The sequence below is a fragment of the Ischnura elegans genome, chromosome 11 (assembly GCF_921293095.1).
Source record: "Ischnura elegans chromosome 11, ioIscEleg1.1, whole genome shotgun sequence".
Lineage (NCBI taxonomy): Eukaryota > Metazoa > Arthropoda > Insecta > Odonata > Coenagrionidae > Ischnura > Ischnura elegans.
The window spans coordinates 46,681,555-46,959,731 of NC_060256.1; the positions used below are offsets into that span (position 1 = coordinate 46,681,555).

Sequence of the window (278,177 nt, forward strand, 5' to 3'; positions counted from 1 at the left end):
GCCGTTGCAATTTGTAATGCAATTTTTTCATAATAAGATCTCATTTTAAGCACGGTATCTTCCAAGGATATTAACTTCTGGAAGAAATTACTCTCTGCATATTAATTTTTAATTTGATTTTTCTAGCCGGCTTTCCTCCATTGAAAACGCTGAGGTTATTATAAATTTGGGCTTCCATACATTGTCGCTATAGCTCCAATCTATCCGAAGCGGAAATAATGACGTTTTACCTACATTCCAAGCAGAAATTAGTTAATACTACAAGGAAAATATTATAAATATGAGTTAGAATTACAAGTTCATTTTTATATCCTCTGTACTATTCGTATGTTCCCGAAAGTTCATCGTTAAATTATTGGTGGTGTTTATTAATAGTATTATTTCATTCATCGATCAAGTCGTACCACTAGTAAATGAGGAGAAAATATCAGATAAAAGAGTTAATCCGTTTTTATTTCCTCTATACTATTCATACGTCCCCGAAATTTCGACGTTAAATTATTCGTAGAATTTATTTCCTGCAATTTTTGGTTCACTGATTAATTCTACCACTAGAAAATGAGGAGGAAATGCCATAAAGGTGAGGTCCAATTAAAAATTCATTTTTATTTCCTCTTTAATGTTCGTCTGTCCCTGAAAGATCATCGTTAAATTATTGGTGGCGTTTATAACGTGTAATTTTTGGCACACTGAAAAAGTCTCAGCACTAGGAAATGAGGAGTATGAAGGCCGTACTCGAGTGTGGACGAAAGAAAATGAAGGCTCTCAGCAAGTGAGTACCTGTCCCACGTCGTATCGACCGAAAGTGATCGTTAACTGCATCGCAAGCACCATTCTCCGACCAAAAAAGTCTCAAAGGTCACCTGCACTATGTTTTTCCATCATAATTCCCCGAGCGAGACTCGCCCTCCATTATACTCCTGTCTCGGCGATTTATTCATGCCGTTCTGCACATATCGAGATGGTGTCTTAAGTAGGAAAAAGGTATGCAGGAGAGCAATTCACAGTTTGTTAAATTTAGTAATAGATTTTTGGAACCTTAATACTTCTACTTCTACTATCTTCTACAGTAATGTTTGCCAATGGTTAAAATGGTGCCAAGTGCCACCAGCCAAGATGCCAAGTGTTAAAAATCTACTGCAGCAGTGAGATAGGACACCTGTTATTGACCATTGCTTCAATCATGTGACCACCATTGACCATTGCTCCAATCAATCTTTGTATGCTCTTTTCAATATGTCTTTAGAGAAGGGTGTATTCCCGGATTCATTCAAAACTCCATTTGTAGTCCCTGTCCACAAAAGTGAAATAAGACATGAGTAACTACGGACCCATAGTAATAATGTCTGCATTGGCTGAAGCCCTTGAAAGCCTGGTCACTGATAAGTTAAGCCCTTTAATATAAATTGTCCTAATTAGTGAACAGCACAGATTCAGGAAGGGATGCTCCACATAAACCAACTTGGCTCTGAGTAGTGCATTAACAATGCACTACTCTCACTACTTGGCTTGGTGGTTTCCTGTTTTTTTATTGCGTAAATCGAAAGATTATTACTCATGGAGTACGTATTTCACGCTTTTATATTTTTAAATGACGATATCTATTTTTCGCGATTAAATCAAAAATGAAAAATTTCAAGCGCGCGTTTGATCCATGCATATCAGCTTCTTCTGGGTGTGTTTTTTTGTTACGGCCTGCTTCAGTCATATAGCTTATTCGATACTTTCAGGGCATTTTACATCTTAGATTGGTGGACGACCACTTTTAAATATGAAACCTATTTTTAAAGGAATTTTTTTATTTTTAATTAAATTATACACATGACATGAATGGTTATGAATGCTTTGTGGTATAAGAGATTTAAAAAGAATTTCCTTATTTTAAGCCCCTAAGTTTCAAAAGTCGATTTCACAAATATTTCATCACATTTCTTAAGTTTTAATCATTAATTAATTTTTTAATTTCAATAATAATTAATTTTATCATTAAGTTTTCTGGCCCATTAATCACCACAGAAAAATCACTGATAGTACTTATTTTGATATTAAGTTATTATTTTCCCGGCGAGTTATTTGCTTGAAGTATTCTCGGGGTCTCCAACGGTTTAATTAGTTGCACATCATTAACGTTTCAATGGACGAAACGTCTATCATCACTAGGGTGAATGAATAATTTTAATCGAGCAATAAACATTGAGAGGTAACCATAACAAATGACAACAATCACGTTACTGCTGATCGGCTGGTATGATCTAGGTAATTTGGATACAATGGAGGAGTTCTATAATATTTTATTTTGTTTGAAATAGGATCCCACGCATTGCTAAGTTTATACGCCGTCTCTCAATTACAAGTATTTTCATTAAATATGATCTCAATGGTATCCTAAGCAAGCCTGTCTCAGAAGTTGTTGGAACGGCAGATTAATTTAACGCTAATCTATTTTATCCTGTTGTTCCTGTTGATAATTTGCTACACTTATGTACTCATGCTCTTTTTGTCAGCTCTTGATCGTATAGATATTTTCTAGCCACCTTCGTTATAAAATAATGACCGTCTAACTAGTCACTAGTATTTCCGAAAAAATATCCTGGAAAAAGGTGAGAAGTATCAAAAATGTTACCGTAAAGTAATTTGTAATGCCTTATGGTGAAGTCTTTGATGAGCGGTATAAAAAAGAAAGAAAAAGAAAAATTTTGTCGATCCGACCTTCATTCCATCATTAAATTATTATTTCTTGAAATTATTATTGAAATTATTTTAAATTATTGTTTCCTTGACTTTATAAATAGGCAATGAAGGGAACTCGTGTGTCACAAAGAACGGATTTAGGTGTTTTTGGGAAAAATTAGGAAAACGTTCAATTTGTGGGCATTTTGAATTCTCAAAACGTTCTCAGCAACACTACTCACGCTATCTTCGTGAGAAAATCGTAAAATATAAGTGTATTCGAGAGGAAAAACAGTAATTATGTCGGGAAAAGATAAATATGAGCCAAAAAATTAGTATTCAAGTTTGACTTTATAGCAGGACGTAATACTTTAGAAAACTCTGCTTCAGTTCTGGAAGTCAAAAAGCTGTCATACGGTCAAAATGGTAAACAAAAATCTCAACACCTCATAGATACCTCCACTGTACAAACGCTCAACAATCACCCAACGAATCAAATCCGCTCATCGATAGTCGCCCAATCTCCGAAGCTTGGAGAAAAGGAGGGAACCGTTTATACTCCAGCTTCTGCCAGCTGAGCGCATTCGTATTGTTGAGCAACTAAATGAGCGGATTTGATTCGGTGGGCGATTGTTGAGCGTTTGTGCAGTGAAGGTATCGCCGTGGCCTCAAAGTTGCCATGGAGAAAACGAAAATGAGAGTTGTTGCGGATTTTTACTGTTGAAGAAAAAAAGATCACAAAACTTCGCATTTTTGTGTGTAAAATCTTCTGAAGAAAATATAGAAAAAAACGTAATCTTAAGTACCGTAATCGTAAGTAGTGGCCTGGGAAATTTAAAAAATCGCTGCTATAAAACTTAGCTACCTACTTAGCTACAATTTGATATTAGCGATCAGGCAAAGCATTACCAAATATTTTATATACCAAACATATACAAATATTTATTTCATCACATTTTACCCACGTGGTGTTATTATATCAGTGCCTTTTGAGAATGGCACCAATATGGTGAAACTAGTGGACCGAAAATAGACTTATAATTTGTGGAAATTTAAATATATGACCTAATAATATTCTTACTTTTTTGGAAGTTGCCGAGCCTGACCGCTCATAATTAGCTATTCCCATATCTAGTTGAATTCTTTGATGGTGTGTTAAGTAATCCACCGAACATAAAATAAAAAAATCCATTTTCATCAGGAATGCTTCAAGTCATGCAAACGTGGTGAAAAACAAGAACTGACTTTAGTATCTAATTAATGGTCGTTTTTATACTAATTAATGAAGAACTTTATACTTCTTGGGAAGGACTACAATAGTGCTTAAGGTTTCAAAGGCAAATTAAGATCAAGTCTGGAATATCTTGTAGGATGCGTTCTCAGGGTATAATATTATGCTAAATACACCTAACTGTTACAATAAAATTTATACAAGCCTACTCTAGTGTTAGTCAAAGAATATCTTTTAGTTTTTAGAATAAAAGAGAATAATAATTATGAAAATCACCCTTCATCATTCTTACGATATTTGGAATTTTTCTTAAATTTCTGAAGTGAAGAGCTATCCTGCTAAAAATTTGGAATTGACTAGAACATTACGATTTTTAGAGAGAGGATAAATTCATAGACTCTATTAAATTGATGGTGACACCCCGAAATATATTTTTATTATAATTTTATATCCAAAAGTACTATACCAAATTCGCAATGGGTAGAGAAAGTGTTTCAACGCAAATATATGAACCAATAAGTAGATGGAACCGTCACTTGCAAAAATCGTTTTTTGGAATTATAACGATAGCATTCGGGGTTTTATAATCCAGGCATAAATTTCCGAGGGTATGAGTATCTAAGATTATAGTGAAAAATCACATTTGGTAAGCACATGCTTTTTTTACATTCAATTATTACCCAAAGCCTTCACCTAGATAGTTTTGTAGTATTAAGCCATGTCCCAACACGTTAGGCGTTAGGGAGCATAGATTTGGGCGACTAAATTTTGGGTAGTCAATCCAAAAGGGAACATAAATTTGGACATCCTAACGAAGGTTTTGCCACCCCTCGGGCACGAAACCGATTAAAAATAAGAGAAATTTGGAATGAATGGGACAAATGATGAACAAAATTCCGCATACTTTCCCACGTTGGAAGCCACGTTGCACTTCCTTTGACTTCTTCCCAAAGGCTCTCCCCACGCTTGGAATCATGGGAAAAGGATGCACTCCATGCTCAAATCTGGCGGCAAAGAAAGGTACCTAAATTCGCTGCCTAACGTATTGTGACATTGGCGCAGCGAAGTGCTTTGGGGGATAAACCAAAAAATGTACTCCGGAGAACTCAGATAAAATTTTAAAATATAATCCATTTTACTTAATTGGATAAATATTACTTATAGAATAGTGTAAGGATTAATAAAATATCCCCCAGAAAGCCGTAAAACACACCATTTTGAACCATTTATGTAAAAAAATGTTTGGGGTGGGCACTGGGCACCCGCACCTCCCGCATTCAATACTCCCTAGTATTAGATGCCCCTAAACCCCCCCTCGTCTTAATTCCTAGCTGCGCGCCTGACTATCACCACATAAATTAGGCTTTCAAAAAAAAACACCCATGCACAAAACCCTGGAGTTCCTTTTGTACATACCACGAGCCGCCATTTTGACGAGCGATTTAAACCTTAGTTAATGTCCGTAGACAGATTTCTCCTACTCGGCAACAGATGTATATTTTCTTTGCTCCACTTGCAACAATATCGCACGATTTCATTATTATCAGAGACAAAACAAAATAGATTTTATCTGACCCATCACTCTGATTACAAGCATGATTTAAACCTTGGCGTAAGAATACCTCATTATCATACTTCATACGAACCATTTTTCTTAAACATTTTCTGGGATGGGCACCCGCACGTTCCGCATTCAATACCCCCAGTATTAGTTACTCCTAAACCCCCCCTAGCCTCAGTGGCGCAGCGAGGGGGGGTTTTGGGGGATAACCCCCCCCCACAAAGCTCAGAGAAATTTTTAAGAATAATCCATTTTACTTAATTGGATTGATATTACTATTAGAATAGTGTAAGGGTTGATAAAATATCCCTCAGAAAGCCATAAAACTCACCATTTTTAACCATTTATCTTAAAATTCCGCAATTTATTAATCTCGCACCTACCGCTTATGCTGGTGGGTATTCCATAGCCCCACACACCCCGGAATTAGTTGCACCTAAACCCCCCATCCTTAATTCCTAGCTGCGCCCCTGTCTAGCCTTAATTCGTTGCTGCACGCCTGTGTTGTGATACCCTTCCAAGATGACGTCCTTCCCAAATCCTGGGATTTAGGTACCTAGCGGGCGAATTGGGACACAAGTTACGGAGAAGAACTTACCTGAAGGAGGCTCAACACCACGGGCTTCGATACTTCGGCCATTTGCATTCGATCCCTTCACGTGATCCGCCAATTACAAGCGAGCCATTTTTCTTTGGATCAGCGCATGCGTCAATTAGAATGATTTGGAGATAATGTGTACAATTTTTCCCGGGAGTCGACACTGTCCGCACGTACACAAGCTGTGGCAAGAGACGAATTTCCTGAAATAAAGCAAAGAAGAGCACACCGTCATGTTCAAATTCTCGAGTCTTCTTATCCGAAATTACATTCGCCGAAGCTGAATTTACATGATTAGAATGATGCAATGATAAGAAAAAGAGAATTTTCACTCCACGATAAAAAGAAGAACACAATGGTAATTTCCATACTTTTAATGTCACAACTCAGCAACCGACCGTGGTTTCAACACGTAAGTGTCATTTTCAAGGTGAAAAAACCCAGTACTCTCTCGGTACATATACCCAGGCCAAGGTAGGAGGTGGGGGCATATGGAATTAATGTCAATACTAGATTTTTACTAGATTTTATGAAAAATTCGAAATTGCCAATAGCCCGGATGGACTTTGTAATGATGCTTTATTTTGTACTGACTCTCCTATGTTAAAATGCATCCCCATGACGTCAAAACCCTGACCTTCACTCCGATCCACTCGATGTATGTTTTCGTCCTTCACTCACTTGTTCACCAAAACCGTTTCCCCCTCCCACTCCCCCACACCTAATTCCATATGCCCCCACCTCCTACCTTGGCATGGGTATATATACCGAGAGAGTACTGGGTTTTTTCACCTTAAAAATGACACTTACGTGTTGAAACCATGGTCGGTTGCCGAGTTGTGACATTAAAAGTGTGAAAATTACCATTGTGTTCTTCTTTTTATCATGGATATAAAGAACTTCCACAAAATCGAGCCGGATACGATTTTATAGAATTTTCACTACTTTATTCATTCCTGTACGTTAGGGATTCTGCAATATTTTCAAAACAGAAACGCTACAACTGATAGAATTACGAAAAATATGCAATCACCCATTTTAAACCATTTTATTACAATATAAACTGCTATTACTGAAAAATACAGGGAATGAATCTCTTACTCACAAGATTTTAATCATTAATACTTAAAAACTTGGGTTTCGGTTCAATCTGTTCTACTACATAAATATTATGTGCGAGCGCAAGGATAATTTCCAACTAAATGTTAACTTACGGACAAAAATATTTCATTGTCTCTAAATAATCGCTTTCAACTTATTATGACCAATGATATCTGATGCCGTGGATTACAATACATCTTTCTCTTCCCTTTTCCTTCTAATACATATTTATCTAATTTATTTTCCCTGAGACTCATAACAATTTATACAGAAAAAGATGATGTTTCAATCATATTCCTTGACAGCCGAGTGAAATACTTTTCAAATTATGAAAAATCAATCAAAATGAAACTTAAAGGTTGAGAGTAAGAAGAAAAATAAGATAAACGTCATAAATAGATGCATGAAAAACTGAAAGACACCCTTAGCTGAAAATATCGACCACTATTTTTCTTTTTGACACTCAGATTTCGCTATTCCCTCAGGATATTCCGGTTAATATAGAAATAAAGCTTTTTTTTAAATTATTCCAATGACGGTTGTGTGGACTTGTGGATTAAAGATGACCACGAAAACGTAAGAGACTCGAATTCAGCTACATACATTTAGCCATGGAATATTTGGTCAATTCGGAAGGACGGCTTATTTTACATTCATTTGAAAAATATTGATTCATCGCATCATGATGGAATGGACTTTTAAATAAACGCGTATTAAAGAGATGAGAGATGACCACCTAAACAAAACTGACATGGAGACACAAATTGCCATGGAGACGGCGAGAAGAATGGAGTGGTCAAAGTCACAATGTTTTTGTCGAGTCATGAAAACTTGCAAAGCTTCCAATGTGTGCCCAAGGTGACAGGCGAACAAAGAGAAAGCCAATTTAGGCGTTTCCGACACCACGAGTCCATCAAAGAGCTACTGCGGCCTCGCGGACAGCAAATAGTGGCATCGGATTTTCCTTTGGCTGAAGTAGCCGCCCTCAAAAATCAATTTCGCTACTAATCCTGTCCTTAAATCGTGAATAGCTGAAAGAAAATGAGGTGCATAGGTCAAGGACGCCTGTCGTTTCATTTTCTACACTATCAATCAAACTATAATTATGAACTGTTTCCGGCATCTTGTTTTTGCTAAGGGTATTGTTTTACTAAATAGTATTTACCATGTTGAATTAATTATTATTCACATTTTTTTAAAATGATGTTTTGCTCAGAGCATTTATTTGAAGTGTAACACTATGGAGTGATTCTTTCCTGCATTCAATACTACCTTTTTGTGCTACATGGCTCATCTGATGTTACCCAAATACACTTGTACCCCACTATAGCTGTACTCTTAAGGGCTTCCAATGCGTTTCATGTTTCCATTTTTGTACTTCATGTATTTAAGGGGGTATATTTAAAATTATTATTATTATAAATGCATAGGGCAAATTTCATGGATATAATAATGATAATATGAACATGAAACTTTGCCTTTAAGGCCCACTGAACAGACTAATACGCTACTTACGATATGAACATGAAATTTTACTCACCTTCCCCGAATACTTCATTGGAGTAAAGAGCGTTAATGTAAAAATAGGAATTTAGTAACCATTGGAAGCGTTTTGTGTGAGATTGAAGTGCTCCATGCTCAATGGCAGCGTTCATAGAAACAAATAGAGTCAAACCTAGGCGAATAAGCGAAAAAAAATTACGCTAAGATTTGATCGCAATCGAATTAGTACGATTTTTTAAACGCGTCGTATTGATTTCTTTGCGTTTCTCTTCCGTTTTTATTAACTGAAGCCACGATCATGCAAGACATCAAATAATTAACAATAACCTGGGTTCGATTAAAAGTAGCTCTAGTCAAAATTTCAAATATTTGGCAATGATTACGCGAGAAAGCGGCTGAGTAGCTACATTTGAATGCCGTACACGTCGAAGGTACCTACTTGAGAAAAAACGAATCATTGTTTTTACTTTACTGTCAACTTTTAAACATTGCTTGAATTAAAAATTTAGAAGCTACGATTCTGGGCTAAGAAACAAATCCTTTCAAAAATGAAGAACGTGCAGTAATAGCCCTCCCCACTAAGGCAATCTCTCGGATAGTTCGTGGTTGGTTATTGGAAAGACGTCATCATTACGGAATGAGCTCTCCTCTAAGGTTCATCCGAACTTTCCGTCACGGAAACTCGTACGAGAGCGGCTGAAATAATGGAGAGTCTCGCAAAATGATTCCGTTTCTCGGGATCGGAAAGGGATGCGCCAGCTGATAAGTAAGTAATAGAATATTTTTACCGTGTGCTGCAGGAGCTGGTAAGAAGTCACAAGTTATTTGGCACGGTATGTGTACTAAAAATTAAGGGAAATGGATGATTATGTACGGAATCAGGAATTTTATAAAGCTACAGGTGAAGTCAGTTCACAGTTGTTTAAACAAGGCAGTAAATTTAGCATAGTGGATAGCATAAAATCGCTTCCGAGTGACGGAATCGGAGACCGAAACGGAAAGTTAGATTCCGAAATCTCGGAAACGCGGAGGCGTAGTTACTAGATATCACAGGATCATTTTTCCCATTCCTTTTGAAGGACAGCTCCAACGATCTATCCTATAGGGTGGTTTCCTATTTTTTTTATTGCCTAAATCGAAAGATTATTACTCCTGGAGAACATATTTCACGCTTTTAAATTTTTAAAGGACGATATCTATTTTTCGCGATTAAAGGAAAAGTGAAAATTTTCAAGCGCGCGAAAACGCGACGGGTAAGTATGAATGCCGGGAAAACTCCCGTGTGACGTCGTGCTGGTTCCCGCTGCCGCAAGTGAGGTCACCTTGGGGCGAGGCTCTGACATGAGCGCTGTTACAACGCAGGATGGTAGCAGGTAGCAGAGTACCATGCTAGCTGGTAGCACTTGGCTTAAATAAGGATTTTTAATACCTTATCAAACGAGGAAAACTTTCCGACCTTAGCCAGTTTTAATAGGTGATTATTAAGACATTTTTCCATGAGCTCTGTGCCTCATGCATGTATTGGTAATCTCAGACGATGTAAAACTGCAATCTAATTCTCCAATCTATCGCCTTTCGTTTTCTTTGATGAAGGAAACTACCCTATTATGGCGGATACACGACCGTTTCCTACGATTATTTTCCGCAATTATTCGAGGGATGGAAATCCCATCGCTCTATCCATCGCTCCACGCGTCCTTTTTCCGTCGCTGAAACCATCGCTAGCACAATCCTGCACCCAATCAGAACGCTCGGCCACAATCTGCGATTGTAAATCCTTGCTTAACTTTTAACTGAATGAGAGTTATATGGAAAGTGACAGTATAAGCGATGGAATAAGGGACGGTGTGAATGACCAAGTGATTCAGAAAATGATGGGGCAAGCGATAACTCTTTTGGTCCATGAAAACCTTTCGTTTCCGCTATCATTCTGAGGGACAGAAAAAAACATACATCAGGCTTTAGATAAAAGTAACTGCGGCAGGCAATATTCAGCGGAAGGGCATCTTGACTTAATAATAAAGATTGATATGCTCATATAAAGTAACGCACAAATGACTAATAATTTCAATTTGTTATTTTTTTGTATTAAGTCTAGTCTTACAGTTTAAGACGCTGATCAGAGATAATAATTCTATAAATTTTACAACAACGTGTTTTAAGCTACATGTTACCTAGTTTTAGTTGGTATCACAATTACACGCGCATATTTGTGGTAAGGGTTGGTTTTTTCCAAGACCCTACTACACAGAATTCATTCTGGTGCCTAAGTGGTTAGGCTCAGAACTTTTTTCATAGATGCCGGAGCTATACACATGGTAAAAATTAAGCATCTCAACTTAGTAGCACAATCTCCGTTGGTAACCTTTTATCATGGGTGTAGCCAGGGGGAGAGGGCAACTGCCCCCGTTAGAAGTTTTAGTTCAAGCAAAAGTTATGAACAAATTTTCCTTTTGAAGAAAAATTATATTAGTACAAGGCATGGAACTATAATGAAAATCATTAGTTTAAAGTATATCGGGACTAGCCGCGGTGATAACTTTTACGGGAGTCACCCGCAATGCACAATCGTGCGAAAGATCCACAGAGAAAAAATCATTCGCCTTGACCGGGATTCGAACCCGGATCCCCCGATTTCCGGTGGAGTGCTTTAGCCTCGGTAGCTTAAACTGGCTAAAGCACTCGACCGGAAATCGGGGGATCCGGGTTCGAATCGTCAAGGCGAATGATTTTTTCTCTGTGGATCTTTCGAAAAATCATTATTTTTTTTCGAGCAAATATTTATAAAAACTAATAAATTGATGTCACAATTTCCTTAAAATTTTGGTCCATCATCTGAATGCTAATCGCTTTATTTAAGTTTGGCGTGCACAACATTAGAGACATTGAATGAAACTAAATTCCTCGTAAGAAATTTTGGATTTTTTAGACAGTCAGTCTCAAAAAATATCCTCGCCTAAGTAGCATAATTTTTTCGTGGCCTTGAAAAAATTCAAATACTGAGGCAATTGAAGGGAAAATTGCATTGTGCATCTAAACAACTTGGAGGTAACTGATATCTAACTTGGAGATAACTCTGCCACAGACACTGAAAGCGAAGACGAACGTGTGAGAAAAAAAGTCCAAAAATATTTAAAGCCGTGTTCACAAGAGAACTAGATCAACACCATTCAGTATATAAAAAATTACACATCCAGTACGACGTTTTTTTTTTAATAATTTACGAAAATATGGAATATGCAATACGTAATAAAATTCAATTGGAATATTTACGCAAAGTGACGTCGGAAGGAGTCCCTAATTTTTTAAATTTAATTTTAAACCTTGTGCATCCATCATGGCTGTTTAATTTAAGTTTGACGCGAAAAAAGAATCCACATAAGAAATTCCGGATTTTTAGGGCACTCACTCACAGATAAATGTCCTCTTCTTTGGAATAAGAGCTTTTTCTCATGGCCTTAAACAATTTCAAGTCTAAAGCGATTCATGGGAATATTGTGTCGTGGCAGTGCTAAGCCAATGGAAGGGAAGACAGAAGTGTGAGATGGGAAGTGCGGGAAAACGTATATAAAAAGAAACTGCGAATATTGCATGAGCATATTTACTCCTCCCTCCTCTCTTTACCTCGTGAATGACACTATTCTTCGTTTGTCATTTCATTATAATGTTGAATATTGTTTAGTTTGTTGTTGTCAACGTTTTTTTAAATATTTTTAATCGTTTTTCTTGCCGTTATAAGTCCTTTGTTATTGGCTTTCTGCTGTTTTCGGACTGCGTTAAATATAATAATAATAATAAATAATAATAAGATTGGCAAATATAGAATATGCAAATGTAAAAAAATTAAAAATTAAATATTTTCGAAATTGTGACGTCTGAAGGAGTCCCCTAGCATTTTTTTAAATTTTAAACCTTGTGCATCCATATTATCAGTGCCGGTTGTTTTATTAGTTCGACGTGCACAGAATTAGAGACATTGATTAAAATATGTCTCACAAGAAATTCCAGATTTTTGAGGCCCTCAGACGCAAATAAATGTCCTCTCCTGCGTAGTAAAAGCTTTTTTTCATAGCCTTGAAAATTTCAAGACTAAAGCACTTTATGAGATTATTTTCTCGTGCCAGTGCTGAGCCACTGAAAGCAAAGACGAACGTGTGAGATTGGAAGTGCGGGAAAATGGATATAAAAGAGACTGCGAAAATTACATGGGCTCGCTAATTTTACTTTCTTAGGCTGTGAAGGACAGGATGTCTCCAATCACGTTATTTCTGGGAAACATTACGGATGAATGGGCTTGGAGGTGACAAAAAGCATCACCTTATGTACATACGTAAACTATTTTAACCCAATGTTGCTCCTAAGCAACATCAACAATGTATACATTTTCAGCTCTATTTCGGAAATATCGATATATTCACTACATAAACGCTCAAAAATCGCACACCGAATCAAATCCATTAACCTAGTACTATAAGGGCCCCCGCGCACTGGCAACTTTTACAAAGCAACTATTTAGTTGCTTCGAGGAAGTCCAAATGAAATACACGGCATTGACTGTGGCCCCGCGCACGGGCGACTTTTTAGTTGCGACAACTAAATAGTTGCCCGTGCGCGGGGCCACAGTCAATGCTATGTGTTTCATTCGGACTTCCTCGAAGCAACTAAATAGTTGCTCGTAAAAGTTGCCAGTGCGCGGTGGTCCTTCAGGGCTATCTCTATGAGCGGATTTGATTCGGTGGGCGATTGTTGAGCGTTTGAGTGGAGGTAACGATATCTAAAATACGAATTATTTTGTGGTGCAAATCTTAATGACGAAATATTTCGCTGCCACGCTAATAATGATGGAGTGCAAAATTTTCAATTTTTCAAAGTAAAAAATCTTGACATGGATTTCTTCCCGAAGTAGCTCTGGGTTAGAAAGGGTTAAGCGACATTTGGGTGGTATGAGGGTTTCTTGAGAGCTAAATTTTGTTGTCAATTCGCACGCAGCGGAAAAGCATGCATTTCATCAAATTAGCTATATACTTACTTATTGTTGAAGTTAATGAATTAATCAATTGCTAATTTCAATTAAAAGAAATAATCAAAAGGGTTGTCAAGGGTTTAGAGTTGTTGATTAGTTACAGTATAAGATCAATCGGTCAAAAGAGACAACAAAGATGTGTATAATTTGAGATTGATAAGATCATTAATTACATTAATACTGTGCCTTACTTTTATGGAGCAAAGGAAGAAATAATTCCAATACTTATAATAATGTGAAAAGGAAAATTCGACGTTAGTTAATTGCAGAAATTATGAAATGGAACTATATCCCATTCTTTTCTCCTCTCGCCGATCCCCAGAATTTCCCTTATCATACGTTCCCTGTACTACCACCTCTCCTTACTTATTAACTTTCTACCACGTAATGTCCATCCTTTCGTACACTCATCTGACTCATTCATCTATTTCCCAGTGGCGTAACTATGGGGAGGATGTGGGGGATAGATCCCCCAAAACCTCAGAGAAAAAAAATTATTACCAACTATATCGTCTAGTTTTGATGCATAATAGCTGCAACTACTTAAAAGTTAAAGTTCCAAAATTATGTAAAATGTTTTTCCAGGATATCATTTTTTTAATTGTCTGGGGGGGGGGGGGGGTTGCTACCCCATTTCCCCCGAAGCATGTTCCTAGTTACGCCACTGCTATGTCCCATATATATCCGTCAAAGCCAAGCTACTCTTTTTCCCCTTTCATATTTTCCGTTAATTTTTTCAATTTGTATTTTTGTAATCCTGTCTCTTATGCTTTGCTATTGTTCATATATTACACTTCTTACTTATATCCATTATTATCATTTTACTGCTTCCCTGTAAATTGGCAGAAATACTGTAAGCCATCAAAGAAATATATGTATATAAATATCCTAAAATTGAAGCGTCAGGGGATAGGTACTAAGAAGATAGGATATGTCAGAGTATTGAAAGATGCCACGAGAGAAAAAAATTCGAGGGGCACTGAAGTCCCCTAAGCCCAGCCCTCTCCGCTAACTAAGTGACTGCCACCAGAGGCTCTGTTCTACCGCGCCATGGAAACCGGTTCTGGTAAATCGTCGTGGCTGCCTTCGGCGAGAAAAGGATCATCACGAGAGATCCTGCCCATGGTGCACAACATGATGGATGAACGGAACTGGAGTCCCAAGGAGGTTGTAAACATATAGAGACGCTCTTTCCGAGTTTTTTACGTGGTCTAAGTTCCGCCATCTTAGTTTGACAATTTTCGGACTTAGTCTCCGACTGATATTTTGAGGTGGCTAAGTTTTGTTCCGAAAACGAACTACATTAAGTTGAAAATGCCACCATAATTATTAGTATGTACCTATTTCGACGGTGATTGTCATAGGATTTTTCCCATCATTCGCAATAATTATATTAATGTATAAACCCTGTGTCTGTTCGCCACTTTACTGGTGGGGATATCCTTGAAAATATACTTTCTTACTGTAATTGATAGATTTCCGTTGGCTACAATAAAATTAAATACCAGTATAAGTACAGGTAAATGACTAGTTTAATCTCGTAAAATTTTATATTCAGCTGAGCTGGTTGTAGGACGTAAATGTTGTGATTGATAATAATTTTTCCCAGGGAAAAGATTTTTGAGTCATAACTTCGCGAGGCCTACCAATGAAGTAAGAAAAAAAAGGTTTACATTGCGCATTCCATAAGTTATTTTAATTTATTAACGAGTTATGACCAAAAATTTTAACCAAATAGTAGGCATTGACCCTTATGGGACTGTCAATGTTTTGGTCAAAGTGGGCATTGCTCGTCCTACCCAAGCACCCCTATGCCGGCCAAACTTCGCTCCACGCTCGAAACCAGTGGTGCCCCCTCCGGTTATTTGCAACCTCTTTGTGCAGCCCGCATTATAGCATGGGAGAATTCATGACGAACTTCCACTGTGACCTCTTGTCCTTCACGAATTCTCTTCGGATCCTTGCTCATTATTCAAATATCTCTACATCCACAACAGAATGGTCACTTTAATTTTCACGAAAAAAATACTTTTTGGTCAATGTTTATTTTCCGACAAAGGCCTTGGTCGGAAAATAAACATTGACTAAAAACGGATAGATATGCGAATTCCTTATTCCCTTAACCATAAAGGACTTTAATAAATGCCAATCGTAATTTCGTTAGAGCATTTCCTTTGTATGTGCAAATGGCTGATGTCCTAACACTCCCTGCCTAACGCGTTTTAGGCGGCTTGCGGGGTAATATGTAGATGTAGATCTGTAAACTACACGCAAGCCACCTCACCAGGCGTGTGGTGGGGGTTGTTTGGACACCAGCTGTTGACAAAAAATAAAGAATATGCAAGTTTCATCTGAGGTATCCGCGGCGTTTCTTCATAAGAGTCGACGCCAGAAGGATGGCTGGATACACTGTCGTCACCTATGGACTCCCAACTCAACTCGGAGGAACGCCCGGAAGCCGAGAATCTTATAAAGAATATGCAAGTTAACGCGCGTACTTGATCCCACATTTATCAAAGTTTTGTTCAGGGAAAAACGAATTCTTATGCCTACCCGTTCGACAAAATATCTCTCTATTAATCTTTATCTTTTCTTCGGACTTAAAAATATAGCAAGGTTCTAAGATACTCTCCGTATTGGTCTGAAAGATATCCAATCTTAATTTCTTAAGCAATCAAAGCCTAGCTTCTAGCCTCCGAGTCTACTGCGGCTCCCAGCCTAATTTATTTAAAAGCCATGTAACCCTTTCCGCTCGCTCTTGACAGTTGTAGACGAAACTTTTCTTTGTATTTTGTAAAAGTCACGTTTTAAGTCTTTCTGTATAATAAAATCTTACCCAATTATCTAAATAACCACGGTTATTTACATAGGATTAGATTGCATTAAATTTTATTCAATATCAAGTATAACTCAATTCAAGTACAAGTACATGTTCAATATCAAGTACACTAGCTTGTTTTCCCGAAATGAATTTTTCAACATTTTATGCTTTTTGCTACCTTACGCACCGCGAATAATCGAGATTATACTGTACTTGCGTTTTGCACGAGTATGCAGGGAGTTATTTTAGGAATAAAAACTTTATTTTTGATTCATTTTACTACACTAAACAAAAAAATATGAATATCTGCATCGAAAGCAAACCTGCAGATGGTAAATTTATTCATAGCGGCGTATACCTCGCCTTTTCCTGTTCCCACGGCACAGGTACGGCGTATTAGATTATTTGACGTTCAAAGATTGGGTGGCTTCATTAGAGACGACCCTCTATCATCCATTCGGGCACTTGGACGAGTCTCCGGAAAGGCTGTTAATGAATGGCCTAGATTTATACTTAATTGTTTATACTGTTCGAGTTTTAGCGCCCGAAGAATAAGGGAGATTGGTATATTTATGTATTGTAATAGAATATCATTAGATATTGTACTAGCATCAATATTTATTCATAATGATTTTCCTCTTCATATTGTTAAGATGTGTGCTGCTTTAGTTATAGTACTGGACGCAGGACTTAAAACCTGCGTCTTAAATTCTAACTTAGATTTAAAATTTATTTTCTAATGCATAAAATAGCCTGACCAAGGTCACTTTTCAAGAAACATGAAAATGTGAAGCGTCAAATATGAATTTTTTTGTAGCATTTACAGTCCACAAATCAATTTCTAATTTCAGTAAATTTATTTTTTTATCTCAGAGTGATGCTGCGGTTTCTAGTATCCACCAAAAAAATGGTGCTAAGGTGATCCAATTTTTGTAACGAAAGTAGGACAAAGTCATGCTTTTTTAGTGTCTAAATGAATTTTTGCCTTCTTGCCATTGTGTCATCATTAAGAAATAGTGTCTGTGGTTAGATTCAAACATTCCAGTTAAATAATAATGGCACTAATAAATGGCAGTAATCTGAAACAGCAATAGCAGCGGCTGATTTAAACACTTATTGCACTAACAACTGGTAAAAACGCTACAGTACATAATTATTCAATGAAACGCCGATCAATGCCGTAAATTACAGCAGTATTTGAAAAGTGGATACAAAAGGATGAAAAAAGTTCTATCTAATAATCACGGCCAAACCTCCATAATGTGACGAATGCCACATATTTTCGGCGTTTCTCCTAACGTTTCAGTTATTTGGCATTGATGGAATCTATTCCCATTAATTCGACGTCAAACCAGCAGATAACTCTCCCTGTATTTTCATCATAAGCTGGATTTTATGGCTAAGATTTACATACACTTAATGTCGCATTATGCCGATTCAATCTTTTTCGTAGATACCTCGCCAAGTAGCCATGGACTATTTCAGCCATGAAAAATTGACAACGACTCCTTGAAGCTTTCTGATGACTATGAGGATTATTCTCTTCTACGAATTTGGGTTCTAATTCGGATGACGTCAAAGATTTATCCAAATACGGCCATTGTTTGGAAGTTTGATAAACGACCGCTTACGGCATGCGAGGGATCACTTTCACGAGAATAGTTCATTTCAATCGTGTCATTGCTGTAGCCTCGAGAAGTGAATGACTCATCGACGGTTCATTTGAAGACCGTATAACTCATTGTAATAAATAATAACAACAATAATAATAATAATAAAACTATAGTTAATAATAGACCAGATATAGTGTTGATTGACAAGAAATATAGAACTTGCTACATAGTTGATATTGCCGTGCCACTGTCGCATAACATCGAAAAGACAATTACAGGAAAAATTAACAAGTACCAAGATCTGGCAATAGAAATAAAAAGAATATGGAATATGGAACAGGTTTATATAGCTCCAATTGTCATCTCAGCTACCGGTATCATCCCAAAACACATACAAAATAGTTTCAAAATACTCAACCTCCATCCAAATACTTACATCAAACTGCAAAAGGCTGTAATAATTTCAACCTGTCATATCACGAGAAAATTTCTCAACGCAATTCAATAGTGAAGAGTTACCTTGGTGAAAACCCGTGCTCTTAACACTAAAGCTACTCAGTGAAAACTGAAGAAAATTTAAGAAAAAACATAATAATAATATTTGGAGTGATTAAATGGTAAAAACCAAAATAGCGAGCATAGTAATATCAACACGTGCATCACTCACAAAATTTAATTTACGTCATCCAAAGGCTGCAATAGAGAGACGAACACTACCTCGATATAGGAGGGAGGGACTAATTAATATACAGCAAATCCTAAAAAATCAAATGCGCGGAATAAAAAAATTTCTTTCACAACAACTCAAAGAGTTCAATGCAATGAATAATTCAATAGTATATATTGACGATAACTTAACGATATTAGACTTAAAAAATGGCATGTATTCAACAACAAACCAGCACAAGAACCGTTCAATGAAATAGGTAGAAATATGGGCCTAGAAAGAATTACATGGACGACACTTAAATGCCCTCAATCAACCATATGTTGATAAACGTTCTTTAAACAAATGGTTGTCATTGGGGTATTTTTATGGAGAATCTGAAGGGTTAATCGTAGTTAAAATTATGCTAAATGCATACTGAGTGATAAAAGCGCAACAGATGATAAATATAGAAGACGTTTTCAGGTGCTAGAAGCAATTCAACACATCATATCTGGTCGTAAGATATAAGACATAAGTTGCAAAAATTATTCACCGAAAACTGGCCTACCAACACAAATTAATAGATACCAAGACCCTATATTATGAATACCAACCCGAAACTGTGCTTGGAAATAGTTCATATAAACTCGTATACGATTTTTCGATTCAAACAGATAAAGATATAGACAATATTAGGCCACATATTATGTTGATCAAAAAGTATAATAGAACTTGTTATACAGTTGATATTGCAGTACCATTATTACACAACGTCGAAAGGACAACAGCCGAAAAAATTAACAAGTAAGTACCTAGAATTGGCAATAGAAATAAAAATAACATGGAATAAGTTTTTATAGCGCCTATTACCATCTCTGCTACCGGTATCATCGCAAAATAAAAAAAATAGTTTTACAACACTCAATATTAATGAAAAATACATATATCAAATAGCAAAAGATAATAATACTCTCAACTTGCCATATAAGGAGAACATTTCTCAACTCAACGCAACAGTTAGAAGTTACTTCGGAGAGAATCCGTACTCTTCGTATAAAAATGTCGGTGAAAACGGAAGAAAATTTAATGATAATAATAAAGTGGGACAAGCTGATACTCAATAAAAACCATAGATTACAATAGACCAGATATTATTTTATCCAAAAATCACAACAAAAAGCAAATATAGTTGATGTAGCAGTGCTACAGGATCACAAAGTCACGGGAAGAGAGGAAATGGATTCACCAATTAATAATCTCTGCGGAAGGAGCATTAATAAAAAGGTTCAAAGAAGCAATCGAAAACTTTGGAATTCAAAAACACCATACGTAAATGCATTTGTGTTATAGTCTCAGGTTGCATTGAGCGATACTTACTTAGTGGCATTATGTATTATCTCCGTTAGTGTATTTCTTTATGACCATATAGTGCTTTTTTGAGGAAAATATAACATTTTGGTGTTTGATTATAAAGGTGGATCGGAGGGTATCATTATGGTGCAGATATTTATCAGAGCCCGAAACGCAGAATGCGGCGAACGATTCCATGGGTGAGTTGAAAAATAAACTCACCGCCATACCTGCCCATCACACGTCCGTTGCATCAGTGAGTCCAGTTTATATAAAAATCACATTTGGATCAGAGGTGACCGGCTGTCGGGAAGCTAAACCCGTGGGCACGAACAACGATCACGCTATCCCGTCCCTCGATTCCAAGTTCCCACTCCTCAACAACAGACCTATCGAACACCTTTCTCTTCATGACCACAACACCAAGGAGCACCTATCCAAATTCCATGTGCCTCATTCGTTTAATACGCCATCCACTCTTAAGGCATTCAAATTTATCGAAAATTTAAAGGCATGCAACGCTACCCGGTTCACAGAACTCTTAGTATCAAGAAAAGATGCACGAAAAATTATTCCCTTTTTAATTGAGATATCGTGTTCGCAGCGATGATCAACTTCTTTCACTCTACTCACGTTGCTTACGGATGGCGAGAATTCTCGTCATTTTTTTCCCGAACATTCCGGACGGATGACGAAGATTCTCGTCATTTAGGCGCGTCAACGTAAACAATTTTAAAGCGTACAATACGTATTCGTTAATACGTTTTCAGTTGTTTTTCGTTATTCATAATGAATTGATGCATCATTACGTTTGATTGGGTAAAGTTAAATTCTAAACATTAGCTTTTTAAGCATGTTTAAGCCAAAGGCATTACCCCGTAATAGCACCTCCACCTCCACCCAGAATCGGCGTCCCTAGGAATTTAAATACCCCAGTACGCAACGTGTTTAGGATAAAAACGTACATGTTCTAATATTATGAATGCGCTATTCAAAAGTTTCTACCTACTAATTGATTCATTGGCTTAAAAAAACAACAACGTCCGGAATATGAATTTGATTTTTGCACCCTCGCTTTACTTCACTAAGTCGAAAAGAAATAACACAATACAAGAGTCACATGCCAATGCATAGAAATTTGTCCCAAACCACATTATTATTAGCATTATACTAGACTGTAGTTGCAAAGAGAGGAGGTTGGTAGGTACTTACAAAATATTTATTCGAACATTTTAAAATCATCAACCGCGAGTGAATAGAATCTCATACTAAATTAGCATCAAGACTTCAGGAATGAAAAATATATCATAGAAAACATACGAATCAGTCCATCAGAATTGAATGAACCCCTCCCTAAGGTAACATTATCAGTCTATGCACCAGAAACTGAAAATGTGTTAGACTAGTTCCATAAAATGACGTCATAGATGAAAATAACTGGCGGGCTTTACATTCATAAGTCATAAAATTAAGGGAAAAATAATTTAATGGCGAAGAAAATTTTACTGTAAGAACTAAGGAATTCTAATAATCAAAGCATTTGAATGTGCAGTTAACATCGAAAAAAACATTCAGGATTCAATAATAACGCCCAGAGACACTTGTAGAATTGGCATATTTGACGTTGCTCCTAACACAAAAAGTGAAAAAAGAGTCTCCATCTACTGCAGAAATAACATTAAATTACTATCACGATTGAGGTTTGCCGGTATATTAATCATGTCGATGAAAACGTTGAATATAATATTATAGAAAACATCTGAAGGTTACGGGCACCTGGCGGCTTGAAACTGAATCATAGAAAAATAATATATCTTAGAAAACATTCATTCCTGAAGTTTTGATGCTAATTTAGCATGAGATTCTATTCACTCGCGGTTAATGTTTTGAAAATGTTCGAATAAATATTTTGTAAGTACCTACCAACGGAATTTTTACAGAAAATAAATAATATAACCGAAACTATGACTCTTCGAAATGACTTTAATTAATGGCGATTTAAAAGTTTGACAAACTTCTCACATTACATATCATCCGATGTGTAAAAATTATCTACGATTCGCATGGGGGTGTTACTTGTATAAGACGAAACCAGAAACATTAATATAAACCCCTACCACACCAGAAATTTATTTGTTGAAGCGTGTGATAAGATCACTACAGGAGTTCCATAAATACCGAATGCCCGAATAAAATCTTATATCTCGTGCATGAAGAATTACCCAGCCCCCTCTCACAAAAGGCGGTAAACAACCAAAGGAAATCAAAGTTATCGATCACTGAAATAGCAAAAGTAACAGGGAGACGGATGACGGATGGGTTACAAAGGGAAAGCTCCCGCACCGAGACCATGTTGCAAAATGCCAATGTGCTTTTACTGATGACTGGCCTCCCTCATCTTGGCAACTTTGGTGCTCCCCACCGACGTGCTTATAGACTTTATGCTGTACATAAAAACTTCGATTTTTAACCATCATTGGATGCTATTCCTCGTGCATCACGAAATAATTATGATAATATAGTCGTGATTGATTCACAGGCAAGACTTTGGTACCGTAACGTTTGATGTTACAATATTGATGTTAGTGTTGCTAGGGAGTTGTTGATTGGAGAAGAATTGTTGAGAAAAGAGAAGAAAGTGGTCAAGTTGATCGTAGTAGGGAGGCAAAAAGAGACAGTAACTTAAAGAAAATAAAGAGGATTTCGAAAAAAAGGAACGTCTGACGTTACAGTACATGCATTCTTCTTTCGTTCAAAACAAAGTAAAATGCACGTAGTAAAGGCAAGCTATGTCCTCGATGCATGTCATAATACCGTATGTGCTAAGGGTATGATTTCGCACTCCTGATTTATGCACCATTCGGTACAATCATTAATGTGTGAGAAATTCTCTTCAGAGCCAATTTCAAAAAGTTGTCTCTCGGCATTAAAACATGCACTGCTCAATGCCACATCGTTCTGGGTAGATATAATGAACGCGAAGGTAAGAAAACTCCACTGGAATGGCATTCTCTTCTTCCATCTTCCTTGTCGTATATTATTTCGTAGGACGCTATGGAACACCGGCGAAAATTAATGGCCTCGTCAGATTCATGGACATATCTACTTAATTAAATGTCCCATTCTCTTTACTCTTCATGTGCAGGCAAAAGTTGCAAACTCCCTTTTGAAACGCCAAAGGCTAGGTCGGTGACTTGCGGTTTAATCTTGACCTGTCCAACGAATTATTTCTCGTAACTGTTGTTATCAAAAGACTATGCGTTTATCTAGTTCATGTTGCAAACTTTTCAACTAGTAGAAAGAAAACATAGACTTAAAATAATCAACTTAATAGGTTTGGTATATGGTATTAATGTGAATAGTTTAATTCTATATCTTTTATCCACTAAATGAACATTTGCGCTCTGATTAATTTTTTCTGATTAAAATGTATCTCCAGGCAACGCTGGAGAGCATTCTTCTCATGATTTTAGAATATATTTATTGTAGAAATTTCTACCCAACCTGATTCGTTTTCACTTTCAAATATTTCCGGTAGCCTAATTTTTCACATGGAACTAACTAAAATAAAGCCCGTTAACCAGTTGAAGCAAAATATCTTAGCTATTAGAGCAAAAAAATTAATATTTATACTTTATACGAAATAACCTCTGTGGCCAAACTAGGCATAAACATAAATTATTCAAATTTACAGTCCATTCTTAAACAACTTGCCAGAATTAGGTCAAGCTTTGGAGTACCCAGAGATCTTATTTATGCGGCATTTTATAAAAATGTTTCTTTCTTTCTCTCACTTCTCGTATTGAGAGCGTAGAATAAGTTATAATTCTTAACTCTTATTAAGTTTATAATAGAAGAGAAAGCATAATTTGTTTTTTATACAAAGGACCGGACATTTTTTATACGTAAACATGTTAAAGAAGGAGACCAAATGTATTTATCAAAATGTCTACAAAAAATTCCACGAACACTTGTGACACTTTATCGCACAGTAAACCTTAATTTTATCAAAAGGTCTTCACTGGAAACGGTGTGTAATATAGTGGTTTATATCGTAATTTAGGAACATTTTGGGTGGAGCCAGGCACTGATTTGGATTGAATAAGGAGATACGCAAATAAATAAAAGTATAGAAATTTAAGATGCAACAGCTTAGAATTATCTCACGACCACGAAAAATGAAAAGATATATCCCAAATGGATTTTACGATCTGTTACCTGGATTCTGCCACGTCAAATATCCTCATGAAAAAAAATTAATACAAAATTAGGTGACCATTGAAATGCCACGCGACGAAAGCCCTTGCTGTTCAGCCACAAAGCATGTTCCATTGTGTTTTTTTTCTATCAGATAATGGCATTCACATTCTAATATTTAATATTACCAAAAAAATTTCAGACCTTAGATTTCCACATAAAATGAACAAAAGGATGAAAATAATTAGGCAAACACGCATTGACATGAATCCGGACGATTCTTCTACGCTCTGGAGGGCTGTGGGAAAAAGAATATTTCTTTTCACGGTTAAACAAGGTGGAAGATCTCTTTGCTTAAACGTTAGAGCCGTGTCCACTCACGGTATTATTAGCGCTAGAGGAGAGGGTGAAGTGTAAATTTTTACGTCCTTGGCCCCGCTACATTCACCCGAAGCTTGTGTTTCCTCGGACCTCCGAGGACATTATAATGAGAATAGGACACCTCCGAAAAACCATGGCATATTATTTCCTTTTGGGAATCGTCTCGTATGGGCAAGGATATGGATATGTGTACTCATTTAACAATGTGAGACTTAGGAGAGAGAGTGTCAAAAAATGTCCGAAGCTTCAAGGTTCGCACCCGCCACTTTCGCACTGCTGGGACGGCCGGGGTCGGCTGGCCAGCGCCCCCCCCACGTCGGTTGCTTCTCTGTTAAAGAAGGTTGGACTCCCGCGGTATCACTTCCCTCCTTGAGGTCGGATTATGGAAAAAATAGTAACAAATTTCTTTAGTGATTTTTCCGGGTATTCTTCCGCGTTCATCCATTTTGTAGGACAATATTTCGCCAACGTTCCAGTTGGCTTCCTCAGGTCCACTGAAGTGTCGATGCAGAAAGTTGTTCATCTTATATACCCTGTTTGCCGCCTTTTTTTGGGGGTGTGCCCTGATTGGTCAGGATCTTTGAAGACCCTTTTCCACGCGCTGGCGAGATTGCAGCCATCTTCACGGTTGAAGTTCTTTGTCGTTTTGGCGATTTCAATTGCCTCCCTGATTACCCTCGGGTAGTAGCGGCCTTCTTTGTTCAAAAGATAGGCGTTGTCAAAGTCAATATTGTGTGTCGGTCCACTCCATTGGTGTTCCGCCACCGCTGACTGGGTGAAATGTCTATGAAGAATACCGGGAAAAATCACTAAATATCATCATAATCTCCGCGGAAGCCTACTTGGAAACAGAAGTAACAAATTTAAATTGAGCACTTAACGAAAACTTGGCTTCACAGCTTTGGAGAGTTCATAGAAAAAAATTAACGCTCTCTCGACGGCATTTAAAGCCTGAATCACACATTCATTTTTCCCGTTCCTTTGAGTGATAGCTACAGCGATAGCTTTTCAGGGGCCAATGCAGGTAATCGCTGGACGTTTCCGATTTTCCAAATAGCTGTATCATTTCAACCTTTTATTTCGTCACTTTCCGTATTTACCAGGGTTGGCAAGTGAAACGAAACGAAAGTCAAAACCCTTAAAATTTCAATAGTTTCGATCCAGGGAGTGGAATGTAGAAACGAAACGGATTTTAACCCGAGGAGCTAAACTCAGTGTCGAAACGAAATCGGAGTCAAGACAACTTCGGGTCGAAACTGAATTAAAACTCTGGGACGAAACGAAACACAGATAATTTTTCGCACCGCAGGGATCACGTGCTTCACTCTTCGAACAGTTTAGTTTCGACCCACAAATCGAGTACGAAGTATGGTTGAATGGAGTAGAGGTCCGGCCTATCGCCATTAGATGCATGCGGCACTTATATTTTTACCGCTAACAGGAGAACGGTGAACGGAAACTGGCCATTCCATTTTTGAGCTCAATGTATTAACCCCTCCACATGTATGTCCAACGTAATGGGTCGAAAATATTCCCTCTTATCCCCCTCCACTCAACTTCTGGGATCGAAACTCAACTATGAGCGACGGAGTTTAAAGTAATTTAGTTTCGTTCCAGGGAGTTAAGTTTCGTCCCGGATCGAAACTAAACTTCTTGGTGATTTTAATTTCGTGTGGGAGCAAACTAAACCTAGACCTCAAATTTTCGTTTTCTTCCTGTTAGAAACAGAACATTTCCGTTTCGTTTCACTTGCCAACCCTGGTATTTACCCAGTGTCGGATTCAGCGTGCTCTTGACAAAAGGCGCCAAATGGAACCACGGCTTTACGTCCCTTCCGACGAACGGACAGAGTGCTGTAATTGAGTGCTCTCCATAAAGTACTCAAGTAGGGATAGAGCAGCATTTGAAAAATCTCTGCCACTGCCGGTATTTTAAACAATTAATTTTGTCTGCATACATATTTTTTCTTTAAAAAAGTTCACGTTTTCAAAGTAGTCACTTTCACGCATTCGCATCACACTGATTATACTAGCATCATACCTGAGTGAGTATATAAGTTTCCATTTAAAATGAAAAAAAAATTATTTCCCTAAGTTCGCGTCGGAACAGAGGTATATGAGATTTTTAATACTCCAGTACGCAACGTGTTAATTTGGCGAGAATACCTGTAGATAGCGGGGACAAGGCAAATGCGTTCCAAAAAGCCCAAGATATTTTTTTTTCCATTATTTCCGCTGACTGGCGACTCGGCTACCTCGAGGTCGAAGGTCGCGACTCTTCCCACCAGCGCTAGGTGGCGGAGACAGCCAGTCCTACTCGCGCAATATTCCTGTTAGGGAGAATTAATTCCTTTTCCACCATTTTTCAAATTCATAATGACCTTAAATTCGGCGCTTTTGATGCTTTATCAACAACAGCCGCGTGAACGGTGCCTAACACCAAGCGCCATTGAAGCTCGGTAAAATTGCCATTAGAGATAAAGAACTTGAACAGCGTAGTGGTCTGCGCAGTATCCCGGAAAGTTATGGGTCTGTGGCGAAATCTTCTCGGGTTTTCCACAGAGTGAATTTCATGTAGGCCGACATTTCGATGGCTGCCTCTGATCGTCCTCAGGGCACGGCAGAGGCAGCCATCAAAACGTCGACCTACAAGAAACTCACCTGGTGTAAAACCCGAGATTTCACCAGTACCATACTCCGGGAAAGAGCAAATCATATACTTTATGTTAAATTTCAGGTCCAGGGGAATTTTTCTCATAAAATTTAATGGGAACCATTGAGCTCGTACATCGATCAGCTGATATGAAGGCCCTCCCGACGAATATATTGGCGTCATCTGAGTTATGAAATGCTTATGATAATAATATTTTCAGAAAAAACACATTATATGAGTGAGTGAGAAGCCAATAAGGGTATAAGTGATTTCTTTTTTCTAATCATAGTTAGGTTCAGATAACAAACGAGATCAATTAGATATTTTGTACTGCATTGATTTCCCACTCTATGCCACTACAGAAAAGAGACACACTCGTATTCCTTAGCACTTAAGTTTTTGTGTACTTCTTCTAACAATTAAGTTTACCTTTCTATGTAGAGAAAAATATCTCTTGTGCCCCTTGGCTTCTCATGTCCTCATATATCATCATATAATTGCTCCAATATTAAATTTTTGCTAATTATCAAATGATATGACCTCGAGAAAACACACCAAAGGAACCACGAGGGAAAATATTGTGTACAAACGTGTATCTTTCAATCATACTAAGGCGAAAGAATGAAATAAATAACGTGAAGACACACACCTTTTTCACCCTTTCTGTTTTAAGTACAAACTCTAAGTTGCTACCTATTTTTGCATAAACACTTCGCTTAAATAAAATAAATTTAATAAAATATCCCTTGCGCAGAGAAAGAGAAATATTTATAACCAATTTAGTAACCGTTACGGTCCAGGACTCTTGAACTAGTATTTGTAAACGTAAAGGAAGCTTCAGAACCGGGAAACAATTACCTATCTTTCAAATAATAAACTAAAACTAACTAGTTGGTCATCCACTGTCATTTCTAGGCAATGGCTATAACTTTTATTACGAAATTCGAGCATTTCAAGATATGCCAAATTTGATTTCATGAAAAATGCATGGTAATTGGATGGTGTCGGTAAATGTGTTCAATAAATCTTAATTTTCACCGTGCTTTTAATTTCATGACCCGTGCCGACCTTGATAAAGAATAACCCTAGTAATTTGAAGATAGTTGCAATTGAAGTTAAACCCGTTTAAAAAGGAAACATTATTATCTTTTTTGATCCACGCTTCAATAAAATTATTTTATCCTGAGGAATACCGGCGCCGATAATGGTAGAATTCATTTTAATTTTTCGAACTTCACTGAAGTTAATAATGAAGATATTTTGAAATCAAAAGAAAATACAAGTTTTTAAAATTCACCGATTCATCCTTAGCTACGTGACCATCAGCATGCGATTCCATAGAAAAGGAAAATTCCCAAAAGCCACTCAAATATCAAGTGAGTGAGGATGACGTAAACATCATAATATGAACGGTGACGAAGACGTTCAGTAGGAGGACATATTCTTCTTATTTACCCTTCAATACCATTTCCTCCTTGCATTTTAAACTTAAAAGTCTCCATCCAGATATTTACTCAGGTCGAGATCGTTTCCAAAACCTGAGGGAAAGTGAAATGAGAGAACCTCAGAGGATCAGTCTGATGAGAACGTTGAGCTCAGTCAGTTTCTGAGATAATATGACACCTGGGAATTATCTACTCGTTTCCCATGAATTGGCGTCGCCTAAGGGTGCGAATTTTAGACGACACTTTAAGCTAAAGTATACTTTAGGTCGGCTAAAGTCTGCTTTCTCCGTTTGGTAAATTGTACCTTTTTTTAAACTTATAATTTTATTTGTTTATTGAAAATGGAACTTCTATGTCTCTTAATGCAATTTCTCTCCATGTAATTTCATGTGCAACTTGACAATGTATTTAATTGCATATTTTTTATGTTTGACGAGGGGTTAGATGGAAGATAGGACTTTCTAGTCCCAATCTCGCCCAATAAAGACGTATTATTATTATTCATAAATGCCACTTTATAAGAAAAATGGCCGAATCGTCACTTTACCGTAAAGTTCCCAACCGGAGCTCATTTTAGGGCTAAAGTGTCCTTTACGGAAGCTTCACTAAAATTATTTCTGTGTTGCTTGTGCATAATGTGTTAAGTCACTCAATCATAATTTTGAGATAATCTACATGACACACTCTGCACTAGCATCACAGTGAATCCTCTACTTATCACAAACTGCACAAATGAAAACACATGTTGTTATTAGGTTTGGACATACCACACTATGCACAAACGATTCTGTATGATTCATTTGATGGTTAGGTGAGATAGTCCCATTTTTGGGGTTTTTGGACTTAAAACATTATGTACAAGCAACACAGATTTTATCCTGAGAATTTTCGTCGCCGTTTACAGTTGAATTCATTATAATGTTCTCGAAATTAACTATATTTGGTATCTCATTTTCCAGATGTTTTCCCCATTCATCCAGTAACATTTTTTCAACATTTAAGTCACTAATTAACAACATAGGTGCCCTTCGTTGTATAAAATAATCACACCAAACTCGTTTCGAGCTTATCTTTAGTAACACATTTATGCAATTTCGCATCATTCGCGAAGTTATAAAAAATAAAACTAAATAAAACTCTGAATGGTAACCCAAAAAATTTCTTCAGTCACTAAAACTGCATGTTATAACAACTATTTATTTCGACATCGTTTTTATACGTGCATTACGATTTCACCCGGAGAATGAGTCCTGCATTTATAAATATGCGAATAAATTGAAGAGCTGAGTTTGCCTGGTGAGAAAGCAATGACGAAACTGTTGACGAAAGTAAAACGAGAGAAATGTTGAATTCGGTGAAAGAACAACTATCCAAGCTTAAGGAACTCCTTATCACTCTCTCGTACGTATCCAAGCGAAAGTGGCCTGATGGCGGTGGATTTACAAAAAAATCTTTTTTTTTTACAACTAGGCGAAAATTTATGAGGACTGGACACTAATTTCCCCATTGTATGAATAGTTGTTCCATCGCAGGAAAGAAATCGCTCAATGAATGCGGATGCCACAGGTAAGAGGTCGGTAACTGGTAATCTTCCGGCGTTCATCTCTCCAACTTTAGAGCGTTGAAGTCTCTTAGGGCCGTATTAATAGTCGTTCCCCTAAGGGTCCCCTAGGGGCACCCTTCCCAAGGGACTCCAAGGGGAATCTTCAACATCGGTATTAATAGTCGTCCCCTTGGAGTCCCCTAGTAAGGGGACTCCGAACGTGGTAACTATGGGCCGTAACGACAACAGAGGTGTTTATTTACTTTATTTTTATAGGTGTTTTTGTACAAAGAACTTGACATGGCGGTACGAAATGCTTCGTTTTCAGCGACGGAGAAGAAAATATTGTGCGATTTGATTGAAAAATATAAATGATCCATTGAAAACAAGATAACGGACAGCGTTCAATGCGAGGCGAAGAAGAAGGCGTGGCTAGCTGTACGGAGTGAGTTCAACTACCAACGCGATGTTGTTAGAAGAGATGTAAAATAACTGAAAAGGTAAATAAAAAGGCTATGCAAGTAAAGGTAAGTCTAGGATGTCTCTTTCAGGTATTTATCTGCAGGTTAACTGATTTTACGAAGTTGGTAATACAATGTTGAAGTACATCGTCGCCTTGCCGGATTCAGTATTTTCTGTCTAATTCATAATGAGATTGCAGCGTACCTATGTAGCAACAGAATATTTGAAGTAAAGAAAGTAAAATGTGCATTCATTCTGAGAGGATCCAGTAATGTGGGTTGGAGTAACATGTGGAATGTATTACGGTATGAGTTTTTACGTGCTGACGGGCGCATATTTATTTGCCTATTGAGCCTGAAAAACGGTGTTTCTGAAATGCGGGTGCTTTGTTTGCTCTTGCATTATTTGCTAATTGCTGTATTAATTTCTTTGGCGTGATTAGATGTGAATTTGCTAATTTTAATGACAATGAATAATAGTCCTTAATATGCCTTGAAAATTAGCTGGGGTAAATAGTGCTAGTGTTTTGATAGCTAGTAATATTGCATTAGTAACTTAAATGATATTAGCCGTTGGACTCGGTGCAAATTCTATCGAAAATTATTTAAATAGAAGCTTTGGGAGGCTGTGGGATAAAATTTATAACCATCTACACGACATTTTTACATCAAAGTTTTCGAAAAAAATGTGTCGTTTAAGTCGCAATGCTACATTTTCGGCGATTAAAAAAATTAAAAAATGATCATGCATTCAGCTGTGTTTATTTATTTTTTCCTACAAAATGATATATGATATATTGTTGTTAATTTATAATTGCTTCCTGGATGCTTTCAGCCAATACTTCCATGGGCATTGCTGAGAGGGAGTTAAGGGCCAGGTTGGAAATGATGGAAGAGGAGAGGAACTATTTACGAAGATTGTATGAAATGAAGATAAAAAGATCCCTGGAGAAGGACAAAATAACAAAAGATACACTGAGGCAAGCTGTGGCTGCTAGAAAGCTGGCGGAAGCACAATTGAAATAGTTTTTGGGAAACGTGACCCCTAATTTGTAAATTTTATTTTTATAAAATATATTTACAATTTTTAAATTTGCATATAAATTTATTCCCTCAACTCGTTAAATACCTATCATGAAAGCATGAGATAATGGCTGAACATAAGGAAATCGGTGCCTGTTATTAAGGGAAATGGATTTGGAACATGTTTTGGTATCTAGCAACAGCCAAAAACCATAATAGACTACAAAGTTGAACATTGGTAGGTCAAGGTACCTCATTCGCTCTGGTGACCAAAAGCTCCAAGATACAAATTTGTTGTGGCGCAAACACTGATAACTGAGACTGAGGAGGTAATGTTGCGGAATAAAAACCAGATAATGTTGCCTTTGTGTTTTAAAGGTTTAAGTAATTGTATTCCCAAGATCGAGTAATAGAACTAGTACGCAGTTGGATAGATTTCCTGGTTCCGTCCGCGCTGTCATTTTGATGGCGACGTTTCACCAACTGTGCTGTTGGTGTCCTCAAGCCAGGCTGATATGGAGAGTGCTTCTGATTGCCCGTTGTTTATACGGTGGCGCCAGATTGAGGGAGCGCTTGCCCGTCGCTGATTGGTCCCCATACGGGGCAGGGGGGTCCTTCTGGGTTCCAGAAACAAGCGTTTCAAGGTGCTGGAAAGGGTGTAACCGTCTTCCCGATTCATATTTTATGGTCTTTTGGTAATTTACACCGATTCTCTGATTATTCTACTACGATGTATTGCATTTCTTTGGCCAAGATTTTTGCTTTATCAAAATTGATTTCATTACCTGGCTCTGACAAGACATGTTGAACAATTTCTGATTTCTCTCTTTGTCTATTCTTCAGTGCTCCAGCATGTTCTTTTATTCAGCATTGTATGGCCCTTTTAGTTTGTCCTACGCATGATTTCATACAGATGTATTGAACCTCGTATACCTCTAACCTGAGATTCACTAAGGACCGACGAAATGAGACCGCACCATCTCAAGCAGAGGCCCTCTCACGGCTTCCTTAGGAAACTGGTACCGCTGCAGGAACTCTGTATCTATAAAAAAAATCGAATAGATTTTTCCGAATCACGGACGTAAAACTTCTTCAATCTCAGATGTTGGTTCGCCAATCTATCGAGACGACGAACAAAGGCATCCAGGCTGTCCATCCTCGTCAAAGATACCATATCACGGGTAAATGGGAAAATATGAACGTATATTCAGCGAAGTAATACACAGGAAAAGGTTGAGGTGAAAGGGAAATGGTGAAATTAATGAAAATGGGTGAAAACCAAACGATTTTTGAATGGGCGAATGAGCAATGTGACAGGGTGAATAAATGGTATGGTATGAATTAATATGGAGGTGAATAAAGGCATTAATGAGTAACTTTTTAACGAGAGCACAACAGCAACGAACGTATTGGAACAAACTGCAACATGAAGTCAATAAAATACGAAAGCAACTAAAGATTTCTGCTTACAATTCCATTAGTACCTGTTTTCTCCGCTTCATGCACATGTCGCAAGGCAAGGCTCGCTCCGCTCCTATTGTAGGGGACTGCAAGGGGGCCCCTACAGCCTAGGGGACGACTATTAATACCAGATTCGTGCGTGGGGGACTGTAAGGGGATACCTAGAGCTAGGGGACCCCTGGGGGTCGACTATTAATACGGCCCAGTCTCTAACGCTGTAATTCCTTTAATCTAGATCCAACGGCGAAGAAGCAACAATGAGGAATTAAACGAGACACGGTTATGACTCTGACACATATGCTTATTATGACGTTGCTGAAGAAGAATCGGTGAATTTCAAAATTTTTATTTTTTGCTTCCAAAATAATTTTAAATTACTAAATTTGTTTTCACGAAAAAACCTTAAGCATATCTTGAATATTTTCAATTCTTGATAATATTTAACCCATTGGCTAGATAAAACAGCGGCTTCACACCCAGCCATTAAGGGTTAAGACAATCTTTAAACTAGGAAACCATAAAATGAAAGAAGCGAAGAAGTTCTGCTACATCGGTAGCCGAGAAAACCAACAATGAACGAGCAGAACACAAAGAAAGTAGTAGATTAGTCCAAGCGAATAAAGCATGGTTCCTCAGTAGCACGCTCCTTGGTTGATGAATGCTAGCAAAACCTTGTCTTACTTTATACCGATAAATCCATAATAGCAGGCACAAGCTCAATTGCAACATTTCATGTTCACTGTCATTGTAGCGTTATCTGATGAATATAAAGATGTATCTTTCAAATAAAGTTAAAGTAAGTCTGTTTACAGCTAAAAGGGCGAAATGAATGCCAAATTTCACAACATAATGTGACAATTTTCATATTAAACCATTTAAAGCTAGCATAGGAGGTAGTATTGCCTTATATAATTTAATGTAATGTCATTGCTTTCAAAACATTCCCGTGGGTAAAGAAAGTATTCTGAGCATGACGAAGAACAATTTATTCAAGCCCACCCAGCAAAATGGCATTTTGGAGGGTAGTGTGGAGGTGAAAAGAGGCTGAAATTATTTTGGTCATTAGCATGGAGAGGAAAATGTGGACATGGCATGAAATTACGCGGGCATCATTGTGCGGCAAAATGTAATTGCGCAATGCTCTTTTTTATTTATTTCCACACGCAGCGCCAGAGAAATCAAAAGCTTATATCAACACAGCCAGATTTTATCGTTTTCTGGGTACTTGTGGAACTTCATGCTTAACGAATTGCGTGGATTCTGAATCTCCATTAATTTTCCATTCACGTTAAGCTGAAGAAATGAACGAATGAAGAAATGAGCAACGCGTTATGAATTTCTCATTTTTTTCATGTTAAACCTTCACAACAAGTACGTGTGTAAAAATATGTTAATCAAAGGCGTATTCAGGAATATTTTCGGTATTGCGCTTCGCCTGTTAACTCTTTTCATTAAAACCAATGAGCATGCATGCTTACATTCGGTCAAATTGATATGCGATAACGATATTTTAGAGCAGATATCTGAATATAAGAGATGATTTTGATTAGTTCAAAAGAAGATTTCTTTTCTTGTGATAAAAAATGTATAGCAGTTTCCCAAAAGCAATCAAAGGGAATAACAACATATATACCTTCCTAATGTATTTGAAACTCAGTCTGTGGCTATTTTGCAACAAAAATATCAAAGAAGATGTCTAATGGAAGTATTTTCAAACCATATCCTTTTTAACTTTGTTAATTTGACATCAATTCCATTTGTTTTTTTTAGGTGTATCTTTATTGTATATTACTTATTTATCAAAAGTTCAACTGGAAGGTATTTTTAATGCAAAAATATGCACAGTGTTACGATTGTATTTCTGATGGGGCGATCTCTCACACAGGCAATAGCTTCTTGGGTCACCTTAAGCTCCCAATTTGGTTTACTATCTATCTTTTTAAGTGACTGGTGAGGTGACGGAAGATATTTTTAGGAGTCAAATTTTTAACAGAGTAAAAGTTATTACAGCATATTGCAACCACTCAAAGTTACTTCCTTGATAAATACAACATGATAAGAGTGTACTATTAAAATATTGAACTTATGAAAGTCAATAAATGTGTAGTTTCAATATACTACACACACAACGGCTGTATCAAATTTCGTCTTTATGTTCCCAAACTATTCAATTTGATGAGTGATGATTTAAAAAATAAGAAATTTATAAGGGAAGTTGAGAAAATGACAAAGAAATGGTTGCTATGTGCATGTATTATGTTGATAGATGTATGCAACAAATCTACTGATAAATTATAAAAGGCACCTGCTGATAAACCAGGAGTGGCTTTGCAGAAACATAATGTTACATTAATTAAATAGTGTGCGTTTGATGCTGCTAATTATACTGGAGCATTCTAAAAAAGGTTGTTAAACTGTGAAATTATTTCAATGTTACATAATTTGTTGAATATTAAAGAGAAAAATTAGAAAAATAATTTTTCGAGCGATGCCCAATAAATTGAACTTTGAATTTGGGCAATAAAGATTAATAAAAAACATTATTAAATCAATATCTAAATAATTTTTTTGCAGGTAATAGTATAATTTCAGTTTAAAATAGTAAACCTCTTCAGAAGAGGGAAACCCTAACTCAGGGGTTCCCAAACTTTTTTGTACCACGCCCCCCCCCCCCCGCTACACATATCAGCTTTCCATTTTACAATACCCTATTTCCACGGTGCCGTACATACCAACTCCCACTTGCACAATTACTTGTACTCGTACAAGTATGTGCCTACTTGATACGGTGAGTAGGTAGATTTTTTTGTTCACTGTTGAATGCGGTAACGCAGAATGGAAAGATTCAATAATTGTACGTATGATGAAAATTAAAACAAGTATTACATGAAAAACGAATATAATTACCTGTAACCTTCTTTGATAAAGTTTACAACTCTATTGAAACTTTACAAAAACAATTATGAAAACTTAGAAAGACTTTATTTCAAAGATCTGAGGAAATTATTTTTGTATTTTTTTATTTATTTCATTTGGGTGTCGCGCCCCCCCTGGAATTTCTCCACGCCCCCCCCCCCCCAGGGGGGCGCGCCCCCCAGTTTGGGAACCCCTGTCCTAACTGGTCACAAGTTTTTTTTTGCGACGATAGCCAGGAAATATCTTTGATCATTACCTCCTAAAGCTAACTCCGGGTAAGTTAATCTTCACATAATGAACCTAAAAAATTAATTTTGATTGACGTTCTAATGATATTTTCCACTAGCTTAGTACAACTTTAGTGGCAAGGAATTGTCCGGCGAAATTACGATCTTTTATGGTTTCGAATGGGGTTACTTATTCTTAAGTGAAGAGAAATCAGTTTAAAAGTTGAATTGCTCGTAAGAAAACGGAGTTATATATTGAAAATAATTCCCATATTAGTGGAAGCTCCCGCATCTCTTCATGAAAATACCTTCAATACCTTAAATAACTTAATGCCATCTATCTATGCAATGTGAAACCCCTACAAGAATAATAATAATAATAATAATAATAATTTTATTGTCGTTAAGCCAATTTAGGCAATAGACAACGTCAAACATATACATATACAAATATTAAATACAATTATCACATTAATGACATTAAAACAGTATTCATTGTGACCTTATAAAATTTTAGAGAATGATATCATACAAGATACAATTTCTTTTACAAATTGCAAGTTGCAAGCAATCGCTATATTTTTGATTCAAAAAATTCCTGCAAGGAATAAAATGGTCTTGCAACAAGCCATTCCACTAATTTATTTTTTAAATTAACAGCAGGTATATCTACTATACTACGAGGTAACTTATTGTATATTCTTATTCCTATGCTCTTGTAGTTGTTAAATGATGTGGATAACCTGTAGTATGGTAAATTTAATTTGTTTCTGTTCCTTGTTTGTGACAGTGAATATTTTGTCTCTGAAGTAGATGAGGTAAATTATTCTTTGTGTGTAATAAAATGGAGTAAATATATAAGTTAACAACTGTCAGTATTTTAAGTTTGATGAACAATGGCTTACAGTGAGCTAATTTATCAGCATTCAACATTATGCGAATTACTTTCTTCTGCAATAGTAGGATATCATTAATGCGACTACAGTTACCCCAGAGTACAATTCCGTAGGTAATTATACTTTGAAAGAATGCAAAATAAGCAGTCCGAACATAATGATCTGAGACATGATTTTTTAACTGTTTAATTAAAAAAATAACTCTAGAGAGTTTTCCAATCAATAACTCAATGTGATACTCCCAGGAGAGTTTACTATCTATTAATACTCATCAAGTGGATCATGAGAGGCATAAATGGAATTCCTATGGCAATTTTTTTTGCCTTTTTCTTTTTTTCGCAATTAATGTCTGATCACTGGCCAATTAAGAACAGGTTATTTGTATTCAATGAGCCAATTCTTCCGAATTCCATTTGGAATTCTCTCCCATGATCTAATACGGGAGTGAAAAATATTGCTTCTTACTGCTGAATAGAAGAATTAAGAAATCTATGATCGCAGTTGAACAGAACTTGAAGTAGCTTTGCATGCGTCACTGAGCGAATTTCATACGAATACGTGAAATAAGCTGCCAAAGATATTCTTTACTCCGACGTCAACCGGAACTTTTATTGGAAATTTCAGGCAACATCAAATTAGCTTTCATGTACAAATATTTTACTCAAGCCAAGGCCTTATAGAATAACGTTGTTGTATCGTTTCACAAAGCAATTAAGAATTTTAGGAAGACGCAACATGGAAGATTCGGCATATGTTTCCCGCAAAACAAAGCTAGATATAATTTCCTGGAGATAAAAGATTAAGTGAGGACTATACGGCGTCTTTTGACGACCTCAAGTTTCCCATTTTGAAAATGGTTCTCACCTATATAGCAGGAAGGACATCATCCTTTAACTGACCACAATGGCTAATGCTAACCAGTCGCATGGGTTTCATCTGTGTTGACTGCTATCGGTAAGAGGCGTTAATTATTTCGAAGTGCTTATTTATATGAATCAATGCCACTCTTAAAATTATTTAGAAATGATGAAGCTGCTAAAAGCCGCCTTTCTTAGACCTTAAAATTGTTGCTATGTTTAAGAGTAAAAAGATATATTTATACTTGTATGCTAAATAAATACTTAAAATGAAGAAAAGACGAACGAATTACAGAACGTATTAGGATGAAGAAAAAATTGATGGATAGCTTCCACGTCGTTCAATTACTACTAGGTTCACGACGAACAAAGACTACTTTAGTAGAGTTAATTATCCCGTCAGGCTTAATCGCCGTCATGACTTCAGCCACGAAGCGGGGGTTATAAAACTCCACAATAACGTGTAAAGGGGAAAACTTGTAAAATACCACATAAGTAAAGCCTGAATCACGGGATAATTTTTTCCGTCTCTCAAAATGATAGCTCCAGCGATTGGTTTTCAGGGACTAAAAGTGTGATCGCTCAACTCATCATTTTCTTAATGACACGGTCACTTCCACCGTCCCTTTTGCCCAGTCTTTTTCGTCACTTCCAGAACGTACAACTGTCATTCAATTAAAATTGTCATTGCTGTTAGTGGCCATGCGTTCTGACCGGCAGAAGGACCGTGCCAGCGATAGTTTCAGCGACGGAAAAAGGGACGTGCCGAGAGATGGAAAAAGGGATGAAACCGTGTGCCATCATGGAAAATGATTGCCTGAAATGGTCATTTATCCGCCATCATTGGAAAGATCACTAGAGATCTCCCTGGCAGTGGATGGAAAAAATGATCGTGGATTTCAGACGTCGCTTATTCGATTTAAATAAAATAATAAAACTTCTGGAAATATAAAATGTATCACAAAAGATATGTTACAAATCATTTTGCGAGAATTCGTATCATATACTTACATGTTATGCAGTAGCGTAACGAGGGGGAAGATTCGGGGGGTCCGGACCCCCCGGAATATAAAAGCACACTTACTTTTCATAACAAAAGAAAACCAAATATTGAAAAATCGTGAATTGACAAAAGATTTCTTTGAAAAATGAAGGTTTTTCGATTATGAAAAGGGTTGAAATTAGCATTTCTTCCGGGTTTCCTTCCGCGTCAGCTTGTTTGTAGACAACAGTTTCGCTGGCTATCCTGCCAGCGTCTTCAGCGCCTTCGACCTGAGATCAAACCATCGCCGCGGAAACCTACGTTCTAACAGGGTTGAAATTAGTTTAAAACCCTCTACTGGGTACCCTGTTTTTTTTTAATTTCCCGCCCCGATTCCGTACCCCCCGAACAAAATTCCTGGCTACGCTACTGATGTCAGCCTTTTAATCACTCTCAATTCTCAAGAGATATAAAATTAGCAGACCACTACTAGTGATAAACCCGAAAACATGCTCAGCATATCTTTCACCCGGTCTTCCTTTACCGTCCTCCCATTATACTCGCCCTTCGACGATTGTATTAATGTAACCATCATGAGTCACAATGTGGCCTGATAAGTGAGACGATCTTCTTCTTAGGATTTCCATCTTCAGATTTTCCGATTCTGTTTCACTAATTCATGTAATTAAGTCTTCTTAATCCTCATTTAATTAATTAACAGATATATTTCTTACCTTCCCCACCGCTACATCCGCTAATTGGCCTACTATTATACTTAGTACTACCCAGTAAACTCGTTCCATCACATTGTTCATATGAGTCACAAAACTTATCGGCGGGTATTTCACCAATATTTTCAGTGGCGATCTTGATATAGATCACCAATTTTAAAGATGTAATTAAAGGCTTAAGCTATGCTCTGTGCACTTGTTCAAATGATATGAGGTACTTTAATAAAATACGGGAATTTTTCTTGTCTGAAAACTAATGAGAAATTCTTTGATTCATGTCATCCAAAAAAGTCCTACACGAAACTTTCATGCTAGGGAATACAAAATAATCGTTAAAATGAAAAAATACCAAAATAAATATAAACATGTAGGCACGTGAAAAAGCAACATAAAAGAGATTCATCGCTTCGAAAGTGAGCTACAAAGAAATCAGTCACTGAATCATACCTCTGCGCTACGTGGAAATTTGAGTCTTCTAAATTGTTTGTCATCCTGTGCAGTAATGAGTGTACTCCCAAGTTGTCAGTTTGTTTGCTTGGAAATGAACACGCACTCGAGTAGTTAGGTAAGCAGTCATCAAAAAAGCTGTCCTTGCAAAACACCGCGCTTCGATGTGGCTGAGCTCACGAGAATTTGAAAATGTTAGTCATCATTTTTTAGACTTATTTTACTCGCTTTACAATCAAACTTTAACCTGCACTATCCAAGTGAATCGCAAACTTCTTTAAAAAAAACTTAGGGTTGGAGACCATGGAAAGCTTTATAATTACCGAAAACGCGAAGTGAAAATATTCTAAAACTAAGATAGCTATGGCACTAAGAAGCATCGGCTGCTAGATAGCAAATTAAAGTAGCAAAGAAGGAGGTAATCCCTTAGGGCGGTTTCTTTAAGGCACTTGTGGGTACTAAGGAACATTAAGACTACGCGACACGGCGTTAAGGAACATTAAGCAACGGCGTTAAAGCGATTCTGTAGAGGTAATAGGCGCTAATAGCATGACTTGTCGTCGGAGAGACGCCGCGAAGATTGAGGTATGAATTGGCGTAATTATAGTTCACTGCTTCAACCGAATATTTAAACAGAACACAGCGATACACTGACCTGAACTATCTTAGTTTTAGTAAATTTATGGTAAACTTTACCTTTCAATATTTTTATTGATACAAAAGGTTGCTATGTAACAGCTTATTACCTCATGAAAAGAAAGACGAATCTAGATGAAATATTTTACAATCCTAGAGTGCTGAAATACATATAATGAGAATTGTTTACGGAAGTAGTTGAGCAAATTACTTAGTTAAGTTAATCTCCAACTTGAGTGATGTGCTTTAAATTACGTGGACGTATATTACCCGAAAGAAGTAAATGCTCAAGTTATATGCCATAGGTTCCCCATTTCTCAACTATCTATCAGCATGTAATGCCCCGTTTACACCACGATCGTCGCGACGTTGATCGCGACTACTGCACGTCTACACGTCTAAAAGTTACCATCGTAACTCAGTGCTGCCCTCGTTGTGGAACTGTATCAGATAACAACTGACGACGACACTGCGTGAGAAAATTGAAATCCTGGAAATTAAGAAGCAAAAGAATATTAATGTTTTCATGTGCTAAAACTGAAGCTAGACCGAACTGTCGGCAAAATGTTATAGAATATAGGTTTCTTTATGGGAATCTGTCCAAAGTTTAGCAATATTCGTGCGGTAAAGACAGTAGATATGTCTCCTTGCTACGTTCCAAATTGGAATATTTTGCTAACTGGTCACTTTATTATAATATCGACTCCATCCGGATTGAACGTGTCCAAAATAAATTTTTCAAATTAAATAATTGCGATTTATTAATCTCTTTGTCTGATTACATCACTTCATATATTCTTTCCCTAGTTAATTTGAAAAGTCTTGCACGACCAAGGATCCTCCAACAAAGGCATATTCCTCTACAAAATTATCAATTAATATTTAGATTGTTCCAATCTCCTTTATTAGTAACTTTTAATGGATCCCGTCATAGCTATATAAATCCTCACCAGCTTGTTTTTAATTACCATAGAGCAAATTATGTCTTCAACTCCCACCTATGATGAGATAAAACTAAAACTAGTCACAACAGTCCGTGAAGTCTTTAAGAAACTAGATTCTTCGAGAGAATATGTCAAAACATTCAAGAATATTCACGCATTAAAGACAGTACATATTGCTGTTATAATTTAACTAGAAAAGGCTTAGATTTCGGCTTGATTCGGCACAAGTATTGATATCTCCATGTCCTCATCTAAATGTTATGGTTATTTCTGGCGAATTTTATTGTGAAATCCTGTATACAATGATTTAATTGGTTAACATTTTGTGCATGTTTGTTATTTTCCATCATCTGTGAATTATAATGTAAGGATACATGAACCTGTAAATAACGAAATGCATAAAACTGGTATAGTACAGAATATCCGATATCATTTGGTAAATAGAACATCAGAAAAAAACTTTCCCCTAACGTCCTTCCATTGCCTGCTGAATAATGTCTTCAATCGTTGCCATATATCTTTGATATATTAGAGTTATTTATGAAATATCAATTACTGAATCAAGATTGCAACGGCGCGAAAGAATCGTATATGCATCGATCTTCATTTCGATCTCTTTTTTTCTTGGCACACTAGCGCTAACCATCGTAAGTTCGGCAGTGTTAGGTACTAAGGCCTACGATGGTAACTCTGCGCGTCTACACGACGTTTTGAGGTTACGATCGTACGGATCAACGTCGCGACGATCGTGGTGTAAACGGGGCATAAAAGACTAATTGAAGTATTCAGTCTTTCAGCTATTCAACCCGAAGGTTATTTTGAATAGGTGAGGGTGAACCTACCCCTGAATAAGGTGCACGTGCGAAATTTATTCGCTAAGAGTAGAAAGACAGCTCCTTTCCAAGTACTTCCTCGCTATTCAAGCTTGTTTTAAAGCTTTACCCTAGATTTGGCCCCCCGATTAGCGGCCAAGTTCTTTACTCACAAGGCCAATATACTCCCTAATTGAAGCAATAAATTCTTCTTATAGAGTTCATTTTTGAGGACAACATTCTCCAGTATCAATAAAAGAGTGTATTCCCTTCCTATGGATGGCAATGGCCATGGGCCATAGAAGCCTCTCTACTGATGGTTCATTTTGATACATGAGTGTATATTTGAGAAATGTGACTATTTTTGGAAGGAGGATTAACTATCACTCTTAAAGCACTTGAAGCGTAATACATATTACTCAAATGAAAATATACACATCATCGATTACAATCGTATGCGACAACTGAAATTCATAGAACTAGGAAGATGAAAAAGTAGCCTTTAAAACAACCTAACAAATATGTTCAAAGTTGACTATGATTACTTTTTCTCCAATAAAATTCTAAAACTCATTAAAATTCAGCTTAAAATTATACTATAAGAAGGTAATCTTAACTTCACTATCTCGCGCAAAGCGAATATAAAATTCCACAAGACTAAAAAAACTATATTTGCGACTCTTTTTTCGCTTATTAATGTCAATATCGAGACTTCGTGATAATTTTTTTTATTTTTCCAAAATTGGCGATTATTTGATTTCATAGTGATAGTAATGTTACTTTACCATACGACAACGTTTGAATCTTAAGAAATTGACTTATGGCTTAGTTCGTCACGAGTCATCTTTCTCACAGAGCGGAGAGTCATTTGGGTAAACAGTGAGTATGGTCTATTTGTCTTGTCGTTCATAAATTTTCTCTTCCCCCCTTGTGCTCACTGACACTGGTGGCTTATCCGGCGATTACTTCCCATGACTGCCATTAATACCTCTCTCCAAGTAATTGCCCTCATGACACTTGATGAAATTAGTGAGACGACCGCAAACAAACTTAGGATGAAGAGATGATTGAGTAAGTTTCACCTGTATCATCGAACGAATGGTGGAAGAATCTATGCCGTGCTCCGAGTCACGTAATTTTGCCTTCATTATCAACGCTTTACATCTCTTATTACTAAATAACATAAGAATATCCCTGGTTGGGCAGAAGCACAGGACACAAAAAAAGATAAAAAACACTCGCAGTACTAAATTTTCGGTGGCACACATCCACCTTCCTCAGAATTAGGTAGGAGACAGTCCTAATGGATGTGGATGTGTGCCATCGAAAATTTAGTACTGTGTGTTTTTTTAATCTTTTTTTGTGTCCTGTGCTTCTGCCAAACCTGGGATATTTTTATGTTATTTACCTCGTCGAGGAACATTTCTTAAGTATCTTATTACTAAATAATATTTAAACAGGGTTACCATAAAAGAATGTTGCGGTTTTGAACGTGGTTTAAATGAAAACATAATTACATACAGTTCATGTTTTTTTTTATTTTTCGAATTTCGAAAACCACGGCTGACGTCCCATCCGACGGACGGAGTGCTGAACTTGAGGTGCCCTCCTCAAGGCACTCAATCAGGGATCGAGCAGCCCCTGAAAAATCTCTGCCCCCCTGTCCCTCATATCTTTCTATGAATTACAGAAACCACACCATACGTTTATATTAACCCTGTGTAAGCCTCAACTAAATATAAATCAGGCATATAAGACACATATTAATAATATTTCGCCATTACTTGTAGGTTCTACAGCTAGCGAAATTTTACAGGTAAATTTATGTGCACCAGTAGTTCATCTGTTCGAGAATAAAAACAAATGGGTGAGCGTTAGGAGGGTTCCGGCTGCATAAATTCTACCAAAGCTCTTTCTATCTGAAATATTGAAAAGCCATTCATCATTCGGTGGAAGAAATAATTCCTATACCTAGCCGTTCGGCAAAATGTCTCTCTTGTTTTATCGCTTCCTTGGAGATGAAAAATGTCCTAAAAAACGCTTCTAAGTTCTGCGACTTCTGATGTTCTCCGAGTCACTATCAAAGTTATATATTGTAAATTGCTCTAGCAATCTGAGCAAAACAGATATAAGTCTTACTACGAGTCTCTATCGGCTTCTTAATTTAGTCAAGTAAAATCTGAATAATACTCTCTGTTCGTAGCAGGTTTTGACGAATCGTTTTTGTATTATATTTAGTTTACGGATTATATATATTTTCGTCCCGCATCCCGTATGCTTGCTACTTTTTTATTCGAGGTGCAGACGAATGGGTAATATTGCGTACTTTTTAGGAGATCTAAAATGTTAATTGGTATTGTGCATTTTGGGGCGAACCTGCACCCAGCCAGACATTTATAGGCGGCATAAAGCGCCAAAATTAACTTCTAAAGCCTTAAAAAAATAGTCCTTATCATGCCCAAATTTACATTTTGTTCCTGTGATGGAGGACGCCCATACGTAGTGGTTGACCTCAAATTGGCCTTAGGATATACAACTATCTTATTATTAAGCAAGTTTAATTTATGATAAAATTATTTATTAGAATAATTATAGCAAAAAATACTGTAATTATAGTCAAAACAATAGTTTTCAATTGATTTCCCTAAATTTAACCGAAAATTTCAATCATTACAAAAATAATTTTTCGCACCAGGCAATATAAGAGCGAAATCATCTTGAATTTTGCATTTATATTAATAATTTGTCTCGGAAACCTTTTTTTACGCAGTTGAATATTGGAACAGCCAGTGCTTTAGAATAGAATCGAATAGAATTTTTTGGAGAAATCTTAACAAAGTCCATTGCTGAAATATTTTTCAAGCAGAGGTTCGATGAGACCTGAGAAAGAAGTGGACACAAGAAAAGGTTTCCAAAAGATCTAAAAAATTGGAATAGGGAAATATAATTTATATACACACACTACATTCAGATTCAGGTTTACTCGCTTGCGCAAGGGTAAAGACGTCATCTTTCCTGAAAAGTGAATTGACTTCGAAAAAAAATTAGGAGAAAACGATTCAACACACACTGAAGGTAACTCATATCCCTTTGACCTTCATATGAAAGCCGCTGGTATCAATAATTGTTGCTCAGCAGGTTTCTATGGGTGCATTGGTCCCATGTAAAAAAATTCTTACCATTCAATTTTAAATTTGGCTGCCATGGAGAAGATAATTTATACCACCACTGATTTTTTTGCCCTAACTATCCCCCTTTTCGCAATATTTGTTGGGAGAAGGAAAGGTTGCTAACCGGTTACATGAGTGTAAATGGCTCTTACCATACGGACCGGCCACACGAATAAAAATATATTAAAATACATATTGGAATAAGGTCATAAGGCTTATTAATGAGTTATTAGACCAGAATGTCTTGCATGTTCATAACGAGACCATTCGGCGGTCATAAGGCTTATTAATGAGTTATTAGACCAGAATGTCTTGCATGTTCATAACGAGACCATTCGTGAAAAGGCCATTGGGATAAAAATACCTCCGAATTCACAAAGCAATATAGCATTAGATTTGAGGCCAAGAAAAATAAAAGTGAAGACACACAGATGCTTGTGAATTCACAGCATGTAAGATTCCTCACTCTCTTCTCATAGAATTTGACATTCTATTGACATTTGTAATTCCTTTTAATGACTGCAGCGCCACCATCGCATTTTGGTGGCAATTTTTGAACTAATCCCCATGCTTAATTTTAAACAAATGGATGCATAGAAAAATTAGTATTTTGAAAATTTTATTAGATTGTTTATCCAAAATTATACCCTCTAACACTGCTTCCAACATTACGATTGATATGCGGTTGATACTGTGATTTAATGAACTACTAACTGCATCGTTCATAATAAGTCAAATTACGTCTAGTTAAACTGTGAACGGGGCTAAACTCTTACATTTTAAACACTTCATTGATTTTGTCACCCTTGGTTCACTCACTTATGCTAATGGAGCCAACTATATTACTTAAAAAGGTACAAAACACCCGCTAGCCCTTATGAGTTATGTGACGATGCTATTTTTGTCGTCAAATCTTTCCTTGAAATGTTTTCCTCCAATTTATCCGGTTATGCCTCTCACTCTCACCAGCAACGCTCTTTTCCTCGTTTCTCCTTCCTCTCTATTTAACCCTCTCCCATATATAAAATCCCACCTCGATAGGATCCTTGGCATCCATGTGAAGCATTTTTATTGTGTTGACCCTGATAACATTTCTTTCTTTAACATAACTAACATTAACTTTCATTGGTTACTGGAAACAAAGGACGGATTTCACACACACCAAGGATAAAAATTCGCTACGAAAAAATCATTTTCCTTAGCCGGGATTCGAACCCGAATCTCCCGATTGCCGGTCAAGTATGCTACCAACATCATGAACCCCATTACATTTCCAGGTCCGATAAAAAACGATAAATTAAGAGAGATATTTTGTCAAACAGATAGGTATGGGAATTTGCTTATCCCCTGCATGATAAAGGACTTCAATTAATGATAAGCGTAATTCATTTGAGCATTTTTTTTATTTTTAAACGGTTAGTGTCCTAAAACCCTCTGCCATACGCACATTGAGGCGGCTTGCAGGGTAGTATGTAGATGTAGATCACTAGATACACCACTATACCCTGCACGTAAAATGGTATATAAACGGCAAAATTTTAAAACTCCGCGAAACACCGGGTATTCGATACTTAATTTTTCCGATCGCTCTTCCAGCTGCTGCAAAGTACGACAGCCTCATCGTTTTCGCTTGAATATCCATCAACATCCACTCCCCGAATTTCCGCTCTCATTCACTAATAGCATGCCGCCTGCGCCCCGAACAATTCGGCCATTAGTCATACCATAATGCGTTAATGAACCTTCCCATTCTGGGCACATTTTCTCGATATGGTTACGCCAGCCGAAATTGCCATGCCATTTAGGGATTGATGTCTTCCTTACCGTTAGCATGCTGATGAAATGCTTCACTTGTAAATCGAAAGCTAAGAATGACGAGAAGAAATTATAGCGGAATATCATTTGCATCTATTAATCTACGAAATATTCATAAGTCTTGGAGAGTGTTAAATTTGGTTAACAAAATTTGATTCATTTCCGAAAACAAGTTGTTCTTAAAGGTTTATTTTGCTATGAGGAAGACATGTCAAACAACACGCCGGTGAATCTTTGCATTACACGCAACTTGGTGGGAAGCTACGGATACATTTCCCTTTGGAAGGGAATCTAGGTAGAAACGTAGCTATGACGATACGTTTGAGTTTCGTCTCTTTAATTTGGAAATAGGTATGGTATAATTAATGAAATTCGCCATGAAACTATCATATTAATGAACAGGGATGCCGACTTACAAAAAATATTGGGGGGCCAAAACCAGGGATCTTGCCCCTGGAAATTTTATAAGTAGTGACTTTTAAGTTTTATTAAGCATTTTAGAAGAGTCATATGATCAAAATTAGAACCCTGATAACTCAAATCTCGATAGCTGGACACTCCGGGGAAAATCGACAAGCCTGACACATTTTTTCCTCACACCCATGACGAATTTTTGAGGGGGCTCGGGCCCCCTCGGGCCCCATGGAGTCGGCGCCACTGTTAATGAATCTGGATTGGAAACGAGGTAGTCTATTTGATAGAACGCACGGCTGCCGATCGAGGGATACCAGGTTCAAATCCTGGGTCAAGCCTTGTGACGCACCAAAACAAAACCCTCGAAGCGAGGTCTAGTCCAGGGAAACTGGAACAAGGAACAGGCCCCCTACACTGTGCGTGTGCATTCACACGTCCTTGGCTTAGTTCTGGGTAAGCTCTACCCTCTCCTATCCAAAGTAACTTTAGGGTTGAAATACTGGAAACATAATAAAGATACACTTTTTTATGTTCCACAGAAGTTTTAATAACCGACCCAGGTTTCGACAGTACACATGTCATTATCTAGGTGTACTGTCGTAGTATGATGGACACTGGACATAGTGTATTGTCGAAACCTGGGTCGGTTATTAAAACTTCTATGGAACATACAAAAGTGTATCTTTATTATGTTTCCTATCGCCAAGTTTCACCAAGTATCGCCTTCCAGCCTTAAGTTGAAATACTGATTGAAAAAACCGAACTCTCAAGCCCGGATCAGGCAGAAAATAGGTAAATATTTATCAGAAAATTAAAAATTACTCATTATGAGTTAATTTGGGAAATGATATCGCCTATGTCGCGAGGGAGTAATTTCAGGAAAAAAAGAAGACTACCTTGGACTTTTTTCAAACGAGGGCCGTCAAGGATTTAGGACATGAACTCGAATGGATTTTGAACAGGTAAACTCTTAAAAAATGTCTAAAGTTAGAAAGAAGCACTTTGACTGACCTTGCAGTTGAACAACACCTTCGTGAGCGGAGTCGAGAAAAACAAACGTTAAAAATTCCTCCCCCGGACCATCCAATGACCTTAAGTGCGGATGGACCATCTCCCAGATCGGAGACCTTAGTTGACCACTCTCATTAACAAGTTTCCCTTTCTAGCACTCGAGTCACTCTTTTAAGTCTGATCAATAGCCCAACTCCAACCAATAATTTTTTCTATGTTGTCACGTATGTTTGAAGAGTTACAATGCTGACCCTTTCCCTCGGAAAAAATAAATTTCATACCAAACCTCGTCCATCGAACACAGCAAAAATACATCTCGAGAGGTTAAGACCAACTGCTTACTCAGAGAAACATTCGAAAAAGTGATGAAATTCTTGCGGGGAAGAAGCAGAAATGGCGCAGCCAATTTTTCCGAGTAGTTAGCCCCTTTTTTTACTTCTCAGCAAACTTATGCAAGCCGGATTCGCGGTGGAGTTTTCAGTCATCCGAGCTGAGATTGCCGATGCAAGAATGACAAATGACGGTCGCAGCCGCGATTCAAAATTATTTTTTCCTGGAAACTACGTAATTTCCCGCGTTAGCTATTTTTTTTAAGCTCACAGCGGAAAAATTGTGTTTACCTTGAGATAATCACGGACATTCGCCGAGAATGGGATTTACTCCAAAATGTTGAGAATGATAAAAAGTGCTATAAGCATAGTATGTAGAAGCAACAATTCGGAAGAAAAACAAAAAACAGTTTATCATGGCAGTTTTACACGGGGCATGTACTTGCACAATCCGACGTGTCTACCAAGGCGCAATCAAAATTGCGTCGTGTAAAGCGGTGAATTGCTAGAACACATGCGTGGACGTGAGATGGCAAAATAGCCCCTGTTCTAATTCCGTTTCTGTATTCGACGAATTCCGTGCCATAAAGATAAATTCATGCAATTCGAACCTGCGCAATTCGTTCCCCTGTGTAAAACGGCCTTTGCATTGTAAATTTTAATCGCAGCCCAAGAGTAACTTTGGAAAAGTATGTATTGATATGACAACTTGATTCAGTGTCTTACTCTTAAAAAATAATTACTAATTTGAGGGCATAATTACGTCTCAATTCTTCTCATTTTTCTACCCTTATATTATAATCATTTTAATTTTCCATAAAATAATTATTCATACCAAAGTCTTTATGTTCCAACTACACCACTGGACTCCAAGCTACTATTTCACGCTAAAAAATAAAATATATGTGTGATTGGGAAGGTCTGTTAGGTTTTTATCCGGGAAATACTATCTGTTATATAGCGATACATAATCTTCGAGTTTCGATTAAATCGGAGTTTATTATCAAAATAAAATCGAGGTATTTTTTTACTTGATAATTGCGGGACAGCCGGCAGTACTTCGAAGAATAAATTGTGGAAGTCACGAAGTGATTTTCATTGCCAAATTTCCAGTTTCGATCCAAATTGGATTTTTAAACTTCGATCTTGACCATTTCCGTGCGTCCCAGCAGCGGCACCATATCCGATAACGACATATGACCCGAGTGAAAGACTTTTGAAGCCGGAAATATTGAAAAGGCATGCCTCATCATCAAGAAAGCATCTGAACCAGTTAATCTTTCTTAAAAATTTTATTGAATCCAAGCGGTAATCCCAAAACTTTAATGTGCGTATAAAAGTTAATAGTTATAATTCAAGCATGTATTCTAATAAGATTTTTCCAACTATTCAAATGTGTATGTTGAGTGTTTTAAGAATGAAGAATAAATATGGTAATGCATATTTTTTTTAAATTTCGATTTGTCAATATTTCGGTTGACATTTCGATTTTTGTTCAAAATTCGAGCTTTTCATATCGATAAAAAAATTGATTGCTCGAAAAATCGATATCGACCGACATTTTTCTATCGCTTTATTTAGCCTAAACCTACCGAGTATAAATCGACAAAATTAAGGAGGGACTTTCCCAACCTATCCTTTTAATTTTTTTTAAATTTATCCTTATTTTTCTATAAGAGTATTTTTTTTTTTAATTTTCATTTCTCGTGGGAACAAGTGGAATAGAATTTTAAGAAATCCTCCACTTTTGTTTTCTCGCGCTAATTGGGATAAAATCTTTTCTCAGCAGTCAAGGGCGTGAACATATTAGAAAGATAAACTATAACTATTATGGCCTTCGTCTCCCAATGGAAAATACTAAAACATAACTCATTATTGCCCAAATTTATTCTTCTCAAACAACCAAGTTCCACAACCAAAACCACATTTACGCAAAGGAAACTTGGAAGAATGACCACATCACGATTGACCACAGTCTTCTTTTTTCATAAAGAGCCACACCATCTCGGTGGAAATGGGGTCTGCGAAGGCACTTCCCGCAGTGAAGGGTCAGAAGACCTTCGGACACATCTGCGTCATCCACTATGATCAGGGGGCCGTATTCTGTAACTCCAAACCGATCGGTGCGGCACCGATTCGTCGGGTGCGACGTCACACCGACTCCCGGTAAGAAGTCGTGCGAATCTGTACGAACCCGATCGGTGCGGCACCGACGTGAGGGCGAGAGATCGTCGGTAGCCGTACCGACAGCAAAAAGGTGTCGGTACGGCCACCGACTAGTGGGTTACATCAACTCCCCGGTGCGCATTGAACGTTTTATTTTGTTTTTATCTCATCACCGAGTAAATAATGAGGTTTGCTGCAATGTTATCTTTTTCTGCCCCTTCGAATAGGCCACTATAATTCACTGTGTCAACATCTATATTGATTATCTTGACATAAATATAAGATATTGGTTAATAAACATGAGGTTTGCCACTATATAATGACTTTCTCTCATTTATGTTACCACTTTCACTCGCTTGTAATAGGATTTCTTTCACTCTATCATCATTTATTTGCTCCTTTGACATAAAAAAGATATTTTTGATTAAATATGAGTTTTGCCGCAATGTTATCACTTTATCTCACTCTGAATAGGCAACTATTATTTCACTCAATCATCATTTGGCGTTTCTCTCGGCATAGAAATAAGATCTTTTTATTTAAGTATGAAGTTTGCCACAACGGTATCTGTTTCTTTCATTTGTAACAGGTAACTATATTTCATTTTATCGTCAGCCATTGATTCCCTTGGCGATAAAAGAAGATATTTGTTAATAAGTATGAGGTTTACCGCAATATTATCATTTTCTCTCACTTGGAATGCGCAACTTAAACATATGTATTTCACCCAATCACAATTTCTTTACTTCCTCGTCATTACACTTCTTTTAATTACACCCAGTTCCATATTTTTATAACAATTTCCTAACTTGTTCCTCTAATATGACATTTACATTTGCTTTTGAATCCTACGTTCACGTTCCATGGTATGTTATTTTCGTCTGCTACGGTGCCAATGGCATAACCTTCCGTTGATAACATTTAGACGGAACTTACTTAATGACAACTATATTACCAAATCATGAATAAATAGCAATATACGGAACCAATATTAAAAAAAAGAAACTACGATCTCAAGGATAGTTTCAATAATTCATTCCAGCAACAAAAATCTCCATCACATACAAACTTTATTGTGATGTTGTAATATTGTTTCCTTCGATTCTGTAGGTACAGCATTACTACCACACATTATATAAGCATTGTTAACAACTTATCCAATATCGTTTATCTTAATCTAGCAATAAGTCGTAATTTCCGCAAATAAAAAGATCGAGAATGACGACAACAAACTGTGCCAATGAGTCTTCACTTGTTTTTACCCTTCTTTCATTGGTGGAGACACGTTAGATGACTTCTAACTTCGGATATATTCGGATTTTCCCTGTTTGAGAAGGAGGGGGAACCGTACCGACTGGTTTGATACCGACGACCATACTGAATCGCTGAATTAGCCGTCGTCGGTATGGAAACCGTCGTCGGTACGGAATGATGTGCTGTCGGTGGGCTGGGAAGGGAAACCGACCGGTGCGGTACCGACGAAATACAGAATACGGCCCCAGGGCCGTTGATAGCATTAAATGGTGAGAAATTTCGAATTGGTGAGTTTGCATCATAGTTCAAAGCACTGCATAGAACAAGTGACTTTGCTCGCAAACACGCGAACAGGTACAAAAGTATATACGCCAAGGATGAAATTTTCCATGAAAAATCTCTCTTGGCTAAGCCGGAAGTCGAACCCGGATCTTCCGATTGACGTTCAGGTGTGCTACCTGTAACTATGAGTGTTACCGGCTTGGTGGTGTTACATGTAACCCAAGGTTCTAAGAACAAATACAGTCTAAAGGTCGTTTTACACGGTACACGGAATTGCGCTATCTGAAGTACGTGCGAAGGCGCAATCAAAATTGCGTCGTGTAAAGCGGTGAATTGCTAGAACACATGCGAGGATGCGAGGCGGCAAAATAGCCCCTGTTCTAATTTCTTTCATGCATTCGCGCAATTCCACGCCATTTTAGAAATTAATGCAGCTCTAACCTGCGCAATTCCGTGCCCCGTGTAAAACGGCCTTAAGAACCTTGCCTTTAACGTACCCGACCGGCAATCCGGATTTAAATTCTAACTTCAGTGGTAAAAATAAGTCAGTATGCATTGGCATTTTTGGAAGGAGTACCTCACGTTTACCAAAAAAGTTGCAAATTTAGTTATGAGATTAAGGGATAATGCATTGATGCATATTAGAATAGATCCTACTATACCTTTCCAGCAGCCGATATTATCTAGGAAGAAAAAAATAGAAACTACTACCTTCAGAATATCCATCAAAGGCACCGTACGGATTTCTGAGTCGTGTTTAAGGACTCTGCGTGAGACTGTCTCCTACAGATAGAAGAAAAAGCGTATTTTGTTTATACTTTTATACACGATTATAATCCCTTCATGCATTTTAGTTTCTTACTAGAAGATAATACAATTTGAGGAACTGTATGTAATATTAAGGGTGGACTTGTGTACAAGGCTCATTGCCAATACCTCCACACGCAACACAATACCATCAAAATTCCACGAGGATTTTAAGCATATTGGGACTAGCCACGGTTATAACTTGTACGGGAGTCACCCACAATTGTGCGGAAAAATCCACAAAGAAAAAAATCATTCGCGTTGACCCGGATTCGAACTCGGATCCCATTTCCGGTCATTCCAGACAGTCCGGTTGTGTCCACAAATATCCACAGGGAAGAATGACGCCTCGGTAGTTTAACTGGCTAAAGCATTCGACCGGGAATAGGAGGATCCGGGTTCGAATTCTGGTCAAGGCGAAGGACTTTTTCTCCGTGGATTTGTGTACGACTTCTGACGTTTACACTAGAGGAGGATGGAAAACGAAGTATTTTTAATTTATACATTCTTACTTTCCTTACACAAAATGTTTTTGAAATATGATAGCAAATTTAACATCCTTCAGCAATTGCTAAAAGTAAAAATATAAAATAATTCAGGCACAACTGTAACAACACAAAACCGAGGAGCAGGCGCTTGGCCAGAAATCTGCATCATAGTTTCTGCACCCAACGCAACACCGTCCATCAAAATTCCATGAACAGTACTAACAACTACTGACGCCTAAATCGAAACTTGAAGCTTATATACGTGGTGGTAGGACTCCATATTATTAACAATGTATTTGATAACGGCGTAAAAGCCGAAACCGGTCATAAAATAAATTTTTTGTGATTAAGTAACAAAGTTTCTGCTATTGATAAAACTGACGTCTTTGCTAGGGCAAGATGAAAAGGAAGAGTTTTTACACTAAGTATTCACAGTAAGTGTTATGAACCTTTACGAGTTATTCTGAAAAGGGTAACAAATTTAACAAACCGCAGCAAGAGCTAAAAGTATAATTATAAAAAATTCCGGTACAACTGTGACAAAATAAACCCGATGAGCAGGTACGTGACTAGAAATCTGCATCTCAGTATCTGCGCCACATGCAACACCATAACATCGAAATTCTACCAGTATTGACCGAGTACTCACGTCTACTGCGTAGGAGTTGGTATACCACTATGTACGGTATGTCATACTTTGCTTAAGGGTCCTTACGCACATGTTTTTGAAATAATAGAATAAATTTAACACACCCCAACAAGAGGCAAAAGTATAAATATAAAATATCAGGCACAATGGGGAATTCCAATGAAGATGGATGATTATGCGATAAAAAATATCCTCCATAGTGAAATTTACAGTAAAAGCAGTTCTTCTCTAACCTACGTATTATTCTTAAAATTCCACTTTGAAAATTGTATAGTAATCTTGCGCTCCAAACGACCCATCGCCATGTTTGCTGAGGGTGACGTCAGAGTCCACTAAACAATACGTTAACGTGGTGCCAGTAGACTGTTTGTCCCAATTTTAGAAAAACATATGCAACTCTCTGTGCTTTTTTCTCAGTGCAATTATTTTTTTCATAGCAATGCATATTAATTTCATCATAAGTCATGTGAAAGATTTATACTAAATAACTGACAGGTATAAACTGAGTATGCAGGAATGCATACTGGAAGATGCAGCACAGTCTTGACAAATAGCGCTTGTTACTTTTTCATCCTACGCATCTACGGCGATTTCCACCGTATAAGATAATTGTTCTCACTATACGTTCTGGTGTTACGTTAGCCCCAGCAGTGCAAACGCTCAAATTTACTATCACTTGAACCTATCCAACTGCTGAATCACCGAAAGTCTCTCTTCCAGACATTAGGAATACTAAATAAATCGGCGTCAAATATGTTCCGTTGTATTTCTCCGAAACATTAACTACATGTATTCTAATATTGCACCCATTACACATTAAAAGCATTGAGTAAATGACAGTAGTAAAATGAGATACAAACCAAGCTCTACATTACTAGTGAACGAGATAGTTGATTTAATTTATGCTACATTTCAGTTTTACCGCTTCCAAACTCCGCGCCAAGAAATCTTCATTGCCGGAGAAGAAATCAGCGACCATGAATTAATCTACCTTCAGAATGTTCCCAAAATGCGTCTTTACGAAGTCGGAGCCAGCCATTGCGCATTACGAGCATAATATTTTTTTTAACTATTCCAAAATATGGCTTCGAAAATGGAACATTTAAGAAGGAATACAAGAGGAAACTTAGAACATTTTGGAGCCCTGATGATGGTTTGACCCACACTCCTAGAAATATTTTAACATGAATTAAGCGAGGTCAAGATAAGGAAAAAAATAACTATCTAATCAACCAAGGAGGAATGTTATTCATCACTTTCATACGGCCGTCATCTCATACTACAATATAGAAGTACAAGGAGAAGAATCCGAATAAGTAGCTATATAACAACATCAACCCTTATCCCATTTTTTGGACTTCGAAAATGGAAAATTTAAGAAGAAATACAAGAGGAAACTTAGAACATTTTGAAGCCCTGATGATGGTTTTAAATGAACAGAAACGTTGGCTATAACTTTTTTGCATAACATACGTTGACCTACACCCCAAGAAATATTTTAACATGAATTAAACGAGGTCAAGATAAGGAAAAAAATAATTATCTAAATAGTTGCTCATTAAATAATGCTAATTACGGATCCTAATGCAGTGATAGACATTACCACCATTGAAACACAGGAGATGGAAGTACTTTATTTTATTTATTTTTTTATTTATCTCGATAACCCCCTAAAACAGCACAATGTGGCCATTATACCGGAGGTTACATCGAACATCTCCTGGGATGGGATTTGATCCCGCGATCTTCATTATGGTGGGCGAAGACTCATTCACGCCGCCACCGAGGCCGAAGTAATCACGAATCGATTAATGAAGGGATGAGAAACATATAGGTGTAAGTCAAGTAATTTCTAAATATCCATGGTAACCGGCCCCAAAATAGTGTATCTACCTAGAAATACAACAATGGTGCAGTTCAAAGTTACACTTGGGGACGCCAGGTAGCAGCAATGCTCCAACTTATTTGCGAATTATTATTTAATTATTGAAAAACTTTAATTTTATACTGACACCGTTATGTTCAAATACGAATTAACGCTCCTAAAAATCTGGATAATTTAGAATTGCTGTGGAAATTAATGAGCCCACTTTAATAATTTCGGATATTTCATCACTTCCACAGTTTTTTTTACGAGTGAGGAGACTCAGAATCGTTTCCTTATTCCATCACACATCCAAGCGCACGCAATATAAAGGTATTAGCTCAGCATACTCGGCCGAAAATCACGACTCGAGCCAAAGACGTTCACTCACGACCCTAATTAAACTTAAATTCTACACGGTCCAGAATCGATTACGTGCAAGATAGAAATGAAACCGCAGTCCCATACCTCGGGTCCGATGTATTCGGAGTTGGCCCATCTCGCTGCCGCTGAACGCACTGTTGAGCAAGTTATTTCAAACTGCCGCGGTACCTTGCAGGATAAGCCACATTAAGCACAAGACCTGTTTGAGGTGCAGTGGCCAATGGCAATGTTACACAATGAGGTCCGTCTCGTTAACTTTTTGGAGTCCATTAATGCCTTAACTCCCTCTCTGTGATTGTGCATGCTCCCCGTTTATCTTTTTTTTCATTCGTGCCTACGCTCCATGATTTTCACTTGTTTCGCGCACGAAAACGGCGTTGCTGCGGCAACAGATTTTTTTAATCAAATGCATCCGTTTGCGCAACTGCTTGCGATTACGAAAGGTGTGCCCAGTTATCATTCGAACGTTACCAATTTCGTGAAGCATGGGTATGGGAAATAAAACGTCTCTCTTGAATTATTTTCCTTTTCTTTTCCTCCCCGGGCTAAACTTTGTTTCACGCAACGCCATTAGGGTTTTGACCCACAACGCGTTCAATGAGGAACCCTTCGCAGGAATGCGAATGGATATCTAACTCCTTAGGAAGGTAGGTTTGCGAACGAAAAATCATAATAAGATACTTTTCGCCTATTTTGCTAAAACCGTTAGCTATCATAAACGGCATCCGTTGATGTTAAAGAAAAGCAAAATTAAGGAAGAGAATGTGGCTGAATTGGTTATTATATTTTGAAATCGATTCTATATCCCTTATACCTATTAGCAATATTTTCATGCAACAAATTGATTTCACTTCAATTACTGTAATCATTCGCTGTTAGCTCGAAAATTTTAATTTGTGAAATGTTAACAAAATGCTTACCCGTTGAATTGCTGTAGGTGCTTAGTAATTTTTTTTGGAAATAACAAACGTTTATTTATAATAATGTTAAATTCTCTTGTTTCGACCTTCATTGGCTGACTTTTCTATTTGAAATTCAGGTTGCCTACTTCCATTTTATAGCAAAAAAATGTCTTAAGCCTTTTCCAAAACATTTTACATGCATATTTTAGCTCAATCTGTGATCTCTCACCCAGATGTATTAATGATTCCAAGACATTCCTCTTAATTTACCTATCATGGTTTAATAAAATTTCCTAAATATTCGTAAACATGTTTTCGGAAAATATCAGACATATTCGAAACCTCATACGAATTATCGAATTGATATAATATTTATCTGATCTAATATGATATTTTAAGATATAATATTTAAAATTTATTTCGATAATTCATCTCGACTGATGCTTTCTCTGCATCGATATCACCTCATTTTTCAGAGTGGCATGGGTATTCGGAATAGCATAGCAACGGCGCGCCGCGGCGATTCTATAAACGATTCAACCGCGTTCAAAAGGTCAAGATACTTAAAAATTTATATCAGATAATCATGAAACCGCATGAAATGGCTACTTGTACCTATGCTGATTCCAAATTACCAGGAGTAAATGCACAAAAACGTTCAGCGGAACGATGCTGAGCGGTGCAAAGGTTTTCTATCCGACTGCGTTGCCGAATTAATGGAGGGCTGGCAAGCAGTGGAGTTAATACTTTCCAGTTGTAGTAAAAAAATGGGAACAAAATAGTCGAAAGTCGCTGGCGAGTTTTTGAAGAAACGTACCTAATCTTTTGAACGGTCAAACGAGCAATGTGCGAGGAAATGAAATTTGTAAGGAAATAGGCGTTGGAGGGAAATATAATTTTACCTTATTGAAGCATTATGGTCTCGTTCTATTGCATACATCCGTATGCGAGGCATTTCGTTGGAGTTTCGTAATGATGCCTTTTTACAAGAAGAGTTACAAATGAGGTTAAATGCAGCTAATGTTGCTTCAGCCTATCAATATAATTGAAGATTAAATTCCTGTCAAGAAATACAAACATTATAATATCCAAAGTCTTAATACAGCAGGTTCTCTTCTATGGTGTGGAGATATGAACCCTAACAAAACAGATCCAGAAGAATTTAATAACTTTTGAAAATAAAATATTGAGAAGAATAAATGTGTCAACATTTGAAGAAGGGGTTAAGAGAAGACTGAAAAACAGAGAGCTCAGGAAAACAGAGAGTTCAGAAGACCAGATATTGTGGCTTTGATAAGGAGTAGGAGAATAAGGTGTTCGCGTAAGAACTTCCCAACGTCATGCCAACTTCGATACGAATGAGGCAAGAAAATGAACGAAATTATCTTCCTTACGAAGAGTCGACTATAAAAGTAGAAATACAGAGGATAGATTACATCAAATACCTTTTTCTATCATGATCACCATACTCCAAGGTAACCAAACAACAGTAAAAATGTGTACGTATACTTCAAAATAAGAAGCTGAACGTCGATATTAATGCCTGTTGTAAATTTAAAACCTGATTCTCAATAAAAGGCTCAAGAAAACTCAGTTTTTAGAACCCGGCCGAAATACCGGTTTGGCTCTGAAGGGTATATCAAGCCACATATCCCCCTTGCGGTAACGCAACTGTCACAACTTAAAGTGGTTAAAAAATTTGCAATTCCGAAAAATTTGAAAAGCTAGAAATAAATATTTTGCCATATGGCCTTGAAAGTTCTGCTTTTTCCTTTCTCTAGACAGACAGACATCGTTAGAAAAACCTCTTCCTTCCTCTGGAGAAAAACTCTGTCGCAATGCATTCGTGAATGACTCATCAAGAAAAGTTTGATTGACCTCTCATAGGGGAACCACGCATGCGATCTGAATATAGGATATGGCCTTCATACCCTGATGCGTAAATTTCAACCGTCATTGGTGAGCCATTATTATTTGAACCTCAACGTCCTTCGGGCTGACGAGAGTTCATATTGAAGCCATCAAAAATTTAGTCTACCATAATTCGAAATGGGGCATTTTTTTGCACTCCGACCGGACATGAAATCCAGGTCAAGGGACGGGGAAATAACTATTTGTCTATATTTTAGGTTTTAAACCGTTTTAAAAAGCCAGGACGCAACCCCGATCAAAACATAACGACACGTTCGTATCATTAGAATGCGAAATAAAAAAAAGCGTGTAATTTTTTAAGGAACACCTACGCCATATTAAATATATGCTTCTAATAAAAAGGAATTATCATAAAAAATCAGAGAGTACATAAAATACGGCGAGGAACTACCTTATTAAACATTCAGAGGTCTGATACCCTTTTAGATAATCGGATTTATGTTTCATATTGCAATTTGTAGCTTTGTAGCATAATGCAATTTGATCTACAGCTCGAAATACAGCTTCAGAATTCTAGTCATAGCAATGAGGTTTTAATCAAGGCTTTAGCCAGTTTATTACAGCTACTGTACGCAAGATTAAGGAAGAATACTTAGATGTAAAGGGAAGGTTGGATGTCGCAGAACAATTTTTCTTCATCTGAGGGACTTTACCGGTGTGTCATACACCCGTTCAACGCAAATGAATTATTGAAGAAAATTTTCTAGAAAAATTTTTTTTACGTAGATTACCATAAATACCATAAATAAAACCAATAAAATAGAAAAAATTTTGAAAAGAACATTTTTCCAAAAACAGAGTAAAATGCGCATAAAATTTTTAAAATGAGCTTTTGGTCACTTGGAGATTTAAACGTGCAGCAAAGGCGGCACTCATGCTGCCAGAGCAGACTTCGACTCTTGTAACCTATCGAGACTTAAGGCCGTTTTACACGGGGCACGGAATTGCGCAGGTTAGAGCTGCATTAATTTCTAAAATGGCGTGGACTTGCGCGAATGCAGGAACGAAATTAGAACAGGGGCTATTTTTCCGTCTCGCATCCACGCATTCTCGCATGTGTTCTAGCAATTCACCGCTTTACACGACGCAATTTTGATTGCGCCTTCGCACGTACGTCAGATTGCGCAATTCCGTGTACCGTGTAAAACGGCCTTTACAGACTGCTCTACGGCAGTGGAGTGAAGTATGGACGAACATAACGAACAACAAACTGAGAATGATCAAACCGGCTACGGCAATGTTGGGAGGAGTCGTAGGGAGGAGGTTATCATTGCAAGACTGAGAATCGGTCATTGCACCCTGACCCCCTCATCTCTTCACTGAAGAGAAGACCCCACCGCGATGTGGCTGTTGTGACTGCCATCTCACTGTGAGACACCTCCTGATGGAGTGTGATGAGTACCAGCTTACGCGAGACAGGATGGGCGTCAGGGACAGCTTGGAATGTATTCTGGGCGATGACCCTGACCCCCTAAGACATGTCATAGAATTCATTAAGAAAACTGGCCTTATAAATTCAATGTCATTGGTTAACCTTTTATGTCAATATTCTCAACAGTGCCGCACTTAATTGAAAATATAGTATATGCTTATGTCGAAATTTCATTGCGCAAGCTGCTAATGACCTTAGTTGTCGACGCACCCGTAACCCCAAACCTACTACGATTAAAACGTGAGTGCCGATTAGGTTTAATTAAAATGAGTTCGAAAGAACCTGATAGGTTAGTAGGATAGGCTAAGTGCGTAAAATATCAAGCCGATCCGATGATGGGAAGTGGGTTAAAAATAAATATTCCATCGATGACATTGACAAACAGACAAAGTATGCTGCGAAAAAGCGAAGGTAAAATTCCTTGAAATGCGATGTCGGAATGAATTTGGAACTGGCCACCCTACTCTGAATGAGGGAATTTCACACACGCCTGTGGGTTAATTCAGGGAGGAATCTACCCTCGCCTATTTAATACATACCGTCAGGTTGATTCCCTGATTGATACAGTGAAGTAGAAGAAGATATATATGTCTCAATATAAAGTTCGATGATATATTTTGTATTATTATTGTATTTATTATATACTAGCTTCATTCAACACGCAACATACATAAATATTCGCATTACTTGTTCCTCTCGGTACACTATATTCCGAAAACGTTAATTTAGCAATTAAATTTTAGTTAAATTCAAACATAATGGGCTCACATTATAGCCGTGTAAAAATATCTCAGGCACCATTGGTTTGTCCTTCGTTTTTCTTACAGCTCAGTTCCACCTTTCTCACACATCATTTTTCGCTTTCCGTCACTTTTTCTACGTCTTCCTTGCACCACATTCATTATAAAATCTTCACGGCCACCTCCGGTTAATTGCGATGCCATGAAAACATCAGTCATGTGACTGGGCACTATTTCCGAACCATTAGCAGCAGCAGAGCTGAGGCCGGCCACTCCCTGAAACACCAGTGCAGCGAGAATTCGCGTCATTAGGAAGATGCCACATCCGGTAGGCTAGGAGTTCTTTCATGAATTTTTATTACAAATCCTTTATTAAATCGCTCCACAGCGGCCCTTAATATCGTTAAAGGCGGATAGCTTGTTGCGTATGACAAAAAAGGAAAAAAAAGGGAAAAAGGAAAAAGGAAAAGATAGAAAGGGGATCGGGTTGGTGTGGTTGCTAGAGTGTTGGCTCGGTGGGCCCGGGTTCAAATCCCGGCAGCGGCAGAGAATTTTCAGAGACTGCCCGATCCCTGCTTGAATGTTGTGTGGAGGACATTTCAAGTGCAACACTCCGTCCGTCGGATGGGACGTTAAGCCGTGGTACCCTAGGCGCCTTTAGTTAGAGCAGGCTAATGCCGACGCCAGGTTTCTCTCCACCCTTCCTTACCTACCCCTTCTCTCATGGCGCAAATGACATCAGCTGTCGGTCGCCTCCTCCAAATACCATACCATACCAGGAAAGAAACAAGATAAAATCTAAATCAAATTATTCAGATAAAAAGAGAGGACAAGGAGAAGTAGAATATTTATCTTTATACTCCTTGATTCAAATTATACAAGCGGCTCACTTCAAGTTGCAGAAATATTTGCCATCATAAGTCACTATCAATGGCATCCCCTCTCGGGTCAGAGGCCTTGACATTCACCACAAATGTCCGTCTACCTTACTCACCCCTTCTCTCTCAAATTCCCAAACAGGTTTCGAACAGAATAAAGGACAAAGGGCAGGAGTCTGCTGGACCTTACTTGTAGCTATCAGCTTCGAGTTTTTTTCCGGAAATTTGGCGATGAAAGTAATTTATTTGTGGATTCTCGACAGTCGAGGAAGAATAGAAAAAGTTATGGATTTCCCAAGAACGAAACTGCGAAGTAATTTGACCCAATGGCACATGCTACTTCCCGAATTGACACACGTTGTTACTCACATGGATTACATATGCGTTTTATTTATCGTATGATAGTTACCGCAACAGTCAATCTTCTATATTATTTCTACTGTATAGATACCTTTTTCTCAACTTATACGCAGCCAAACTCTACAAATAAGATACCAAAATGCACAGAATTTATCAGAGAACATATGACGGCATATCTTACTTCCTAAATACTGCTATCGTTTCCTAAAATTGGTTTTTAAATAATTTAAAAAAAAACAAAAACAAACAAAAGAAACCAGTAAATATTCCTGACGTTAACGGCGCACAAACTGGTACATTTGTTCATTTGCAACAATATCTCGCATTCTTTAAATAACTTTTATCAGAATGCGGCTGATTCCACATTCAAGTCTCCTGTTGATACGTAAGTATGAGTCATCATGTGCGTTTAACAGAGGATAGTGTAATTACTTCCAATGTTGTGTTTAAAGAGGCCCTCTGACCTCAATTTGTACATGAAAATTCCAATTAAATTTGTGCATAAGACCCTACCCTTTTTTTCTAAATTTTAAAATTAGAAACGCGCCTATCCCTCTGTGGACCTGCATTGAAAAGAGCGGGGGAAGCCCGCTGGGAGCGGGCGCAGCACGCTCGTGTCTATTATTTTACTTGGGGGTATTTGAAAATTTTCGAAACATCAAAATATAGACCGTTTACATGGGATCATATTTCGTTTAATTTGCCCTCAATTTTCTACATAGATTAATACGATGAGATCCATCGGAACGATTACAGAAAATACATATTACGTGGATTGGTTCCATAAAATGATTTATATTTTAAAAAAATCCTTGACTAAGTTCCTCAAATCACCTTATCCATCATTTGACCATGATCTCGTAGATTTTGGGTAAAATTAATTCGTTAATGCATGGAATGTGCTAAGGCGCATTTTGCTGAAAAATGTCAATGTTTAATGCATATTTACAGTGACCCTACAAATCTATGTGGTTATAAGCAGGCAAAATTTGGGCCCATCGCCAATATTTTACTTCCTTCCATTTTAAAATTCGATCATCGGGGTCAACAGCATTACACATATAAGTTTTAACCTAGACTGTGTATTCAGGACACGAAAATATATTCTAACGCCTTGAAACATCGTTTGTTTGAAATTAACAAAAATATCAATGTTTAATGCATATTTACAGTGACCCTACAAATCTATGTGGTTATAAGCAGCCAAAATTTGGGCCCATCCCCAATATTTTACTTCCTTCCATTTTAAAATTCGATTATCGGGGTCAACATCATTACACATATAAGTTTTAACCTAGACTCTGTATTCAGGACACGAAAATATATTCTAACGCCTTGAAACATCGCTTGTTTGAAATTAACAAAAATATCAATGTTTAATGCATATTTACAGTGACCCTACAAATCCATGTGGTTATAAGCAGGCAAAATTTGGGCCCATCGCCAAAATTTTACTTCCTTCCATTTTAAAATTCGATTATTGGGGTCAACATCATTACACATATAAGTTTTAACCTAGACTCTGTATTCAGGACACGAAAATATATTCTAACGCCTTGAAACATCGTTTGTTTGAAATTAACAAAAATATCAATGTTTAATGCATATTTACAGTGACCCTACAAATCCATGTGGTTATAAGCAGCCAAAATTTGGGCCCATCCCCAATATTTTACTTCCTTCCATTTTAAAATTCGATTATTATCGGGGTCAACAGCATTACACATATAAGCTTTAACCTAGACTGTGTATTCAGGGCACGAAAATATATTCTTACGCCTTGAAACATCGTTTGTTTGAAATTAAAAAAAATGTCAATGTTTTATGCATATTTACAGTGACCCTACAAATCTCTGTGGTTATAAGCAGGAAAAATTTGGGCCCATCGCCAATATTTTACTTCCTTCCATTTTAAAATTCGATTATCGGGGTCAGCAGCATTACACATATAAGTTTTAACACAGACTTCAGGGCACGAAAATATATTCTTACGCCTTGAAACATCGTTTGTTTGAAATTAAAAAAAATGTCAATGTTTTATGCATATTTACAGTGACCCTACAAATCTCTGTGGTTATAAGCAGGAAAAATTTGGGCCCATCGCCAATATTTTACTTCCTTCCATTTTAAAATTCGATTATCGGGGTCAGCAGCATTACACATATAAGTTTTAACACAGACTTCAGGACACGAAAATATATTCTAACGTCTTGAAAAATTGTTTGTTTTAAATTAACAAAAAAAAATGGAGAACAGGGTTACATGCACAAGTTGATGAAATCGCTTCCTCATCAATGAATGCGATGTAGATTTAGCGGAGATGCTTAGAAACCTATAATACGAGATATTTATCAATCATTAGGGAGAATTATGATAACCTTTCACTCTCCGTTTCAGATGCATAGAAAGGTACATTTCCTCTCTCTTTCATGACCTCCACCTGATAGCGTGGATAAGACCTCAGATTACATACATCTACATAATACCCTGCGAGCCACCTCAATGGTATTTGGAAGGGGGTGAGTATACACTGTATACAGTATACACCAACATGCAGCATGCAGTACTTAACTTACTCGTAGTCGCCGGAAAAATGGGCCACAACACATTCCAACAGGCTAGGCAATGTGAACTCTCATCGATCGTGCAATGTTCCGTGTAATTTCATTACAACTATGAAAAAAATACAAATTATTAAGTGGATTAATATCCATGTAGCTGAATTATACTAATTAAATTCCGAAAAGGAATACTAAGACCAACAAACACAAAGCAGATAAGGAAAAATATAGTGAAAAGAAAAAAATACACTTATAATATAATTAAAAAGGACATGCCAAAAATCAACGTACATTTCGTACTGTTCGAACTACTTTTAGCTAGATTGGGTAGTATATTTTAATGAATAAACTTATTAATTTTACAGCCCACAGCGGGACTTGAAAAAGCCCTGCTGCCTTAAATTCTCCGATTCCTTAAACATTGGTTTACAAGGTGCTATAAAGCCTACGCTATGAAAATAGTTTATTTCAGACCCGTGTGCATTTGCATGCACATTCTTCATTTGGTGTGATAAAAATATAAATTTGCATTCGCATCTGGGTTTTTTTATTGGTGCGAAAATGAATTTGCCCTTCAAATGTCCTAGACATTTGCGAAGAGCCCCCCTGAGGCATTTGGCAACTAAGTGTGAACTTTCAGAATGGGTGCCACCAACAATAATCTTCGTTTCCCGTGCTACATCGGGCACATGCAAGCTAATTCATTCTCTGAAGTAAGCACCTGCAGTTTAATACTCGTGGATCCAGAAGTGGTATGATGTCATTCATTATTCAAGGACAGAGTTGGAAATTTATCAAGCAAAAAGTAATCGGATTACTTGAAACGATTAGTTTTGCTGTAATTTGTACTCGTTACAATTACTTTTTACAAAATGTTATTTTTATTTCTGATTTATCAAACCAATTATTATAACAAAAATTAAATCTTTGAGCTTAATGAAACGAGAGATTTGAGAAGCCTTCGTTTAATTTATCCCATTTTTTGAATTTTTCAAAGAATTGTAATCGCACATTTTCGCCCAACCTTAATTAGTAATTGTTCTTAAAAATTAAAAGTATCAAATACTAGAGAAGGCTCGGTGCTCAAAAAACCATTTTCATGGTAACTGCAAAGTGCTTCAAAAAAAAGTTTGCGTTGCCATAGCTCAGTGACTAAGGAGTTGCGACCCCATGTTTATGGACAAAAAAATGCGTAAATATTTTCTCCCTTACCACCACCTTAAGTATTACATAAGCCTCCTCAAACATCCTCTTTACACTGATTTGTTATTACCATTTCCAAGGATTATTATCACATGGAGATATTGAAACATAAAATGTGACCGCATTACGAGTGGTATCTTCAATGAGATATCTGGCGTATGTAAAAAACATGTTCATTTCCAGTGGATTCGAAGACGTATATTTTGGAGAATTTTTGTCAATAAACTAATGAGGAAATTATGGGGGTCTATTACGTGTAAAAGGTATTAAACATTTAATTTTTTTTTTAGATTCCCGTCCATGTAATTGCAGATTACTGATAGACTTGATAGACACTGAGGGTGAAAAGTCTGGGATTTTGAATTTTGAGCTGATAGCAGACGGTTATCGTCCTAGTAATCTCTTGATATTCTTAAATGAAAAAAATAAACCACTGAGGTCACGAAGGCGTAGAGGTCACACCGGTCGCCGTCTTGACGTCCGTGTATATTTTCTGGAGTCAAGGTAAGGTCAACGTTCGGTTTATGGCCTGTCTCTTTTCCACCCAAACAGCCGAAAACTTCATTCTGCCAGAGAATTCTTCCTTTTTCGGAATTTTTGCCGTTGTTGCATCAAATTACCACATGCTATTGAAATAAGTTTAAAATTCAGATATTAAAATGTTGATCAATAACTACTGAAATAATTCACAAAAATAAAAATAATCTTTCGTGGTCACTTCTTAGTAACATGAAGGTCTGTTATAAGAACCGGTATCATATTGCGTACCAAAAAATTTTAAGTCATTAAAATCTGAAAAAAAATTAATTCATGTTTCAAGCATTAGCCATGAGCTATATTTACATTGTCCCTAGAGAAAGCACAGACCATTTCTGTAGTAAAGATATCTTCAGTTTTTGATAAAAGTGAGATTTACAATTGAAATTCGGCAACATATTAGTTGACAATAATGCCATAACATCTGTGAAGATGAAATTCACCGGAGAATGAACAAGTAAATATTTATTTTCAGTGTTACCAACATATTTTCAAGGGGAAACAAACAAAGTGCAACCTTAAAGACAGATTTTAAAATTTCTGTTTAAAATTGGAATTTGCCACTGAAATACGAAAGCATTTTTATGTGCCCATTCTAGTTTAGAGAGCATGAATTATATTGGAAATGAAAACATTAAACTTCGACAGGAGCACTAACGAATGATGTTTGCCTTCAAAATCGTTTTTAAAATCATCTCTTCAGAATATGACGGCACAAAAAATACAGAGGAGTTTAGTCGCACTAATAAAATTGCATTGAAGGTGTCTAGATGGTGACATCTTCGGATGGATGGAACAATCATTACTGCTCCTGGATTCAAAGACTAATAAATCCAAACGTATTCGTTTAATTTCTCCACCACAGACTAATTGGAATTATTATATGTAGGGATCATGCTCAATTCTGCGTTGCATCTAGTCCGAGTGCCATCTATATTAGCCACGTAAGGTTAAGCAAAGACATATTTTTCCACCTATGTTTTAGAATGTTAAGTATTTTCCACCAAATTAAAGCGGCTTTTATCTTTCTATCGCGCCAAAGAGATAATGAAGTATTTCGCCCACCCATATTTAAAAAAAATGCACCGTATGAAATCCTTGTCTTCGTAGACCCATCAACCTAGAGGTACCTAACAAAAACTGGCCCAACCAAAACTGACGAATTAAAGCATTTTCAAACATTTTACGTTATATCTAGTATGCGGCACGATTTGGCGGAATTTCTTAATATTAGTTGAATGAAACAAATATTTCCACAGAATTTATCCAAACACGAAGCGTTCTGTTGCTACAACAACATAAGATAATGTTGGTGTAGCAATGAAATGCTTCGTGTTCGAAAATTCTGTTGTGATATTGAAACGTTTCCATTTAACTAATTTTAAGTTATAATTCTTCCATTTTATTGATGCATCTCAAAAGTTTGTCACGTCTCATAGAGGAAAGATGGAGAGGGATATCTGCCGTTGCATTAAGGCAACAATTCGTAAAAATTTATAACATGAAGTTATGAGCCTCGGGGTTAAAAGAAACTTAGACTGCAGAATCATTGACGGATCCCTTATTTGAATTTTTTACCGAGTGCTAAAAGGCCTTCCACTACGGCAAAGAAGGTTGCAGTTCTGAAAGAGCTCCACCCATCATATTTCGCTTTTCCCCTTACGTTTGACGGTGTTATGTAGGTGAACTGAACCGCAAAACACCTGCTTGCTTTCGATATGGCATCACCATCATTACTCACTTAATTACATCCAATCCTGTTGCAACGTATAATATGTATAGCTATGTGCATAAAATGTGGATTATTTAATATTCACATATTTGAATTGATGATTTCCTAAGCTAGTCCGTATACCGTAGCGCCATTTCTACGTAACAATATGTTTGATTTCAATTAAAACACTCATTTGCACTCCTGTCAAGAAATACGAATAATTAATGAATAAACACAGTTGTAATACCTGCAGTTCTCTTTTAAGTGGCAGCGACCCTAACAAAACAGACTCAGAAGAAGTTGATAAAACTTGGAAATAAAATATTGTGAAGGATATAAGGGCCAAAATTTGAAGAAAGGGTACGGAGAAAACAGAAAGACAGAGCTCAGGAACCTGTGCAGAAGACATAGTGGATATAATAAGAAATAACAGAATTAAGTGTCTTGGTCAGGTAAAAAGAAGGGAGGAGGATGCAATGATAAGAAGAGTGTGGAGAAGTCAACAAGAAGGCTGGCGCCCACGGGGAACACTAACATGGAATGACCAAGTGGTTGATGACATGAGAAGAGTTGAGAAGAGGTACGAGGTAGGCATGGCAGAGGACAGAGGAGTCTGGAGACAACAACTCGTTGGAGACGCTAAAAATCGACTTCGATTTGAGTGGCCAATAATTTGCTGATAACTCAAAAAATAATTATTTGTAGAGTACACTTTTCATTATTATAGTGATTCTTAGGGATATCCAACTTTCTACCTATGACTTTGCCGTCTCAACATTTTTATTTTAGCTGTAAACATTATTTTTTCTGGGTTATGACCAGCAATTTCAAAATAACCTTAAAAAAAACTCCAAATACAATTCCCATAAACTACAACATTAAAATCCCCATTTTAAGTTACTGTCAGTCCCGGTAGAAGAGCATATTATGTTACTCTAAATATAAAATTTGAATCTTAGAGTGTAGGTCATGATAATTGATATTGATTTGATAATTTACAGCAGAATGCTTCTAATATTTATTATACTATTATAATAAAAAAATTAAAAACCATTTATTATGTTGATGTATCAAAATTGTATATTCATCCTCATTTCAAACCCTGAAGATGGTTAATAAATAAAGGGAAACGTCAGCAAAACTTGCATTTCAATTTTAAGACCGACACTCCAAGATTCAAATTTAATGTTAAATATAAAGATCAGGAAAAGGAACAAAACTCATTCTATAATACCTTTAATGAAAAGAAACAGTTTTCCTTCGTTCCTTGCTGGAACCTTTCTGAATGATCGAAAGGAAAAACTCAGCTCTGCCGTGATGAACGTGACGGTGCTTGCGAGGAAAATGGCTGCCAGAGTCGGCTCTCAACAATAGGCTCTTATATCGCCGACGGCCATTTTCTCAACTCCTCGGAGGAAGATATTTATCACCACTACTCTCGGCCCGACTCGTTTCAAGTTTTATTGCTCTTTCTTTCGCGGTAGACGCGAAGGAAGGCTGACCAGACGATTAAGATACCGCGTTCTTCCCTAAGAGAACTCCACCGATGCATGAAGAAAATGCCAATTGCTTCACAACAAGGCCCCCAAATGGTGTCGCCCGTAATATACACACACACCCTCCAGCATTATTGGTTAAATAACTTCAAATTTTCGGTATTGTCAAGGAATATTTTTTTTCGAAGAAGTGATTAATAAAGGTAATCTCTCTGAAGAACTAATACCTTTTTCACGAAAACCATTTTCAAGATAGGAAGTAAAAACTACGTTCTTACTAACTATACGAATAAATTAAACGAAAACACGTTTTGTGAAATTAAATTTTACGCTTAACACATTATGGTCGGCTCACGGCAAAGTACGTGTTTCCGCCCCCAGGGGCAGAGGATCGGTCACGTACTTTAAAGCATTTTTGCACTGTGATTAGTGACTACTCTCCATAAAATTATTTCTGACTAGTTGCACCAAGTTTTTGTTCAAGAAAAATAAATAAATAAGTAAATATAAATTGAAAGTATATGTTTACAATAAAAATATGTATTTAAAAACATGGATTATTCCACGAGAAGTGTGAGTTTAATTGTATACTTGTTGCTTCCTCACAAAAAAATTAAAATGGGCGGCCTCAACGCCTAGTCAAATTTACAGCGCGCCGGATCAAGAGAGTTTGTTGACGAGACAACGTGTCATCATGCCGTTGATATTTTTAGCAATTTCCATCGTACACAGTTATAACCTCATCCTTAAGTGATTAATGGACCACGTACATACTTTAGACCTCGTGTAGATGAATCGAAGAAATAAACCTCAAGGTAAATCAAGTTACCCAATTTTCACTTACATTTTTCACGCACCACCTTGCACAAGAAGAATTGAGGTCTTAGAAGGTAAAAAAATGAGTTTAATGGATTTTTTCGTGCAAGAGAGATGTCGAAAGAGACGATCTTCAAGAGGGACAATGACTTTGGAAAGTACATCACAAATAAGGCTAAGACTGGGGGATACATTTAGATTGCTAAGTTTTTATTAAAGTACCAGTTAATATTTAAGTACCCCTTGGTGTTCCAAATATAATACTTACGAGATATTCTAGATGCGATGTTTATGAGAGTGTGCCAAATTTCCAATAATTTGTATTTTGTAAAAAAAAAGTGATTCGCTTTTCCCCACAAGTTGCGGTAAAGGGGGTCACTTTACCCTCTATTCTATTTGGTGCCTAGGGTTTGTTTCTAATGGGAAAAAAGAAAGTGAACCACCAATAATTGTTTTTAAAACGTTTTTATGCACGTGGCACTGAAAACTACGGTTTGTATCACCATAGTAAACAATATTTTAATACGGAACATCTGTCAGGAATACTTCGAGATTGTTAAAGTAATTATTTATAGTATCAACGCCGACCCGGGATCTGCTTTTTATATTCTCACGAAATTTTGCTGTAATTTCTGGTTCTCGACCCGGTCTATTATTTCTAAATTGTTTTTAATTCACAACTTCTCTTACTAGGTATGCTTGTATAGACACAGGCACAACATCACTTGCTGTATTAGAGCAGTCCTATATCCACATATAATGAAACGCTCAAACATGAGGGTTTGATTTTACGTCGAGAATCACCACTCAATCACCTCTCTTCTCTTTCTGAGAGGGTGGTTTGTCTGCCATGTTTCAGAGGATTCAAATTTTTCTCACTACGACGAATTTTTGTTTGAAGAATTCTAAACATCTCTGTAGCTTTCCTTATTGACATTCTACCACTTTTGACCTGTTGCACTGCACATTTGAAATCTTCCTCAGCATACTTGTGACACATCGATGGTACGATCCTCTTCACAAAGGTACGAACCATGGTGGTCCATTTTATCCTACGAAAACAAACATTTCTACTTTCAGATGCATTTCAAAGCAATTGAAGTTCATACAGTATGAAAAAAGAGTCGACATAACCTTAAAAGTGTATTGATTCGATTCATGCAATTGGCAGGTGATGAAATATCTCAGATAGTAAGAAAAAACATAGGTTTTTCACTTATTCTTCAATTTAAAGTAATACGATGTTCAATAAGTTTACTTAAAACGTTCCGAAGATCACGATATCACGCTTGATGATTCACGCACCACAATCCAGTGCCTGCTCAAAGACGTCTTAAAGTAATTCCAGAGAATTGCGCTAGGTATAAGGAGAGGATAAGTACAAAACTGTTTGAGTTGTCCACTTTATCTTCACTACTTCACTTTACCCCACTTTACGGTACATCTACTAGGAACCGTGCAGGCCACCCTGCTGAGAATTGAGAGGAAAACTGACGGCGGGTAGGGCAGGCTGGGGTGATTCGCGAAATTTATTCCTTTCTTCCCCGAAATAACACCTTTAATAGCATAATAAATGAAGCGGAATGAAATTAGACGTTAACAGTCTTCATTATCATATGATATCATCCCCCTTAATGGCTCGAAGTTAGGCAGAAATGCTTTACGAATTTGGCATGGATTAATTGTGAAATGAAGTTGGAGTAAAACGAGGCAGTGTGCGAGAAAAAAATGACGGTAAGACTTTCGCAATCCGCCATCGTGAAAAATATATTCTTCAAAATTATTGCCGCTGTTACCCGTAATATCGTAGCCCGAGGGAAACGTACCACTGGGTGATTTCTGCAGAGAGATAGTAACTGACGAGGCGAGTGCTAAAGACGTCTTATGAGAGAAATTCAACGGCCATTTTGAAAGAATCAAAGGCGAATACATGGCGAAAATTACTGATACACGGTATCTAATCAGTATTTTCACACCAATCGGCTCTTGAAAGCACACAACTCTTGCGTCCAACGGGGTTTCATTCGTTGACTCCGAAAGTAAGACATTGGACCCAAGAAACTGATAAATCAGATCAGATATGAGGGAAAATTGACGTCAAAACAACCCGTGGGGACTGAGAGTTTTTTCCGTTCCACGTGTGTTCAGGCATGATGTGGCAACCAGGGGCACAGCTAGGAATTAAGGCTAGAGGGGTGGTTTAGGCGCGACAGATAGTGGAGGGTGTGGGGTTATGGAATACCCGCCAGGGTAGGCGGGAGGTGCGGGGACCCTCCTCCAGAAATGTTTAAAAAGATAATTGGTGAGGTTAACGGCGGTGTGAATAGTTTGATGTTTTGTTTGGTGAGTCAACCGTTTCCCTAATATTACTTACAAAATTTATCACATTAAAATGTATTTATGAAAAGAACTCTCTGAGCCCTGGTGGGGGGGTTTATCCCCCAAAACTCCCCTCGCTGCGCCACTGGTGGTAACGAGACTACGTGCCAAAATACCGTAATTATTTTTCGAAAATTTCCATCATCCGTCAAAATAATTATAATCCCTCTTTGATCAATGAATCCTGTTCATATTCTGGACCTTGTGTAGATGATTGGAGGAAGGAAACGTAGAGGTAATTTATGTTACCCAAATTTCACTTACATTTTACACGCTTTGCTTTATATTAGCTAACGGCTTGTGTCCTAACACCCTTCCACACGCCTATTAAGGCGCCTTGCGGGGTAGTATGTAGATGAAGCCATAGTGACTACGGCAATGTAGGCAGCTCGGATACCACTCGTGCCCAACGCAAATTTCTGGCTACGTGCCTTGTGAGTGTATTCGCGGTCTCCAAAAATAAGATGTCGGAACCAAGAAAATCACGAATTGGATCAGATACGGGGTATACTGCTGTCAAAACAATTCGCGTTAATTCATCGGAACTGATTGTGAGACTTTTTACAAGCTCAGGTGCAACACGCAGAGAATCACGTCCATCCTTCGGGGAAAAATACTCTTCTAAAATCGCCAACAAGGTTCCTCACTACCTTCTTGAATTTTACTCCAGCAATCAATTTCAGCAATAGTAGATATCTTCCTAAGTTATACTCTGCCCCAGATAATATAGGGTGTTTCACAACGAATAGCGTAATTTTAACGCTTAATTATATTTAACGTACAGCTATAAACGATACGTCAATAAAGGGGAACTCAAAGCGTTTTGGGGTGCTTTCCATTCATCGACACAAGTCGACTTGTGTCGCGGTTTTCGCGTTCCATTCTGTGAGTGTCGCCGCCTGTTGTGACACAAGTAAACAAACGATCACGCGCAGGAATTTGAGAGTTTCCGTGAGTTGACACTAGTCGACACGTGAGTCACGAGAATGTAAAGCATCCTTTGTAGGCAACAATACATATGTGCACCTTATGTTTCCGCCGCTACCCGTTTGAAAGCGCTAGTAACAAAGATGGCGACTAGGGAACAAAAAGCTTGTATGTTTTACAAATTTGCAAAGACGGATTCTGTAGTTACTGTGAAACGTGCGTTCCAGGATTTACATGAGTTGTGATCCTCCACGAGGTAATAACATCTGTGCCTCTACTATCATCCGACCTTCCCGAATTAAGAAACGGAAGTGAAGCAGCTGTTTCAACAATAACTCCAGAGAGACTAATCCTTATTTGAGAAGAACTCGCATGTCTCCTTTACGTGTTCTGTGTGACGAATGGTGCATACACTGAACTTTTGTAGACTTTTATGTAAAACTGTTTGAGTTTCTCTCTCATTTTTCATGTATGATTTAAAACTGTAAATTTAGTGTAATAAATATTAGAAAGTGCTGTAATCCCGCTATTCATTTGCAAACACCTTAAATATGCAGCCCTCCGTCTTAGAACAGGTTTTTTCTAACTAAGCGAGGATACTTTGTTCTAATCTTTCTCCATTGAGAACTAATCTGCAGGTCTTCAGAGAAAATAGGCCAAGGCATTGTCGAAATTTTTTCTTTATCCCAGCTATACAGCATACGAGCAATCGGCAAAAAATATAAAAATTTATCGTTTTCCGCGCGAAGGTATAGAAACTTTATTCCACATCAATTACTTCAGCAAAAAACAATGATATGACAAGCCCGAGTGAGAACAAGGGACGAAAATATGTTGAACCACAGAGAATGAGAAATCAATAGCAAAAATTGAAATCTTAAGATGTAATAAATTTCCAAATGTTACCAAAATTAGCCGAATCATGGGAAGAAACAAAAAAATAACATCTCTATGTTCAATTAATTGCCATCGGAAGGCCTTGTTCTATTTTTCTTTGGACTAAGTCCTTGATTTCGTATTTTGGAGGAGTAAAATGTCACGAGTCACGGGAAATATTTATTTAGCAACAGTTTGACTTAACTAAAGTGACGTAACTGAATACTATAGTGACGTAAAAGTCTGAAATATTTCCTGAAAAAAGAAAATTTTCCACGAAGGATATTGAAGGATATTTCCCTTTATAAAATTGTTTTTGAAACCACGAGATAGCCACCGTTTTAAGAGGTTAACTCTGAATTTTGAATTTCTAACGGAAGAATAATTGCATGCTACAAAATAAACTTTTGGATTTTATTTTTGAAAAAAAATCACGCATTAAAAGCCATGCGGAGGACATTGACGCCATCACTTTCCACCATATCATAGCTATGAAGGTCAACTCTCGGGCTCTTTGTGGTTTCAGCTAATGCCACGGCCTCAGATTTTTCTTAGGTTTAAAAGGCATTTTTGTATTTCACTTCCATATGAGCGTAAATTAAAGTCACATTCATTTTCGAAATATTTAACAAAATTTGACGATATGTTGCGTCATTCGCCCCAAACTCGATTTTTCTCACTCTTGATCTTTAAAACGTCAATCAATCGAGTCATTTTTTTTGCGATTCTCTTGATTTTTTGCTAAAAAGAATGTGATAGAACGAATAGAAAATCAACTTCAAGGCATCGAAATTAGTATTTGATTACTCCAACTTGATAGAGAAAGGAACATTTTTTTTATTTGAAAGTTAAAAAGAGGTCAAAATTCCATGTACTGCATTACAAAGACGCGTGATATTGGATAAAAAGGATAAATTTAAAATTTTAACACTCCAATGTAAACAATCATTTATCAATAGAAATAAATATCTTGTGCCTACAATCATATAGGAAATATGTATGCACCTAATTACTTGATGATTCAATAAAAAGCACTGAAGAATCACAGGAGACATCAAAATGATAAAAAATGGGCAAAGTCCTACATTTATACACCTATAAATAGGGTTTCACCTGTCTTTGGTGTCATTTTCATGAGAAATGAGAACGGATAACTGTTAAATAACCCCATAAGCAGTAAAAATGAAACCAAATTGAGCAAATTAAATCCTAGTCATTCAAGAAAATCCTAATATTATATTTATAACTCTTATAAAATATTTATTCCGACAAGATTTATCATATTAACTATAATGTATCAAGGAATCACAACCCTTTGAAAATGCGCCAAAATCATAATATTATGCTAAGAGGCCATGGGCAACAATTTCTGCAGTGGGGCTATTGTAGTTTAAGCTTTATGGGTTTCAACCCCCCTAAAAGCTGGACCGATGGGAGAGTTGCGAAATATCAATAGTATAGTATCTGTCTCCAACCACTCGCCAGATAAGGCCAGAGATAGCTCAAATTATGATGCTACCAGAAAACGAATATTAGGACTTAGAAAATTCTACAACAAATTTTACCCTTAGAGCATTGAACGCACGAGATAACTGAACTAAAGGCAGTTTTACACGGGGCATAACATTGCGTTGTTTAGCTAAGAAAATTTTTTTGAAATTGCGAGAATGCGAGCTCGGAATGGGGTAGTTTCCTATTATTTATTTATTGCCTAAATCGAAAGATTATTACTCCCGGAGTACGCATTTCACGCTTTTAGATTTTTAAATGACGATATCTATTTCTCGCGATTAAATGAAAAGTGAAAATTTTCAAGCGCGCGAAAACGCGACGGCTAGGTATGAATGCTGGGAAAACCCCGTACGACGTCGTTCTTGTTCCCGCTGCCGCATTGTGAGGTGACCTTGGGGCGAGGCTTTGAGCGCTGATATGACGCAGGATGCTAGCAGGTAGCAGAGTACCCTGCTAGCTGGTAGCGCTCTGTGCCTCATGCATGCATTGGTAATCTCAGACGATGTAGAACTCCTATCTACTCGTATAGAAACTAGGTCCCTATGACGTCACGTGGAGGGGCATCGCATGGGCTATTGCCATTCGTCTGAAGCGGTATTTCTAAAACCAAATAATTTGTATATTATGAATACACTAATGGTGGGTAACGAATCGCAATCAATGCCTTTCGTTTTCTTTGATGAAGAAAACTACCCTATTAGAGCAGGGGCTATTTCGTCTTTTCGTATCCATGTATTCTCTCATGCGTTCTAGCAATTCACCGCATTACACGACGCAATTTTGACTGCGCCTCCGTGCATACGTCAGATTGCGCAATGATGTGCCCCGTGTAAAACGGCGAAAAAGGATGGTGATGTAGCAGCGTGGAAAATATTTCCGATATTGAACCCTAAATTACTCATAAATATGATAAAAAGCCCGTTTCTCTGAAAATTGTTATTCTCCTTTATTTTAGGTGAAAATAAAGAATTCCATTCACGTTGAAAATTAAATTACCTCAACTGATTGGTGAACTACGTACTACCGACATAAGGCCCCAAAATTCTCTCGATCTGAAAACAAGCGTCACGTCACACGTATTGTGAAGAGAACACTGCTTCCATATTTCCTTGAGACGAGATGAAATCCTCAATTCACGTTACCTTCTCCAATGACACATCACAACTCGCAGAGAACCTGTTTGAAGCACATACTATAAGGAAACCGAGTCAATTATATCGAAATTTGTAAATTTTAATTGGATTTTAACGGTGAAAAGTGCAATTTCTCAGCGGGCTATCGAGTGAGCGGCTTGAGTAAGTTTCGCAGTACCAATTGGTGCTGGTGAGAGAGGAGGCTTACGAAAATTAAAGAAATAGTTCACTAATTAATTGTCAAAAGTAAATGTTTCACAGCAGTTATCTGATCTTTCAAAATCCAAACCGGTTTTACGAGATTGGGTGAGCGAAAAAGAATACGAACCGTCATCATCCATAGACTTACATATGGTTAGAATGCCTTTCATCAATAAAGTGTGGCCATGACTATATGGAATTTCCTTGGCATTACTCACTGGACACCTGAAAATTAATGAAATGTCATTAGCTTAGTCTCTAGAGTAAATAAAACATAGCCTAATATTTAAGTATAGATATTTTCAATGAAGTGTAACAGTACAGAAGTGTTGCCATTTTATAGTGGCCAGGTAACAATATTTAGATTTCAGGACAAACCAGCAATTTAACAAGACGATTCATGAATCAAAGTTTACAAAAAAAAGACAGCGAAAATCGGCAGGAACAAGCTAGTTTGGTGACAGATAATATAGGGATAGGCTTGTGAAGGATTTCAATGGAAGTGACAAAAGGTCAGTGTGTGGAGGGAGTGAGTTCAAAAGAGAAGCAAATGCGAATTCGCCCCTGCATTGCAAATATCTACTGGAAGAATAGTATTACCTGTGCTACCTAACATAATATTTAGATTTAATTCTTGAAAAAAAATCACGCATTAAAGCCCGTAGGGAGGACATTAACGCAATTCGTTTTTCATCACTTTCCACCATTTCATGGCGCTGAAGGTTAACTTTCGGGCTCTTTGTGGCTTCAGCCAATTCCACGACCACATATTTTTTTAGAGTAAAAAATTTTTATAGTTCACACATGAGCAAAAATTAAAGTCTCATTCATTTTCGAAATACTTCACAAAATATATCGATATGTTGCGTCATTAAGCCCAAACCCCGATATCTCTCACTCTTTATCCTTACAGCGTCAGTCAAGCGAGGCATTTCAACGATTTTCTTGACTTTTGTCTAAAAATTCTTGATCGAACGAATAGAAAATCGTCAACCCCAACGTATCTAAATTGGTACTTGATTGCTCGAACGGAATAGAGAAAGGAAAATTAGTTGAACCTCTTACCTCTAGAGTAAATAAAACAAGTCCTAAAATTAAATTAGAGGGCTTAAACTTCGACAGATTAAAAAAATTAACAATTTAGGAAGCTCATTGGTTATTAAATTTCCCAGCAGTGCGAATATCAAGAAGAAAATAGCTTTGGGGGGTTAAAATAATATAATAATAATTAAAATAATAAAATTGAGGGATTTAGAGGTATGAACGTAAAAGTTTCCGGGTTGGGCTCCTTTCTGCATCCCTATCCTCAAACCTAACTTAACTAAGCACAAAAGGAGTTTCTTCTGTACGGGACCAAAACTGTGTAATATCTTACCTAATACAATTGAAAGAAAGTTCATATAAAAAAGGCTTGTATTTTGCTGCCAATTCACGCGCATAGTAATACAATATATTCCATTAAATAAGCTATAAATTTTCGTTTGTATTATGCTAAAATTTAAAAGGTCATAATTTGTTATTTTCAAATTGGCCGTAGTTATCATGGCTTAGTCTTCATATGCATCATTCTGAAATACGCCTGACCTTTTGTAAAATTTTTGACTATAGGACTCTGGCGGCATTCGCTTGCAGTATCCAATTATGAAAAAAATGCTTTGTGCAATATTCGACAAACAAATACACTCGTTTTGTATACATCATATTTGATCGGTTGATGAGTTAAAATAATTTGTGGGTATTTCCTATTTTCGTCAATAGTTTATTGTTTCATTTAATTATTTAAGCATTGAATTTAATTGGAAGTAAGGAATTAAAACTTTGTAAGGTTCACTGTTATTTAATTATGGGCACGACCCGGGTTTCGTAGCTTGGTTACATCGTCAGGTGACTGATCTTGCATGCATCATACATTTATACACAAAGTACACAAGTGACTGTGAGGACATCTATTGGAAAGGAAAAGGACTGGTTAAACCTCCCCCCCCCACCCCCGCTCTTTCAACCAGTCCTTTTCCTTTCCAATAGATGTACTCACAGTCACTTGTGTACTTTGTGTATAAATGTATGATGCATGCAAGATCAGTCACCTGACGATGCAACCAAGTTACGAAACCCGGGTCGTGCCCATAATTAAATAACAGTGAACCTTACAAAGTTTTAATTCCTTACTTCCAATATGGAGAGGTTTCACAAAGTAAAGCCTGAAGTTATTAGTAATATTGAATTTAATTAATGAATTGGAATTATTTTTGGAAAAGCGGTCTTTGGTGTATTCCTGGTTTTTCATGTCTACCGAGGCCACGAACTTAGATAATGTCGAGGCAAATAATATTACGCAAATACTTTTAGTGGAAGTGCGAAGTTTATAAGCCGGAATTAACCCAGGAATATGCGCAGCAAGAACATATAAATTTTCCGACAAAACCATTAAAATCAAAAAAATTACCATCGAGTGAAAGGCCACAGGAAAATCGACGTGATCATTGTAATGAAGTTCTCATTCCAAGTACAAAGATGGATGAAGAGTGCAATCGAATGTCATTAGTCACGAATTACGCCATCAGTCTATCTACAATTCCAGAATCGCCAAGAGCGATGTGAAAGACACTCATTTCGAAATGCTTCAAAAAGGACCAATCGGTCGATACGCTTGATCGTATAAAAAATTTCGCTCTAAAAGAATTTTTCAACGCCCATAATCCTGTTCATTGCGTTCAACCAGCCATGAGCTCAACCAATCACTTTAAAGCGCATACAAAATTTCTGCGGAAATCCTCCACGCTGAAAGCCATCGTAACTCATCGAGACTTAGCGGCTGAACAATGAAAGAGTTAATTAACAGCTCTCATATCCAGGAAAGCGAAGAAAATCTCTCGATAAAAGATAAAAGAACAGTCGAATAATAAAGCTTTCAGCATAAAAAAGCAATTCAGTTTGGACGCGGTTAGCATCATTATCACTATATTGTCAGGTGTGAAATCTCACTTGGAGCAAAACATGCGAATGCAAAATAGGCATAAATCTGAATAAACATAGTTGATTGACTGCGTATAAAGATTGTGGGTAACCAAAAATGCCTCAGAGATATCCCGCTTTAATCTTATTTGTCTGTAACGTGACATGGACTCTACGCGAAGATAAATCATTTGATTTACTGAGCGACTAATTTGATCCCAAAATGGGCAGAAGTTGTATTTTTTCGTCTGGAATTCATTAATCTATTCTCATTATATTTAAATTGATTTTGGACATGCTGAACATCGACTATTATCATTGCATTTTCAAGCGTGAAAATCTTTCCAGGAGCAAAACACAAGTTTCCAAAACTTGCATTAAATCTGAAGAAATGTGTTTAATTACCAGCGTTCAAGGATTATGGGTAAACTAACATGCCTCAGAGAATATCCCAATTTTTGTTGTTTTTAATGTGACACGGATTTTACATGAAGATAAATCATATGGTTTACTGAGTGACTAATTTGATCACAAGATGGACAGAAGTTATATTTTTCAGTCTGAAATTAATGAATCAAGCTTTAAGAGTCTCAGCGACCTAATTAGGTAATTTCAAGGATATTTTGGCAATGTCCAGAGGCTCCGATCACCATTTCCGAAAGACATCGAAGATGTTTTAATAACTGATGTTTTGCGCCCATAAAGAATATGTACTCGAAAAATATCCACCTTGATATCCGTTAGGAACCATTCTAATCCCAAAAGTATTCTATTTTATCTTCTAAAGGACCAAATCCTCATCATAGATCTCGAGCTGCTTCCGAAAATATAAGATAGGAACGTAAGAAAAAGGGAGAAAACTTTTCGACCAAAAGAAGGAATATATTTTTATTTAAGTAAAAATCATAAGCTAACCACCAATGACCCCCAATAGATTACCTAGAGAGTCCTCTAAAGGTGCAAAAATAAGGCATTAGGTATAGCTTAAAAAAATTTAACGGAATATTAACACGGAAGATTTTGTTAAAGGTGTTCCAATCGTAGTTAATTACGCGAGATTTTAAAATTAAAAATATAAAAAAATGTCAAGCTCAGATATAGAAAATTAAACATATCACCAAGGTTATTATGTTTAAAGGGTCATGTTTCACTTTTTCGGTCAGAACAAAGCATAGCGTGGAAACAAAAAAATGTCCTGTATAACTATTATGCAGTTCTGAAAGAACAGCTACAGCTGATATATTTCTTTGCAAACTGTTATCCTCTAGAGATATTTTCATTTTTGCCATGCAATTAATAAAAGAAGTAAGGTGTTATCTGAAAGCCCTTCTCCAAATATCCTCATATCTACCATCTTATATACTTCTCCCTTGTTATTATTTCCGTTTGTAGAGGAGACAAACGATATGGCTTGATTTGCAACTTCTCAGAGTCCACTAGCTCGATGTCATGTTGTATCATGTCTCTTATATCGGGTTTATCGCTAAAAATATCGACAAGTGTCTGCAACAATTTCTTAAGGCCGTTTTGCACGGGACACGGAATTGCGCAGGTTAGAGCTGCATTAATTTCTAAAATGGCGTGGAATTGCGCGAATGCATGAACGAAATTAGAACAGGGGCTATTTTGCCGTCTCGCATCCACGCATTCTCGCATGTGTTTTAGCAATTCACCGCTTTAAACGACGCAATTTTGATTGCGCCTTCGCACGTACGTCAGATTGCGCAATTCCGTGTACCGTGTAAAACGGCCTTTAAACCTATTTGCAGAGAGATCCCCCCAATGCGGAAAAAACAACTTCGGTTACCATGTTAGATATAATATGGTATTTGTAGACGGCGACCAACAGCTGAGGTCATTTGTACCATGAGGGAAGGGTATGGAGGAAAGCATGGAGAGGAACCAGGCGACGGCATAAGCCTACTCGAAAAGAAAGGTACCAAGGGGACCACGGCTTAACGTCCCATCCGACGGAAACGAGTGTTGCGCTTGACTTTTCCTCCACATAATATTCAAGCAGGGATTGAGCAGTCACTGAAATTTCACCGGCAGCGCCACCGCCGGGATTTGAATCCGAGCCCATGGGGTGGGAAGCCAACACTCAAGCCAGTAGCCAACACACCAACCCGATCCCCTTCGGTTACCATCACACAGTTTTTATCCGTCCAACACAATGTGGGCCGCGGTTACTCACGGTCAAGGGTAAACCTCACTCCCACAACACAAACCACAATTTCTAACTCGTTTTGTGTGGTGAGGTCGAAATAGAGGTTTCACCTCACAACTCCGATCAAACTATAGATTTGACGTCACAAGGAACGTAAAAACCCACAGAATTTGGCATAATATTGTAAACCGAGTAATTCATTCCCACTGCAAAACTGTTACCGTAGTGATTTAGCGTCGAATGAATTGCAAGGCTGTTTAGGGATCGACAAACAATGATATCCGTCAGTAATGTAATTCAGTAATAAATCTCTTTTTTTATGGAAAATTTAGAGAATATATCAATGGTAGCCGATGAATTGCGACAAATTGAGCAATCAACGTTTCCACTTTGAATATTTGACGCCGTTACTCCATACCTGCTTTAAAATACTTTCGCCTACATGGAGCTCACGCATAAATTTAAACCCCATGCCGAAAAAATAATTACTCCAATACTTGGGTAGAATTGATTACTAATTATGATTACATTTCCACAGGATTCCGATTTGTGTGGTGAATATAATGTTGGCTTCCCATCCCGAAGACCAGTTCGAAGCCCGGCAGCTTTCTTTAAGAACGGGCTGATGCTAGGTTTCTCTACTCCCTTTTCTCCCTATGACGCATATAACTTTTGCTATCACTCTTCTCCGCACACCAAACCATACAATTCCACCACAGACGTATTCTCAATTATTGTTCATTGAAAATGGTATAATAAGATTTTACCACGAGACAATGAACATTTCTCCCAAGAAATGTACTCTGCCGTGAATTAAAAACGTGCCTTCGCTAACCAAACAAATATTACATTTATTATATATTGACATCTGGTAACCACATAAGTCACTTCTAGTTACGTCATAATCAGCTACATTGAGGTTGAAAAATAAAGGAAATATGTGCAAACAAGATTCGCCGCCTGATAAAAAATGTCCTAACTTCAAATCTAAGAAGCATGCAAGTAAACTGAAGATTTCATGTAGTTGTAAAGTGACTGATCTCTTGCAGCTCACAATGCATGTGAATACTGCACAAGGAATTCGGAATTAGCCCATCGAAAAACTTGGAGATAGTTAAAGTACAACGCAATTCTTCCACGGGGTATCCACGATGCGGGATATCACCACACATTGAGTCACATGAACGCTCAAGCAGCGCTTAACTGCTTGGAGAAGAGTATCATACATACCTATAGAGTTCGGTGACCTCGCTCTGATATCAAAAATTGATAAAAAATAAATCAGCCAAAATCAACTCAAGACCCGGCACATTGGATGGACAGCTTTTTGTTAATAACAGCGATGCAGAAATAATATTATTCCACCCACTGGGCGGTACACTAATTAGGCTAACTATCGAAATTCATTGAGGAACTTGAATTATGATGACAAATATAAAAAGCACGGACTGAAATACCATTTTTAACGTATTCGATCTTCACGCAATCCATCATAATAATACTGGGTGTTTTAAAATGAATGGCGGTGTTTTAACGCTTAATAATATTTATTGCACTTAAGTTACAACTATAAATGATACATCAAATGAAAGAGCTAATCAAACAGTTTTGTTTGTGGGTAGCATTTCACATGTGCACCCAATGTTTCCGCCGCCATCCGTTAGAGAGAGCTAGTCAGGGATGCCGACTTACAAAAAATATTGGGGGGGCCAAACCGGGGATCTTGCCCCGGAAAATGTTATGAGTAGTGAGTTTAAAGTTTTTTCAGCATTTTAGAAGAGTTATATGATCAAAACTAGAATCCTGATAGCTCGAATCTCGATGTCTGGGCACTCCGGGGAAAATCAACAAGCCTGACACTTTTTTCCTCACACCCATAACGAATTTATGAGGGGGCTCGGGCCCCATCAGGCCCCATGGAGTCGGCGCCACTGGCGCTAGTAGAAAATTTGATGACTAGTGAACAGAAAGCTTTTGTGTTTTAAAGTTGGCAAAGACGAAATCTGTAGTAACTGTGCAACGTGCGTTCGGTAGTAAGTTCGTTTGTGATCGTTCTAGTGATAATAACATCCGTGCCTCCACGAACAGACGACCTTTCCGAATCAAGACACAGGATTGAAGCAGCTAATTCAACAATAACTCGTGAGACACTAATCAACGTTTGGGAAGAACTCGCACATCTTCTTGGCGTGTAACGTGTGACGAATGATGTTTTGACATCGAAAATTTGTAGACTTTTATGTAAAACTGTTTGAGTTTCTCTCTCATTTGAGGTATGATTCATAGTTCTTACTTCTATGTAATACATATTAGAAAGCGAAATTCATTTGGAAACACCTGTTAATATGATTTATTGTTTTATTATCATGAGCAGTGGCGTAACTAGAAATATGCATTGGTGGGATGAGGGGGCTTTGGGGATGGATGAGTGGGGTTAGTGGAGGCCAACTCCCCCCAGGGGAGCTCAGGAAATACACTGAAAAATAACATGCATGAAAACTCATTTTACATCATTTTGGCACTTAAAATTTAACTTTAAGCAGAAGCAGTTATGATATAAATCAATTCGAGATAAGGTTTTAAAATATTTTTCAGATTTTTCTGAGGCTTTGGGGGGGATACATCCCCTCTTCCTCCCTATAGTTACGCCTCCGATCATGAGAATGCAAAATTACGATTGGTTTATTGTCTAAAATAGAAAAATACTAGTAGACCAGAAATATGTTTATCTGACATTAGAATGGTGTCTTTTCGTAAAATCCCTACTGTATTATTCGTTTGCTAAAGCAGACAAAACGTTTTGTTTGATTAGGTTATTTATTTAATTTCATCGCCCCGAAAACAGCTCATTTGAGGCCTATTGCATCGGGGGAAATAATATAAAACAACGACTACCACACACAACCATTCCCTGAGAAGGGCGGGACTGGAACCCGCGACCTTCAGTTTGGCAGGCGAGGACTTAACCCCACCGCCACCGAGGCCGGCCGGTTTATACACCCTTTATGGCTCTTTACCTTCAAGTACATTGTGCATGTGGCAGATGTAGCAGATTTCAAGAGCACCTCTTTTCTATTCAATTTAATTCGACCATTAATCACCCTCACAAACTTGTTTCGCGGTATATCGTTTGTATTTTCGCGAATGAATGGGAAAACATCCACCGATTAAATTTCAAATACAACTACTTTCCATGCACCGTACCTCACGAAAGGTACCTGAAGATGACGCCGGTGAATCGCAACTAACTGTATCTGAAAATTAATTGGTGGAACGTAGCAAAGTTTTTTCTTTTCGTTTACGATAAAATGAACTTCCACAAGGTTGAGACTGAGAAGAGATAAATAATGGTTTGTTTTGTTGCCGCATTCAGTTTCGCGGCCAGTTTTTAAATATTTTGATTTCAGAGCTTCCCACGAGAATACTGCCCATTAGTGTCAAGAAAATTATCTCAATGCAGAATTTTTCGTCACTTTAAGGTCGTCTTTGTCATTTTTTTCTTCGCGTTACGGGAACAAATGAAATTCTACTCGGAGAAACTTTATTGCTGTGTTGTATATTATCACCGTAAGAACAATCCAAATCATCAAATGCCTAACCTCTCTTAACTAACAACGCTGGTTTCAAAGGTAAGAATACGGCATGGTGCAACACAAGGCACCATATGAAATCATTAAGATGTTATCGTGCGACTAAAACAGGATCTTGCTAAATATTCATATTCTAATTAACTTTCCCGCAAGTCTCAGCTCCTAACCCAATTACTTTAGCTATCTCTGCATCTTAAGAATGATTAATTAGCATACTGATAATATGATGAGGCACAATTTTTTGTAGGATACCATACTGCAACTGATAAATTTTCCGCGTGCAAATATATGGTAATCGCATTTGAGCCTATTTCTGCACGTACCAGAGATGAAAACCCCCAAACTATCAACGCAAGCACATGGGCAGAAATTAAATCTACATACCACCCCGCAAGCCGTCTAAATGGCGTATGCCAGGGGGTTTTAGGACACCAGCCGTTTACACATAAAAAAGAAATACGAAATTACTATTAGCATTTATTCAAGTCCTTAATGATTCGGGGAAAAACGAATTTCCATATCTATCCGTTCGGCTAAATATCTCTCTTAATTCATCACTTCTGTCGGACCTGGAAATATAGTGGGGATCTAATATTATGTTCTCCGTGTCGCTCTTAAAGATATATATTCTCACTTGTTCAAGCAAACTTAACCCAGCGCGCAGCCTCCGTTCCGGAAGGTGATCTGGTGGTATGCGGGCTGCCTGTACTGACAATTTGTTGTCTGACAATTTCGCAAGCAACGGAAAACTATCGATTTCATTCAATGAGATATAAAATTCGTTTGCATAGTGCTGAAGTTTACGTTCATAGCTGATTTTTACCGAAAAGGATGTAATGACTTGGTCTCCGAACGCGTCTGGGATGTTGGCCTCCTCTGCGGGTGTATCGCGGACAGTCGCCACAAGAGGCCTCCAAATATTTCGGGGTGGGAGGGGAGGAAGAAGACTGAATTCACCAAAGCATCCCCACCTGGTTACGTGCTTGTCTCAATGAAGGAATTTAAAGGTCAGGTAACAGATAAAATTAACTAGGACGACCACTTTGAAAGCTACCTGCAATAGTGTAGTTTCCTTCATCAAAGAAAACGAAAGGCATTGATTGCGATTCGTTACCCACCATTAGTGTATTCATAATATACAAATTATTTTGTTTTGGAAATCTCAGTTCAGACGAATGGTAATGGTCAATTTTAACCGCATTTGAAAAAGGCCAGATTGACGCCCATGCGATGTCACTCCACGTGACGTCACAGGGACCTAGTTTCTACACGAGTAGATAGGAGTTTTACATCGTCTGAGATTACCAATCCATGCATGAGGCACAGATCTCAGGGAAACATGTCTTAATAATCACCCATTAAAATTACCTAGGTTCGGAAAGTTTGATAGGGTATTAATAACCCTTATCAATACTTAAGCGCTACCGGCTAGCAGGGTACTCTGCTACCTGCCAGCAGCCTGCATCATATCAGCGCTCAAAGCCTCACCCCAGGGTCACCTTACACGCCGACAGCGGGAACCAGAATGAGGTCACACGGGGTTTTCCCAGCATTCATACTTAGCCGTCGCGTTTTCGCGCGCTTGAAAATTTTCACTTTTCATTAAATCGCTAAAAATAGATATCGTCATTAAAAAATCTAAAATCGTGAAATACGTACTTCAGGAGTAATAATCTTTGGATTTAGGCAATAAAAAAATAATAGGAAACCACCCTATTACTACCACCTAATGTCATTTTAAGTGTGGGTTGGCCAATAAATCAAAATAATTTGCAAAAGCCTTCTCCTAGGTTACAACGTTAGCTCAATGAATAGCAACGGGATCATTAAGACAGGAAATATTAAATTAAGCTTACATGAGAAGCGCGATAAATTACGTTTGAATATTCGGCGCCGAGATGGTAAAAAGTGACGTAATAAAGTATGAAGAAAAAAAGGTGAGTTAAGTAAAACATCCTTCGTTGAAGAAATTGATGGAGAAGAGCTGGACGAAAGTTTAAAAGTTAAAAACAAATCATTATATGACCTATTCAGAAGGCATAGAAAAATGTCCTCCTTGCGTCATTTTTATGTACTTCACATGTAACTGCATATTTTATGGTTTTAAAAATTCTGATTTGTATTAATGAACTGCAATGACTTCGAATACGCACATAACTCGATCGTAATAGAAGAAGAGTACTTTTTTTACGTCAGCCAGAATAGTAAGAATCAGGCAATCGAGACTTTTTATGCCCTCTGGATTTTCCATATCTCGCGAATAAAATCGAATGCTACGGAAACGGATTAATAAATAGAATTTGAAAACTTTTCCTGCATTTACACAAGCCGTAGTTATTCAAATATACGGGAAATTTAGAGCAGTTTTTGTTAGTATAAAAAGAAAATGTGAGTTGCTAAAGGTACCAGGTGATTTATAGCCCACCTCCACTTCGGTAAAGGTATGATCGACACTGCTTCGGTACACATATATTGCGGCATCTGTGATTTGATTTTATTTTGGGACCAACAGAAAAATACAACGGGGCGTATAGGTTGACTTATATGATTTGAAGAAGAAAATAAGATAAATTATCGTGCTATCATACTAAATATGAGGCGGATACAAAAAAATTCTCATCAAAATCATCGCTACGAATGGATACCTCACGTCGGGCTGACGTCTGAACCATTTAATTGGTCGCTAAGTGAAGGGTGCGAATGGGCGTATTCTGTACAGATATGATCGAAAGGTATGCCCGCCATTTTCTTCTCATTACCGTCGTATTCATGAGCTCCCGCCCCCTTTCCTCCTATCAAAAGATGGCGGGCGTTAAATTCTCCCAGGCAAGTCTTTTGATTCCCTCGGGCAAAACCATGAATGCGGACAAGGGAAAAAAGAGAAATCGCTGTTCGAGTGACGGACGGTAACTAATGGCTTAAGGACCTGCGTCCGGGAAGTCTTCTCGTTTAAGACGCGAGGGCGCTTTGACGCTATGATCGATGGTCAAGCGTCGAAAAGCGGCTGCACACCTCGCGGGAAACCCCATTGTCCGAGAAATGTTAATCTGCCAGGGGCCAACCTTCGTCGGAAATTGAAACAACCAGCAGAAGTTACGTCGTGATGGAACGCTTTATCGGATTGATTTGTTTCAGAACCTTATCCGCTACGCTTGCGCGCTATTACGTAGATTGAGATTTCAATCTTTTTTTGAGAGAGGCATGTTGATGACCGAAAAAACGAGGCGAAGTCATGTAAATCCAGGAATAAAAATGAAATATGTTTCACTTCATTTTTTTGCAGACGGGGAGGATCAAAAATACATAAACCAATAAATTACAGAAATGTACGGTCGATTTCAAAAGTATTGCAACGGATTGAGCCGCAGAACTTTCGCCACAGTTCGAAAATGGAGTTACGGTTTTTTTGTAGTACTGGAAGAATTCCATCTCCCACAATGTTTTTATTACTACACCATTTAAGAGAAAGACATTCGGGATATATGAAATTTTTTAATAATACATGAAATGTGCAGCTTATGCTGGATAAAAAAAATCCTCCTCCAGAACTCCAATTTACCTTCTCTCGTAACTTGGCCAATACTTCGAGGTATATTTTCTTATCATTAACGATTTAGTCTTTTGATGAGATATAACAAACGCTACATGCATTAAATATATGTTGAAACATCTTTATAAATTATGCAACTGCATGTTACAATTCAGTGTTTTTTGACACTATCTTTTCAATGAACGCAGCGAAAAAGACATAAAGTGACCGGACCCTCACGCTGAGAACTCCCTATGGATAATTTATTGTCATTATTGTCTATGCAACGGATTTCACCCTGAACACGAACCTATTTCCCATAAGGACAATCAAAATCCACACTTTTTTTCAGTGGCTGCCTCCTTCACCAAGCAGCGGCCACATTTTGCGGCCCGCGGCCAATTTATGTGCGTCTACCTCCCAACTTTTATTGCGTCAAATACTAAATTACACCTCCGGGAACTGCTCTTTACCACTGTGGCGGAGCGAGGGGGGTTTTGAGAATGAACCCCCCCAGAACTCAGAGAAATTTTTAAATTTAATCCATTTCACTTAATTGGATCAATTTTACTTATGGAATCGTAAAAGGATTAATAAAATATCCCTAAGAAAGCCGTAAAACTCACCATTTGGAACCATTTATATAAAAATATTTCTGGGGGAGGGCATCCGCACCTCCCGTATTCCATACCCCCAGTACAAGTTGCTCCTAAATCCCCTCCTAGCCCTAATTCCAAGCTGCGCGCCTGCTTTACCATACCAGAAATTCTGTGACCAATAATAGAAGAGAGATCCATCGGAATATTGTTTTAATAATCGCTCGATTTTATTATAAAAACTCTACATTCTATAGAACGTCGAAGAAGGGGTGCATGATCGTCGAACTTTCAACTTCGTCCCTTTTTCCATTATTACTCAGTAACTTTCCGTATTTTCAACTGCCGATATATTAAGAGCCAAGTATGGCGTTACTATCGCTGTTGGCCGTTGTGCGTTCTGATTGGTAGAAGGAAAGTACCAGATATGGTTTCAGCGATTGAGAAAGGGACGTGCTAAGTGATAGGGAAAGGGATGGGAATCCCATCCCTCGATCTATCGCAGAAAGTGATCCTGAGAATCAGTCATTTTTTCCATCATCATTGGAGCGATCGCTGGAGCTGTCTCTCGGAGGTATGAAAAAAAATCATCGTGTGATTTAGGTTTAACCCTCCAGCGGGCGCGCCTGATATTTTTACACGACCGGGCGCGCGGCGGCACTTTGTCAACGATGCATGCATTTATGTGATAACTCTCGATTTTTGTTAAAATTTATCTTTATTTTAGAAATTAGTTCAAGCTTGTACGTTCATAGGTGATACAGATATAAAGGTACAAAGGTGGCACAGTTGGTACACGGCCGGTCGCGCGGCGTAATTTTTACGCCACGGTTGTCGGGTTCCTTTTGTTGATCTAAAAAAATAAGCTACTATACTTTGTGATTTAAAAACTCCCGCTACAGACAGTCAAAATGACATTGTAAGAATACACGAGGCGATTCAAGAAAAGCGAAGCACGAGGTACACGGCCGGTCGCGCGGCGTACTTTGTTCGCCATGGGTGTCGGTTCCTCTTGCCGATCTAAAGGTAAATTAGCTAGAATACTTCAAGCTATGTAAACTTGCACTATGGACTGTACATTGTAAGAATACACGAGGCCATTCTAGACCAGAATGTACGTACAATATTGAAATGCTTGGTTTTCGAAGATAGGCATACTTTATACGTCAGCGCGCTCGCTCGAGGGTTAAGGAAAGAGGACACCGAGGACAACCAGCAAGGGTAAACTTAAGGAAGGATACCCAAGGGAAGGTCACATCAATCCTAATGATAAAGGCAATATTTTTGGAGGAGCTTCCTTGAGGATCTCACATCGTTTCTTTATCACTGCTTCCTTGTAAATCAGCTATGCAACTTGAATAACCCTAAGATTTACGTTCGTCGATTAACGACTCTGGAGGAGGCTTATTATACATTTAAAACCTTTCATATGAGCTTCAGATATTCAGATGGACTGCACCGAAATACAACTAGTATGAATAATATCAGGTGAATCATTAGAGAGAAATTTTAATTATATTCAGAAGACAAGATATACCACCGAGCACATTTTCCCGTTAAATCCTCATAAATATCATTTTTACGTCAAGTGCTTCCTCAAGTTAAATTCAGCATTTTCGGTCACTGTTTTTTTTAATAGTTCAAAGTTTGTGAAAGTGAGTGAATAACCGCTATTCTACGACTCCAATAGTTATTCATGGCCACCGCTAGACCAGTCGAGTCAATGAGCTTATGATTATGAGGTAAGTAGCTTACATAGAAAAGAAATTCTAGGTCATTGGTATAGTTTTGGAAGGTATTTTGCAAGTGATCTAGCATGGATTTTTTAAAGGATATGTTTCAGATATGGATGAGGATTCTCAAAGTATGGGCATCAAGGTGACTTATTTTGCTCGTTAATGAATACACTTTGGAATACTTTCGGATTCTAGGCCTGAAAAGTTAAAAGAAGAGAATTGTGCTGCGAAAGCGATGTTATAGATGGTGAGCAGCAACGTGTTGAAAAAAGAAGACTGGAGAAGTGCTAACAAGGATGGTTATTCAGCAGATCATCCTATGCAAACAAATGAACACTGTTATTACCAAATAGCCTGTATTACATGACTTTCCAAATTAATAATTCATGCGACTTTTGAAGCTCTTTTTCAAAAGAAAATGAAGTGTTATTTTCCAAAAACTCTTTCACTGTTTAGTTGTTTACTACGGTGAGTTAAAGGAATATTAAGCATTAAATATTATAGACATAAAATCGTAGCTTCATAGTTAATATCCGTTATTTGCAAAGCCTTGACGTAAATATGAAATTGATTTGCAGAAAATAAAGCGAAGAAAAATCAAGAATCAATTACTATGATGAACAGAACGCTTGAACTGTAACTCAATAAAAATAATGTACCCTGCGTAATAAACTTAAATACAATTCCTCTTTATAAGCATTACGATTTTGCACTGAATTGTTGAGGCCTTTACTTTGTAGAATTCCATATTTAATGTTTGGAAGGAAATTTCTTAGCTTTTCTACAAAAACACACACTTTATTGCCGACTAGTTTCGGTTACACTGTACCACTAGTCTTGAAAATGGTACAGTGTAACCGAAACTAGTCGGCAATAAAGTGTGTGTTTTTGTAGAAAAGCTAAGAAATTTCCTTCCAAACATTACGATTTTGATTATGTTCTGAAGAATGTATAGGAAATAAGTAGATAAAGCTGATATAATACGTCCATGAACTCCGCATAATAATCGTAGAAACAATTCCTAATTATAGTAATGTAGAATGAGATATGATTTGCTCATTGAATAATTACGTTATGAAACTATGCAGCGAAGTCAAATGTTATAAGCAGTGGCGCCGACTCCATGGGGCCTGAGGGGGCTCGAGCCCCCTCAAAAATTCGTTATGGGTGTGAAGAAAAAATGTATCATTCTTGCCGATTTTCCCCGGAGTGTCCAGATATCGAGATTCGAGTTACCAGGGTTCTAATTTTGATCTTATGACTATTCTAAAATGCTAAAAAAAAACTTAAAACTCACTACTTATAAAATTTCCTGGGGCAAGATCCCCGGTTTGGGTCCCCCCTTAATATTTTTTGCAAGTCGGCGCCCCTGGTTATAAGAATGACCAACGTTTTGCTCCATTCGGCATTTGGCCGTAGTACTGACACGCGGAAAATGAAATAATAATACATTTCACTCTTTATTTATATTGTGATTTAATCCATCCCATTTCTCTCTGTAATTTTTCAAGGTCTTTATTTTTGTTGTATTTTTAGCGTTTAAGAAACTTGTATGTAACATTAGCGATGAAAAATAAATTTTCTCCGTTTGGAACAAGGTGATGGAACGTCTCTTTTTCACAGGTTATTCAGTAGCTTGATCCTAAGCACTCAAACGGAGAACAGTGGATATTATACTGCAAAAAATATTGACTTTCAAAATTTCTCACAATTATTACTCGAATGCCGTAAGCGGTAGTTGGCTGGCAACGGATTCGGCTTCTCAGAGGCCGTAAAAGACACACGGAATAATTCGTAAACTTTCTCCTTTACCCGTTAAATACTTCAATTATAACTTTAAAGAAGGGTGAGGTTAATGTCCAAAGGGCGTAGCTGAATATGAGGGTGAAAAGTCCCCCCTCCGGGATTTTTCCCGTACTAAGGGCATACGATTTGGGATCAAATAGGACTAACCTCCCCACACTTCCAGCCCGCTAGAGGCCCACCAGGGCCGACTTGCTCAAAAATACGATTGTCACTGTTTTTTAGATATCTCGGACTAGAAAGCACATTTTTATGCGGTTTGCGGCATTTGAAAGCTTTTTTAATGGAGCAAATGTCCATTTGCTTTCAAGAATTTTCAGTGAGACAAGGAGAAATGGCGTCCATTTGAAAATTTCTAACACATATTTTTCTGAAATATTTTTGAGAGGGGCACAAACAAAAAATGTTTTCCTGTGGCGTTTCTAAATACCTTTCGGCTGGTGCACTGGAAAAAAATTTTCGGTGCTGGAACATTGCGAAAAAAATTAGGATATGCCATTTTCGGCCATTTTTAGCTGTTTCTTTCTATGTCCTGGCCCTACATAACACCTGTTACGTGCCATATCACTTATATTTTGTCCTATCACGAACGCCCACACTCATAGCGATTGTAAGGCCAACCACAGGCACAGAGTTGTATCCAGGAGGGGGGACTTTTCACCCTCTTATTCAGCTATGCACTTTGAACAAGGACATCCTTTCCTGGAATTTCTCAAAATAAAATGAAGGGTTATTTTCCAAAATCTCTTTCACTGTTAAGTTGTTTACTGCGATGTGTAAAAGTAATATTAAGGACCAAATAGCAAAGACGCTCGTTTACGCTTCATAGTTATAGTTTTATATACAGGGTATTTCAGGAGGAATCTGCAATACTCCAGGAGGTGGTATGGGAGATTTTTTAAAGTATTTTTTGCCCATAAATATGGCGTCGCTGCGTAAATTCCTTTGTTGTGCTACGGCAACGCAAACATTTTTTTATTTTCTTTGCAATGGCATAATCAATCATTGAGCTTAATTAAACGAGAGCTTGGAACGAGTGTCAACGATAAGATTCCACAACCTCACCCATTTTGAGATTGTTTAAGAGAATTATTATCGCACTTTTTCGTCCAACCTTAATTATTTAATGTCCTTAAAAATCCAGAGTATTAAATATAATGTCGACAAGGCTAGATACCAAAGAAAAACTGTTTTCATGCTAACTGCAAAGTGCATCAAAAAAATCTTTGCGTTGCCATAGATGAGTAACAAAGGAGTTGCGACCCCATTTTTATGGACAAAAAATACTTTCATTTGTCTCCCCTACCACCTCCTGAAGAATAACAGTTTCCTCCTGAAAACCCCTGTATATTTAAAATATGCAATACAACAGAGTATCTCTCAGGGGCGGATCCCGGATTTTTTTCTGGGAGGGGCACAACGATACCTCGTAATACAAAACGAACGCAATCATAATGGGGCCGTATTAAAAATCTTGCATATTTTTGAGGGTCTGGGGGGGGCACGTGCCCCCCCCCCCCGGGGTCCGCCTATGGTATCTCTGCATGCTACAGCAATGCCTTCGCGCACGAGTAATTTAACTCATTCAGACCACGGCACAAAATGTTCTCTTATTTTCCTCATTTCACGGGGGAAGCGGGCCCCCCTCATATACCTGTAATCCACGGAAACGCGGTGGAGCTAAGTTTTTGTTTACAGAATGATATATTTATCGCTTATTCAAAGCACAATAATTTCTAAAACGTACCAAATAATACCATAGGTATAATAGGCTGGTAAATATAAATATACCGCAAGGCTTCGAAAAATCGAGAAATTTTCATTCAAAATTCAATTCCACGTAGGTATTGTGATAAAAATTAGAGGCATTCGCAGGATGCCCAGGGAACATTTTACTCCTAAGAGTCCAATAATGGTATAGTTACGAAAGCAGCCATAGAATCGATATCTACGACGTATGACCCAATAAAGAAGGGATCGGGTTGGTGCGGTGGCTAAGTGTTGGCCTTGTACCCCTAGGGCCCGCGATCACAACCCAGTGGTGGCAGAAAATTTTCAGAAAAAACCTGATACGTATTTGTAAGTTGTGCGGAAGAACTCAAGAGCAACACTCCGTCCGAGTGGAGGGACGTTAAAACATGATGCTCTTTCGAAACGATCACGCTACGACGCCGGGTTTCTCTCCATCCTTCCTTCCCCACCCACCTATTACGGCGCAAATGACCTCAGCAGTCGACCGCCTCATTCGAATACACCCTTGAAAGAAGAAAATGAACGAAAGGTCATAATTGGCGATTTGAATACGTATACAAGCATTAAGCTTTCACTGGCTCGTTTTTTTTGGTAAACTTTGCAATGTGAAAATGGTTAGGATGGCCAAGGTAGAGGAATCCAGCAAGTAATCAAGGGCTTTCTTTAGGTCTTCATTCACCCGTTTCCCTTTTGAAACAATAAGCGTTGGCTTGGTAACCTTTAAAGCAGGTGCTTCCACTTCCACATGGATTTCAACCGTTTTTAACCCTTTATAGCCCAATGTTGCTTCTAAGCAACATCAAAAATGTGTACATTTTCACATATATTCAGGACAGATTTAAACTAGTTATTTTTCTGTGCTGCATAGTTTAATGGCGAAATCTATAGCTGCCCCAATAATTATGATTGAAAAGAAAATTTTCACATGAGAAGTCAAGAAATTTAATTTCTCCTAGAATCAGCTCTGGGTTAGAAAGGGTTAACGCGGTTGCTAAGCCATCACTGATTGTTGCAGAGAGCTCAATTGGGCGGGGAGAAAAAGAGGAGGAACCCGTGTCACCGGATTCAGTGTATTAAACCTCGCGACTGCATCTCTCTAGGAAACTTACTTTACGGGCAACCCTCGCATGTGATTCTTAACCATTTATAGTTATACTCTCTGTTACATTAAAAATTTTTGGCTATGTCGCCGCGTCAATTTTTGGGTGGCCCCAACTTTTCCCGACCGATGCCGGTCGCTTTGGTACTTCAACAGGGCCGGATTTACCGTAAGGCAAAATAGGCACGTGCCTTGGGGCGTCGCAGTCCAAGATATTGCAGGAAGATATGCAGTTGGCCATATTTCTATTTTAGAGGCTTTGTTCAGTTGAAAATGTAGTTCGTACCACTGCTCTTCGTGCGTTGTAAAATTAGTTAATTTATACTACATATAGCGGACGGAGAACCAGGGTGGGCACTGGGCAAGAATGGGCCGCGGAGTGAGGCAAGGCTGTCCTCTATCGCCGCTGCTCTTTAACGTGTAAGCTGAAGAGATGGTAAGGGAAGCGTGGGATGAATTAGAAGCTGGAGTAAAAGTAGGAGGAGTGATGTTCAAATCAGTGAGATTCGCGGATGATCAGGCGTTGATTAGCCAGTCAGCGAGGGGGCTTCAGGCTCTAGTGGATGCGTTAGACGAGCGTTGCGAGGAATGTGGGATGAGGATTAATCACAAGAAGACCAAGGTTATGCGGTTTACTAAAGCATCACGAGCGAGGAATGTTAGACTTAAGATAAAGGTGGGTGGTGACAAACTTGAGCAGGTTGAGCAGTTCAACTATCTAGGCAGTACGTTATAGGGAAAACGGATACAGTAGTAAGGATATTAGGAAGAGAATTGCATTAGCAAAGGAGGCGTTCATTAACAGAAAGGAGCTTCTGAGAGGTTCGCTATGTAAGAATTTAAAGAAAAGGTTAGTGAAGAGTCTGATCTGGAGTGTAGCGCTTTACGGTGCAGAAACGTGGACACTTAGGAAAGAGGACGAGAGAAGACTCGAGGCATTCGAGATGTGGGTGTGGCGAAGAATGGAGAAGGTGAAGTGGACGGAGAGGAGGAGGAACGACGAAGTGCTGGACATGGTGGGTGAGGAGAGGCAGCTTTTAGATGAGATACGGAGGAGACAGAAGGTATGGATGGAGCGAGTACTTAGCGGGGACGGGATGTTGAAAACAAGTGTTGGAGGGAAGAATGTTAGGTAAACGAGGGAGGGGAAGGAAAATAATAGGATTTTTAGATAGAATGAAAGGTAGTAGGTCTTCTTGTGCACTGAAGAGGGAAGTGCATGATGTAAGGGGAGGCTACCGGAATTCTTCTTAAGCACTCCATGGAAACCTGCCTTAATCGGTAGAATACTTTAATAATATACTACATATATAGGCAACCGACAATGATCTGCACTGGAGGCGCCTCGAAGGGCACAGCCGTCAGCAGGCTTATTATGTGGGTTCCGTCTGCCTGCAGGTGCCCTCTTTGCTAGGTCTTTAAATATGAACTTGAACTGCGATGCCATAATTAATGAATTTGCCCAAAAAAAGACAAGAAGGAAACTTTTGAAGTAGTTCTCGTTGTGCTTGAGGCAGGCCCCTTTATGTCTTCATTCATGTTTTTAATCTGCACTTTAATTTCTCTAGAAGAAATTGCAGAAAGATATGAAGTTGGCCGTATTTCTATTTTAGAGTCGGTGTTCAATTGAAAATGTAGTTCGTACAACTGCTCTTCATGCGTTTTAAAATTAGTTAATTTATACTATATTTCGTGCTACCGAAGTTTATTCAGTTACAGCAGTACGTAATGTTTTTTTTTAAAGCTACGCTTCTTTTTTGTTGTATGAATTAAGGCTAGACATAATTTTGAAAAGGATATTCATAGTGTTTCAGTTGCATAAAAGTTAAACTGTTTCATAGAGTTTTACTCAAAGCTGTTTTTTAAATTGAATTGTCTATGTTTTCCCGCATAAAAATTCAAGCATAAACTTTGCTGTCAGCCATATATCTGTTTATTCTTTTTTTCCGAACCTTACCTCATGCGAGTGGCTATGCCTTATCATAAAAATCGGGGAGGGGGGGCTCAAGTGAGGAGGGGCGCTCAATGGAGAGGTGCCTATAGTGTCACTTTGGGTAAATCCGGCCCTGACTCTCACCAATTTTTGGATTACTCAACTGAAGCAGAGACTAAGATAAGATTGGAGAGGAAGGAGGAATCCACAGGAATACAGGTTACAATTTTACTAACTCATTGGCTGAGATTCTAAAGAGAACAAATTCACGGAGGCCTTCATTGCCAATGCAGCTTCATTTTTATACTATCAGAGAGGAGAACTATACTATTTACTTATTCCTGTATCACCGAAAACAGCATCATTGGCCTTTTACCCCGGGGTTTTCTAACTTAACAATTAAACATATGTACTTGAACATCCATGCCCTGGATAGGATTGATCTACTTAGGCAGGACTCGAACCCTTGACCTCTTGCATGGCAGGCAAGGGCTTTATTCCACAGCTGTCAAGGCCGGCAATTACTAGAGGTTCAACCAATCGCAACAACTTTCCTACAACTTCCTACAACAGAATTAAAACCCTTAATAATAATTTCAAGTTCGTGCATTGGACTTGTGAGTATGTAACAGGTCTCTATCTGAAATGTCAGCTACATATGAATTGCTTAAAAGTTAGTGAGCCTCAAATATACTTTGTATGGAAAGGGTGAAAAAGATCATTAATGTTTACGCCCATGGTTAAAAGCAACAACGCACTACCTCAAACAACAACTTCCATTTTCCAATCCACTGCCTAGTTCAGTATTGACTAAATTTCTTTCCTTGTAGCAAAGACATGTATATCCTTATGGAGTATGACCAAAGTTTATTGCGAATGGAAAGCATTTTCACCCTTAACTAGCCAATCCAAAAGCACTAATGATAGAAATTGCTACATTAGTTCCTATCCCTGGAACCCTGGAATGAATAAGGTAACACATTACCGATAACATTGACAAACTAAAATTATACAGTTGAGTACCCACAGTACTACACAGATATCACAACTCTGGAAACATAAATAATCCCGCTTATCTATTCTTCTATTTTCAGGCACCATTGAATAATTTGCAAAAAAAATAAGTGAATGAATTTTTTCCAGATAATTTGTTGAACTGTAATCCACTCAAAATAAGAATTCTCCCCTTTAAACTGATTTATGGGTGAATAATTTATGATACTGATTGGGCCTTTAATAATGAAATACATTGAAAATATATAAAAGTAACATATTCTGCCATTTCAGAAAATATTAATACATGATAACTCTCATGTTCGCAAAAAAGAAGACATTTAGCGAATGAAAGTTAATAGAATTTGCTGTGTGGAACCTGAAAAATTTCAAGACTGGCCATGTTATTCTATCCAGTACCCTTAGTCCTGTTACAAATATGAACATCCATGAATAAATTCCAAATATGACATCACTTAGGCACCAACCAGGCTGGATTAACTCATTCAACCCAGAACACATATTGCATACAGTCCTGAAAAATGGATGGGTTTTTCTGCCCTAAAATAAATGGTCTTTCAGAGATGGGAATAAGTGACCCCCCATGAGAATGCATGTCTGGGCGATGAAGCCCAGACACGCATTCTTGCCTGTAACCCTGAACTTGTTTGTCCACTCTACTTTGCATTTTATAGATGATTCCATGGAGAAAACTAACCCACCTCTTTAAATGCAGCTAATACCCTATGATTATCTCTCTTCTTTGGTGAATACCATGCTTACATGGTCACTGGGTCCTACAGAAACACATTCTACATACTTAATTGGCAAAAATTCATTTCACACCTGGCACTACAACATATGCACCAAGTATATTATGGCACAGATGAAGATTATTTGTTTTCTTGAAGTCTCTAGTTAGCCATTTTGAAGTCATCTGTATTAATTAAACAGCGAGTATTACCGTAATACTCGCTGTTTAATTAATACAGAGCATAATAATCATTAATGTGCATAAAAATTAAATTCAAAATAGCACTGAAATGTTTTGCTCGCCTGCCAAACAAGAGGTCATGGGTTCAAGTCCCACCTGGGTAGGTTTCCCCTGTCCAGGGCAAGGTTGTTCGTGTACGTTTAATTGTTAAATTTGTTGAATACCCCGATATAAGATGGCCAATATGAGCTGTATTGGGTGGTTTGAGAATAAAATAAATAATAAGGGGTAAAAAAAAAATTTAAATGTGAAACAAAAGGGAGATAAAAATAAATGTAAAACATGAGAAAACTTTCAAGTTGGATTCTAGTAACTCCAACTGAGACTCCCAACGACTAATAATACCTTCCTATTTTGACCACTGGATCATTAGAAGGTATTTGATAAGATTTGACTCAAGGTGGTTGGTATCAGAACATTATATTGGAGCCTTTTGGAGCTAGCCTTCAGACAAGTAAGGTTAAAATAATTAATTAACTGTACTTTTTTTAGACAATATTAAATAGAGTTGTAATGGGCGACGCTCAAAATCACACTTCACTTGAGACACCAGAGGGTACTTTAACTCGTCATTTTTGGGAGCCATTATGAAGGTGCTTTGTATTCCAAGCTTTCTCATCCCTACCACGCCACTTAATAATGGATCACACATCTTTCTGATGGAAAGGGTATTTTATATATCATGGAATATAACTTTGTTAATTCAGTCCTCATTTTAGTAAAGCAGTGATATCAAGCATTCGCTCAATATTCTGCTTTAGGGCAAACAGATAAACAAATACCTTTCACACCCCTTTTGCCCTCAACAAAATCTAGATTGCATTCCACTATCTACCTCGCAAAATAAAAGATACTTACTATAAAAATTTAGATACTAAATTACAAAAAAAAACAATTCTAATGACTATTAAGGCAATCACTACTATTCATCACTCTCCAAAAATATTACACCTAGGTACTAAAGTGATGAATCTGAAAAACTCAGAAAATTTATTCTAGATTACCGGAATATCAATTTCAATGATGTTCCCCCATGAAAGAGTATTTCCTTAATTTATGTTCTAACCTCCACCATGGTATTCCAACAGACAGGAGCTAAGTGCAATACTTGAGATGGCAAATGCAATAGAATTGCCTAACATTTTTGACAGTATTACAGGCTACAACGAATATTTTTCTACCTTGATGCCAATCTAACACAAGTGTATTATTATATATAAAAACACCCCGACCCTAAACTCTCACTAAACCCTTGTTGCCAGTTGTGACTGTCAAACAGCAAAATTCAAATAGAATAAAGTTCTTTTTTTGCTGAGTTCCGCCTATATTTTATCACCTTTACTGACGTTTCCCTCTCATGCTATATGCTTCTTCAGAGTGCAAAGATTATCCCGTAGTTACCCCAACAAGTTAGCAACAATTCAACGAAAATTTACAAGCAAAAAAATTGCTATCTAAACATTTAAAAAATGTGTTAAATAGCAATGTGTTCTAAATTTGATGGAACACACAACTAAATCAAAACAGCGACGCCCGAAAAAGATACATCAACAATTAAGAAAACACCAAAAACAGCAATTGGAACTTATGTGCTAGATTTCAAATTTATAACCGCCACTGATAAGAATATAACTCAAACTTTGACTCAAAGCTTAATACCTCAAGAACGTGATTAAATTCATCACGCCGTACAGCAACAAGTGACATCACTACGAAATTTTTCGCAAAATTAGTATTTTTTCATTATCTTCGAAACTCATGAAATTATTCTCAACTTCACAAACATGTTAATCAGTACACATTGAGTTGAAGATACACGAAGATAATTCGAGCGACAAAAATAGTCACTCATCCTTTCCATGCTTATTGGAAAAGAGCACATGTGTCAGTAACTGTTTACCAACAAGGGTATTATGATTCCAACTATAATATAAACTTATCTTTGCCACAACGGAACCAACATCGTAATAATTACCAATTTGTGATGCATCCATCCGAAAGATTTCGTATACAACTATAAGCAAACAAACCATTGATTCCATATAAACTTCGAGTAACACAATAATACCAATAACGAAAAATTCTCTTTTGTATCTTCTCTAATATAAACAGGCCACACCAATCCAAAACAGCTGGCACACAGAATACGGCATACTTCATAACGTTATCCCAAATATTGCCTAAATCCTGAATTTTTAGGGGCAACTCTAACCGTAGAACGAGACGGCTGAAGGAATTTTATTCCCTATTGACAGAACTCACGGCGATTTGTGTAGAAGCTAACTCAAAATAACTCAGTAATATTATATTAACAAATTAATACCTGATTATAAGCTGAATACTGCTTAGCAAAAACAGGGTAATTTTTGTAACCGGAAGCGAAGGTGATCACCTCGAGTTTGTACGATCACTTTTTCCATTATTTAGACAAAAGTTATAGCCGTTTTCTGTACTTCAGAGGGAAATTTACAAACACAGCAAGGTAAAGTAACTAAAAGCGGCCCTAAATTGAAATTTTTTCAAAAATATATCATTTGTCTCCCGTTAAGTGCATTTATATGTGTGCTGTACCTTGCCCAATGAAATAAAGATTTATGTCCAGAGAAACCAAGAAGTTGAGTTCACCTAAATAATATAAATATATAGGACGCCGTTAATATTTCGATTCAATTTTATGTATACTATTTATTTTAATTCCCATGCAAATCTGCGCTCAAGACCTTTCGACGCTTCGTGCAAATTTTCCGCCAAAATAACTATTTCAATACCAACATGCATCACAATGTGCTTTAAGTTAATTCATTACATCTGCAATTACTTGTATCGTCTTTATCTTAATGAGCACTTTCACTTCCGTATTTAACTTAGCAAACATAGCATTTAAATCCGGGTTTAGCGGGTAGTTCAGAATTGATGATGTCCGTCCAGTTAAACCTCGCATTGCGAAGACTTGACGGATAAGATTGCAAAAAAGCAAAGGTGAAATCTAATCATTGGAGATAGACGGCCGTTTTTGAACCGGAGAGCTGTTAATAATGTGAAGTCCGAAATGAGAAGGAAGCGAAATAGAGAAGTTGGCGCGTGCGCAAGGACTAGGAATCACCATATTGATTTCAAGGGCGCTGACAAAAGTGATCTTGGGCAGAATTGACGCACTGTTTTCGCCTTACACGCTAGAAAATATTTTACGTGTATAACAACTTATTTTCTACATGCATTTGGTATAATTTACGAGCGAAATCCTGTCTATAGTCTGAATAAGGCAATGTTTCTGCAATATTGAAAGTTTTTCATTCAGAATCACGTTCAAGTACACTATTTTGGTGAGGAAGATTCGTTCGTTAACTGTAATTGTTGTTTTCTTCTGTGCATGTTATACATATGAAACATAGATTTTAGCAGCGCCAACTTAGCGCGTGCGTGAACTTAGCGTAATATTCGAATGCTTTTTCGTCACAGATCACAGATGGCGTCGAGGTTTCAACTCTTGAGTGCCCTTGAAGAAAAAAATTAACGTGGAACTCGTTTGTGTATTAAATTAGCGTGGACGTATGAGTGACCCAGACCGCTTCGGAAGAGGCAGTTGTTTCTCGCTGGCCTCCGGTAAGATTTTTGTGGGTCCTGTGAAATTTGCGAAGTAAATTTGTTCCTTAACATAGACCACGGTTTCTCCCCACAAAAACTCAACACAATGGCGAAGCAAGACAGAAACTCCTACATAATACAGTCGGTGAGGAACTACTTCTGGCTGTACGACAAGAGGTCCGCGGATTTCAAAGACGTAACCAAGAGGCAGGAAACATGGGAAAGTATAGGAAAAGCAGTGGGATTGTCACGTGAGTACACTCAGTAATTCTTTAAGTGCTTGTGTTTGCTATGCAACCATTCATTGGCCTCCATTGTGTGGATGGAGTAGAGTGGTATTATCGGCAACGTCGCTTATTTTCCAGCGTCTCTCCGCATCGAAATGTGAACGTCGATATTGCACTCACAATATTTTCTTTTAAATCCGCAGCGGAGGATGCTCAGACACGATGGAAATCTTTGAGGGAGAGATACGTAAGGGAAAGGAAGAAGCGAGAAGCGGGGCAAGAATCAGATGGCCTCCCTGAATGGGTTCACTACAAGGAAATGACTTTCTTGGACGAGCACCTGCATACGAGGAGGTCAGTAGCGTTTGTTTACCTTACAATTCATAGGCAGTGGCGAAGCGAAGGGGGATCCATGAGGTCCGGACACCCCCGGGTAATGTTAAGACGTGTGAAAAAATTAATTAAGCATTGAGTAGGGGAAAGTCTACAAATAATAAATTATTATACCGTTGTTTAAAAAAGGTCTGTCCTTTTGTTTGAATAACAAAAAAATTAAATTGGCATATAAGAACGCATTATTGAAAAATCATGAATTTACAGGTTTCTTTGAAAAATGAAGTTTTCTTTGCCATTAGAAGTGGTAAAATTAGCTTAAAATCCTCTATAAAGTTCCTTTTTTTTATATTTTCCCCCGGACTTCCCTGGTTTTGGCAAACAAAACTCCCTGTTATTTCTCCGAGCAAAATTGTTGCGTACGCCAATGTTCATAGGCACGGACGTACACATAAAATTGCCTCAGGCGAACTTGATAGCTTACTTGATACACATACTATCAGTGATTAATTTCTACAATTTTACGAAACCGGAACGCATGCTTACGTATTAAATGGGCTCATAATTTTCAAATGTCAGCCTCTCCAAAATCTCCGATTGTTAAAAACTTTTAATAAAAGTTTAATAATCGGAATAATATCGGAATCGGAATAAAAACAATGTGGAATCCTGTTTTACCAAATATAAAAAAAAACAATGCCATTTTTTTTAACGTACGATTTTTAAACATTTTTATTTACGGTAATCACTAATGAAACAAATCATGTCACTTTTCCTTCAACTATTCGCAGAAAAAACTGTCTTGAGTCGGACTTGATTTAAGAAAAATGTTGTCTTCATCATAAACTTTCTCACCTCGCAGCGCCGAATTATATTTCGTTAAAATAATGCCGTTCCAGCCGAAAAGCGCTGAGTGCCATGAATCTATGCCTAAATTAACTAAATACTAAATTGGTGTGTATTTATTTATTTATTAAATTGTGTTCCCTCGTAGCTATTTATGAGTTAAGCTTTCTGATAGTCAAGGCCGTAGTGATCGTGTGGTGAGGGCCAGAACCCTCCCTGAAATGTTTGGGGTTGAGTGAACCTTCACGTAATTATCTTCCTCCCGATTTTTTCTGGCATTGCTTCCTACTTTATTCTGGATACTTTAATTTTTCAGGCCCCAAAAATAAACATTAAAAAATAAGTATAATTAGACACTCACTTAACAAGACTAAATACTATATTCCTTATTAGTACCTGAATTATATCCTGTTTACGTATTCCGAATAATTGAATTTTTATTTTTTCTAATCTTATTAATTCTAATCTTTAATTTTTCTGGCCCAAGGACTTACAGTAGGGTGGTTTCCTATTATTTTTTATTGCCTAAATCGAAAGATTATTACTCCTGGAGTACGCATTTCACGCTTCTAGACTTTTTAATGACGATATCTATTTTTCGCGATTAAATGAAAAGTGAAAATTTTCAAGCGCGCGAAAACGCGACGGCTAAGTATAAATGCAGGGAAAACTCCGTGTTACGTCATTCTGGTTCCCGCTGTGGCCGTGTGGGGTGACCTTTAGGCTGGTTACGAGATACATTAACTTCTTAGACCGCTATCAGGCGATCCTAGTTTCTGGTCAGACGAATCGAACCGCGCCGTCCGCGAATTCGCGCCATTGACGGCTGCCGTGATTTTCATGCCGCAGAGCTGTGCGCCATATGGATCAGCGGAACGGCGAAAAGCCGGGTGGCTTATAATGTCCATGCACATTGGAATCGCTGACAGCAGAAAGGCCTCATTTGCAAGTGGGACGGTTCATCTTTTTTTATTTAAGCTGGTGCTAGGTGAAAGACGAAACGTTTCCTACTAAAAGTAAACATGTCATGCTAATAACACATAGCATATGTTTCCGTAACATGTTTCATTATAGTGGGAAACGTTGAGTCTTGCACCTAGCAACAATTTAAGGAAGCAAAAAGAAAAATCGTCCAACTTGGACGTGATGCCTTTCTATAGTTAGAGATTCATTTACTTGAACGATTTCATTGGATCACAACATTCACGAATGTATTTACAAAATTTGGACGAGTTCTTTAGGCCGTCTTACACGGAGCGCGTAATTCCGCTGGTTATAAGTGCATTAATTTCTCTTAATGGCATGGAATTTTGCGGATGCACGAACGAAATTAGAACAGGGGATATTTTTCCATCGTGCATCCACGCATTCTCGAATGTGTTTTAGCAATTCACCGCTTTACGCGACCAGTGGCGGATACAGATGGGGGGCGCGCGCCCCTCCCTTGCGGGTCCGGCCGTATTGCCAAACATTGCAGAACCACGATTGTGACTTTTTTACATCATAAGATAGCAATGTCTTATATATGTATATAATTACTTTAATTAACATTTTATTTTACTCTGCCTGCGACTTGATTATTTTTTAACACGATAAAAGTAAAGGCAACTCAATATATCTTTTGCGCCACCCCCCCCTTGAGTATATACGTGCGCCTTGTAAAACGGCCTATATTTTCTGTCCTTTCATTTTCGCAATTTGGGAGTTTAAACGATGATATTTCTCGTTCACTCTCGCTTTCATACATTCTCGTATGAGCTTCTGCGATTTACGTCGCTGAAAATGTTTTTGTCGGCTCCTCCAAGCTCCCCCAAATTTCTAACTTTACCCCAACCCCTTCGGGGTTACCCTTATAAAACCATAAGCACAGAGTTCAGCCGGATAGACCCAGTATTTTTGGAAAATATATTTTTTTTCCCATTCTTATGCCACCGAAACAGCACACATTGGCCCCTTACATGGCGGTTTATTCAACAATTATATGTGCATGAACAACCACGCTGTTGATAGGGGCAACCTAACCCGGAGAGACTCGAACCCGCGACCTCTTGTTTGGCAGGCGTGGTGGGCAAAGTTTTTAATGCAAAAAGATTTCTAAACTGATGTTTTTTGAATAACATGTTTATATATTTTCTATTTATACTCTAAGAAAATATATTTATTGAGATATACGATGAAAAAAAATCATGTCCTCCTGCAACTCCACTCACGGATTTGGCGAGTGAAAGAAAATCGCATGTCTTTTACCCTCTAGGTTCAGTTAGCGAAATCGTAAGTGTTCCACTCTGTGAGGAAAAATTTGGCAAGAAGTTCACAGCCTTTTTTATGCCGGGAGGGTCAGAGAAGGTAATTGACCCTTGAAAACCCGCCCAACCCTTTCACCGAGGGCTTGTGAGCAGGACCAATTAAAGCCTGAATCGCAATATAATTTTTTCGTCCCTTTCGAGGAACAGCTCCAACTATCGCTCCAATGATGGCGGAAAAATGACCGTTTCACGCGATCATTTTTCGCGATGGCCTTAGGGATGATAATCCCATCCCTATTTCCATCACTCGGCACGTCCCTTTTTCCCTCGCTGAAAATATCGCTGAACCGTCCATCAGCCAATCAGAACACACGGCTGCTAACGGTGATAGTAATGTCACGCTTGGCTTTTAATTGGATGATAGTTGTAAATACAGTAAGTGATGAAATATGCTACGAAATACGGAATGGTGGGAATGACCGTGTGATTCAGAAAACGATGGGTCGTGCGGTCACTCTTTTGGTCCCTGGAAACCTATCGCTGGAACTATCATTCTGAGGGACAAAAAAATTTGATTCAGGCTAAAGGGAGGGATTGGTGGAATATCGGATAATATGGAGAAATTATTTCACCGGATAAAGTATACAAAATCAATGTAATATTAAGTGTTATCGTAATTATTTTGGTTCATCTGTTACCAAGCACCAAGAAAATCGTTTGATATCAACCTATATTGTCAAAAACTCTTCCATCCATTTAACTTTTCGTCTCCATCCTGCACAGTGATGAGAGAAGATAGTTGAAGGGCAGGTTCAGGGGTGTTCTTGCGTGGTCGGCTGGTCGACAATCGCCGAGGGCCCACAACGAACTCGTCTATCGTGAAGCGAATATGAAAGACGTACTAAAAAAAGACTCAAGATTACTTGAACCAAAGTGTTGTTACAATTATGCGTTTTCATTAGCTGCTTTATTTACAACATACTCAGTGTAAACAGATTGTTTAAAAAATAATTCAAATAAATGTGTCATAGGATAAAAGATAACCTGATGCTTTTTTGGAAAGAGTTAATCAAATAGATTATTTTGTAGTTTATTTTTAGATTTCAGTGCAGTTTCTAGGAACAAATTCCCTAAATAGATAATAGAACTATAAAAAATTATTAAATTTTATAAGCTGTGAAATTCTTCCTTTTCATAGTATGTTTTCTTACGAAATCGCTATTTTTTATTAACTTTTGTCTAATTTTTAAGAGCCAAAATATCGTCAAAATCTATTTCCGGATATGCAATTTACTACAATTTTCCCTGTGAGGGCCCCCATATCCTTCGGTCGTGGAGGCCCCATCATGAGACTCAGCCGAGGGCCCCCAATCACACCAGACCGCCCCCGAGCAGGCTAGATGGAATGGAATGCGACCGATAACGAGTGAGGGAGGGTCTAGTTTTGGTAAGGAGAGAGGGTTGTCAATCATCCATACTCTACATTCGTACGTACGTTACGTTTCTCGTAGCTGAAGGGTTATGATAATTATCAGATTCCCAAAGCGTTCGTTAGCTCTTGGCAAAGAATTCAAACTTCCAACAACACCTAGCGAAATGGCGCAGGGAAATGTACCGTCACCATAGTGTGACTGCGTGACATTCACTCACCAATGGCTTAGTATTAGGCGAGCTCTACCTCGACCATTTAATCAATCATCGGAAATGCCTTTTTTCTAACCGGTCTCGTGATCGTGATGATCAATTACATTTTCCATTTCTGATTTTTTTCATTTCTAAACAATAATCCAAGAGGCCACTAAGCACATAGTAAAACCCTGATAAAGGTGCATTAATATACCGAAAAAATATGAGTTTAAAATTCTTAGAGACTCAAATTCCTGTGCCGTCCTGTGTTTAAAATTCTTATACTCCAAAGCACTGAATCAGCATTAAAAAAAGAGTTGAGGGAAAGACAAGAACTCAATTAATTGTTATGTGAAAAATCCCCCTGAACTGGGAATTGAACCACGTACCTTTGCCTTTTGTGGGCTACTGCCCAGACCACTAAGCTGTAAGCCAAGTTCGTCGCAATTTACCGAGGTTGATGGCGCTAATTTTTAGGATAGTAAAGCTGCAATGGGAGTTAAGGAACCTGGCTTGCGTAGTGGTATTCGCTGTGGCCCTGAAATCCAAAGGTACGCGATTCGATTCCCGATCCAGGGGGATTTTTTTTCTTTTACCTATATCCATGAAAAAAGCACGGAATTTAAAAAATGATGACAAGGATAGCTTAAGAAAAAGCATATGTCATCGTTGGCTACTTATCATTTAAGGTAGGTTTCAAAGGAACATCGAAAGCCAGTATTAGTATTAAAAACACAAATGCATACATTTCAATTTTAAGATTTTTACTCGCTTTCGCTCGCTGACCCGGAAAAGACCTGCCCTTTTCTAGTCACTCTGCCAATTCTTAAAAAAATTTTGTCTGTCGTTTGTTCTGTCAGGATCGTTTTTTCGGTGATATCTAACCTACTTAAATTAAGTCCTTTAAATACCAAACAGTTCCTGGCTTCCAGGCTTTCTGATTGTTACAAGGTGTGGACAAACAATAGCTACAATTACTTTGGTACCATATACAAGCTTCTCCGCGTTGTTCAAAAGAATCATTCCCATCGATTTTTTTACCGTCAAATGCCCCCAAAAAGTATAGGCATAGAGGCAGTTGAGAGCACTGTAGTAGATAGAAAGTTTAGTGTTTCGACAATTTATCCTAGGGTGTCGGACGATTGTCGAGGGGGTCGATTCTATGACTTTTTGTCGTATCTCGTCTATAGGCGGGACCCCCTTTTAAAAACCTGACACACCCTATGGACATGCGTTAGAATGCTCTCCACAGAAAATTTTAAATACATAACATCAATTTATCGGGATGTTGGCTTACTGCCAAGTCCTGTATGTTTTCGTCATCATCATCATCACTGGTCAACAATCCTAGGATTGGTTTGACGTAGCTCTCTACTCTATTCTCCTATCAGCTAATCGTTTCACATGTACGTATTTCTTCATTGTCACATCTTTCTTTGCCTGTTCCTTATATTTTTCTCTAGGTCTTTCTTTTTCGTTCTTGCCTTCTACTTGTCCCTCGACGATTGTCTTCATCAGCCCATCATGTCTCAAGAATTGGCCTATAAGGTAGTTCCGTCTTCCTATTAAGGTTTTCATGAGGCTTCTCTTCTCTCCTACTCTTTTTAGGACTTCCTCATTGCTAACTCAGTCGATCCATTTGATCCTCAATTTTCTTCTGAAGTGCCACATCTCGAAGGCCTCTATCCTTGCTTTCTCCGCTGCTGTCATTCTTCATGTCTCTTTTCCATGTAGGAGCATACTTCGAATGTAGGTTTTGATAAATTGTTTCCTTACTTCCATATTTAAGTTTCCCGCTGTAAGCAGGTCTTTCTTTTGATGGAATGCTCTCTTTGCTTGGGCTATTCTGCTGATAATTTCTTTCTTGCTTCTCCCGTCGCTAGTGGTTTTCGTCATAGCCCCCCGAAACACCCAGTACTCTGCACGTCATTCTTTAGTAATTGTAGATTATGACTACATAAGCCATTTAAAATGTTTGCGGGTGTAGGAGTTAATTTCCTCATTGCATAACAGAAATATTTTTCCGTATTTTAATAGCATAAGCGGCGATTATTTTTATTAGCATTTGTCAAATTAGTGGCATGTGGGAATATCAAACATTTTCACAAGCTCAAGAATAACACTGTGAGAATGGAGCGTATATAATAATGATATCGGATTTAGACATCTGTCCGAAAAAAAATCTGTGCACATTTATGTCTAAGTATCATTTAATTTTTTCTCACGTAAGTTTTATGACGTCCTAGGGTCTGAATGGATCTGATAATGATACCCGTCTTCCTCTGTCAATAAAAACCTTTGGTGTAATGATTCAAAGATAAATCAAAAAATAGTGTCAATTTCCGCAATTCAAAACTTTCATGACGAGTCGTTGGAATACCTTTAGTATGGAAATGTTGAACACTGACTAAGTAGTATGGGTTGCGTAAAGGGTTGAGTGAACAGACGAATTCACTGGGGGATCGGTTTGGTGTGGAAGTTCGAGTGTTGTCTTCTCGCCCCGTGGGCTCAGGTTTAAATCCCGGCGGTAGCAGAGAATTTTTAGATACTACCCGATCCCTGCTTGAATGTTGTGTGGTGGGAATTTCAAGCGCAACACTCCGTCCGTCGTTAACCCGTGGTCCCCTTAGCGCTTTTCGTTATCACTTTGCGTGCCATGGCCGTAATATTACGTCCCGCTTATCCTTCTGAGGATTACCGTGGACGTAATATTACGTCTATCTATATTTTATTGACTTTGTTTGCGTGAAGCTGTAATATTTCGCCCATGGTACTTTCCCAGTTTACTGCTTAGTGGTTCTGTTATTTCAAAAAACAACTGCTCGATGGAAAAAGACTTCTTTCAATGTTTTGAGGACGAAAAGTCCTCTGTAGCTACCGACACCCTTATCTTAGCTCACTTTGTGTGAAAATTCTTTGGAGGAAAGAACCGTTCGTTGAGCGCGTAGTGACCCAATTGCCATCCAGGATTTTGGATGATGTGCTTATGACACTGCTTTTGTGTGATTTCCATAGTTTAAATAGTACAAATTGAGTGTAATAATAAATTTTACGCATTTTATGGCGGTACATCATTTGTTGCAACTTTTTTATGTTTCAAAAACAGTAGGTTTTCATTTTAAAAATATATATTTAAAAATTATCAATAAATGTTATTCAACTCATTCGTAAAGAAGAGTCCATTTATTGAAATACACGTCGATATAAATATATTTCTGATGCTAATAATTTAAAAAAATTACGAATTTATTAAAAACTGCTGGATTTCTACGTAGGGGTTTAAAATTAGCATCCGGCACTTAAAGCTTTAAGGATAGGCTAATGCGGACGCCGGGTTTCTCTCCACCCTTCCTTCCATACCCTTCTCTCATGGCGCAGATGACTTAAGCTGTCGGTCGCTTCCTCCATATACCATACCATACCATACCACCAATTCACTGCACGCTCTAATTTTCTGTCGCTTTTTCTCCAGGCGGATCGGCTCGAGGAACACGGCAATCGCGGGCCCCACCAATTCGTGCCAGCAAGGAGGCGATCAGTCGTACAAAGGCGTGAAGGAGGACAGCGACATGGACACGTTCCTCTCCGACGACGGCAGCAGCAACTGCCAAGTCTCGGCCTCTCCCGTCAGCATCCCCGTGTCAGCCTTCCTGCAGATCGCGGACCAGGCCGGCAACCCTTCGCCGCCCCTAATCCCCAACGCCAAGCCTTACCCATCCAATTCGTACTCCTCCTACAACTCTCCACACGGTAGTGCAGTTCCCAAGCCCAACAACAAGCGGGCCAGGGAGTCATCTTCGCCGACGATGGAGATAGTGGCTCAACCGCGAAAAACTGAGGACAGTGCGTACGTGGAATACGTTGGACAGAAAATAAAGACGATCCTGAAAAGTAAGAGGTCGATGAGGGAAAAGAACAAGTTCAAGAGGGATCTCGTGCATTACTTGGATGAGGTGATGGAGGAAATGGAGAATGAATAATAAAAAATCGGTTGTTTCCCATTCCCTGGTTTCATTTCCTGTTTGTTCTACATCTACGTACTACCCAGCAAGCCGCCTAAAAGAGGCGTGTGGCATGGAGTGTTGGGACACCGGCCGTCCACGCATAAAAAGCAAATGCTTGAACAAAATTACGACTAGTACTTATTGAAGTCCTTTATTATTCGGTAAAAAACGAATAGGGTGTTTTTCTATCATTTTTTTATTGCCTGAATCGAAAGATTATTACTCCTGTAGTACGTATTTCACGCTTTTAGATTTTTAAATGACGATATCTATTTTCCGCGATTGAATGATAGGTGAAAATTTTCAATCGCGCGAAAACGCGACGGCTAAGTATGAATGCTGGGAAAACCCCTTGTGACGTCGTTCTGATTCCCGCTGCCGCAAGTGAGGTGACCTTGGGGGGAGGCTCTGAGCGCTGATACGACGCAGGATGCTAGCAGGTAGCGCTTGGCTTAAATAAGGATTATTAATACCTTATCGAACGAAGAAAACTTTCTGACTTTAGCCAGTTTCAATACGTGATTATTAAGATATGTTTCCCTGAGCTCTGTGCCTCATGCATGCATTGGTAAACTCAGACGATGTAAAACTCCTATACTCTCGTGTAGAAACTAGGTCCCTGTGACGCCACGTGGAGTGGCATCGCATGGGCGCCAATCTGGCCTTTTTCAAATGATGATAAAATTGACCCTTGCCATTCGTCTGAACCGGTATTTCTAAAACCAAATAATTTGCATATTATGAATACACTAATGGTGGGTAACGAATCGCAATCAATGCCTTTCGTTTTCTTTGATGAAGGAAACTACCCTATTACCATACGTATCCGTTCGGCAAAATATCTCTCTTAATTTATCGCTTCTGTCGGACCTGGAAATATAGTGGGGCTCTAATATGATGTTCTCTGTGTTGCTCTTAAAGATAAGTATTTTCAATGGGGTGTTTGCATGGATTTTTTTAGCGATATATGCGGAAACTTCACTTCATCCTCGATACAGAAATGCTATTTAAACTTAAATTTAGGGTAATTTTGGCCATTTCTGGCTGCGTAAAAAATTACCCGGTTTGAACGTCCGCGAAAACAAGAAAAATGAACATGGCCGCCTGTGACATCACGTGCCCGTAACTTCGAGTACTTGCCGTACGGGTATGCTGTAGTTATTGGTTACGCGCTCTCTTGAACGAAAGTCAGAGATAAACTGTGGTCAATGTCAGCATATAAATGGTGTTTTGTACCAGAGTGTACAAATACAAGCAGCAGGAACCCTTGCAAAGTGTTTTTCGCTGTTCCGAAGGAAAAGAAACGGAGGAAGAAATGGTTTAGAGCTGCAAGAAGGGACTTCAATGTCTCTCTGAAATCAACCCTTTATGTCTGCGAGGACCATTTTAAGGTATTTTAATATTTATTACTGACGCTTATTGAATAGATGCTAATGTATGTATATGACACGTAAATTATTCATGATGAAGAGCCTTTAACATCTGCTGAATGAATCCATTAATCGTACAAAATAACCAACGTAATGAAATGGAAAATAGATGCTTCCAAAAAACTGCAATTCAAAGGATGTAAATTGTTGACGAAGAAAACCTTGGAAGAAGCATCTAGTAGATTAGAAGTAAACAGTTTGAGCTATGATTTTGGTATGTACAGTTAAAAATATATACCTAATGCTTTTGTTCATAAATGGAGGACGACATGGAAAATTTCATGAGGTGCAAAATGGTAGGAGGGCATAAGCTATTGAAAAAAATGTGCTTTTCCCCACGTATTTGGCTGCCAGGAAGATCGGCAGAGAGCATTAGCGTCAACCACCCGAAAATTACCCATGATGAGGACTCAGCAGAGATTAATAGAAGACGCACTGAGTGTAAGTTATACATATGCAGCCCTCCCTAGGCTGGTTCTAAAGGTATTTGTAGCCTCAATGTGAATTGATGAATATTACAGTCTTATAATGGGAACTTTTTATAGGTACCTACTTTAAGTGTAGACTGCATTGTTTATTTTTCCCCTGTAAATAAATTAATATTTTAATTAATGAATAAAATAAATGATAATCACTAAATAGAAACAGTTACAGAGACATTAATTTGTTCTACAGGTATAGACTGACTGATATATGAAATGCTGCCACATCATAGGCGGATCCAGGGGGTGGGGGGGGCACGGGGGCACGTGCCCCCCCAGACCCTTAAAAATGTGCTAGATTTTTAATACGGTCCCATTATATGACGAGGTATCCTTGTGCCCCCCCCCCCCCAGAACAAAATCCTGGATCCGCCCCTGTGCAATATTGAAGCCTAATAACAACAGAGTAGTTAATATTTCTAATTAAAATGTGGCATCCATACTCTTGGCTTCTAACTATTGGCTACACTTGGATTCTAACCCCATCATATCTGAAATAAAATGGGCAAAATAATAAGCTTGAAAGTGAAATAAAATGTTGTTAATCATATATTTAATTCTCTACTTATATGCCCAGTAGGAGTTTGAATATTTTCATATAAGCTCAAGTGATTATTCAAAATTTGAAGTGAAGAGTTTGGTGGTGCTCAGGTACTCAAATTAAAAAAAATCAACTTGGTACTATGGAGATAAGGGTATCGTTAAATGTATGTCAGTTACTTGCAAATTATTGCCTGAATTATACAACTCATAAAATATATGCTTTTCTTTTAGGTTGATAAACATATCCCTCCCCATATAACCAGTCATGATTTGGATGAGGAGTAAGTGGACATAGAACTAGACTGCTCTGAAGCTCATGAGGCTGCTCTGAAGCTCATCAATGCTGCATCCAACTATGAGCCATTGACTCTTACTAAGACATTTAGTGATGCTAGTGTCCAAACTTCTGTTTCTCACAGGAGTAAGGGTATTAATTGCAATATGACAAAAAAGGAAGTACTTAACATTGCCACATCACCCATCAGGTTACAGAGAGATGTGTCGACATGTCCACTGAAGAGAATAGGTGGGGCTGTGGATGAAGAGGAATTGGAGTCTGTCACAACAACTGAGGGTGTGGAAAATGGCAGTGGGAGTGAAGATGAGCCATGCTCATCTGAGAGTGATGAGTCTGCTCATGAATTTCAGGACCCTGATGCAATTCTCTCTTATGTAAATAGGAAATCCAAAATGTATATTGGCGTGCCGGATGAGTGGTTTCCTCATGCAATGTCTTTGATAATGAAATACACTAAACTTGGCCAGAGAGACATTGTATATACTCTCATGAAAATCAAGGTAAATGATTCTTTTGAAAGGCTCGCGGATCAATTTTGCATATCATGTGGCCATGCATGTAAAAATTTTAACAGAACTGTGCCAATCGTGGCACACACATTGAAGGAACTGATCTATTGGCCTGATAGGGTGACTATAAAAAGGCAGCTTCCCATACCTTTCATTGTACTATGGCGATGAAATCATCAGGTAACTTACCGAAGTGCCTTCGTTCCTCTAACTTCCGGAATGCTGAAGCAGTCATTTCCCTTCAAATACTCCGCCACCATAAATACATCTACTTTTGGTAGATATTTGTATTTCCGTTATCAAAATTTACCTCTAATGCCACGTTTTCGACAATTTTCCCAGTCGCAATGAGGCCTCATACGGGTAACTACGGGCAAGTGACGTCACCAACCGTATCTTCTCCCGCTGATTTCCTTGGCATTTTAGCGATTTTATTATTCATTTAATAATATATTTCTCCATTTTACTGCATTAAAATCTATGTTTTCTTCATCTACTTCCTTTCCTCTATACGATGAAGAAATATTTAAGCGCAAAAAATTTTTATGCAAACACCCCATTGGGGTAAGTATTTGTTTTATCATTATGCATTGAAGTGTTTTTTGAAGATTCACAGTAGTATCCAGGGTTTATTTTACCTTTATCGACCGTAATGGTTATTATTAAGTTATCCTCCTTGACTCGTAACATTACCAGCAAGGAAAGTTGGCGTCACTAAATGCGGTGACGCAGCGAGGGGGGAGGGGTTCGGACCCCACTCGAAATATGTTAGCACAATTACTTCGCTTCATAAAAGAAAATAAAATATTGAGATGTATTCTCAGGTGGATGCATGTTTGGAGGTGGTATGGGTGTGTTTTGAATTCTTTAATGCATAGCAATATTTTAATTTTTGAATGTTGACTTACGGTGCTATATGCCAGAGGAATGGTCACCAAAGAATACCTATGCCATCAAAACTTAAAAATTCATGGCCACGCATTAAAATACAAGTTAAATGTGAGAATGGGTTTATATCAATAAAGTTCTCTGTTTACTCCAAATGATGCCTCAAAATATGTGAATACCTTACACCAAGTCTCCTTTTGTAGTAAAAACATTCAATGAAGTCTGTGATGCTGTGTAAAGCAAATTCAACACAATGCTACCAGTGGCGTCGACTCCATGGGGCCTGAGGGGACCCGAGCCCCCTCAAAAATTCATTATAGGAGTGAGGAAAAAATGTGTCAGGCTTGTTGATTTTCCCCGGAGTGTCCAGATATCGGGATTCGAGTTATCAGGGTTCTTATGTTGATCATGTGACTCTTCTAGAATGCTTAAAAAATCTTAAAATTCACTACTTATAAAATTTCCCGGGGCAAGATCCCGGTTTGGGCCCCCCCCCAATATTTTTTGTAAGTCGGCGTCCCTGAATGCTACATCTTCGAGAAAATATTGCTGCCCTTCATGATGAGATCCTATATCGTCGTTGTAAACATTCAAATACGTAGTCGAAAAACGAAACAGAATAACAGATTGTTTCAGAATAATGGAAACAGGAAAATGTTAAACGTGACATGGAGGCATGTGGAAAGAGTACATTATGAAATCATGGAAAGAAAACGTTTAAAATACGATGCAACGCATTGAAACTAGCCGTAGCCTGGCCAAACGACATGACATCTATCTGTTGCTGTGTTCTCACAAAAAAATTAATTCCTATTAATTTCCTAAACCCAAAACATCTTCACATTTCAACTTCAACAACAGCCGGCGCGGCCATATTTTTTCATCAGTAAAGCACACTTTAGCCCTAAAGTGAGCAACCCAACCCAACTAAAGTGAGCACTTGGGCACTTTACGGTAAAGTGACGATTCGCCCATTTTTCTTCTAAAGTGGCGTTTATGAAAGGGAGAAAGCAGACTTTAGCCCATCTAAAGTATACTTTAGCCTTAAGTGCCGTCTATGAATCGCACTCTTCGTAGAACATGACATTACCCACTGCCATTACCCCAGGGTTGGGGTAATACCGGTTGAAGCTGATTTTGCAATATTTTTAATTATATCAATAGCTAAGGTTAATTTGTGCTCAATTGAGGTCTGCAATAGGTAAAATATACTATATGTAAGCGATTCCACACGACTGCCTTCCAAAATAAACAAAGTGAAGCTTTATACTCATTTTCCCTCAGGTGATCATCATTAAACCAGTCTCCCCTTTACCCCATCACCCTCAGATAAACATAGTTCCCAAAATTGCATCCCAAATTCACACTCCCACCTAATTGAATTGGAAACTACGTCATGACGTCGCCATAACTGAAGTTATTTCGAAACCAACTTTTACTGATATTCTCAGTGGCAGCTGCAAAGCTGGGAACTTGGGTTCTCACAAAACCACAGCAATATTTCAGCGTAGCAAGTCAAAAATAAGGATCGCTTCATTCTTATTAGCAGAATTGACAATAAAAGAAAATAAACGCACTGTAATTCGCATACCATGCCGAGTATTTCCTGAAGCACTTGTACTTTCTACGTGCAGAGCTGAGTGAAGAATGATAGTTATTCCCTCGACAGGCGGCGAACTGTTTTTGTGGCGAGGGCGGCAGGGAGCGTATGGCTGAGATTGAAGAGTAGAGACGTGAGAGATGGCGAGGCTTATTTTTTGTTCGTCCTGCCTCCCCGCGTGACACTGGAGCGAGTATGTCTGGGTCGTCTGGGTGGATGGTCAATTTCAAGGTCGCAGCCGGCCTCCTCCGCGCAGCAGAATGTCGGCCTATTATCGAGTCACTTCGAGGGTGGGCTCTCCTCTCTCCAGGCTAACGTGTGTTCTTGTCCGTCTCAACAAAAAAATCCGTCACGTTGGTCTGGGAACTTATCGAAGGCGAGAGAATGATCAATAGCCGCGATGAGCCTTGATTATTATTTCAGAGCAATCTCTCTAAGCTGGCCTTGCCGTAATCCGACACGTCCACTAATCCAGTGTAGCAGGGCTGGCGAACTCCCTTCGGCTAAAATATTTGAGTCAGTTTTAAATAAAATATTTTCCAATGCATAGTAAGTATTTGTTTTATCATTATGCATTGAAGTGTTTTTTGAAGATTCACAGTAGTATCCAGGGTTTATTTTACCTTTATCGACCGTAATGGTTATTATTAAGTTATCCTCCTTGACTAGTAACATTACCAGCAAGGAAAGTTGGCGTCACTAAATGCGGTGACGCAGCGAGGGGGGAGGGGTTCGGACCCCACTCGAAATATGTTAGCACAATTACTTCGCTTCATAAAAGAAAATAAAATATTGAGATATCATGAATTAAAAGATTTCTTTGGAAAATGAAGTTTTTTTTCGAACATGAAAAGTGTTCAATTAGTTTAAAACCCTCTACTTACCACCCTGTTTTTTTTAAATTCCACCCCTGGTTTTAGACTCCCCCCCGAACGAAATACCTGGCTACGCCCCTGACTATACGTACGTAATAGCAAAATTATACCTTAAAATATTTTTGTGTATGGTATTTGTACCCTGCATGTCTCCAAGAATGCGGCGTTTTCGATAATCTGGCAATGCCGCATACGAGTAGGATTACCGTGCACCGTGTTATCATGAGAGTATTATACTAGATTGAGGTAGGTTTCCATGGAGTACTTAATACATTCTGGCAGCCTCCCCTTCATTAATGTACTTCCTCTCCGTCCTTATTTCAAGATTCTACAATATAAGAATTATAGGGTAGTTTCCTTCATCAAAGAAAACGACAGGCATTGATTGCGATTCGTTACCCACAATTAGTGTATTCATAATATACAAATTATTTGGTTTTAGAAATACCGGTTTAGACGAATGGCAAGGGTCAATTTTATCCTCATTTGAAAAAGGCCACATTGGCGCCCATGCGATACCACTCCACCTGACGTCACAGGGACCTAGATGCTATACGAGTAGTCAGGAGTTTTCCATCGTCTGAGATTACCAATGCATGCATGAGGCACAGAGCTCGGGGAAACATCTCTTAATAATCGCCTATCAAAACTGCCCAAGGTCGGAAAGTTTTCTTCGTTTGATAAGGTATTAATAATCCTTATTTAAGCCAAGCGCAACGAGCTAGCAGGGTACTCTGCTACCTGGTAGCAGCCTGCATCGTAACAGTGCTCAAAGCCTCGCCCCAAGGTCACCTCACTGGCGGCAGCGGGAACCAGAGCGACGTAACACGGGGTTTTCCCATAGCATTCATACTTAGCCGTCGCGTTTTCGCGCGCTTGAATTTTCATTGTCGTTTAATCGCGAAAAATAGATATCGTCATTTAAAAATCTAAAAGCGTGAAATACGCACTCCAGGAGTAATAATTTTTCGATGTAGGCAATAAAAAAATAATAGGAAACCACCCTATTGCGTTCATTACCCCCTTCCCGCTAAGAACTCCATCCATCCAAACCTTCTATTTCCTCGCGAGTTGACTGTTCTTAAGCCAACACTGATCTTTGCCTAAATGATGGTTTGCCTTCGCTTCCATTCGCCTGTTTTGCTTCCAGTAATCTAATCGGAATGGAACTTAACGGTTATAATCCCGAGATAGATTCCATTTCTCTGTTATTTATTCAATAAACATAATCTACAGCCACCAGGCTGATTCCGAAACAATAGCGTGAAATTCACCTTAAAACCCTTAATTAAAGTTAATTTACAATTTTACGTGGAGATGAAGATTTAAAACTAATGGCTCAACTTAAATTAGTTTAAGTACTTCACCTAACTTGAAATTAACGTATGTGCTTCAGAACCCGTAACTTACGTTTAATGCAACTTCTCATGGTTAACTCGAAACAGGTGGCGCTGGCAATGAAGTAATATTGACCCTCACGGCTAAGAGTGATTTCAACGATCTCAGATAAAATTTGAAGTAAGTCCTGCTCGACTTGTATAATCTATTTCATTACATAACATTTTTGTAAAACTATGCTCTGTATCTACAATTCGTTTGTATTAGAACTTAATTTCCCAAAAATGTAATACAAAGGAATATAATATCCTTTTTTTAAACACAAATATCTGCTATAAAGGAACTTACATTAAGCATTAAACGAAAATCATTTTAGTTGGATGCCCCAAATTATTATAACAATGTGACAATGCAAAAAAAACAACTTCACGATAAGAAGACAAATTTACTCGAATCGATATTCAGCGGCCCTGAAATAATGAACATAGTCGAATCTCGAAACGTCGGTAGGAAAGGAATTTTTAACCCGGTGGGAATCGCGAGAGAAATTCACGCACATAATACGGCGGAAAGCATCAAATCTTACTCATCCTACGAAGAGATGGTAAGAGAAGGTTTTTCGAAATAGTACTTAGTTGATTGGTACATCTTCAAGTTGATTGATACAGTTTCAAGTTTACGCGAGAGAAGTGAACTATTTCACCCACCTTCAGTGAACGTATACCATTAAAATTCGACTAAAATGCAAAGTAAACAACCGTGTGTAGGTAAGAATACAAGACGGTCATAAAATGACGTGAAAATATCAGCTTTTGAAATTTTACTTCGCTGGAAATATCAAAGAGCATTTCCAATACGCGAAGCTAATTAAAAGTGAACTTCTATTCAGCCAACTCAGTCATTAGCGCACAATAAAGTTAGTAGGGAAAAGCTTTAAACAATTCAGTAATAATTTACTCTTGCGCACAATATGAGAGAAGGAGGAAATGCCACTAAATAAAAGTTTAGCACTATGCAACACGGAAACCCACTCATGAACCCAGTCTCCAGGTACCTGTTTAAAAGTACGCAATTAATATCGCGTGTCAACTTTTTTTCTCACTTTTTCGCAACGCTCATTGCCAGCATTCCAAATTCCAATGCATGATCGAGACTTCAGCAGCTAAAGTTCCACTTTATAAAATAAGATCCTTGAGACCACTTTGCGACGCACTTTAGCTAAACTCTCACTTTACCATAAAGAGAGACTATGTAAACTGAGCCATTTCAGTGTCGCCTATGAATCGCACCCAATGATTGTAAAATAAGAAATATGAGGACCATCAATGATATGGGTACGTAAAAATGAAATATTTCGTTCATTATATTAAATAATTCCGCATTTAAGAAATTAAAAAAAGAAAATAAATGGCGTTACTTCTTGGCGTCTTTTGGACATTTTCCATACTTCCTCATACTTTTTAAAAAATTATTGACTTCATATAATGTCCATTATTGACTTCATATATTGTCCACCCATTGAACATTATATGAAGTCAATAATTGTCCATTGGACATTATATGAAGTCAATTATTTTTTTAAATCTTTCCATGGTAAAAAAGGGGTGAATATTTTAAGGGCACTGCTTTCATAAGTTGATTAGAATTTAGTAGCTTAAGTTAATTTTACATTCCGGAGCACATGTCACATAAACATCCCTCAGGATAGTTCCATCTAGAACTTTCTTGATTTCCCCATAATGCACAAATAGTGCACCAATACCACATTTCTCCATCTTTTCCGATGTTTTCGCAATAGGAAGAGGTTTCTTTACCCATTTCCGTCAAAAGTAACTCACTTTCTGATTCGTCTTCACAAATCTTTTTCTCATCAATAGAGGTGACTTGAGTCAGATTCAAAGAGTTTCCCGCTCGTTTTCTTTTGCTTCTCTTTTTGTGTTTTTCTTTTAGCGATAGCAGCCGTTTTCTCATTATTTTTATTGAAGAGCTCTGCTACACGCTACCAGCTTTATTTGTTTTTCTTAATATTTTCTGGGCTTCTGAAGCATAGAATAAAAAATATACGAGTACCAATGGGGTAATGCCGGTCAGCTGCCACAGTGTCTTCCTGTAACCCCACCTGCATGTTTTCATTCAACGGCTGAAAAAATGAATATCAGTGCTTAAAACCTTAATAAAGCGCTACGTGATAGAACAATATGGCTTACCTTGTTATTGCGAGGTCAGTCTCGTCCCATGAAAAGCAAACGGTAAGAGCTGGTAGTGGACTAAACTATTGTCTTTCTTGTAAGGCGAAACGTCAAAACAGTCTTTCTAACACAATAGGCAATTTACGATTGGCAAGACGGCGAGGACTCCAGAAGTATATCCATAAACTGTCGTGAGTTGGCAGCACCAATCAGTTTGACTTTGCGTTGTCCACTTTACGAGAAATCATAGTGACCGCCATTACCCCACTCTCCCCCAATCCCATCTCAAAAGTAGGAAGTTAGCAATAGGGTAGTTTCCTTCATCAAAGAAAACGAAAGGCATTGATTGCGATTCGTTGCCCACCATTAGTGTATTCATAATATACAAATTATTTGGTCTTAGAAATCCCAGTTTAAGCTAATGTTAATAGTCAATTTTAATCTCATTTGAAAAAGGCCAGATTGGCGCCCATGCGATGCCACTCCACGTGACGTCACAGGGACCTGGATGCTTTACGAGTAGTCAGCAGTTTTGCGTCGTCTGAGATTACTAATGCATGTATGAGGCACAAAGCTCAGGGAAACATCTCTTAATAATCAAGTATTAAAATTTTCAAAGGTCGGAAAGTTTCCTGGTGATAACGTATAACCTAGTCAAGAGTGAACACCTCTATGTGTTCTATGTCCAGGCCTGCTCTCCGTCTGTGGCGCTGTGCGCACGATTTAGACTGCTGGTGGCATCATATGCTCAGCAGTCCAGCAACACCTTGTCCGGCAGTGTCCAAAAATATCCACAGGGAGGAATGACGTCTCGGTAGCTTAACTGGCTTAGGCACTCGACCGGAAATCGGGTGATCCGGGTTCGAATCCCGGTCAAGGCGGATGATTTTTTCTCTGTGGAACTTTCGAACCAAAAATCAGCCTCCCAAACGGAACAAGTGGTTCTGAGTCCTGTCCGAAAGGACATAAATCCAGCCACCACTTCATAATGCCTGAATGGGTGGGATGAAGATGAATACTTGAATCAACTGACGCAGCGCGCTCTTCGAAACGCTGGCGACGATGGAGTTATTAACCCGAGTGGAAGTCCGAGAAAATTCATAACTCACAAACGCCGGAGTCTCGTCGCATAACGTTTTTTTTTTGTTTTCGATCCGATGGCTACTTCTCTAGCTATTCGCTACGAAAAATCTACGGCCTTATAGCCAGGTTTACACTTCGAATTTTACGACTAGTGGCTCAGGTACGACACATATCGCCACTTAGTCCACAGGGAGGTGTTTCAAGATTGCCGATGTGATTCGCGATGTCATTGATAGAAAAACAAAAGAAGTTGCAGTGGCGAGGGAGAAATAATTTCATCTCCTCTTCTTTGTGGAAAATTAAATCTTTTTTTTTACCCTACCCTAATATACAGGGCGTTTAAGGATGAAGCTGCAACACCTCATGAGGCTGTAGGGGAGACATTTAATGTCGGAGACAATTTTCAGCGGTTTTTGTCCATAAATATGAGGTCGCAACTCCACAGTAACTGAGCTATGGTAGCGCAAAAATATTTTGTATACACTTTCCAGTTACTATAAAAGTGGTTTTTCTTGGGTGTCCAGTCTTTTCAACATTTTCATCGATGCCCTGTATTTTTAAGGACATAAAATATTTAAGGTTGGGCAATAATACGCGATGATAATTCATCATTCGCGTTTCGTTATTTTATAGCTGGATGGGGAAGATTTTATAATCGTCGTAACGTGCATTTTCCTTTCATCTGCAGGTTTGAATGAACGACCTCATTTATTGATAGCAATAGGGATGAGGCAACAAATATGTTCCGAGAGAAAGAAGACGTAAAGTGTAGTCATGACCAATCAGTCTTCTGCTTGTAATAAGATTGTCATTTAAAATGTCACATTTTCCTCGTACTATCAAGGATAACAACGATTTAACGATTAAGAAAAATAATGGAGGCAGACGCTAAGACCACTCATTGCACATTTTTCTTTTTCCATTGATATATTTTTTGTTTCCATTCTCTTTTTCTTTCCTTATCATCTTTGACCAGAATTTCTTCGAGGTAACTTTACATTGTACTAGCCTAAAATGGATACAGTGCAATAATTACTTACTTACATTACTAACTATTCAATCTAAGAATAAATTTTTTATGCGACGTTATCATAGTGCTCTTAACCCCTTGCGTTGAAATTACGAGTAAATTATGAACTTTATGAACTTCCGGTGCCAAATCGCGCAATGACGAGTGTAGCTCGGCATCATATTTTCATACTTTTAGCACTATTTAGGGGAACAATAGAAACATTTTGAAAGTTTAGCTACATTAAAACATCCATAGTGCACGTAAAGAATTCATATTTCATGAAATATGATGCATTGGAAGTAATGAATTGATTTTATACGATTAGCTATAGCTGTGTTCTCGATTTATTTTACTTCATACTATAAAATATGAAATAATAATTTCTTATAATTTCAATGCTCTACGATGATTATAAACTTCACAATATAATTTTACTGCCTACCCCTCCATCAAAAAAGAGCCACAGAAAAGTAAATATAGATAGGAACAAGATATTTATAACATAGATTGAAATGGAAGGGGTTAAGCCTAATGTCGCTTATAGACACTTTGGATCGTCCTGGATATGTGAGTGCCGAAGTGGATCCATAGGTCCCAACATCGAATTATGCTCTTTGGGAACTCGTCAATCAAATTTTTATCTACACCGTAATCTTAGTTGCTGTCCGTTAGTCGTCATAATCGGAATTTTCATGACGCGGCACTTAATACGAACTGATTCTTTATCCAGTTGAGATCTACATTCGTAGCCGTAACTCTTAAACGCGTCCTTGATTTTGGTGAGATTTCAAAATGACGGGTTTTGGACCTCTAATAAAGGCATAAAAGTCTTGGGCCTCAATAGTGTTGAATCTAGTGGTAGTGGTTAGGTCTAATCGTCGAGAATAGGTGATGATTGTGCCGATTTAAAGGAGAGTTAGGAAGGAAAGTCTCAAGGAAGGAGAATATAAAGCTAAGAGTCCCCCTCCTAAATTACTACCGTGAAAGTAGACACCGGAATGAAGACGTCCGTGACATCATATGGATGGAGAAAGTAATAAGATGATAAAGCAATTTTGTGAGGCGTAAAAAAGATGCCTCATATTACCTTGACCCTGGTGAAAGGATACTAGCAATTGTTCTATATGACATGCATGTCCTTACTAGTGACAGAAAGAGGTAAATGTGAGAGATATGATCTTCAAATGAAATATTTATTATATACATTAAGCTTAATGTATGGCTGTTTCTCTAGGGTTACCGTGGAAAATTGAGCATAATTTTTTCGTGCGCAGGGATTCTTTCGATATATTTAAGCGGAATTATTACACAAGGACAATAAGAAGATAAATTTATACACACAATTATCAAGCATTAATATCAGCATTATATAAACCGACAACTTAGTAATTTAAAAAATCAATGTGAGGGATTGCGGAATAAATTAAAAAATCTAATTTTGGCGATAAATACCCTTTATTCTTACACAGTAGAAACCAGTCGGTGAGGCTTGAAGAAAAGAAACCAACAGAAGAATATGAGAGTTTTCTCATCTCAACTGGGACAGCATGCCGCTTTATTTGGCCATGAGTCCGTGACATTGACTCTATATTCAACGACACTCGATTTTTTTGATATCAGGAAGCCGGTTTTTGACATTTTCCTCATTTAATTTAGTTATCTTTTTTACATGGGTACCTTTATGCCTTATTATTAGAGCTTTAAGTGTTAGACCAACCGGTAGAGGATCCGGATTATGAGATAAAAATGACACTACGTTGAATGAGTTCTCGTAGTCCGTTTCCGGACTATGAGACCTCATTTAACGTAGTGTAATTCTTAAGACGAGAGGAGTTGTCTTGATAGAAGGGTGCTGGCAACTATCGTAAGTATTAACTTATTCTCAGCCAATCGGACACGCCACCCACTGGCCACACGTGAATTAACCCGGGATTGGTGACACCCGTGTTGAGGGTTTATGAGAGATTACGGGGCAATTTCTAGCATTATTTTTTGCGTTTAGTCCCCTTTCTCTCATTTCAACATTTTTTATGCACATACAGAGTGTTTTTGTGCTGTAGCAATGCAAATATTTTGCTTGCGGTTACCGTGAAAACGCTGGAGGAAAACCTACATAAAAGGAAATAAGTAAAAATCCGTCTAATGCGCTAATAAATTCAAAATCCCGATAAATTTTTGAATATAAAGAGGTATCTACTCTAAGCTATTTTTTTAGAAGTTTTACCAGTTTTTGTCACGATGTTCAGCCATTGCTGGTAATCGGTATTTGGCGTTTTATGTGAAATGTGGTGCTATTGAGTTACGTGCCATTTTTTCGTGTATTATTGTGTGGAAAGTGTTTTTGCATTTTTGGATCTATTGAATATGAAATGTGTGTCGTCTTTGTGGTTCCAGAGAGGCTGTAGTAGTTTAATTTGCGTTCTGTTCATTGATTGTTCGAATGATTTTGCTATAACGTTCAGGCATTGTGTAAGTGTTTTGATCTTGAGGTTTTCGTGCTTGTAAGTGTTGCGGACGGACCAGGGAGAATGAGAAGGAAAATCTTTCTTGGAAGAAAAAAGGCATCTATTTCCTAAACCGTGAAATTTGCGATGAAGTTAATGAAAGTGAAATAGGCATAAAATTCAAAATTCGTGAGGAAGAACATAAGAGAAACTGTAGCTTTGAGCGTTGAATGGTTTGCGGCTCAACTTTGTGGAAGTTGAAGTTCACAAATGGCAAAAACCACTTCGTTTTCTTCCACGGATTTTTTTGTATGTGTTTCAAACCTCAAGAGGTCATTTACGTACTCAAGTCAAGGTACATGAAAATGATCTCTTGAGGTTGAAACATGTTGCACCGAAATAATAAATCTGTGGATGAAAACTAAGTCGTTTTGTCATTTTTGTAACTTAAAAATTTTAAACCATGTATACTATCATTAGTACCCTCCTACATCTATAACCAACCTTTAAAATCATTTACAATTATTAAAACTGTATCTTTCACATCCGGGATCCGGTCGCTATCGCTTCAGCTGACGCGGGCCGCAGATATCATTAATTTTCTCTCATTGGTGTTAACATTCCATGTGTATACTCAGGTCAATTTTTTTGAAGTTTTCACACAGCAATTGAGAATCTTTCATCATTCATTTGTCACCACCTGGCAGGCGCGTTATCATTATTGCAATTATTATACCATCATCAATCACTCAATGAAATCTTCAAGGGCACCCATTCCGATGAGTCTTTTTTTATTTTCTTCCACGGAATTAACTACTAGCCATCATATCGCTGGCATGAATGACCAATTATAATTTTCGCATGTTTCCGCATATGGTTCGTTTTCATTTATATTTTATTTTTTTATTTTTATGATTCATATTCGTAAGCAATTTAGTTGAGTTTAATATTTTTATGACGTATAGGATAGAAAATTGAGCAGTAAATCCTGCATTAATGGAAGCAAAGTCTCACCGCACACACATTCACACCCAATGAGGGATGGAACGGCTTCGTCAGAAAAAGGATCAAAGCTGACATTACATTCCCCAATTTCATTCGGCAAGGCCAGTTTTTTGCCTCTTATCTGCACTATGTGGAATGAGTCGACCCTTCTTTTAATGCTCTCATCCTGTTAAAACTGATTTTGGTTTCCGAGCAATGACTGTCAGAATTAATAAACGTAAGCCAATTTCAGCGTTGATAGTATTTCGATCACCTTTCGTAGTACGAAACATTTCCACAAAGTAACCTCCAAATCATTTCTTAGACTTATTTCCTCCGATCATTTCATTATCTTAAGATCAAAGAAGATTTTTTTGTCTAAAAAACGTTTCTAACGATCCTTTACGACTCAAACGAAAATGAATGAGAATTCACAGACGTTAGAATCGTTTCTTGTCCAAGATAAGTTATTCAACCAACATATGGTAACTATTATCTCTCATCATCAGGGATATGTGCTCAGAGTTAGGATTAACCATAATTTAAAATAAAAAATTAATAAGTCAATGAGCTGTAAAGAATTTCTTACAGTATATTTTCTTTTCCCTTTTCTCAGGGGAAATTGTACGCTTAGTAATACTTGGTAAATTTATAAAATACCTACTTATACATTTCTCATATCATCGTACCCATAAGCTCTTCCTTCACTTTCACTTCTTTCTTGACATACACTATTTCCATCTTTCGCATTTCTTCCTAACGTCGAGAGAGCTTTCATTGGCCTGGAAAGGTTTCTTCAAACTACTGACAAGGACATGCAAATCATGTAAGATGATCTCGAGAAAACATTGAGTTTACTCAGAACTCAATCGAATAAAGTTTTGTCTTCCTGATTCCCATCCCATTTCGGAAGTGGATGGACGTCACAGATTTTACTACCTTTACCTGTTATAGGGATGAGTAGCATACATGTGTCTGCCCCGTGCAGCCATTCGTATACTGCTCATTGTGTTCTTTCCATCGGTACTCACTGTAAGTACCGAGTGTTTCAAAATAGCGGTGTTTAAGCGCTTTCTATTATTTATTGCACTAAAATCACGGCCATAAAACGCACATAAAATGAAAAAGCAACTCAAACTGTCATGCATAGAAGCTTACAAGTGTTCAATATGACCACGATTCGTCACTCATTCCTCATTCGAAGTTTATCTTGCAACGGTGAGGTTTCAGCTCGAAGATCGATTTAAAAGTATTCACAGACGGAAATAACCGTTGGAAAATCTAAAAGAAAAGTTGACTCACTCATTCAATCTGAAAGTTAGTACGGTTAGGCGAGGGTAGAGCTAACCCCAGACTAAACTACAGCCGAATGAATTTTACACCTTCAGGGTACCGAGCTCTCTCCCACTCCTTTCCCTTGGCCACCTCACACTTAAAGGATTTTCTGGTAAAGGGTTGTGCAAAGGCCTTAGTCGGTAGGGACCATTCGATCTGTATAAAAGCTTTCAACCCACTAAAATTCCAACCCTTTATGCCCACACGATAGCCATAGGCTATTCTCTTCTAATTGACTATCCCGTAAAAACAAAAAATTAGAATAAACAAAACAATAATCTGCCCAATACTGATATATAGGTCAGAGATGTAGGTACTAAACAAGAAAGAGGATAAATCATTGATAATATTCGAAAATAAGATTTACATGAGATATATGGACCCACTCGTGAACAAGGGAGGTGGAGAAGGAAATTCAGAAAGGAGATCAGAGAAATCTGTAGGAGTAGCGATATTATTGGTGAAATTAGGGGCAAAAGAAGATGATGGTCTGGTCATGTGCTGAGAAATGAAATATTTCAGTCAGATGATGGAGGTTCTAAAAGCATACCCAGGTGGACGATGACAGAGAGGAAGACGAAGAAAGGGATGGTGGGACCAATAGGGTAGTTTCCTTCATCAAAGAAAACGAAAGGCATTGATTGCGATTCGATACCCACCATTAGTGTATTCATAATATACAGATTATTTCGTTTTAGATTTACCGGTTTAGACGAATGGCAATGGTCCATTTTTATTCTCATTTGAAAACGGCCAGATTGGCGCCCACGCGATGCCACTCCACGTGACTTAACAGGGACCTAGTTTCTATGCTAGTAGATAGGAGTATTACATCGTCTGAGATTACCAATGCATGCATGAGGCGCAGAGCTCAGGGAAACATGTCTTAATAATCACTTATTAAAACTGGCTAAGGTCGGAAAGTTTTCTTCGTTTGATAAGGTATTAATAATCCTTATTTAAGCCAAGCGCTACCAGCTAGCAGGGTACTCAGCTACCCGCTAGCAGCCTGCGTCGTATCAGCGCTCAAGCCTCCCTCAAGGTCACCTCACAGGGCGGCAGCGGGAACGAGAAATACGTCACACGGAGAGATTTCCCGGCATTCATACTTAGCCGTCGCGTTTTCGCGCGCTTGAAAATTTTCACTTTTCATTTAATCGCGAAATATAGATATCGTCATTTAAAAATCTAAATGCGTGAAATACGTACTCCAGGAGTAATAATCTTTCGATTTAGACAGTAAAAAATAATAGGAAACCACCCTATTTAGATCTGATTTGGAGAAGGCTGGAGCTTCAAACAGGAAGAAACGGATAGAAATATATGGAGGGTAATTGTTGGTGCGGCTAAATGTTCACTAGGGCGTAAGTGTCCCTGGGAGTATGTAAGAGAAACCCAAACATCCCTTAGAAAACAGGGAATGCAGAATATGAATTAATTGGTGTTCACTTCAGCTAGACATCGGCCGATTGCCCCAAAGTTCTTACGAAGAGTTCGCAATGAGTTTATTAAATTTTCGTGTAAAAACAACCCAACTCCCGGGTGCATGCAAATTAATGAATTAACCTGACGTCACTCCTGTTTTGGGAGATTTGGAAAGACTTATGTGAAAATAAGTTGATTGCGTTGACAAACAGACATAAATTGGTTTCAAGGAAGGATTCTTGTGATCTACGTTACACACTTACGTCATTTGGTTAATGCAATAATTGCATTAGCATTCATCAAAGCAGCATGCATCTTCAAAATAAAAAATTGCTAAAAACATATAAATCGTGTATAGTGGCCCGTCGCTGAAGTACCTCTATTTCCTCGCACGGGAACGTTTTTCTTGCGTCCCAAAGGACTAAAATAAGAACGGAAAGTGGTTGAAATATGAAATTACCAAACACTCAAACAAGTAAAAAAATATCAACACATTTTATAAACAAAATACTTTCCCTCGTTGGCACCTATGTTACACTTCCTCTGACTTCTTCTAAAAGATGCTCCTTACGATTTGAATCGTGGGAAAATGATGTACTCGTCGATGCCCAAGTCTGGCGGCGAAAAAAGGAATTTTAATTCGATACCTCATGCTGCCTAACGTGTTGGGACACCCTTCAAAGATACCGTACTGCCCAAAACCTTGGATTTAGGTACCTAACTGGTGAATTGGAATACAGATGTCTCTTAATCGCTGGATGTCTCTTCCGTGGTAGGTATTTAGTAAATTATCATATGAGATCGTTCTCCTAGGTCATCTAGTTAACTTCATTATTGGCATTATAAAATAAAATAACTTTGTTTTATTCCACACTTTATTTTAAATAGCACGACCCGGGTTTCAGCATCCAGTGCTACCATCAGGTGCAATTCGATGGGTGGCATGCTATTACGATAACTCTTGTAATGACCATATGTTCCCCTCCCAGTCACCATTACTAAACGTCACACTACCATCCCCCTACGACCCTCAACCTTGATTCCCTCATGTCTTTTAAACCTTTTGAGAACCCCTCCCCCTTTATATTTTTTCCTTGCCGTTTATCCCATGCAATCCAGCCCAATGCCCCCCCTATTCCTTTCTTCAAAAACAGCTTAACCCGTCATCAATGTTCCTTCCCACCCCCCTTATTCGCCCCCCCCCCCCTCCACCCACGAGTACCTATTTAAGAGCATGCCACCCATCGAATTGCGCCTGATGATAGCACTAGGTGCTGAAACTCGGGTCGTGCTATTTAAAATAAAGTGTGGAATAAAACAAAGTTATTTTATTTTATAATGAAGCAATTCCACAAAATAACGCCTGAGACCGTGTCTTACATCATTATTGGCACTTTCGAACACGGTTTGAGACTGACAAAGACAAATAAAATGGCAACGGCAGGTCCATGAACCCAGAGAGGGAGGCGAGAGCTCTCCTCAAAATGCACAGAGGGGAGGGGTGAGGATACATTGCCCTTTTGAGTATTGCAGCGCTCGGTTAGCAAGACTAAACCTGTATTCGGGGCCTTGGGATACGACGAAACTCCTTTTCTCATAAACGACTATTCCATCTCCCAGACTCTAGTCCTCCAAGATTTTAACTTGAGCGGATTGCACCGAGAATATTTGGAATGCGCCGAAGCTACTTTTGACTTCTGCATTAACCCTCTATCTGATCAACCTGATTGTGTATTCCGATTTCCAAACAATGACTGCGATAATTACAAAACGTCGATCATTGTCAGTGCTGATGTTCCTTTCAGCTTTCTCAGCATGAAATATTTCGACTAAGTAACTTCCAACTTTTTATAAAACTGTCAAAATAATTGCATGCTACTTTAATTCATCAACTGCTAATCACACATACTATTATACCAATTAATTACTGGAAAAACATACGCCGCTGAGTTCTTAACTTTTTTAAATAGACTTTTCTTCCTTCAGATATCTAATTGCGCAAATATACAATTGGCACTTTTGAAAACGTTTGCGTTTAATTTACGGCTGAGTGGGTGAATATTCCATTATATATTTCATTCAGAAATTATTTTCGCATATCGTTTACCCTACTCCACCCCTTAACCTACACCTCAGACCGTTGAGATTTTGGAATTTTTAAAAAATCAATTTATGAGTGACTATATATTCTCTGTCTTCTACTATTTATTCTTTGTCTCATCTATTTATTCTCTATCTGGTAATATTTCTACGACCGTACGGTGTGCATGTGGCGGTCCTCTTGCATGCTGCATGTTGGTGATAGGTCTTCCCTTGCCAAACACCCTAAAGGTGGCTCGCAGGGTATTATGTAGATGAAGGTGGCTGTCCTCTACCAGATGATGACGTGTCACGTCGAAACCTTGGTCGAACTTTATAAATTTATGTGGAAACACAATTTTTTTAACTTTTCACTACGTTAAGTCGATTCGAAATGTAATCCATGAAGTAATTCGGTGTTACAGGAGAATGATGAGGATCAAATGAATCGACCAAGTAAGTAATGAGGAAGTCATAAGAAGAGTAGGAGAGAAGAGAAGCCTCATGGAAACCATGAAAAGAAGACGGAACAACCTTATAGGCCACATTTTGAGACAGTGGCGTAACTAGGAATATGCTTCAGGGGGGAAGGATTGGCTAGGGAGAGAGACCCCCTGGGTACAAGGGAGAGGGACCGGCAATGGGGGTTCCGGGAAATTTTTTGAAAAATGACTTGCCTGGAAATACATTTTACATCATTCTGGCACTTATTATTAACTTTAAGGAGATGCATTTAATATACGTCAAAACAAGACAATAGTTCCAAATATTGTTTTTATTTCTATTCTATTTCTATTTAGGGGGAACTATCCCCTCATCCCCCCATAGTTACGCCACTGTCTTGAGACATGATGGTCTGATGAAGACAATCGTCAAGGGACAAGTAGATGGCAAGAATGGAAAAGGTAGATCTCGAATGACATATAGGGAACAGGTAAAGAGGTTGGTGAAGGAGAAGTTATACATCATCATCATTGGTGATTCTGTCCGTAGGCAAATTTCAATGGAAGTGTTCAGGGGCGCAGCTAAAAATTAAGCCTAGGGGGGGGGGGGGGTCTTAGGCGCAAGTAATACTTAGGAGTGTGTGGGTATTGCATACCCGCCAGGGTAAGCAGGATTTGCGGGGTCGTCCTCCAGAAAAATTTTAAGAATAATACTTCAAAATGGTGAGTTTTACGGCTTTGTGAGGGATATTTGATTAATCCTAACACTATACTATAAGTAATACTGATCCAATGAAGTAAAATGGATTAAACTTAAAAATTTCTATGAGCTTTGGGGGGGGGGGTTTATTCCCCCAAAACCCCCCCTGGAAGTGTTGTCTCCACAGCACTCTGTCCTGGACTTCTCTCTTCATTGTGTAATTCCTTCCTTCTTTGATGTCCGTCAGTATTCTGTGCCTGCTCCTCCCTCTTCCTCCTTTTACTTAATTCTTAACTCAGTCACTCCTTTAAATATGCCCTATTAATTTTGCCTTACTCTTTTTAATCTCTCTCAGCATACTGCTTTCTTCTCCTATTCTCCTTAATACTTCTTCATCCGTAATCTTTTCCCATCCAATCTTCTCCATTCGTCGCCGTATTCATATTTCGAAGCTCCCCAAGTACGTTTCTTCTCTCTTCTTCAACGTCCTCGTTGCGCATCCATGTAATACGTTAAAACGCAATACGTGGACCCGAAGACGGGAGCTGGAACGCGCCCGAAACTGTCGTCCGCCAAAAATGAGTCGACGCGGAAATGTGAAAGAATTAGCTAATAAGATAACTTAGTGGAGATCTGTGTCAAATCAATCTTAAGATCAGTGATGATGATGATGAAGTCGATTCCAATAAGTCACGCCCGAAACAACGAATCGTATCATATCTAGCCTTTATTTACCGTTCACATTAACGTTTATATATTTTTTCGATAGCTAAGGTGAAGGAATTCGCAGAAAATATAGTAAATGGAAAGAAAAATGAGAAAAGTTACCAAACCAAAACTGGGGTGGTATCACTGAGTGCGGGAAATTTAGTTGTTCTTTTTTTTTAACCAATGAATGTGCCTCGGCTGCGTAAGCCACCGCAGCTCGAAACCAATCATGATGTGAACCAATAATATGATGTAATCGTGACTTATGGCTGAGAGCAGTTCTTGCCTCCTTCATTTGTTGCAGTTCAAATTTAGGTGAACTTTCTCTTGGGCATCCCACCCATACATTTGCTGACTCGCAATATTATGCCTTTCAATTTTCGTTTTCTTATAGAAACAGGTTTCAAACGCCTCACTATATGCGTCATCAGCAGCTTAAACGTAAAGAAATAAATGTATGCCGGACGAATTGAACATATTAATAGCATGTAAATATTGATTATTATCATAAAGGGCCAATTCTAAAAGCAATACATGTGGGTTGGGAAACGAATAGCATGCGATGGTTTACCATTTTTCTCCTTTTTAGCAATTTAATCGCAGTTTTTACTTACGTCAGTCATCTATACCTCAAAGAATTGTGGAAAAATATCCGCCATTGAGTTCATAACTTATTCAAATAAGCCATCATTTCTTCCTTCAGTTATCTGATTGTCTGATAATTTTTCGAGTACATGGCTTATTTGCAAATTTTTACGATGATGGATGAGTGGCCAAATATTTGTTAAAATTTTTCTTCAAGCAATTTTTCGCATTTCATTTACGAAACTGTGAATTGATTTAACTCGAAATCCGAGAAAATGGCGTTATTCTGCGTTCTACTTGGATGGCCTAACACTACATCGTTATCTAAATACCTACTTATAAATAAGAGAGAAATATTCCCCTCGCATAACTTTTCCCTAAAGAGTGCACAAACGCGCTCTAAAATTTCCCTCAAATTATTTCGTTACTGCATAAAATATTTCAAAAGACTTTACCTTATATAAAGTCAATTCAAGGAACTACTCCGGGCCAAAATATGCTTAATTCCACGAACACGTACATCCCCATTGGATCAAATATGTGGACCCATCTGCAAAGGAGATGAAAATTTTTAAATAAAAATCAAACACATAGTAAGTAGTGACAAAATGGTCCTTAATCCTTTAAGTGTCACCTACTTGGAGTGGCACTGGCGATAAACGCCAAAGTTTTTACTTCAATAAAATGTAACATCAAAAGAAAAAAATCTGTTATGTCATTTTTGGTATATCAAACTGCTGTTCTTTTAAATTTTACTCTTATTAGATTAATTTTTTGCTGTATAATTGAAACTGATTTTTTATTCAAGAGTTTATTTGCATTTTATAATATTTCTTGGCGTTTAGGTCATTACATTGACCTTAACTCCAAGAAATATTAAACAATGTATTAAACAAGGTTAAGAATAGAAGAGGAAAAAAATAATGAGTTTATTTGCTGCATAAATATTAATCTGAACAATTAACAGCCTCAAAGACGAAATCTCCACTCGTAGTACTTTTCAGCTGAGAAGCAAAAACCGACATATCAGTCCGCAAAACTAATTGTAAGAGAATGAATATGGTGTGAATTAGAAGGGTTCTGAATATAAAATTTCAACGTCATTGTTTGAAAAGAGAAACTTTTTTTGCAATAATATTCCAAACAAGGGAACTTTTTTTTTCTTTAGTAGATTCCAAAGAATCCCTTGGCAACAGATTGATTTGAGTTACAATTTGATGCAATGAAATAAAGCCATAAAATTAAAACTATAACTTGGTTTAGATAAAAAAATTACTGAATATTAAAAAAATTCTTGGAGGTAATTTTACTGAAGAAGCAGCAAACGATTTTATTAACTATGGACGCAATATCCGAATCATGGAGGGAATGAATAAAAATGCTGAAATTTGTAAATGGTAACTAATATAGGTGCGATATGTGCCACCATTTCGTAGTCGATATGATATATCGAATATTTTCGGAGGGAAGTGCCGTCAGACCGGTAAAGCCACCGCCCTTACAATTTCCTTTACGCAATAGTGCGACCGTGTTCGAATTACAGAGAAAAACGTGAGGAGCCGTTGGGGCAATTGCAAGGATACTGGTTCTCACAGAGGATTCAGTCACTGGCCAAGAAGGGGCCGGATTTTGTCGTCACCTGGTCCAGGTAAAATAAAACCTTAGTTAAAGTGAAAGAAACTATGAGGGAGAATCTTTTCGGCCCGCTTTTTCAAACAATTCATTTAGTAAAAATATAATAAATTACCTCATTAATAAAGGCGAAGGAAAGGTAATAGGGAAGTGCACTAATTTTTTTTAATTGCTGAATTTGAAAGTTTAGCCTAAAAAAGAAACATTAGTATAGTCACTTTTATTTTCTGCATCTGGGGTATGCACTTTAAAACGTTTTGAAAGTCGGAAAATTTCATGTTGCGCTGAAACACAGTGCCTCCATCTTGATTGAGATGTGACGTCACAAGGCAGTAGTCACCAGTGGAGTATCGCTGAATTCCGTCGCCTTCTTTAGCGCGGCGAGAGTTTCCGGGAATCGGTGGAGTTTGCTTCCTAAAAATGTCGTCTAGTACCGAAAACATGAATTCAAAATAGAATTATAAATGATTTTTTGTTCCAATTTCATCTCGACGTCGAAACAAAAGCCTGGAGAAGATATTCATTCCCGTGCCTTAAGCACAAGCTATACGGAATAAATGGTTCAAGGCTGCTCCTGACTCTTACCTATCGATGATATTCTGTTTTGAAGATCATTTGAAGGTATTGTAAGATCAAATTGATATTTATATTACAATAATTTACTTAATAGTTACCTCAGTCACATCAGAAAGTGTGTTGAGTCAAAATATAGCATCTTCCGCGTAGACCTACGTAATTTATAAACTGAAAGTAGTTAGGTTAAAGACTTATGGCGCGACTGTTTTTTTACACGACCGGGCAAAATGCTTACTTTGCCCATGATATGTGCATATATGATAACAAACGATTTTTGTTAAAGTTAATCTTTATTTGTTGAAATTAGTACATTTGTAGGTGATACAGATATAAAGGTACTCCACTGGTGACGGGTTCATCTTGCTGATCCAAAAAATTAGCTACAATACCTCGAACTTTGAAAACTCGCAATATAGGCAGTCAAAGTACATTGTAAGAATACACGAGACCATTATAGCCCAGAATGTACGTACAATGTCGAAATCCTTGGTTTTCAAAGATTGACGTATTTTATACGCCAGCGCGCCCGGTCCAGGGTTATCAACTTTTATTTCATCCTATTTGTTAGTTGAAATTATATTTCAGAATGGTTCTTTTAGCACAGCTACTGAGGTAAACTGGTAGGTACTGAGTACAAGGTACTGAGGTATGTACTGAGTAAGTAAACTCCCTTTGGAGTAATGTGAATTACAAGTGTTCGAGATATATGGCATTTTATATTCGCTTTGTGTTCTTATTAATTATGCCTGTACGCATATTGTTGCTTGCCGCGAGCCTTTAATGGTATGTGCTCTTGCAAGAGTGGTTTTCATTTTTACTGTGGAAGTTGGTCAGTATAAGCAAAGAAAAAATTAACATTTTAGCGCACACCAACCCTTGTAGTCATCGTATCTCGGCGTTTGTAATGACACTGCTAAAATACCTAAACGCCATAATGACGATAAAAAAATTGTCTCATGTTAATGATTGCTGCAATTATAATTAATGATAAACTAGACGCCGTATGATCACAATGAAGGCAACAAAGAATAATGCCATGACGTAGACTTGAACTACGGTCCTTCGCGTTACATCTTTCCTTTGAATCGTGCACTCTACCACTACCCCAACCAATTCATTGGGAAATAGTGGATATTTTGAATGTATATATATAACTTGTAAAAAGTAACGCATGAAAATTAATTAATTACAGCCTAACTAACGCCCTAATTGAAAAAGATGCAGCAAGGTACGCGGTCTCCCCTTGTTAGCCTTAACGTCTCGCATTTCTATGGAGCGTTGAACCTGTCCTCCTTATTCAAAAATTCAGTAACCATAAATACATCAAAGTTTGGTATACCATTTATAAATCGTTGGAATTTTCCTTCTCCCAACCAAGATTATCTTTTCTTGAACCCATCCTGGACAGCGAACCATTGCAACAACCAGCCAGCTCGGAAATAAGGCTAACATCCCATGATTCTAGTTGCGAAGGGCGAACGTTCCGGCCGGCGTGAATACATACGCAACGAATAAGTCTTGCAGCAAACGTCTGAAATAGGTTTATTAGTTTGACTCGGTTCTTACAAAAAACGTTTTGGCATGATAAACGGCATTGTGTCAAAATGCACCCAGCGAAAAATAAATGCCATCATGCATTTATTAAAGATTCAATGTGCTATTCGTACTACTCTTTCCAAACTTGAAGTTGACACGTAAATGAATATTAATATATTACGCAATGATGGAGTCGTTTACTCAAAAGAGAAGCAGCCACATATATATTCTGAAGATATTTTATGACAGCAAAAAACGGATACCCTCAAATTCTGTAATTTTTCTATGCAATAATAGTGGTATAACTAAACGGTGTAGAAGCTGCCTTCTGCTACTGCCTTGTGACGTCACGGCCAATATTCAACATGGACACCCGTTTTCGCGGCCTTTGAATTTTTCCATATTTTAGACGGTCATCTCGAATAAAGTATTCACTATTAGGATTTAAACTGTGGTTTTACGTCATTATGTTATTCCTAACTCTAATTTAAAAAATGTGTTTGGTGCATTTGAAACACTAGTGCACTTCCCTATACAGGCCTTCCCTGAAGAGGAAGTAAAACTCCCGTAAAGTTCCACAGGAGGAATAATTTAAGAATACTGGGACAAGCCACGGTGATATCTTTACGGAGTCACCCGCAATGCACAAATTTTGCGAAAAATCCACAGAGAATAAATCATTCGCCTTGACCAGGATTGGAACCCGGATCCCCTGATTTCCGGTCGAGTTCTTTAGCCCGTTAAGCTACCAATACGTCATGCTTCCCTGAGGATCTGGGTTCGAATCCTGGTCAAGGCGAATAATTTTTTTCTCTACGGATTTTTCGCACAATTCAACAACAGGGTTATTCGGGTAGAGAAGTTGGTTGATTTGACGAGTGGTGCCAAATTTTACGGCCATTGGTGACTTTTTGTACTCAATTACCCTGCGTAATGAAATGATATTTTGCTCTTTCCACCCATTTGAATTGGCTAAAAGGCAATCTTTTCCTTCTGAAAATGCAGATAAGATGTAATATAAATATTGCGAAGGTACCAAATTTATTATCTCTAATACACTATTATCAAAATAAGACATTGCAATATTTCCACTGAGTTTCATATCACATATTGAAAAGTCTTATTTTAATAATATTAAGAACCTCTACCATATTGTGCCCAACATCATACAAGATATCTAATACACTATGTAATTAAATGAAATTTTTAATGTTATTTTGAAATTAAATGAAATTTTGCTCTTACCACCGATTTAAATTTGCGAATAGACGATAATCGTATTGACAAAATAAAAAAAAGAAGAAGCGTAAACATTGGGAAGGTAACAAATTTAATAACCTCGATTTCCCTACGCAATGAAATAATGTTTTGCTATTTTCACCTAATTTGAATTGGCCGAAAGGCGATATTTCTCTTGTGAAAATACAAAAAGACGAAAAATGGGGAAGTTATCGTATCGATAAATCTCGATTAGTCTTGAAACTTAATTTTGGTTCGAAATGTATGAGACGTGGTCAAAACACAGTGGCAATTTTCTCACACAAGGACACCATTTTATGGCATGCTGGTAAGGGGCGGTCATCAAACAACTTTTTTCTAAAGCCAAAGTTCGACATATTGCAAAATGTAGCCCGAGGTACCAAATGAGCACAGAAAAAATTTTGTTCATGTAGGTTGATATCCTACGGTGGCCATTCATGTTGAGCGTAGGCAACCCTCAACACATACCCTCTTTTTACGCTATTTCGGCGATAAATGTCATGATTTAAATGGTTTTTTCAGCCGATTCTACACCAATCATGTCTGAAATAGTCGAGGTAAGCAACATAGATCGAATAATCACATTTTTATACTATAACCGGTAGTAAAATGCAAAGGAACGTAAAAAACTTTGAAATTTTCTTAATTAATGTCATATATTTTAATTTGGTGTACTCGTATCGGTAATCGCACTAATATGACCCTACCATTTATATAGAACAACACTTTCCCCCTCTCCCATCTTAAAGTAAGGATCTCCTCATCTCCCTATGGGCTGGTTTGCCTAATTGCCTAATGTATACCAGCATAGCTGGATAAATTAGGCAATGGGTACTAAATTTTATAATTGTGTTTTTTCTTTCTCTTGACCTCGATTTATAAAGTTGATTCGTGCCTCGGACATTCATCAACATTATAAATTGTCGTGGCCACTAATCAACGTTATAAAAATTGAGGTAAACTTAGTCATCCCGAACCAAAATTAGGTACGTAAGCACATTGAGGTAAATAAATCTGGTACTTTTCCAATATTTATGTTTCATCTCTTTTTTATTTTCGCATGAAAAATATCGGCCTATTTGCCTATTCTAATAGGTGTCCAAGACACCAATCAACGTTAATAATTCTAAAATGAAAAACAAATCAATGTCATATCAATCCTTTAATTTTCTACATACTTAAGCATATGCATGCGGAATTTTTGTAGGACGGATGAAACCACATGCTTGATAAATAAAATTAACAGGAATGTTTGGATAGAGTGACGTCACCATGAAAAGTACTTTCATGTTTGGACCAATTTCTCATCCCGTCGGTGGACGCATCCAACTTTCCTGGTTCTACGCGGAGTACCGACGGGGAGTCAAGGATTGGACGCCCGCATAATGATAAAAGACGTTCCCTTTCACCAACATCACTTTCCTGGCGGACTGTCTTCTGCATATCTCGCCGTAACAGGCACATGTCTTAACATTAAGAAACCGCCAAATTTATGGCCGCCATTATAAATGTATATACTTTCTTTTCAGAGCTTTAAACCTCTTTGTTACACGCGCAAAAGGTTGCACATTCGAGCTGTTTTAATGAAAAGCGGGTACCCGCACTGTAATAAATTTGCAGCTCCTGAGGTAGTATTGAGTATTTCTTTTCATTCTCTACAGAGTTCGCAGAGGCATCTCTGGGACGGACCCTCGGCCTTAGCGTTTTTAAGTTGTAGGCCATTGAAAAAGGTCAAGCGTGCTCGGTTCAGAGGCTTAGTTTTCGGGGCAGATCGTGACCTATGCCAGTGTGAATGGCTTTGTTCGGAAAATCGACGAGGTCAGCCTCAAAACCTTTCTTTGCTTTTCGCCTCGCTTCAACTTTAAACCATTCTTCACTCACACCTGGAATGAAAATTTAATGAAATACCGTAAAACTCGCTTATAACGGTCACGTATATAACGAAATCACGCCTATAACGAGGTGAGTGACTCCTCTAGACTTGCCTATGATCCTCAATGTTAATTTTCCCGAATGTAACGAGTTCTGATAATACGAAATGCCCGCTATTACGAACTATTCTTATGTCCCTTTGGGAATCATTCTCTCAATTTTTTTTAGAAATTACGGCCATCTTAGCTATTTAATCGTTACTTACCTTATCATCAGTTGCTCTCACGTGTGGCTATCATCACATATTTCTTACGTTGATTTAAAATCTTTCCCTTTACAGCCGTTTGATGCAAAAAGGTGGGACCATTGTTTAATTGTTACGGATCTGTTGCTTAAATAAAGACGATTTACGAAATATTATCCGGCAATCCTGTGATGGAAAGGGCAAAATTCTTTATTTAGGATATAACGAAATCCCGTTTATGACAAAATAGAGCGATGGTCCCCTGAAATTCGTCATAAGAAAGTTTCAGTATAATTCGGTAGATTTATATAATTTTTGGTTTTTTCCCGGCGAACAATTGCAGTGAAGTTTTCTCGGGTTTCACACCGGGTCAGGTCCTCCATTTCTCCTTCCAACGTTTCGATGAGCAACTCGCCCATCGTCTTCAGGGATTCAGGAATCCAATGATTCCTGAATTTTCCTTATTTCCTTTTTTCCTGATTGGATTCCTGAATCCCTGAAGACGATGGGCGAGTTGTTCATCGAAACGTTGGAAGGAGAAATGGAGGATCTGACCCGGTGTGAAACCCGAGAAAACTTCACTGCATTCGGTAGATTTGGCTAGAAAATATCAATGTCGACGATAAAAATAAGTCTTCCTCGTTCAGCCATATTCTCATAATTTAAGTATACTGGGACTAGCCGCGGTGGTAACTTCACGGAGTCACCCGTAACGCTCAAAATGTGCAAGAATTCTAAGAATAAAAAAACACATTTGCATATTTTGTGAATTACGGGTGACTTCCTTAAGTTATCATCGTGGCTAGTTCCGCTAAACATAAATTATCAAGAGCGAACACCTCTAGTGTTCAAAGTACGGGATTTTCTCTACAGGTGTGGCGCTACGCGCACGACTAGGACTGCTAGCCGCATATTATGCTCAGCAGTCCAGACAATCTTGTCCGGTAAAGTCCACAAATTTCCACCTCGGTAGCTAAAATGGATAAAGCACTCGACCGGGAATCGGGGCATCCTGGGTTCATACCCCGGTCAAGGCAAATGATATCCTCTCCGTGCAATTTTCGCACATTATGTCCGCATAAATTTAAAGTGAAAATCGCCCCCCTCTTTTCACGAGTTGGTGACGTAATTGTAGTTTTGGCTCATTGAGTCGTTCAGATCCTTGACGGGAAGAATGATTCACCAGAGCTTTCATGACAACGAATTATACGAGACCGACGCGTAAGGCCGAGAAACGGTGACCCCTAAGCCAAGAGTCATTAAAAGTATTAAATTATCTGCGAAAGGGTTAAGCCATTCGATTTATCGCAGCGAATACCTCGATAGGTAGGAAACTACTCCAAAAACGGGAAAATACGGGTCAATATCTGTTTGAAACTATATCGCAATCCATAATAATAAAGCAATGGTGAAAGAACACGTTCCTACACAAACTGCCACTTCTTAGATTCAATCGCACATAATTTAAGCACTGCATATAACTAGTCAATTTGTACGCAGTCACGCGCACAGGTGCAAAGTCATTTTCACAAAAGCTGAAATTCGCCATGAAAAAAATTGTTTGGCTTTTGATTGAGTCGCCAAAACCTTGTTCGGTTAACGCAGTCTGAGATTCGCATTGAAAGAAGATAGCTTGGTGGTATAACCGGTAGCATACCTGCCCGGCAACTGGGAGATCCGGGTTCAAATGCCAGCTTAGGCGATTGATTTTTCCATGGCAAAATTTCATCCTTGGTCTATACAAGATATTTTTAAGCTTTGATATGGGATTACAGCGCAGACTATCACATGTGTAAATTTTATATCAGAGAGGGTTACCAATAAGAACTTCTGAATGATTTCGTTGTAGTCAAAGAAAATCAAGCCATTCATTACGACCATTACACTAATTCAGCATTGAAATTTATATCATTAAAATACTGAGGAAAATCTAAGGTAAATATAATTTCTCTGCCAAAGTACAATACCATAACATGGCACGCATTGGCAGCAAGAGATTTCCCCGCGCATCAATATGATAAAACGGGCATCAGATAAGTTATTTGTTTTTTTCACTCATGCTAAACCACTGAATGTCACTGTTTGGTTCATTTTTACCAAGGGAGTTTCATCTGGATAAATGGACCATTCCAAGTTCACTGTACGATTAGAATACTCTGCTCCACAGTTTAATTATGTATGCACACTCTTGCGTTGCATAAAATGTTCGGCAATATCCCACATTAGATTTTGCAAATCTAATACCCAAAATCTGACCCAGATTATAATGAAGAGAGCTTATTCATTTCCACTTCAGTGGAACGGTAGACAGGCTCCAGATCACCATTCTGTTGTAACAGAAATCCATGGTCAAGAGTCCAACCACGGGAAATCGTCACGGTGGGAATCAGGTGGCTGCGATTTGAAAGTTTTGGCTGATCACCGTTCCCGCTTATGCAACGTATCATTTCGTTAAGTATTATCATCTATTAAGTCCATACGCGAAGAAATCAGCGGAGCTTGAAATTTTGCATCAAGCATGTCAAAAAATGGACTTGGAAACGTACTCTGGATAGACTTCGAATAATAAGCTAGAGATAAGCAGGCATTTATCATTTCTGTCTTGGTAGAAATTGGCTGAGGGTTGACTGGCCAGGGCGGGAGAATGGGAATAGGGTGGTTTCCTATTATCTTTTTATTGCCAAAATGGAAAGATTATTACTCCTGGAGTACGCATTTCACGCTCTTAGATTTTCGAATGACGATATTTATTTTTTGCGATTAAACGAAAAGTGAAAATTTTCAAACGCGCTAAAACGCGACGGCTAAGTAGGAATGATGGGAAAAGTCCGTGTGACGTTGTTCTGGTTCCCGCTGCCGCCCTGTGAGGTGACCTTGAGGCGAGGCTTTGAGCGCTGATACGACGCAGGATGCTAGCAGGTAGCAGAGTGCCCTGCTAGCAGGTAGCGCTTGGCTTAAATAACGATTATTAATACCTTATCAAATGAAGAAACTTTCCGACCATAGGCAGTTTTAATAGGTGATAATTAAGAGATGTTTCCCTGAGCTCTGTGCCTCATGCATGCATTGGTAATCTCAGACGATGTAAAACTCCTATCCTCTCGAGTAGAAACTAGGTCCCTGTGACATCACGTGGAGTGGAATCGCATTGGCGCCAATCTGGCCTTTTTCAAATGAGGTTAAAATTGACCATTGCCATTCGTCTACACTGGGATTTCTAAAACCAAATAATTTGTATATGGGTAAAGAATCGCAATCAATGCATTTCGTTTTCTTTGATGAAGGAAACTACACTATTCCCGGCAGAGCCCACAGCCCTGAAGGGCCTCAAGGCTGGGGGACATTTGCCACACCTATATATACAGGGTGGTTCAGGAGGAATCTGAAAAACTTCAGGAGGTTGTCTAGGAGAATTTTCTAAGTATTTTTTTGTCTATAAACATGGGGTCGTAACTCCTTAGTTCCTGAGCTATGGCAAGGCATACATCTTTTTGGATGCACCTCGCAGTTACCAAGAAAACGGGTTTTCATGGGTAACCAGCCTTTTCGCCATTTTTTTAATACTCTGAATTTTTAAGGGCATTAGATAATTAATATTGGGCCAAAATATGTCATTTTAATTGCTTGAAATGATTGATATTTGGGCTTAATTAAACAGCTTTGAGTGAGTATCAATAATACTATTGCTGAATCTGCTGAATCTTGCCCATTTTGAGATAAAATGTTTCCCCAAAAACATCCAGGACACAGCCAGCTGGCTAGAAACTGTGGCGACTATAACTAGAGGTTGAAAAACGTCTTGGTCCTTGGGAATTACTTAGAATGTTTTGCCTGCAGGAGACCGCGATGCATGCAACAGCCCAAACTAGCGACAAATCGGAGCGCTTGGCTCGAAGTTTGTGGAGTAGATACAAAAAAACTCTCTTTTACAAACAAACACTTAACTGTATTTTTTAATGTCTGTAAGACTACTATTCATCAACTTGGTCCCGGCAACACAGAAAGATTTTTGTCTAGCAGTAGTCCTTTGAAGAGGAGGAATCTAATAATAATAAGCTATCATGTCCCCATAAAATATCCAGATGATAAGCACGAAAACGTAGAAATCATGGAATACCTCAGATTCAAGAACAAACGAACCCTGGGAAATGCCTAGTTAATAAATCAATACGCGCTTTGATTCTATGGGTAATTCCATGAAGAGTAGTTGAAAAGACGGTTATGTTTATTAACCTATATATATTATATAATATTGTGCTCCGAATATTGTGCTGTACCGGTGAGCCTTGGCTTATCCCGACCAGCCAGTTTGCAATGAATAATTAATGAATAGTGCATGTGTATCTTTGTTTGTGTAAAGTGTTGTCTGTGTGAAGTAGAGACTTTAAAACCAGAATTCTTGACATATTACAATAAAAGTTCAGAATAGCAGAGAGTGTGTAAACATTTTTTTCTTTTTGTTGGATTATTTTTTAAAATATTATTCTTACAATAAGTAATTTTTCTTACTTATATTTTTTTTCTCTTTTTGATTCAAAGAATTATCTACGTTTTTTTATCCTTTTTCGAATTATTTCATTTTTAGTATTGTTATTTTTTATTTTATTATATCTTTTGCGGATATTTAAACTTAGATACATTTTACGTGATGTTGAAGATATTTTAAGAGAGCCTTATTATTATGGTACACACAATCACAAGGATAAGATTTGGGAAATAGATTACAGGACCAATAGATTTAAGATGTCGTTTTTCCCGCGTAAAATAAGGGACATAATGTAAGATTTCACTTTTTCCCGGCGTATGATGGCGGTGAATTCTTCTCGGGTTTCCATCCGGGTGCATAATACCTGCGACATAATACCTGCGACAGTTTAGCTCTAGGATAGCTTCACTCAGACTTGGTAAAATAGGATCTGCATGTATAGTTAATGACTTATTCTATTTGTAATTACTATCAGCATAAATTTCTTGGTATGTTACAACTCATGCATGAATCATTTACTACGCTAACTTTTCATTTTACATTACTAACCAGGAGTTTTATTTGCATGGTAGCATGTTCGTGTCCTTAACACTCTTCTATTTTCTGGTCTGACCGCGTATATTTGTCCTGTGTGCTTCGCCTGTGTCCAGCAAGCGTTCGCGAGTCTGAGTAAGGCTTAGATGAGTGCTGCATGACTTGGTGGAATCACCACTAATGTAATAGAAACATGTCAAAGATTTGACGCTACTATTTGACACTATAAATATTGGTGAATGCCAGTTTTTTTTGAAGAATTTAAATTGTTATGCTTTAAAAGTTTATTTGAGAACCCAAGTCTTTGTTTAATTTAGACTATGTAATACACAATTATGCAAATTGCCATGACGAGGAATTTGTGAGAAATGCAATAAATATTGTAATTAACTTGATCTGCTTCAAGAAATAAACTAATTTTGTAAATTTCTTATATTATTAATGGATTGTACAGAAATTTCCGATGTAATTGATACAATATGATGACTAGGACTGTATATTCATGTGTGTGTTAATATATTTTGTGTGAATTGAGTTTTCCCAGAAATTTGTTGTTGTTGTGTCATTTTTGGGTACACTATAAATTCAATAAGTTTTCTTGGTTGGATAACTATTGCCAAAACCACTTTTTTTTAAATAAAGCGACCATATTATTATTTGATTCTAGAGAGCAGTTAGAAATTTATAAACAATTTAATAACCAGGACAACACTTTGATAAACGAATATATTTACCCATCCTTTTCCCCTCGGCTGGCGTACGGTTTTAAATACATCTGTGCTTCCGTGACAAAACCAAGGTTTAAGTAATTAGATAATACATTATAATTAACCCCTGATGATGATTAATTTCATCAAAACCCGGGTCGCTTTATATTAAAAAATGGTGTAAGTAATATGTATTCAAACAAGAAACCTTTAAATGAAATACTGCACAGTTAAAAATGAGTTATTGAATTTCTGATGTAAGTTTTCGCTGCGTTCAGGTTCGCAGTAGGGTATGTTTCCGGGTTCCGTCCACGTTGTCATATTGATGCCGACGTTTCATCGACTACGCTGTAGGCATCCTCATGCCAGCTGAAGTGGAGAGCTCTTGAGAAAGACAGATTTAATATCCATATATATTAGTGAATTTTATAAAATCAGTAAATATATAAATAAATTGCTACGGTGCGTATATCTAAATCAGATTGAAGCATACATAACTTCCGCTATTTACCCATCCAATTCCCACCAGATTTCCCAAAAAAACAGCCAGAACAAGATGGTTCCTAGAGGTTCTTCCGCAACCAAGGTGACAAGTGGGAAAAGAAGCCGGAAGAAGGTAGGGAAAATAACATCACGCTAGGCTACGAAAGCCATTGAGTTACGAACCTAAGTGGAGGTAGGTGAGACAAAGGCTTCGGCCCGGGCCTCCCAAAGTTCACGAAATCATCCAACCCCATTCCCCTGATTTACAACCTCCACCTCTTAGACAATCCAGCAGTGAAATTTTTCCGACCTACTCACGCTTCCTTGGCGGTTGTGCGTACCTCAACCCCACCTCCCTCCCACATGTTATCTCACATTCTGACGCGGGAAACTAGGATCGGTGACGCGCAACGTAAACAATCGACTGACGCACCTCACCTCGCCCATAATTAGCGTGAGCCCTCGCAACGATGCGGAGAAAATCCATCTTCCCACACTCTCTAAATATCTAACAATATAAAGCGCATATGCGCGGTTATGTGTGCGTTTTTTTTTTCAGAAAAAAGGTTACGTCAGGTCACGGCTGGTTCCCCATTCCCGGAATGTACTTTTCCTTTTATTTCAGCTAACAAGTATTGCACGAATATTCTTTTCGCGTACAAAAATGATAAATTCTAAGCCTTCCCGCTGATATAGTTTTTTCTTGCTTTCGCGATTAGAGCGAGTTAAAAAATAAATGAGCCGGATAGCTGCTACTCGAGCGATTTGTAAACTCTTGATTTCCTTTGGAAACTTTGAAATCATTTATTGCCAATGCCCAATTGCCAAAAATCAAGCTGCTGAGACATTTGAATGACTAATTACACCGGAAACTAAATTTACTGTAGAACGAGTGAGTTAAGCACTGCTAAGCACCTTAATTTCCCTTGATTTTTTTTTTTTTTCAGAAAAGTCCATGCACGAATATAAGATGTATGTCAGCATGAAAAACTTATGGAGGAACGAATACAAGAAGGATTTTTTGGCTAGAGGATGACATAGTTATAGGATTCATTAATTGTGTACTTATTTAAGCGCCAGATATGGAAGCGGATAGTCACCGTGGATGACACCTTTAGATATCCTTGGGCAATACCAAGACAGTGATTTTTTTGAAGTTAGCATTTAGTTTGGTTTGTTATGTTAAGCGATATAGCACGGAATGGAGAGGCATATTTATCTCGTAAGTAGTTACGTGAGATAAAGTTACGCAACCCTTCGCGTCGGGTCATATCGACTCAGAATTTTGAAATAACAATGTTCACATGATTGGAAATAAATATAGGTTTTAGTAGTAAGAAACTGAAACTATTAAAAGCATTTATATTGATTTACCTACTATTCAGTGCTTTTATACATGGTTTTATAGTTAACTTGCAAGTACTGTCTTTGTACATTGAAATTGTGTCACAACAGTAGCGGATACAGAAAAAACCCAAGGGGGGGGGGGGGCGCAACAGATATTTTAGCTACCTTTGCTTATGTAATTACAAATAATCAAGTTGCATGCAAAGTTTCATAAAGTTTTATTTTAACTGATAATACGCATATACAAGACAATGCCATCTTATGGTATAAAAAAAGATACAATTGGGTGGTTCCCTATTATTTTTTTATTGCCTAAATCGAAAGATTATTACTCCTGGAGTACTTATTTCACGCTCCTAAATTTCTAAATGACGATATCTATTTTTCGCTATTTAATAAAAAGTGAAAATTTTCAAGCGCGCGAAAACGCGACGGGTAAGTATGAATGCCGGGAAAAACTCCGTGTGACGTCGTTCTGGTTCCCGCTGCCTCAACTGAGGTGTCCTTGGGGCGAGGCTCTGAGCGCTGATACGGCGCAGGATGCTAGCAGGTAGCAGAGTACCATGCTAGCTGGTGGCGCTTGGCTTAAATAAGGATTATTAATACCTTATCAAACGAAGAAAACTTTCCGACCTTAGCCAGTTTTAATAGGTGATTATTAAGACATGTTTCCCTGAGCTCTGTGCCTCATGCATGCATTGGTAACCTCAGACGATGTAAAACTCCGATCTACTCGTATAGAAACTTGGTCCCTGTGACGTCACGTGGAGTGGCATCGCATGGGCGCCAATCTGGCCTTTTTCAAATGAGGATAAATTGATCATTGCCATTCGTCTAAACCGGTATTTCTAAAACTAAATAATTTGTATATTATGAACACTCTAATGGTGGGTAACGAATCACAATCAATGCCTTTCGGTTTCTTTGATGAAGGAAACTACCCTATTGTGGTTCTGCAATGCTAGGAAGTGCGGGCGGCCCCGCAAGGGGGGAGCACGCGCCCCTTGCGTCCCCCATATGCATCCGCCACTGCGTCACAAACACGCGCGACGACAAATAGAGCGGAATGGTACAAGACGCAAAATCTCTCGTCGGGTCAAAACGCAAAATTATGATGCATAATGCTTATATTCGGACACAAAAGAGCTTGGAAGGAATTACAAAAGGAATTTATGAGTTTACATGGGATGTGCATTGCTGAAATATATAAACGAATGTAAGTTTTATTTATTAAAAAAACTATCGGGTCACACAGACCCGACGTAGTGTCCCGACGTTAAGTGACCAGAAGCCTTAAATAGCCACGTCGCGATATGACTACTGATGGGTTAAGGTTATTCTTCACGAGCTCGTGACATGTTTTTATGATGTCGTTCACAGATAAAGCCAGCAAGAGTAAACCTCATGACTCGTTGTCTCTCTCAAAACCGTGTGGAGATATCGGTCCATGTTCTGAAGTCAAAGGCATGAAAAATAAATTGTACTGAAATTGCGGAATGGTGAAATATGTACTGATTTCGAAATAAACTATAGTAATTCGCATATTACTTGCAACAATTCATATTTACTCTCTATCTCATATTTGAGCGGTTAAATTAAGTTACCCAAGATTTATTTTTCTACTAAAAATCTGGACAGCTACAAACTAATTTGCAGGTTTACATCACATATACTCGCTTTTAGCGAGCAGGTATATATTATGCAAACCTGCAAATTAGTTTTTAGCGGTCCAGATTTTTAATAGCGAGTAAACATTGTGCACTTGTTAATTATGGAATTAATCACAACCACTTTTTCGATTTTTATAAAACCAAAATTTCATATACAGAACGTAATTTATCAAAAACAACGAGTAATTTCCAACCTTATATTTCTCCGCTTTTCAATTGAATACGCTTCGATGTAAGCAAATTTTTGGTTCTATGAAAGAAGCCATAAAGAAATCGACTTTTCAAAAATTACTTTCTAAATTTCCTACCTTATCTTTATCAGTTTTTTCATTTTAATTCCTTTATCTTATTTTCCAATTTAGCTTCTCTTGTTTGATATGCATTGAGCCATATCCTGGAATACAGCCCTAGTCATTGGCTGGTTATTCCCTACAATAGTTATCTTGCTACAATTTTTTGTTTTTATGATTGCCGCGCCACCATTGGATTTTGGTGGCCATTTTTTGAACTAATCCCCATACTCAATTTTATATGAATAGACAGATAAATAGTTGGAAATTTAGTGTTTTCATAACTTTTCCTGGGGTTTCAGACAATTTTCAGGGGGTCTTCATAGATTTTTTGTCGTATCTCGTCTCGTTCACCCCAAACATTCGTATGAGTGAGTGAATGAGTAATTGAGTGAGTGGTCGTCAAGGGACTTTATAGTATGTAGATAGCAAGTATGCACACGAGGACCGATGCCTATATACACAATTAATAGAGTTTTAGTTTAGCAGAAACTCAATTTGAGTTTAATTCTTAACATTCAAGGTATGCTGATGACTAAATATTGAGCCATATCCTGGAATACGGCCCTAGTCATGGGCTAGTTATTCCCTACAATAGTTAGTGACTACCATCTTGCATACTGGCAGCCATGCAAGAAAACTCTTGCGGGACAAATGTAGGTCTTCTCTAGTAGGTCCAGGGTAAATGACGATCGTCATGCCATTGTATTGAGTCCATCGTGTGAGTGGTCTACTAAAAGGAGACATCGCGTGCCAGCGTATCCAGCCGTTGAAATCTCCCAAGGCGAGATGCACCCGTTGAAGTCTCCCACGGCAACACGCAAACGTTGTTTTGGAGAGCCGCCCGGAGCCAGACGGAAACGGAGAAACTGGAGGAGGAGAGAGCCGTTAGGAAACAGCTGAAAAATTCATCTTCCGCTCCCTCCTTCCCCTCCCCTCTCTCTGCCCCCATCACACTGTTTCCATTCCCCTCACTCTTTTTCGGATAATCTCTCGCGAGTAGCCCAAGTCTAGGACCCCTTCCCTGAAGGTAACCCCCCTCATCCTACCCATACTCCCGCAACGCCAATTACCACCTATTTTCACTCGACACAGTCGAGTACGTCTCACTCCATTACGAATCGCGCTTATGACACAAGCGAGAGTAAAAAAAAGAAGAGGTGATATTTACGTAATCACCGTAAACAGGGACTTGAACCATTACAGAGAATAAATGCATACATGGTAATAATATGATGCACAAAGATAAGGTACTGTCAACTTAATTTTAATTTCACAAACTTTACTTGCACGGGTTTCGACTGGCTTGCAGTCATAATCAGATACTCTAAGATGACTGCATGACAGTCCAAAAACGTGTTGTAGACTTTGTGAAATTAAATTTAAGTACACAGTAAGATATCTTGGTGTATATTTTAATATGCTGCTCTTCGATATCTCTCCGGAAAATACTTCGTGGTATTAATAACATAGGATTGATTCGCTGGAATCCCTAATTCTCAATATTGTAAGTCATGTATTTAAATTGTATAAGGTCATTCTTCCCGTCATCTTTCCTTATCTGATTTTAATGTATGTCCCTTGATCTTCTTCTGGGCTCTTTTCCTTCGATTTATCCGTGAATTCCAAAATTCTGATGCATATTCTCTTCTGATCCTCCTTAGATTCACGAAATTTCACTTATTCCATCAGCACATTTTTAAACTGTGATTCTCTCCTCATACATTTTCTTTTCTAATGAGTCTTAAAGTGATTTATACTTCTTAAAATAAATTTTGCATTCGTATCCGTAATGGAAATAAACTGTCCTGTTGGCTTAAGAATATTTTCGGTGGAATCAGTGGATTGAAAATCAAATCAATAGATCAAAGAGCTTAGTACTCGGCATAGCAGTCCCGTATCCCTATCATCCGTTCAAAACTGTCCAAAATATTATTATTATGCTCACCCCTAATACCTAAGTAATTAAAATTCTATGCCATATTGAGGCTCCTCTTGAAACAATTAAGAGTGGGACGTCACCTCCTGGGAATAAATGAATACGGGTTTCAATCCTGAGCATTCAAACACCGCCAAACAAAATCCTGGAATTGCGTTGTGGTCCAGGGAAATAAATTACCCTCTGGCTCTGAATGTGTGGTATCAAGCCACTGGTTTTGTCTAAGTCGAGTTCTATCCTCAGCTGTCCAAATCAATATTCGGGTTGAATTTCTGAGTGAGGAAAACCATAGAGGTTCCAGAGAAGGCCTTAGCTATATCTCCTACCGTTCGCAAAGTGAAACCAGGGGCGCGTGGCATTTTTAATCCTCGGCTATATTGTGTAACCTCGAGTAAGGAAAAAATACATTGGCCTTTATGGCATACTCGTAAAGAGAACCTTAATATTTTCCCGAACGAAAGCTGGAAAAAGTTGTTCCAACCAATGAGTGAAGAATATTTGTCGAATATTAAACCGGAAAATATATATACTTTGGATAACAAAGATGACTCAACCACGGAGCGGAAAATTAAAAATATGACCCGCGACAAGTCAATTTCTACAATAACAATCCATTTTCGGCTCGTGGCCAAAACTTAACTGGTAAATTCACGTGCACCACTAAATGTCTTACTCATGATATTCACAACAGGATATTGTAAACCTTTTTGAGAAAAACCACCACCATAACAACTTTCCTTCGTCTGAGCCAATCTAGTGACCGAGAATAAGAAAGTTTTCTGGTTCTTAAGCCTAGTGAGGCTCGCGAATGTCGTATATAAGCTACAGGAACACACCAAAAGGGATGAATAAGAATTTCCATGTCCTTTCCGGTGGACCCCTGCCGCTCCCTATGTTAAATATTTGACGATTTCTTCCCTGCTCAGTGGACATTGGACGCCGGTGATGAAAATTGGCTCATGTTCTGCGCCCCGTGTAAATATAGACAGCGCCTCTCCAGCCATATCCAAGTAACGCCTCATAGCGATGTTGACATGTGCCCGTGGAAAGTCTTGTGGAGGACTCGGATAGAGAAAAATGTAAACAAAGAGGAAGTGCGTTGTTTGATTTCCGCAAACACTTGTATTACGTGGAAATCGGAAAGAAAATAGAGAAAAAATATTGTGAACGTCTGGTTTAAAGTAAGACCAGGCAGGAATAGGGGTTCAATTTCCGCATCATTCCGGAAAGATAATTTTCTTAGAGACATGGTTCAACGTGGTACATGGAAAAATTCCTCCATTGTAAACGGGTAGATCAATACAACGAATAATGCAAATATTGTATACATCTGCCTGTGTGTCGACGCGAAAGCTGTGTTCCTGAAAAAAAAACGGAATTCGCATTAATTACCTATGTTTCCTAACATCATAGACATTCATAATTTTAGGTATTTTTGTTATTTTATTTCTTTAAGCATTTATTGCTAGATTTTGTTATTTTATTTCTTTTAGCAGTTATTGCTAGACTACCTGATTGCTCTTCAGAAAACTAACAGAATGTTTTTTTTTCTTCAATTCTTTATAATATCAGAATAAATCAGACTACAATTGGAATAGTAGAAGTAATTTTTTGCTATGCCTATGGTAGATGAACATCTGATTCTTCAGTACAAAATTTATGGTTCATCCGAGCTTAGGGTTGAACTTTCACGGATGAAATGAAAACCATATGCTCTAAACTCAATAAAATACTGCAAGAGATAAATTTATCTTCTGCACCTATTCAAATAAATGATGCCACCCATCTCATACATCCGGAAATCCGTATCAAGAATGTTATTAGGGCATCAACTTACATTATCTCTCCGATCTTAATCGCATATTTGAAAATGTTACACAACTCTTAGATAATTACAGTAAATTTTGGGGCTCATAATAGCCTTCGTTATGGTTGCTCTGGCAGTTCTCACAGTTTTTGAATGCCGTTTGTTCTTTAAGGATTGTTTTTTTTTTCGGTGATATCTAACCTACATAAACTGAATCCTATGAATACCACACAGTTCTTGTATTCCAGACTCTGACTGTTACAATGTGGCGACTAAAGAGTTGACAACACTGTAATAGATAGAGAATTTTTGTGTTTCGACATTTTTTCCTGAGGGTTCAGACGATTTTAGAGGGGTCGATTCTATGACTTTTTCGTCGTATGTCATCCCGTTCACCCCAAACATTTGCATGAGTGAGTCAGTCAGCCAGTGGCAGGGAGTGGGTTTTGAAGTATCACCACTCCCAATTCACAACTATTTATGACTATAATAAGGTAATTTGAGGGTTCTTATGCAGTATAAATAATCATAATCATGGAAAATTAGCAATTATTGATTTTTCTTGGATTTTTCATGGATATTTTCATGGATACCAGTATGGTTTTATAGTCCTCAAAAGAGCAGACGAAAGCAAGATAAGTTGAAAGCCTGAGTAGCGAATGATTTTTCGTTTCGGAATACGTTTACCACCCAATAGAGGCGAAATAACTTTTTTTTCTTTTTATTATCCTTCGGAGTAATCAAAACCACACCCTTTTCGAACTTGTCCTTTAGTGCTCTGTCCTACACGTACGGAAAGTGCATCCAGAGAACTACAAATTCCTGTTTTCGAATGACTAAGCGGTTAACGAAAAGGTAACGTATTTTTCACGATATCCTGAGAAATTAAACATCGGCAAAGTCAAAAAGAAATAAACGAACCCACCTACTTTCTCCTAACTCATGTACATCAATGTTAAATCGGAAAGAATTGATGGGAATTCGACAAATCTTTACAGCTAAAGTCAGTTATGAATACCAATATACCAAAATACAATGACACCCGTCCAATTTATTTTAATAAAATTTATCGACTACAATCTATTTTTATTTCTATCCCTTGGAGTGATTAGCCATCAGATTTGAGGGCGAATTTTATCGGTACCGTTTCTTAAATGGTCAACACAAAATAAATGTTAGAATACACATTGTAACGCCATTATCACCTCCATTCCATCATTAATTAAGTATAGCCAGTGACACGTCTGTACTCGTGAAGTAATTCTCTACTGAATAACGAACTAACAAAACTCTCACTGGGCCTTTCATGCTCCACTCATAGCCGACGGTCGTCCGACTTCAGTTTAACCCAGAATTGACTGATACATTGATCTCTCATTCTTCTAAATCCATACCCTAGCTTTTTTAAGCAAATATGGTAGACATTTCATTGCATTAATCTGTGTTATTATTTGTCAAGCTATTTATAAAAACTCAATGATAAGTGAGTCATATATAGTATCTATATTCATTTTAGATTCAAGAATCGTGAACTCTTACTCATTTTTAATAGAAAATAACCTAAACGTTTCTAATCATCGTGGTATCTTGAGGAAGGCAGAAAAAATAAGAAGAAATGACGTCATAAAATTCTTGCTGTTATTAGTATCATTTTTAACCTCCTTCATGCACATAGGCTTGCAAAACTGTATGGATAATTAGCCTCAGACTGATTAAAAAATCTTTGAACCACTATATATAGTAGACATTTAATTTGATATTGAAGGTTGACACTCCACGGGACATATTAAATTGGGTGGTTAAATGTCAGTTTAAATTTATAAAATTATTCCATACAGTGGGAAAATATATAATCAATGGCATACAAAGTGCCCTATACAATGTGAAATACAAGTGATGAAAAAAGAGTATATTCAAAACGTAAATAACTGCATCCAATGGAATTTCGAGCAGTTACTCCTAACCGACTGGGGGTACTATTTTTTATGCACAAAAACACACGCCTCGAGTTTCAACGAGTGGCATATATAGCATCAGATACCCTTCAACCTTCATCCAGTTGACTAGTTGATAGTTTGATACAAATCTACTAAAACCTTCTTGAAAAAGTCATAAGTACCGACATTCAGTGGCCCATACTTAGGGTAGGGACCTGAATTGGGGCAAAAAGACATTTCTACCTTTTCAGGTTGTATACTATGATGTACGCAGTGTACGAGTTCTCAGAGTGGTATCAATTGCTGCATAATCACACTATCTTTATTGAGTAGTATTGATTTATTGGATGTTTTCTTAAGTCCATGTGTTTTTGCAGATACGTTTTGTTAGTCACATGTAAATAAAAAAACTAATGCAGTGTCCCAAGGAAGTTGGAGGTATCCCTAACTTGGAACAACACAAAAAATAATGGTGGGTTAACAATTCTCTATTTTCAAAGTGCAAGGACCCTAAAGAGTTTTGGTTGACATGCTCAGTTGGTGCTTATTTCCCACAATAGAGTAGTTTCCATCATCAAAGCAAAAGAAAGGCATTGATTGCGATTCGTTACCCACCATTAGTGTATTCATAATATACAAATTATTTGGTTTTAGAAATACCAGTTTAGACGAATGGCAATGGTCAATTTTAACCTCATTTGAAAAAGGCCATATTAGCGCCCATGCGATGCCACTCCACGTGACGCCACAGGGACCTAGTTTCTATACGAGTAGTCAGGAGTTTTAAATCGTCTGAGATTACCAATGGATGCATGAGGCACAAAGCTCAGGGAAACATCTCTTGATAATCACCTATTAAAACTGGCTATGGTCGGAAAGTTTCCTTCGTTTGATAAGGTATTAATAATCCATATTTACCCCAAGCGCTACCAGCTAGCAGGGAACTCTGCTACCTGCTAGCATCCTGCGTCGTATCAGCGCTCAAAGCCTCGCCCCAAGGTCACCTCACACGCCGACAGCGGGAACCAGAATGACGTCAAACGGCGTTTTCCCAGCATTCATACTTACCCGTCGCGTTTTCGCGCGCTTGAAATTTTTCACTTTTCATTTAATCGCTAAAAATAGATATCGCAATTTAAAAATCTAAACGTGTGACATACGTACTCCAGGAGTAATAATCTTTCGATTTAGGCAATAAAAAATAATAGGAAACCACCCTATTGTGACGAGGAACCAGGGCCGGCTTACACTCCTGAGGGCCTGGTCTGAGACTTTTCACCCGCACATCTCAGGAGGAGGACAGTGGAAGGAAAAAGGATAGGAGGCGCCACCGCCGCGATGTTAGCCCGATGACACCCCTAGGGAAGGATAGGGATGGAAGGAGTAGGATAGTGAAATCCCAACGCCGTCATTAGAACATTGTAGGCCACTATTAGAGAAATCATGATTAAATATTTCCATAGAAAGGAAAGATTTCCCTGTGAGGAAGAGAAATCCTACGATTTTCTGTAGGTAGTTACTTTCTAAAGTATTTTTATTTATTTTAGAACATTAAATATTTCCCAAGTATGAGAAGTATTACTATACCAGGGTTTTTTTATCGATTGGTTCTTGCCCGTCTGGTTCTGATGTTTCTTTCGTTTACTCTCCGTTCAGTACGCAAGATCTTACAGTTAAAAGACTTAAATAAACCCTCCCCACTAAATATCTCAATTTATTGCACACTTTTGACTTCCTTTCCCACAAAAGCCAATCTAATTTTCCTCTCCCATTCCATGATTGCTCATCCAATTTAATATTTTATGGGTACAAATTTCTCGGAAAGCGATGAGAAAACTGCATAAATCATTACGTGATTGCATAATGACACATGATTGAGAAACCATTTCACGCCTCCGTGTCAATTAAACTTCTTCTCCAACAAAATTCTCCGGAGGCATTATGGATCTCATTTTCTGGAATGCATTTATAAGCATAACATGTACATTCCTCCCTATTTTTTTTATATCCTAGCGCCCATTTCTTTAGGGTTGGTAAACACCGTTGGACGCATGCAAGTCATAAAAACACGAAAATTTCTCTCCGTGACCTTGCAGGAGAGATAGACATCATCTTTCTCTCATCAAGCGATGCACGAATTTCGGCGTTCAAATAGTCTTAAGGGCCTCCATTGCTTTCATTACGAATGCACTGGCGTGACAAAAGAATTGAAAAGATGGAGAGAAGGGACCCTAATAGGAGCCAAAGTGAAAGGGATAATTGAAAGAAGGCTACAATCCCTGTTGGTGGATGGACCAAGCGAGTAACGCTTTTGTATTCACCGAATAATGGGCATAAACGTAGACCACATATCTAGCTGACAGGCGAGTGAGTAAAGTATGCCCGCTAGCCCAAGGACAATCTTAATAGTGGCCTTCATTCTTCTTTCCCGACGAGCGTGACTATTCCGTTCTTACGAGAACCCTTCGTGGTAGCGTATGTAGATGCGATATAAATGAAGAAAGCCTGCGACAGATGATGGATCCAACGGTCATTGGCCACGGTTAACATATCCATCGAGTTCTAAGGATCACCGAGAGAAAGGCAGGCCTAAATAAGTATCGTTTATTCTCGTGTCCCAGGTAACCACATGTGAGGCACGCATTTCGAGTTTGAACCGTGGGAAGTATATTTTTATGGAAGATATTTTTAACCTTAATTAGACTTAATAGCCTGATTATAGCTGGAAAAAATAGGAGAATCACTACCTCCTTATTGTGGCCGTTACACGCTATCCTCTCGATGGAATATATACGTGAATATTCCCATTTTCCTGCATTTATTTAGGATCTCTTGTGGGTAGATCCCAGAGGCGGTTTATTCGTTGACATTAGGAACTTATTTCCGTTGATTCCCGTGACAACTGAAGGATGAAGAAACGATTGGGCTTCGACGATGAATCTCAAGGTGATAACAATTAGGGATGAGTCGATTCCACTTTTTTTCGATCCCGATTCCAATTCCGATTCCTTCAAATCGATTCCCGATTCTCGATTCCGATTCCATCGATTCTTATTCCTTCTAACAGGTGGGATTTTAATTTATCTGTAGCATTGCTATCATTAAAATTTAAGAATTGAGTGTAATAAAATAACTAGGGATGGAAGGATCCAGGATTTTTGGAGCCAGATCTTTCGAATCGGATATATTTGAATCCAAAGGCATTTTCAAATTCCTGTCATTAAACAAAATCATTATTCAAGTTTATTCTGGGTACATACAATAAATGGAATGATTTTTAGATTTTCATACACATTGTAATATTTTTATAAATTAAAAATAATTTTATGGGCTTTCAAGTTGTTTTTTAAAAACATCTTTACATACTCAGGGCCTAAACTGTTACGCTTGGGTTTGGAAATGAAAATAGGAAAAATCTAAGGATGAACCACTGATCAGTGGCGTAGCGAGAGGACCCCCCAAAATATAAAAACACAATTACTTTCCTTCATAAAAGGAAACAAAATATTTAAAAATAATGAATTTACAAAAATGAAATATGAAAGAAAAATGTATCTTTGCAAAATGATTTTTTTTCTTTTATGAAGGGTGTTAAAATTAGTTTGAAACCCTCTCCTTTGTACCTTGTTGTTTAAAAATTTTCCCCCCTGGTTTTGGACCCCCCCTTAACAAAATTCCTGGCTACCCCCCTGCCATCGACTGAATTCAAATTTTCCTCACGCACGTTTCCCCCGAATTTTACTTTCTCATCGCATACGGACTTGTGTTTCACCCGAAAATGCTTCAGTATGGTGAGGTGGATTTAGCACATCTTCGCGATAATTTACGCCACAGTGCACACACACGGTTCGGTTCGGAGTAAGATTTTGCTTCAGTGACGTCGCGTCGTTGCCTTCAAAGCGAAGCCGGGCGCACTACGTGATATATGTAGTAGGCATTTCCAATCCGTCTGTAATTGTTTGAGGGGTTAATGCTGCGCTTGTTTCTTTGAAAATTGTGCTGTTTGGACAATTTTGCATATCAGTAAAGTCTAATTGTAGAATTGTAGATAGAAAACTGAGTGGCATTCAATTAGAGCTGAAAAATAAACAGAAATATCGTCAGAAATGCGTCTCGTTTGGTCTAATTCTCTTTTAAATCTCGTGCATGTCATCTTATTGTCGAAGCTATCAAGATATCTTCGGGCCCAGAAGTCACTCTCCTAGCATTTTTCATCTAGAAACGGAGAATTGAAGCAGGTAGGCCAAAAAAAGGTCAGTTGGTGAGACGAGGTAGGGATTAAACACGCTTCAATTGTTTTCGTGTGATTTGATATTTTCCTTAGAAGACAATGATTTATGATCCGTTTGATTTCGGATACGAAAAAACAACAATAGAGGTACGGGTTGATGGACGGCCGAAGGTGGTTTTCTGAAATCCGCGACGTAGTTACTTTTGACGTGGTTATTATCCTACGGCTCTGAGATTCCCCCGATGATTGTTCAATCTCTTGGGAAGAGTCACACTATGTGCCAGTCGTATTTTGCCTTTTTTATTTTCTGGCTGAAAATCCTGGCCACGGCTGAAATTCTACTCGTAACCTCTGCGAGAGCTTTCAAACAAAACGGTTCATGAGTAGGACAAGAATCGCATGCGACGGCGCATTCGAAGAGGGAATCGGAACTCTTTCCACCCTGATGGGGCGTTGCATTCACTGAAGCTATTATTTAAAATTTCGGATTCAGATCCGATGTCTTCCGCGACTTTGGATCCGATGTATCCGATGAAGGGCAATATCCGCAGATATTTGGGTCCGAGGTATCCGATCCGACCATCCCTAAAAATAACAGTAGCCGCGGTGGCTAAACAATAATGTAGCGTTCATTGCGTCCATAAGTACATACCAGAGCAGCCTGGCGGGTGCGCGGTGGCGGCCGAAGGCAACCTGTCGAGTCCGCCCGGAGGCCGCGGCGGCAAATTTCTCAAGGGTTGCATTGATGAAACTGGGCTATACAAACGCGAATGTGTCTAAATTTTTTATTATTGACGCTGACGCGTGTTAGTCTAAAAAAAGTTACATATATAAAAAACCCGCTCTCAGCGCGTATTTATAAGAAACTTTTTTCACAGGAAAACTCGCTCTCTGCACGTTTTTATTATCATCAGACTTCCAATGCCATTCGAAATAATAAAAAAAAATATTTCGTTCTATTATAATTTAAAATTGGTGGTCTCCGAATGTGATTCATAATGCCACTCTTGCCGACATTTTCATGTTTCCGAGGCCTCTTAGGCATGTTCGTCGCAGCACCCGCGTGCCGGGCGTATCCTCCGCGCGGGCCAGGCTAACACCGCGGCCGCTTAGGTGTGTGGCAGCCTTTATGCCCCAAATTTGTAGTCAATGCTCAAAACATTTATCTTCCTGGAATCGATGGAATCAGAATCGACTTTAGGCGATCGATTCTCGATTCCGATTCCGTTCCCGAGAATCGGTGATATCGAGAATCGACATTTGGAATCGACTCATCCCTAATAACAATAACTTTTTTCGAATTTATCCAATTAGATGAAAGAAAAAGTTTATAATTACCTGTGCGATATGATGTTTTTTGGTCCCTAGGTGCACTGAATTCAGTTGAGAGACTATTATTTGGTACTTATTTATATTTTCTATGAATTTGATTACTCATTAAACTGACCTATATATATTTATCTCACCAAAAATTATTTAAATCTCACTCCAGGAAATACATTCAATTCTGAGCGATCATTATCATACAGTCAAGATGTACCAAACTATCTATGAAAAAACCTAGTTCGGATTCACACGGGATTGCTAACAAGTTAAAATCGTTCAATCGATATGTGGGCTCGCCCAGGTTCACTTGGTTACCAATAACAACAAAAGCTAATCCATAATCCGTAACGGTCACGTGAGGTTTTGATTTTTAGATGTTTTGAAATTTTTTAATGAATATCTATGTATTCATTCCTTATTGGTAAACTTAGCGATCTGACTGAGCTCTCATATGAGATTCCAGATCGATATGAGCTTAGATAGATCTCAGTTCTACTGGTAAACGTAATTAAAGCCATTGCAATTACTAATGATTACCACAAAATCCAGCTGAACACAACGGGATCAGTGAGAAGTAGCACCGTTGATATACCGCAAATAAACAGATACTAATGCGATTGAACGTAAATTTAAACTATTTTTAAGGAATTTCCCGCTTTCCAACATGAAGATTTCTTCCCCATGAAGACATTCGTGATTTATTTAAGTTAACTATCCTAACTTTTCCCTTTCATTCTAAGTTAAACTGAGATGAGATGAATCTTTCGTAATCAAATATAATATATTTAATTTCAGAGAAAATTTTGAGATTTTTTTACCAAAACATGCTTTATTTTTTTTATTATTTTTTTTTAATCACATCCCCCGTAAACAGCACATAACGGCCTTTTACAACGAGGGTTTCCAATATGAACAAAGTACAAAAAATTCCAAACGTTAAAGAAAATGGATTTAAAGAATTAGATCATTTATTCAGCTATCTGATTAAGGGTCCTCCTGCCCTTCCTTTTTAAATAAATTCAACTCAAATAGCTAAAAAAATAAACGGCTGAACTGAAGCCAATACTAAAATACGGATGACCAGGGTAGGAAGATTTTGGAGATCCTGAGAGCCAGTTACGACAAATTAGATAGAATGAAAAACTTCTCTTTAAAAAAGTATACACGTCAATGAGCCAATTGTCATGGTGATCGGTAAAGTGGCATTTGAGTCTATTTATCTTGAAAATGTATACACATACCCTTAACTTAAGTTTTGGCTTTGTATGTGAGTGCATTGCTTCCGTGGTCTAAGATAAAGGAGCAATGCACGCTTGCTGAGAGCTCACACACACGTGCAAACATATTTACGTGTTGCTTTTCTGTTTCAATCTGTGTGTTTTTGACCAGTAAGTCTTCGCAGTAAACACATTGCATTATTCTAAATTTGCATGAATATATTATATTAATTATTAATCAATGACAATATTTGGATTTACATGTGTTTTGGCATAAACCACACACGTTTTCTATGTAAATGCGTGTATTTTGTTTTGAATTCAGGAGTACATGTAGAGTTCCTTTGCATGCTGCTGATACGTAACCCCTTACCAAACACTCTAGAGGTGGGTCGCAGTGTATTATGGATATGGAGATGTAAAGGCATGGATGAATCCAAAGATAGATGATTTATTTAAGATTTGCTATTGCACAGTACTAATGTCCTTATAAAATAGTAACTGAATGGCTTCAACAGTAGAGAACGTAACAATACCATATTCTGTTGAAGTTGGACCGTAATCTTGCCATTCTGTGGCAAAGGGCACTATATTTTAAAACATCCAAGCCTCATTATTCGAGTCGTATTTTTATACCTTATAGCTGTGAGGTGCGGGCAAGTATAGTCAAAGCACAATTCTTACATTCATTGCGTTTATGACGCATTTATATGGCTGAGTACAACACAGACCACTTTAACCTTGAAACAAATGAAGTTCAAGCGTACACCCGGGTACTACCTACGTCTGGAACTTCGAAATGAGACGGACAACAATGGAATAAAAACATCGAAGAGTAAACGACTTCCTCAACGTTGGTATCCCGTGCCAAGTGAAGGCTTTTTATCGGTGCGAATTCCCAATGCCCTTTTAAACCGATAGTTTGTTCTCGCAATCACGATGCTGAGGTAATAACACGCCTTGGCCAAACAATGCGTGCATAAAGTCTCTGACGGAAGCGGGACAACTTATTTTGGTCCAGCATCATTCGTATTTCGTGCAGTAATTTTCCAAATCATATCAGACGCATTTACAGTCAGATTCTTGACTATGTAATTCTTGATAAAAATTTTCTCGGGTTTGACACCGGGTAAGGCTGTTTAACCTTTTCTAACCCAGAGATGGTGATGGGAGAAATTGAATTTCAAGACTTCTCATTTTAAAAATGCGAATATTTTCTACTCGATCACAATTATAGTGGAAGCTGCATATTTCACCATGAAACGTTACTGCACAAAAGAACGTGTAGTTTAAATCTTTCCTGAATAGACCTGAAAATGCATACATTTATCATGTTACTTAGAGGCAACATTGGGTTATTATGGGACAAGGCCAATTTTCGATGAGAAACTCCCTCATCGCCATCAGGGCTAATTATAAGACTGGCTCATTTATTCTTTCCTCCTCTATTTTCACGTCGCATAACTTGACCTATTTTGCTGAGATTTATGCTGGGAGCCAAACTTATTATAGAACTTCACGGCAGAATACAGTTGTAAAAATTCAATCACTACTTTTGAACTTGTAACTACATGAACTCAGCCATTCATAATGATGCAAATACCCTCTATATACTCATGGAGTCATATCTATTATTCAGTTAAATATCAACAGCAGCGACATCAACACTTTTCAACTCGTTTCAAGAATAGGGGTAATATGATATCTTTTACAATCGACCGCTCATAACCGCAAAGTGGTTAATCAAAAAATCATTCCATTCAGGCGTATCTCAAATCCCTTTTTCACAAAATCGTATATGTACACCTGCGCCAAAAGATCGAATCTGAAATTTCGTCCATAAAATCGCAGGTATGTCAGACTATCAGTCCATAATGCTGTTTATCAGCCAAAAAGTCAATTTCCTTTTTTTTAAACTCGATTTTCATTAATTTTTTAATTAAAATATTTTGTTTTATATATATATTTTATGAAAATTTTGCTTTTTCATATAAATATATGCAATTTAAAAAATAATACAAATCAAAATCCCAAAAAGAAATTAAATTTTCCGGCTATCAGGACTGATTTTTCTATATATAGATTTGCGGACTGCAATTCTGGCATACGATTTTATAGACGAAATTTCAGATATAATAATATGGGTCAAATGTTACACGCACGATTTTCTGGACCAGAAATTCAAGAACTTCAATTCAATACGCGTGAATGGAATTTTTTCGAGGTACTACTTTCCGTCTAGGAGCGGTCGAAATATTAATCCATTCTGGAAATTGGTTCATAGGTATACAATATATAGCGTTACGAATCCTAAATCCATGGCAGTTGTCATTCATCTTTTTAAGATATTGTCAATAGTGAAAGTCCCTTCACCAGGGATCGTGAATCGTCTCGTGATCTATGCATTGTAGGCATCATTCTGACCGATCACGAAGGGAATGAAACATCATCATTTCATGGGACCAGCATTCGGTGATATTTTGGGGTTGGCTCTTCAGTCACGTCTAGAAAAGCCTTCTTCGGGACTAGAAGGAGCAGGTATTTGGCATTTCCTGATGAGATAAGTGACGAATCCAGGAAAGAAAGGAAGATAACTCGCCCAAAGCTAACTAAACTAAACGGGAACTAAATATTTAAATTTCTCGCGTGTTTTGAGAGTCCGATTGCTAATTTTTTTATTACGGTGGTATACATTCCCCTGCAGTGTGATAAAATTTCGAGCTGTATTAATCGTTCGCTATATATGTGGCATTCGCTAAGGTTAAGCCTTTTTTTATCAACTCGGCGATTTTCTGCTCACAATTCATTGCTTGTGAGTGAACTTTTGGCCAAAAAAATCTGTAACGATGCACCAGCTTCCATATTCCCCTGTCTTGGCTACCGTGTAACTTTTCTCTGTCCAAAAAGAAAGAGAAATTTTAAGGGCCGTCATTTTTCAAGGACAGATGACATTAAAATAAATCGCTGGCAAAGCTAGAGGCTACCCCAAATATCGAGTTTGAGAAGTGTTTCAAGAATTGGAAGAAGCTCAGGGACAAGTGCATATTATCTAATGGGTACCTACTATTTTACAGGCGACGGTATCAATTCAGCCGAATAAATGAATTATTTAATCGATAATATTACATGTGGGGATCGGGTTGGTGTGGTGGCTAGAGTGTTGGCTTCCCACCCGGCGGGCTCGGGTTCAAATCCCGGCGGTGGAACAGAATTTTCAGAAACTACCCGATCCCTGCTTGAATTTTGTGTGGAGAACATTTCAAGCGCAAAACTCCGTCCGTCGGATGGGACGTTAAGCCGTGGTCCCCTTGGCGCCTTTCGTTAAGAGCAGGCTAATGCCGATGCCGGGTTTCTCTCCACCCTTCATTCCTCCCTCATGGCGCAAATGACCTCAGCTGTCGGTCGCCTCCTCCAAATACCATACCATATTACATGAGTTTCATGATAGCGCCACTAGTCGGCAGATTTCTGAACTTACTGACCTCGACAGCGCTGTAACCGAAATTACTCGACTCGACATTAGTAATGGAACTCGAAGCACTCGAATCGAGGACCAACTACTCGACTCGAAAATTCTAATCGAGTCGAATCGTTGGTACTCGACTCGATTAGAATTTTCTGGTAATCGTACATCCCTAGAAGGAAGAGAAGAGAAATTTTAGATGAAATGAAAAAGAGTAGACCCTACTGTGAATTAAAGTGGGAAATAAATGAAGGAAAGGAAGGCTGCCATAATGCTACTTAGTACACCACGGAAACCTACCTCAATCGGTAAAATACTTTAATAAAATAAATAATTTCCATTGTCCCTCACAAAATAGGATACACCCTTACAGATACAGGGGATCAGGTTGGTGTGGTGGCTAGAGTGTTGGCTTCCCACTCCTTAGTCTCGGGTTCAAATCTCAGCAATGGTAGAAAATTTTCAGAGACTACCCGATCCCTGCTTGAATGCATCACTCCGTCCATCTTATATGCTGCGGTCCCCTTGGCGCCTTTCGTTAAGAGCAGGCTAATGGCGACGCCGGGTTTCTCTCCACCCTACCTTCCATACCCTTCCCTCATGACACAAATAACCTCAGCTGTCGGTCGCCTCCTCCAAACACCATACCGTACCTTACAGGTACCATGCATCAACAGTTGAGAAATGCTAACACATATATATAATCGAAAAACCGGTCGTCACCGTTATCTCGTGAAAAGCGAACTCACCGATGCAACCCACCCGAACAAATTCTACCGCGAGGACCTCACTCCACCTTTCTGCCGAAACGCCGGCCGAGAAACTGACAGCGAGAGTGAGCTGCACGCAAGAGTATGGGGAGAAAACAGAGACCGCACCCCCCCTCCCTCTCGCGGCGGGGAGGGGAACTACGAAAAAAAATTAAAAACGAAATATAAAAAAAATGTGAGAAGCATCCGAACCCCCACCTCTGAAACCTCTCCCAACGGATACAAGTTCACGCGAAGGATAAACCTCTTTGCCCTACCCCTCTTACCTCCGCATCCTTTTAAGAGACACATATAGGGGTGGGGAGAATGTTCAATGGTGGGGTAGGATCAGGAGTGGGGAGGTATGCCTATGTGGGGGAGGAGGAAGGGTTCTTACTTGTGGAGAGAGACGATAGAGGGGACTTGGAGGGGAAAGACAGAAACATGTATACCCTCACCCTACTGCCTTTCCTGAATATTCTCTTCGTTCCTACATCTCCCAATGGGCTGAATTGTTTGACGCCGCGGTCCGTGGGGTGAGGTACTGATGGTGGGGGGGTGGTAGGGGGGGCTAATTTTCTTTCGTGAGTGTTCCTGGCCGAAAGTGGAGAGGGGTATTTTTCCTTCAGGAGTGCCTCCCGAAATCTAAAAAAGGGGAACCAGCTCCCTACCCGATATCAGTCGTTCGCGGAACTACGGAGGAGACGTGTGAGGTTCGGAATTAAATCCACGAAAACACACCTCTCCCTACCAAGTGCGTAAAGTTTTTATATATTTTAGAGATAAATATACACTAAATATATACATATATAAATATACACAAATATACACCATTAATTCGTTAGGGAAGATACAATAAACTCCTATCCCTTCTAAGTATCAAGAAAGGTTTGAAGAAGCTGTGAGTAGAACTATCTACCCTTACATCGAGGTGTTCCCTTTTTGTGAGTGAATTTTTTGAAACTGTGTGCAAGCGGGACGTAAAAGAGTTGTTCTGTATATCTGGATGATTTGAGCCCTTCCGAATACTTCCGTCTACCCGTGGGATAACTTCGCCCGGATTCTGCGTCTCCTCCTGCGAGGACCAAGATCGGCCAGTCTTCCCAGAGCGGCTTACCTTGAAGCGACGGAACAACCAGACGCGCGGGCGGAGTTTGCCGATCCGAGGAAGAGGACGAGAATAGCCGCGAAATGGTACGTCTCCTCCCCGTTCTCTCGCTAGAGGATCATCCCTGCCGGAAAGCGCGTTCCGGACGAAAAAGAAAGTGTTCGCCTGGTGTGAATGAATGTATCCTTCTCATCTAAAGGTTTCCCAACACTATAGTGAAGGCCCACATTTTTCGCGGAGAGTGCTAGTACAAAAGCAAGTGATTCTTCGAGTTCGAGGTGATTGGTTTCGTTCTAGAAATAACACGTTTGATAGCTGTGACAGCAGATCTCGCAATCGGTGCGCATTTATGTGCTCGCGAATTAACTATATTTGTGCACCTCCGTAAATGGAAAGAGTTTAAGAAAATGGCATGATCGTAAAAAAAATTGCTGTTTTATGAGGCACATTTTTGCTCACGCTAAATTCACTCGAGATTTATATAAATCAATGAATGAAGAGAGAATTTTACAAAAATTCTGGCTCAAGTGCTGAAAGTGTCAAAAATAAGTCATCGGTTGCTCTCAAGTGGGACCATAATATTATATTATATTTATATCAAAGTTATTCAACTACAATTTACTCGTAATTAATTACGAGTGCCTCATTTTTTCACCCGAGTTGCTGACTCGACTATGATTACCAAAGTTCGTGACTTCCCAGAATTCTAATTAACGACTTCATTGACGCTTTTTAGTGGTGTGTTAATATGATCGATACCTGAAAGACATGTTAAATTATCTGCATTAGGTCATGGTATAACATGAAAGATATTCAACGGGTAGTGAGTTTTTCCGATCCCGGTCTATGCTATTTGGCAATTCATCGTTCACATGTATGGAATAAAAAGTAATTGTTTAATAATTACAAGTGCATAAATTGTCACAAATTAATACTTAAACTGCCAACTATCAATATAAAATCCAATGTCATTATTATGATGCCACGAATGATTCGGTCAAGCGCTTTCATCAGTGATCGAAAAAAATATGAATAAGCCGGTAGCATTTTGCAGAAGTCATTTGGCAAATTGCAAAGAACGCAATGCTTGCCGATAAAATAAACAATAATACACCCTTTGCGAAAAAATTAGACTCCCAAATTTGAAAATTACTGGTACTAACATTGAGTAAAACTTGCTAACGGAAGCATGATATTTTCGAATTCAAAAGACAATGAAATACATAATAATTCCTTGAGAAAAAATTCTGAATCACAGTCTGCACATAAAGCAAAATTTACTGGAGTAAATTTACGGTACTTGCAGTGAAGACGATGGAGAATATAATAAATTTACGTAGTTCTGTAAAAGCTACCTCAAGTCCATTACACGAGATAATAGGAATTGTAGCCTTATATTCTTTACAGAAAGTTATTACAAATACCTTTACGCCCTTAAAAATTTGAATATGATTTATTTCCATTCCTAATTTAACCTATCAGCCGCAGTAATTCGCGTTTTGCAAATTTTCTTCGGTGACGTACAACATATGCTTTACTCAGAAAACCACACCGAAGGTGATAATTTCAAGTGGTTTAATACGGCACGTCAACACCAACTGGCCTCCTAATTGTAGTTTGCAATTAGTCAACTCGAGGACCACATGTAATGTATTATATTGCAATACCATACCAACTTTCAGGTTGAGATATGATGGTAACAGCACAGTAACCTCTCACTGTGAGATGCTTCTTTCGCAAATTCAGTCTCAGTGTGGGCTTCTGCAGGTAGCCCTTCCGATGAGAATTTTCCAGATCGATTGGTCAATGTCGTTTATTTTCTAAAATCAACTAAGTATTCCTTAAGTTTTTTGGATCGAAAAATAAACTCAAAGTTTTTAAAACATTTTTTCTGTACTAAAATTTATCTTTCTAATTTCGCACCACTCCAAATAATTCCATCCTTCTATCGCATGGCTACGGATGCAGTAAGTTTTTTAAGCCCTCACACATTTCATTGCGTCGAAAGTTTCCGTTAACGATCATTCCCAAGTGAATTTACTTGACGCTATAGAATTGGAAAACATGGTCTACCAAACAAATAGCAATTAGCAATTATACATATCGAGGACTTTATGGAATACTTAATCAACCCTCGCGTTGAATCACTGAGTGGGTGATGAAATACGGTAACTTCTGATTGTTAGATGTCTCGTTCACGACTAGAATCTCAGAATATGGACAATGCTAGAGAGTAACCACTGATGCATTGACCACATCGAATTACGTATAATTTCGCGGGGTATTCCTAGCCTATTGCCGTCTTCTGAAGATTTCAGCTCATCATGTACGATAAAGTGATTGTACTTAAATACTTGAAATGGCATATTACAGCCAAGAAAATATGCCAAGTATTATCAACTCTGCATCAACCGTTCAATTATTACTGATGGAACTATTTTTTTTCCTTTGTGCACTAGCATAATTGTGCAGCGGGTAGATAGTTTATTACTATAAATTGTTGCTGATCTTTACGTGAGGCACAATTATGGAAACAAAATTGAATAGAAAGGAAGAGCTAAGCCATGAGATAGAAGTTCATTACTCTGGATTGGAAAATGTATCCTTCTTAATATAGTAAAATCAACAGTTGGCAGCTTATATTAAAATTTTTGTGGAATAGTGCTGGGTTTTGTTTCCTAATATAGCACTCACATGATGACATAGGAAGGTTATGTTCCAGTAGAATAATTTTTAAATGGCTCATTTTAACGACATTAATTGCCAATATGCTCTCTTGAAAATATCATCTGCAACACATTTCCATTGCGATACACCATGTTTTAAGTTAAGAGAACTTATCCCAAATTAAGATTCTTGAAAGTCGTAATACATAAATATTTAATATGGAGATTTTTGCGAGGCTTTCGGTTTTCATTAAATAAACAACGGTTTCACCGCGTTACGTAAACAACAGGTCAGATAATTGTGTAAATTTTGGGAAATTCAAAAATGCAAAAAATAACCTCAGGTGCGCACAAGTCGGGAATGCCTAATGCTTGCTTGACGGTTCCTCAAAAATTTCCCTTTCTTTCAACCCTGTTCCCCCGTTTCGAGTCAGCGCGTATTTTGGGTCACTCAGTAGAAACAATTTATCTAAATACACACTTAAAAACAAGGTCAATTAGCCAAAATGTCTATAAAGTTGTTCATTGTGATATTGCAAATGGAGGGAGATGAAAACATTATATCGGAAGAGGAGGGAAACTATTAATTTGAACAATTTCAAATGTTTTCTTTCGAACAATAAGACATACATTGGAATAGGAATTAAAGAACATTTTTCCGATTTTATATGAAAAACATATAACAATTTAAGTACCTAAAATGTCAATATAGTCTACAGAAAGTCTATAGTCTACAAAATAGCAGTCATTTGACGGTAGAGGCAAAGAGTGCTTCTACAAATTCGTTCCCAACGCTTTTTAAAAAAATAGGCAAAGAATTGGATTTCATTGCGCGTGAAAATTTTAATATTAAAAGCACAGAGTACAAGGGCGTACCCAGGATCGTAACAGGGGGGGCAAGCCATGGTCTAGGGGGAGGGCAAGCCAAGTTGTGACATTTTATCATGAAAAAGGTGAATGAAACCAACATTTCAAGAAAATTATAACAGCGCTTTATTAGTTTATGAGATTATTTCTTTAAAAATATAGTTTTATTTTAGTTACATATCCTATACACATATCATTTTTCGTGGATTAAAATAAATTTTTTTAATACTTTCGTTTCAATTCAGTACTGATTTTTTCTAAAGACTTTTGCGATTTTTGCTTCAAGGGGACAGCTGCCCCCTCCCCTGCCCCTCGTTGGGTACGCCCATGGCAGAGTATTGAAAATTAGTTCTTAGAGAACACTGATGCTAACGAAAAAATTGTTAGAATGCTTTAAGATTAAATCTTCCTTGTAAAAGGATTACGAACCGAATTTCCCTACTAATTACGGTATATATACAATAAAAATATCATTTCATTTGGGCAGAAGAGACTTATTCGTGTGTATGGATCAGACGCATTGGTCCAACAGTTTGTGCCAAAGAGGGCTTCAAAGGAAAACATCAAGGTGAAATTTGCTATTTTCTGTGACAAATTTAGGAATTATCCGCTGTTCGGGTCAATTAAATGTTGACTTTTTTCAATTTTAGAGAAACCATAAAATATTTCGCTGAAAAATTCTGCTCCATTCATTTCAACTTTCAAGGTAATCCAGTCAAGAACTTTCCTTTTGGATTTAGAACTGATACAATAAAGATATTATAACTATGATATGAAAGCTAACGTTCCATTTACTATGATGGAAATATCAGCACGTTCAGAAGAGCTCGTGTTTTCTCGCGAAATATTAAAAATTATCTAATGAATCTGTGTACATTCTAAAAGGCTGAGAGCGCGACACGAAATTTTTTCATTGAATTAACTATTGACATTAACCTGAAGAGGACACGTAACTCCCACGAGATCGTTCTTTTCTGGTGACGAATTACTCTCAAAATGTTTATGCTAATAATAACAATGTTTCTCCCCTCCAATAGGTCACCTTTGGGAGGTGATATATTGGCAGGACTTTATCTATAGCATGGGATACCAATCTCATCTAATGCATGGATAAATGATACACAAACATATCCCACTGTCCACTTAATTTCAATTTACCAAACTACTTTAGTACCTGATGATGACTCCAAACCGGTCGAAACACGTGTAGGACATTTTGTGAGATTAAAATAATTAGACAGTACGATATCTTTGTGTATCATTTTTGTGAATGCGTCCTTTCAAAAAATAAACTCTAAAATAATATGTAGTTTAAATGAATACGAGATTAATCACAATTAAGAACAATAGGCTTCAAGAGAAACAATAATCCATTTACAGCAAAAACAAATGATTTTCATATTAACTATCGGAAAAAAGAACTGAAAAATCATTTTTTATGATAAATAATTTCTAAAGTCTTTTTTTAAAACATATGGTTTTTTCCAAATTAAATATTGCCTGAATTTGCTAATTACACATTAACTTAAATTGCTATAATCGCAAAAGGAGAAAAAATGCGTAAGAAAACAGTCCATTTTTTTAAAATATGACTTTCACCGAAAATTTTAATCAATTAATTTACCCCAAGGTCGACCTAGGGAATGGTACGCATACACGCAGCAAGTCAACCATCCCTTCCCTAACCCAGTTTCATTTCGTTAAGCACTTTCTACCATGAGATTTTCCGTGAATTACTATAGTTTTAGTTGATTCAGCGATAGGTACAATGGAGTATATGATCGGAAAGTTTTTGCTTAGCCTTTGATTTTCCGTGGAAATACCAAATATGAGCACTAAAAATGTATGTGACCGGAGGGCTTTAATTACAGCCATTCATTCTTCAACAAATACTGTTTTTGCGTCCGAAAGACACCGCGCACAAGAGTTGGCACCAAGTCTTGGATGAGATTGATAAATAGTAAATAAGAGAAAGGAGTGTAAAATAAGTTTCTGAAAAGTTTTGTTTTTCACGTACAAAGGATGGTCAAAATATACGATACACATTCCAAAAAAATCTGTAGCCCGCCGAAACAACTTTGAAGTCTTTTTTTTAAATGTTGGTGGTGGTTCTCGGGTATTGCTGTGTAGATAACATTTTCACTCAACGTTTCACTCCTACTGGGAGCGTTATCAAGAGAATGGAAGGAATTTATTCTCGTCCCGAGCTTATATATGTTTTTCGTTACCCATTGTTGACCGGATTTTGAATTTTAGGCGATAGCCGTTGGTCATTATATTGGGCCAGGAACCCTCTCCATATACGGCTGAGGTTATATCCATCCTCCCTATTAAAGTTGTTAGGCCTTTTCGCTATCTCGATGGATTCACGTATAAGACGCGGATAATGTTCTTCCGTCTTCGCCAATACCCGTGTAGCGTTAAACATTATTTTATGCCCAGGGCTGGAGGCATAATGTTCAGCGACAGCTGATGCGTCCCACTGATGAAGTTTTAACGCTCTTTCGTGCCCTTTAAGCCTTTGGGAGATAGAACGCTTGCTCTGTCCCACGTAGCTTCTGCCGCAGCAGCAGGGAACCTCATACACTCCCATTGATTGAAGGGGAGGATGGCTATTAATGTTGCATTTTTGAAGGATCCTAGCTAATACTTTGAAGCCTATCGTCAATTGTTTTTGAGCTAACTTTTAGAAATTTGTGCTAATCGTTAAATAAATGTATTGGAAACTTTGTTTATCGCCAACAGCTTTATTCACTACTGTAATGGTATTTCTACTAGATAATGACGTGAGTGAGTGTGTTGATACCGGTCGAGGTTGTACCGAGTAAAGCTGTGTGGAATTGGATCCGAGGTTTCTGCGGCGTTCCTCTACATTGGTAACAATTTCCATGCATTCCATTTCCAATGTAGAGAAGTTGGAAATGGATGTGGAATTCACAAATATTTCAATATATTTATTTAAGCTTGGAGTGGCATGCAGCTCAAATCGCATTAATACAATGATTTTATGGAATGAAGGCATTAAGGACGCAGATTCCCAACTAATCAAGTTAAATGCCGGTTGAAGAAATGTAACGTGTTGAAATATAACTTGTTCCATCTATTATTTACTGAGAACCTTGGACTGATTTTATCGTGCAATATTATCGTTATCTTAGGTCGAATGAAAAGTTTCAGAACACAGTACTTAACGAAGTTGCTCGAGGGATAAGTTTGTACGATGTATTTCATGAAATGGAAAAAACAATACAATATTTTTCCATTTACAAAATGCATATTTGAGTACCTGATGATGACTCCTAGCCAGTTGAAACACGTGTAGTAGTTTGTGAAATCAACATTAAGCAGACAGTACGATACCTTTGTGTATCATTTAATATGCTGTTCTACGATATCTCTCCTGATAAAGTTGACTTCGTAATGTATGGATGTTCTGTGCATCTCATAACCAGTAGCGCAGCGAGGGATGGGGGGGTTTTAGGGGTTAAAACCCCCGTCAGAGCTCACAGAAATTTTTAAGTTTAATCCATTTTACTTAACTGGATTGATATTACTGATTGAATAGCGTAAGGATTAATGAAATATCCCTCAGAAAGCCGTAAAAACTCACCATTTTGAAGCATTTATCTTAAAATTCCGCAAGTTATTAATTTCTCACCAACCGCTTATCCTGGTGGGTATTCCATATCCCCACACAGCCCGGTATTAGTTGCACCTAACCCCCCCCCCCGGACTGAATTCCAAGCGTGTCCTAGGATGAGGGCGGCGCGAACGTAAACACGATATCCTTCCGTCACGAACCAAACTGAGAATTCTACCCGTTTCCCAACTGTGGCGCAAGAACCGCGATTGCGAACTGATCGCTGGGTTGATTGGCTAGGCAGAGAGGATGGGAACACGGCTCCCGTCCATCGCAGTTTGCTCCTTTGCCCTTGAGTCTTGACGTTGAGGATGTTCACCCGTGCAGTTTTTTATGGCAGAGTCGGATGCAAGCATAGGATGACGGAAGATAGTGATGTGGACCAAGGCGTCATAGAATCACGGCCTGTGCATGCGGAATTATTATATCCACGAGGTACGAGGAGTAGAAAGTGGGTGAAGGAGATGCCGCACTTTAGCATGGATTGCAACGGAAGAAGATATTTTTTTAGATGGTCCTCGATAGAATACTCCTTGAATGAAACATGGTAGGGGTCCATAAACGCTGTATGCCTCAAAAACGCATGCTAAAGTACGTGGACTGCAAATTCTGTAATTTTCACGAGTTATGGTTAAGCTTATAATTCATGTTTATGATTAATATAATTCGAATGAAATTAAAAGCTATTAGTTGTAAGCGCCGAATGTAACTGATTCTGCAGTTACATTCGACGCATTACAATAATGGCATGATGAAGGCAATCGTCGAGGGACAAGTGGATGGCAGGAACGGAAAAGGAAGACCTCGAACAAAAGATATGGAACAGGTAAAGATGGATGTGAAAGAGAAGAAATGCGTAGGTGTGAAAAGATTAGCTGATAGGAGAATTGAGTGGAGAGCTGAGTCAAACTAATCTAAGGATTGTTGACCAGAGATGATGATTTACTTTTTTCCATTTCCCTCGCATACCATGCATAGCACTCACACGGGGATATTTCTAGGAAATACGTTGGTTAATCTTCCTCTTACTCAAGCTCATCATCAGGTACAAAAATAAGCCATCTAATAGACTGAGGTAGGAGTATTTCCGGGGAAGTTTTTAGCAGAGATATGCTTGCGCAAACTTTTGATCCATCGTGGCTATTGGACAAAAAGGTAGCGAAGACCTTGGTACTTCTCGAAGGGACAAGTTCTCAACTCCTCTAGAAATTGTGCGTGGGCTGTGGTATGTGTTGGAAGATATTTCTCTCGGAAGTCTTGGTTCAAGGGTGCTGGACCCAAAGGTCGTAATCCAACCGACCATGGCCAAACCACTACCTGCGGAAGGACCCCCAAGCGTGGCGGGCGGTTCAACAACGTTGACGGCCGGGCTCCCATTGTCTTCCTGGAGATCACCGCCTCTGCTCCGATCCGTAAAAGGCATTTAGGTAGGGTGAGAGGGGTTCGTCTTATGAGCATGTGGGCAGAAAGATTGGTCATGAAGTGGAGGGTTCCGAGTTCTGATTCGAGTAAGGCCTTGGGACTCTTAACGCTATCCTTGAGTGAAAGACATTGAAGGCCATTTTCCATGAAATCGAGCGGTTTTTTTTCGTATGAGCCACATAAATCACACCTCTTTTCGGCGGTCTTATGGTTTTTAATCGCAAACGTAACTGTATTGTAAATTATATTTATACAGTAATTTGATCTATTTTCCCCGTATACCATGCATAGCATCTTTCTTTTAGCTCGCCCGCCAGGTGCAAAATACGCTTAGTTATTCGATTTCTGAATGCAAAAAAGGTTTCTCCCATAAAAATTTGTCACCAGTTAGTGGAAATGTACGGTGAGAAATTTAATGGCATTAAATACATGCGGAAATAGTGCCAGGAGTTTTCTGATGGACGGGAAAAAGGCAATGTTGATCAGCGGTCGGGGAGGCTGAATTTGCCGGAATCTCAAAGCTCAAATTGACGAAATGGCGCCCAACAACCCGAGAATAACTCTTCATGAGATAAAGTAAGGTCTTAATGACGAGTTTACAAGTGTGTGACTACTTCTCCGTGCAGAATATTGTGTCGGAGGTCCTCGGTTACAACAAGGTGTCCGCCATATGGGTTCCTAAGCAGCTCACCGATGAATACAAGAAAAAGCGCGTCCACATATGTCATCAAACGATAGCCCTTTTCAATGACTTCGGTTGGGACATCATCGACCACACTCCTTACAGCCCGAAAGTTGCCCCGAGCGACTACCACGTTTTTCTCGCCTTCAAAAAGCTCGTTGGGGGACAGAGATTCAAGTCAGACAAGTAAGAGTAAGACGCAGTCGTCAGTTAGCTTCGCGACGCGGCGGGAATGGTGGTACGACGCCGGTATTGAAACGCCGGTTACGCGGATGCAAAAAGTAATTGATCATCAAGGCGACTATGTAGAAAAACAGCTAAATGATCAGCCATTCCTATTGTGTACGCAAAGTTGAGAATAATTAGATTATCAATTTTTAAATAGGAGACCTTCCTTTTCATTGTGTCCTCGCATAAAAACTCCGTTGTTCCAATTAAGAGAAATAAATTCTGGTGAAAAACGGTAACACGTGACTGACGCTGCACTAGGAATTAGAGAAAATTTTTATTTCGGAAGAACTCTAATTCGTAGCAGCGGAAGCAATTGTGGATTCCGCCTGTACGAGGTCGAGTTCTCTGGGAAACCCCTCTAATGTATCTCACGGACCTATTGTCTCACTATTGCTCAATAATCAAAAACCGGTCCCGGAGTTCGAGAATGCAGCCATGGATGCCATTCGTCCGAAATGCTTTCGCTTTTCTTTCACTTACTCACCTGCTGATCGTCCCAGTTTCCTCCTAATGACGCCTGTCAAGTACATCGCCGCCGAACTGCAACATTTTCTCCATGCCATAGTATGTCGACATTCCGTCGGCTCCTCTTCGCAGAGGACTTTGGAGATCATTACATTTACATCTACAAATTACCCTGCGAGCCACCTCTAGGGTGTTTGGCAGGGGAAAATCATTATTTTGGGATAGAAGAATAAATTATTAATAAAATGAGTAACATTTGTTGCAGAGCTTTTACATTATCCTTAGTTTTATACCATAAATCACCGTAACAAGTTCAACCGATTCAGGCGTGATATAGTGGAAGTTTGACGTATTGGAATGAAAGCTAGTTACACTTTTTCACAATGCGTACGACGCATTTCGGCTCACAGAGCCATCATCTGGTACAAGATCTACTCTTGTACCAGATGATGGCCCTGTGAGCCGAAAAGCGTCAAAAGGATTTTATAATTGTGGGAAAGTGTAACTATCTTTCATTTCAATATCACTCCAACATATATAAATGCGTTCCTTAACACAATCACTCATAACTAGGCGTAGGTTTAAATTTTTTTAAATTATATTTATAACCAACCATCATACATGCTCTTGTGATAATAACTGATACTCTGAGGTCATGCTTTGTACAGGAGAATGAGTGAAGAAGACCAAAATCGTGTCCTTCCGCTGACTGCGGGGACTTCAACGACCGCAATGCTGCCACCCCATCCCGCATTATCGGGACCATAAGGTTTTAGTTCAAGTAAGACGAAGCAACTATTGTTATTTTTTCTCTTACAGATTATTACTTAATTAATATTTCTATGAGAGTCTCCAAACAATTACGTCACGTATTTGTAGTGGAATGGCGGGACAAAGTAAACACACTCCCTAGCAATTTTAGAAAATAATAACATTCGCTTATTCCTTTGAAGGCAAACGCAGAGGACAGCATAGTACAGAGAAATAAACAACATACACTCGTGTAGAGGATATGGTACAAGAAGAAAAATATCGGATAGTTTGTTGGTTGAAATTTTCTAACAAACTTGGTACAAAATGACAGATAAACTACTGGTGCACGTTACATTTCACTGCTAAGTTTAACGAATTGAAAAACCAATATGTATTTTTGTAATTAATGCGTCTCTGTTCTTATCGTGGAATAAATTTTAGAAATAATATTAACATGTACTTTATACGTCCGATTAATCTTTAGTTGAGTTTTATACAGTCTTTGTAGGCAAATGTTGACGCCGTGTTCATTCCTGTCGAGTGACTAAGGGCGCACATATAGAAATGTATTTAATAATTTAAAAAAACTGTTTGAGGCAAAAAAAATTCGAAAAATAAAAGTCACATGAACTGCTTGTATTTTTTCATTTACACCATGTTCAAAACCGCGCCATTATTTTATGACAATCCTGTCTATTAAGATGGGATAAATAACAAGCTTTGCTATCTAAAACTTTACCTTTCATAATTACGAATTAAAGGTTAAGTTTTAGAAAGCTAAGTTTGCTTATTTTCCTAACTTAAAATGGAGTTCTACAAGGTTGAGGCCTCAACAAATCAGTGCAACCTGTGTACTTCAATGCTGTATAACAGTTCCATTACATTCTAGGCAGGCATGAAGGTGACTAGGTGGCCGATTTAGACTGTTTTACCACCGATTTTTTTAAATACTGAAGTAATCTAAATTCATTCACTCTTCGAATAATTAAGGATAGTGAAAGTTGCATGATGAGTTTATTCATACTAAGAAAAGGGGGATATTTCCACTCGTTCATCAATTAGCCAATATCGATTCATTGTTTGATTCCTCCAAAGACAAAACATGATGACAACTGGAAGAGAGTTATTCCCCATGTGCGAGGACTTTTAAGTCTTGTAGACAATGGATATACAAAGGAGGAAATACCCGGTAGAGATGTACGAGTATCGCTTGTGCGCGTAAATCTAATCAGCTGCATCACCAGATGATAGAAGTTCCAGGAATAGAACTTAAATCAGAGTCTTTCTACGTTATAAGGCTGTGAAAATACGAAACATTCATTGTCTACTTGCCTTTCTGCTTTTACCCGTCATAATAATCGTTTAATCGAACAAGTCTTCCATGACTCAAGTCATCACTGTTTTTGGATTGCATCGAATTACTTCCGGAAATTGAATTATTTCATAACTTCTCGATAATACCACATTAAAGGTATGTATTGGGAGATTTAAAAATATAAGTAAATGCATCGCTAGCACACATGCCTCTTTCAGGGGAGACCTATCCATGGAGGAAATGAAGCAGCGACTTACGTTTTTCTATTAAAAATGATCTTTATGAAATGCAAGGGAAGAATAGTACTGTTTTTGACTCAACCTCTTAGTATATTATGAAATTTCCAAAAAAATTATTTTACATGTGACCTCTTTCCAAAAGTCATAACTGAACTAAAAACCCACCAAATGCGTTAGCAAAAATTATGTATAATAACAATGCTAAAACTTTTACGCTCCATTTCATATGTGTTAAATTTCTTCATGGTTTTTAATATCCAGCAAGCCAATATTTCTAGAAGTATTCTTGATTCGTTTATCCATGAATTTACACGGTCATATATATTCTCAATACTTAAAATGCATTTATATAGTTGGTCTTTCAGAGTAACCTAAGAAATCGTATTATACTAAAATTTGGTGTAAAAAATGAAAGCAACAAGAGGACTCTAAATACGGAGAGCTATTTGAAAGGAGAAATACTTAATTTGGGCAGTGATATTAAAAAGTAGCCCACTAACAATGCCTTTGAAATGAGTAACGTGAGGAAATAGGTGACGTTATATAACGAGAGTGCTTCATAAATTAAACTCCTTACGCCCCTTTCCAAGTAAATGCTCTCTCGGGAAACGTCAAAACGAAAGAAAAGAGAATCTTACTTCATTCGAAATATAAATGTGCCTCTATTTCCATTTTATATAAAAACTGCGCCACATAAAATGTGAACCATATAACTCAAATACCTGAATGCAGTGTCTTTATTAATGGCAATGGATATATTATTTTCAAAACACCAAGTGTTTTCTGTATCCGAAATGCTTTGAATGTATGTGCCACCACAAGTGCCGTAGGAAACTCTAACTTGCCAAATCGATACCTCCACTGCACAAACGCTCAACAATCGCCCATCGAATCAAATCCGCTCATCTAGGAGTCCAACAATACGAATCCGCTCAGCTGGCAGTAGCCAGAGCTTAAACGCTCACCTCCAATTCTCCAAGCGTCGGAGGTTTCGGCCCGGTTTCTCCGAGCGTATTCGTATTGTCGGGCTCCTAGATGAGCGGATTTGATTCGGTGGGAGATTGTTTAGCCCTTGTGCAGTGGAGGTATCTAAATGCGACACGGAAAAATAAATTAGAAACCTCCAGCATGGAACTTCGAGAATCATATCACTCTAGCTTACGCCCTAAGCATAAGGTGACAATTTATTGTACTATCCATCCTCTATCACAGCAAAAGGCTAGAAATAAAATACCCCAACCAGTCCAGGTGCCTTGTTAACTTTCTTATATGCATATACGTCCTTCACGCCTATCATTCCTCTAATTCTAATTCCTAGATGGATTCAAGACTTCAGGTTAAAAATTTATTTTTTTAAACTCATAAATTTATTTTTCGATTATTTACTTACTTAGGCCTGCTTTTATAGGTCCTGCTGCAGAAAAAAATTTCGAAGATTAATATTGAATTAGTTTCCTTGGATAGATGCCAGGAAAGCATATGTATAATATTAACTCGGGAAATAGGTTGAACATTAGCATCTTTTCCCCATTTTGTGGATAGCGAGCCAAAAATGGATAAGCCAGGGAAGATTGCCGATTGAATGAGCACGGTTGCGACACTAGCGCTTCAAAAGACCGTTCCGAAGATAACTGACGAGGTGTAGCCTTCTCAAAGCACGATCGAGTGTTTGGAAACACTAGCGGAGAATTCCGCCACCTCGTTTGCTCAAATTGACGCGACCATGTTAAAGAGAAAATAATACACGGTCCCACAGTGAGATTTCCTCGGAGAGATTTCGACGAGAGTGATCAAGAAGGCCTCTCTTGGTCAAGAGAGCGAGGAGCCAGAAGTTCGGAAAATTTTTCAATAAATGCAACATTACACACCAAAGATGTAGTTCGGCATGGAAAAAAATCATTTGGCATAAGCGGGATTCTAACCCGGATCTCTCGATCGCCAGTCAAGTATGCTACCAGTTATATCACCACGCCATCTTCTTCCAATGCGAATCTCACACTGGGTTTAACCGAACAAGATGTCGACGTCTAACGTCCACACTGTCGCACATAAGACAGAGATTTTGCTTACTAATAAGCCTCTGTCGGAGAATAAACCCCGTTTCATATTTGTCGTTATCCCACGACGGACGTATTTCAAAGCATTGCATAGAATAAGTTACTTTGGACGCAGTTGGGCGCACGGATGCAAAGTTTGAAATTTGCCATGAGAATACCATGATTTTCATTTGGGAGTACAATACCTGACCGGCAATCGGGACATCCGGGCTCGAATCCCGGCTAAGCCAAATGATTTTTTTCTTGGCGAATTTCATCCTTGGTGTACATACTTGGCACTCGTGCGCGTGACTGCGCTTTAAGTAAGATGAAAATAACTTAATAAGACATCAATATTTGACACAGACTAGCTCTGGGTCGAGCTCCCATATGCGGCTAATGTATGTTGCATTTTCATAAATTATTAATGTCACAACTGGAGAGTCCACACTATAAAATAAAAAACTGAGGAAAAGTTGCAAATACAAATACATTTTCAATTGCTGGTACCGAATATCTACGGATCAAATGGTTAACAGATAGACTTAAAAACGATTAGTTTTGTTCAGCAAACCCAGAATAGTTGATTGACCATAATGTCTCACGGTTGTCATTATCTTTTGCACTTTAGCACTCTCCAACCAGGGGCGCCGACTTATAAAAAATATTGGGGGGGCCCATATCGGAGGTCTTTCCCCGGGAAGAGGTTAAATCCAAAGTGTGTCGCAGCACCGAAACACTACCATGATTCACACTACTTGATTCAGTTAACCTGCTTAACCTTATAATTATTTGTTTCAACACACATTATTGAATTTATTTAAAAGGTAACTATCGTCAAACATGGGAAATAAAAATCAACAATATATTTTTGTAATTTCACAAAGCATAATATAACTTAATTATTTTCTTGAATTATTGAGGGGGCTCCGCCCCCCCAAACGAATCATTGAGGGGGCTCGGGCCCCCTCAAGCCCCATGGAGTCGGCGCCACTGTCTCCAACTGTCAGTATTTTTCATCTCTGTGCTCCTAAATAACTGGTTTCAGGTAACTAACTAATAACTCAGAAGTTTAATAAAATACATTTTCTTTCAGCGAATTCGAATAAATGTTGATGCAGGTATACTGAAAAATAATATAAAATCCATGTATGGCAAATTTAATCTTGAGCTGCAGTAGTCAAGGGTACAGTAGGGAAGCTTACCGACGACCACCAGCTATAAGAGAGTGGTATCGTGGAAAGCCACATCCGATCTGTTAAGTCTCTACTATTTTACGGAAGATACATTTCGTAAGAGGTAGAGAGAAGGATGAAATAGACTTTCGTTTTAGGAATCTTTATTTTCAGTCACGTTCACGTTGGGTAAACAAGACTCACGAGAAGGTCAGTCAACTGGTCCTTGGTGACTACTTTGAATTTAAGAAACTCACAAGTGATTTTTTTCTTCCAATATTTGCCGACATTTACAAGTCAGATGCATTAAAGTAAACTATTTTTAAAATAAAAAACCTGCTCAGTTATATCTATAACGTCTTTAGATCATTAGTATAAACTATTTTTAAAACTGCATAAATATTCGTAATGGCACTAAATTGCACAAATAATGCAATATAGACGCAGACATTTTGAGCGTGAACGTTCGTTATGCTATCATAAGCAAATATGATGAACTGATAATAAAATTAGTAGCAAAAATAATAAACTTAATCTTTTGGACTTGTTTTAGTGAATTCATAATTTTGGTAAATAATTTTCCTACAATATTTTATTCAAACTCCGAAATAATCTTTTCCCACGTCAAGATACTTCCACATAAATATATTTCATTACTTGATAAGTTTCTAATAATTCCATAAAAAATTACGTAAGTTTATTTATTAATTCATCAGCCTTCCATTATGAGTCTTGTGATTCCACTGGTAAAATGGTCGTCAGATTTTCCAAACCGAAAGGTTGATGTTACTGCTATTTTTCTGTCACGTATTTTGTGCTCAGCAATCCACAATATTCAGTCTCCATACGTTTGATATTCATTTTTTTCATATCATGTTACCAATACTTTGAAGTAAATTGGAAAAATGAAGTGAAAACTCGTGTCTCACTGCTATTGATTAAAAATAACGTTTCCATTCATCATATCCCCTTGATCCTACCCTTAAAGACTAAAAACAATAACATTAGTATCTAACTGCGAAATAACCAATGAAAATCTCGTCTAATCTTATATATAAAAATGAATCGCAAAATGTGTTGGTAAGCGCATAACTCAACAACGCCTGGACCAATTTGGCCAATTCTTTTTTTAAAATGTTCGTAGAAGTCCAAGGATGGTTCTTACGGCGAGAAAAAATCGAATAATTGCCGGGAAAACCCTAAAAACAGCCCTTTCCTTTTTCACATACAAACGTTTTCTAACTAAAACGTAGAATCAATTTGAGCTTTATTGCTATTATATAAAGTTCATATTAAATTACTAGCACTCACTGTTATCTAAGAAATGTAGGTGTGTAATATAACGTTTTAATTACTAAATATATTCAAAATATTAATTAAATTGAAATTACATTTAAAAAATTTAATTCGAGCTGATTGTAAGCCCAGCCGTGGCCCAGCTCGAGTTGACACTTCACTACCGTGTTTGTAAACAAATCTCCAAGCAATTGTTGACAAACGGTAATGTCCGTGTTCCTGTCGAGGAATCGAGTAGTTTTAACTCATTTCCTTGGAATGATTGCAAATTAGTTTCAGTGAGCTCATCAACAAAGAGTTCCAGAATATGATTGATCACCAAAAGAATCAAAGATGGTTGATTTAGCGAGCAAGAACGAAGATGTGGATGACTAAAACGAGGTAAATTCAAATAGTTCATACTCTGCATGGATTCGATCTTTTAAATGTGTAACAAACGAAGACGAAATCACCAAATATCTATCTGAATATTTTAAGTCCTTGGACGTACCTGGCTTACCAAGGCACGATTTACAGAAAAATGTAGTTTCTGTGCTCATGATCTTTCGAAGCCTAAACCAACCATAACTATCCAACGGAACGTGTTTGGTCATTAAAAAATTGGTGATGAATGTGATTCACGCAACTTTACTCAAAGGAAAATTCAAAGGTTAGGAAGTCCTCATTCCGTAGATTCCATGATCTCAACTCATATGCCCTTTTGAGCTTAAACGTATTCAATTTACAATTCGTGTTGCATTCGTGATAACGATAAAAAAATCGCTTGGTCATTTTTTCAGTTTTTGGGTTGTTTGTGCTCATGTGCTAATGAAAACCCATGATTTTCTCATGGTCAATTTAGCGTGCTATGTTCACGAGTCGATAAACCATCCTCTGTATTTCTTCCTTCGCTTCATGTGCGTAGCTAGGATAGGGGGTTTTGGGTGCAGCTAATACCACGGGTCTGTAGGGTATAGAAAACTCGCTAAGGTAAGCAGGAAGTGTGGGGGCACTTCCCCCAGACATTTTTTAAGATAAATGGTTCAAAATAGTGGGTTTTGTGGCTGTGTGAATAGTTAAATATGTTTTGTTTGTTAGTCATCCGTCCCCCTAATATTAATAACATAATCTTTCATAAAAAAATTCTCTAAGCTCTTGGGGGGGGGTTTATCCCCCAAAACCTCCCCTCGCTGCGTCACTGCTTTGCTTCGCTATATTTATTTAGCTTCATCCGCTTCATCTTGCGCCTGATAACAAAACAAAAACTGTTGTTTCTCAGAAGGTGCTTGACGCAAGACATTAAACCCGAATGTGTAGGGCTCACCGTGGTGCGTTTACGCATGCAGTACGTTTACGCAGTGCATTTTTTCCAAACAGAGATACTAAAACTGGCGCGCCTTAAGTCATTTAATGCGAATGCTGCTTCATAGGGGTTTTTCTTGCACGATTTTGAGCATCAGTCAAGCGTCGGTCTGGGGTCGTGTCAACCTGCCCCCTGAATGGGCCAAGTGTATGCAACAGACTTGGACCTAGAAACATTTTTTTACAGCTAATTACGCAAATAGCCAACAACTGAATGCGTATAATTTTTATTTCATGAACTGCTTTATTAAACCACAATGCCCAAAATTTCTTAAGCTAAAACGTAAGAAAATTTGTTGAAAAAAATCCGCGTAAACGTGCTCCGATTCACCCTATGTAGATTCGATAAATAAAATGTCTTTCTGACAAGCAATTTTTGTTCTCATTTACGTAGTTTTATTGAATTTGTATCCTTATTTTATTATAATAAATTAAACATGATTAAAAACGATAAAGCCGCTCTTGATTTATAAATGGTGTAAGTAAACTGTAAGTTCATTGATTGTTAGGCGGTACGAAGTTCGCCGGGTCAGCTAGTTTAATATAAAATAAAGAACGTTCATGCCACGTCGCCTTACATTTAAAAAAAACTATGTAATATAACCTGCAAATATAACCCGCAAAGGCAACACAGTAATCTGCGGAGATAATTGGTTTTTCATTACCACGATTGGGTAGTCTGTGTTCATGCATAAATGCTAGCACGATTTGAACATGACCTCTCAGATTTCAAAATACTATAACTTTTCCATTAAACACCATTGAGTTCTTTGGCGCCATATTAATTAGCTGAAGCGAACATTCTAAGGGGATAGAGACATCTGAATTAAGCTAGGGGAAGTTATCGACAAGTGATAATTAGATCACGTGATTATAGAGAAGTTACGACATCAGCGGCATTAATGGTTCCCGGTAGAGCCTTTAAAATGACAAGAAACGATTTTCATCCAGCCAGGCGTTCTTTTGGTGTTCAGGCTACGGTGGGCGAATTTTTCATTTGAACAACATTACAATAAATTTAAACCTTCTTAGAGTAGATAGCCTCTTAATTCTGTGCTAAAAAACAATTATAACAAAAAATTATTCGCTTTCACTATAGAAATTCAAAAAAGTATATATTTAATGCTACGATGCATATTTTGTAATTCCACCATTTGAAACCCTAGCTATCGTCATTTCCGGTGTGACGCGTGATTTAAAATAGAATGTTAGTTGAATAATTTTAGATACCAATAAGGTACAAATTTTTTGAAGCTACCTCCTACAGAGTACAAAGATATACATGGTGTTTCAAGAGGAGGCAGGAGAGATAATTTTAAACATTTTTTAATCCACAAATACGGGGTCAGAACTCCTTAGTTACTAGCGGAGACCATAGTAACCCATTTTTTTTTAATTCAGTTTGCAGTTACCATGAAAACGGTTTTTCTTGGGTATCCAGCCTTTTCGACATTTTATTTAATACTCTGGATTATTATGGATTTTAAATAATTACGGTTGGACGAAAAAGTACGATTATAATTGCCTGAAACCACTCAGCTTTCAGCATAATTAATCGAGGGCTTTGAGCGGATATCAACAATACGATTGCGCAGTCTAGCCTATTTTGAGGGAGTCACCTAACGACCTACCTTGATCTTCGCGTGTTTCAGCTGTCTGCAGACGGCACGTGATTCAAGCCTCTTACGTCATAGCAAAGAGCAAACTCGTTTAAAAAAACCTGAAATTTTCTCAAACGCAAATTATTATCGGTCTCATTTCGTTAATGGACGAGCATGCGTGAATAAAAAAATTTGGGTTGGAGTTTCTAAAATTCGTATCGCTCATCTCACCGCTCAAAATTTTTACATCCCCTCTCCTCCTCCCGGCGGATAAATTAATCACGGCTCCCGACCAAATTATCTCAGGATCCGACATTCGACCTTGACACAGAAGAGAAATCTCGTGATTATTCGGTGGAACTAGGTAGATCACTCCTGCCAGAAATTTTAACGATATCCATTTATCTACACGCGCATAGGTCGGCTTACGATCATGGCCTGAGATTAACTCATTCATGCACCATGTAGAGGGAAGCGGCGACCTCGGCGTTCAAAGTTTTTTTCTACTAATTAAACCCACTTCCGACCAACGTAGTCATATAGCTACATCCTGTACCGGGTTTTCTTCAAGAGTATATGAGGCTCTTGAAGAAAACCCGTACTTCTTTCCAACAACACCCCCCTCCATCTTAGCCCTCCTATCCTTCATAATTGCTGCAGGAGTAGATAAGTTACGGTGTAACATTATTAAAGTTATCAAGGACCTTGATAATGTACCTGTTACGAAACCATGGTCGGTCTCAATAAATTACCATGTGGAAATAGCAAAGTTGTTGATCCTTCTATTCCTCCGATTATGGATTTCCACCAAGTTACGCCCGCTACTATTAATTACTTCATAATTGCTCTTTTTCATACATAAAGAATACAAGATTCAAGTTACTTATTCCATCTCGATTAGGTTTGATGGATGAGTAATACCTTTCCCCTATGCCAGAGGTTCTTAAACTCATCTACATTTGCCCATCCTCAGCCTGGTATTTCGTAAGAGCTTCCACTTTTACTTCATTTCCGTACATTTTATCCAAGTTTCAATGCATTTCGATACACTATTTATTAGTCTATAAATTGATCATTCTCTCACTTTCTCATTTACAACTCTCTGGCATGTGAATCCAATGTAGATGAAATACATAGAAGTTTCCAGGGAGGGTGAGAGAACGAATTAGTAATCCATAAGTATCGCCGTAAATATATCATGTTTAATTATATCGTAGAAATTTCAATATACCTGAGCATGTGTGTGTCACTAATAAATATTTTTGCACAGTTTACACCCTTATCATTAAAAAAAATTTCCTGTTTACAATTGAGTGGAAACTGACTCCAAAATTTGTATATAACATATATAATACTAAAAATGGTACTAAAGTGTTTTGTGGAATACCAATGCACCATGCGTGCTTGGTAAAACGCATGATTTCAAACTGCTTTCATCAAAATGCACTAAACATTACAAGGAATGGCTTACACTGTATTGTTTTACATGAAATTTCATGTAAGTATAAAAATGAAATTCATAGCTTCACATCAATACATTTACATATGTGCACGTGATAAAACTGCATGCAAGTATTTATGGGATAAATAAATTATCTACCTCCTGCAAGGAAATAATAAACTCATTCTCATTGTAAATAGCAACGATTAAAACAAGACATGAGGAACATGCAGGAAATTTGTTCATCATGCTAGTAAGCCTCATTGGATATGCAATTCTTACGAAACTAAATATATAAGCCAAAACTCTCCTAATACCCCCACAAACTTCATTAAATGCTAATTAAAATTGCTCGAATATCGCTTGAAGTCACGTGACCTGAAACGCCCTCTGACGTCATCCTACGGTAAACCATTCACTTCGTTATGATAGTAGAGCGGTAGAGCCTTACAGAAAAGTTTCTCGGGTTTTCCACCGGTTGATGTCGTCCATGTCTCCCGACGTTTCGATCCGCGACTTGCTGATCATCCTCAGGGGATCTTCCGAATGCCGTTCTTCAAAATTTTTCCATATATATTATATATACACTCCCTCCGAGTTCAGGTTACACCTGATCTTGGAGGGAGTGTATATATACCGTACATCTTATCAGGTTACACCTGAACTCGGAGGGAGTGTATATATACGAAAAAATTTTGAAGAACGGCATTCGGAAGATCCCCTGAGGATGATCAGCAAGTCGCGGATCGAAACGTCGGGAGACATGGACGACATCAAGCGGTGGAGAACCCGAGAAACTTTTCTGCAACTGATACGCCGGGAAAACCTAAGATCATACATGGTAGAGCCTTGATTGCAAGATGGTCGAAGTAAAAAGTCATCGTCGATCTTTGTAGTAGTTCCTCAAATGACAAATTGACTTAAGAGGGATATAAGAAGGCACAATACGATATTTACTTTTGGACGACTCCCTTATGGCAGTCGATTTTCTCGAAAACAGTGATTGCTTCGTCAAGAGCGCGATGCGTGGAGTACAAGCTAGCAGGTAAATAATTATGCGATTTATAAAAAATACTTTACGAACGTTTTTAAATATTTGTTTATTGTCCATTAAGATTAAATAGATCCATTGCTAGCTGAAAATCTTATGTATTTACTTAGTAACCTACCAAACGGAACTTATTAGATAGTTTTCCCTAATCGGCCGGAGTTGAGATCCAAATGATCGTTAAAAGGTATTTGATAGATACAAAAATAAGTTTCAAGTACTATTCACACTGTTTGTGAACCGAAACCCACTGGAGAAACGAGTCGAAATTTTAGGTTTTTCGTTGGCATGTAGCGAACTTTATGGGCATCACAAAAGCAAATATTTAGTTTACCTAAAGTTTCAGCTAAAAGACATTATTCATCCGCGAAATTTTCGGCGAGTACATTTGAGGTACCTTCTTCCAGCTACCATACCTTCTTATTGTACTACTTAAAAAAATTATGCATATTCCCCATAATTCAAAGGAAGGATTATACGGCTAAGGCACACTAAAATTCAGTTTAATGAAATATATATATTGCAGAGGAGACATTTATTGGAAAATGCATATAATCTGAAACTAATAATTGAGAGAGAACTTGATATAAAGTACTAAAAGGTAATTAAACCAAAGAAAACATGAGTGAATGCATAAATGCTGAATGGCGGTGTAATTGCCCACTAAAGATTACTCGTCCGACAGTTCACTTCCATTTACGATCATTTTAAGGAAGTCGCTTTATCATGAGGTTTATGACGGATTTTTGAGGCGAGAAAAATACCTTAACTTTCTCCAGTGGTTGGCCGAATATGCACGATTTAACCCATTAACGCCTAGCGGTACCAAATGGTACCAGTTGGTAGTGCCGTACTAAACGTAACTTTTTTGTTATTTATAGCAATTTATTAGGGTTTTTTGATATTTTTAAATTGATAAGAATATTTTAAATAACATTTTTCCGAAAAGTTTTCCATTTTAAAGTTGTAATTAACGTTTTTAGAGCCGTTTGGAAATTGATAATTATCAACTAGCCCAAAAAACGGAAGTTTTAGAGCAAGCATTTCGATTTTCTTTACTTACGCCTTATGTACTGTTAATACAAAGGTTTTTTTATGTAATTATGATTGCTATAACATGTATATCTCATATAATGCATGGTTATTTGATGTGAGCCTAATATTTAGGATGTTATGATGCAAAACATTTTGGTGGTATCATATGGCGGTATACTATTAGTGGTAAAAGAAATTAAATTTTGCACCCAACGACTCAGAATTTCATTGATATTTAGATATATGATTACCTGAAAAATCGCAGAAACTTTTAAATTCAGGCGTTACCAGGTTAATTGCCGCACAGTGCAGAGAGGGATAAATCCTCCAAAAAAGATCTGCGGAGAAAACTGGATTTCACTTGCGTGAACCACGTGAACTGGCCGCTGCTTAGGAATTTCATAATGAGACGTGATGTTTTTTCATTTTTCACCTGCTCACTTTCATGGCTCGACCGAAAGGGGGCTATTTCAGAGGAAAAAACGTCAATAAATGATGCATATTCTCCTCATGGTGATGTCAGGGGTGCGTTTAAGCCTCTGCAGGAGCAATACGCCTCTGTTAGGGTCCAACGAAGATCGGCAGATGAAATGATCGTCGATAAAAATCTGCTCTCGGAGATCTGGTCCGAGGCTGGATTACCGAAGTCACGGAAATCGGAAAAAGCCGGTCAAAATTACAAAATAGCTTTTTTGAGATGAAAACTCGAAGCGACGTAAAACTTAAAAACGATTTAAGTTGATCGAAAATTTATCTGATTTGAAATGGATCTTACCCATTACTGAGATACAGGGGCTCAATAGTGAGTTCTCTCTGAAAATCTTCCAAATTAAGTAGATTGTTTAACTAAAAGTGGATTCGTGCGAAATAAAAAACGACATAAACATTTTTGAGTTTAAACGCGAATTTTCAAGGTATTATCTCCAAAAAAAGCCAATTTGTAATTTTGACCGGCGTTTTTCGATTTTTGACCACTGTGCGACGCGTCGCGACGTCTCATTTCGCGAAAAAGCTGGCGCATCAACATTATAATCAGTGGTCAACAATCCTAAGGTTGGTTTGATACAGCTCTCCATTTCTCTCTATTTTATCAGCTAATCTTTTTGATAGTCAGACATTAAAATATTCAATAATCAGACATATAAAATTTTGTACAATTGTACTCAAATTTATTCACTTATTTTTAAATTAAAAAAATTATTTTAAATTTTCTCAATAGATGTTTTTTTTTATAAATGTTTTTTTCATAAATTTCTTTCGCAGCTCTGGTTTAATCGATTACAAGTTGCAACACCAAAAAGAAAAAGAAATTTAAAAACATAATTTCTCCAAGAACAGCATAAAATTGACTAAAAAGTAAAGAACAAGCTTCTCGTCACTAGGATACTAAAGCGTAGGTACTGATTAGGATTGATATTAATATTGCGAGCCAATTTTCTTATCATCCATCAGGCTCTTTTACTTTTACTACAACTGTAATCTAATTTGCACCCACGCATTATTCTTCGAGTGATGGAAAGCTTATTTTTTAATTTTTAATGCTTTTTATACTGTTTTGGAAAAAGCGTGTTTTTTATTTTTTTTATTTTCATTTCTATTTAGCATACATCGGCAATACGTAATACTCGTAATCCAAATCGTAGAAGAAAAATAAGGTCATTGCCAAGGTGAAAGAAATAGGGCTCAAATTTATTTATTACCTACCCAATAAAACGCACAAGGCCTCCATCACAACTTTCACCACATCTATCTCATCGCTTTCCCATACCGCACTAAACTTAATCGGATGGATTGGAGATCGATGTTACCATCTTTGTGACCTCTTTTATATTGCGATTTATAAAAAAATGATGGTAACATAATTTCATGAAGAAATATTCAATTCGAAATTGCTGAACTTACTCTTAAATGTTATTTCCTTATCCGAAATAAGGTAAAATATAAAGTAAAATGTCATTTTAAAATGTTTTCTATCTTCCAAATTACAATAATTGGATCTAAATACTACCAAAACACGAAATTGAACCGATTATGAAATGGAGGTGATATAATATAATACATTCCAAAAAGGTTTAAGGATAAATTTATTACAGGGTGATTGATCAGGAAGTGAACTATTTTACATTTAAATTATAAAATCGGCACTATCATTATGTCCCCATTACTGTGGGTGAATGTGTGGCAGATGTTGTACTTTCGTCAACATACGCATCTTAAACTACATATTATTTCATAAATCATAAACTAGTGTGCACACTTGTTCGGATATAGTGAAACCTAACTGCCAGTGGTGACGTACCAATCTGTGCGAGGCTGAAAGCGATGAAATTGCGAGTAATGTCTAAATCCTACACTAAATCTTACATCGCGCATTAGTCTATGCATTTTCTCGGGTTTTCATCCGCATCAGTTGGATCAAGCTCAAATGTTTCGCTGGATATCCTGCCAGCGTCTTCAGATCGAAGGTATCGGCGTGACACGACGCACTGCTCTCATTAATTGGGCTTTTCGGCTCGGCATTTATACAAACGATTCGGTGCGTATCCTACCTCCTTTTCTTCATACATAATTGTGCCTTCGGCATGGTTAAAGGAAACGTCGTTGCATAAGCGTGTACGGGACCAGCGTATAGCGCGTGCTACACTAAATTTCCACCCTAAATTTAGGAAGATTAAAAACCAACACTAAAAATACAAATTTCCCTAAAACATCAGTATTATAGTAAAACTTAAAAATTTCGGTTTACCATACTGCCGGCATGTGGCCAAATATCGGTCCACAGCAGAACAAAATTCCTAAGTACTAATTAAGACGGTGTCGGCGTGTTGCTTCTACCTTGTTCTAACACCGCAATGAGTCCTCTTTGTAGGATGGTGACCTGATAGATAAGAAAAAAACGTTGTTATATTCCACACAGTATTTATTGAAAACTCTACCGGTTTCGACCGCCACGGTTAGTTGTATATAAGCCGCCCTTCTGCCTATAATATTGTTTTGTTATCTCTTGATAACCTAAAAAGGTTGAAACCGGTATAGTTTTCAATAAATACTGCGTGGAATACAACAACTTTTATTTTTGAATCCATCGTGAAAGGTAAATGTGCTCAAGAAGTATGTAAACGATGCGTACTTTGAAAAAATGGACGAAATCGTTCTGGCAAGAGAAGTTATTACTGATTACGAGGTGACTGCGGTAATTTCTCGGCAAATCGCTAATCCTGAATCTCCGATTTCGCACGGGATAAGAGATACACGAGAATTGTTGGTTTTGACGAGTTTTCACACCTGACGAAGCCTGAGGTGTGAGAGCGAAAGTAAAATCACAACGGGAGGAGGGACTGCCTTGAGCTTTCTCCCCTCTCTTGCAACAATCCGGTTTCCGCGGCAACCCTCCCCTCCCGTGCCCCTGAATGCATTCCATGCTTCGTGACCTCAACCTCGCTCTCCTCCATGGCCTACCGGACTTCCGGGACGACTGCCCTGACCCGACTGCTGTCATTGAAGCCTTCACAACCGACGTAAGATGTAACACGTGCATCTACAATGTAACAACAACAAGATTCTACATATTACCCTGCAAACCACCTACAAGATGTTTGGCAGGGGTTGAATAATAATAATATACATCTACATCTACATAATACCCTGCGAGCCACCTCTAGGGTGTTTGGCAGGGGGGTGATCAATCACCAGCATGCAGCATGCAATTGGTCTCCCATATGCACGGTCCAAAAAGCGTCACGTATACTAACAAATTATACTACCCTATGCTGTTAGAAATAGTAATAAAATTTAGAAACATGCATTAAGTTTTACATAGGTTAGTAGGCTACACTACAAGTCATGCGATCTATTTATGAGTTATATCGCCGCCGTTATAATCTCTTATTGATCGTGGAAAAAAAGACATTCTGAATCTGTCTGTACAGTCTATCTCTCTTATTTTATTTATATGATCTGATCTTCCGTAGTATGTTGGCGTCCGTAAGATATGGTTAACTTCGTTAGAAAAGACATTGCTCTTGAATTTATCTGAAAGGTTTAGTCTACTTTTCAATCTACGGTCTGACAGAGATTCCCATCCAAGTTTATCTAAGAGGTGAGTTACACTAACAAGACTATCGCAACGACCTTTCACATACCTGGCAGCTCTTCTTTGCACGCGTTCTAACTCTGTTATTAAGCCTTTTTCATGAGGGTCCCAAACACTGGCAGCGTATTCTAAATAAATATACATTCAGAATAAGATGGACAATCCAGAAATCAAAATAACGGAATGATCTAAACAACGGAAAGCTACCCGAGTTTTTCAAAATTATTACTTTTTTAAATTGCATCGCCGAAATTAAGAACATGAGTGATAATTTTTTATATGCTGCTGACGCCAACGTTTAAAAAAATGAAATAATTTACTCAAAAAATTATGAATTACATTTAATAACGTTAAAAAATATGAAATTTCCCGAGTAGAGAATGATATTCTGACGAGAGGAACGTGAATGACAGATTACGACTATCAACCCCGTTTCAAAGTTGGAATGGGATTTGTATTCCTCAATATCGTAACCTGCTCTTTGACTGCACTAGTGCAGTTAAATAGTATCACAGTTAATATTATTCCGGATCTGTAAATTAACGTCTTTTCGCACCCGCAAATGCAAGGGGAACATTTCCTATGGTTCCTTCTATCTGATCTATTTTTTAGATAAATTCAAGAGCAGTGTCTTTTCTGACGAAGTTAACCACATCTTGCGGACGCCAACGTACTACGGAATATCAGATCATATAAGTAAAATAAGAGAGATAGAATGCAGAACAGACAGATTCCGAATGTCATTTTTTCCACGATCAATAAGAGATTATAACGGCAGCAATAGAACTCGTAAATAGATTGCATGACTTGTAGTGTAGCCTACTAACCTATGTAAAACTTAATGCATGTTTCTGAATTTCTATTCTATATTCTATTTCTAACAGCATATAGTAGTATAGTTTGTTTTTATACAGGACGTTTTTTGGACGGTGTGGTGTGCATGTGGGAGTCCAAATGCATGCTGCATGCTGGTGATTGATCACCCCCTGCCTAACACCCTAGAGGTGGCTCGCAGGGTATTATGTAGATGTAGATGTAGATGAATTGACATAGATCCAATTCCTGGCGGTGTGTGCCAAGTTGTGAAACCGGAGAACGGGAACCGCCAAGAAGCTCCAGGATTCCCTACAATAGTGGTTATTCTTATCCTTAGCTCAGGCTGGAACCCTACGACACTCTTCTAGGTAGATTTTTAGAAGACTACGGAAGCGTTTTGTTTCATAGTCGGAGCAAAAATGGGAAAAGCAAGTTAAGGTTTCTACACACTGAAAAACATATTTTCTTTTATATCAAATGGCGCCCTCTTGATTTTAGAGTTGGCATATTTAAATAGGTGTCCAGATTAATATAAGAATTTAAGAGGGTATTCATGTAATTGATCTGTTCACCGGAAATAACGTTAATCCGGAATGAATCTGGTCCCAAGCATTTCGGAATATCTATCTTCTACTACGTAAGTGGTATAATTGCCGTCTCAGAGCCTGGCTGTCTCCAGGCTGATTCCGCGAGAGCTAGTGAATTAATTTGCCATTTTCATCAGCAAAATATCTCATCACGTGACTTGGGATACCTAGATGTGGTGATTTCTCGCAATAGAATTCACGGCATCAACGTACGATGCCTTTTCTTCGAACTTAATTAGGAGAGGAATACGGAATAGGGTAGTTTCCTTCATCAAAGAAAACGAAAGGAATTGATTGCGATTCGTCACCCACCATTATTGTATTCATAATATACAAGTTATTTGGTTAGAAGTACCGGTTTAGACGAATGGCAATGGTCAATTTTATCCTCATTTGACAAAGGCCAGATTGGCGCCCATGCGATTCCACTCCACGTGACGTCATAGGGACCTAGTTTCTATACGAGTAGATAGGAGTTTTAGATCGTCTGAGATTACCAATGCATGCATGAGGCACAGAGCTCAGGGAAACATGTCTTAATAATCACCTATTAAAACTGGCTAGGGTCGGAAAGTTTTCTTCGTTTGATAAGGTATTAATAATCCTTATTTAAGCCAAGCGCTACCAGCTAGCATGGTACTTTGCTACCTGCTAGCATCCTGCGTCGTATCAGCGCTCAAAGCCTCACCCCAAGGACACCTCACTTGCGGCAGCGGGAACCAGAACGACGTCACACGTAGTTTTCCCGGCATTCAAACTTACCCGTCGCGTTTTCGCGCGCTTAAAAATTTTCACTTTTCATTTAATTGATCTATTCACCGGAAATATCGTTAATCGGGAATGAGTCTTGTCCCAAGCATTTCGGTTTATTGATCATCTACTTTATGTTTATTGCTCCTTAACCATTTAAAGATATCAAGATATAAAACCAAGTAATAGCTTTAGGTAACCCCAGAGGCTTTTGCCAGTTGGTGGGATCACCTTCAGAAAACAATCGTAATACTTTTTACATTTGAATAACAAAAAGTCTTCTAGATACAAAAATAGAACATTTCATGAATAAATGATATAAATTAGATATACAAAAGCAATGATATAGACTTTAAAAAAATTAAAAATTTTAAATACCGTAGGTACAAAATGAACAATCACCAACAAGCACCAGATAGTTAAAATATACTTCCACTAACATGCACCACGCAATATATGACACATAAGCTATGGGGAATCTATATCCTTCTAATGAAGGCAATTTGGCGATGAAGCTAGAACATGCAAATTATGTGTAGGAAATACTGGGAAAATTCAGAAACATGCATTAAGGATCGTAAGCGGTATGGGAGCCTAAATTCTATTCTACAATTGACAAAAGCCGTAAAAAATTATTGATTATGCAAATTCAAGAGCAGTTTATTTTCCGAGGAAGTCAGCCATATCTTATTATCGCCAGAATACTACAGTAAATCAGATAATAAAAAATAAAATACGAGAGATAGACCGTGGAACAGACTCCGAGTGTCGTTTTTTTACGCAATCGATATGAGACTACAACGGCGCGTTTCAACTTAAAAAACTGTTAGTTGACTGGTAATGTAGCTTACTAACTTATGCATTCATTTAAGCATGATACTATTTTGAGGCTATGACAAAATACTGAACGATTCGAAGCGAAAAAAGTAAAGTCCTTCATAGAACTATAAGAAAAGTAGTCTCGTGGATATAATGGTCAAAATGTATTTTCTCATGCTTTCATATTTTCCTCGTAATTATTTTCCATCGCAACCACCGTCGGCCTCCACAAATCCAATTTATGGATTTAAAAAAAAAAGGCAGTTAGATGGGCGAACACGTTCTAAAACGTAAAGGTTCTCTTTTCGAGCCAAAGGAGGTCACTCAGATCTCAATAAAACCAAAATTGCGAATTTTTAATGCCTTGCCAGATACCTATTGGCAAATAATTTCAATTCTATCAATATTACAACCAGTAAATTTTATCATTAAAGCCAAAAACCCCTTTAACCTCCAATAAAAATTGTTCTCTTTTCCCAAAATGTGATTAAATTGAATTCTTGAAAATTTCATCTCGTACGCTAGTCATTTGAGACAAAAACACCGGGAAGATGTAAAACTTTTCCTGGCTCAGATGAATGAAATTATATTCATTCTTTAAATGCGGAGTGCGAGTATCAATATTGCTATTGTTAATTATATAAATTCAAATCGTCGTGTTTGCCTGCATAGCACGGCAATATAATAGTAGTGGTCTAACGACTTCACAGCTCCATGATCCAGTAACGGTGATCCGACTCAATCTCATCGGACATCCTGACTCTGTGAATTGCTAAATTTCAGAACTTGTGAGCAACTTTATAATTGGTTAAATGGTGTCCCTAGCCTGAACGTCTTAATTTTACACGCCGATTTCCTCTCCATTTATGTGAACTAAACCCACATCTTTCAAAGCATCATTTGATTACAAACGAAGTGCCAAAAGTTTTATCATAATGGAGGAAATAGAAAATATTTGAAATAATTTCAAATATTTTCTATTTCCTTTCACATTATTTCACATTTAATTTGAAATAATGTGAAACTAATGTAGTAATCCCGTTATCTTTCTATTATAGTAGGTCTACTCACACATTTTTATATTATTTGACTTTGAGCTTGGTTTGGCCAAGTTGAAATTTGATAACCAAATTACCTGGCTTCCATACATAAAAATCTCATTTTTCGGTGAAGTTATATTTCTCCTTGAAATTCGTATTACATATAAAAATGGAAGGCCACACTGCTACGCTATTTTCACGTTGTTAAGTGGCTGACTACAAAATCTTGTCTACAGTAATTTTAAAAAATTTCAACCCATCTATAATACTGACACTTTACATGACTGTCTTTTAATGTGGCTTAAAAGCCGAAACCGGTATTCTTTAAATTAATAAGTGCGGAAGCCGGAAAATGTAGTTTCACTTCAACGGCTTCAACAATCAGTTTAATTTTCCGAAATCCTTTTACAAAAGCATCAGAGGTTATGGCAGGACTACATGGGTGAGGGACATTGGTACTTCTAGCATATATGTATGAAAAGTTTCTTTAAATACGGTCTCAGTGTATCAAAACCAGGCACATTAATCATGACATTTCGGTGCTCTTTACCCCCCCCCCTCTCTCAGCAGTGTCGTGATCTTTAAGGAAGGCGACCACAAAACCACAGAAAACGCCCGCAAGAATCCTTGGCGCGGCGGATTTTTCACTCAAGGAAAACCAGACACGCAGGTGTAAAGACATGTGTTCTCTGAGGTGGTCAACGGACATCTTCACCCAAATGGAGGCGCGTGAGTCGTCTAGAGAGGTCGAGAGTTGAATATTTCCGATTTTATTTATTTCCGAGTTGATATCAGGGTGGGATGCTACCATTATAGATAGAGAAAATTCTATTTAATGCGGTATATTCAAGTTACTTGGGCCATCTAATATTTTGCGGATAAATACTAACATGCATACATATATGTATTGCTAATATACGAACAACAAAAAGTAAAACACTGAATTTACACATTTATACACAAGAGTTTACGGTAGCTTCAAGGACATTCCTATGGGAAGCCTCCGTCACGACATAATTACTCGTAACTATGACAACGAATATTTAGTGGATGTATAGATATATACATATGCATTGTTCATATACAGATAATAAAGAAGAAAAACATGAATTTTTTCAAATAAGTTTTAAGTAGCTTCCAGGACATTTCTATGGGAAGCCTCCGTCACGACTTGACTATTCGTTTGTAGCTATTTACAATGCGGTACCTACTATTAGATATAAATCAACATAATACACAAGCAATTCTATGAATCCATCAACAGTAGGATATTAATTCGGAACGAATAATCGAGCATGAAAAAACTGGATGTAAATAAAAATATAAATGCTGACACAACTTAAGAGAAAATAAATTGTGTGTAATCCTAAAAACGATTTCCATGCTATCGAGTGAAAAAAGCCGTTCGATAATTTTTTTAATGATGCTTCTTTCGATGACCTCTTAAAAACAGGTGGCAGTAAATTTTACAATCCACGTCCAACGCAAACGAAGAAAAACTTTGCAAAACAGTTCAGTGAACCATTTTGGAGCAGCCGCTGATATGCAACAAATTTTCGGGACTAGAACTCATTAAGGAATTACTTTTGGTTATCTCCGGTTAACTGGGACAAAGGGCCGTTTAAATGATCCAATTATTGGTGATGTTTTCCCAATAGTTAAGTGGAGATATGTATTAAATATATATTTCCACGTATTTTTTTAAATACTAGAAACTAACTTTATGCAACCTAGGTCTCCCTTTCTTTACCAAAGTCACATCATGGAGAGGACCACAAAATCTCTCTAGCTCAATTGTATTAATGCCGTGACTAACATCGCTTCGAAGGGGTACAGAGGATTCTGGGGCCTTCAGCTACACCCCCGCGGAATTTTTTCCTCGTGGCGACTATACAGGGTGGAATAAAATTGTCTCACGACATTGTAACCTTGGATAGCTGATGCCAGTTAAATAACTTATAATTTTTCGATCGAAAACGTACCTCATTTAAAGTGCATAAACTTTTTTCCTAGCCCCAGCGAAGAGAGCATTCCACCGAAAGAGAGACTTGCTTACAGCAGGAAACTTAAATATGGAAGTAAGGAAACAATTTATATGAACCTACATTTTGAGTATGCTCCTGTATGGAAGTGAGGCATGGACAATGACAGCGGTGGAGAAAGCAAGGATAGAGGCCTTCGAAATGTGGTGCTACAGAAGAATGATGAGGATCAAATGGATTGACCGAGTTATAAATGAGGAAGTCCTAAGAAGAGTAGGTGAGAAGAGAAGCCACATGAAAACCTTAATAAGAAGACGGAACAACTTTATAGGCCACATCTTGAGACGTGATGGCCTGATGAAGAATCGTCGATGAACAAGTAGATGGCAAGAACGGAAAAGGAAGACCTCGAACAAAATATATGGAAGAGGTAAAGAAAGATGTGAGAGAGAAGAAATGCGTAGGTGTGAAAAGATTAGCTAATAGGAGAATTGATTGGAGAGCTGCGTCAAACCAATCTTAGGATTTTTGACCAGTGATGATGAAACTTTTTTCCAAGCGCTCAAATTGTCCGCGAGCTTTCCCTGTTGCCGAATGCTCTGGATAACACATGCCTTCCTGCCAGAGATCGCGATGTATCCAAGGTATGCGGCAACAGGGCAAACTCGCGCCCAATCGCAGTGCTTGACTCAAAGTTTATATAGTTTACAGAGCAGTGGCGTAACTAGGAATATGCTTTGGGGGGATGAAAGGGTATCGAGGGAGAGGAGAGAGGCTGGGGGGGGGGGCAATCCCCCTAATGCAAACGAGGGATTCGGGAAATTTTTTGATAGATGATATGCCTGGAAATCCATTTCACATCATTTTGGCACTTAAAATTTACTTGACACACATGCAATTATTATGCGTCAAAATTTGACAATAGTTTTAAATATGTTTTTATTTCTCTGAGGCTTTGGGGGGGGATCTATCCCCTCATTCCCCCCGTTGTAACGCCACTGTTACAAAGGGTGAGTTTTAAGCATCTATTAAACATCTGGGCATAATTGGTAAATTTGGTTCCTACTTACATCGACTATCTAGGGTAAAAACTTCGTGACGCAATTTTTCTCCATCCTATATCCATCCCTCAATAACATCTAATGAAGAGGCCACTAGTACAGGTCCACCAATCACCGAAACTAACATTACACAGTTACATATCATAATTTCCACCAATTACCAACGATTAATTTAACTTTAAGCTCTATGCAAGCGAAATGTGTCGGTAGTTCGGGTTGGTTTGGTGTCTAGAGTGTTAGTTTCACACCCCGTGGCTTGGGTTAAAATCCCATAGGTCGCAGATAATTATCACAGGCAAATTTATCCGCGCTTGAGTGTTGCGTGGATGATACGTCAAGCGGAACTTCCGTCTGTCAGATGGGACGTGAAGCCTTTCGATTAGAGCAGGCTGGAGGCGACGCCGGGTTTCTCTCCATCCTTCGTTCCCTGCTCTCTCCACGAATCTTAAATGACCTGAATCTTTCGGTGCCTCCTCCAAATGCCATTGTAACGTCGCGGCCCGCCACCGATAGTCGCGGGTCGCACGTTTTAAGTGTGGGTTCTTGCCCTTGATGTCCGGAAGCGAATAATCAAACACAACTATTTACCCAAAGGTTATTTCCATTTAAAATACCAATTAAGTTCAATGAAAAAACGTAAATTAAAAATGGCCTTGAGCGTCCCGAATAGCCAAAATTTAGGATATTACCAAAGTCTCGGGAAGGAGAGGAGCTGCTGCTGATGGCACTTGCGGCTAGCGAGGCGCTTAGGTTTCACGGGCAATACGGCCCGAGCTTCGGCTCCCGCCGATGCGTCGGCTACATTGTGACTGTCTCTTGATGAGAGACGAGTGATCAATTGCTGAGTGTAAGTAACTGAGTCAAGTGAGTGAGTGCCAATAGCGTCTCCACAGTGTCATCATATAGGGGAGGTGAAACAAGGATGTTTTCGATAAAAAAGGAATAGGAAGAGGAGGGTTTAGTCTTTTTTGAAAGTGAAATGTACGAATTCCGAGTCATAGTTTGACATCGCAGGCTATTCTGAGACGTCACAAAATAACATATTTATGCATATATTTTGGAAATGGAAACTTTCATTTCCGGAGCACTACACCATACCATACCGTGCTTCGACTACTAGAGACTGCTGGTCTTAAGCCTGAATCACACGATCATTTTATCCGTCATTTCCTACTGATCACTATCGCGATCACTAGAGTGATCACTCGCAAATGATCGTCGCCGGCAATTGTTTTTCGCGATCACGATCGCGATGAGGATTCCCATCTCTTTTTTTCATCACTCGTCCGGTCGCTTTTTCCGTCGCTAAAACCGTCACTTAAACCCCATATCAGCCAATCGGAACGCATGCCCGTATGCAAGGTCGGTAAAAGCCTTTTACCGACCTTGCCCGTATGGAGCGATTGCAGCGCAACGTTTGACAATCATGGGAACGACAGGGATAAACAAAAACGCGCTATATATTTTCGTTATGCGGGTCCTATGACAACGAGCTGTAATATCGAAAGTGATGCGAAAGGCGACGCGACGGCGGGATGGACCGTGTGATTCAGAGAAATGATCACTAAAGCGATCACTTTTCCCGTCGCGAAAATCGATCGCTCTAGTGATCACTTTTCGCGACGAAAGAAAATGATCGTTTGATTCAGGCTTTAACGGCCAGCAGTGGTCCCTTACTGAATCACACGATCATTTTTTCCATCCCTTCCGAGAGACAGCTCCAGCGATCGCTCCAATGATGGCGGAAAAGTGACCGAAATAATGAACGTTTCACGCGATCATATTATGCGATGGCTCGAGGGATTGAAATCCCATCCCTTTTTCTATCACTCGGCACGTCCCTTTTTCCATCGATGTCACCGTCCTTCGGCCTCTAACAGCGCTTGTAACGCCACGCTTGACTTTCAATTGAATGACAGTTGTAAATACGGAAAGTTACGGAATGAGCGATAGAAAAAGGGACGGTGGGAATGACCGTGTGATTCAGGAAATGATGGGTCTAGCAATCACTCTTTTGATCTCCCTGAGAACCTATCGCTGAAGGTAACTCTGAGGGACGGAAAAACTTATCGCTATCCTATACTTTGAGATGAGAAAATCATATACACAGACCTGACCTCGAGTCAGGATACCGGAATTCATGCTGATTGCTCTAGCCACCGAAGTTACCAAAACATCTTTCCCATCGCACTCTTAGTGGGATTGATGGCAGGATAGTATAGGCCAGGGGTTCCCAAACTGGGGGGCGCGCCCCCCTGGGGGGGCGTGGAGAAAGTCCAGAGGGGGCGTGACACCCAAATGAAATAAATAAAAAAATTGCAAAAATAATTTCCTCAGATCTTTGAAATAAATTCTTTCTAAGTTTTCATAATCTTTCCATTCTGCGTTACCGCATTCAACAGTGAACAAAAAAATCTACCTACGCACCGTATCAAGTAGGCACATACTTGTACAAGTACAAGTACTTGTGCAAGTAGGAGTTGGTATGTACGGCACCGTGGAAATAGGGTATTGCAAAATGGAAAGCTGATATGTGTAGCGGGGGGGCGTGGTACAAAAAAGTTTGGGAACCCCTGATATAGGCGAATGCTGTTTCGAGTTGAGATCAAAGCAAATGGGTTTTTCTCTGTAATTTTTTCGAATGTTGTGCGCATTTGCGAATGGGTCCATAAATTTTCACCCCAGTCTTGTCCGTGATAGTATCCAAAGTTCAAAAAAAAGAAGACACCATTTCACTACTGTAGTTATGCTATGAGTGTGTTTTCTATGCATTCGTATATGATACTTAATGCGATAGAAGTGTTCCATCATATAATGTTTGGTTTTATTCCCCGGCAAACAATTGCAGTAAAGTTTTCTCGAATTTCTCGGGGATGTGATCCATCATGTATTATAAAGTGTATTTGTTTTCGAAAGAACGAATTTACAATTACTTTTTTCTGAAAGTTTCATTTTAAATACAATTCATTTGAATGGTCACTGTCTGTGATCTAATAGCTCTGTTTTTTTAAATAACTCGAAGAATATTTTTCAAATTATCTCTGGGAATTTGAAGAGAAATGCTAAAAAATTCTATTTCTCGCATGCTATAGGTGATTCACCCGGTAACCTGTTTTAATAAACGTCCTCATCTTTGGTCTAAAGCGGCGATAAATTGAATTATAAATTAAAATAAATAAATTGAAGCTGCCGAAAAAATCTTCCAGTGTACTGACATTGTAAACCAAATCTAACCCCCATGCGATAGGATTAAAAATTTAGGGTGTTTCTAACTCCAGAACGCGATATTCACCTTAAAATATATGGAATGATTAAAAAAACAGATATGCAAATATATAGTCAAGGACGGTCGGCATTTCTACCACGGCAACGCTCCAAAATATTCCAGGCATTGAATCCAAATCACAACATCAGCTTTATAATATCCAATATCAATGGAGATTCCTATATCTGCTAATGGATTCAAGTAATTAGTAGGCTATTTCGCTTTACTGGATGATCATTCATAATTATATATCCCGAGAAAAAACTGGAAGGTTAACATATTTTTTGTTCCTAAATATTTTTGATTATGCTAATGGCTCTCCACCGTGAAAATATTTTTGACCATCAACTCGAGCAAGTCCATTTAAGGAATATTTTTTTTAACGCTGTCAGTTATTCTCTTGGCATAGTAATAATAAAATTCACTAACTCTTGATTAACTTTGTGGTAATCCATTATAAGTTTTCCTGGATATCACACAATTACTTATAACACTTGTTTTTTTACAGAGCGCGAACCGAGTTTCAATGAATTATCATCATCTTCAGGCGCAAATTATGATTTGTTTATCTTATTTTTGTTTCCCAGCTACTTGATGAATTTTAAAACGGACGCCAGAAAAGGAGAAAAGGATGGGTAAAGACATTCATTTATAAGAGTACTGTCCTGACTTTCAACTATTTTTAAAATTACTAACTGTTATCTAGAGTCCAATGCACGGCGGTCATAGCAAAATTTAAATATTCATTTTAAAATCGCTCTTATGGCAGTTGCGTATTAAGTGTTTAGCAAAATTACTTTTTCATCTTTGTTATTTTTGTAAGAACTTAAATATTCTTTTTTCCTGAATTGCAATCGCTGCATTCCAATGAATACACTCCACATCTATCCAATGGGAAACCCTGAAACCCTGTTGCTATTCAAATTTAATTCTATTTCCAATATTTTCCGTACTAATGAATATATGTATGAACAACAAAATTACGAATAAAGTAATGAGTAAAAGAAAATTATGATTTGTAATTCAAGGACTTGGGAACCTTTCCAAGTTGGAAATTCAATAATAGCTTAGTTACCAAGTAATTCCAAAGTTATTTTTATTGAAGTAAATGAGATTTTTATAACACATGTAGTCATATATCTGTTGATATTAGGTTTACCTTAAAGAATAAAATTATTCAGCAACTTGAGATTTTCCTGATTTAATAAAGTCAATTTTTGTTTTGATCAGTGACCGATTTGAACTGATTCTTCTCCCTTCGGAAGGACTATCTCCATTCCTATTGTTTTATTCGAATACTAATCTCCCAACAGCATCATGATGAAGACTTTCACAATCGCTCTAGCATCGTAGCCGTCACAACGGCCCCGTCATGACTGCGACTCGTGTGGCGATGGCATCAGCATAATCGACCCGCTGTTCTGGTCTCCCGATAAACCGGTTTCCTATCGATGTGCCGTAGGACCGTCACAACTTTATAACGGCCAAGGACGTTCAGACAAGAAATTTTGGTTTGGGGAAAGTCAAGGGGCATAATGACCTTAATTTGGAACTTGAGAAATGACAAAGATATGCGTTTTGCAACTTGGAGAATATGCGGGAATATGGAGGACATTAATGGAAGGTAGAGACTGCAAATCGACGGTCATTAACCTCCCCGCTGCCTACTGACGCAAAAACGATGGCTGAAGTACTATCATTAACATTATCATTAGTAAAATTCTATTTTTTAATGTTAGAAAACATATCTTTCTCTAAAATAAATCCTGCTTTACTATCCTAACATATGTGGCTACTAAGGTTCCATTGATTATCAATTTACTGTCACAAATACCTTTACCAAAGCCGCTCTTTACAAGATACCTCAAGGAACAAGATGTGTCCAGTTCAGGGCACAAAGGACAGCCAACGCGTTTATGAAAGCACTTTCATATTACTCCACTCACAAGTAGTCTACATCATGAATACACGGCTTAGTGCTCATGGATACGTCCGTAAAGGTGCGTTTACACTGCGTAACATGTTGTATAAACATGTTAAAAGTAGCAAGTTACTAGTAACATTTGCTTTATATAACATTTGTTTTATAACAAGAGTCAAGCGGAGCCAAAAATGTACAAATGAGATGTTACAGATTAAGTCGCAATGGCAACTTCGGACGATGACATTGTACTTGCTGCTGCTGCGTGTATTGTTCTGTGCTCGCGGAAAAAGCGCTCTAAAAGGCAGTATTGGGTGCGGCCAAGGTTAAATTAAAATATACTGCGCCAGCGACCTATTGAATTATCTTCAGTGAGACGACCGAGATTTGTTATCCGGAGAACTAAGAACGGACGGTTATTTTAAGAAGGAAGAGACTAGGGACGGATAAAGAGGATAAAACTGCACTAGTAGGTGACTCGCGGAGATTTGGGTTTCTAAATTTTACAATTTTTGCAAAAAAGAAAGTTGTAACACTGTTAAGGGTGGCAAGATTAGTGGGAGCAGACATTGACCAAATGGGGGAGCAATAGTTGACCACCGGAAGAACTATGTTTGAGAAGTAGGATTGGAGTGCCTTAGTACTGGAGATATCCGTGAACCGGTAGAGTAGTCCTAAGAGTGACATGGCTTTAGATTTGATCGCATGAATGTGTTCAGAGAACAGAAGTTTTTGGTCCACAATAATTCCGAGATCTTTCATGGATGACACGCGATTAAGAGGCAAGGAGTTAATTGCATAATCAAAATGGATAGGAGTTTTCTGCGCTGATATTGTCATCGTGGTGCACTTTTTAAAGTTCAATTGCAGCCTCCAGAGAATGCACCACTCTGTGGTTTTTTTACGGCATCCTGTAGCATATTACAGTCTACGAGATTATTTATATTTTAAATAGTTTGCAGTCATCAGCATAGAGTAATGTATTGACTTGGGAAGAACAGAAAATGGGGGCAAGGTCATCAATAAATAGGTTGAAGAGGTAAGGTCCAAGAACGCTACCTTGAGGCACTCCGGAGGTAACGTTAGACCAGGAAGATAAGATACCAGCGAGTATTACTCTTTGGGATCTGTCACGGAGGAAACTGGACAAGAGACTGAGGAAGGTGCCATGGATATTAAAGCGGGAGGCGAGTTTATGCAGCAGAATTTTATGGTTAAGGGTGTCAAAGGCTTTGGAAAAATCAAGAAAGATGGCGTCAAGTTGAGACTTTTCGGCCATTGATTGTACGGCATCTTGCTGAAATATTGATAGGTTTGTAAGACAAGAGCAACCCGGAAGAAAGCCGGGATAAATTAGCAATACATTTAGCAAACTAGGCTAAAAAGGTTCCATTAATAATTGATTTACCGTAACAAATACCTTTTTCAAACCGTACCTTTACAAGCTACCTCAAGAAAACAAGCTGAGCTCAATTCAGCCCACAAAGGATAACCAACGCGTTTATGAAATTGGCTTCATATTCCTCCACAAACCGGTATTTAGTCAGAAAAGGAGCTGAGTATAATATGAATTGACGGCTATCTACAATCACGTTTGAGGCAGTTTTCGACTGTCCGACTTTCGTCCACGTTACTTAAGTTCAGTGACCTTTCGTAGGAAATGTGAAAGTACCTAAAAAAAAAAGCAGCTACCTATTGGATAATGAACATGGAATCAAGATTAATATGGCATAATCCGATAACGTATAACCTGATGTATACAGGGTATTTCAGGAGGAATGAATCGGTAATACTTCATGAGATGGTAGGGGAGACAATATTAAGAATGTTATGTCCATAAACATTGGGTCTCAACTCGTTTGCTGCGCTATGGCAACGAAAACATTTATTTCGATGCTATTTGAAATTACCTTGAAAACGGTTTTTCTCGGGCATTTAGCCTTTTCGACATTTTATTTAATACTCTGGATTTTTAAGTACATTAAATAATTAAGGTTGGACGAAAATGTGCTATTATAATTGTCTGCGCTCAAAATAGGTGAGATTGGGCAATCGTATTGTTGATTCTCGCTCCGCTTTTTAATAAAGCTTGATTTTATATATTTTTTATTTTCTTTAAATTAAGCTCGAGGATTAATTTTTTCAGATTCCTCGTGAAACGCAATGAATATATGAGCCCCTGCAGTCGATAGACATTCTAGCTATAAGAGGTGAAGTCAGTGAGGTCTTGTACCAGATGATGGCTCAGTGAGCCGAAACGCGTTGTACGCATTAAGAATTCTTGTGGAAAAGTGCTACGATCTTTTATTTATTTAAATATCACATGGTCACGCTTCCACGCGTGGCCATGCCACTAACAATCGGAATGGATGATTCCAGAATGAAGGAACCAATTGCGAGAACGATATTGAATCACTTTCTTTTATGAAGGCAAATCTGGAGGTCCAACTTTACACTCGGTGAAGTTGAAAGTTAACTGAACCAAGTCCTGTTTCCTGCCATTAAATGCAGCTGAGACGCAATGAGACTTCTCCTCATACGAAGCGGTAACCGCATTCCAGAGGTTGATCACACTCTCATTGTAACCGGTTCGCGGAAGTGCAAGGTCACTGTCGCCACTATACTACGAATTCGATAAATGGGCAGGAAATATAAGTTACGATGAAAGAATCTACTTACAAGGAGACATCGCCAAAGTGATGTTCGGGATCTGGGTGCAGATGATATTTTTTGAAACTATATAGGTAAGGTAGAAAAAGCGTCGCGGCTTTCTTCCACATAGGCCCGGGTTCGAGAGATATTCGCATGTAAAGATTTCGCGCAGCATGACAACCCTAGAGTCATCGCTCCCCCTTAACTACGGCCGTGCCGCCGCGGTCTAAGGCGCTAGTCCTCTAACCTGTAGTGGGTGTCCCGGGTACGAGTCCCAGTGTCGGCAGTAATTTTTGAAATCACTGTTACAATTTATCCCTATTCGTTTATTTTGTTACCATGCGATTTTTTTATTTTCATATCAATTCATAGATTTTAAATGAAACTCCGAATTGTGTCCTCTAAATCTCGTGGTAAGGCGACACTTTTTCTACCTTACCTATATAGTTTCAGAAAATAACATCTGCATCCAGATCCCGAACATCACTTTGGCGATGTCTCCTTGTTAGTTCAGCCATTCCGTCGGAAGTTTAAAAAAATAAGCATGCAATAAAAATAAAATAAATTAATAAATAAAATAATAAATAAAGTTGCCTCCCACTCATTTTGAACTTTTGACGTCATTTAACAGAACAATGACCCCATGAAAATGAAGAGTTTTCTTGTACGCTCAAAACACTACTAGGAGCCTAAAGGATAACATTTATGCAATTGTTCTAAATCTGGGCAGCCATTGGGCAGCTTCAGTGAAAAAAATTCGTAAGTACTACTACTTCTAATTGTGACTTATACCCAACCGGTTTCATAATTTTTGTGTCATTATTTGAAGTTCGTGTCGTTAGATTAAGACTCTATGCCTCCTATGAGACGATCAATTTTCAAAATTCTACGCACCGCTTGTTAAACTGTATCGTATTAGGGTATTCAGTTTATATATATATATATTTTCAGCGTATAGGGTATTCAGTTAAACAGTCATTACGACGTATTAATGAGATAAAGGGAATTTAAAAAAATTGATTTCACGTCTGGTTCTTTCCCGGCGAACAATGGCAGTGGAGATTTCTCGGGTCTAGCACGGAGTAAGGTTCTCCATATCTCCTTCGAACGCTTCCAAATCGCTCGAAAAATCAATCAATGGATTCCTGAATCCTTGAGGACGATGGGCGAGTTGCGCATCGAAACGTCGGAAGGAGATATGGAGGACCTTACTCGATGTAAGACCCGAGAAATCTTCACTGCAATTGAAACATTGTTTCGAAATCGCTTGAATAAGTTTATTACGACGCGTGCCATGAAAATGGATAATAGCTCCACATTTTTTCAGTGGCCAGTATTAGATACTAAGACTCTGAATACGTTACTTTGGAGCAAAAAAAAAACAAAAAAAATTAATTATTTTTAAAATTTTTCAAAAAAATTATTTATTACATCTTACTTTTGAAGTTTTAGGCAGCGGAATTTTCATGCATTCTGATGGACGAATTAAATTTATAATCATAATATCAGATATTGAGGAATTTTTATTGAAAAATTTTAGTTTCCCTTCAGATATTTTCCTGATAAAATTCTGCCTAAGTCCATAGAAAGCGATATGTCATCTCTGACATTAGTCACAGTATCGTAAACAATATGTAAGAACTTATCTCGGAATCACTGAATGATACCTTCATTTCAGCTTTCGTAAGAGTCCAAATGAACGTGAGGTATTACACACTCACATTTGGTCCAAATTTAAAAATGGATATGAAAAACTTTCAAATTATGCGCATTGATATGCATAAAGACGGAAAACGTGTTTGTCCGAACCAATTTCGTCATGCCATTTCCAAGGGAGACCAAGAGTTGTTCACCATTTGCTCCGAATCTAAGGTTTTTAGTGGAGAGAAAAAAGCGTGATTATATGTATGATCTATTTATGACTCTTTACCAGCCTTTTCTTTACTTTCGCGCACGATTAACTTGCTACATACGCGTATTTATTGATAGATGGCAGGTATATGAATAATCGTTTACACCCGCATTTCTTCAATGAAATTTCATTGAAAAAATACTCCGAGGTTACGACCCAGGGAGTCTTTTCAACTTAAATATGACTAAAACGAACAGATACCTAACATATGGCACCCATGTAGAAGGCTAAAGAATAAAATGATGATTTCCTCATCGAATTCTGTGCAGCCCTTGAGCACTTTCCTGCATCGATCGGGTTGGTGTGGTGGCTAGAGTGTTAGCTTTCCACCCTGTGGACTGGGGTTCAAATCCCGGCTGTGGCAGAGAATTTTTAGAAACTGCCCTATCCCTGCTTGAGTGTTGTGTGGAGGACATTTCAAGCGCAGCACTCCGTCTGCCGGATGGGACGTTAAGCCGTGGTCCCCTTGGCGCCTTTCGTTAAGAGCAGACTAATGCCGACGCCGGGTTTCTCTCCACCCTTCCTCACCAACCCCTACCTCATGGTGCAAATGACCTCAGCTGTCGGTCGCCTCCTCCAAATACCATACCACCTTGAGCACCTTCCGTAAAAAACATAATGTGCTGTGTAGTACTGCGACGCTAATTTTTATTTGCACACAATTGTTTTCAGCATATTTGTATTATTATCTTAAGTCGTTATCATTGGTTTCAGACCCTTTAGTCCTTCTATGATATGATCAATTTTCAAAATTCCACGCAAAGTTTATGTACCAACCTATGAAGATTTAAAAAAAAACTATGTATTTAGCCATATTTTTTTATTAATTTTCTCTTGTGTTTCATGTAAATATTGCAAAACATGAGTTGCTAGATTCACGCGTGTGATTTATTTCAAAATTTATCTTTTCGTCAAAATGTTCACTACGGAGAGATAATGGTGGGGTTGACGAGTGTCCGTCGCTCAAATTTTCATGAATGATGGAGAAATAATAGGATAATACACGCGCTTTTGAAGGAAATAGAAAGTGGGCCAATTCTCTCTAAAAAAAATAGCTGAATGCATTCCCCATTTTTTGGATAAATTAATCAGTGTCGTGAGAAAAAGCGTGATGAAATGAGCATGATGTCATCAGTATCCTCAATATTCCTTCCTCGATAGAATCTTTGGTTTCCACGGGTTTCCTATGTCGCTCAGTCGTCTCCATAATGTTGGGAAAATATTTAGGCAAGGTGTGGAAACTTGAGGAAATGGAACCTCGCAACGTCGTAGAATAATGAATGGGGTACTTCCGCTGTATAATGTGTAGGTTGAGTCCTAGATTTTGCTTTTTACATTACTGTCAACAAAAATTGATGTTTATAATATAATAATATATTTATTGCTCCTTAACCTGCTTAAACATTTATATTTCATAGATACCAAACCAATTTTGGAGCTAAAGGTGACCCCAGCGGCTATTGCCTGTTGGTGGGAACATATTCAGGAAACAATTGTATGAATGTGTATATTATTTAATATCTCAGTTGTCTTCCAGATGAATTTTCGATACATAAGGAATATAGAGAAAAGATACACTAAAAATAAAAAAAAACATTAGATTTGAAATAAAATTAGCAAAATAAAAGCGGTCGTGAAAGAAAAATTACGGTGTTTGTATCAAATTGACTATATAACCAATCATTTAACAATACCCTCAACGTGGAATAAAATTTCGCATTCTTTGATTCACAGCATATTTTCGGTCGTTGGTAAGCATGCTCTTTAAAGTTGATTACAGCTCAACTGGAATTCAAACAAGCACTTTCAGGGCACGGGTGACGGTCTACAGTTCTGGCCAAATAAACCATTAACCCATATGATGCCATCCATGTCAGTGACAGATCTAGGATGGGGACAAGGGGGTAACCTCCCAGCAATAGTGGGAGTCCGAACATAATTACCATTCTATCTAGTGTAAATTGGGTAATCAAGGGGGTCGGCTGTAGCCACCCTCATAGATCCGTCACTGATGCATGTAACAATTTAAGTTTTTGGAAGAGTGATAAAGTTCCCTGCCTTCAATTGCCCTTAATATTACAGAAAAAATCGCATCTACCACTTCCGATACATACACACACTTACATCCAGCAGGAAATCACAACGGTAGGTAGCTCTATCTATTAATTATTTTGTCTATTAATTGTATTTTTCGTCCAGTGTGTTCAATAGTAACTTAACACTTACTAATTATCGTATCAAACATTGATAAACTTATTGGTCCTTACAACATGCACTCAAACTCGGGAACTATGTTCGTCTCATGAATTACCTGATTTTTTCCTCGTCTCTCAAATACGAGGGCTGTTTTTCTTCTACCTTCGATCGCTCAGCAAAAACAATAAACAAGCGACAGGCGGATACTGCGCGGATAGGGCAACTGCGCATCCTATGCACCACACGCTTGAGTAATTTCTGACCGTAAATTGTTAGTTTTAGGTTAGTGGCAATCTCATTGACTAAACTGTCTCAATTGATTCTCCCGCCTAAGGTGCACTGCGGAGCGATAGCCAGAAAACTCGCCTCAGCATTGACTTGACTTGATATTTATGCCAATAAAAGAGAATTTTTACGTTAATGCAGCTGCCCAATGTGAAAATTACGTCCATTTCCATTCAAAACAAAAGAAGAGACATGCTGACTTCTGGAAGTGTTCTGATCCATGGCAACGCCCGTCATCTCAGCGCTGATGTAGCCCAACTGCTCCTTGAGCAGTTTTAATGAGACATTTTCGATCACCCGCCGAGCAATGTTGATGTAGTACCTTGTGACTTCTGTCTTTATACTGCGATGAAAATGTGGCTAGAAGGGAAGCGTTTTCAAACGGGCAATGACATTTAGAACTAACACAAAATTCATTGGAGGTCACTGGCGGCTACATCTTATGAAGAGGGTATAGTAAAACTTGTCCGCAGGTACAACCACTTCCTCGATCGTTGAGGTGATTATGTCGAAAGGACACCTCAATGTCTGCTCAATATTTAGCAATGAAATAATTTTTTACCATTGACTTCGTCTTCTGTTCATGACCCATCGCTGGTTGAAAAAAAACCGTCCTCGTAATATCTCAATGAAAAAAGGCTATTTCTTTGATTTCGTCTCAAGATATGCCAAGTATTTTGCTTATACATCCTAATGTGCCAAAATTGTGGCCAGTTATAGTGTGTTTGCCGAAGGACTCAATTCATTAAACTTAAGTTTGTGCTCATATAATTTTGGTTTATTTTTTTAGATTTTACTCATAATGTAGAGTTAAGGTGTCTTTCATTGTCTGGTGCCTTCACTATCATGACGAAGGAGAAATATATTTTGATCCTTTGCTAGTAAAATAAATATGGTATAGTGGATACACGATTATAGGGTACACGGCATATGTATTGGATGGATTTTATGTTTCATGATTCCCATTATATTTCTTGGCCTACAGAAAAGGATTCAGACATCCTGAATATCCTCAACCCCTTTTATCAGCGCGCCTTTACTCTGAAGAGGCTACAATGTTGAAGTTTTTTTTACATCCTCGGTGATATTGCATTTACCAAATTTTCCGTCATCGATTTTAAAGCAGCAGGCATGGAATAGTTGTATCAATAACTACTACCTACTAATACTTCTTACTAACTGGCGAAAATTCTTTGATGAGGCTATTTTTCTTCTCTGAGGTCGTATTAAACTATCTCACGGAACCATAAAACTTTTAAAAAGCACATTTTTTTCTAAGAGGCCATCCTCATTTTCCGTAATTTGATCGGGATTTTTTTTATCGATTCGACCTTCTAAAGAAACACGAACAGTTTTTCAAGGTCATATTTGAGGGCTTAGATGTATATTTTGGTGATGAATAGGTTAAATTGGAGAGCTACGTGACAAAATGACGAACTGTGCCCTCTTGAACCAAGGCAACGCCTTCCAAAGAGATGCCAGACGCTTATCCGGCTCAACGAGGTCCAAATAATTCGGGATATCAAGTCTGGTTTTGCATCTTTTCTAATTCAGTAGCCAGCCTTGAAACATTGACTTGCCCGAGACCTTAAGGCAAACAGACAGGTACCAGAGAGGAAAACCTGTTCGGCCTCTCCCACGAAAGAGTTGTCCTAATATATCATCTCTCGGCAGTGACTCAATATAAGTTTTTTTCTTCAGGTCAACTACCACTTCAGCCATCAGAAATAAAGTTTTTAATACCATGAGCAAGATAGACGAAGCAAAAACGTAATACAGTGGAACTTGGTTATAACGGCATCGGCTGTATCGTCAACTCGGGTTTAACGTCACATTTTATACAGACCAGCCAAAATTGAACATTTTATGTTGTACGAAAACCCGTTTATATCGTCAACAAATATTGCGACGCTCGGGTAGAGCGTCAAAAATTTTGCGATTCTTAGGTTGCAAAAGTGGTAGTATGCTTGTATTATGTCCCAAAGTTCATAGAAACCATGTGTAGAAACATCAAAAGCAAAAACAGGTCACAAGCTGGACGTTGAGCTAGTGACGGGATGCAACTCTTTTGTTTAAAGAAGATCACAGATTTTTTTCGACATTAAAGTAAGATTTTTATTAGGCTATAAAATATTTAATTGTGAATATCATTTTTTATTAACGTTTTTTTATTATACATATTCCAATGTACGAGTAGATTTCAATAAACAGTGTTGTGTATAGCAGAACATTTGCGTTTTTACTTTGTCCTTTCACTCGGATTTAAGGCTGCTTTTTTTATAACGTCACTCAGATATAACGTTAAAAATCTTCTGGTCCCTTTGATGACGTTATAACTAAGTTCCACTGTAGTAAGTAGAATAGGGGAAGAGGTCTTTCTACGGAAAGAAAAATCTACTAACGGCTAAAAATACAAGTATAGAAGTGAAGAAACAATTCATCAGATTCTACATATGGAGCATGTTTCTCTATGGAAGCGAGGCTTGGACGTTGACAGCATCAGAGAAATCAAGAGTGGAAGCGTTTGAAATGTGGTACTATCGAAGAATGATAAAGATTGGTATTCCTTAAATGGGTCAGAAAATGGATCGACCGAGTAAACAACAAGGAAATGCTTAAAAGAGAATTTTTATGAAAACCTTAAGCAGTAGACGGTACAACTTAATTATTATTAATAAATGATTTGTATAATATACTAAACAGTAATGAAAAAATTAAAATGCATAACAATTGAAAAATCCTTCACAGTAAAATTCAGTAGGTATATGCTCCATACAATATGCCTCATACAATATGGAATCATCGGGATTTCCAATTTGAAAATGATCATTTCTAAAAAAAATGATAAGGGTGAGAAATGGGTGAACTGAAAAACTCTCCGACTTAAGTCTTGATAGCATACACGAGTTGGAAAAGTTATTTTAGAATCACGATCATGGAAATTTGTGTTCACCAAAGCAAAGAATTCTCGAACTAATATGGGAACCATAATTACAGCATATTTGAAATATCTTTCAGAATAATTTTAAATAGGGCTAGTAATATGTACTTCAAAGAAATATTTTTAAGCAATAAGTAGGTAATCATCTGGATTCCTAGTGAAAAGGATAAATAGTTAAAGAAATAGATTTAAATGATAGGATACAAGAAAAATTTGAACTGCGAAACTTTATGACCCAAGTTTTGATATCACATACGAGTTAGAAAGAAACGTTTTAGAATCACAATTATCACAAGAAAGTCTCACAAATACCAGCGTTCATCAAGGAGTTGAATTCGCTTTCAAATGAGAACCCTGAATTTTCGGCTATATATGAGGATGATGATACCACGCCACTCATAAGACAGGGAACGCTTTCTTTATACTCTCCCAGGGATCATATGCGGAAGAGCTGTTTCTTGCTCCGAATGGATTCCCCATTTTCCGTACGAGCAATTAAGAGAGATATTCACACGCGATTAAGGCAACTAAAACGTTTGGAAATATGGAGGAAGTGCTCCATTTGCCCATTCACAAGAGCCGCCCGAATTCTGAACACGTTTCATGAATCATTCTCTACCCACTTCCTAATTCTTTTCGAAGGGAAATAAAATAAAACCTTTTGTTTTTTTATTATTGGTATTCTACCGATTAAGGTAGGTTTTCATGGAGTATTCAAGAAGTGAGCTGGGAGCCTCCCTTTCCTTCCAGCACTACCTTCTTTAATTCACTGTAAGGCCTACTCTCTTTCAATCTATCTAAAAATCCTATTCTTTTCCTTCCCCTCCCTCGTTTCCCTAACATTCTACCCTCTAACCCCATTTTCAACATCCCCTCACCGCTAAGCACTAACTCCATCCATACCTTCTGTCTCCTCCGTATCTCATCTAAAAGCTGCCTCTCCTCGCCAACTATATCCAGCACTTCGTCATTCCTTTTCCTCTCCGTCCATTTCACCCTCTCCATTCTTCTCCATACCCACATCTCGAATGCCTCCAAACATCTCTCGTCTTCTTTCCTCAGTGTCCACGTTTCCGCACCGTAGAGAGCTACACTCCAGATCAAACTCTTCACTAACCTTTTCTTTAAACTCTTACATAAAGATCCTCTTAGAAGCTCCTTCCTGTTCATGAACGCCTCCTTCGCTAATGCTATTCTCTTCGTGATGTCCTTACTACTGTATCCGTTTTCCTCTAACGTACTGCCTAAATAGTTGGATTGCTCAACCTGCTCAAGTTTTTCACTACCCACCTTTATCTTGAGTCTCACATTCCTCGCTCGTGATGCTTTACAAAACCGCATTACCTTAGTTTTCTTCTGATTAATCATCATCCCATACTCCTCGCAACGCTCGTACAACGCATCCACTAGAGCCTGAAGCCCCCTCGCTGACTGGCTAATCAACGCCTGATCATCCGCGAATCTCACTGATTTGAACATCATTCCTCCCACTTTTATTCCAGCTTCTAACTATCTGAATGAAAAACACACCTTCCGGTCACTTGGCAGAAAATTTTTATGTTGAACTAGAAAATTATTTTTACATTTTTACGGCGGTTTTTACGGCTGAGCGTCATAGTAATGTCACAAACGTGTTGGTGTAGAAAAGGCATGCGGCCTTCTGTGGTTATTCTGCCACTTCCTAAAATTATTTTCTGTAGTATGTTCCTTAAGAATCCTGTGGTATATTTTCAACAAAAAATTCGGGACTTCTATTACATATGAAAATTTGCATCTGAGTTTTGATATGAATGTAAATTTGAATCTATACAGGGACATATCCGGGGGGCTTTTAGACTTACGGTTATATTTCTGCCTGAGTACCTGATGATGATTGTGAGGCAATTGAAACTGGTGTTGTGAGCTGTTACATAAAATTTGTGGGCAGTACGACAATTTTGTATACCATACATATATAATTCTAATATCCGTGATTTCTGCCTTCCGCCAAGCGAAACTTTGAAGAAACATATGAGTAACGCTAGCGCATAAGTTGAAAACTTTGCGGTATATTAGGCGGATTTTGGGAGCAAATTTTTACGGAGACCAAGATACTGACGGTATGGTATGGTATTTGCAGGGTTCCCCTGCGGTTATAAAATTAAATTTACCTGAACTTAGAGTATTACTTTACGTGTTATTTAGAATTTAAATGCATTTAGTGACATCATTTGCAAAAATATGGCCCAAAATTTCATTATTATAGTGAAAACGTTCTTTTAAAGTTGCATTGAAATTCGAATATGCAATGATAAATGCCAAAAATATAAAATTATACATTTTCGTCTTGGTTAATTGACATGACACAAATGGCTTGAAAATTGCACTTTTTTTTCTCGATTTTTCTGGCTCGTTATCATTTATTGAAGAGATTTCCGTACATTTTGCATGGTTCATTCAGCCTGTTATCGTAATGGCAACATTTGATCCAGTCCACTGTAAGTTTTGTAGTAAAATAGTTTTCCTCACATTTCAAACATCGTCATCGCCAACGATTATTCTTTTCCTTGATCTTTCCTAGATTCACTATTTTTCTAAATTTCTTATATAAAATGATACACAATGATGCCGTACTGCCCACTTATTTCATTTAACAGCTCACAACACTTGTTTCAATTGCCTTACAATCATCATGCTACTCAGTACTCGGTACCTGATCGCAATCGAATCACGTGTTGTGAGCTGTTAAACAAGATTAGTGGGCAGTACGATATCTTTTTTATCATTCGATATGTTGCTCTACGATATCTCTCCGGAAAAAGTTGACTGTATTCTTAAATAAATGCTACATTAAATGCACAAAGGTTAAGAAAAGACTTAGCTGTTACACAAAATAAAATATATTTGCGACCGGTTTCGATACAGCGTATCATCATCTTGCCATACGATGATACGCTGCAGCGTATCATCGTATGGCAAGATGATGATACGCTGTATCGATACCGGTCGCAAACATATTTTATTTTGCGAAACAGCTAAGTCTTTTCTTAACCTTTATGCATCATGAAGGAGTTTCACCATGTTACGCCAACCACCATCGCATTTATATTAAATGTTATGTTTCTTCCAGATCACATTGACCCGTTATCACTTCCTATTCACACTCATACCAACCGAGCTCTTTCCAATTTGAATAGATATTCTTAAGGTCAATATCATTACACTTAATGTGTTGTTATTCATTTAAATTTATTACGGTTATTGTTTTTGTACTTTTTTGTTTGTTATATTTTGTCACTGTAAACTGGCAAGTATGCTGTATTTAGGCAACTTACTGAATAAATAAATATTCTCCGTTTCTTTTTCGCAGGATTCGAACAGGGTTCCCGTGCTGGAGCACCTTCCAGACACCTTCCCATCGCAGCATGTGAGCCCCTCCTTCCTCCTGTCCCTCTTCAACCTTCCCCCTCCCTCCCTCTCTCACCCTTACGCCCTCACCCTATACACCCTGGCCGCCGTCTTAGCGCCTTACCTCATCGCCAGGATGATCCGAACGGCCAAGTTGCAGTGGGCCCTCAGGGGCGTGCCAGGGCCACCGGCCCTGCCCTTTGTCGGAAATCTCATCCTCCTCACCAAGGGAAACTGGGGTAAATAATTAACTGCATGGAACACCTGAATCACCTCCGAATGAAGAAATTATAATAATAATAATACATATATCCCCCGCCCACTGTAATTCGAGACGTCATCACCTTATCAGTAAAAGGGTTAATCTGAGTTTGAAATAAAATATTTATTTATATATTTTCATTCTAGGGAATTAGGCCATGGTATAGGGTAAATATTTTGCCCTATATCATTGGAATGTAACTACCTGATGTTAAGGATTACGCTGCATCGTGGGTTGCCAAAATAATAAATCACAATAACTATCACAAATCTTTGGTGCCACTAAAAATTGCATTTGTCTCAGGAATTTAATCAATTCAAACTATTTTCCCTCTATCATGGTCTAATTCACTAGGCATCACGAAAATTTGTCTGATAATTGAACTCATTGAAGAGTGTAATGTACATGAAGCCAGAAAAGTTTATGGATCAAAATGATCAAAGCCCGTCCTTCGAGGTAGTGGCTAACTGCTGTCCTTACAGTGTTAAGCACTTAATAATTTGACCATTAAATATTATTGATAGTGAAATTATTTAAATTTTCAATCGAATCCATTAACCTACAATACGAACCGATAACTTCTCGCTAAAAGGAAAAAAGGGCATATATGAGCAGTGGCGCCGACTCCATGGGGCCTGAGGGGGCCCGAGCCCCCTCAAACATTCGTTGTGGGTGTGAGGAAAAAATGTGACTGGCTTGTCGATTTTCCCCTAGTGTCCAGATATCGAGATTCGAGTTATCAGGGTTCTAATGTTGATCATATGACTCTTCTAAAATGCTTAAAAACTTAAAATTCACTTCTTATAAAATTTCCCAGGGAAAGATCCCCGGTTTGGGCCCCCCCAATATTTTTTGTAAGTCGGCACCTCTGTATATGAGTAAAAAAGGTATGCTGAATGAAATTCAGTGTCTAAGTCATTAAGTAGTTGGCCCATATATGATCATTCCACTTAACAAAGAACTGAATGCAGAATAGCAAACTTAAATGAAGAAGAAATGTGACAGGATGTACCCACATTAATTTTTTACGATACCATCAAAGCGGTGCATAGGCATTCATAATACCATGCGCACTTTTGGAACCCTCGAGTAAAAATCTTCTATATTACTTTTACTGTATAGATACCTTTTTCCCAACTTATACGCAACCAAACTCTACAAATGAGGTACCAAAATGCACAGAATTTATCAGATAACATGCGATGGTATATCTTACTTCCTAAATATTGCTATTGTTTCCTAAAATTGGTTTTTAATTAATTTAAAAAAAAAACAAAAAAAAGACCCAAAAAAAAACAAAACAAAAACCGGTAAATATTCCTGACGTTAACAGCGCAAAAACTGATACCTTCGTTCATATGCAACAATATCTCGAATTCTTTAAATAACTTTTATCAAAATGCGGCTGATTCCACATTCAAGTCTCCTGTTGATACGTAATTATGAGTCATCATGTGCGTTTAACAAATACATTTTAAAATTAGAAACGCGCCTATCCCTCTGTAGACTTGCGTCGAAAAGAGCGGGGGAAGCCCGCTGGGAGCGGGCGCAGCACGCTCGTATTCCTATAATTTGATAAGTACCTAAGTATCGTATTCCGCAAGAACTATGTGAAGGCATGTAAAAAGTGCCATGTGCCTGCGGAAGATCATATGTTGGAGAAACATGCCGAGGAATGGCGACAAGGATGAAGGAGCATGTAAGAGCCACCAATCAAAAACAACTGCACTTGTCAGCAATTGCAGAGCATGATTGTAGTTGTGCGGGCCATAAAATTGATTTCGATGGAGCGAAGATAGTGGCAAAAGAGAGTCGCTACCCCAGGCAAATCAGGGAAGCATAAGAAATCCATAAGACACCAAGTATTAATCAGCAACGTGTGGAGGACAGAGTACTGGCCAATCAGAGAACAGGGGGAGGACGGCCAGTGCTACATAAGGCGGCGAAAAATCAACACTTCTCACCTTCGACTTGAAGACTAAAGCAGTATGGTTTTCGAAACTGTAGTCAACTATAAACGACAGACGCGGCTGGAGAACCTGGAACTTGGCAGTCATTAAAAAGACTGTATTTCGAAGAAAACAAAGAAGTTTTTCAAAAAAAAACTAACGTCTGATGTTAGACATATGTGTATTCGAAAAGGTCGGTTAAAATAAATTTTAATGGAAACAAAAGTATATAAGTTTTTAGCTAATTTTTGACGAGCATTTCAAGGTTGTGTTACCACCGCGGGTCCATGGGTCAAGAGATGAGAGGAACGTATATTATGGACTTCCAGACTCCGAAACGAAGATTATTCGCTGTTACAATGGGGCCCAAAACACGCGATGGGCATCCGCCGGGCTAACCTCGACCGCATTGCTGATGACAGTGATTATGCCGCGGCGAATCACCTGATCGCGGATCTCTACAGGGCTGACGTCATTTTCAATCTCCTAACAACTAGCCAGCGGAATGGAGCGGAGAGAAGTGAAAAACATAGAAATGAAAGGAGCATCGAAATTCTTACCTTCATCCCATAGTATGATATTATATATCTTCCTCGTGCTTGCACTGAAGTTTTAAGCCGTGTCGTAACTCATTAGGCATTAGGGAGCATGATTTGGGACACCCTTTGGCAGGTGTTGTCATCTGCTAAGTACGAGGCCACTGAAAAAACAAGAGAGATACGGAATGATTTAAAAAAGCCTTCACATTCCACATTGTTCACAATATTTATGTTGTTAACGTTCTCGTGCAATTGTGTGTCTTGTGCAAGTGATTTTGAGTTTTGGATGTCGAAGAAGTATCTTAGGCAACATTTTTGTTTTTGTAGTAGTATAGTAGGGGTATTTTTTTATTTCGTAGCTTTAGTTCAATATTCAATTTTTCAAGTTCCTTTAGTAGGTATTAGGTTATTTTCTTTCGAAAGTACAAAATACTTCCATCGTTGGCAGCTTTGCTGCACTTCCTCTGATTTCTTCCTAAAGACGCTTTAAACCATGGGAAAAGGATGCACTCGTCGATGTACAAATCTGGAACCCAAGATGGGTGCCAAAATTTGTTCCCTCATGGTCCTTGCGCCTTGCTCCATGCGCCTGGCGCCTTGCTCAAATCCTGGGATTGTAGCACCCAGCTGGCGAATTGGAGCACGGCTTCAGTATTTTTTACATTGCCTTCATACACGCCGACCTCATAAAGACTAGTCTTATTTTAGAAGCTGACACAGGCGAGGTAAACCAGGAACATAGATGAAAATTGTATCATACCTTAGAGGCATGAATATTAAAATAATTTGTACAATTGACAATCGAACTCCCCAAATCCGCGAAATTAAAAAAAAAATTACCGTTATTTTCCGAGAACGCCTTGTAGCTATGTTTGTACTAGTAAGGATATAAGTTCTAATAAGGGATTACTGTAGCAGTATAGCTACTGAAGTTGATTTTGAAATTGATTGTGACTTTTATTATATATTTCAAAATATAAATTCTATTGTATAATTTTACTATATGTTAGAGCGTAGGTTTCCGCGGCGATGGTCTGATCTCTGCATTTCTCCAGGGTTTTCTTCCGCGTCAGGTTGTTGGTTGATTGACAACAGTTTCGAAATTGAAACTGTTGTCAATCAACCAACAACCTGACGCGGAAGAAAACCCTGGAGAAATGCAGAGATCAATTTTACTATATGTTTACCGCATGTGAAAAAGTTCATTTAAAGTAACAACGTTATGTAAATTTTGATTGCCTTTATAAGGTTTTCAATAATTTATCTCCATCAAAATGTCATTGGTGCTGATGTTAAAGGTGATGTAATGGTTCCTGATGTGACTTTATGATGTAATGGCTTAAATAGGTTGTAACTAGAACTTGTTTCACACTTATGTCGAGGGTTTCTTTACCCGTCAATAGTTGAAATAATTCATGACAAGCCTCGAGCTGTTGCTGCTGCTGCCAATGTTTTATTCCCCATTCGAGCGATTCACGGAAAACCCTCAAACACTGAGAAGGACATGAGCTTCCTGGGTCGATGAACGGGTGAACACACACATTTACCTACACATCCTATGAACTTGGTAATGATAGCAGTGCTGGAAACCGGCTCATGTTCTGAATAGCTAGAAAACCAGAATTAACGGGAAAATAGAAACTGTGTTATTAGTTAGGAGCTTGAGAAACGCATACAAGCTTTGGGAAATTAAATCGAGAAAAAAAGTGATATGTGCCGTAGCCATATTAAAGGTGAACGGAGGAAATGAGCATTTCAAGAACCATACTATGCAGATGCTGTCATTTTTTCGCTCCACTTCCATTAGTGCTTTGCTAAAGCATAACATATTTTATCAAACTAAACAACAAGTTCAATAAAAATTCAATAAACTCTCTCAGCAAAACAGGTATGGCATTTGAATTTTATTCAGAAATCGTGTAAATACCAATTTCTGAGCCTAAAACACTAAGGTAAAGTATGATAAAAGACGAAATCGAGAAATTTTCACCTTCAATTGTTTTTTATTTCTTAGTGATGTTCATTCCCTCACTGCAAAAATACCTTTACTACGCGCTCTCAAATTAAAGTGAATAAATCGCACTCGCAATAACTTTAGTTAATATCACGATAGTCCAAGTAAGTTCTCAGTAGCAAATTACAACTTGTCTCTTTATCTCAATAAATCAGAAATAACTCACATTTTGCTATTGCATCGATTAATTTCTCACAAACAAGCTTAAATAAAAAAATTTAAGAAAAGGAATACGACATTTACCAATAATGTATGAATTATTTAAAATTCCTAGCATGTAACTAATTACTGCATCTCAGATATTCTTTTACTTTAGCTCCATGAATTCGTATCCCCTTCGCTTTCCGAATTTTTCACTTGTTTTTTTGTAACTTGTAATTTTCAATTGTTACCACTTCAAAATGACTTATCGCATGCAACAATTAGGAAAATAAAAATCATAAAGACGAGGAATACAGCATTTACCAATAATGGATGAATTAATTGTTATTCCTGGCCCGTAACCTGCTATTTACTAATGATTTTTCATGAAGACTGCAAAAATAAATTAAATAAAGAAAAATAATAATAAAAAATATAAAAAATCGTATTATTCGTTGTCTCGGGCGTGACTACATGTAATCGACTTAACTCAATAAAATTTTTTAAAATAACCTTTTTAATTCCACATCAATAAATACTGCACGGCCTAGGTTTCGACGCGGCACGTGATCATCTGATGCATATACAAAGAAGACGTGTATGTCTTGGGCTTGGACGTATTCGTTGCGTATGTACCAGATGATGACGTACCTCGTCGAAGTCTAGGTCGTACAGTACTAACTTTATGTGAAAAAAAGTTTTTTTTTTACTTTTCGTCGTATTGAATAAGTTAGTTTTTCTATCTATAGTAATGTTAGGATTCTGCATCCTCGACATTAACCTTCCTCTGTTTTCATTCAACACCGGAACTCAATGTCATGGAGTAAACCAAATCAAATCAATGGAAACCAGTTTTCAAGCAAGTTCCAGCCGTCATAAAACTTTGGGGAAATCTGAGGACGTATTTTCAAGGTAGTCAAAACTTACTCTCCCTAACTCGTTTAAAGAAACACAACCTTCACTTCCCTTTGCGTTTGAATTGGCAAGCAACTGTCATCAATGAATAAATATAATTTTTCATCGTAATTAGTCACTGAGTATATGAAGATTATAAATAAGAATAAATATGCCGATGAGCTGCACAGTCTTCGTCATAAAAATAATTTTAATAAATAGAATATCCCGGAAAGGCAAATTTATTTTTTGCCATGCTTTAAAAGAACCGACGGAGAATATTTCATCGTCATAAACATTAAATAAATCTTGCATTTCATCAGCAAGGTAACTGTGGTAAATATAAATATCTATCTATCTATTTACGAGGATGTCTGTTTAACTGTCCAGTATGCATTTCCATACGGCTGCACGGATTGCAACCAAATTTAGTAATAAGTGCATCTCATGCTCCCGATGCCCGTAGTGCTAGTTCTGTTTGCACCAGACGCGTCCTTTTCGTCGTTTTCTCATTGCCGTTTGTTACGTCACGTCATAGAAAGGATAATACACTTAACTATTAACCCTCTTGGAGCAAACCTTCCCCTATGAAAAAATTGTATAAACCTGTTTCAAATTTTTATACATTGCCATGGTAATGTATAAGAATGTATAAAAATTTGAAACAGGTTTAGTATACAATTTTTTCATAGGGGTTTTTGCTGGAGTATAAAAATAGGATCCACTTTTAAAAATAATCAGAAACGTTTTATTTGCGTAAATAAAGAAATATTTACCATTTACTATAATTTAGAACAGAAATGGAGAATAATTAGTTCAATTGGCGGTGGATTACTGTAATTTTGCGTCTATAGAAATTTTTTGCGACGATTTTGGTCTACTCACGTTAGGACATAAATAACGATCAATGTTGTGGAGCGGGGTATAACCTGATCCCGTGTGCGGCATACGGAAATCGAACAAAATTCACTAACTCTTGTTTTCGGCGGACGAGGATAAAAAGAAGCAGTGGTGCACAGAGACGTACCTCGATGCACTTTCTATGAAAATGGCTCATCATTTACCCAAGGACAAATTCCGCATGGCTTTTAAACCTTATGCCACTCTAAGGAGACTGTTCGTTAAATGTAAGGATCAGATAGACCAATTGGATAGATGCGGAGTTTATTCATTGAAATGCGGCGATTGCAATGGTGTCTACGTGGGACAGGCAGGAAGAAGTTTTGAAATCAGGAAGAAAGAACATTTAAGTGCTTAAAAATATAACAAAGATGAAAAAAGTAATTTTGCTAAGCACTTAATATGTAACCGCCATAGGAGCGATTTTAAAATGAATATTTTAAAATTTTGCAATGACCGCCGTGAAGTGGACTCTTGGGAGCAGTTAGAAATTTTAAAAATTATTGAAAGTCAGGACAGTACTCTTATAAATGAATAACTCTACCCATCCTTTTCTCATATTCTGGCGTCCATTTTAAAATTCATCAAGTAACTAGGTAACAATAATAAGATAATTATTATTTTTCCCCTTTTCTTGACCTTGTTTAATATATAATATAGTATTTCTTGGAGTTTAGGTCATTTATAAAATAAGTTCCAGCCAACGTTTCGATTTATTTCTTAAATCATCTTCAGGGCTATGTAAAAAAAAGTGTGAACAATATAAAATACAGAGAATAAAACGATACACAATATTTATTTTCTTATTGTGTATCGTTTTATTCTCTGTATTTTATATTGTTCGCCCTTTTTTTACATAGCCCTGAAGATGATTTAAGAAATAAATCGAAACGTTGGCTGAAACTTATTTTATAAATGACCTAAACTCCAAGAAATACTATATTAAATAATAAGATAAACAAATCATAATTTGCGCCTGAAGATGATGATAATTCCTTGAAACCCGGGTCGCATTCTGATAAAAAATAAATGGTATAAGTAATTGTGTATATCCAGGAAAACTTATACGGAAATCGTTTTTACATTGTTTGCTGTTTCATATGTATACCATCATCTTACCTGCATTGTTCCATTACCTTAAATTCCTGCTATGTGATCATGAATTCCAACTTCCAAGTTTCCCATTTCTCTGGGTACTATCCTTCCCGAGCAACACCGGGTGGTCTACTAGTAATGTAATTGAAGAAGGATAGTTAGCAATTAATTTCAGAGATTTTTAGGAATTTACACTTTGACATTTTATGAGTTAAACCTATGTGCTCTGTATTGCTTTAAGTGCTGCCTCATCAATCGCGTAATAATGAGTCTGGGTCCAAGCTTGTGGTCTGAGGATTAAGTTTTGGCCACAATTTGGCTACAAATTTTCTATTTGTTTTCATTGCAGAGCTCTACCGGCTGCTAAGGTTAGCTAACAAGATCTATGGCTCCATGTTCCAGCTGTGGATTGGCGGTCGACCGTGTGTTTTCCTGTTCCGTGCAGAGGTAGTAAAGCCCCTGCTCAACTCGCCAGAGCACATCGATAAGAGCCTCGAGTATCGATTCTTGCAGCCGTGGCTCGGGCGAGGATTGGTCACGTCGACAGGCAAGTGAAAAGGCTATTCTTCGTCTTCTACTTCGATTATTACCAAAATATAGGGGTGAACCGGAGTTGGAGCCCCTTATTCGCCAATTGGTGGATTGGCGGCGGTTTCTAGAACTATTTTCCCCGCGCGTTATGGTTACTGTTTTTATCAACAAATCGAATTTATTATCGAAGTTACCATTTCATAAAACGTTCCAACATGACTTTGATGGAAGTGGATTACCACAAGAATTTGGATGAATGTTCACGATCTGTAAGAGAGGATTCTTGTTTTTCAATAGTCATCTAAGTATATGTCAAATTTTAAAATTGACTAGTCAATGGTTAGGGCAGTGTATGCAAAAGTACAATATGGCAGTTTTGAAAGTGACGGATAAAACAGTGACTGATTGGTATAGTTTTTGTAGAGTAGTTTAAGAGACTGTATTGATTGAAGAAAGTACTCAAATTGGAGGAAAATTTTTGATTTGTTGATAAAAATATAGTAACCATAACGCGCGGGGAAAATAGTTCTAGAAACCGCCGCCAATCCACCAATTGGCGAATAAGGGGCTCCAACTCGCGCCAAATATAGATTTACCTGTTGAAGATGAGTACTGTAGCATTCAACTGTAGGTCCCGAATCACACGATCATTTTTTCCATCCCTTTCGAGGGGCAGCTTTGGCTAATGCCTCAATGGTGGAAAAACGAACGTTTCACGCGATAATTTTCCGTGATGGCTGGAGGGATGGGATTCCCATCCCTTTTTCCATCACTCGTCACGTCTCTTTTTCCAAACCAGCGCTGGCACCATCCTTCAGCCAATCAGAACGCACTGCCACTAGCTGCGATTGTAACGCGACGCTTGGCTATTAATTGAATGACGGCTTTAAATACGAAAAGTGACGGAATAAGCGATGGAAACAAGGGACGGTGGGAATGACCATGTGATTCAGAAAATGATGGGTCGAGCGATTACTCTATTGGTCCTTGAAAACCTACAGCTGGAGTTATCATTCTAAGGGATGGAAAAAGTGATCGTGTGATTCAGGCTTAAGCTGAGTGGTTGCATCGAGATATAAGCCTTTGGGAAATATGTGAATACAAACATGACTTTTTTTAAAATAACGACTCATTTCAACGCATATCAGCATAACACATGTCAGCATTCTCGGTACTTGTAAAATACTTCGTAATATGCAATCATCTGGATTTAAACCCTGGTCTGGTCTTTAAAGTGTGGTTAAAACAGGAAGCTTCAAGGGTTCAAACTTTGGAGAATGCCCCTGAACCCTTAAATACGGTACTAATGTATGGGTAAGAACTTAAGTAAACGTGAGATATGACATGTAAAGCAGGCAAGGATATCAGAAACAAGGAAAGCTAACCTACTTCAATTTCCTCTGTCTTTTTTAAACCTATACTTTCGCTTTATTACCATGATGCATTAAAATTATCAACCTGAATACGTTTCACTGCCTTGCCTGGCACGTAAAACAGATTCATATACATGATACCATATGACTCCTTCAAAGCTCTACTCTTATTTTAAGTGCAGCATTTTTGTTTTACCTGAACGAGATGAAATGGAAATCATATGTAGTACGATTATTACGTGAATTGAAAATATGGTTGTTCTCCATAGACAATATTGAAGTAAATAGTAGATAGACAATAGTAAATATTATCTTTGTACATTATTTTAACATTGCATGTTATTAGTCTGATTTCTGTACAGTGTATGGAATATTTCTACGTATCATGGTAATTAATGTATATTTTCATTTATTTTTATGCTTCAACCTTTCATAATATTCTCAAAGAACGCACATTAAAGAAAAGCGTACTTTGGCTCATTTGTGGCATATTCTTTTGTTTTGGCCGCACCAGCCAGCTGTCAGCTTGTTAATTTAAGAGGTGGCAACCCCAAAACTGGTTCTTACCACAGCGGTGCCTATATTCCACCTTGTAAAAACTCATGCTTGAGTAAGCTGTTATAATTCCATGTACCACAATGTGGAATGAATATATTATATTATTATTATACCACTGAACCACCGAAATTATTATTTATCTAAGCTGATAGCCACACTAGGTCCCAGCCACAACTATTCTGTGCAACACGGCACGGCAACTTGCACGTATTAAGTCGGCGTAGGAATCAGGAGATCTATGAGATCACTGTGGATGATGTAAGGCAATATATCCTCTCGTCAAAAGGCATAACATATAAATATGTAAAAGCAAAATATGGTGCCTTTCACTCGTTTATATTTTCCGAAAATGATTTTTTTCCAATACTCTCAAAAAACCGAACGCGCGCGGATCTAGAGCTGGTTGAGGAAAACGATAACGCTGAAGATTCGATGGCAAGTACCGTTGTGAAATTGGCGCCAGCTTACCTGTCGAACGAGATGCTATCATGAAAGCGAATGGTGAAAGGAAAGAAGTAAAAGGCCACTCAATGTAAAAGTGAAAAAGATAAAAGATGATCCCGAAGATTGAGAGGGAAAGGGAAATATCTTGGGATGCTTGATGCTCGTGGATGCTTGGGTAGACCAAAAATTACGAAATGTGCGTAATAGCCGTAATTTCATTTACAGTGGAACCTTATTTATCAGGACCTCAATTATCCGGCTCTTCGGTTTATCCGAATCAAAGATCTGGGCCAATGTTCCGCGAAAAGTACCGCATAAGTTTACTTTTTTCAATTCAATAAAACGGCAATCGTTGTTGCACTATTTATCATTACCTTGGTATTTAAATATTTAAGTTCAGTGTATACCTGATGATTCTGTTTCATAACAACAAAATTTTAAAAATGGAATAGACGATTTCTTTGTAAACGATAACTAAATACTTTTCTCAATTGCATGTAGTTTATTGCGAAGTGAGTTGTGCTTATGATCAATATCATGATGAATAAATGGTAAGCTTTTCTATTACAGCAGGGTACATATTGCTTTTATTCATGTTCCCATTGCTTCCGGTTTATCTAGATTTTCGTTCGTCAAGATCATATCAATTGATCAGGATAAATGAGGTTCTATTTTACATACATTGAATCTTGATATTTATCGATGAATGAGGAATCAGACGACTAAATTCTTTGAAAAGTCGTTTGATGAGCGAATAAAGAGGACTGGATCATGGCTGGTTCTTAAGCAAAGTAAAATTCGAGGAAGGCCTTCCGCTATTTATTTTGTTTTGGTGACGGGGTTATTTTTAAACATCCTTTCATTGCTATTTAAAAATACCCCTCATTTTTATGTCCAGGACAAACACATAACTACCAAACATTATAATTAGCTTGAGGGGTTGCAAGTTAATACCACGAAATGCATCTTCACTCAGAAAACCATGGTGAAATTTTGAAATCCACGTTAGTTATGGTTGTTGGGTTATTTTAAAATTATGGGAACGAATTTTACGTGCGATTGCTTGATTAAACATTTTAAAAATTACAGAATCACTAAGTTTTTTATGATATTTCATGGAGTATAGGTCAATGTAAACCAAGTTACAGCCAACGTTTCGATTTATTTAAAATCATCCTCAGGGCTATGAAAGAGAAAACATGAACAATATAAAATACAACGATGACAACGATATACAATATTTTTACATAAAAATGTTACGATCGCGTTTTTTATACAGTAATATAATTTAAAGTATACACATATATATATATATATAAGAACAGAATAGAATACACAAAAAATTTTGACATACCTCTTACAACCTGTTTACTATGTACATATTTATTGATGTTGTGTTACTAAGGTATTGCCACACCTAGTTACCATCAATTTAATCATTAAGTTGATATGAGCTCTCATTTCTATCCTTACTCATTGTTTTTCGCAGATTTCTTTCTTATACACTAATAAACCACACCGAATGAGGCGAAACGTGTGCACTAGTACAGCTTCAGTAAGTAATACTTGCGAAACAGAAGAGGACACCGAGTTTAAAGCGATTGCAACAAAAACTTTTTCAGCGTAAAATTGATCATACGCAAACAAGCCATGAAGAATTTGACTTTTCAAAAATAACATAGTAAATTTCCAACCTTATCCATCACCTCTGTTTTTTTTTAGTTCTTTCTTTTTTCCCACTTTTCCGATTTCACTTCTGCTTCTTATATTGGGCACCGTCTAACGAACTCGAAATCTGGAACGAATATTCAAATTCCGCAAATTAGCCTGATTCATTTAATCGCCTGGGTAGTCCTGTTTCTCGACTCTGGGTATTCAAAATCCTAAATAAATACTCCAGTATCGGTATTCGAAAACATTACGTACTCTCTACCTCAGTCTACATAGTTATCCTATCATCTCCATCATTTCTTATCCTGTCAATAACAAAATTTGATGGCTCAGGACAAAATCCTATCTTCGACTACTCCCACTCGGTGAATCCATCTCGTCAGTCGATGTCTACTGGTTCCTTTCACTTTCCACGACACTCCACTCAAGATAATCACCACTCGGTGCTCTAGATTATAACAAAAAATATGCAAGTATTTCGGCCGAATGAATTATCGCCATAGGTCTCCGGGAAATTATCAAAATCACGCACGCAAGTCCGGTGAACGGTCACCTACTCCCAATTTCATTCTTTCGTATGCGAACAGATACATTAGCGCTTAAATCTCGTTTCGGAGGAAACTTTCGCCGTTCGTGCGAATCAATGCTCAGACCGAGGGAAAAAGAGGGATATTCAGGCCAAAATCGGGCGAAGGAAGAGTTAATGGGCATTTTTTCCTCAAAAAGCTTTTCCGCGCTCTAAATTGCATAATGTGTTGAGATATCCATCAAAATCAGTGACGGCAATCACTTTGAACAATGGAGGTGTACCAGTATGCGTCAGTGGTCACAACGATACAACAGAGCGAGTATCTTTATGCAAAGGTGTTTGTTCCCAGAATATTTGCAAGGAGCACACCATGACCACCACCACTTTGCCAATTCATTATTTTTAAGTAATTTAATACATTTTCTGCAACAAAAAAGTAAACATTTTCAACTCATAACGCTATAATAAGCCAAGCTAAATAAATCCGGTTAACAATTATCTAACCTATGCACAAAGGTTAAGAAAAGACTTCGCTGTTTCACAAAATAAAATATATTTGCAACCGGTTTCGATACAGCGTATCATCATCTGGCAATTACAAGTATCAGTACATAGAATTTATACCCTTGAAGGCGTTAGAGGGGCGGTAGAGTGGAGGTGGAGAAAGGGGGGAACTTCGGAGTACCCATTATTGGATGCAATTAGTTTGATTGTGTTTAGCTCCTTCATCCTGTTGTAATTCGACAATGGAATCAATCATAGTCTTTGAAGCATACAATGTATTGCTGATAGTTTGTGAGAGAAGTGGTGTCGTGAATTGCGGTGTATTATTTGGTGGAGGGGGTAAGGGAAGGGAAGGTAGGTTTGGGAAGTACGTCGCTGATAGGTCACTGCACGGGGTAGCCGAGGGTTGGTGTATGATGACGAAATACGGGGAGGGGTGTTATGGAGTGGTGAGTGGCATCCGTAATGGTTTCTCAGAAAAAATGCCAGATGATGATACGCTGTATCGAAACCGGTCGCAAATATATTTTATTTTGTGAAACAGCGAAGTCTTTTCTTAACCTTCGTGCATCATGAAGAAGTTTCACCATGTTACGCCAACCACCATCGCATTTAATTATCTAACTACCTTAGTTTCCGAAAAATGGAGGTCCTCCCACATATCGACCAAGATACTCAACTACGCATATTAAACATACTAGCCAAATCGGTATTTAATGATTAATTAATATGTTATTTTTTCTAATTATTGTGGAAGGTTTTTGCTGTTACATCATGTCGTTATAAATTAGTTAATACTCTTGTTATTAATTGTTCACCAAGCAGCAATTTTTTCCATGATAAAAATATAGAAATGTACAAGGTGCATAATGGCTTGTCTGGGATTTTTTTAACCTGCAGACGAACTCTACGCTTGTAAGCCTGGGATTTTGCCATTTTTTTCATATTGCATTTCTTTACTTTCAACACGCATAAGGACCCTACTCCTGTCTGAAACCGTTGATAGTTATCTAGCAATTTGTAATTAGTTCATTTGAAGTTGGTTGGTGAAGGGTGCATTTTTATGAATTACACTTTGTAGCATCGTAAATTGAAGAATACTGCTATCTTTTCCTTCCATCACACGAAAGAAAAAATGAGAAAAAGACAATTTAATATCTGTGATTTTTTTTATTTTTGTAATTATCTGTATAATTAGTCATGTGAAAGTTACCCTCCTTCATTACTAGTAATATTTACGGAGTATGATATGATAATGAAGTCCTATATGAGAGTGGATACGGCCGAGGTGATTCTCAAATAATTCTTGAATACCTAACTTAACCGATAGAATTCTTTGATAAAATGAATTGTTTTACGCGAATATTCCTCAGGATTTTTTGAATCGATAAGCCGATTAGTAACTCACCACGATGTATGTGTTTGCAGGGGACAAGTGGCACGCGAGACGCAAGTTGCTGACTAACACGATGCACAAATCTGTGCTCGAGGTTTTCCTCAGCATGATGATCCAGGAGTCGGACTTGCTGGTGAAGAGGCTGGAGGCGAAGATCGACTCGACGCCGGTGGAGGAGCGGGGCCCTGGCGGATGGTCCCAGACCTTCGACATGGTGCCAATCTCCAAGTTGAGCGCCCTGGACACAACGTGCAAGACCATCATGGGAATCAACATACACGAGCAGAGCGAAACCGAATACATGGAGTACCTGGAGGCCATCAACAGGTGCGTCTAAACCACTTTGTATAATTTAAGTATACCGGTACTAGCCACGATGATAACTTAACGGAGTCACCCGCAATGTACAAATAGGGTTGTTTCCTTCATCAAAGAAAACGAAAGGCATTGATTGCGATTCGTTACCCACCATTAGTGTATTCATAATATACAAATTATTTGGTTTTAGAAATACCGGTTTAGACGAATGGCAATGGTCAATTTTATTCTCATATGAAAAATTCCAGATTGGCGCCCATGCGATGCCACTCCACGTGACGTCACAGGGACCTAGTTTCTATACGAGTAGATAGGAGTTTTACATCGTCTGAGATTACCAATGCATGCATGAGTCACAGAGCTCAGGGAAACATCTCTTAATAATCACCTATTAAAACTGCCTAAGTTCGGAAAGTTTTCTTCGTTTGATAGGGGAATAATAATCCTCATTTAAGCCAAGCGCTACCAGCTAGCAGGGTACTCGGCTAGCTGGTGGCATCCTGCGTCGTATCAGCGCTCAAGCCTCGCCCCAAGGTCACCTCACTTGCGGCAGCGGGAACCAGAACGTCATCACACGGAGAGTTCCCGGCATTCATACTTAGTCTTCGCGTTTTCGCGCGCTTGCAAATTTTCACTTTTCATTTAATCGCGAAAAATAGATATAGTCATTTAAAAATCTAAAAGCGTGAAATGCGTACTCCAGGAGTAATAATCTTTCGATTTAGGCAATAAAAATAATAGGAAACCACCCTATTGTGCGAAAATTCAACAGAGAAAAAAATCATTCGCCTTTACCGGGATTGGAACCCGTATCCCCCCCGATTTCTGGTCGAGTACTTTAGCCACAGAGGGAAATTACGCCTCGGTCGCTTAACTGGCTAAATCATTCGACCGGAAATCAAGAGGATTCGGGTTCACATCCCGATCTGGGCGAATGAATTTTTTTTCTCTTGAAGAATTTTCACACCATTTTGTGCGTCGACATTGACGCCACTGTCCGGTTACGTTCCTAACTTCAATAGACTGTTTTCTCTCTATTGACATAAAAAAATAGTCGCCCTTTTCCGTTATTATAATCTCCATAATTTTGAAAAACTACAACAACCCTGGATTCCTTTAAATATGTTGAAATTACACTCGATTTACGCCTTAATCGGTTGAAATTATATATTCTTTTTTGGGAAACTTTTCAGCCTGTTCGTTGTTCGCTCAAGATTGGTATCACTGCGCAAATGCTAATGCCAAACACCCAAAACCCCCGATACTTATTCATTAACGAAGCTGGACGATCATTTTTTTTTAAACTTCAGTTAACTTAGAGTGGAGCAACCATAGTTTTTTATTAAACAATATGTGTTTATCGCATATAAACATCCTCGTTCCTTCGTTCAGAGGATAGCTGCACCTTGGCTAATGGTATCCGAAACAGATGAATCGCGGATACTTAACACAACAGAAAAAGTTTCTGGGGGGACCTTGAGTCCCCAAGACTCCCCCCTGGTTACGTACCTGACGCTGGCTATTCTGCGGCCATTTCCTTGAGTGACGATACAAAACTTTTTAATGCAAAAGAAAGTCCTAATTACGTGACGCCAGATCAAGCTCTAATCGTCTAGCTCAAAATGGAAGCGGGTTTTTAGAGACGCAAAGTGAATGTTTGGCCCAAAACCTAACTCTCAATAGAAATGGGAATCAATTATCCTCTCTACCTGACTTTAACATGGCATAAAAGCTTATTAACTTCTTTACTTTGAGGGTGGTCTGTTTTAAAGCGTTGCCTTCGCTCATGGTGGCTCTTTTTCAATAATTTCGGAAATCTGTCAGTTACGTTCCACTCGTGTCATTTAGTTGCTTTTTTATTGTTATCTTAATCATGATTCTTCTTCTATTAGGATAGGTGGGATGATATATAATTTAATTATGTATCGTTGTTGGGAATAAAAAATTAATTTTGAACTATGGGAGACGCAACATTACGTCTCCCGCCGGTAATAGTTAAAATAGGTTATTATTAGCGACTCGGCACTCCCAAGATTGATTGGTCCACTCAACCTTCTCCCTGATAATCAAAATAAGTACGCCTGCAGTATCACGTCTTCAATTCTCAATTTTTTATTCAATTCATGAGTTAAAGCGAATTACTGAATATATCCACTGTATTGAATTTCACCACGGGAATTTTTCGTAAGATCGCCTTTTGACGCATGATGACCAAAAAATATAAGTTCTAACCATAGGTGGATTTAGGGGGGCCACAGTCATGCTAACCCCCAAATTTTATCAAAAACATTCAATTTTCATTAGTTTAATAGCTTTTGTATCTTAAATGTCTACAATTGTTCAATTTTATCTGTTGTTAAGAATAAAAATCCAATTTTAAGCACCAAAATGCGTTTGAAAAATGGGCATTTTAAAGAAGTTTACATGGCCCTCTCCTCTGGAGGATATTACATACTCCTCGCCTCAAAATGTGATGCTGACTCTTCCCCTGGGTCTAGCGAGTAATTTTTCATTACGTCATGAAACGTAACAGGTTGCACACTCCTTCCACATTAAATACGCTTTAAGAACAAATTTACCTAAATAATGTGGTGAGCCAAGAGCAATCATACTATTCATGTGTTGTCAAGACAAATTATGGCTCGGTTGATTTCAATTAATGATAGGCCGGAGACAGCTGACCGCAAAAAAATATTCCCATTCGATAATTGTTGCCGAAAGCGTAATGCTTTCACTTTTATGGACTCTCGCCAAGAGTGTGTCAGTGCATTTGGTACCAGTTAATACTGGCCAAATCTAACTTTTTATACAATTGGCAGAGCACCCGTCGTTGCTCGGGAAGTATTGTACCTAGAGGGATTCTTGGAACTTCTATTTGGAACTTGGAACTTGTCATTCATGGTCAAATGTCAGGATTTTTAGGTAACGAAATAAATCAGGTATGATGATGGTATACACACGAAATAGAAAACAATGGAAAAAACGATTTCCGTGCAACGCATACAGTAGCGTCTTATACCCCGCTCCACAACATTGATCGTTGTTCATCCTTACGTGCGTAGACCAAAAACGTGGTGTGAACGCATACCCCAGCAAAAAGAATTGCACCGAGAGGATTAATAGTGAAGTATGGAGTCCTTTGAGTCACGCTTTTCCTTTGAGTGTGTCAAGAGGTGTGTGGCAGGATACCCAACCCCAGGCGTTGTATGACGTGACGTCACAAACGGTAATGAGAAAATGACGCAAAGGTAGCATTGAGGACAACCAGTACCACTGCAGGCTTTGGAAGTATGAGATGCCCTTATTCTTGAACTTTGATTGTAATCCGTGCAGCCAGATGGAAATACATTTCGGATAAACAAACATACATCCTCTTTTATAAATGTACAATTATAAAATATGAGATATATTGATACTTTTTGGGACGAAATTCTTTTGCCCGCGATTGTATCTTCAGCCAACAATATTCAAAATAAAAGTTAATTCATAGTGATATACGCAACTTCGACCGTCACTTTACGGGAAAAAGTAACTTTTTATGAACTTATCGGCAGTGATTTTATTTTCCCAACTTGGCATGATGTTCCCCAAGGATGAGTAGGAAGCTCGGGCTTGTAAAATTATGAGCATAGTTTTCTAAGCAGAAAATTAGTCGTATTATTCTAGAGAACATAGCTGGACATCACCGAAGGCACAACACAAAGGAGTACATGGCAGCATTCATTTCGTACCATACTCTCTCGCTGGGGTTCATTGAAATACTATGAAGCTAGCTGAAAATGCTGAAAACAAAATTAATGCACTTGTCTACAAAAATTGTATTTTCCCAGCTGATTTCAACAGGCCCGGAGCTAAGGCTGGGTAGGGGGGCACTTGCCCTAGGTAGCAGATTTTAGGGGGCGGCATAATTTGAAAAGAGAATTTTAATTTTTTTTTCGCCATAAGTGCATTGCACTGTAAAAATATAAGCTTTATTAGCAAGTTTTTTTCATAAATAAAGCTTCTTAATAGCAAAAATATGGTGTAACATTTCAACTATTGTACCAATCTCAAAAAATAGCTTACGGAGGTGTTATATTTTAGTGGTGGAGGAAGGGGAGGATGGGAGATCATGGAAGTGGGGCATCATAATGAACTTTGCCCCCCCTGACGAAACTCCTAGTTCCGACCCAGGGTTTATGCGTCACTGCCCCATAGCCCCTTGAGAATTTAGTCATCTTCCCTGTATGTGCTGGTGGTCCGGCACGTTTACTTTGAACAATTCATCGTACTTGCAGCACCTCATGGTCTGAATACTATGAGTATGGAATAGTAATTACAATCCATCTCATAAATGCATTCCTATATTTAACGGTTCCTCTCGGTGAAAAACAGGTGCGTTTGCAACCATCATCTCTCAACTTTTTCGACGAATTTTCGCAGAAAAATGTTCTACGGACACAAAACCACCGTAATTCACCACTAACTGAACTCGTTATTCTCCATTACTGTGCTAAATTATATAAAATGGTAAATATTTCGTTATTTACGCAAATAAAACTTTTCTGATCATTTTTTACAGTGGTTCCTATTTTAATGTTGCCACCATAAAATTGCGGTGAAAGTGAATCCGATTCTCTCTCCAATTCACATTTTTAGAATTTTCACGCATTTAAGTTATTGTATACATAAAGGTAAAAATGAAGCAAAGAGAGCATCAAAATAACCGGGAGTTTTAGGAGAATCTGAAATACTTCAGGAGGTAGTAGGGGAGACAATTTTTGGCATTTTTTGACCATAAACAAGTGTCGAAGCGCATCAAAAAAATGTTTGAATTGCCATAGCTCAGTAACCAAGGAGTGGTGACCATACGTTTATGGACCAAAATGCTTAAAATTGTCTCCCCTACCACCTCCTGAGGCATTGTATATTCCTCCTGACACACCCTGTATGTTAGGCAATTTATCCGTCATTTAGGCATACAAAGCACAATGTAAATGAGTAAAAATGCATTAAAATTCTTCTTTTAGGCTTGTAAGGAGAAATTATATGAAAAAACGATTACATAAGGTGACTTTGCAGAAATCTTTATCGTTAAAAGTTGTGAACATGATAATTAATGGCATTTTTTATGTTATATCAGTAAATTAAGTTAAGGAACATGATACTATTTGAAATACCTGCAAATTAATTTTTCTGAGGTGGACGTCGTCCTTGCCAGTTTTTAATTTAATATCACCTCGTACTTCAGAGCTATTCGGAAGGCAAAGATTTTTTTTCGTAAAAAGAGCAAGTTTACCGACCCATAATTGTTATTGATTTAATTACGAATCCTTGACTCCCCCAATGATCTTTACCTCCAAGATTTTAAATAAACTTTCGAGAATTATTCTTCCGCGCTACCATTAAATTCATATCTAGAGAGGACGAAAATATTTCTTTCGTCAGACAATATGATCTCAACTGTTTACACGGCATACAAAGTTTCGTCAGCGATAGATTCAAATAAAACATTTTTAATAATGTGACAAATTAGCACCAGTAAGTAAAAGATGAATTTATCCGGGTGAGTTTGAGGACTATCGAATTTGAGGACTTAGTATAAGGTCAAATATCTCACTTGCACAAAATTGAACCGAGTATGGTATAATTGAGGAAATGACGAAAGCTAATTCCGTTTTGGACCATTTATAGGAAGATAATTTTGTACTCACATAATATGATGGTTATAATTCCCCTTATTTTTAACCCCGATTAAGTTTGCAAGATAAGTCTTAAAGAATAAAAAAGATTTGATTGCCATAATTTCTGTTTCCTATGAATGATATATATTTTAATGTGCACAAAGAATTTGTACTGCGAAAGTCTGCTGATTTTTAATGACTTTAGTGGACAAGATAGTGTATACTTCTAGGCTTACTATGACACAAGGCAGCATGTATAACATTACTATCTAGAGAGTAAAGTAGAACTACAAAATCCAACATCAACTTGAGTCTAAAGAAAACTCCATTAAAGTTATTCATCGGACGAACTTATATGAATCAGAAAGAAAGAAAAATAGTATACGTGAATACATGATTGTGCCACATGATGAAACCAGGTTGCCTTAGCTACAATGTTTTGTTCCGTAATTTTTTCCACACGCACGCTGAGCAAAAAGAAAGATATAAAATCAATATGGCCACCAAACTACTTGGCTAGGAAAAATTTGTAACGTGCATAATCTGGACACAAGTGAGAGATACACCAATTACATAATTCAACGAAAATAATTTGATGAAATATCCATTCTCAAAAATTTTATTGCCCTTCCTCCATTACAGGCTCACGTCCGTGTTGCACCAACGGTTCCTGACGCCTTGGTTGCGGCCTGACTTCCTTTTCAGCCTGTCAGCGCTCGGCAGAGATCATGACAAGTGCCTAAGAATCACCAGGAGCTTTGCTGACAAGGTAAGGTCCACCAGAAACCATTCCAATTGGAATAACGACTCAATGAAATACCCCCATAGACATCTTGCGGGGATGGAATGTTGTACGTAATATTGGAGTGAAATATGTTGAGTAAGCGGTAAAGGGGGAGAAAGAGAATAGTATTTATATTTATAATTAAAGGGGATATGCCTCACTCGGAATTGAAAAGGTAAGCTCAATTTTGGAAAGGGCTTATTAGAAAAATGTGCCAGGATAATTTACCTTCTTCGGTAGAATTGCCCTTATCAGAAGGTTAGGTTGTCCCTATCCTGTTCATGGTTGTTGTTAGTCAATTTTTATTGATTGTTAATATCCCTGGATGTAAAAGTCTTAACTGTGATGTTTTTCGAGAAGGTGAAGCTGAATATAATAAATAAAAAATCGAGTTAATTTGATGCTCAATCAACTTTATGACTTAAAAACGATTGCATTTGACAATTTACAAACTATATACGACGGACGAGACATCTAGCAGTCGTTGTCGCGTTAATGAATTCTGTTCTATGGGTACCATGTTAGATTCTCATTTTTTTTAATTCTGCGACAGTCGCTGCATGTCTCCGACTCTTGGAGGTAGATCGTAAAATGTGAAATGAGATCGTTGTGCAACGTCAAGAAATCAACCCAATATCAAGTTAATTAATGGCACTTTCGAAATAGCCCTAATTGTTACCTGACCATATCGCTTCTCACACGGTTAAGGCTCCTTGCATTCACACCGATTTTGGACGGCCGGTGAAAAACCGGCCGTCCACGTTCGAATAGTGAACCTTTGGAGGGCATGGGAGCTTGCACACATCCCGACCCCGCACCGGCACCGATAAAAAGTCTGTTAGCAGCCGGTCATTGCCGCTGTGGACGATCGGCGATGGGCCGGTGCCGCAAAGTGGGCTAAAATGGAAAAAAGCTGGCCAAAAATTGCTGCAGTCTTAAGTATCACTAAATTAATGAAAATTTTTGCGATTTGTGTATCGTAAAGATGTTATGAAACTTATTTATAATGATGCAGTTCTCATTATTATTTATGAGGACAATAATTCCGGGTATTAAGCGGCGTACGTGACAAAATGGGAGCTTGCACTATCAATGGGTGTTTACGTATCAACGTATGCATCGCTGTATACGTTTGCAATGGATGACGATATAGTGATTGACGATGATTATCTTATTTCGCTAGACGAAGCAAGATCAGTGTTTTGGGATAAAACTTTGGAGATATTTAAAGACAGAAATAGTACTAGAGATGCATTGTTGCTGCACAATGAAAGATGATTTTTGAGGAAATGGGTCTCGAAAACCAAGCAATTGATCGTTTGACCGGTTCCCGGCTTATGTGCAAGCAGCGCTCCACCGATAAAATATCGGCAAATTTTTTTACAGCTCGTCCAAAATCGGTGTGCGCGCAGGGTGCCTAAGGAGCCGTTACTCGTAATGAAATGAGGTGAAATTAATATTTGACTTTCTTATATTTTTTCATTTACTCTCCTTGAACGCAGGTCATCAAGGAGAGGAAGGAGGAGAGGGCAATGCAGAAGATGACTGCGGACCAAGAAGCAGGAGACGAAAGCGGTAAGAGTCGAAAAATATCATATATTCGAAAAGCTGTTGAAGGCAGTTCGAGAAGACTCTTGGATCCTATAAGACACCTTACTTTTCTACCACACACATTAATTCCTAGAACGCATGAAAAATAATAGAATAACGTTTCGCCTCAGATTACATTAAAAAGTCTTATTTGTGTTAGAATGAATGTTTCCGCGGTGATGGTTTGATATCCATATTTTCTCGGGTTTTCTTCCGATGTGGTTAAACCATTACAAAGACTTTCAAATGTGAAAAATTATCCTTACTAAATCTGTTTACTTAGAAGTTTCATCTTCGGGAAATATTATTTGACTCCAAAAACATTTATGCATAGACAATGTTCCGTCTCCGCGTTTTAAAATTTATTTTCCTTAGAGACAACTCTAATCGTATTTTTTTAAATCACTATTTTATAATGTTATTAACATAAGGCGCTAATGTTCAATAATGATTTCAAAAAATGCTCTGGACGGAATATTCTTCAATTTTCCTTCTTAATATTCTAGCTGAATTATATAAGTATTAGTACAATAACTGTTAAACTATTCATTCTAATTTAATAATTGCTAAGGTTAATGCAAAAGTGGCTTAATCAATGATTAGTTTGAAGACCCTCTGATATTTGTGCTCATTTTTCGATAATGAATCGTCCATTTCAGACATCTTTCGTGGTTATTAACCAGGTCAAATTAGCGTGTGAAATCCTACTACGCAAATTGCTCTTCACTCCAATTTCATGAAACCTTGCCTCATTGAGTATTCCTTACAAACAAATATCTTCCTGATTTGGTCTGCCGTATAGTTCCCAAGGTTGCCGCTCGTCGGAAGGCGCTACTGGACCTTCTCCTAGAGATGAGCGAGAATGGTGAAAATCTGTCCGACCAAGATATTCGAGAGGAAGTGGACACTTTCATGTTCGCCGTAAGTAACTCAGTAGCATTCATCGTCATAGAGCGTGATTCTCCGGCCTCTTTCATCTCAGGCATGGAGCTTAGCTGCATGGGTAATAATCAATGCCCACGCATTGCAAAACCATAAATTTCATTAAATAAGCTACCGTAAACTGAGGTATCTTTGGTCCAATTTTTAATGTTTTTTGGAAACAAACAAACTTATCTTATTTTAAAATTAAATAAACAATTTATATAAAGTGGTAAAATTATTGACAGATCATGTACAGTCATTTTAAGGCTATTTCTTAACCTTTTACTATTTTAACAACCCGGATTCTTTTTTTTTTTATTTGGGTCGAAGTTATCTTGCACTGGGGTAACTTTGGCTCAATCTAAAAAAAACTCACAAATCTAGTTCTAAATCATGAGTTGGGAAAAGATACCCGAGCAAAATATATACTCGTATGTCTTTAAGTGTAACCCTATATTTATTTTATTCGGGTAAATTTTAAAAATACAACATTTCTGCTCGGAAAAATCATATAAAATTGCAATTTATCAATGTTATTACCAAATACAATATCAATATTGAACAGTTAATGCTCAAAACTCCTTCTATTCCTTCGAAATAAAACCCAAACTGATTCAGGAGTGAAGCTAGTTCTGCTGCCTGTCTTTTGATGTAAGAACTAATTCGATAACTTAATGTAAATGGCAAAATACAAAATTGTGAATCTGATTACGTCTCTGGGCCAAAATTACCCCAATTGGACGTATATATTTCACCTGCATAATACTAAAATTAGCTATGGATTGCAAAAAAATTGGGAGAAAGATTTTCGTCGTTATCATTCTATTGGTACAGAATTGGTATTGGTTAGATTAATTATTCCACGCAAATAAAAAAAAACAACCGATCACGAAAGAAGCGCTCGTTGCAGTGATTTAAGATAACATTCTCTTGATTCCCGACGTTCCACAGTAAATGAAATGTAAATATGGATTATGAATTCCAAATGGTATTCGTTGTTTGATTGAGTATAACATTATATTGTGCGAATTGAAGTGATATATGATAGGAAAAGCATAATTTCGGGGTACACATAGTCTGAAACGACATATTTCTTTTTTTATGTAGTTTCATAAATCTTATATGAAGTGTATTTTTTTGGCTAAGTTAAGCGCTAATAAATATTTATTGGCTACTTTCTTTATGACGTTATCAGCCAATTAGCCCAATTCAGTGATAGCAGTTTTCGTCATTTCGATATTGGTCCCATGCGCAAAAGTCATAAATAATCGCGCTCATACAAGAACACTGACAAATTGACCACCACCAGCCAACAATATTGGCCACGGAAGGTGAGGTATTCACAACCACGTATTCACACTAGCCAAGCTTTCAAATGGACCCCAGCAACGTGACAGCGGTCGACCCAACTCACCGACCTTCGCGCCATCCTTTGCCATACCGAGTCGAGGGGCAACCGCCGGCATTCACTTAAATAAATACCCTTAGCTCACGGTCAAACTTTGTTAATTTCGCATTCATTACAGTTATGGAATCAATCATATCTTTGTTATGTACGATTGAGTGCAGCGAAACGACCTTTGATTCGAAAAAGCTGGTATTATTTCCTAATGTAAATGCATGGCCTGGGGTAGAAACTGACGAGATTGATAGCGATTGCCTAAATAAAAATGTTCATTGGAATAGGTCAGGGCCGTATTTTTTAATTCATATAAACAGCAGATGCGTTCTCAGGGCAAAGTACTGGTCACATTATCTAATCTCAGCTGCTGATGGCAAAAAAATTAAAATTTACGCCAATCGCGCCGGAATAAAGGTGCTGTAAGATTTACGACCGCTACTGGTCCGTCAGAGGAAGTACAGGGAACAGAATTGAAAGATTTTGTGAGATAAAGACCATTCTTTTATTGATCCCCAACTTGATGTTGCTCTCTCTACATCTCGCACTTGACTCTCTGCTGCCAAGCTGCTTAGACTCCCAAGTCCACCTTAGGCGTCCCCACGTGATCGGTATTCACCTCTCCGATTCGTTGCCATCGCCGTGGCATGTGAGGCTCGTAGGTCGCTGATGTTGCAGTACCTATTGGTGGGAAAGGAGCGACCGGAAACCAGAGGGATGTGCAGGTAAGGTGCAAGCAGAGGAAAAGAACGGAGAGAGCGTGGGATGCTTAGGTAGGTTCCTTCAATATGAAGAGCCAGCATCCGGTCTCCTACATCGCCTTCCCGCAAAACAAAATTGGACACACAGTGGACAATTTTTTTTTTAAGAAGACATTCAAGATGAAATACCACAATAAACCCAACACTCAATAAAACGTCTGTAAAAATCATACAATCCCGTAAAACATAATCATTCCGACCCTTGATCAACAATACAAAGATTAAATACTAATAAACCCAGCATCAACAAAATTTCATTAAACAATGTTCAATCTCACAAGACACAATTTATTTCTTATTATTACGTGGTCGTAGGTTATATGCACCTTCGGCTCTCTCCTCGTTCACCACACTTTCTGCTGGCACATTTACACTAACGTCCTCGTTCTCTGAGCGTGGTCCGGCTTGGCCAGCCGCTCGCGACCTCAAAGGGTAGGGAGAGCGCGCGGGGAGGGTTGGTGAGATAAGGGAATTGTCGTCTGCGTCGGTGCTCCCGCAGTCTCCGCGGCCTTCCGCGGAATGTGCTTGCGCACGGAATGGGGAAGCAAGGACGTTGGTATCCTCTTCGCGGTCTTCTCTGGGATGTGCGTACTCTTCCAGATTATCACTCTCGCTGGTCAGGGGACTCGCTGGGGGCACTGATGAGGTGGAGGGATAAACAACACTGGGAAGGGGAAAACAGGGGGGGTCTTCCACACTTGGACAGGGCGCACAGCTGGCTCCTTCGTCCTCCGTCGTCTGGGTTTTCCGTGGGCGCCCTCGACGTCGCTCCTGGAATCTGCTAGTTGAAGTGGGAGGGGAAGTACCATGATATGGTTTAAGCCTATTTTTGTGTACAACAACATTTCGAAAGGGAAGCTTCAGCCGCACATTTGTGTCCGAGAGAACCTCAATCACTTCGTATGGCCCCCTCCATGGGCAATGAAACTTCTTAACTCGGCCTGACTTAATTTGGGCATCACTCAAATACACATACTGCCCACACATGTACTTCACATCCCTGCATTTTTTATTGTACTGAATCTCTCGTGTTCTCTGCGCACTCCTACAACTATTGCGGCACTTCGACCTCAGATCCATCAGGATTTTCCGAAGACCCGTAACATAATCGCCGACAATCTTTTTACTCTCTCTGTCCAAACACTCGAAAGGGGTTTTCATTGGAAACCCGAATACAACTTCATGTGGCGAACATGTTGTACTACTATGCGTGCTACTATTATATGCTGTAGTTGCATATTGGAGTAATACATCCCAGCTATTGTTTTTAGAGTTTACGTAATGGCTAATCATAACCGCAATTGTTCGATGAACCCTCTCAATTCTCCCATTGCATTCCGGATGGAAGGGTGTTGTGCGTAACTTCGTAATCTTCAGTAATTTACACATATTTGTAAACAGTTCAGACATAAAATTAGATCCCTGATCGCTCAAAAGCTTACTTGGCACACCAAATTTCAAAACCCACCTATTCACGAAAGCCTCAGCTACAGTCACTGCCGACTGATCCGCCAAGGGGACCATGACCAAATACCGCGAAAAATGATCTAATATGGAGAGAATGTATCTGTTTCCACTCTCCGTCACGGGTAGGGGTCCTACCACATCGACCGCTACGAAATCAAAAGGGGCTTCGGCTTCAGGTAGCTTCTGCAAAGGCGCTCTCGTTCTACCATACGGGCTACGGCGATTGCATGACACACACTCTTTCACCAACCTTTCAACATGCGCTCGCATTTTAGGCCACCAATAGAGAGATTCTATTCTATTGAATGTTGACTGCGCACCTGCGTGGCCAAACAAAGGGTGCTCATGATACTGTCTGAAAACATCTAATCTCATTATCTCCGGAACCACTAGTTTCAATCCATTACGCGTATCTTTGTATAAAAACCCTCCCTTTTCTTCGAAACCTTGTGATGAACGCCACTGTTTACACTGCATATCCCTTGCTTGCATTTTTGCTACGTCATCATCAAATATGGTGTCGACGAGCCTCACTTTACGACTCAAACAATCCGCGTTCAAATGTTTCTTCCCCGGTTTGTGAACAACGGAATAGTTATATTCGCCGAGCTTTAACGTCCATCGCATCAACCTACTAGAGGGGTCCTTCATACTGAAAAGCCATTTCAATGCTGCGTGATCTGTCACAATTTTAAAATTTTTCCCAAATAAATAAGGCCTCCAATGCTGAACACTCCAAATGATCGCCAGCAATTCTTTTTCAGTCGTGGAATAATTGATTTCCGCGGTATTTAGTTGCCGAGATGCATAGGCTATTGGATGCTCCTCTCCCGCGACCTCTTGTGATAAGACGGCCCCAAGCGCAAAATTACTTGCATCCGTGGAGAGAATAAAGGGTTTGTTAAAATCAGGGTATACAAGCACAGGGCTACAAGTCAGTGCATCCTTCAAAACACCCATTGCGTGTTGACAATCCGGTCCCCAGATAAACGCTGTCCCCTTCTTCAAAAGCCTTGTAAGGGGCCTGGCCAGCTCGGCGTATCGATCGACAAAGCGTCGGTAATAGTTGGCTAGACCGAGAAAAGATTGCAACTCTTTCACATTCGTTGGGGTTGGGAAGTTTTTCACCGCATCAATCTTTCCCGGGTCGGGCCGCACACCCTTTTTCGAAATAATATGGCCGAGATAATTTACCTGTTCTAAGGCAAAGTGGCATTTTTCAAATTTTAATGAAAGTTTTGATTCCCTCAATTTTTCGAAAACTCGTCTCAATCTCTCGGAGTGTTCTTTAATTCCGCTACTGAATACAATAACATCATCTAAATATACTAAACACTGTAAGGGTTTTAATCCGCGGAGCACTCCGTCCATCATTCGCTGAAAGGTAGCAGGGGCATTTCGCAAACCAAATGGCATTCTAGTGTATTCGTAGTGCCCACTCTCAACAACGAAACCGGTTTTAGGCTGCGATTCAGGGTGCATGGGTATTTGATGATACCCGCTGGTCATGTCTAAGGTCGTGAAATATTTACACCCCCCCAAATAATCAAGAGTATCGACGATATTTGGAATCGGATAGACATCGGGTGTTGTGATGGAGTTCAATTGCCGAAAATCTACACAAAATCTAAAATTTGGCTTCCCATCTGTGGATTTCTTGGGCACAATAACGACTGGTGATGCCCATGGGCTCTCACTAGGTGTAATTATCCCAGCCTCAAGTTGCTCTTGCACAAATTTCTCTACCAATGGCTTCTGATGGTACGGAGTGCGGTATGGGCGACGATATATGGGCTTCGCCTCATTAGTAGGTATGTGGTGGTACGCGATATCTGTCGCAGGTAGATTTTCCTTATGACTAAAAAGGTCACAAAACTCCTCCAGAACAGGCCTCAACACATTCACCTCATCAGGCGATAGGTGACTTAGCTTGTCAGCAAAATTTAATTTATCGGTGACATTTTCTATCGTCCCTAATTGGCCAACTCTTACCACATCACTTTCGCCCGCCAACCCTGTAACTAGCTCGTCTACCGTAGCCAATAACGTCCCCTTTGGGAAATTTAATTCCTCTGTCCCAAAATTCGCCACTTGAAAGATAACAGAGTTATCTTCGCCTACGCCGCTCAAACTACGAGCCACGGCACACCCCTCAACATCCGGAATTATGGGTTCCACAATAACTTCGCGACCCTGAAAGGAGGTTTCACTTACAATTGTTGTTCTAATTATTTTTTCGCTACGCGGCGGCACAGATATAGGATTTGCTAACCTCAACTCTACATTTTTAATAGTTTTTTCGTGTCTTTTAGAACTACTGTCCTTCTTATTAGGGCTAATCTCGTCCTTCAGGTCCTGTTTCTTCTCTACTAGTTCCCCTGTTAATGGCCAACTATTTTTGCCAACAAAAAGTTTACTCCCACTCACATCAATCGATGCCCCATATTTCTTAAGAAAATCCAAGCCTAAAATCCCGTCAAATTCTGCAACTCGGTCAACCACTTGCATATTTACATCATACTTCACTGCCCCCACAAAAAAGGTCACTTCTTTCTCCCCGTAATTCCACATTTTTCCCCCAGCAATACCCAAAATTCTGACCGCAGGTGCTCTGATTTTGTCTGTTCCACATACAGCGCGCCTGATTAGGGAAATCTGAGCCCCCGTGTCTATAAGCATTTTACATTTTCTTCCTAAAATATTAACTACTGCCACCAAATCGCATGAATCCCCCCTACTGCCCACACGAGGTAGGATTACACTTACCAGGGGCCGGATTCGGCGGCTCTTCCGGCCCCAGCGCCGTTTAAATCTCCCGCCTGTTGGACCCCGCTGCGGCTCCTACAATCACGGGCCAGATGATCTCCCCCTCCGCAGATAAAACAGCGCCTTCCTCGGCTGCACTGCTTGGAAAGGTGACCGGGCTGCCCGCAGTTGAAACAGACGCGCTGGCTAGGGGTATGGAATACTCGGCGGGCGGGTGGTCCATCCCTTGGTCCCTCCGCCGGCCTCCTCTCAGTCTCCTGGATCCGGATGGCGTTAGCGATGGCAGCATCGAAGGTCTCAGGGGCAGTCAGTCGACACTGATGGCCAACCTCCCCAGTTAGCCCACGTAGGAACGTGTCGAGCGCCCGCTGATCCGCCTCGACACGTCGCTCCGCCACTCGTTCTGCTGGGCCCTCAGTGGAGTAGGTTCGCGCATTTATCGCCCGCACTCGGTCAGCGAATGCCTCAATGCCTTCGCCCGGTGACATGCGGAGGTTCGACAACACCTCCCGGAAAAACCGCGCGCTCTTTTTGGAGCGGTACCGCGCCGTAACGAGAGCCTTAAAAACTTCGTACGAGTCTGCCTCGCGGCATTCGTCTTTACTACGAATGAAAATATTAGCGTCTCCGAGCATACGCAGCTTAGCGACTCGCAATCTATCGGCATCGGACCATCCACCGAGATCTGCGATTCCCTCCAACTTTGAAAAGAAGGCGTCGACATCCTCCTCGACTTTTCCCGAAAACTCGCCAACCGCCGTGAAATATGCGAGCTGTGGTCGAGTTTCTGTCGCGGTTGCCGCGCTGTTATTCTTCAGCCTCTTATTTTCCGTTTCGACCACGCGGAGTCGTTCGCACAGTTCGTTCATGGCCTGCTGGAGCTCCACCTCTCGTCCACCTAAACTGATTCGAGAAGACATGGTCTTATCTTCTGATATGTATCCTCCTCTGACTAAAATCCGACACTTCTGACACCAATGTAAGATTTACGACCGCTACTGGTCCGTCAGAGGAAGTACAGGGAACAGAATTGAAAGATTTTGTGAGATAAAGACCATTCTTTTATTGATCCCCAACTTGATGTTGCTCTCTCTACATCTCGCACTTGACTCTCTGCTGCCAAGCTGCTTAGACTCCCAAGTCCACCTTAGGCGTCCCCACGTGATCGGTATTCACCTCTCCGATTCGTTGCCATCGCCGTGGCATGTGAGGCTCGTAGGTCGCTGATGTTGCAGTACCTATTGGTGGGAAAGGAGCGACCGGAAACCAGAGGGATGTGCAGGTAAGGTGCAAGCAGAGGAAAAGAACGGAGAGAGCGTGGGATGCTTAGGTAGGTTCCTTCAATATGAAGAGCCAGCATCCGGTCTCCTACAGTGCTCCAATCTAGAGACTGAAGCGAGATTATATATCGATAACTCCAGATACCTTTATTTCGAATCTTTTGGCATCGAAGCATCCCAATTCATCATATTGATTCATAAAAACTGAAGTAAAAATAAGACATATTTAGAAGCGCTCAATTATCGTAAAGTAAGGAGTAAAACTTTGGGAAATGTTTGTCTCAAATTTAAGTTCCGCAGTATCTATTCCCAAAAGCAGCCTATGTGTGTCGATCTATATCCAGTCGACGTGAAAGTTATGTTTTTCATACATGCTGTCTGAAAGTTGTACTGTTAAACTTAGTAGGATTGTACGAAATTTCAGTTGATTATTAGAGGAATTAAAAAATTTCCTCTTTTTTTAGTATTTTCTCTAATCAAATCGAATCCAGAATTCATTGAATCCAATCATTTCTAGTAGCACTAAAACAGTCCATATTACACAATAGCCTATTGTGTTTCAATGCAGTGAAATTGGGCGAAGGTACAAAATGGCATTCAGGTGACCGTGAGACACTGCTTCAAATCGTCAGTGAGTTTGTGGAGGAAAGCAAATTCCGGTCTTCCTCCGTCGAAACTGGACCGGTTGGAGGAGCATTCGAAGGTCGCGCTCCTTGCACAAGGTAGGTCGTCATTCTGCTGCACGGGGTAAAGGCCAGACACGTACGCATGTAAGAAGAAAAGTGAAGGGGAATGAACGAAAGCCGATTCTAATGGGAAATAGGGGCCTGATTCTGGTTCTTTCTGGCTTTAGCCAACGCGATTTGTCGAAAATATTGGCGAACGGTGTATGCACTCGTATTCTCATTTTCTTTCGTTAACTATTTCGCCAGAAATGCTTCGCTTCGTGTCTCTGGCGACGAAAAAGTTATTATCGTTCTGAATGGCGAGCATATAGCGAACGTAAACGTTCGCCAAGTGCGAATTTCGCTAGCGACGACAATGAAATCGCTCTAGCGGCTTAGCGAAAGAATTGGCGAGAGACAGATTCGTGGTTTTACTACCGCTTTACACCATTATTATGTTGTATTTTTGATCCCAATGAGTTTAATTTTTATTAAGATGCTTGGTACACCAACTGTACGTTGTTTTACTCGTCTTGTCGTTCTACGTAATTAAATATATAGGATTAAAAGTGGGTTTGCATATGAATGAACCGCGAAGCTTTTCTTTGATAAGCGTATTGAGTTATCGTGAGAGTGCTGTTATTCTGAACATATAAACGTGTTGGATTGCTTGAGAAAACTTGTTTTTTCGGTTCTTATGCTCGTGAACGTTTCATCGTAAACAACAAGAAAGAGACTGACCGAAGTTTTGCCATATAAAAACATGTCACAAAGTAATTGAAGTCGTGGTGTAGCTAATTGCATGACTGACTACCAATCTAAATATTATAAGGTCGATTCCTGACATAGTCAATTTTTTTCCTCTCCACCACAAGAAAAAGGTTCGCAAAGGCTCTTCATCTTCAGAGGCAAGTCACTTGAAGTTGTCGAAATATTTTCTATGTGCAGGAAAATCTCTGATCAGTTGTTCAGCTCTTATAAAGACTCTCTGAATTTCACTATTAGGCTTCACATTTACGCCCGGCGGAGCTCTAGGCAGCATAGGATGTGTAGTACGCTGTTATGCCGCCTTTGGTGTTCATCCAAGAATCAATAAATTATGTTAATATGAGAATATTTTACTGCATTCCTTGCCTTTTCTTCCCTTAAATCTTATTCTTGCCTTACATAAGTTCCTTAGCGTACGATAAGCTGCTTATCATTTTCATCCGTAATAAAACCATTAGAAACAGATTAATCTCTTATTTGGTGCCACCTGGGTTAGGTTTAAATTGAAATTATTAACCCAGAAGTTTCACCGGAGCGACTTTTGGACTCTTCGTTTACATCTACGAAAATATGAAAAACTAAGAGAATGGTTTTATGTTCAACTACGGAAAACGATAAATGAATTAGCAATATTGTACAACAATACTTAATGTAGCAATTTGATAGTCTCGCGCAATACACAAAATATGGCATAATATACTTTAGAAATATGATTTGAACTTACCAACGAGCTTCTCGCTCTTCAATTGTTTCGGACTTCGGAGGTAGTGTGTTGATCGCAGAAATTATCTAGTGCCCATTGACTTATGCGTAATTCGTCATTGCTTACGTCACTGTATTTCACCAAGAGAACGAAGTTACCCGAACTGAAGCGATAGGCGGGGCGAAAAGAACGAAAATATTCGCGGAGAAAAATTTGCGCTTCGCTTCGAGTTGCCGTGGCGAAGCGAAGACCCAGGCGAAAGGAGAACGAGAATCACCGCCCTGAAGGCTGAGAGGATATCAGAGCGAATGTTATGGTACGGAGAAGTGGGATGAGATAGTCGCAGAGACACCGAACTCAAATTCCCGAGGACTAAAATGCAATGCGAAAAATGCAGCTGATATCGACGAATATTACAAAAAAAAGGATCCAATTTAGGACGCCTACGCCCTCAGTCATTCGATGTAGATGTTACAGTGGGTTCGGGGGTCCCAGGGCGGGCCCCGCAAAGGATACGCTCTCGAGGACCGGGAACCAAGTCCGAGACTATGGGCCGTATTCATAGTCGACCCTGTAGGGCCAACCGACCCTGGATACGTCATCAGCCCCTACATAAACCGATCTCGCCCTACATACGCCACATCAAGCCCTACATATGGCCGTTTTTGGAACTAAACGGGCCCTACTTGATGTAGGGTAGCTGAACCAGTCCTACACCCTACAAAAACAATATGCTCGGTCATAAATTTTCGGTCGTCTTTTCTTAGTTTCATAGTTAGTTCCATTACACCACCAGAGTGTAAAATTAGCACTGCGCCATCATCTACGTCATCTCAGAGAACTTGACGACGGAATTACCCCCCACCACTTATGTAGGGTCGACTGAGAAACGCATGTAGGGGCCTTTTGTTATGTAGGGACGGATATGTAGGGTCCACTAAGAATAAGGCCCTTATACGCCCGTGCCTCTCGGGAGGGGGAGGACAGAGGAAGGAAAAAGGAATGGAGGCATCGCCGCGATGAGAGCCCGACGACACCTCCAGGGGAAGGATAGGACAGGAAGGGAGGGGACGAGGAATCCCGCACCGTCACAAAGGCGGGCGGGCCCTACTAACAGCGAAACCAAGCTTACGCAATTAATATTCTAACGACCTTGGAGGATCATTCTATGAGGAAGAATGATCCAACGATCAAATCGTTAGATTGTAGATTGTAGATCTTGAGCACGAAACGTATGAAGCGGGGTCTGAAGGAAAGTCACAGTAAAAAAAAAAGAGTTTCAACCAAAAAATACTGATGCCGGCCAAGCTATGGTACATGGAGAGAACCGTGAGAGTCACAAAGTGACCTCATACAAAGCTAATTCCGCAATCCGGCGTTTTTAGGAGTCGATATCCCTGAGTGTTCGGCTATCATTCATTACAACGTCTGGCACCTTCGGCGGGTGGGGGGGGTCGTACTTCAAGCCTCTGTGCCTTCACCCACGCGCCTGCTTCCCGATCTGGTCCCGAAGTCCTTGGTCACCGACAGGTCGAGAACTCGTTCGATCGGAGACATCGAAAAAATTTTAATCGACCTTCTATGGCCCCTGTCAGTTCACTCATATTGGGGCAACTCGGTTATATATTTTTTTAGCCTTGCAGAGAGTCGGGGGCAACTAGCATTGTGCAGCCACCAAGGCAATGATTATATTGATATTTAATTCGCTCCGATTTTCATCTACATCTACATACTACCCCGCAAGCCGCCTAAAAAGGCGTGTGGCCGGGGATGTTGGGACACCCGCCGTTTACATATAAAAAGCAAATGCTCAAACAAAATTACGACTAGCATTTATTAAAGTACTTTATGTTCCGGGGGGAAAACGAATTCCCATATCTATCCGTTCGGCAAAATATATCTCTTGATTTATCGCTTCTGTCGGACGTGCAAATGTAGTGGGGATCTAATTTAATGTTCTCCGCCTCGCTCTGAAAGATGCCTATTCTCAATTTCTCAAGCAATCTAAGCCAAGCGCGCAGCCTCCGAGTATGTAGCGGCTCACAGCCTGATTTTCATAACATCTGCAGTTATTCTGCTTAGTACGGTGTGTGCGGGTTTTCAGCGAAGCCTACAGAATCCCCAAAACAAATCCACAAAGAGCGAGGAGGCCCAAAGAAAGAAACTGACCCGCTTTTTCGTGAAATGCACATGCCCATGGCTTATTCTGAGGTGAACTCTGCCCCTACTTATCGAAACCGACCTCCGAGTTATTTTTATTAGTGAATGAAAGAGAGTAGAAAATTAAATGTTAACATATCAGAATTCATAGACTGCACGTTTCAAAACTTTAGGTTCAGATTTTACAGGAAGTAAATTCAATCGCCTGTAACTTTTATTTCACTTATGTGTTATAACTCCTCCATATTAAACCTGAGACAACTCGCCATATTTGTAATGCTTTTATTGTAATCCAGCCAGAACTTTTTCTCAAATTGAAAACTATTATTAATTAAGTATTATTGACTGTAGCATTCAATTTGCTAATATGCAAAGATTCCGCCATGCTAAACATCTAACAGCTCGCTATATTTGCAATGCAATCATGGCAATCCAGACAGAATTTTTTTTCTAATTGATAATTTAAATATTTGTTGAATATTTTCTGTAACATTCAATTTACTATTTTGTTATAATTCCACCAGATCAAGCCCGAAATAACTCGCTAATATCACCGGAAATTCATGAGTAATTTTCTATTAGTGAACTGAATTACAATTTATTGGCGAAAATTCTTCGGCAAACTTCAAGAACTTTCGCTTTCCTCTAATTTCAGCCCAATAAAAAAATATATCTGCGAAATATATATAATATACTTGCGCAATTTGATGAGCTAAGTTATCTCACGCTAAGGTAAATACGATAAATACGGAGGTGGTTAAGTGAGAAGATCTGCACGTTAATCAGATCATTTAATTACAGCTTTTAATGCAAACCCCTTACAATCTCAGTCCACGACTTAGTTGCATAAAGCCTGAATCGCACGATCATTTTTTCGTCATTTCCGAGTGATCACTCCAGCGATCACTCGCGAATGATCGTCACCGACAATTGTTTTTCGCGATCACTCCAATGATGAGGATTCCCTTCGCTTTTTTCATCACTCGTCCGGTCGCTTTTTCTGTCGCTGAAACTGTCTCTGAAACACCATATCAGCCAATCGGAACGTATGCCCGTATGGAGCGATAGTAGCGCGTTTGACAATCGTGGGAACGACATAAGTAAACATAAATACACTATATATTTTCGTGATGCGGGTCCTACGACAACGAGCTGTGATGTCGGAAATGATGCGAAAAGCGACGGCTGGAGGGACCATGTGATTCAGAAAAGTGATCACTCGAGCGATCACTTTTCCGGTCGCGATATATATGAGTATATAAGAGACGATGGCACCATTTACGGTCGCCAAATATATGAGCCACATATCTCAGCTCTAATTTATGTACATGCAACATCAAGAGGTGGATTTCTTGAATTATATCTAAAAATCGTCAACTCCGTCACAGGCACCGTGAACCTGCGACCTCGGGAGGCCAAAAGAGGCGACAAGGTCGCGGCCCACTGAATTCGAGGAAGGTCGAAGACTGCGGAAGAACCCCGAAATCGAAAGAGATATCGAGGCTACAGAAGCAACTAACGGAAAATTCCACTTCGAATTTTATGAGGGAGCACTCCTTGAGTGACGAGGCCTAAAATATCACTTTTCTTGCGCTTCGGGATACCTTTGAGAGAAAATATTTATTCAATGCTTTGGGTACATACCCCTAAAAGCAACTAATACATTGCGGTACCACATGAAATTTTGAGTAGTTATTAAATAAAAAATGAAAACGTAAATCAAAATTTACATATAAATATAGATTGGACACATTCTCAAAAATAGCTGATACATTAAAGTAAAAAAAATTGATGGTTTGATTACAGTTGTAACAGACGACTACGACATTTCTACTTGATGGTTCCACAGTCAAGTTCTAAGCATCAAAAGTATTTTTACAAGACAATGTGGATTTATATTAATTAAAAACAGAGCTAAAATGAATTTGAAGGACAATAAATAGCACAAGGTTGATGAAGCGTAGTCCCATCCTCAAAAGTGTTAGTGCGGCAAGCGTTCATCGTTTGATTCATTCATAATTCATGGGACAGTTTCCGCAATTTCCATCACCAAACCTCCAACTATGGCTTCAGAAAATTATGCAACTATCACTCTGGAAAGATGATGTATGGTGGCATTATTTTCTGATGCTGATCGTTCAGCACGTGGCCAGAAATTTACTTTGATGACGGCTTAGATTAGAAGGGAGGTCTGGGTTTGGAGCCCCCCAATGAGCGAAAACGAGTGTGCATCACATATAACTTGAATGTATTGTATCCATTGGTATGTATCCCAAACTAATTCCAGTGTTAGTGGTCAATATATCGAATGGAGCATTGTTAAAATGCGAGGGCGGCTTTTTTTCAAGCTCCGATGGGCCATGAACGGAAGACGAAATGATCGGTTAAAAATTATTTCATAGGTAAATCTTGGATACACTTGTGGTGTCCTTGCGACGTAATCGCCTCGGTGATCGAGGAATTATTCGTGGCTGTGGACAAGTTTTACTATACCTTCTTCATATAATGTTGCCGCCTATGACTTTCAATGAATGTTGCCTTTGTCCTGAAGCGCATCGTCCGTTTGAAAACGCTTCCCTCCAAGCACCATCTTCATTTCAGCGAAAAGATGGAAGTCCCCCGGCACTAGGTCGGCATTGCACGGCGGGTGATAGAAAATGTCACATTGAAATTGTTCAAGGTTGGGCTGCATCAGCTCTGAGATGACGGGCGTTGCCATGGATCAGAACACTTCCAGAAGTCAGGATGTCTCTTCTTTTCTTTTGAATGGAAATGGACGTAAGGTTTCACACTCTACCCACAGTGCATTAAATAATGTCTCTTTTATCAGCATTAAGGTCAAGATATGTCAATGCTGAAGCCATTCGACGAATTTTCTGGCTGTCGCTCCGCAGAGCGCACTTGGCGGGAGAGTCAATTGAGACAGTGTAGTTAATGAGATTGCTATTAACCTTAAACTAACAACTTACCGTCAGAAATGAGTTGAGCGTGTGGTGCGGAGGACGTGCAGTTGCCCTATCCCCGCAGTGCCCGCCTGTTGCTCGCATGGTATTTTTGCTGAGCAATCGAAGGTTGAAAAAAACTGCCCCCGGTACTCTCACCCTGTTCTTCTACCGACCATCCTCTTTCCATGGTGGATGTCCACAGTATTCCACAGCTCCGTCTGCTCTGCGCCGCAAACAATTCCCGGACTAACTCCAAAGCACTGCGACTTCACACACCACGATTCAATGATAGACTGAGTGCGGGAGTTGTATGCACTTGCACGTAAGGAAACGGGGGGAGGACCTAGGAGGGGTGGGAGAGGGTGGTCTATGATTGCAACGAGCTGGGAGTAAAAGAGAAAGGTTGCGAATGAATGGGTCTCATGCCTCGTGCAACGGGGTCGGGCAGCGCGCTCTTCACCTGCTACCATCGCGAATTCTTATTGAACACCATGGGACGAAATTCGCTGCGAGAAAATCATTTAAATTGACCGGGATTCGCATCCGGTTCTCCCGATTAGGGTGGCTCCTTGATTTTCGGGGATAAAATTATTTATTGCTTCATATCCTTCACCTTTTTCACACAATTTTCAAGTATTCATGGCTTTATCTTCGATTTTTCACAAAATTTAAGTGGTGAACGGATCTTACCACCACATTAAAATTCTACAATCGATAATGAGGCGGCGAAGCCACAGAATAAAGACAAGCAAGAGAGCTCAAGATGGCTGCGCAGCAACCAGAAGCAGAGGCAAACAATGAAGCGTCCGACTTCGGTGTTTTTATGTCAAGAAGAAAACGTTAGCAAATGGAATACTTATTGGTAGACTTTGGATACTTTTGTTCAGCATTCTTTCGGGCTGCATCCGCGTCCGTTGTCGAAGAACCACAACAGTTTCGCCAGCTCTCCTGCCAGCGTCCTCAGGTGAAGGATGAAGTGAAGGTGAAGGATGAAGTGAATACGAGGACGTTCCCTGATTGGTCGAAAGAAATCCACCGAATTGGCGCCAAAAAATTGCCTATATAAGAGAGGACTAAAAGCTTCACTTCATCCTTCACCTGAGGACGCTGGCAGGAGAGCTGGCGAAACTGTTGTGGTTCTTCGACAACGGACGCGGATGCAGCCCGAAAGAATGCTGAACTCAAGTAATCACCGCGGAAACCTACGTGCGAACATTTGGATACTTTTTCTTTCTTCGCGAGTATTATTTATAAGTGGGCGCTCAAAATGTGAAATCAAACGCGAACACTCGGCTACACAGGAGTAAAATCGTCCATTTACTACTATCCTACCTAAAATATATATATGGAGCGACCAACAAGCGGAGATGGGATATGAGTACACTTTTCTCGGGATACCAAGTGGGTTAGAAACTCCATTTCTGCCAACGTTTCGAAGTCCGACTGGGTGGTCATCCTCAAGGCTGCTGAATGTTGTTTCGAGGAAAGTGACACATCTTGGCCGGTATGGTATTTGGAAGAGGCGACGGACAGCTGAGGTCATTTGCGCCATGAGGGTAGGGTATGGAAGGAAGGGTGGAGAGAAACCCGGCGTCGGCATTAGCCTGCTCTTAACGAAAGGCGCCAAGGGGACCACGGCTTAACGTCCTATCCGACGGACGGAGTGTTACGCTTGAAATGTCCTCCACACAACACTCAAGCAGGGATCGGGCAGTCTCATCTTGGCCGGATGAATAATGAAGAATGAAGAGATAAATTTTGGGGATAGAGCCTACTTTTACACAGTATTTTTATGCTAAAATGTTCATGCTCTAGAGGAATGGCGAGAGAGAGTGTAACGGAGACTCCTCGTCCCTGTGCCCCGAAAAGCCCGAGCTTAAATCATACGATCATTTTTTCCGTCCCTCTGAGGGATAGCTCCAGTAATAGCTTTTCAGGGACAAATGTAATGATCGCTCAACCTATCTTTTTCTGAATCACACGCTCATTCCCACCGTCCAATAGGGTGGTTTCCTATTATTTTTTATTGCCTAAATCGAAAGATTATTACTCCTGGAGTGCGCATTTCACGCTTTTAGATTTTTGAATGACGATATCTATTTTTCGCGATTAAACGAAAAGTGAAAATTTTCAAGCGCGCGAAAACGCGACAGCTAAGTAGGAATGATGGGAAAAGTCCGTGTGACGTATTTCTGATTCCAGCTGTCGGCGTGTGAGGTGACCTTGGGGCGAGGCTTGAGCGCTGATACGACGCCGGCTGCTAGCCGCACGGGCGCCAATCTGGCCTCTTTCAAATTCGGTTAAAATTGACCGTTGCCATTCGTCTAAACTGGGATTTCTAAAACCAAATAATTTGTATATTATGAATACACTAATGGTGGGTAAGGAATCACAATCAATGCATTTCATTTTCTTTGATGAAGGAAACTACCCTATTCACATCGCTTGTTCCGACTCTTTCCGTATTTACAGCTGTCATTCGATTAAAAACCAAGCGGGGCGTTACAATCGCTGCCATGGGCCTTACGTTATGATTGGCTAAAGTTCGGTGCCAGCGATAGTTTCAGGAAATATAGGGATGTGCCGCGAATGGAAAAAGGGATGGGATTTCAATCCCTCGAGCCATCGCTGTGAATGATCGCGTGAGAGTCATTTTTTTCCGTCATCATTGGAGCAAATGCTGTAACTATCCCTCGAAAGCAGTGGTGTAGCCAGGAATTTCGTTCTGGGGGGGGTCCAAAACCAGGAGGGAAAATTTTTGAAAAACAAGATACTAAGTAGATGGTTTTTAACTAATTTTTACACTTTTAATAACCGAAAAAAACTTAATTTGTGAAAGAAATATTTTGAAAATTCATGCTTTTTCAATATTTTGTTTTCTTTTATGAGGGAAAATTTTTATGCTAAAATTTATGATCTGATTCCCTGATTTTTTTTTTTGAGCGTTTTTATATTTTGAGGGGGTTTCGGACCCCCTGGACCACTCCCCTGGCTACGCCACTGCTCGAAAGGAAAAAAAAATGATCGTGTGATTCAGGCTTTAGCAATTGAACTGCCCACTATATAAAATGCCTGCTTTGAAACCGACCGCGCTATGTCCGTTAAGAGAATTAAAAAATAGAAGAAATAGAAAAAAAATAATTCTATCGAAAAAATATCTCAAAAATTATTTTACGGTTATTTCAATGAATTCATGCAGAGCATTATGTTTTTAAATTCAAAACTACTTGCTTTTTATGAGTTAGTTACGTACTTGCGTGCTTGTAGTCCTATTACAGCTTTAACGCCCATTTATCAAACAAGCTCCACTGCAAAAATACTTCTTCCTGCCTATTTTATTATCATTTATACGATCAATACTAAACTCATCGGAAGATTAGATAAAACCTGCGCAGCACGGAACGCGGCCAATATCATTACTCACTGACACACCTATGATGACACTCTGTACCACATATATTTGTACCAACACACAAACATAATTGGAACGATCATTTTTGTAACCCTTCCTGCGTAGCCTAAAGACGTTCATGAGAAGATTAGGTAATATTGGATTGTAAGGGTCTTTCCATTTTTATTTTTTGGGTAAAGTTTACATTTTATTACCTTTTTAGGTGTTTCTCTATATTTATGTGTAAGTTTTCTATAGTACCGTCATGTATTGACTACGGTAAGATCAATCCATGTTTACCTCCTCACCGAATGATTGACTTGTGACGATAGTTTTAATAATAACAATGGTTCAAATCGGCATCTATTGGATGGAGCGAGCACTGAGTGATGAAGGTATGTTATAAACCTTTTAGAGGGGATAAAGTAACGTAACCAGGTGAGGGGAGGAAAAGAATTGAATTTTTAGATAGGATGAAAGGTAGTAAGCCTTCATTGTGAATTGACAAGGGTGCCCAATCGGGGAGGGGAGGCCAGGCCGGGGTAATTCATACATCGCTCTCTTCAAGCCAACTTTACCAATAGAATGCTTAATGATAATAATAGTAGTAGACATAATCAAGTCTTAAAAATCATTCTCGAAAAACTGGCCAACCAGCACAAATTAGTAAATATATAGACTCCATATTATGAATACCACCCCGAAACTGTGCTTAAAAACAGTTCATATATTTTATACCGCGATTTGCCGATCCAAACAAAGAAAATCATTGTCAATTATGGACCAGATATTACGCTGATTAACATGAAAAATAGAACCTGTAACATAGTTGGTATTGCAGTACCACTCTGACATGAAATCGAAAAGACAATAACCGGGAAAATGAAGTACCAGTAAAGTCAATAGAAATGAAAGGAATGTGGAATATAGAACAGGTTTTTATAGCGCCTGTTGTCATCTCTGCTACCGGTATCACCCCAAAACAAATACAAAACGGTTTTACAATTCCCAAATTTAATCCAAATACGTACATCAAACTGAAAATGGCTGTAATAATTTCAACTTCCCACATCACGAGAAAATTTCTCAACTCAGAACACTAAAGAGTTACTTTAGTGAGAACAAGAAAACAACTTTTTACTAAAAATCTCAGTGAAAACTTCAGAAATTTTAATGAAAAAGATTATAATAACTATATGAAAACATAGAGTTACCGGAGAAAATTACAGGAGGACAAATATTCATTCGTATACAACGTCATTCTCACATGGGTAAACAGCATTATGAAAATAAAGTCCTCAAGTATCTGTTGTTCGATGTCAGAGCTTGGTTTAAGTCTCACGCTTGCGAATATGCTTATGTAATTTTGCTTTTATTTTCCAGGGCCACGACACCATTTCAGCGTGTGTGAGCTGGGCTCTCTACCTTTTCGGTCATAGCCCAGAAATTCAGGTATGTTAAACAACTCCATGGAATAGCTGTCTAAGCCTTCAAACTTGGGCAATCCGCTCCACGCATGTGTAAAGTACTACGTTAAAACATGCATGTGCACGGGGTAATAATTTCAGATAATTTCATTTTTCAAGGGCTTCGCATCCAAATAGTAACCAAATGCCTCTAAGTAAACGATGTAACTCAAGTCTCTGAAATTAAGGATACAGCAAAACGTCCATGTGTGATTATAAAATCTTGAAATACATATTGATATTAAATTCCATTTGATATTTCAATTTATTTCATGTTCTAGACATAAGAATCAAAAGTTGTGACTCCTAAATAACTTCCTAAAAAGCATCTACTTGCGACTAAGATCAAAATATCCCAATATATTTTTGTTAATATGTTAAACACACAACATTATTGAAGGAAAGAAAAACATTTTATGTTCGCGATTTGTGAATACAAAAAATCTAATTAAAACACATTTATCACATGTCATAATCGCATTTTACAATAAAGATTTCAAGGCAAACATTTCCTGCGTCAATTAATGTGACGACTCAAGCGGTATCAATAGATTTCCTTGTGAAGTATTCATCATCATCAAGATTGGTTGAACGCAACTCTCCATTTATTTCTCCTATCAGCTTATCTTTATAACTTTCATAAGCCTTCTGTTTTACATCCCTAAGAACCGGCTCCAAATATCTCATCCGTGGTCTAGCTGTGCCCTTTTTCCCTTCCATCTATCCTTCTACGATAATTTTCATTAAACTATCGTGCCTCATATTGTGGCCGAATAATTTTCCTATATTCTTCCTAAGGATTTCAAAAGCCTTTTATTCTCTCCTGCTCTTGTTAGAATTTCCTCCATGCTCACACGACCTATCCATTACCCATCCGATGATATCTTCACCATTCATCTATAACACCTTATTTCGGTGTCAGAGGATATATTGCACTTAATACTTATTGAAATACATTATTCACTCTGATAGTAGTACTTTCTTTTCGTTCACGAATCAATATTTTTTCATTGTGAAAAATAAAATAATACAATTTTGTTAGGTTCACTTGTATATTTAAAGAGGTACACCCCGGGTTTCATGATACAGTTACATCTTCAGGTTTTTACACCTGAAGGTGTAACTATGGTATGAATCCCGGATCTTGCCTGTTTAAATATACAATTTAACCTAACAAATTTTCATTCTTTTATCTTCCAAAATAGAAAGTTTTCACACACTTAACGTGAAGTTATGAGATACTATATTTTCCGCGGCAAGAGCTCACAGATATTTTTAAGTTCAATCTATTTTACTTTATTGGATTAATATTGCTTATAAAATAGTGTGAGGATTAATAAAATATCCCTCAGAAGGCCGTAAAAATCACCATTTATCTTAATATTTTTCCGGCGGAAGGCCTCCGCACCTCCCGCTTACCCTGGCGGGTATGCAATGCCTCCAAGCCCCCCAGTATTAGTTGCGCCTGAAACCCCCGCTAGCCTTAATTCCCTGCTGCGCCCCTGACCACAATTATATTTTGTTTGCTTCTTTCCATACAGGACAGAGCGGTTCATGAGATCGAGACGGTCCTTGGAGACAAATTGGACACGAACGAAATCACCCCCGGCGACCTGGGACTGCTCACCTACTTGGGTTACTGCATCAAGGAGACCATGAGGCTGTTCCCGCCCGTGCCTCTCATGGGAAGGGACCTCAAGACGCCCCTAAAGATCAGTGAGTGTGACATTGGGAGGCAGGGGAGGTCTGCGGTGATTGAGGGCTCTCGGCTGGGGCTCATTATGGGACCCTCCTAACTAGGGGTCGTCCCGCGGAAATTTTTAGGAAATTGCATGCCCGAAAATGGATTGTGACGCTATTCTGGCACTTAAAAACTGAATAAGAGTTCATAAATATAGCAATTTCGTATGTAAAAATACTGTGAAAAGTCAGAACTTCACAGTTTATAAAATTTAGTAACGTATTATGGTTCTGATATCTATTTAGTGAATTAGTTCTTTGAAACTGCAATGAAATAAAAAAAAACTCTAAAATAACCTTTTCGATTAACCCCTTTAGAAAAGCACCACGTTCTCTTTTATCTCCTGATATCTTTATTTTATTGATATTTTATATAATATTTTCACGCTGACAATGAGTTTGTAATCGGTAGAATACTATAACAAGTAAATAAATGTTGCAAATAAAGCAACTAAAGAAAACGTTGAATTATATAACTGAAAAACTAACTTTGGCTCAAGTAAATTGCGTAATTTTTATTACTACTTTCATATGCTAAGCTTCAAGATAAACGTGAGTTTGGTGAGGGGCCCCCTAAGCTCGTGTCCCTCGGCGATCGCCGACCATTCGACCAGGCCGTAATAGTAATTATCGATCATTCCTCGACATTGCGGGCAGTATTCAGGCAAGTAGCCTGAAATATGCTCAGGAGGGTGGTTGGGTGGTGTGCGGGTTCTAATAATTTGCTGTCAATTCTCACGCAATTGGAAACCGCACATTTCAATGAATAAGCTGTACAGGATGTTTCAGGAGGAATCTGAAATATTTCAGGAGGTGGCAGAGGAGACAATTTTAAGCATCTTTTGTACATAAACATGAGGGTACAACTCCTTAGTTACTAAACTATGGCAACGCAAACATTATTTGGATGCACTTTCCACCATGTCTAGCTCTTAGTCGTTCCTCCTCCTCTCCATCCACTTTACCTACTCCATTCTTCTCCAGACCCACATGTCGAACGCCTCTAATCTTCTTTCATCCTCCTTCCTAAGTGTCCATGTTTCCGCACCATGCAGCGCTAGATTCCAGATCAGACTCCCCACTATCCTTTTCTTTATACTCTTACATAACGATCCTCACATCAGCTCCTTCCTGTTCATGAACGCCTCTTTTAATAACGTAATTGTCTTCCTGGTGTGCACACTAAAGTATCCGTTTTCCTCTAATGTACTTCCCAAATATACGCAATAATGCTTGCATAAAAATTCGGTTTTCCGAATGCCTGTCACGGACAGTCTCTTTTTTGTGGTGGTGACTCGATGATGTACACTTGAAAGAGTAAATTTTGATATTTTCATAACAATTACATGTACTTCCTTGTTTCTTACTCCAAATTCCTCAAATCTTTCATATTTTTTCGGCTGAAATTATGGCATCGTTCTCACCTGGCCCAATGAATGCAGATGACCACACCCTGAGGCCCGGTACGGCCGTCGTGGTGGCGACCTACATTCTCCACCGGGACCCTAAAGTGTTCCCGGAGCCCGAGAAGTTCGACCCGGACAGATTCATCGGCCCAGAGGCGGAAAGCAGGAGCCCATTCGCCTACACGCCCTTCAGCGCTGGATCAAGGAACTGCATTGGTGAGAGGAGTTCATTGCATGATTTAAAATTCATTCCGATTCGTCGTAGCTACTCGTGGTCCATTAAGGTTCTTTTGTCTCACCAAAGATTAAACGTTAATCAGAGTCAGTTAAAATTTAATTTCTATTCATTCTAATTTCATTCTATGCCTCATCTAATACCTGGGAAATGATATTTTCACCGATAAATGCAAAAGACTTATTTTCATCCCCAAATTTTTAGCATTGAAACACCACAGGCCAATAGCGCAGCGAGGGGGGTTTTGGGGGATTACCACCACCCAGAACTGAGAGAAATTTTAAAATTTAATCCATTTTACTTTATTCAATTAAATATTTCTTATATAATAGTGTAAGTATTGATAAAATATCCCTCAGAAAGCCGTAAGACTCACCATTTTGAACCATTTCTCATAAAAATTTTCTCGGGAAAGGCACCCGCACCTCCCGTATTCCATACCTCTCAGAATTAGTTGCTCCTAAAAACCCTCCCTAGCCTTAGTTCTGAACTGCGCGTCTGCCACAGGCAAATGTAAATTTTGAGTTTCGGCCCACATTATGAAGTAAAAAGGTGAACATTATAAAATCTGGTTTGAATAAAACAAGAAATACAATTTTTATTATGTTTGTCAAATTTCATCAAATTTACTCAACTTTAAGTTCCTAAAATTAGATAATAATAATAATAATTTTATTTGTCCAAAAGATCATATATTACAGTGAGCCACAGAATATAGATATAGGACACGTCATGGAAGTTAAGTGAATCATAAAAATGTAACATACTGAACAGTAGATGTAACATTAAACAATTGAACACAATATATCAATAAGAGACATTCACATACATTTATACATATTTTTAGGGATCAATATAGAACTCTTGGATGCTGTAGTAAGATTTGTTTACAAGATATTTTTTTAGGTCAGCTTTAAATCTGTTCATTGAGGAGATGCTCCTAAGTTTGGGGGGGAGTGAATTATATATTTTTGAGCCTATAGCTATGGGGCTTGTGTAGGAAAGTTTCCGTCTGTGGAGGGTTATGTGGATGGATGTATGTGATCTAGTTTGGTGATTATGTATATCCTGATTTAGCTTTAGTCTATGAAGGTTGAGTTTAACTAGTACACATAGTTTAAATATATAGAGACAAGGAAGCGTGAGAATTCCCAGCTTAACAAACAGTGGTCTACATGATTCTCTTCTAGGTATATATGTCATACGATTGATTGGACTGCCTGTATTTCGATACCACAAAACTGTATACCCCATGAATTTCGTGGGTGAAGGGTTTGAACCCTTTTGCACCCCACCCCCTAGATCGCTACCGCCTTGATATAATTTTAAGACATTATGCGTTGAAAAGAAAGTCGTCCTCTCACTTTAAGTTAATCACATTTAGCTTGATTCTATATTAAGGGTCATTACTTTAGACTATTGCATCTTCCTGGAGATGGGATTAAATGTGATACACATGGCCTAAGGATTCAACCACTACACGCGCGACAACTTCGCAATTAAGTTAACAGTTCCTCTTTAATGATTTTCCATACTCGGAGGAAATACTTGCAATAGTGCTTGTTGGCTTCTGCGCATAGCGCCAAGGCTGCGGTGACGAAATCTGAGATCATATGATGGGTCTGGTAAGCTGACAGCAACGATAGCGCTTGTATAATATTTTTCGTTTCGACGGAAATTTTTCCGTTAAATACAGGGAACGCAAAGAAAGAGAAACATCAGTTTCCCAGCAAAGTCTATTAAATAGAATTTTCTTTGCTGTTTCCATTTCCCTTCAATGCACGGAACTTGGGGCTTCAATTCTGGCTGCTTTTGATTACTGGGCAACCAACCACGCGGCCTTGTATGATTTCCTCTGTAGTTCCATCACAATCCATTAGATTTCATGCATGCCAAAATTATTTTATTTGCATGGCATTATCAATTACTGATAATAGGCATTTATGGCTGTAAATTACGTCCAAACAGCACCGAACTCTTCACAATGGAATGCTGATATCCCCTCCCCCGCTTAAGCCAACAAATTGCGTATCTGGCCATCGTGAGAAAGACCACCACAGTCGCTCTCCATTTAGATACTTGGGAAATCGCGCAACGTTGAATTTTTACCGCTCATACGTTTCGGGAGAGGTTGCAACTTGGAAGATAAATTACTAGGATCCAAGACAGCAGTTTTTTCACCTCAAAATAAATTATTCTTTCAATGGAATTTCGGGGATTTTCCCATTTAACATACATGGGAGTCAGGTAAGTTGAACATCTCCCTGGGAATAGCTGACTAACATAAACCTTAAAACTTGGTCATTCCGCTCCGCATGTAGGTACTACATTACAAGATGCAAAAGTACGCGTGGGAATAATGTAACGAAATTTCATTTTTCAAGTACTTCACATACAAATAGAAACCAAATGTCACTAAGTAAACGAGGTAACTCACGTAATGCCCACTTTTGGTTCGCAAATCAAATTACAAAAATTACAAACACAATTGTCCTTGGTAATTACTCACGAAGAAAACTCGGAAGCAACGACACGTACCGCATTACTTCACAAATAAAATTATAAAAATTTGCAAACCAATTGATAAGTATTCAGGACGAAAAATAAGGAGCGACGACGCGAACGACCAAACACCACTATTTTCATTTCATGACTCCCTTTTTGTTTATTCTCGCGTTTTCAACAAGAATTGCTGTCCATTATTATTCGACTCCCATTGTTATTCTCCCGTCGTCACGGAGAATTGTTTGAGAAATTGTTATTAAGGATTTAGCCAGAAGTCCATGTATGATTATAAAACCTTGCAATATATATTGGCATTAAATTCCATTTCATATTGAAATTTCTTTCTTCAGCATAACAGTCAAAAGTCGTGAACTCCTTAATAATTTCCTAACAGACATCAACTTGCAACTGTAAGCAAAATATGTCAATATATTTTTGCGAAACACACAGCATCCTTGAACGAAATAAAAACATTTAATGTTTGTATATTGTTAATCCAAAAATCTAATTCAAAACACATATATCTGTTAAGAAACGAGGTTTCAGACGGGCTCCAGCCTGGCTACAACTGCTCCCGTGCACGTTGCATAGCGACCAGCATTCCATTGTTTTAAGTTCGCTACCCAACAAAGATGTTCATCCATGTACCTTCCTTCCTCTTTCCAGGTCAAAAGTTCGCGATGATGGAGGTCAAACTCTGGTTGGCCAAGGTCCTCCGCGTTTTCGAGTTCCGCAGTCTGGACAAGAGGAGGGAGTTGAGGTTGCAGGGAGAGATCGTGTTGAACAACATCAACGGAGTTCGACTGTCCGTCCGAAGACGTAACCATAACAACAACATCACGTCTTGAAGGAATGGTGTTACGACACGGAGGACGCAAAGACAATACACACCTGGAACAACCTGGCTGACGCCTATCATAAACAACGATGGCACCTATTTTTTACCATTAGCTTTACGAGGATTGTTACCGAGAGCGATACCACGGTCAATGCAGTCGCAGCATCCTTACATGCAAAACCAAATGATATTCATAAGAGGACAAGGTTGGGACTAGTGCGGGTAAAAGGAGTCGATGTGATGGTTTATATGTTATAAATGACTCTGACAGCCAGGAAGATGTGGGATCCGTGCAAAGGTGTCTCTGAACATTTTACGTCGTATTCCAGTATCCTCTGGTTTCCTCAAGGGTACTGATTGGTGCAATGTAACTTTATATGATACTAGTTTAACCGAATTTGAAGGACTTGAGCTTTTTTATATTGCATTTCAGTGTATTTCTTAGTGAGTGTACACATATCAGATGCCTATCCAAGGTCCTGCTTTAATCCTGATATTTTCGACGAAAAAAAATGTTTAGAGAAGGAGGCAAGGTTAGTGGTTTTCGCCCCACGAAACTACCACTAACCGGGGGTAAATAGTAAAACTGATGAGGTAACTTGTGGGTCCCCTACCAGTTCAGAGATGTGCACGAGAAGAGACAAAGTAGAGAAGTAGTGGTAGTTTTTTGTATAGATATGAAGTAAGAGTGGCCAAACACCTGTACCCGTGGTGTTAGAGCGGCTATATTATTACGGCACTCCATTTTTAGGCGAACTTTCGTTAAAGTATGCACTTATATTGGTGTTAGTCTCTTATATAGATTCTATTACCTAGGATTGCACGAAAGAGGAAATTAAATGGAATACCACACAATCAGTTCTAATTTTACACTTCGCATGGTGAAATGTTATTCCTCTCTGAATTTAATGTGATGACAGCTAAAACTATTCCCTATAAGATAAAAAATTAAAAATCATTCTGCTTCAAAACCTTCAACTTCAACGCATTTCGGAGGGAAGTGATAGGTAACCGTAGATATATTAAGGCCAATTTAAGGCACATATTCCGGGACTCAAATTTTTTCTTTTCTTTGAGCAAAAGATGAGGAGCGACTGAATCTCAAAAAATGTTACCATTCGTGTATCAGCCGAAATTTTCCTCTTCGGCTGTCGACGGATACTTAAAACGAGTGAGATGGCATAATAATTTGCCCTTATCATGAAGCTACTAACCTATTTAAGTTTCACGCTTGTACAAACGTGGTGGGAAACGTTTCGATGTATAGTGCACCAAAGAGATGTTCTTGCAAGGGTTTCGGTACATCTCCCTGAAAACGACATTCTCACTCTTCACTGTAAATATATCCACATCCATTTGTTATTTTTTAGTGATATTATATTATACGTACTTTTAATGCAATAAATGTTGGAAAAAATATGCTGGCATTATTATTTAATTTTCCTCCAATGAACTTACCGCATTTCCTCATGTCACACGCGCTCCGATTTTTCCTCTTTAGCGGCGGTAAAAACGGGTTCGCACGCGTAATACATGAGGATACGAGGGCAAGGGCGTACCCAGGATCATAACTAGGGGGAGGCAAGCCAAGTTGTGACATTTTACCATGGAAAAGGTGAATGAAACTAACGTTTAAGAAAATTATAGCAGCACTTTATTAGTTTAATGAGATTATTGCCTTGAAAAATAGTTTTATTTTTGTTACATATGCTATACTAATACATATCATTTCTCGTGGGTTTAAAGAATTTTTTTAAATACTTTCGTTTCAATTCAGTGCTGATTTTTCTTAAAGACTCATGCGATTATTGTTTATGGGGGGTAGCTGCCACCCCTGCCCCTCGCTGGGTACCTACGCCCATGTATGAAGGTATCCAGTGTTTTCATTTTAATGGTATCCATAGGAAGCATATATGTATAACAGAGATGCGATAAACAAACTTCGGCCAAGCAATCGCTTTGTTTCTCGCCCACCGTAGCCATACGGCTACTTCCAACCATTCTGAGTATATGAGGCTCTTGAAGAAATCTTGCTCTCCTTTTTGCTGTCGAATCGTCACAGAAGATGTTGCTGAAGCTTGTAATAACTTAATCCACTTATTAGTTTGTTTTTGAAGCCGGACGAAATAAGCCCACTGTCAGCGAGAGACGGGCGCTAAACGTGAATTCAATATGGACGCCTACCATAGGCGGATCTAGGGGGGGGAACAGGGGCACGTGCCCCCCCCCCCAGTCCCTTAAAAATATGCGAGATTTTTAATACGGTCCCATTACCACAGCGTCCGTTTTGTATTACGAGGTA

At 38.4% G+C, this 278,177-nt stretch overlaps 2 protein-coding genes and 1 long non-coding RNA gene across 5 annotated transcripts; 2 read left to right on the forward strand and 1 right to left on the reverse strand.

Annotated features, from left to right (window-relative positions):
• Positions 1-6,065: 6,065 nt before the first annotated feature.
• Positions 6,066-104,237, reverse strand: LOC124167945. Its single transcript, XR_006866795.1, has 3 exons — positions 104,086-104,237; positions 79,112-79,188; positions 6,066-6,263 (listed from the first exon to the last, which is right to left on the reverse strand). It is a non-coding gene; the product is annotated as an uncharacterized LOC124167945 (long non-coding RNA).
• Positions 104,238-105,202: 965 nt separating this feature from the next.
• Positions 105,203-114,974, forward strand: LOC124168280 (transcription factor Adf-1-like). 3 transcript variants are annotated; one of them, XM_046546425.1, is made up of 5 exons: positions 105,203-105,457; positions 105,570-105,713; positions 105,815-105,946; positions 106,126-106,276; positions 114,446-114,974. In XM_046546425.1, the coding sequence occupies exons 2-5, from the start codon at positions 105,662-105,664 to the stop codon at positions 114,951-114,953; spliced, it is 843 nt and encodes a 280-aa protein (XP_046402381.1). In that variant the 5' UTR covers positions 105,203-105,457; positions 105,570-105,661; the 3' UTR covers positions 114,954-114,974. The 3 variants fall into 3 exon arrangements, with proteins under 3 accessions (XP_046402381.1, XP_046402380.1, XP_046402383.1); XM_046546424.1 differs by having other exon boundaries at positions 105,203-105,433; XM_046546427.1 differs by having other exon boundaries at positions 105,204-105,433; positions 105,570-105,946.
• A 56,770-nt stretch (positions 114,975-171,744) lies between these two features.
• On the forward strand, positions 171,745-277,294 carry LOC124168080 (cytochrome P450 4C1-like). The gene is made up of 11 exons (XM_046546190.1): positions 171,745-172,427; positions 225,264-225,540; positions 233,445-233,642; positions 240,134-240,428; positions 246,725-246,851; positions 248,369-248,441; positions 249,259-249,377; positions 269,069-269,137; positions 270,693-270,867; positions 272,334-272,513; positions 275,704-277,294. Exons 1-11 carry the CDS (start codon positions 172,425-172,427, stop codon positions 275,883-275,885), a joined length of 1,698 nt encoding a protein of 565 aa, XP_046402146.1. The 5' UTR covers positions 171,745-172,424; the 3' UTR covers positions 275,886-277,294.
• The last annotated feature ends 883 nt before the right edge of the window (positions 277,295-278,177 follow it).

Coding starts and splice junctions, on each gene's coding strand:
- LOC124168080 (XM_046546190.1), top strand. Junction 225,541..233,444: donor CCTCACCAAGGGAAACTGGG/GTAAATAATTAA, acceptor TTTTCATTGCAG/AGCTCTACCGGCTGCTAAGG. Junction 246,852..248,368: donor CCAGGAGCTTTGCTGACAAG/GTAAGGTCCACC, acceptor CCTTGAACGCAG/GTCATCAAGGAGAGGAAGGA.
- LOC124168280 (XM_046546425.1), top strand. CDS start 105,662: ATGAGTGACCCAGACCGCTTCGGAAGAGGCAGTTGTTTCTCGCTGGCC. Junction 105,714..105,814: donor TTGTTTCTCGCTGGCCTCCG/GTAAGATTTTTG, acceptor TGGCGAAGCAAG/ACAGAAACTCCTACATAATA. Junction 106,277..114,445: donor GAGCACCTGCATACGAGGAG/GTCAGTAGCGTT, acceptor CTTTTTCTCCAG/GCGGATCGGCTCGAGGAACA.